Genomic DNA, 288,358 nt, shown 5'->3' on the forward strand with positions numbered 1-288,358 from the left:
GCTCCTTCTGCTTCAGCCGCAGTCCCATGTCTGTGTGCTTCTCAGTTCTCAATTACTCAGCTCTATAGCGGCTATCTCGGGTTGCTGCTTCTTGTAGAAATTCTGACTACATCTCCATGCCAGGAGATGAACCTGTGCAGTTCTTTGCACTAAATCAAGCGTTACTTCTCTGCATCACTTTTCCAGCCAGCTGGCATGTCCCAACAGCCCAGCCTTGGCTTTGCCCTGGTTTATCCTCTCTGAAAGAAGTTCTTCCCTGTGAGGATGCTGAGGCGCTGGCACAGGGTGCCCAGAGAAGCTGTGGCTGCCCCATCCCTGGCAGTGTTCAAGGCCAGGTTGGACACAGGGGCTTGGAGCAAGCTGCTCTAGTGGAAGGTGTCCCTGCCCGTGGCAGGGCTTGGAGCTTCAGGAGCCAAACCAGTCTGGGATTCTGTGATCATTTTTCCCTATGTGCAAGTGGAGTTCCCTTTGCTGCAGCTTGGGCTCGTTGCCTTTTCACAGTGTATAGAAGAGCCCTGCACTCTGCACCCCGAGGTAACTGCCCTAGGAGGCTGCAGTTGGACTCCTTCGTTTAACCCTCTTGCCCCGGGTGAAGCAACCGCCTCCTTCCGCGCCTCCGCACCCCGGGGCCGAGCAGCGCGTCCCCTCCGGCTGCCTTCCAGGGGAGATCCCCTGTGGGGTGTCGGCTGTGTCCCCGCCCCCCCACTCCCATGGGGCACCTCCCCGACCGCTCTATAAGGGGTGGCGGCGGCGGGACCGGCTGCGCTATGGGGAGCGGGTGGTGCGGTGCGGCGCTGCTGGCTGCGGGGCCGGGGCGAGGGGCGCTGCTCTTCCTCCTCCTCCTCCTCCTCGTGCTGCTGCTGCTGCTGGGCTGCTGCCGGCCGCTGTCGCTGCGGCGCGGCCCCGGGCGGGTGGGGTACGTGCCATGCCCCGGGCTGAGCCGCCCCCGCCGCGCCCGCCGCCCCGGCGCCCCGCCGCCGCCCTTCCCCAACGGCTGGTACCGGCTGCTCGACTCGGAGCAGCTGCCCCGCGGCGCCGCCCGCAGCCTCGCCCTGCTCGGTGAGTGCCCGGCACCCATCACCCCCGGGGCGGGGGGTCGGGACGTGGGCGGAGTGCGGGGTACAGCACACACCCCCCGGCAATGGGGCTGGGGCACCGCGCATCCCTGCCTGGGCAGCCCTGGCACATCCCGCCCCGCCGGTGTCTGCACCAGGACATCCCTGCCAGGGCATCGGGGCATGTACCCGGGCGTCCCTGCTCTGGCATTGCTGCTGGGGAGCTGGGACATCCCTGCCCAGACACCCCCACTGAGGCACTGGCACATCCTCACATGGGTATCCTCACCAGGGCACTGGAGCATCCTAGCCTAGGCATCCTGCCGGGGCCCTGGGGCATCTGAGCCAGCACTGCAGTGTCCCTGCCTGGACTCTGTTATCAGGGCATCCCTGCCAGGACATCCCTGCCTGGGGGCTCTCCTGTGGCAATGCCACAACTCTGCCTGAGCATCCCTCTCAGGGCAGCCCAGTCAGTACCAACATAGGAGCACCAAGAGTGTCACAGCCTGGGCCTTTTCAGGGGCTCTGATTATCCCACTGGGGCGCTGGCGACATCACGGCACGGGGTCCTCAAGAGTATGCAAGGCTTCCCTGTCTTGGCTTCTTCCTGGGACACCAGAGCATCTCACTGCCTCCCCAGGCAACACTACCTGCAGCTCCCCATGACCTGGAGAGATCAGGATGGAGCCTCAGACACATGCAGGTACTATGTTTGCCCAGGGTCCCTTTGCCTTGAAGATGATTTTGGACTTGTGCTAGTGCCTTTAATGGGACCTATGTAATCCCATATACACATCCTAAAGAGCTTCCAGCAGCCTGGCTGTTGGGACTCCCTTAGTTGTCTGCCTGAAGTCTGGTTCCTGGCACCCAGTTATGTGAAATGCGCAGGTAAAATCACTTGTGGCAGAGTGACTGTAGCATACCGGTGCCAGGAAGATCGTCAGGTTTGTGGGTGTCTGAGTTTTTGGTGTCTCTGAGCACGGCCTGGGAACGCAGCCCTGCTCCAGAGGCAGCGAGCTAGGGGAGATGAGAGGATAAATCCTACTTGAGTCAGTCCCTGCAAGACTCATCCTTTGGAATGAAGCACCTTCCAAAGCATGGCGCTGAGCACGTGAGAAAGAGGTTCTCTGATCCATGGCACACTGGGTGCTTGCTGCAGGGAATCTGCTTGGACACCAGCAAGGCTCCTATGCTGAAGCAGGTTCTCTGAGCTGCTCCCTCCCAAGGCTCTGTGTTTCCAACCAAGTGCCCACAACTGCCCAAGGTGGACTTGGGGCGCTTTGTGTCCTATTCTTTCTACAATTGCTGCTTATTTTCCGTAAAATAAATAGTCTAATTTAATAAGAAACCATCAGTATGAGGCTGTTAATGCTCTAACGTTCACCTGCAACAGAATTTTCGCTGTATCTTAGGCCAGGATGCTGTCCTCTCAAAAGGAGACGCATCAGATTTGAGGCACAGCCAGAGCAAAGATCAGCATCTCCTCTGGCTCTGCTGGCTTCAGAGCGCAAAGGCTGGAGGCAGAAGCAGCGCTCACTCAGGAGCCCAGGGTGAGGTTCTTGGACAGCCCAGCAGTGTGGCCAGACCCTTGCCCATGGGCACTGCTTCAGATCTTCAGGGCAGAAGAGCTCCAGGCTGCCTGCATGAAGGAAAGGTCCAGAGCTGGGACCTTCTTGGGGTAAAATCGTCTTAAAACTGGTGGGTGAAGCACAAGGCTGAAGAGATGCTTCTTAGTGCCCTGCTGCAAGTGCTGTAGCTGCAGTGCTCTGGTCTGCCCCATCCAAGGCTGCTCCTCTGTTTCTGCACTGCAGCTACTCCTGGTGAACATGTAACACAAGCAGAAACTTTGTCCCTGCCTTCCCCCTCAGGTCAGGTAGAGAGGCGTGTTAGAGACAGAACAAAAATGCTGATGCTTCAGAACGAATCCCTGTTACCTGGGGCAGAGGGAAGGACCAGCACCTCAGGTGCTTCCACTCCCTTGTGCCTGCTGCCAGCAGATGTGTGGAGACTTCCAGAAAGCCTGCAGGGATAACAGAGCCAGGTGTCCTGGTAAGGAGGGATCTCCAGGCACTGGAGAAGAGCTCATTTGTGCCAGGTATCAGAAATAGTCCTTCTAGAAAGGAAAGGCTGGAAAGATTGCAGGGCTTCCTTTTCTTTGCCCACACCACAGAATTTCAGGCAAGGAAGTTGATTCCTTGACTGGAAATTGGAAAAGAAAGTGGTTGTGGGTGGGATAGCTCCCAGTGTCACTTGTCAGCAGTGTGGCTGCATAGGAAAACACACACAGAACTTGGCTCCCAGAGTTTAGTTTGCTCTTATTTCTCACTAGCTGAGCTTTAAGTTACAGCAACTGCTATATGGAGCAGATTTCAGAAGCTATGAAATCTGAATACCTACATGCATAACCTGAAGCACAGTATGGAAGAGAGGACCTGACCTTCAACTGAGTGGCCACATGTGTGAGCAGCCCCCAAGTGCTTCTGAGCTCCCAGACCAGCATGTCCCCGTCCGAGCAGGACAAGGCTTGTGGGCACACTGAAGCGGGTCTGGCTTTGCCTTCAGGCCAGGTCACCAAGGAGCAGGCTCTCTCCTTGGAGCTGCTGGCAGGGCTGTGGGTGCTGGCAGGGCTGCAGTGCTGCAGCACCCCCAGAGCAGCAGTGTGCCAGGCCAGGAAAGAGTCTGGCACCTCTTCAGTCCCTGCAGGAAGAGCATTCCTTTAGGTGATCCTGCAGCATGTCCTCCAGCTGTGGTTGCCTTGCACAGCTGGCTGGAGCAGTGCCGTGACCAGACCTATAGCTCCAGCCCAGGTACTGGCAGTGCTGCCCTGGGGTGGGGGGGAAGAAGGTGATCCCAGAACTGAGCAGGGACAGATCCCATCCTGGCAAACCTCACCAAGCACAAGGAATCAGACCCAGTGATGGAGAAAAGCAAGTCTGAGTGCTGGCCCGGCTTCTCCAGCACTAACTCTCCACTCCCTGCATGGAACGGGGTCAGGGGCTCCCTGTGCATCACCACAAAAGTCCCTTTTCCCAAGCAGATGTCCATGCCCTGGGTCACAGCACCCTGCAGCCCCTGCCCAAGGAAGGGATTTGCTGCTGAGCTGAGGTGTGGATGGCTCTTGGGGTTCAAGAGCAAACAGGTGAAGGGCTTCTCCTTCCAGCTACCATTCCCAGTGAGCCCTGAAATACAGGAGCCCATTCAGTCTCCTTAACACTTTGTGGGCAAAGGGATGGGAATGGAGTTCTTAATCGCAGCCATTGCTCTTCTCTGTGTATCTCTCCCTTAGCTTAGGGAGCATCCTAAATCTTGAAGCATGTTTGTGATGGTACTTTTTATACTGTGACTGAAACTGGCTCCAAGAACTCAAAACTCAAGGGCCCAAGGGTTAAAGCCATGAGAGTTTAGCGATGACCAGGAGAAATTATGCTCCCCGAGGCTGGAACAAGGTGATGCCTTTTGGCTGGGATGTTTTTGTGCTACAGCAGCCCCTGGGGACACTGGTGATGGGCGCTTCACCCCTCGGGACGGCTCTTAAACCCGGCAGCGAGCCGATGGCCACCACACCATGGGCATTTGCCGCAGCAGCTGCCACCCCAGTTTTGCACAGCCCTTTCCTCCCTGGTTGGCAGCTGCCTGGTGCCACCTCGTGGTTAAAGAACCTCTCCGGTTATTTCTGTCCCGACAGAAACCCTCCAGCATTCAACTTCAGCGGGATGTTTCTGCATGCCTTTGTACAGCAGGTACCCGCAGTGTTGGGTCAAAGCACCCGTTGGTGCTGCCTGTGCAGAGGGGGCCAGTGTGTCTCCAGAGAATCCCGACATCATTAGAGTTGAAGGGACCTCTGGGATCATCCAGTTCAACCCCCTGCCAGGGCAGTGTCACGCAGAGCAGGTCACACAGGAACGTGTCCATGGTGGGTTTGGGATGTCTCCAGAGAGGGAGACTCCACAACCCCCCTGGGCAGCCTGTGCCAGGGCTCTGCCACCCTCAAAGGAGAGTTCTTGCTCATGTTGAGGTGACACTTCTCATGTTTTATTTATGGCCATTGCTCCTCATCCTGTTGCTGGGCACCACTGAAAGAGGCTGCACCACCCTCCTGGCACCCACCTTTGAGACACTGATCTGCATGGATGGGATCCGCTCTCAGGCTGCTCTTCTCCAGACTAACCAGGCCCAGCTCCTGCAATCTCTCTTCATAAGAGAGATGCTCTGGACCCCTGATCTCCTTGTTGGTCTCTGCCGGACCATCTCCAGCAGCTCCTTGTCTTTCTTGTTCTGAGGAGCCCAGCATGGACGTAGTACTTCAGATGTGGCCTCACCAGGGTTGAATAGAGGGGGGGGAATCACCTCCTCGACCTGCTGGCCACAGGTCTTCCCTGGTTCCCCTCATATGGCGGTAGCGTTTTTACACTCTCACCCTCCCCTGTTTCTGCAGGAGAGCAGCTCGCTGTGTTTCGCGCCCAGGATGGCCAGGCCTTTGTGGTGGATGCTTACTGCCCTCACCTCGGAGCCAACCTGGCTGCTGGTGGCCGCGTTGTGGGCAACTGCATCGAGTGCCCGTTCCATGGCTGGCGCTTTCGGGGGGAAGATGGAAAATGCACCAGCATCCCCTATGTTGAAAAAGGTGAGGGAGCACCCCCGAGATCTGCAGAACCAGGAGTGTCCTGTGTGCTCTCATCAAAAGGGAGAGTGATCTTTATAATAACTCCCCCTTCATCCTGCTCCCCTATTTCACACAGCCCCCTGTTTCCCCCTGAGCTGTCTATGTTGGGGCATAGTGTTCCAGTGGCCTTTCCTATGTAAGATGATGGCTGGCTCTTCAGTTAAATAACCACCTTTCTTGACTTTGACAGTCCCACAACTCTTGAGTTCAGCAGACAGGGTGTGAAAGAGGCTTTTTAACTCTTGAGTGAGCCATTGCAGCAGCAGGGATGGATCCTGAGGAGTTACTGGGGTTCAGGTATCATTCTGTGCTCTATAGTGACAGCTTATACCACATAAATGTGTCACATTAGCATGACAGAACGGTCTCTCAATGACAGTTTTGTCTCCTTTTAAGGCTTGAAGGGAACTTTTGGTTGGAATCCAGGAAAGCTCCTCACAAACCTTTCAGATATGGTTTGCGTTGACTGTGTAGGAAGAATGTCTTACTTAATGTCTTACTTAAAGTTCATGTGTAACAATTAGCTGATCTGGCTGCACTACGTAGTTTAAATCACCAATTGTAGATGTGGCTGACACCAGAAAACTCACCTTGAATGTGGCCTGTTGTTTTAGCTTAATTATTTTCTTGGGAAGTTCAGCTTTCTCTGACTGGGATTGATTGGGACGGCAATGAAAACATCGAGTGCAGCAAAAGTCAGTCTTTCTATTAAACCAAAGCGAAAGAAACATGCCATCTATATGCATAAGGTAAGAAATGTATAGATGTGCCAAACAGCAGTTCCTGGGTTTGTATGTTATTTTCAGAAAGGAGATTAATACTGTCTTTTTTCCCCATACGTACTTAACTCAGGAGCTGCATGGAAGTGAAAATTTAGTTCCAAGCAATAAGCAATGATGAGTTCCAGCACAAAATGAGAGTGGATGTTCTGGACATACTCAAAGGCTTGCCAAGACGCAGTCTCATCTGAAACGTCTGTATTCAAAGTCATTGTTACCCATAGCTATTGAAAGAACAAACCTGCAGAGAGCTGCCCTGCTCCCATACACACAGATGGGTCAGGGTCCTTTAAACAGATCTAAGAGCCACCTGTGCTCATGCAGGTCACTGTGGTGGAGAAGGATTTTGGAGACTCAGATGCACAGCTCCTCCAGCACTAGGCTCGCAGGGGACCAACAGTGAAGGAGAGCCACAGATCTCAGTGTGCTGCCAGATGGAGCTAGGGGAGGGTCCAGAGCACAAGTCCTGTGAGGAGCGGCAGATGGAACTTGGGGTGCTCAGCCTGGAAAAAAGGAGGCTCAGGGGGACCTGATGGCTGCCTACAAGTGCCTGACAGGAGGATGGAGCCAGGAGGGGCTGGGCTCTGCTCCCAAGGAACAAGGGATGGGACAAGAGGAAACGGCCTCAAGCTGCACCAGGGCAGGTTTAGATGGAGCTGAGGAACAATTCCTGCCCCAGAGGGTGCTCAGGCATTGGAACAGGCTGCCCAGGGCAGGGCTGCAGTCACCGTCCCTGCAAGTGTTCACACAGCGTGGAGACGAGGCCTCAGTGCCATGGGTTAGTGGTGGCCTTGGCAGTGCTGGGAATGGTTGGACTGGATGAGCTTAAAGATAATTTCTAATCTAAATGATGTTGGATCAAGTCCAGAGGAGGCCATGGAGATGCTGTGAGGGCTGGAGCAGCTCTGCTCTGGAGCCAGGCTGAGAGAGCTGGGCTGGGACAGCCTGGAGAAGAGAAGGCTCCTGAAGGGGAGACCTGAGAGCAGCTCCAGTGCCTGAAGGGGCTGCAGGAAAGCTGGAGAGGGGCTTGGGACAAGGGCCTGTAGGGACAGGCCAAGGGGAATGGCTTTAACCTGCCAGAGGGGAGACTGAGATGAGCTCTTAGGCAGAAGCTCTTCCCTGGAGGGTGCTGAGGCGCTGGCACAGGGTGCCCAGAGAAGCTGTGGCTGCCCCATCCCTGGCAGTGTTCAAGGGCAGGTTGGACACAGGGGCTTGGAGCAAGCTGCTCTAGTGGAAGGTGTCCCTGCCCGTGGCAGGGGTTGGAACTGGAGGAGCTTTAACCTCCCTTCAACCCAAACCAGTCTGGGTTCTGTGACTATGTGGGGCAGGTGATGCCCTTTTCACAATTTAACAAGTTGCATCTCACCCAAAGCACAAGATTTTCTCAGTCAGAAAGCAGGGTGATGGTCTCCTCCTGCCCCCTCTGGTATTCACTGACTGAAAGAGAAATATAATTTCTCCTGTTATTTCAGTGTATAAGGCTGAATAATAAGGAAGCACTTTCCCCTGCACTTGTTTGTTTGCAAATCAGAAAAAGCCATGAAGGCAAAAGCTTTTCAATCCAGTAGAAACTCAATTTTCTGACAATTGGGTGAATATAAACACCAAAATTCATGTCACTGGACAGAGCAGATCTGTTCTTAAGGCAGCCCATCATACTGCAGTATGGTAACAGAGAATGACTTAAACTCGAGAGGTAGGGACGGCTTTTACCCTCTGCACACCTCTAACTAAAAGCATCTCCTTTTAGCTCTTAGAAACTTGAGGGGGTCCATTGATGCAGGAGACGTTTACTGATTTGAACAGTTTTATGAGCAGTGAAGGAGGCTGTGGAGCAGCCAGCCCCGCTACCTCCTTTATCAAACTTTGTGAGTTTTGAAAGCTCATGAAAACACCCAATGGAAATAAAACTGATTTAAGCAAGCTCGCCTGGGAGTTGTAGAGGCTGCTGTCATTCTTCAGCAGCCTGGAAGCTGGAAAAGTGTCACAAGAGAGACTGTGCCTCATGACTTTCTCCCATAAAGATAACCTCTGAGCCGTGGCTGAGGACAAGGTGACCCTTAGTGCCAGTATCAGCTTTGGAGATGACACTTTTAACTGAGTCCTTTCTGTGCTCCCCAGTGCCAGACTTGGCGAGGGTCCGGACCTGGCCGTGCTGCGAGGTGAATGGGATGCTGCTGCTCTGGTACCACTGCGAGGGGCTGGGGCCCATGTGGGCAGTGCCCGAGCAGCGTGAGATCACCACCAAACAGTGGGTGTTCCGCGGGCAGACGGAGCACGTGGTTGATGCACACATCCAGGTAGGGAGCCTGGTCCCTCTGTGGAGAATGTCCATGGTCTGTGCCTGGGTCCTCTCCTATAGACCAGTTCACAAACATCTCCTCCCAGGCTGAGAGAGCTGGGCTGGGTCAGCCTGGAGAAGAGAAGGCTCCTGAAGGGGAGACCTTAGAGCAGCTCCAGTGCCTAAAGGGGCTGCAGGAAAGCTGGAGAGGAGCTTGGGACAAGGGATGTAGGGCCAGGCAAGGGGAATGGCTTTAACCTGCCAGAGGGGAGACTGAGATGAGCTCTTAGGCAGAAGCTCTTCCCTGGGAAGGCGCTGGCACAGGGTGCCCAGAGAAGCTGTGGCTGCCCCATCCCTGGCAGTGTTCAAGGCCAGGTTGGACACAGGGGCTTGGAGGAAGCTGCTCTAGTGGAAGGTGTCCCTGCCCGTGGCAGGGGTTGGAGCTGGAGGAGCTTTAAGGTCCCTTCCAACACAAACCATTCCATGATTCCATGAATTAACCTGGCCCTGCCTGTGCTCAGTGTCATCACTGCTACTGGCGGAGCTCAGACCTAGAAATACACCCTGTGCTGTATCGAGATTATGGCATATGTTCCCCAAACACGGATTGTGAGCTTCTCAAGCAGGGAGCAGATGTTCTGGGTACTTAAAAGGAATCTGTTAATTTGCTTTGACTTATAATTGATGTAATTTAAAAGAAGATTCTCTGCCAACTGCGGCACTTACTGTCAGGAGGCTTTTGAGCTCATCACTCAACCGAAATGGGAACGCAGTTACTTTGCTGTTAATCTTCATAAGCACCATCATATGCTGAGAAATGTGCCATGGAGAACAAAGTGGTTCTTGTCTCCATTATCCTTCAGTGGAAATCAGGTGGAAAAAGGGAACTGGTGTGTGGCATTTAATGGAAGGGTCCACGGCCGGGTCCTGCAGGGGCAGCTGCGGGCGGAGAGCAGCAGGAGGCAGGGGCAGGTTTGAAGCTGGGCAATCGCTGGAGGTCCCTGGGAGGTTTTCGTGTGCTTTCCACTGAGCAGAACACTTCTGTGCATAAAAATCAGTGACAAAACTGACCCTTCATCCAGAGTGCGTTTCTGCCCGAGGCAGCGCCTGCCTGCCGACTACATCATGGCTGAGGTGAGCGGGTGAGAAAGGAACGGAGAGATTCAAAGTGAAGGTACATGAGACACAGGAGGTATGGCTCTGGGAGTGTGCAGAGGAGATGCGAGAGGCAGGGAGAATCTGGGAGATTGATGGGATAGTAGTACTTATTTCATGTCTGCTTTTCAGTGCATGCCACTGAAGGCAGGTCTCAGCTGGGGCCAGTCTGCGCTACTTGCCAAGCTGGTGAGAAGCTGCTGTATTTGACTAATAAAGCAGTTAAAACTTCTCAAGAAGTGCCGTATTATGAGCAGGTTGATGGGGTTGAGAGCTTTAAAAGTGTGTGAAAGCTACTTTAGAAGCACAGACACAGAAATGCTTTATTCCTTCCAATTATTACAGGGGTAAAGGAGGGACTCAACTGGAGTCCCAACTGCTTCAGATGTTAACATGCATAGACTTCTTTGAGCTTAAAACGAGCTTTAAATTTTCCAAGTTTCATGTTCAGATTATTCCTGTACACCAGTCAAGAACTGGTCCCACTCTGTGCTGAGGCCTCTTCCTCCACACACTTGGCTGCTTCTCACCGCTCCGTGTCCCTGTGAGCATCTCTGCTGTGCCTGGGGCAGTGTGCCCTACCCTGTGGTCACCCTGGTGCTGTCAAGTACAGGCAGCTCCCACCCGGGTCAGCTCTTGCCAATGGCAACTTATTCCCCATGGCAGGAAATCCCAGAGAACGCGGCCGACTCGGCTCACCTGGCTTTCCTCCATGGACCAGCCATTCTGGGCGGATCTGACCTGAGATACACGAGGTCCAAGCTGTGGGATTTTATGAAGCACAACTGGAAGGTAAGACTCAGCTCTCCTCTAAGCCGTGAGGAGGTCAAGTCTTTCAAACCAGACCCCGTTTTGGCTTTAAAGCATCAGTCCCACCTCAACCGCTCTGCTGCGTTGCCTCATCTTCAGGTCCAGTCTCCTTCTTGTGTCTGAGTTTTCGCTGCACTCCCTCGTCTCTGCTCATCTCTAGATGGTCTTCACAGCCAGCTCTTGTCACCGTTTCTCTGCTAGTATACCCCATCTCTTGTGCTGAGCTGATCCTTCTCCACCCCTCCAGGCAGAGTGGTGTCCGGAGCCAGAGCCCAACAAGCATTGCTCCCGGATGCTGCTGCAACACACCGCAACCGTTTTTGGGAAGCACTTCTCCCTGATGGATTTGACAGTTTCAGCCAGGCAGGTATGTCCCATGCTAAGGGGCTTTGTCACCCGAAAGGCTGAGTCCTTGCCTGTCCTGCCCAGAGTCGCCTTTCCTACCATGTGCATAGACGCACAGTCCAAAAACTACATGCAGGCACTGGGGCTGCTCCACTGCTGGGCAGGATGGAGAAAAGGAGGGTTCATAAGGACTGCTGTGCTCACAAAAGGTGGGAATAAGAAGAAGCTGGTACCTGAGCAGACACTGGTGGCAATCCTGAGGGACCTTCCTACCATGATGTCACAGCTGGGCATCACAGAGTGGTTTGGGTTGGAATGGACCCAAAGGAAGGTGTCCGTGCCCATAGCAGGGGGTTGGAAACAGATGATCTTCAGGTCCTTTCCAAAGGACTCTGTGATTATGTGATTCCTTATTACAAAATCAGAACAATACAAAACAAGTCAGGGTACAAAACTCTGATAAGAGATGAATCTCACTGTAATTAGGGAATTATCACAAAATGGATGTTAACTGTATGGTCAGTTCTTTGAGCTGTGCTATTTAGCACTGATATTGATGAACAGGAGGAAAAAGAAGACATTAAAATAACCTTACAAAGAGTCTGTATGCAACTGGACATTAAAGTAGTAAATGAAGTAGCCAAAACCCCCAACAATTTCTGCACTCCTTCAAATAACCAAGTCTGACCACACAGCTGCATGTCTGCATGCACATCAGAGAGCACAGAACAAGTACTTCATGTCATGCCAGATAGAAAGCTGAACCTGATTTCAGATCAAACCTGAAGTGACTGTTGTAGCTGCAGAGAAGCCAGAGCAGGAGCAGGGATGTTGTATTACTGCACGCTGTATTGCAGTTGCTGCTATTGAGATCGGAGCCCAGGATCGGTGCCAACAATTCAGTAAGGCTGCTCATGACCTGAAGGTAATTCAGTGATGAACAAGACGACCAAGTGAAAACTTGGAAGCATTTCCTACAAGATTAGAGTTTAAATTTGGGGAACTCAGTGGAGCACTGGAAACCCTCATGAATTCCCATGGGCCCACAGCAAAGCCACCCATCCTGGACACGTCTGTAGATGACCCAGGCCAATGCGGGCTGCTGGATCTGCCCTGACCTGGGGAGCACCAAAAGTGGGAAGCGTTCTGCGAACCCTGAGGCATAGCTTTGGCCTTGTTCCTATTATCTGGTGAAAAGGCAGAGTAAAGGGGGACTTGAGCACAGTCTAGGAGACATCTCAGGCAGGTCTGAAGCTGTGGGAGTTGCTGTACCAGAGGGCTGGACACTGGGGGCTTTTCCTTGAGGGTGCTCTGTTGCTCTGCAGGTAGGGCCAGGACTGGTTTTCCTGCTCTTTGAACACACTTTCCTGGGCCGTGGGATCATCCTGCAGACCGTGACACCCCTGGAGCCTCTCCTGCAGAATGTGGTCCACAAAATCTACTACCAGAAGAACATTCCAGCCATAATCCCCAAGTTCATCCTGAGAGCAGAGTGCATCCAGGTAAAGCCTCTGAAGAACAGCAGCCAAAGGTGGCTCCCTGGAGCTTGGTGGCCAGGAACTGTGAGAATGAAGAGCAGTTACTGCAGTGGGCTCCAATACGTGTGGCAAAGCACTCGTGGGCAAGCTCCTTTCAGAGCTTGGTTTGAGCTTTCATTCTTGGTAGCCCCAGGAATGAAAGGGGAGGTTTAGTAAAGAGGGTCCCTGCAGTGGGTCATCTGTTGAGGGTGGCAGAGAGGTGCTGTCCCTCTCCTGTGGATGGGGAACTGGGGCACAAGGACTGGGCAACTTGTCCCAGGCTGCAGGAAGCCTTCGAGGGAACCAGTAACTGCATCCAGCATCCCAGGATGGTGCTGTAAGATTATCCTGTCTCCTTTGGTGAGAACTGTGCCAAGAAATACTCCTACTGCTAAATTATCATGAGATTTGGCAACTCCTACCCCTCCTCATAGAGTTTCTTCAGGTCCTTATCACAGGGATTCATGGAAGTGATGGGAGGTCACTCTGGAGGTCTCTAATTCAATCTCTCAGTTAGGATGTCTTGACAGATTAAGGTCAAACATGGCCTTGAAGGCCTCCTCCTTCAAACCAGAGAGGGTTTCACTAGCACTACAGTAAAAATTGCCAAAAGATGACTTTCAGATGCCAAAAAAAATACCGCAGATCAAATTTAGCTGAGCCAAGGCTCATGTTGTATAAATGCTGGCTTGATGTTTTGCATCCTGCTGATGTGAACGAGCCTCACTCATTTCTGCAGAGACTTCTTCACAAAGCAAAACTTCACGATCTTACTGCATGTCTGAGCAGCGTTTAAGATGCAGATGCTCAGTTTGTAACGCCCTGGTTGCCTGGAACTTTGGGTGCAACGGGGACAGCCTAAGCTGAAAGTGGCTTCGTGTTTGGGAGCTGTAATGGGTTGAGTATTGGCTGAGTGCAGACAGAGCTGTAGCATTACCAGTTACAGATACCACGAGCAGGCGCACACTGGCCATTTGGGAGAAGTCAATGCAATGTGCAGGTAGCTCACACAGAACTAGGAGGTGGTCTGAACTACTACGAGGTAGTTCAGCATCCCGCCCTGACCGAGACCATCTTTTTCCCCCCAGTTTGAGCGGGATATCACCATCTGGAATAACAAACAGTACCTGCCCAAGCCGCTGCTGGTCAGGGAGGACTCCAGCATCCAGAAGCACCGGCGCTGGTATTCCCAGTTCTACAGCGAGAAGAGCAAAAGGCCCCCTGCGCCAAAGGACCTGGAGTGGTGAGGACCCTGCTGCCCACTGGGGCCAGAGGCTCTCGGGTGGATCCCTCCCAGCCTCCCTGGTGGCAGCGGTGCTGGGCAGCAGTGATCGCTGTAACCAGTATTGGCACTGGCACAGGGAGCAGAGCCTGAGCCTTGCTGAGCCTCGCTGAGCCTCGTCTATCTTCCATGTTCAGGGCACCAAAGCTCAAAGGGTGTAATGTGCTTGCTCTTGTACCTGTGCTGCAATATGCGAACTGAGTGTGAGCTTAAAGTTGCCAGAGCTGCCTTCAAAGTGCCCTTGTTTCTCGCTGCTGCTGTCGTTTTGAGTAGTTACGTGAAAAGCTTTTCTTGTGTTCTTTTATGCCTGAAGTGTCCTTTCCCAGGCAGGCCCAGGGTCGCTTTAACCTGCCCGAGGGGAGACTGAGATGAGCTCTTAGGCAGAAGCTCTTCCCTGGGAGGGTGCTGAGGCGCTGGCACAGGGTGCCCAGAGAAGCTGTGGCTGCCCCATCCCTGGCAGTGTTCAAGGCCAGGTTGGACACAGGGGCTTGGAGCAAGCTGCTCTAGTGGAAGGTGTCCCTGCCCGTGGCAGGGGTTGGAACTGGATGAGTTTTGAGGTCCCTTCCAACCCAAACCAGGCTGGGATTCTATGATTCTGCACCATCACCTTGGCTGGGATGGGCTTCAGGTCTCCAGGGGAGCCTTGGCTGATGACTGCATGGCATCAGAGGTGTGACTGCAAAGCCCACAGACATAGAACATCTTCCTTCTCTCTGGGAGCGGGAAGGGCAGTGTGGGTTTTAGCTGCCCACCATGCCCTTACCATACCTGTCAGCTACCTCAAGCCTACTGAGCTCTTGCATGAGTCAATTCCTCATGGAGCTAGTGCACCTAATTGTGAAGAAGAGGATCTATCCTGGTGCCCAAACTGCTTTGACAACAACTCTGCAGGTCAAGGGTGAGAATAAGATCCTGCTCTGGTAGCCCCTGAATCCCAGCAATACCCTGGGAACATGGTTGGCTGTAGAACTCTCTCATGGTAAGACTGTCACTGTCACTGCTCAGAAGTGGAACTAACACATGGACACTGGCTGCAAGTCTGACAAAACCTGGTCTAGATTCTCCTGCACACTCTGTATTAAAGGGCTAAATCCTGCAATCCCCATAGGCAGGGTCTGTGTTCTACGGGGTGCAGGACCCTGCAGTGACTCTGCCAAGAGCCACCAAGAGCAAATGCTCCCATCCAGGAGGTCTCCAAGGCGGCCGGGAGCTGCTGCCCTCACACTGGGCGCCCACCAGCGCCAGTTCTGTGCTCTGCCGAGCCTTGAGCTTCCTTCTTCGCCACTGACCCGGACCGGGAGCAGGAATGTGCCCCCCAGCCCTGTGCCAGTGCAGAGCCCATCGCCCACCCTGGTCACCTACTGCAAGCGGGTCCCTCCCCGTTCACACCTCGCTATCGCACTGTCGCTGGCTCACCATTAAATTCTTTCAGGAGCTGCTCTCCCGTTCTCGGGTTGTTCTGCACTGTTTTGGGGGTGTCCTTGCCTGGGAGAAGTGATTCTGCCTGAGGGGCCACAGGGGATCTCCAGCAAGGAACTGGAGGAGACGGAAGGAGCTTGGACAAGGAGCATTGTCCAGCTCAGCCTGAGCCTCTCAGGGGCTCAAGGGCATTGATACATCTTAGTGGCCCTGACCAGCCTCACCGGGGGGTTCATCTACTCCCAGCCTGTGCCCCCAGAGCCCCTTTTCTGCTCAGCTCTGGACCTTCAGTCCCTGTCCAGAGCTGGAGGAAGTCTCCAGCTCAGCTGCAGATGTGCCCGTGACCAGATGTGAGCTCTGACCGCAGACTGCCCAGCTCCACTTCCATCCCGTCCCATCACCATGGACCTGACCAGCGACTGCTGGGCTGTGTCTGACCTGGGCCACCCTCACCAGATCCCAGCCCTGAGCTGCACATTGGCCTCAGCCCTGCCTCATCCCCAGGACCTGGACTCTTGTTGAGCCTGGCCATGAGCTCTGGGCCTGCGCTGTTCACCCCCCTGCGGGCAGTGGGACTCCCCTTGTCTCCCACAGCCCCGCTCCTTAAGGAGCAGCCGAGCATCACCTTGCGGAGGCGGGTGATGGAGAAGGAGCAAGAGGCACAAGTTGCAGCTAGCAGGACAGGGATGTTGCGTGCCATGGTGTGGGCCAGGATGTTCTGTTCACCCGCACCTTCAAGGGGCGCATGGACACCACACACACAAGTACAGAGATAGGAGGCTGATGCTCCCTGCTCCTCACTGTGCTCCCACAGACAGGATCTCAGGATCAATGGAACACCAAGGCAGGCAAATTGCTGAAGATCAGAGATGGTTAAATTTGCTTTTAAATTCATCAGTCCTGATTTTAGAGGCACCTCTGGGATACCTCCAGCAGAGCCTGAGCCCTGAGCTACTATTTCCTTTATTTACTAAGGTTCAAGTCATTGTGTCCTCATAGGACAGAAGTTGGTGAACCAGGAGAAAAAACAGGATTAACTTAAGCCTCTTGTTTCATTTGCAATCTCATTTATCCTTTAAAATGGATCTAGCAAAAAGGACAATTTAGAGACAGCGGCATGCCCAGGAGCACTGTCCTTTATCCTCTACGCCTTTTGGCCATGTATTATCCACTTCAAGTATTCAGACCTTCAACCAAATCCTAACTCCCACCTGGGATGTGAGAGCATCGGATCTTACTGCTTGCTGAAATCACTTTTCCATCAAATCTACTGCAAAGCTACAGCCGTTCTGTTACATCCTGAGAGGTGTATTTATTAGTCTGGTTTATCTTCACACTTGACCACTAGCCCAGAGCAATTATCCAGTTGCCAGACGCAATGTCATTCTATGTCTTTGGGTTTTGTTTCCCCAGCTAAGAGCTTTACTACAAATTACCTGATTCTCAAGCAAAGGTTTGGGTTTTTTTCTTGTTCTCTTTGGGGCAGGTTATGGTGCAAGGTTAGAAAACCTCAAAAGGATACCACAACAGACCAAAGAAAGGTGACAGACAACAACATACCTTGGATTCTCCAGCGGTGGGCCTGGTCCGCCCCAAGTTCTTGCTCCAGTTGGGACAATTCCCTGGTCATTTCTGGTCTGGGGGTCTTGGAGCTCCAGACAACATCAGCAAAGCCGTGTTCCTGTGTGTGGAACTGCCCGTGTCCCACTCACCAGCACTCTGTGACCCTGGCAGGCACTGGTGCAGGTCAAGGCTGACACAGCCTCTGCGTGAAGCTGTCTCAGCCCCTTGGTGTTGTGGCATCATGAACAGGTGCCAAGGGGACTGAGCCCGCCTGGCTCCTGCTCAGTGCCCAAATGCCTCTCCTGGGTGAAAGCAAGGTCGTGGGTGGACCTGACCGTGCTGGGCAGAAGGGTGGACGTGTGAGTCCAGCCTGACCAGCATCAGCTTGCACAGCTATAGCAGTGTGAGAGCAGCGGAGCTGAACCTGTCCTGCTGGTGTGGGTGCAACACACCAAACCCCGCTTCAGCCGGCCAAGTGCCCCATGTCCATGTCTGCTACACAGCAATGTGTCACTGGTGAGAGGCGCAGGGTCACTGCATGGGCACCCAAGTGTGAGACAGGAGATGCTCTGGTGAACGCTCCCAGGGGCTCAGGAAGCATGAGGGAAGTGGGGAGAAGCCCACCATAGAGTTCTACAGCTGATGAGCTCCACCAGAGATTCAGGTCACTGCAAGTGATGTTCTCCCTCTTCACAAGACCCTCGGCACTGGGTGATGCCCCGTTCATGGGCTTGATAAATAGAAAACCCCAGAGACTTCTTTCTTTTTTTTCCTAAAGGTTGTTTTATTGTAAAACCATAAATACAACACTGACATGAAAATCCTCAAGCAACGGATGCTTTCTTACAGTTACAGTTTGTCTTCTGCCTTGGCATCAACTCTGAAAAGAATGTTGCAGAAACATGTCTCTAAGAGATCTCCAAAGGACCGAGCTCTGGCCTGGAGCGCTCGGCCCGGTTGGAACCTAAGTGGAACTATTCCTCCTCTCTTGTGGAATATTTCCATTCAGACAGCAACAGACTTGTAAAAACAGCAACATTTAAACACCTTGATTTCGTTTTTTCCTTTAAGAATCCTTTTCATTTGACGTCAGTCTAAGTTTCAAACAGCACTGAATTTATTGAGCTGTAAAAAAAAAAAACCACAAACCAAAACGAAACGAAACAGAAACGAAACAAAATCCTATAGAGAAAAAAAAACAACCCCAGAACTTGAGTTGGCCTCAAGCGTTCGTATCTCACAATGAAATCAGCAACTCAACCCCGTGCAATATTGCTCTCTATTGAGTCATTTGATCCACACCAACAATACATGAGACTTCAAACAGGTTTTGTTTTGTTTATTAACACAGCAAGTGTGACATTAGATAACCTTTTAAATACAGTACATGGTACCGCGCGGGCAGGGCCCCGCGTTTCCCCTTTATGAAGACAAAGCCAGCGGTGGCGGTTTATAAAAATATTGTGTTGCTACAAAAGTATAAATTAATGCTACCGGTATTAAGAAATATTAAACACATAAAACTTATAAGGATTAAGAAAAATATTCATTAATACCTGTAGAAAACTCTGGCCTAAAAAAGATATTTTTTTTTTGTATATTTTTTTGTCTATTTCTTTTTTTTGTCTTTTTTCACGATGCTGACAGGAGGGGCTCACGCTCGCACGCGGAGGCGCGCGCCTGCGCCCGGGGTATTGCCTTGAACATCTGCAGCTACACAGGGGAAGGGGACACACGAGTCACTGCGGGAGGAGGGACGGGACAACGGAACGTTCCGCGGCTGCTCGGTGGAACGCCAAGAACTCGGCTCCCGACAGGAGGGGGGAGAAGGGAACACGCGCCCCAGGAGCAGCTTCAGGGGTTTCCTGGTGGGTGGGGTTGTTGGCAGGACACTTCCTAGCTACGGCGTGGACCCGGAGCCGTGGTCTGGATGATGTGCATCCCTGCTCGTCACCTGTCCCAAATGGTTCAGTTCGTCCACTACTGGTTTCCCTTTTAATTAATTTATACAAAATAACATTAAAGCCCCAATAAGTTTAAAGGGATGGAGGAACACAGCTCCTAAAACTGCTGCTCCTTCCTTCTTCGAGTGGAAAGGTCCTTCTCCATTGATAGCAAGGAAATGATCCCATCTCCCACCCCCTAGCCCACTGGAAAATCCAATCCATCCTACCCACAGACACTGCAGAGAGCAACGCAAGAACCGCCAGAACACCGAGAACGTTCAAGGCTGATGAGGCTGGAAGTGTCTTTGTAAGGAACTTTGGTTGCAGAAAGCAAAGGGTTGACATTTCTGTACCCATCGACTCCACTGTGAAATACTCCTACCGCTAAGGCTGCACTGCTCACTGGTACCAAGAGGTGCTGACCACTGCCAGTGATGGGGTCAGCAAGGGGAACAACAATGGGAAGGAAGAAAATCCTTTCAGTCAGTGCTTGATGTTGTGCATCAGTGAGCCATTTCCATGACTCCAGAAGCTATTCGGAACTCAACATCAGCTGCCTACAGATCATGAAACCCCGAAGGCTCCACTGGAGGCACCGTTGTCCAACATGAGCAAAACCCTCCCGTCAAGTTACAAACCCAAGGACTCTAACAGGAGTAGTATAAACCCCAACTAACCAGCTAAACAGGAACCAAAATTAAACAGAACTCCCCCAGACATTAAACATATAAAATTAGATTTCAGGGCAATACACTCATTGGTTCACCATTTCTGGCCTAGCATAAGCAAACGATCCCACAGCTCTTCCAATGTGGAGCTGTCCTTGCCTTCACCTCTCTGGATCTTATTGTTTTCCGGAGGGACATTCCCAGAGCGCCAGGAAGAGGATAACCAGTGGCACAGGGACAGCTCCCATGCACTGTGAAAAGGGAATTCTTATTGCTAAAGAGCCACATCTTCAGAAATACCCCCCCCCAAACACTGTGACTCAGACGATGTTTCTGGGCATTCCCAATGGATCCCATAGATTTAAGATCATGGTGTAGCACAGAAAATGCACAGCAGCAGCAGCAGCAAAATGGTGAGTGCTCTCCCCACACCCTGATTCCTCCACTGTAAGGGCTGACGATAACTCAACTGGTGTTTTCCCCTCTGTCCCTGTGGTCAGCTCCCTCCCTCCTTTATGAAACCTGGTTAACCTGGAAACCTGGGAGTGCTGGGAAGGGTGGGAGGACGGGGAGGGAGATGCTCTGTGAACCCTCCTGGACCTATCATGCAGAACCAGCATTTCCCACCTCTACATCCAGTCTCTTTTCTCTTGGCAAGGCCAAAGGCAGCCTTATGCGTTCCGGAGCGTGCTCTAGGGAGCTGTACAGCCTTGTTTTAAATGACAGGGCTCAAGAGCCAGACTCCTCCCAGATAAAGCAGATTTCTCCTGCCTGAAAAGGTTTCCCAGAACCTGCTTTTAGTGTCATTTTGTTTATTTTCATCCCGTTACTCCCAGTTATTCCATAGGGAACAACTTGTCCCTCCCTGTGTGTGCTCCCTCTGGATGCTCCCAGGAGCTCCTCTCCACCTCCTTTAGCCAGAGAGACGCAGTTATTGATCAGAGTCTTTCCTCCCAGCCTCTGAATAACTTTTTTGGCCACTCTTTTACCGTCTTGTGACTTATCAGCAGCTCGGAGCTGTCTGGATGCAGGCAGCAGCACAGGGTCTCAGTCACCCTGCTCCTGTGTAAAACCATGTCCTGGCTTGTCTATAGGGAGTACAGAAGGTGGAGATGGTTCCTCAGACTGGGTATAGCTCAGAGGACTCATCCCCCAGTACAAGCATATGTGGTAATTTCCTCTCCTGTTAAACCATGCATGTTATTGCAAGCAGTTGGAGAAAAACAAACCAACCACCCTGAGACATCTCCGTGAACAGTGTTAACTCAGACACCACAGCTCAGAGCTCAAGCCACTTCCAGAAGCGCCTCCCCTCTATTCCCAGCTGCTCCCGAGCTGCGCAAGTATCCGACACAACTTCAGTTGCAAAATTCACATAAGGGTCCCGACTCCCTGAGCTGCTTCTGGACGTATTCTCGGCTCAGCAGGGGAGAACACCCAGCAAGCGCAGTTCAACCAGTGCAGGCGGCTCTTGAGGATGCTTAAACCAAGTTAAACTGCTTTAACCAGCAACTAACAACTGAATTAAGACAAAACCTGAGCCCACAGTCGGCTTTCACAGGAAGTTTTCCAGATTGCACTAGCTCAGATACAACCACATCAGCTTCCTTAGAGCAGAGCTTTGACAAAAGGGAAGTTCGCTTCCATCTGAAACCAACCCAAGCCAAGACACCAAGCCCATCGTGCCAGCCAGAACACAACTGCTGGAGACATGGGGAGAAGAGACAGACACGGGAGACTAATCTGGGCTCCGTGTTCTCCACTGCCTCCCTGGCTGCTGCACTCACACAGAAACAGCTTCTGTTTTGAAGAGCTCTGCCGTTGTATACCACTTTCTTAAGGATCCACAAGGATCTTCAGACAGGCCTGGAAAGCCCTTCATTCTTTACAGTTCATCTTCTCCCCATGTGTAGATCATAACCCCTCCCAAAGCAAACTGTCAAGTTCAGAAAGAGAAGTCTGTAAGGTCAGGCACAGAGTAAGCAGCAGAAATAAATGAATGCCTGGAGAACACATACACCATTTGTATCCCAACACATTCCCCAAGTGTGAGTAAAGGAAACAAGGAGAAGGCAAATTGCCAGCATGACCCACCAGACGATGATCCCAATTCTGAGGACTTCTCCTTCCAACTCAAAGAGAGCTCATGACACCCCTGCTGAACAAAGAGACCCTCTCCTCTCCTCTCCATCTCCCACCCCAGGAAAGGCAATGCTCCTAAGGCAGAAGTGTTGCTCCGTGCCACCGAGCGAGCATAGAATCAAACAATAGAACAGTTTGGGTTGCAGTAACTTGGAAAGTTTAAGAGCTTCCAAAATTCAAACCTGGGTGAAGTATCTATGCTCCCTAGAATGCAAAACCAATGAGCAGAAAAGAGAAATAGGAACAAAAACTTGGCATCTAGGATAAAGAGATGTGCTCCAGATGTGCTTCTCCCCTTTTAATGAAGTACATTGAACAAAGCCTGTGAGCAGACACAGCATGAACAGCTCCTCTGAGCTCCACACCCTGTAACCGTGTTTAAGACTCATTAAAATCTGCAGCTTCTTCCACCAGGTCCCTGGAGAAGGGGCAAGCTCCTCACCACCTTTCCAGATTGCTCCACTTTAGGGCTTTAGGTTTTATCTTGCATTTTAGCTGCTAAGATGAGGTTTTAAGTCTTTGGAAGAACCTCATCTACCAGGCACTGCTGTGTGTTTGCTCAAGAGCCATCATTAGTGCAACTATAACCAAAGCTGCCTGAGAGGGAGCAGTTACTAGGATGGGGGAGAGGGCCACTCAGTCCCTCTCTTTGGTTGTCACAGCAAGGAAACTCCAGATCTGACACCCAAACCACACTGTAGGAAGGGGAAGGGAGATGGGCTGGGAGCTGAGGGTGGCTGCGGCGTTCCTGTGTGCACACCCTGGCTCACTCTGTGCTCAGCCTGGCACCAAATGCTCACACAAACGGCTGCAGTTTTACCTCCTCCTCAATTCCAGGGTTCTAAAACTGGGCTAACTCTGCTTTGTCCACTCTCCCACCCTTAATGCCTTGCAGAGAGACAACACAACAAGCCTGAGCTGACAAATCCCACAGAAGTTACCAGCCTGTCCCTTAACAAAGGAGTGTTGGGGTTCGGAGCTTTCATTGCAAAGGAACACAAGGGGTTTGCACATTCACCTGAGCATCAAAGAGCCTGTGAGTGGTTCTCAGGTGAACCAAGCACAAAGATGGAAGTGCTACTAGGAGAAAGAACTACACATCCTGTCCCCATTTCTGCCCACAGCTGAGCCGCATGGCACACACTTTGTAGCCCCATCTTGCTTTGGATTCATCCTCCAGCCAAGCTTCCCTGCTGCAGGATACCTTGTGCTTTCCAGTGGGACCAGCAGCACAGCACAAATGCTTTGTAATGGGCACGCATCTCACTTAGGGTTTTTTGTTTGTAGTTTGAGACTTACTTATTGTTTGCTATAGGTTTCTCCTGCACTGCCAATGCAAACAGATGTGTTATGACAGGTCCAGCTGGTACTGGGCAGGCAGGATTTGTATGGGAGGAAATAAAACCAGCAAGAAGAGAACACCTCCATCGGCAAAAGCCACTGCCAGAGAAATAAGATGTCCAAGTGCCTCAGCCTTGGCAGCTTGCCCTCCAGCACTGCAGCTGCCAGCGGGGCTCAGACTCTCTTATAAGACTTACACTTAGGAGACACCAAGTTTTGCCCTGATGCCAGTAACAGTGCTGAGAGGTCAACCCAAAGGCTAGACTCAAGTCAACAGTAGGTCCCATTTCTAGGCTGAAAAGGGTAAGAGCTGGGTGCAAAGAGCCATCCTCAGTGACCCTGACCTAGGGATGGTCTCCAGCATGCAACCTGTTCCCCTGCCTGAGCCCCATAGCAGTGAATCAGTCAGTGCCTGTCAGGTTCAAGGCATCTGCACACAAAGCCTGAGAGATTGCGTTTGACATTTCTCATGTCTTGGGACTTGCACCTTCTGTTCTGTCCTGGTTTTGGCAGGTGGGATCTTGGTTTAACAACTATCCAATAGCAGCACTTCAATGGGGACCCCAGTCTCAACACTGTGTTGTCAGCAACCAGAAACCCCCTGTGCTGCTGAAGGGCTCCAGCCTGCAGCGAGCCCAATGCTGCTCTGTGGCCACTGTGACCACAGCCCCAGGGGACACTACTGGAATTGGAGAGACTACTTCAAAAGTAAGAATTTGCTTCAATTTGCCTCCGGGATACAAGTCCCAGGGATGAAAAATTAACTGTTTGGCACCAGAATTTAGGAATTGTCTGAGAGGCACCAAACCTCACAGCAGAGACCCCATCCAGCCACCCACGGACTGTGCCTACAGGCACTGGACACAGCAGAGTGCTGGCCTCATGACCAGCAGAGTGACTGAGATGTTTCTGTGTTATGATGATCTCTAATTGCATTTGGGGTGAGCCAGTAAGTGTGAACTTTTAAGGGCCTGTGGCCTTCCTAGCCAGAACGATTCAGCAACATAACAAGTAGTGTAATGCACTGTAGGTATCAAAAAGACATTCGTGCTACAAGAGGAAACCATTCCAAACTAAATGGGAAGATATTCTTCGCACTCAATCAGGAGCACTTACATTCAGAAGGATCATTGAGCCCATGCACTTCTCTAAGCCTCCTTCAAACCCCAGTTTGACAAAACATGATCTTTGCTCCCCTGAAAACTCATACACCTTGGTGTGTCCTTGGCCCTGTGAAGGCTGTTTTGAGTCGTGTGTGTTGACAAGCTTTTCTACTACAGGTTTAGGTACAAGGGTTCTCAATGGCAGCTGGCAGACCCTGACAAGCTTGCTGGTGGCCCGCAGGGCGCTGTGCTGTCACTACTTGCTTGCTTTTTCTGTTTTCTAGTTTTGCCATCTTAACAACTGCTGTGCTTCCCCATAAGGATATTATTTAATCGCAAATGGGCTACTCTAGAACAAGTCTGAGAGTGCCTGAAGTCCAAAATTCAGAGAAGCTCATTACTGGGAATTCAGAGAACAAACCATGCTGTAAAAAAAGAAATCCAAGAAACATAAGAGTTACAGCCATTTTCTGCCATGAACCCTTTCTCTTAGGTTTAAATCAGAATCATTAGCTAAGGTGTTAAATCTGGGAGTGGAGACAGAAGAGTAACTTTTGTTTTTTGGAAAAAAAGTGTATGAAAAAGTTAAAATTAAAGTAAAATAAACCCTTGCAGTCTCCCTTCCTGACTTCTAAAGACACTGGTGTTCAGAAAACACAGCTGCCCTGACAACATGCACTGTGTGTCAAGAAGGCTGCAGACAAAAGCCCTCAAGGTGTACAGTTATTCAAAGGAGCAAAGTCCAGTGCAGAACTGGTCTGTTCAATGTAGTCTGATTATCCATGGCAAGATGGCCCAGGGGACAAGAGGAAAGGTGGGGTGGAGGAGAAACAAAAGAAACTTCAAGTCACTTTAGATCTCAGCTGCCTGAAGACTTTAGAACATCAGCCTCCCATTCGTCTGCCCACTTGAAAACATTAGAAAGTCTGTCAAGTCCACACACTATCTAGGGAAAGGAGCACGTTCCTGGCAGAGGGCTGTCTCTCTCACGTGCTCAGCTTTCCTTTCAAACTTAATTTTATATATATTTATATTTTTATATATATATAAAAAAGCACTTGGTTTCCAGGGGCATTCATAATGAGGTCCACAGTGTTTAGAACTTAAAATTCTTTTTTTCTTTGTTTGGAACAGTGTTTTAAAGTTTTGTTTTAATTAAAAGTCTTAAAGCATGTTGGACTTCAAAAACATGAGTTTGTTCATGTCTTCTGGACTGAGTAGCCGTCTCCTTTTGATTAAGAGAGCCTGCTCACACATATTTACACATTCACTTCTGGCACCAACAGCAGGCACTGCTAAGAGCCAAAAGGCTAGCTTGGCTAGTTTTGTATGCTTTTGAGTAACACATGACCAGTACTGAAACAGGTCAGGGGTGGCCTGGAAGAGAGGTTCTTGCAAATAATCATAGACTTCATTTTTCCCAAACCAATCTTCTTCCTGAGCTGCTGTGGCTTCCCCTGCTGACCGAGGCTTCTTGGTTGAAGGTTCAAATTCTGTTTCTTCTGCCCAGGACTCTTTCACCTCATTGATCAACTCACAGACCTTGCCAATGATCTCTTCATGCTGGTACGGTGGGACGGGCCGCAGCTTCTGCTGAGGGTCTAAGATCATGGCTACCTTGTGTGCCGAATGAACTTTGAAGTTCTCCTTCAGCGCCTCCAAGAAGAGGTGGCAGAGTTTGCTGACCACGCCAGCATCGTTAGCTTTGGAAGTGAACAGTTTCTCCAGTTTGACGTAGGTGGGCAGTACCAGCTGCAAGGTGGGCCGGCTCTCGTTGCTCAGCTCTATCACCGCCTGCTTCACCGGAGCCAAAATAGCTGCCAGGTTGCTGAGCAGGTGTTTGTTCAGGTTTTGGATGAGGTTCATCTTCTTGGCCCTGCTGTAGAACTCACAGATCTGCTCGTAGCGCTCGTGGACGAGCAGCAGGGAGTCGGTGACCGAGTTCCAGCAGGGCGGGGGGGAGGTCTCTTCCAGGGAGCCAAAAGTCTCCTTTGAGAGGCCTGTGGATCCCGCCAGATCTTCACAGACATTCAGGAGCTCGATCACTTCGTGCATATTGCGGGCCTGTAGTGTTCGCTTGTTGAGCACACTCTGCACCACTGAGTTCAAGGCACAGGCTGAACAGCGCAAGCACATGCCTGCCTTGGAGAACGCAGAGGAATTGACTTTGCAGTCTGTGACATACACTGTCCTGATCTCTGACATCACAAACTCTGAGAGCACGTTCTGGACCCAGTGGTGGATAAAATCACCGTTATCTCGAATGTCTACACCCTTAATTCCCAGGACGTAACTCTTGATGTGGTTGCCTTCCACCTGATAAGCTGTGAGGATGTAGCAGGAATCGGGGCCGATGCTCTGTGAGTGACAAGTGACGCCAATACCCAGGCATGCGTTGCTGCCCAGCGCACAGGTTACCTTCACCTTCACCTGGTTGTACATCCGAGGCAAATGCTTCAGAGCCAGTGTGTTGAAATTGCCAAGGATTTCGGTGACGGAAAAGGCACCATAGCGAGCGCCACTATCCACCAGGGTCTGTGCTAGCTTGATGAATTCCTTCCCGCTCACCACGCTCAGAGCCCCCAGGTCAGTGCACATCACCCTCAGGAGCCTCTCGGCAATGTTCTGCCGCTCCTTCTCCGGGATCGCGCTGTTCCCTACTGAACCGCTCGCGGACGCTGCAGTGAAATACAAGGAGGGAGAGAAAGCACCAGATGAGCATTGCTCCTCTACAGCAGGAGAGAGGAGGGAGTCACAAAACAGTTCTCAGAGACCCAAAGAGGCAGAACATGCCCAGATGATGGTAGAGACATCTCCAACATGGACTTCTTCCCCCAAGGATTTCTGGACAGAGGAACCCTTCTGTTCAGCAAAGGGACAGGCCTTGCTCTTTGCTTGGAGCAGCAAGGGGCTTGTCTGCATGCTGTCCCTGGTGTGGGGCCTGAGACAGAGCACACACTATCTATTCACAATCCAGTGCCTTAACCAATGCCATCCCTGTGGTGTTCACTGAGGAAGTGCCTAAGTTATAATCATGACTGCCATTTGCTATCCATGTCTAAGGGCTGGTGGTCACAGCTTAGCCCAGCTGGAAAACTGGACATCTTCCCTAGTTTGTCATCTGAGCCTTTCAGTGAAGCATACAACTTCCTGCACCACCTCCAGCAGTGCTGGAGCTCCACTTTCCATTTTCTCCTCTGAACTCCAACACCCCACATTTGTGGTTGATTTCGGGCAATGTGAATGTCATTTTTGGCCATACCAGCACACAAAAGCCCCATGTTTTTGTATCACCCTTCCCCCAGGCTGCTCAGCTCAGGTGCTTTGGAACTGATTTCCTACAGGACTGTATTTTACCTTTTTCTGTGGGGAAGCTCAGAGGATGAACTGGGGATAAATCAGACCCTGGCTGCCTGCTAGCACAGGGACTGACAGATTATGCCTATGTCACACCATGACAACTGGACTAGTCTTTCATCTCCAGGTTGGGCCTGGGAATTCTGACCCTGGCTTAGAAGTTAACTTTTTCCAGGAGTTACCAAATGCATCTTCCCTACAAACCTTTCCAACCACCTCCCCACGGCTCACAGAACTTTTTGCGTATGAGCCCTCCTGCAATGGGAATGGGTGCTCTGCTCTGCAGGGGAGTACATGAATTAGGGATGAAATCAAGTGCACTTAGGCAAGATGAGAGCCTTGTGCAATGCCCACCACTGCTGCACCCTGACAGTCACTTGTTCCAAGTGGACAGGAAAGCCCAGGATGGAAGAGCAAACACTGCTACTTACTGTTGTTGACATTATTTCTTTGGAGCTGGGGTTTCCACTTCTCTTCTACAACAGCTAGAGGTGATCTGGGCTGGCTAGAGGCAATATTGTTCTCGTTGTCAGCTGCGGGGCAAGAGACAGGGAGGTGTTAGACGCACAAGGTAATAAGGCTTAAAGCACAAAGAAGGGGAAACAGTATCCATCTGCATAGCATTTATTTCTGGTCCCCTTCACTTAAGGTCACAACAATCTACTACATTCTCTGTAGCTTTTAAGCAGTTGCCACTGAGCTGGCACAGTACTGTCAGAAACCTTTCAAAGCCTGTGGACTCCCAAAATGGGGCTGCATGACAAGGGCTTATTCTGTGCATCAGTGGCATAGATGCACTCAGCACTCACGGAAAAATGTCTCCCCGTAACTGGAGCTGCACATCAGGACTAGATGGTCCTTGTGCAGCCTGACCTGTGCAATTTGCTTGCTTTCAAAATGAAAGGGGGTGTAACAAACATTTATCCTTCTGCCTCACTGCCCTTTCTGCATTGCAGGTGGCTTCCCTGTTCTTCACTGCTGAGGTGAACCTCCTCTCAGGCTGCTCTCTGCTGCCTTAGACTGGAAACAAGAAGGAAACCCCCCCAGGTTCCTGGAGTGTGACCAAAGATTGTCCCTCCCTATGACTGCAAAGATACCAACTGCTCCAGGGTCTCTGGGTTGATGCTCCCAATTCTATATACGTAAGTGGGCTAAGGGCTAAACACTTTGGCTGCCAACCTGCTGGGATCTTTCAAGGAAATGCAGAATCAGTAAATCCTGTATTGTATCCATGTCCTTTCCTCCCCTGTGCCCCAAGAACTTCTCTCCACCCTCTACAGGAAACTTTCTAGTTTCTTAGTATGCTTCACTATGAAACTGCTCTGTAGACTCTGAAGCAGCAATAGAGTGCACAATGAAGAGAGGTGGAAGAGGAAAGAGAAAGATGGAGAGACTGATGACCAGGCTGAACAGAAGGATGGAATTAAACGCAAAGAAAACAAAACAGGCCCTTTACTCATCACAGATGTAGTCATCTTGCCTAATTCTGGACATCTCTGATAGACACACAAAGGCTGCAAAGTAGCCCCTTAGGGCTCTTTTTACACTCAGTGGTGCAAAACAGGCTTAACAATGTGATTCATTCGATTATTCACCCAGGTAGAATAGATGCCTTTTGTAGTACAAGATCCATCATGGTCCAAACTCACCTGGAATCAATGACTTCTTCTCCAGGAAGTCCACACTGACCAGCTCAGGCAGCAGTAACTACATCCTAGGCACACCAGCACATCAGGATTCAATGAAATAAATCCTTTCCCAGCACTCCTGACAGCACAGCAGGAATTACAGGAATGCCTTGTTAAGGCACACACAGGTTCTTTGCTCTGCAGCCCAAGTCAATCTGGTGCTGGGCACAACACTAGGCTGCCCTTCAGAACAAACTGGAGAGGATAAAATTGCTCCCCATGTGTGGCAGTGACCCAGAAGAGAAGGGAGACCAGCCAGGATCTAGAGACAAGCAATGATGTGACGAACTCCAGTGCTCTCTTCCTTACAAGCAAGTCCTCTCAGATTTGAGCAGCTCTGCATGTTCACTGCTGGGGCATTCACAAACCTTGTGATGAACACTCACAGAGTGCACCGTTATTCCATCTGGGCACTGCCTTGGCCACAGTCTGGAACACCAGGAGATTCAGGACATGACAAACCAGGGGTGACTCTGGGACTGCTTCGAGGACTGTATGAACCCAGGGAACCCACTGGTCATGGCTGGTACCTGGGGAGCACTGCCACGCTCAGACTGCAGCAAGAGGTCCATCCTTGCAGATGAGGAAGAGACCTGAAGAGCAGGAGATGCTCCAGTGACTGCCAGTGATTAGATATGACACATCACTTTCCCCCCAGCATCTCCCCAGACTAATTGCTCTTGAGCTACCACCATCAGTATCCTCAACTCCAAACATCCGTGGGCAGGCAAAGGAAAATGCTAGATGTTGCTTCCTAACTTTGTTCATGGTTCAGGCTGCCCTTGTCTTAGCGAGGGGTGAGGGAAGAAACCCTCTCTATTTCCTCCCCTAACTCTTTATCTGTTTCATATTAATAGGGGATTTATTACGTACAAATATCTGCTGGCATTCAATATGGCATTAATGAGATTTGTGTATTTCAGCCTCATCTTCCTTATCAGGTAGTCTGTGAACTACACAGATCATGGTTCTTTAATTTCTCTTCATGCCTCCAATCCTTTAATCCAGGTTCAGCCTAGTCGTCCTTCTATTCTGTAGCTCTAGATTGTAGAAAGGGCATTATACGGTAGCACTCGACCTGAACAAAGTACTCTAAAGGGAGTCAAAGCTGTATATTGTACAGTGTAATTACAGAACAAATTCCTCTGCCTGGTGTTCTGCTGTTCTATTTCTGCCTTTCAGCATCCAATTTACATTCTAATTGCTTCTCCTCACTGTGTAGCTGCTTTATGGAGCTATAATCTCTCCTTATTACCTTCTAGCCCCAGGCTCAACCCTCTGAGTGACTCCAGAGCCAGAACATCCCTGCTTTTGCTCCTCAAGGCCAACAGCTTCAGACACTTCCGAGAGGCTGAGTAGATGCATCACATTTAGTTGGAAGAGATGAACCCTTTGCACCAGACATGATAAGCCAAATTGGATGCCTGAACACATTAACTGAAAGAGTATTTGACCCATACAGGCTTTCTGTATCTCTGCATGGAATCACAGAATCACAGACTGGTTTGGTTGGAAGGGACCTACGCTCATCCAGTTCTAACCCCTGCCACGGGCAGGGATGCCTTCCACTAGAGCACCTTGCTCCAAGCCCCATCCAACCTGGCATACCCATAAAGAAACATTCCTTGAGCCAGGCATATGGACTGGTATAAACCGCTACTGTGTCAGTGTGCCCAGTATGTGGATGACCCTGGGCCACCAGTTCTGCTGACTACTGCAAGGTCTCTGCACTCCCAGATTTCAGAGGTGTGACAATGCTGTTTCTTGGATATGGAAATCCCCATGCCCCGACAGGTTGAAAGGCAACAAACTGCCAGCAGAGTTAACTGCAAACCCTGTGTGATCTCTGCTGTTGCTCTGCTAAAGTACAATATCCAGAACCCACCAGAGCTCGCTGCAGCTTTCACACCTCTTCATTTTGTTCTGTTCTCACCCCAGAGCAGTAAGTACCATGCTCCTTGCCCCCAGTGCACAGATCTGGAGGACAGGGTGCTGCTCCCCCCAGGGAGGAGGCAGGAGTACAGGACTGGAGGCATCAACACAGAGATGCCATGACGGGGATGGCTGCTTCCACAGCCGCAGCCTCTGGGATGCCTGGAGAATGTGCTGAATACACAAGATATGGACAAGTGTCTTCTTGTCTTTGCACCAGTGAGACATTTGGGAGGAAGCAGCCAAGCAGAAGATAACAAATTACAAACAAACCAGGGAGAGATGAGAAAAGGGAGTTTAACGAGAGGAATCCAGAGCTGGGGAGAGAGGATTTAAGCATTAATGTATCCCTGCTAATGTTACGAGTCAGATCACAGATACCTGCCCCTCCAGCCACCTTCTGTGTCCAAAGTGACCCAGGTGAACAAGCCCAATGGCCAAGAGAAGGAAGAAACTGCAGAGAGCACTAGTTTAAAGTTTTCAACAGCTCACATCTTGCTAGTGAAGTGCCATCCCCTCTTTTGACACTAGCCCAAGCCCTCTTTTGCAGCTCCTCTACTCAGCCTCATCAGGAGCTGCATTTCAAAATGCTGCATTTCAGTACCAGAGACCAGAAGAAGGAACAGGATGCTCAGGACACAGCCTGGAGGCAAGCAAGAATTGCCAGAGACGAACAGCAAGAGCAGAACCCAACACCATGGAGTGATGGCAGCTACTACTCTGAGAGGAGCTGCACTGCTCCTAGCTGTAACATGAAGTCCAATTACTCCACATCAACCAGCTTATGCTCGCATCATCTCATATTACCCTGAATGTTTCTTCATTACATTACAAAGATGACAGAAAAGCTGCTGAGCAACACACAAAGCCTGCACTAAGGTTTGCCAATGAGAACTGAACTGGAACCGAGGAACTGTATGGATGAAGAACTCAAGGGACACTATCAAAATCACAGAACAAGATTAAGAACTTTGATTAGAATTACTGTTACAGAATGGAAAACGTGCCTATCCTCAAGCCACTCATCCTCCTGTGCCACTCTGCTCAGGGCTTACCTGTAACATGAGGGCAGATACAAGCATTGAACACGAATCTCAACAGAGCAGCCGTCTGCTGCTCCAGAGAGCCGTCTGGAGCACACAGGCCTGTCAAAGGTGAATTGATCTGTAAACCTGTGTTAACTCACTTGCATTTTCATTCAAGAGTCAAAAACCGACAAAGTTCTGCCACTATAAAAATACCTTGTTCCTATGGTTTTGAATATTCTGAATGCTGCCTTTGAAACAGCTTTGGCTTTGAGACTTTAAAGTCACCTCTTATGTACTGAGATAGAAAACAAAAAAGGTGCCTCAGAAACAACACAGAGGAATTGCTCCTTGGAATTTTCTTTTGTAGATAGCTGAGAAGGAAATGAACACAACTGCTGAGACAGCAAATTCTTCTGCTGGGAACACATTTCAGTCCTTCGCAGAACTCCAGGAGACACAGGCATGGAGAGGGACTTGTGTGGGCAAAGGCTCTGCTGCCCTGCGAGCAGTTTTGCTTTGTTTGCTCCCATGAGAACTACCCTTTTTGCAGAAGGGATTTAATCTGCTGTAGGAGTGACCTGCAAATGCTTACGCACTGAGTGTGCCCTAGATTTTGTTGGATAAAGGGAATGAATAGTGTAATGTGCTCTATGCTAGCATGGCACATTTCCTCTCTCCCTAGGAAGTGAGGTTTATGGCATGCCCTGAGCCTTGCACTGTCAGCCACTGCTACGTGCTCCAGCCTTTGAGGATCTTTTCTGCTGCAGATGAGGTTACTGGGGCTTTGGAAATGGTGAGCACAGAGACTGACACACAAAGGGGTGAGCATCAGGCAGCAGCACAGAACTGAAGTGCCCAGCTTACCTGCATGGGACTGCATGTGCTCCAGGAGATTGTTATAAAACTGGAACTGGATTCCACAAGCTCCACAGGTGTAAGGCTCTGTTTGGGAGAAATCAGTTCAGAAGAATTACACAGAGTATGCAGGGAAGCAGCATATGTGCATACTTCAGTTTGTACAGTAGCGGGGCAGCGCCCTGTGGTCCTTGTCACCTCAGCCCACGTGCGCACATCACAGCAGCTCCTTAGGACCGAACCTGAAGGCTCGGGCTGTGATTTAGGAAGACTCTAGGGCAGGTCACTGCTTCTGGGCTGGGGCTGGGCACTCTTCACTCGGGCACACTTCATGGGCTTCACTTCACTGCCACAAGAAGGCCAGGATGGCAGCGGGAGAGCTCGTGCAACAAAGCAAAGCTCCTGACAGTACGTGTGTGGATCTCAGTGACTTTTAGCAGGGCACGCTGTGACAGAATGAGGGGTGATGGTTTTAAACTACAAGAGGAGATTCAGGCTGGATGTGAGGAAGAAATTCTTTACAATGAGGGTGGTGAAACACTGGCACAGGTTGCCCAGAGAGGTGGTGGATGCCCCATCCCTGGGGACATTCAAAGGCAGGCTGGATGTGGTTCCGAGCAACGTGACCTAGTTGAAGATGTCCCTGTTCATTGTGGGGGGTTGGACTACAGGACCCTTCCAAGCCAAACCAGCCTGTGACTCTATGAATCTGCACAAAGACTGGAGAGGCTGCACTCTTGACTGGGGTTTACTAACTCGTGCCTCTTGCGGGCTGTATCGGTGTTCTTTTTAAGCCTGAAAGCAAAGATTGTGAATTCATTTTATATCCAGTCTGGTCAAATTCCAGTCTCTGCCGCCTTTCCTGAGACACGGAGAAGCAGGTTATCAAAAATCCTGTCGCTCAGAAGCTGGGGAATGAAGTGCCACAGGAGAACTCAGCTTGGGGGTTTTGTGGCTGTCACAACTGCAGCGAGCCTGGGGAATAGCGAGTGCCATTGGGCTCAGCAGCAGCACAGTGCTGGGCGAGCAGAGGTGGAGGGGAGGAAGCACAGGAGCTGTGCCAGGGCTGAGAGCAGAGCAGGAGAGCTGTGTTGCCAGAGGACATGGATGAGCTAGAGTCAGGAAAGAGCTGGGTGCAGAGCTCCCTCACGAGCCAAAAGACACGTTTAGTTCTGTTCTATCAAGTATGTTGAAAGTGCATTTCTTCCACTGCATTAACCTAGCAGCAAATGTTTGCAGTTGCTCTTTAAACAGTATGAGTTGAGTGCATTAGTTGACAGATGTAATATCAAACTACAGTGGCTGCAGCTCATTAACACTGCAGTTTGCTTCTACACCTCGAGATACACCAGCACTACTTACACTGTGGCATTTTGTTTCAGAACAGCAGAATGAACAAATACAAGCATTTGGCATATAAACAACTTCACATATAAATGCCTGGCACACACACAGAGCAAGGTCTATTGCTACAAGACACCAGGAATCTGTATCTCTACAGTATGACAGGAAACGCATGTTCTCCATCAATGAATAAGCAAAAGCAGCACCATCCGGGATGGAATAACCAAAGTACAGGAAAACACAAGCCTGACTTGGCTATGATCTGTAAGAAGTCTGTCGCAGGTAGCAAACCCCAGAATTCATCAGATGGCTACAGGAAGCTGTGAGGAGAAACACAGAAGAGACCATGAGGGGTTCACACAAGCTATACTCTTACGCTGTAAGGCTGGAGACCCTGTTGTGCCTCTCCACAGAGCCACCAGCCCTCTGAACCGATGGAGGCAGCTCCATCTGGGGGAGCTGTGCTCAACGCTTTATTTAACTCATTGTGTTTTCTTGTTATGGGTTTTGCTGTAATGAGGAAGTTTGGAAATACTGTACTTAAGTAACTGTGCTTGTGAAAAACAGGGAAGACTCTGGCACACTTCAGAATCTGACTCACATAGATCCAGCATTCTCCAAACAGCACATGTCGCACATCCATTTTTCTCTCCTGTTTCACTACATCCTCACATTTCCTTCTCTGCTGACTCTGTCTCACTGAACTGCCTTTCCTTCCTCCTGGTATATTCTCAGCTATTTTATCACCAGAAACCTGTGCTGCCTTTCTTCTAGCTCCCCCCTTACCTGACTCCATTTTACTCCTGATCTGTTTTCTGGGTTCTCCCCATCAACATCCATCATGCAGTGACCATCAAGGTCTCAGCAGTTCTTCACCTCAAGGTCCCCCTCTGCCATTACAACACACTGTGCACTCAGGGACTCTGAAACATCTCTCATATGTGATTCTTCTCCAAAAAATGTAGTGGATTTCCATCCCATTTCCAAAATCCCCCTCCTGTTTCACACAGAAACGTCCACCTCTGGAAGCAAAACCACTGTTGACTCTCGAAAACTAGTTTTACATTCAACATTGTCTTGAGACCAAGAGTCGGAGAAGTCTACAGTTTGCCACAAGTGAAGATAAGCTAAGTTAAACCTAGGGATAACACATCCTTCCTTCACCTTGTATCTCAAGGCAGTGGAGCATGAATTCACCAGGCTGCATGAGCAGCCTTCCCTTCCTCTCATTGTTTCCACGGCTCACCCCTAATAACCACTGCTCAACTTGAAGCAGCTGGGAAACAGGAAGGGAGGATGTGAACACAGCCCAAACCTTACACAGCCACGAAAAGTGGAAGGAGACAGGCAGAGAGCTCACCAAGACTGCTTCAGAGTACCCCAAGCTTTGGTTGCTCTTGCTGTATTGGCCAGCCTGTGACCAAGGCACAAGGTTCTGACTGTGGCCTCTCTACGATGTGAGGAAGAAATTCTTTACAATGAGAGTGGTGAAACACTGGCACAGGTGGCCCAGAGAGGTGATGGATGCCCCATCCCTGGAGACATTCAAAGCCAGGCTACATGTGGTTCTGAGCAAGGTGATCTGGTTGAAGATGTCCCTGCTCAGTGCAGGGGGTTGGACTAGAGGAGCTTTGAAGGTCCCTTCAACCCAAACTATTCTATGATTCTAATACTGACAAAAATTCGACGTTAACAACTAAGCCATGAAAATCCTGCAGTGCTCAGCTCTAACCCTGCAGCCCAGCACCTCACACTGAACATCTCAGGAGACAAAATGCAAGGCTGCTCTTGTCCCATTACCCACCTCCAGAAAGCAACCTTTCCACGGAGCCAAGCCCAGAGCCATGAAACTGGGGCATCACTCAAGGATGTGGCATTTCTGCAGACTTCCATCTCCAGCTGTCCCATATGGGTTCCTACTCAGCCACAGCTATGATGCACTTTCCTGCAGCAGCAGGACAAGCTGAAGAGCCTGTGCAGCAACAGGATCCTGCCTCCAAACAGCTCTGCTGGTGCAGAGCATTTGAAATTTGGAAGGAGGAGCTCACTGACCGCTGCTGTCCTGTCTGCCAGCAGACAAGGGCTGCTTTCCAGCCAGATCTCAGTGGAGTCTGAGTCTCACTCCGAATCTTCCCATAACACAGACGGGTTGTGTAGTGGAGAGCACAAGAAAACCCACTGCAAGCAGGCAGTGCTGCTGGAACTGCAACCCCCCATCCCACCTCTAACAGCCCCTTGCTAGCTTTCTGAAACTCAAGCACTGCAGCATCCCCAAGCATTTCATTCTCCAATCAAGCACCAAAGAGCTTTTGTCCTTCAAAGAAGAGGCATTTGTCTGTGGTGCACTGGTGTTGGTGGCTGAGCACAGAGCCTTCCCTCTTCCCAAAAGCATCTTTTCCCAAGAAAACCAGCCACCTTTGTGAGCCAAGTCCCCTCTGCTCTGAACACAACACACTCACATCACCCTCCTGCTTGCCTACGTGCTCTCTAAAAACACCTTTACAGAAATCTAAAGCACTAGCAGCCGCTGAAGCCTCTCCAGTCCCTTGAGACACACAGAACCAACACTTTTAAACTGGTGGCACAATTTAAAACATCTTTCCCCAGGGCTATTATTGGACATTTTATTAGTGTTTTAACACAGTGAACAAGGCTCCCGAGTAAGGCAGCAAGGCTGTGTGAGCCAAGCCAGAGAAAAACCAGCATCTGTGCTTGGCTTAAATAAATCACTCTAATTCCCATGTTAAATCTCATTGCCACATCCAAGCCAGAGAAAATAGCAGGGCCTGGTCTGAGGCCAGGAGGGAACATGAGTTGAGAGGTTTTAACAGAAAGTTTCAACAGCAAACGCTCTGAGTGAAGCCCAGCACCAGCCTGGGGCCTGGCGGCAGCGTGGGGGCCAGACCCCCAGGCAGCTCAGGCTCTCCTCCACTGAGACCCACATTTCAACACTTCTGCCCTCATTCTGATGAAGAACAAACGCAGAAGAGCTGCAAAGGAAACTTCTCAGTCTTTTTGCCCACTCACTGTTTCCATTGGCTTCAGCTTCAATAACAGTGTAACTGCATCTTTCAGTACCTTTGACACATGCCAATGAAACAATACACGAGGACCAGGAGCAGTCTCCTAGAAAAATGCCATCACACACCACAGTAAGGGGGAATTTCTTGAAAACAAAACTTCTGTCACTTCCACCCACCTCAGACAACGAGAAGTGCTACCTAAAAAGGTGCCGTGGAGGATGCTTTAAAAAGGGGGAGACCCCAAATGCCTGAGGGTTGTCAGACTTGTTGGCACTAATTTGGTTTTCTCTTCCAAGGTGAACTCTCCTGTTCTGAATAAAGCTCTTGCTTCTTTCTCAGATCTGTGAGTGAAGAATGACCAAGCATTCAGGGTGTTCAGGGTGCAGCCCTCAGCACTGACCTTCAGGTTGGCGCAGGCAGCATCACCCCTAGAATCCAGACGCAAGCCAAGGAATAACCAAACACACCGTAGCATGAAGGAAGCAGCTCCTCCTCTTGAAAGCATCAAGAACATGGGGCAGAATCTCTAACAGAGACCCAGACCTGCTCTCCTTCCCCTCCCTCTTGCTCACCACTGTTCCCTGGGCTCACACTTCTCACCTGTGCTCTAAGGCCAAAGGGAACTATCTCTGCAAAGGTGTTTACTGAGCTGAGCCATGCAGGTGAGTTTGCCTGTGCATAAATGTAACTCAGACATGGGTTCGTTTTCAGGCTTCAAACCTCAGTCTCTCAGAACACATATTACTGGCATCTTCCATCAAACTGAACTCCCAGAAAGCTGCAAATGAGTCTAAATGGTCTCGCAAACACACACTGCACAGAAACAGCCTGAAGGGCTTCTGCTGTGTTTAAAGCTGGAACCAGAGCCACAGAAATGAGACATTTCCTTCTTTAACACCTAGACTCGTAATAAACCCCCCATTTATTAATGAGAAATGCCAGGGGGGCAGCCAGCAGGGCTGCAGGTGGAGATGCACCACCGACACCATCACACTGATGCTGTAAAAGGGGGAGAGGATTTGAAATCAGGGGACTTGGGGATTCTGCAAAAGAGAAAGAGATTTGAATGCTGAGGCTGGCAGAGCCCTCTCTGCCTCCTGCACAGCTCTGCCGACCTGTTCCTGCTCCTCATCCTTCCTCTGCACTTCCAGATGTAACTCTGGCAGGATTGGGGGGGGGGTCTCTGTTGATGCAAATTACGCCATGCCCAGCTGGGGTTTGTCTCTCGTGGCCAGGAAGCTGCATCTTTCCTTCCCATTTTAAGATGTCCAGGGATTTTAAGAGACACCCTATGCTACAGTAACAGAAACAGTCAAGTGGGGAGGGTCCACAGAACGAAAACTAAGGGGGCAACAAAACCTCACAAAGGCTTTTTTGGGCCCCTCAAAAAGATGCAAATTCTTAGATTCACTGTGCAGCTTCCTCACACTGAAGCTGGGAAGGAAAATCAGGATGTTGTAGCCTCACTGGGTGGTAGGTCCATGGAGGGAGCTCCTAAGCAGGCTGAGAATACAAATTCCCTGCCCAGCACATGTTGCAGATTGTCCCTCTTGAAGGTGTGACTGGAGGGACTGGAACCCCTGGATGCTCTACCAGCCCTTGGTCAACCAGGGGCCATCTGCATCCACACTGCAGTGCCCAGGAGTAGAAGCAGTGATTCCCAGCACCCCAGACCCTGAGCAGCATCTTACAGTCTCCAGGTGAGGCCCTTTAGTGTCAAAGGATCCCCCCTGTGGAGGGCAAGAAACCATTAGTGTTAAATAGTCATCAGTTCAGATCATCTACAGAATGGTCCCAGGTCCAAAGTTATGGCTCAATGCAGCAGCGAATGAGGCTCCTGGGGCTGACAGACTTGGACTGGTTTGCTTGGAAGGAAAACTTTACTCATTAACCCCATGGATCAAGCACTAGAAGCCTTCCTGCTAAGTATTTCCACATGAGGAGGACCTGAGCTGCTGAAGAGGGCTTCAGCTGGCAGGAGTAGCCAGCAAGGGATGAAGGCATGGATGATGCCTGGCAAAGACATGAACAGACACTGCTATGGGAAGGGTATGTGTGGAAGGCACTGGCTGGATACAGAACCCTGCTGGTCACTTAACACATTTCCACTACCCAGCATCGCACTGGGGGCTATCTGCAGCTCATGAGGTCTGTATCTTCACTGAAACAGGTTCCTAATCTGGTCCTGCTGAGCAGCTGTACAGGGCAGGCTCCTCCAGCTGCCATTCTTACACTACCTGTGCTCTCTGCCTCTGTTTTGGAAAGTGCTGTAACTCAGTAAGCACAGGGATGCTCACTGGATATCCACTGCTTCAGAGCCAGGTTGGAAGGGGCTTGGAGCAAGCTGCTCTAGTGGAAGGTGTCCCTGGTTGGAACTGGATGAGCTTTAAGGTTACAGTCTGTGATTCTATGACTCTGGGTTTAAAGGGCTCCTTCAGCACTGCAGGGACAAGCGAGCTTTTGAAGGCCCAAACCCAACATTTTACTGTCCTCCCAGAAGTGAACCTGATCTGGACGAGGCACAGCAGAGGCAAATCCCACTTAAACACTGCAAGGAATTCTCAGCACACTCTGACTGCTTTCCAGCCAGAAGTGCCAACGTAGTCTCCTTGTTACACCTGACTTCCTATACACATGAAAACCATTGCCAGTCTGCAGCAGGAACTCAGGCCACCTGCTAAGCATTGCTACGATGGTATGTTAAGTGAAGAAAGCCTGTGGTTGGATTTTTCTCATCTTTGTATTATGGGCCATTTTTTTATTCATGCACTGTAACGTCCCTGCCTCAGCACAGTCAGTTCCACTAAAGCCACCCCTCAGAGAACAGGCACAGAAGTGTCATAGTTTGAACAAGTAATGACAGTTGGCTTTGGCTTGCTCTGGGATTTGCTCATCTCCCTCCCTAGATTCTCCAGGCAAAACTGAAATGGTTTTCTGCCCATAGACTTGTCTGTCAGTGACTCTTTTCACCACGCCCTGTCCAGCCCCAGCCCAGCACACTATCTGTGCTTGAAGACTGCAATCCACAGCTCCTGTCACCACCACTTTGTTCCCAATTTTGCTGACTGCTCACCCTTTCGCCACAACGTCTTTCAGATGTATTGTCTCAATGTCCTTCCTGGTGTCCCAAGGCTCTTGAGCAATTGGAAGGATGTCACCCACAGAGTGGCTGCTGTAGTGGTTATTTTATCCCAGATTATCTTTCTTCCTGTCTATAAATTGCCTGTTCAACATGACAAGTCTGGAACCACTTAAATGAATGTGGCACCAGAAAAAAACCATTCCCAGAAGCCTCAATTCCATGCAGATGCCCAGTGGACACAGCAACTCGTACTTATGCAACAGAGCAAAGTGACACTTTCTTAATTGATGCCTCTCTCTCTGTTACTCTTATTCTAGTGGTGAGAACTGCACTCAGGTGCTCACCCTGCATCCAGGCACATCTTTTTTAGGCTGCTTTGAAAAACGCACTACTATGCATGTGCAATTGTGTTGCCCCATTGTGTTGCATTACCCATGCTCTGCACAGCTGAGTTACACCAATGTGGAAGTTCACATGACTACAATCCCTCCTCCCCCTTTTCCTCACTCCTCAGACTTGGTCTTTAGCAGGCGTGGAGCTCCCACATCAGTGGAAAGACAGCAGTACCGTTTGCAGAGCAACCAGCAGATGAGAAAGAGATTTACCAAGAGATGAATCACTTGAATGGGACTTGTATTTTCAGTCCAGCTGATGTAACTCATACGTGTCTCTGGAGACAGAAGCGCAGGGAGCTGGCTGTGCTACCACCAGACCAAGAATTATTACACCCCTGGCACTAAAGCTGCAGTCACCCACCAAAAATTCCAGCCTAAAAGTCAAGTCTTCCCAGAAGAAACCCAACCAAATGGGCTATATGATCACTGGACTACAGAGAGAGAGCAGAAGAGGATGTATGGCCATCAGCAGAGAAGAAGGAAGATCCCAGCGTCTAACACACCTAGCTGACCCCTCCTGTGTGTGCACCATGAGAACCTGCACTTCCAGTGCAAAAGAGCTCTTTTGGTACAGAAGTTTGGCAGGAGCCACTACTCAGGGTCTTAGTCTGGGCTTCCACTGGGGTGCACTGGGAACCTGCACTGCAAGGGCAGGAGTAGGAGCCAAACTACTTCTACTGCAACAGGTTGCAAGGGGGACTCAAACAAAGCTGCTGAGATTTAAATCATGGATAGAACACTGATATTTTCACTCTGTCTTTTTGCTCCTTTCCATAAAACTAAAGGGTAATTCTGCCCAGTTGCTAAGCAAGACACAGAACCTATTTCTGTTTGAGACTGCCCTCTTTAACACATGCTAAAAATACTGGGTTATGTGGCAAGGGGTGAATGAGACATTTCTGATTAACCTGCTGCTTGAAACAGTTCCATGCTACAACTGGATGCAGTTGGAATGCATGATGGAATTAGGAACCATAATATATTGTAGGATCCTAATATAGCGTGGGATGCTGCTTATGCACATTTTGAGTAGCTAAACAGAACTATCTCAAGTGTGCTGCATACACAGGAAAGTACTGAAAAATGATTTGCACTTCCAACTGACTCACTAGAAAGAACTTCAGTCCCTAAGACAAGGAAATGAGAGACTGGAATTCCTGAGAATCCCACAAAGTGCATGTTTAAAATCTGGGCCTGTGGCCTTTGACTTTTGGGAACTGGCACTTCTATAGATTTTAAACTTAAAGGAGGAAATTAACTGGTTTTGGTCTCAGTCTCACCTCAGCTTGCCATGAACTGATTGAAGAAGGTATTTCCCTGCCCCTCTACCCAGTCTGGAATCAACCCTGCTGGAAAGAAAAGCTTTTCTGGGTAAATAGAATGAAAAGCACCAACATTTAAAACCTGGAAATGTTAAACCTTGTTCCACTGGAACTAATGACGGCAATAGTTAGCTAATGCAGCAGATGAAATTCAGACACATTTATGCAGCTTAAATCAAGCCTGAAAGTTAAAAATATTTCCCAATTCCCTATGTAATTTTAAATATTATCTCTTTCCATTCATACTGTCTCCCAAGTTTAGACACCGACAACTACTGTCATTTCAATCAGGTTTTCCTTTGGATGTCTAGGCTGAATCTAAAGAACGATTTCTTTCCCTTTCTGCTTTGTTTTTCTCTTCTTCAAGTCTTACAATTTCCTCCCTCCCTCTTGGCCTACAGGTGGTGCAAAAACAAGAAGCTTCATCTTACTAAGGAGTCATCCACAGCATTGAGACCCAGACATTAAGGCTGGATCATGCTGTAACCACAAAGTTAAGAGATGGTCGTTGCCCCTGTGGCTTTCCAAGGTCAGACAAAAAAGTGAGACAATGGAGAGATCCAAAACCTTGCGAAGGAACCTGTGTGGTTACACAGGCACAGGGCCAAGTCTGCAGCCTCCCATGGAAACACTGCTCTGCCCACTCCAGCTCCGTACAGTGGACGAGGAAGGTTGCAGCCTTCACTGCTGAAGACAATACCCATATCTGACCCCTTCTGGGGCTTCTTCCTTTCAGTGCTCAGGCTGATCACCACCAGCCTCTGCCAGAAGAGTATTTCTCAAGCTGGCCTTCAAATACTGCCTGGCCCCTTGAGAATTCAGTACCAAAAGCCCCTTTGCATGCCAAGACTCAGCAGAAAACCCATCACCAAGGACAGTTTCCTCGAAAGCAGCTTTACAGCATCTTACATGAGCTCACACATTGCAAGAAGCCAATTCCATCTTTCAGGATCAGGTCACATAATTGTTTTCTGGACCCTGCTTAGTTCAGCAGTGAATAATCACAAGCTTCACGTGGTGTGGGATGTCTGTGTTGGCTGCCTGTGCTCCAGAAGAAGCACAGGGAAGCAATCTGCACACTGTAGCACATACTACTGAGAGACTTCCAGGTTTCATCAAAAAGCAAGTTTAAGGAGCTGCGGAGACTCTTTCCCATGTATTAATGGGAAGAAGGCACACGCTCCCTATCATGAGGTGGACAGCAGCTGAACAGTCCTTCTCCATCTGCTCTGTGGCTCCATCATTCCGTCCTTCTGTTAGTAGTTGGGACTCAAACACAGCCACAGTGTTGTTTTATGCGCAGTAAGATGTCAGGTACCTGCACTGGGGCTGTGCATAGGGAGGAGACATCATTTTCCATTCTCATTGTCTTACTGCCAGCTAGGGCTCCCTGCAGCATTGCATTCAATGCTACTTTAGGTGGCTTTACTTGCTGACCTTGCTGCTCTGATTGTCCTCCCCCTCACTCCAGACATGAAGCTGTCTGTGACACTGACAGTCAGGAGGGTGACACAAGGTAAGAGCAAATGTCCACAGCTGGGTGGCCTGAAAAAATCCTGTGTTATATCATTGTGACACAAAGCTCACACTGACAAAGAGCAAGTGGCAGAGGGAATCAACCATTTAATGAGGTCAAGCCACACAGCTCTCGGGCTGCTCAGCTAGGACCTACATTTACTCCCCAAACCTGGGCACTGTTCTTCACAGCAGCAGGAGTTTGGTGACAAGCAGCAGATGGGAGTGGAGAGGATGGAAGTGTCCATCCTTCCGTCATCCTCAACCACAGTATCACCAGCTGCCTCCCCACCTGTGTGAAATCTGCTGCCTGGAGCACAAGAAAGGATGAGCCAACAACACCAGAGTTACTCCCAAGAGTTCATATCACACATGTGAACATGAAGTCACACTGTTTGTCCCAGCTACTGAAACACAGCCATTGAAAGAAGGAAAACTGGGAGATCAGGACATGTCACCTTTTCAAAAAGGAAGTTACTGAGAGCTCTGCTTGGACACCCAAGCACACAGATGCCTGCAGAGCTTTCCATGGCCTCTCTAATCACCAGTGCCATTCAGAGTGGGACATGGCAATGCTCACGCAGGCTGTGATCAGTGAGAACATTTACACTGACTTCTGAAAACATGAAGAAATAAAAGAGAAGAAATGGCTTGGTGCAAGAACTGGAGAGAGCACTGAATGGGACACACAGGAAGCAACACAGCACAAAGACAGAGTTAAGGGGAAAACAGGGCTGGAGAAATGAAAAAAGAATGTGGGAGAGGGGAGGGAAGACAGAAAAGGGAAGAAGTTTATACATCCCAATGCACCAGTCTGGCTTTGAGTGTGTCAGCTGTTTAATGCAGGAAAGATCTACTTCCAACCAGATCCCAACTCCCCTCAAACCAGTCCTGAGCCCCTCACGCCAGTTCCTCAGGCTTCCAGGCTCAAACAGATGTTCAGGTGAGCACCCTGCAACTCCCCTCCCACGCCTCAGACTGAGCCACTAAACCAAACTGAGAATACATGTGGTGCAGACAGAAATGACATAAGATAGGCAAACCAGATGAAACTCAATACTCTATTCGTAAGAACTTCTGCCCTTGCGTTTTACTATGAGCTTTTACTCATGTGATTTCAATGTTGCAGTTCAGATAGAAAGAGATTCAGAAGGATGAGTGCGATGTGAGCTGGTATGAGGAGATGGCAAGGAGGATCTGTGAGATGTGTCACAGCAACAATGGGTTAGTATTTGATAGTTCAGACAGGACTGAAGTCTTGGATTCTTCTGTACAGCTACTACTGACTTCCTGTCAGTAGTCCCTGGACCCCCTCCATGATACAGGTTCTTTTCCCTCCTGCAAAACATAACACATGCAGCTCTCTTGGCTTTAGAGATGGGCTGTTTGATATGAAGGAAGGTAATTCTGTCCTTCCTCTGTAGGCTATACAGGGCTTGAGAGGCATAAAAAAGGAACAATCTAAGGCTGCTGCTTTCAAAGGGCCCCAGCGGAGTCAGGAACCCAATGGTACATTGGCATTTGAAGATGTGCACTTAAAGGCCTTGAAACCCTTCAGACAAACCACTCATACTACCCGCAGAAGACAAGACATGAGGAGCAGACCTGCTGAGGGGCAAGGGGCCACCTTCAGAGCAGCAAGTCAGGATGGTAACTCTTGGCAGCCAGTTCTGTGTCATGTCTAACAGCCTGGCTGGGCTGACTGAAGGCACTTGGCCAGCCCCTAACGACTCCTGACTGCTGCTGCCGAAGTGGAACAGGACTAAAGAGTACAAGGGCCTGAAACACAGAGACAAGCTCACCTGATGGGTTCTGCTTACACCTCTTTTCTTTAGGTTTTTCTGTCCCCGAATGAACAGCTGTAATTGTGGTGAATGCTTGGATTAGTACAGGGTTGTTCCTCAAAACACAATTGCAGTAGTTTAGTAAAAAACAACTTTTTTTCCCATCCACTATCACCCACTCTGCTACTGCACGTGGGTCTTCCAATACCACACCATTCCTTTGCAATATAGTTTCAGGAAGCTGTTTATTTGCTTCACAGGCAGACATAAACCCTATCAAGAGATGCTGTGAAACCTCCTTCAGGGAGAAATCCCTTCCCTTACCTGTTCATCCCAGCCAGTGGCATTGGGACCACCACATATTTTGGTACTCTCGAATGGGGAACGGAGGGAGGCCAGCCTTTCCTGCTGGCACATCATTTATCTCTGCATAGAGATGCTGAAATTACATTTTACCTGATCTGTCTGTTATGCTCCTGTTAGGGAACATAAGAGACTGGCAGTGTCCCACCTGAAGACAGGGGGATGCGCTGGCAGGACAAAAACCTTGTAAGCTATACAAATGGTGTATCTAAATAAACTGGTCCAGCCCAGTGGCTGTTTAGTTACTACCACCTGGAGTTAAAATTTAAAGGAAACTCCAGAAGTAAATTTTAATTCCTTCTAGCACATACATTTCAGTCCTACATCTACACATCTGGTGTGCTGTGACCTCTGTGCAGTAGTGAACTCACAAACAGCCGGACTCTGGTTTTAGTGAAGTGTAAATAAACTGCCACATTTAGGATCACTGCAGCACGCAAACTGCTGTTCTACTCAGAGTCCTTGAACTTCTCTTGCTGGTTGCAAATGGCTTTGTTTCACACAGACTTCACTGATACATAAACAAAGAACAAGAACTGCTTCATCTCCATCCTTATTCCCCTTTCTCTACATCTTTGATCCCCACAGAAAAATCTATGCTAAAGTACCTGGACCTTGGGAGCATGATCCCCAATATCACCTTTTTTACATGCTTGGAGTGCCGGGAAGCTGGAGAGGAGCGAGAAGAGGGCAATACCCCAGGAAGGCTAGCAGCCTGCAAGCTTAAAGAAGGTACCCAAACAGATCACCAATCACCAACCACAGCCGATTCCTGCTCTGGAGAGGGCCGTGGTAAGCAACAGCAGGAGGGAGAGAACACACTTACCGCTGGAGTTCTGAGAATTGCTGTTTGTTTCTTCAAAGTTGTTCTGTGCTTTGCCTTCCACTCTCCTGCTGAAAGCACTTTCTGCTGGGTGGAGAACAAAGCAGGGATGGTGACTGGTCAACAGTGGGCACAGAACCAAGCAGACAGGAGGCAAAACATCCTCCTGTGCCAACAATCACATACCCTGAATACAGCAGAAAGGTGAAATACCTCGTTTTGGAGGCAAATGGGCCAGATTCATTGATGGGGTAACAGGTATTTTTCTTGAATGCCTTCTGGCTGAGGTGGCCTGGATTGGCTCTTAGGGAGCCCATGAACACCAGGGAGCCCATGAACACCAGTCCTGACTGAACCAGAAGGGTCATGGCTTCCTCCCCTGCAAAAAAACCCAACCCTTATCTTACTCTTTCTTAAGGCAATAAGCAGCCCTTAAAGCCTCTGGTACAGGTCTGCTGGTTGAACTCGGGCTCTCATCACAACATGCAGTGTGTGACCTACAGAAGCATTATCCCAGCTCTCCCTGTGCTTCCAGTAATCTGCACTCCCTTCCTGAACACCCTCCCAGAAACATTCAAAGGGTGGCTGAGGGGCTGCCTCAGAGCTGCCCACGATGCCTGGAAAAGCTGCAGTAGAGACCCTGTCCCCTGTGCTCTCCAACAGTGACCTTGCTCCTGCATCCCTACCCAGGTCCCACAGATAGGCCTGGGCTCCTCAGGAGTGAGCTGCCAGCCCAAGCTCTTGGCAGTTCACTGGCTTCACCCACTGCAGCAACATAACAGGGCAATTTCCCAGTAACTGTACTGGGAGGACCCTTCCAATGTGCAGAGGTGGTTCCTGACCCTGGCAGTGGCTGCAGTGTCCTGAAAGGTCACTGCACAGCACAGCTGAGGTGCCTCACATCCTCCTCAAGCTGGGGTCCCTTAGTATAGGTTCACCATTACAAGCAATGTCCTGACTCTGTCTATAATGCAGGACAACAAGAAAACTTGGTAATCAAATCAGTTAAAACAGAAACACATAAAACAGGCCTGAAAAGGAACTGGAGACATTATCTAGTCCACCCCCCTTGACAGATAAAGAACAGGATTGAGAGACTTTAAGTAACTAGAAAATCACAGTGGGAAAGAGACCACAATAAAATGGATTTGGCCAACCCACCCCCCAAGAGACCTAGGTTCAAATCCTGGCTTCTGTCACAAGTGGAAGTGAAGTTTGCACAGTAGTTTTGTCCTCATCCCCCTCATCCCCTATCCTTTATTGGTTGTCAAGTCTGGCAATAACAAAGAGCTGGCTGGATGCATTTCCCTGTCTTACCGTGTCCTTCCCACAAGGAGAAGGCAGCTAACACAAATTGTCTCTCTCTCCCCTCATACCTGAACCTTTTGCATGAAAAGCAAAATTATCTGTACAGACAAAGCGTCACTCTACCAAGTGTCTGTGCAAAGCCTGCAAGGAGTGATGCTCCACATCTCTGGTATTACCTAGGCCCACGTGGAGCATCTCTAACCGCAGCACTCGGGAGGCATCCCTTCTGGAGACTGTCTTCCTGATAGGTGTTATGGTCAATGCACTTGTACCAGAAACCCAAGAAGCTGCTCAGATTGCATCTGTACAGGACACTGCCTTGAAAGACACCACAGAAATGACACCACCAGATAGATGGGGTAGGACCCCCAGGGTAATACTAGATGTTTTAAGATCAGTCTACCAGGCTCAAGCATCATGCGATTCCCTCCTCCATACAGGAAGAGAGCAGCTCAAGGTTTGTACCTAATGTGTCGATGATTGTTTTTTGATTAGAGAATTGTGGGGGGAAAAGTGCCTTTACAAAAATCCTCTCTCAGTTACTGCTCTTCTGGCCTCTGCCCCAAGGAACGTTCCCAGCTTTTTCACTTCTCTGAGAATCCAGAAACTGGAAAAAGTTGGTGCAAGTTTAAGTAAATTCTGAAAAAGGTTTGTCAGCTTTAACTTGGTTGAACTGGATGGACCTCAAATCAGTAATAAAATCATACACATGCTTACGAGGTGCAATAGCAATATGGAATCTCAGAAGTCACAACCTGTACGATCACTCACTGCCACCTTTAGCAGCTGTGGATGTGTGTGTTACCTCACAAAAAGCATCACTGCTCAGCACTCTGTGGCCTCTCCCACCACAGCCACCTCTGTTACTCTTACCTGTCCATGCCAGACATTTCAGGGGTGTATAAACACCAACTGATTAACCCGTTCTTCTTCTGCACTGAGATGGAATAGGTATCCATCAATCCCACATGTTTAAAAGTGCTTCACAGTTGCCTGCGCAAATAAACACCATGGCTCACATCCTACTTATTAACAGTTATTTTTCAATGCTCCTCACTTTATTTTTTATCCTTTTTTAAGGTTTGATGTTGTTGGGAAGGAAGAAACTGGGGCTACAGAAGAATCAATCTTGAGTTTTTTACTCCCTCTGCAATGGCTCTGTACCATTAATTTTGCTGTTGGAGCCCAGCTTATCTCTTGGTGTTTTCTATGGGGAACGGAGCACCGTGAAGACACCTGCACTCCACTTTACTTCCTCAGGTACAGGCCCAGCCCTTAAAATACCAGCCTTGAGGGAAACGAACAGTAAATTGACAAACAAAGCTGGAAATGAAACAAAACTCCCCATCCCTGATAAGCCATTACATCAATCCTTGTCTGGAAGCTCTCCTCAGTTTGTGACACCAGGATTTGAAACAGGGTCTTTTGTACCTTGTGGTTAGCATGATGCTTAAAAAACCCAAACTTGTCATTGGGAAGAGGTTGTAAAGACCTACTGCTGATGGAAATTTCCTTTAGAACATGCCAAAGGATCCAATCCACTCAACTGCTTCTGAGAGTAGTTTTTCTGGGACAGTCATGGATGGAGCAGACTGAGTCCAGGAAGGGTGAAAAGCCAACCCAGGGCAGGACTGGACACTAAGCAGTTAAGAAAGTTGATGGTAGAAAGGCAATTGGTACCTGTGATGGCCTTGCTTCCTGGGGATCCAGAATTTGGAGCGCGGAACATCTGGGATTGGGATGCCGGTGGGACACCGGAAGGGGTGCGGTGCAGGAGGGTAGAACATCGGTTTATTGAAGCCGGTGTTTTTTTGCTGGCTTGGCTCGCCTGTGTCTTCACTGCCACGAAGAGTGGAGATCGAGAGAACTCTGGATATGAACACTCAGAACTAGTGCCTGGACAGTCAGTCAGCTCCCAGCTCGAGGGCCTTCTGGGAGGGTTTGCTTTCTAACAGCCACGCTCACGAATCCCTCGCACCGGGACCTGCAGCGACTGTGGATCCACCGATCCCATGGAACAAAACTGTTTTTCCCCACTCACCTGAGGGGACAGAGTCTTGAAGCCTGTTAGTTCCCTTCCACACCTTTAACTGCCACGTGACCAACCCATTCCTCCTCCAGCAGCATCACCCCATCCATCCAGGAGTACTATTTGACTGTCATAGCCTGGCTGGGTGTATCTGCTCCTCTGTCCCCCATTCCAATGTATGGAAGAGTGAATTTTGAGAGCAGGTTTCTAATGTGATAGAGCTCTGAACAGGGAGAAGTTCACATCTTTGTTACTTAAGCCTTGTATAAATCCTAGAGATCTCCAGCTACATTCCTTGTCTTGTCAACCAATACAAAGGAAAGTGGGCTGTTTGTAATGGAAGGGAATCAGGAGGCAGAGTTCTCATCCTGCAAGTCAAGAAAAGGCCTTTTGGCCCCCATCTCCAGACAAGTCACATGTGGAGAAATCCTGAGTAATACTGGGATATGCTCTTTGAATGCATCTACATTTTGGTATCTGCAATGCACACTGAGGATCACAAGGAATTTTCAATGCCAAAAGTCATATGAAAACCCTTCAGGAGGAAAGCCCCTTGTCTGGAACACACAGATTAAAAAAACACTATTACAAAAACGGAGAAACAGCCTAACAACCCTCTTCATTCCTCAGGGCCCTCCCCCATGGAAATTTGGACATGGCTCCTGAAGCCAAGTCCCACTCCAACCACCTGCCACAAAGAACCACTAAGAAACAAGGTCCACATAACCCCCGGCTCAAGCTTGCTACCAGTGATTTCTATAGAGTGGTATTTTAGGATTCCTGAAGTTGGATGGATAACACGAGCTCCTGTTCATCCTATACAGTGTAATTCAGAAATCCTTATCCCCATGGAGCAGCTCTCCAACCTGGACTGCCGCAGCAGCACAAGAGCCTGACTCTGAAACAGGAGAGGAGGAAGGTCACCCAGGCTGGGACTGGATGCTCACTTCCAAAATCCCATGAGACACGACAGACCTTGAATGTGAACTGCTCTCACCTTCTCTGTCAGCACTGGAGACCGAGGATGGTACATCCAAAGCAGCTTGCGAACAGATACTCAATACATGCAATAGATGGATCCAAGATGAGATTCAGTGTAAATGTTAGTGTAATTCTGTGGGAGATTCTGCACTAGGTTTTCCCATAGCTTAAGTCACGACACCTCCGCTTGGTCTCTGGCCAGCTGACTAGGCAGGAGGCTTGCTTTTGCTCTGTACTTCCTTTCAATCTCCACAGATAGTCCTCCTCCAATTGCTGCCAAACAAAACTGTACTCAGATATCACAATTTCCTGCTTATGTGTCATCTAGTTTCCCACAAAGCCCATTCCCACCAATCGCTGCTTTATTCCCTGCCCATACCAAGAGAAGTAGTCATCAGCCAACCACCCAGTGTCAGAAACAAAGAGCATCACTGTGAGTCCTCTGCAGTCCAGATACTGCTCTCTGAGGTCCAAAGAAGTCTCAATGCTGTGAAGACCTCCAAAATGACCTCTTTTTCCTCCCAACTTAAACAAATAGTATGTCTTTCAATTCAGCCCGCTGAGAGAAGGCTGCTCCATCTGACACAAGGAAGAGAAAGAGTTTGAGCAATGCAATGACAGACAGAAGAATATTAGTTCTACCAGTCTGAAGGATGCCAATAATTCAGTGAAAAAAGGTTTTAGTCTGTAGTTAATCAGATGATAAATTCCCTCTGAAGACAAAGCAACACAGGTACAGACGCTCATGGAGCTCCTCTGTTCTGCTCTTGCAAAGCCATCTTCACTGTGGAAAGCACTGCCGCAGGCTGATCGAATGGCCAAGTTCTAGATACTTCCAAACATGAAAATACTGAGTAGCTGAATGGTTACAAAAACTTCCTACCCCAAAATCGGCAGCTAAACAGCAAGACTGGAGACAGGACTGTGGTCAGACAGTCCTGTAAGTGCTGCTATGAAATAATAGAATCAACCAGATTGGCAAAGTCCTTTATCAAGTCCAACCATCATCCCAGGACAAAATTCTTCAAACTTTCTCAGAAAGGATCTGAGAGATGCCCCAGTTGAAGCTGAGATACTGGGGACAGGAGGGCAGGAGAGGAGAAAAGTAGAGGGTGAGTCTCACTGAATGATCTCACATCACTTGGCAAACTGAGTGCTACAGCCACACAGGATGGCACATGGTGTGCTAAAGCACAGAGGTGACACAGGTGATACTTCAAAGATAGGGGACTCCACCTTGGCAGCAGGAAAAAGAGCTTGTTTATTGTTGTACTCGGTCATGATGGCTGTAGAGGAGGTACCAGGGCAATGATACAGCTAAAAGGACTAATGTACTCCTTGGGTATGGAATCAGGGCACTTTCAAAGGGGATCAGAAAGGCAGTCTTAGCTCTCCATTCCTCCACTAGTGCTGGTGCATGCCCTTCATGAAGGTTGTTAACTAACTTGAGAATATTCCCTTGAGAAAACAAGAGGACAACTGAAGGACAAGAGCAGCATCCCTTCCAAGGGAAACATCAAGTTACTCCTGTGGCTTAACTGAGAGGTTAGTGCCTATGAAGTGACTGGACAGTAGTGACACAAAGTGCTAGAAAGGACAGGAATATGGTGACCTAGCCCTCCTTCACCCAGCAAAGTTACAGACAGGATCCAGTGTCTGAAAGCTACGAGCAGTAATTCATCAAAACAATTACCGTAAGACGTTGCTCTACGTTCTGTCATTCTTAACAGCAAGATTAGGCGTCTCTCTAAAATATGTGAGCAATTAGATCAAGGCAACCCTACAGCACGTGTGCTCCAGTCAGCCCAGAGACCACAGTGGTCCCTCCTGCCCTTCCTGCCTTTGGTAAGACCTTCAAGTGAGTGGCAAGCTGTGGCACTGAGCAGCACTGGCAGACATTTCAACATGTCTCGTAGAAGGATACCTAAATCCACACAGCACCATGATGTGCCATCACAACAGAACAGGTATCAGGTTAGCTCAGTAACTTTGCTTTTTCCAGGTAAAATTTCTGGCTCATAATTCCTGCATCCCGTTTTTTTCAGAAAAGATCTTGTCAGGATGGGTGAGGAACCATTCGATGGTTCAGATGGAATTATACCATCACCTCTAGAGAAACACCTCTTTCATGAGTATGATGGAAAGTGATTCCTTAACAATGGCCTGAAATTCAACATGCTGAGCAGAAACCTCTGCTACTGGAAATGGGTGTTTCCACAGGAACACCCCCCCCCACCCCATGCTCCAACCTATTCTTAATGTGCTTCTTTGTACATACCAACAAATACTGCCAGGGGAGCCTGTGAGAGTGGGAAAAACACCTGAACTCCCACATTTCACTCACTAAGATGGAGGAAGCGAAGACACACCATCCAGCTGGAATCTGCACCTGGCTTTTCCTTGGTTAGGCAGGACCTGTGTGGAAACTAGACATGCCACCCAAAAGGATCCCTTTCCCTAAAAGAAAAGGCCTTGACAGCAGCTGCCTTTAGGGAACTCTGTGTTAAAGTACCTTTGATCAACAGATTGTATCCAGAGTCCTTCATGATAAGAAAAGTAGTAGAGCAGAGAGGCTTGATGAACTTCTTTGTGTATCTCAGGTGCCAGGGTGGATGTAGGTCTGTCTGTCCCCTGTGGAGCCAAGTCCATCCCAAGGCTGGCCAGAGTCTTCGACAGCCGGGCCCATCCCATAACCCCTTGGAGGTAACCAAGGCAGGACCAGAGATGGCAGCCAGGTTTAACCAAGAGTCCAGGTCGTCAGGATCAGTTCATGGTGATGAGACAGGTCTGTAGTCAAGCTGGGAAGTCAATCCACAGGCCAATGGCAGGATCAGCCCTGGTATCCAGACATACAGCGGCAACCCTCAGGGAGGTCCACAGTGATGAGACAGGGTTGACGTCAAGCTGAGAAGTCAGTCTACTGGTTTTTGGGATACACACCAGCGGGATCCACGGCCAGGAATAAGCATGTCTATGACTGAGCTCAACCAACATCCTACAGAGTAGCTCAGGCAGGGACTGATGGTCCAGAGCTGAACTGAAACAGAGGGTTTGAATATGGGAGAAGCCTCGTGTGAAGCTGGTGAGGGCCATAAAGACCTATTAGTGAACTCAGGACCCAGCCATCCCTTTAGATTTTCATCCTGGAAGCAACAGACATGGATAACTGTGCAGATTTTAGTGCTCTCACCACATACTGCCATGGTCAGGAAGTCTGTTGCCTTATCTGCAGTTACCAGAAGAGGATGAGGTGAGTGCATACTCTTGAGCCTGGACTTGAACCAAGCTAAAACCTACTGCTGGTGGCTTTTCTAGCCAGTCCACATCCCTAACACACCAGGTTTTCTCTGCACTGTTGACACATCCTCTGAGAGCAATCACAATAGCCCAGCCACCTGCAAATGTGGTTAAATCAGTCCCACCACAGAGCAGATGGAGCCTGGAGCAGGACAGATCAATCTCTGAACCCTTCTCCCTGTGCACCTCCATTCAGAGGCATTTCAAAAACTAGGACAATGAATGTGCCTACAACTCAACTTTTTTTGGAAACAGCCTCTGACACCCTTCTTAGAAAGACTGAATAGGCTGACAGAAACAGCACAAGAATACGCACTGTTTGAGTAATAACCCAGTTCTAACCATAGGAAAACTCCTCTCTAACAAAAGGGAGCTTCTGAAGGAGACATTTGGCATTAACAATTCCAGGGAACCCCACAGCAGAACTCTTTTCCAGACAGCAGGTATCCAGCAGCACTGACCGAAACTTATCCTGCAAGGCTCTGCTGACCCTGCAGGATGTGAGTCCTTGGTTTAGCCCATTTTCAAGGAATTTTTTATCCATTATCACAGAAAACCAGAAAGACAGGCTCCGGAAGGGAAGCTTGCACTCAAGTAGAGAGACCCAGAACTTTGAATTGGGAATGCTGAAATGTTTTCATACCCATTCCCACTACAGCTAATTCTTCAGCATTCACCTTAAAACCAGTAGGACAAGACCAGGGTAAAGACACAGCCTCAGCTTTACTTCTTCTGACTACTAGGGCCAGTTGTGCTTTTCAAACCTCAAGGTGTTCACAGAAGCCTCACAGGACCTTGGTCTATAGGAAGAGCAGAGTCTGAGCAGTAGAAAGGTGGGAGGATGGAGTTGCCAGCCTGCCCTGGAGCTCCTCATGCCCTCTGCTCTATACTCATGAGGGTTAGTGGCCTGTCACTGTAAATCATAAATCTTACTGGTCATGGGAACTGGAGAAGGAAAAAAGGGCTAAAAAAAAACCAGAAGGAAAAAGATAAGTTTATGGGGAGGGGGTTAAACTTTATGAAAATATTATTATTCTCCTGATCTGAAGTTTCCTTATAGTTAAAGGCATTTGCTGGAAGGACTGGAAACCCATCTGCATATCTCAGTGACTGCTGGTCTAGTCTGCAGCAGGGGTAGCTTCTTTTGCTTTCAGAAAATGCTACTGCAGAAACCATGGTGAAAGAATGGCTTCAACCCCAGCATTCAAAAGAACATGCCTCCTCCTCCAAAACTGGCTCCCAGGATTCAAAAAGTGAACATCAGGATCCTGCACTCTTCACAGGGAGAAGGGCAGCATCTACGTGGACCATTTGTATCTGCAGGCAGACCTGCAGGGCCCACTTCAGGTAAACACCTCCAGAGAAAAACAGTTGTGGAGAGCCTGGACTGGAACCACAAGCTGCAACTAGTTACTACAGATAGTTGGGAGGGTGGAGAGATATCCATAGCGATAAATCCCCTTGAAATGGGAAGCACTGGGAAGAAAAGGATCTGCTACTGCTGAGGGGAGATTCAATGCACAGCCCTTACAGCAAAAAGCTTCTTAGCTAGCTGTACTGTGGACTAGAGACACCACAGCCTTAGTGTCTGAGGGCCCATCTAGACTAGGAAGTCTACCTACTGGTGATCACTAAACACCAACAGCTTCCCTAAGGACCTGAAAACATCAGAATTAAGAGATGGAGGTTGGGGTTGTAGGGACGTTTAGGAATAACTGTTGTGTATGCTACCCTAAGCACTGGGTTAGTTCCTTCAGGCAGACAGGAGATAATAAGACGAACTTTGTGGTGATGGTGATAGAGGTATTTTATGCCCTACACCTTCTACCCTGATCCTGGTCCATCTCTATGCTTCAGAGAACCTGAATGGGAGCTGTTGAGAGCCACCAAGCCTTAACCCACCTTAAAAGTGATATTCTGGTGGACTATGTTCCAAATTGATTTCTGTGTATGTCTAAACCCAAAGCTACCTTATTATAATAACTTAAAAACCTAACTAAAGCTGAATTTGGTGAGGGAGGAGCACATGTTCCCTCTGCTGGCTGTGGATGAGCAGCTACCATTAAGCTCATGAGCTCAGCTCATCCATTCTCAGCACCAGCCAAAGGGCTGCCAAGAGCAGCTACGCTGGCCAGTGCTGTGAAAGAAGCATGAAGTTCAGGGGTAAAGAACTTCTCTGCACACTTTCAAAGCATCCAAACCCAGCAAGGAGCAAGAATTTCAACTATTTTACTAAAATTTTGCACTTTGAATTGGACTTATTAGCTCATTAAAACTCCCCTGTGTGTGGGGAGTGCAGACTGCAGTGTCCCTCTAGAGTGCAGTTTGCAGTGCTGCGCAGTGTGCTCAGAACTGCCTTTTGCCCAGCTCCCTGAAATACATAATTGCCTGGGATAACAAGCTGTCAAGGCAATCTACATGATGCTGAAAACCAATTTTTAAATCACTGCAATAATTTCTCAGCAGCTCATAGGAAAGATGTTCCTTCCCCAGCACGTTCCGGGATTGTTTAAGGGACTCTAAAAATGTGCAGCACTCCAGTTAAAGAACAAACTAAAATCTCAAACCCCCAAAGAACATGTGCAAGATTGCATAGACTTAGGTAAATTCAGTGATGTTGCACACCTAAGAGTAACAGCATCCCTCTGAGGAGATTCCAGCTCGGCTTCCCAGGGCCCTGGTCAGCACATGCTCTATGTCCTAGCAGCTGCAACCCCACAGCTCCAGGGGAAGGACCCACAGGACTGACACTACTCTCTCCTGCAATCCTGGTGCTCATCACCAGCCCCTGTAAATCACAGGCTGTCATGAATAGATCTCCAGCAGGATACTCACTAATAGGTGCGTGCAGCGCCACGTGCTCTTGGTAGGGAGTGTAGTATTTGTACTGCTTGCCACAGAATTCACAGGTGTAATTGCCAGTTTCTGTGAAGATGAAACAAAGATCAGAAAGGAGTGCAGCAACCTCTCACACAACCACTGCCTGGGTTATCACATAGGAACTGGCCAGGTGATAAAAACTGGAGCATATTCCTCATGCACTTGGAGCTTATCTGCCCGGTAATTCACACATCCTTTTCCCCAGCAAAGGAAGCATCCAGGGCGATGGACCATGCGTAAAAGGTCCAGTACAACTGACCAAGCTACAGGAGATTATCATAGAATCCCAGCCTGGTTTGTGTTGGAAGGGACCTTAAAGCTCATCCAGTTCCAACCCCCCGGCCACGGGCAGGGACACCTTCCACTAGAGCAGCTTGCTCCAAGCCCCTGTGTCCAACCTGGCCTTGAACACTGCCAGGGATGGGGCAGCCACAGCTGCTCTGTCAAGCTGTGTTTCATAGCGCCAAGGCCGTTGGTGTTTCAGATTCATTTGATCCTACACAAGCCCTAACCCCTGCTGAAAGCAGCACCCCTGAGGTGCCACCACCTCTGTGAATGCAGTGCTGTCTGGCTCTCCTAGAGGTTCTCCATCTAATGCCCGATTTGAAATGCTTGTGCTTTCTCTTTCACGTTTGAAGCTGTAGGATAACTCATACTTGGACCAATCTTCTGGAATGGTTCCGGCTCCTCCTCCTTCACTTCATCTGCTGCTATGACAGCCTGGTCATAAGGGTCTGCAAGAGAACAGAACCAGGAAGAGAGCTGACAATACCCTCAGGTTTTCCTTCTACAGCTACATGGGCACTGAATGCTCCTGCATCTGTAATGACATTTCCATCTGTAACAAGAGTTCAAGACAAACCAAATGACCCCTCTCACTGACTTGTCTCCCCTCAGGTGCCCCAGGATTACCCTGCTCCCAGCCCACCAACATGCCTTGTTTATGTTTAATATGTTTATGTTTAATACAGACGAAGACTGAACAAACACATCGCAAAGCCTGATCCATGCTTTCTGATCTTCTTCCAGTGCATCTCCTGTCTAATGATGTTATACTGTCTGAAGTGGTAATGCAGTCTGCAAGCAAGTCAGCTAACAAACACTAGTCAGTGACTTCCTAACATCTAAGAGAACAGCAAACAACAAATCAGAACCCATCCCATTTTATCAAATAATTTCATTTATGCCTTGAACAATTCACTAAATCACCAAAGACATAAACCACCTTTTTCTTTGCATTTTAGAAGCCTGATCAATTGTACATACAGAAAATGCCTGGTATCTACTAGGGCTGGGCAGCAACCTACTGGCTGTACACTGGGGGAGGGAGAGAGGATGCTCCCTCTCCTGCTGCAAGCAGTGACACAACTCCCTTGACTCTTGCAAGTGTAGAAATGGACCTGCTGTGCCTGAACTACTGAATGCTTGGAAAGGTTTGTGAAATAAAGCACATGAAGGAGCTCTGCTTACCTGCCCGGTTTTCTGGGGCCCCTTCCACACTAAAAACTAACACAGAATAGAAGAAGGAGAAGGGGAAGAAACAAAACAGAAATTAAATCCTCTGAAATGGCCTTGTTTTCTTCCTGCATTTCACGCACCACTTCAGCATGTTTCAGCCCCATCAGAATAAACCAGGCTTTGTGCCCCAGTCCCTCCTCTTCCCAGCAGCATCCACACAGGAACTATTTGAGCATGCCCAGCCCTAATATACACAGATGCACAAGGCCTTTGTTCTTACACTGACAGGACCCCATGTGAAGTTCAGATGCACAGCTGCCTCCCACTTGTGTTTGCTACAACAGCCCCTTGAGGAACTGAGGCTAAGTGTCCTTGCAGGACACAAGTGAAGCTCTTCAAAGCCCTCCTGTAACCCTAAGCAGAGCTCCCTGAACCATAGCTATGAAGACATGCTTCTGACAGAAGCAGACACATCTCACAGTGACTTGCAGGGCCAGCAATTGAATTTTGGCTCCCCATGGGAGGAAGGGAAGGGCAGTGGTGCACTGCAAGAGAACACTGGCTGTTCTTACAGCACGTTCAGATGGCCACACGTTCCAGTTAAACCCAGCCATTTTTCTGGATGCCATGTACTGTGCAAAGCCACCTGTTTGTCTGAGATATCCAGACATCCAAAACCTACTGCTTTCCAGGCAGTCTCTCTCTATAACTCTGCCAGGGCCCCCCTTTAGCCAAGTGAGAAGCAGAACTAACAGGCATGCAGCATACACAGTGAGAGCCTGGAGTATCCGCAGGTTCTCAGTCGAGGACCTTTAGATGCTCATGAAGCAGGGGGCAGGCCAAAGTATGTTGTTGCTTCTATTTTGCCCAAAGAAACACTGCTTCTGGAGGAGGGTGTCTGCTTCTGTCCAAGTGTCACCAGCCCTTAGCCACATCTACATCCGCTGAGGAAAAACTGGCCCGTGAGGTCCACTGCCAACCGCATCAGTTCACTACCACAGTGATTAACAGGAATGAAACATTTCTCAACTCTGGAATGTGATTTCTCAAAGGGGAGGATGTTGGGAACAATCCTGTGGAAACCAAAAGGCGACCAACTCTTGCCCAGTAAGTAGCCAGACTGACAATTTACCTTGAGGTACTCAGTCCCTGCACAGCCATCCTAACCACGAACCTCCACGCAGACTGCAAGGACCACACGTCCCAGCAGAGGGTGTTATTTTGATGCACACAAACTGAATCAAGCCCAGCGAAGCCCTCCTGCAGTGCCTGTGGACTGTGCCTCCACTGACCAAGGCAGGAGCCATGCAGTGCAGTGTCCTGTACATCACAGGCCACACAGTCCTGCAGAACCATCTTTTGCTTCCCCACTGACTTCTCCTTCTAGTTTGGGTGTCAAAACAGTACTCACCATCCACGGCGTGCAGGTCTCTGTGCTCTTGGAAGCAGCTATAGTATTTATATTTTTTCCCACAAATGTCACACGTGTACCTAAAATTGTCTGTAGGAAGAAGAAAACAGTGACTTTAGAAACTGAGGTGAAAGGCAGCACTCCAGACAACGCTGCTCAGCCAGACTCCGCCATGCACTTACACTCATCCCCACATGCTTCTGTCAAATCTCTATGGCACAGAGACCACCACTGCTTCAGAACGTCCCCTGCATGTCCCACATTCTATGGCTCAGGGCATATTCTGATTTGTTATGTCCTACTGAGGCAGCTCTACTCTCCAGCACAGCTTCCAGAAGACCTCACAGCAGTGAAGACACAGAGCAGCAGGCCCTGCTGAAACCTCCTTTGGAAGTTCCAAGGCTATAGTAAGCAAGTGCTTGTCAGGATGGGGACAAACTGAGAGAACTAAAGACAGAGTCATGATACAAGCTGTTAGAAGTGAAAGTCTTAATAGGCCAACTACAGCATGGACTGGATGTGCCCACATGCTCAACTCTACACTTGGTTCTCACTGCTGCTGCTTACTGGTTACTAACTGCATCCAAGATCCTGTATGGAACATAACAAACTAAACCCAGAGACCAAACCAGCAATCCAAACCACACAAGACAGGTAAGATGCTCAGTGAACAGGAGGACTGGCAGAGACTGGTTTCATCTGTGTTTGTGCCCTAGACCCCTCCCTTCACCCCACCAACAACAGCCCCCTTCACCACAGCTGGGAGGGAAAGAGATGCAGAAAAGCTCAAGATGCTCATGAATTCTGGGGACAGTGAATGTCTTTGGCTCAGCTACTGGATCAGAGTAAGAGGAAAGTTTCACTTGTCAGCACAGTGGGGTTTCTCCATCTTCTGATGTCTGACACACATGTTGGGGTACAACCTGACAGACCTAAGCAGTCACCCCATCACAACCTGCAGCACTGTCTTGTCAGCCAGCTGCAGTAGCTGATGGGTTGTGTGCTACCAGTCCACCGCAATTCAAGTGAAACACATCAGCTTGTGTAGCCACAAAGGATCTGGAAATGAATGTGGTTTACTTCTCCACAGGAGCAGGCTAGGAGGTACCCAGCAGCTGAGCTGGGTGCCATCGAGCTCCCTGCAGTAGCTCAGCTGTTTGTATTCATGTCTTAATGCCATTAGCAAAGTTAAAGCCTTGTTTCTACCTCCTCCATACTGTGTTCAAACACACCACAGTTTGCACATTAAGCTTTCATTTTACTTCTTAATCTTTTTAGTTTTGAAAAAAATAACTCTTTTAAGCTGCTATGCCTTGTAAGTCTGTACACACTTGGGCTCACACTGCAGTCCCTCAGCACATGGGGTTTCAACACTAAACCAGAGAATCACCTCCTGCTCTTTATTCTGCTGGGCAGAAGGAAAGTAGAAGCTATAGATACCTATAAGAGAAAAATGGCAACTATTAAATAGCTGGGCACTGGAACTTTACCCCCGCTACCAGAAACTATTTGTATCTTAATCAGAGCACAGCAGTTCTGAGCTAAACCTAAGGGAATTTTAAAAGCCTCGGCTGAGCAAGCAAGACAGAGCTCAGGCATGTATACAGACATGAAAAGGAACTGCTGCTTCAGCCAGTGCTTAAGGCAGAGCAGAAGCAGCAAAACATGACTGTGAGAACATTCAAGTGATGAAAGCACTGGTGGGTCACATTTAACTATGTTTCATTATATTATCTTATGCAGTGTCCTTCTGTGGTCATACAACAGCGCTGAGGTTCTCAATTTGCCCTGGACCCTTTCTAACAACAAAGAGTCTGTAATGATCATGAGTGAAGAGCTGTGTATCTGTTGCAAAAAAAAACCAATTATTAGCAGGGAAAATTCTTATCATGTCATCAGTAATCAGCCCCACATCACTGGATGTCCCCAAGACACAAGCCAGCCTCCTGTCTGAAGTGTAATGAGCCATGTAGTAGATGAACTGGAGGAAGGAAACTATTGCGGCCTTAATTTGGAGTAAAAGTGCTCAATAAATAAGGATATTTGTTAGAACAGAAGAAAACTGAAAGCTAGAGGCACATCACAAACAGGCATGGCTGGGTGTAGTGTCTGTAACCCAGGAATGATTGTGGGAATCCCACTGTGAGGAGCAGAGTCCACGTGCTAGGTAGGATCACATCCCTCCCTGGGCAGCACGGGGAAATGAAAACATGACAAGTGCAACAGCATACCCCAACAGGGCTTTGCTTGGTTTGTTAGGGAAGAGTTTTCCCAGAGGAAGAATGACCTCCAGAGGTTCCAGTGAAACAAGTCCTTAGGAGAAGTAAGGATTTGTTCCAGCTGGTATTGGCACTAATCTCTTCCTCAGCGATTTCAAGGAGATAAACCTCAGCAAAGGCTGCCAAGTCTCAGGTTTACAGAGAATTCAGAAGTCCCAGAGGACTGCCCATGTGGAGCTTCACCCTCTCTGAACACCAGCTTCTTCCAGGGCTGCAGCCCAGTGCCAGACTTCTTACCCAATAAAGCTGTCTTTGCTGACAGCATCCAATGCTTCCAGTGCTGTTCTTAGCAAGAAACTCACTGAGCAGCATTAGCCTGTGTACTACTGCTTCTCCTGCTCTGGTTGTAACTACCAAGGTAGGCTCCAGCTGGGACACAATCCCCAGTGTATGCAACAACAGAGCTGTCAATGGGAAGAGCTACAAGGGACACCAAGCAGGCAGGGATGCCTGCAAGGCCATTGCAAACTCCCCACCTCTGAACATCTGAAGAGGTGGCACCAGACAGAGCCAAACTAACGCTGCTTAAGCAGATCTACTCAGAATCAAGATCTCTCCTATCACCATGTAGACATTAACACTGTACAGCTCCACCAAACCAGGAAGATACCAACAGGTACTATTAGGATTTCAGGAAAAGTATAGGGAAAGATACAACTGAGCCCACTAGCACAGAGGTTTAGTGCTGTCCCTTACTCGTATTCAGGCTGCTGCCTGCAGAACATTCTGTTGTCCTGCAGAACATATTCCTGCTGCAAGCTGAACAATCATTGGATTATCCTGCTGCAAACCCAGTTTCAAAATCACAGAATCCCAGCCTGGTTTGGGTTGGAAGGACCTAAAAGCTCACCCAGTTCCAAACTGCACCACAGGCAGGGACACCTTCCACTAGAGCAGCTTGCTCCAAGCCCCTGTGTCCAACCTGGCCTTGAACACTGCCAGGGATGGGGCAGCCACAGCTTCTCTGGGCACCCTGTGCCAGCGCCTCAGCACCCTCACAGGGAAGAATTCTTCCTGATGTGCTTAAAAGATGTTTAGTTAAAAGTCAGCCTCCAGTAAATATCATTCCTCCTTCATGCTCATGAGTCCTTCCAAGGGGAACAATGACTGCAGAAGAGGTCTAAGGAGTAATGCTGTTATATATGTAGTCAGGTCACACTTAATCTCGTGAAACCCATGTACATACATCAGCATCACCTCTTACTAGGAAGAAAGGCCACCAGCAGCCTTGTTACAAGGCAATCCTCAGATATAAAGGACTGACATGCTGAGATGAGGTAGGTTTTTCAAGTACCCCAAGAAACACCTCCCTGGGACCTGAATGCATTTCTGACCACTCTGCTTGCAGTGCACCTCCAGTGAAAGACAGGGAATGTGCTGCTCTCTTCTGCCTGTCTCCAGGGGCTCTGTGGTGCTGCCTGTCTCCCGCAGTGACTGGCAGCTGCTGAAGCACCCTGCATGCACTTCAGTTTGGCAGGAAATAGGGCAGAGAACACATGCCCAACAGTGGCAGGCAGAAAAGGCTTCTTTCCTTAGGGCATCTGGCCCAGGGCCTCATCAGATTTTGCTCTAGAAGTCCAGGAAGGCAATGCCAGCAATCAGAAATCTAATGAAAGGTTAGGACTTCTGTATCAAAGCTAAAAATACAGATCCCCGATCCCACCCTCAACAAATGCAGGAATCTGAGACCACAAAATCTGGGTACAAACCAGTTTCCCCTGGGCTCCAACAGCTCTGCCCAGCATCCCAGAAACCCATACTGGAAACAGTTACATACATCATCCAGATGATCTCCCTGCAATGATAGCAGCACATCCCATTCAAGGTCCAGTGGGATGGGGTCTCCACACAGCAGGATGTGGGAGCTCCTTCCAGAATTCTCCAAGGTGAAGAACAATATTCACCTCACTCACAATTCATACTGACCTTTCAAAGGGAAGAAGTCACAAAAGCTATCTGACAGAGGAGCTCTCATGGCAGCTAGGCACTTTGCAGATACTCCTGCATCCTGAGTGATCTGACTCTCACAGAGCACTGCAGAAATAGCTGTCTGGGAGGGACAGCCTCCAGATGTGGGAGGGCAAAGCTGCTGAATGCAAACAGATTGCAACATGCTGAATTATTCCTAAAATCCAGCAGTGTTCCAGGACCCAGGCAACGAAAAAGCAGCAAAATTAAAAAGAGAAGGCAGCCTGAACAGCGCTGCTGGTCCTGTTCCATGGTCCTGGTGACACCTTACACCAGAGGAAGTAACAAAACTTCAGGAATTCCACATTCCTGGCTCACCTTGGGAAACAAGGCTTCCCAAACAGTTCATAAAGTCCAGCAGCAGCATCTCGGAAAGGGGAGGTGGTGGATGTTTTGCAGTTAAGCCCACTGCAATACATTTATCTGTCATCTCTCTGGATGAGGTTGTGATGTTTCTCCCCCCAAATAGGCTTTCTGAGTAAGGCTTATGTGACCAAGAAGTATCAGCATCATCCCTCCAGCCATGGCCAGTGGGTCACAGGACAGTCCATGAGATGCTCTGATGCTCAGTTTCACATTCCTTCCACCAATTCCTGAAAACCTGCTGGAGTCCTGCTGGTGATAAACCCAGAGGGCTGGAGCTGGTCAGTAGCAGAGCGTGAAAAAGGCATCATCTTTCCTGCGATGTCTCACTGGAAGCAACCAGGAGCAGCTCCAGCACTCTTCAGTAACAGCCAAAGCCACCACAACTAAAGGAACAGGAGAGGCTGGCATGTCCTGAGAGATGTGCTGCACACTTGCCACAGGGAAACACCTTTGGGAGCTGTGTCCCAAGCACAGCCTACCTGAGCAGTGCCCCCAAAGACCCAGAGTGCAGCCACTGCTTCCTTACAACACAGCAGGGGGAAAAGAACATCTGGGACCCTCACTTGTTTCTGTGGATTCCACCCAGGGCAGCACAAAGACAGCTCTGGAGAGACGCTTCTTCTCCCTTTCCGCAGCCAGAGGGGCACCTAGATGGAAAGGAACATATTTATGGCTTCCTAAGCTAGCAGGATATTCCCCGCGCAGGTTCATGGACGATTCCCTTGACCCAAGCTTTTGGCATCTTTAGGGGCTTCCTTTTAAATGCCAGGCTGGCAGCTGGGGAGAGGCAGAATGCAAGTTTGCAGACAGAGCACTTGCTGCCTGCAGACCTCCATCTACTCCTCATTCAAACTGTTCTTGCACGGAAGTTACAACTACATTTACAGCCAAGGAGAGAGCTGCCAGTAAAATCAGCTGCAATCGACGTCAGAGCTCAACTTAAAGGTGTCTAATGGCCAAATTCCTTGAAAAGGGAGCAGGACTGAGCCCAAAGTCAGCAGCAAGCCTGTAAGAGGATTAAATTCTCCTGAGTTACATTAGTAAGGATCAAATAATAATAAAATCCAGAAACCTGGAAAGGACAGAAACCCTCACACACAAAGGCACAAGCCAGCTCCTAAGTGGGGGTTAGGAAAAAACTTTCACTGTGGGCAAACCATTCCATGATCACTCATTTCACGATCATTTACTTCCTTCCCACAAACACTTGTCATTTTTCAGGAAACAGGAGACATCTAGGAAGACACTGGATTAACCCTTAACCTAGCATGGTGCTTCTCCCAGGCTTCACAAAGGAGGTTCCTCGGGCTGCAAACTACCAAACCAAGAACAATGTCATCCCAAACCCTCACAGAGGAGCCAAAGCCCTTGAAATTAGCCTTTTTTTCCATAGTGCAAGATGTCAGCTCACCTGCAGGCTGGCAAAGGGGAAAATGGGAGGTGAGAGGGCACGGAGCCACAGGTTGTGCTTGGTTTCCTGCTGAAGCACTTCAGAGCTGAGCCCCAGCTCCTCAGAAGAGCTGTTACAGATGTATTTGGTAGCTACAAGATAGACTTTACCTTGCAGCACTTTGAAGCTGCTTTCAAGTAGGTAGCCAGTGAATATGAATTCTGTGATACATCATCCAAACCACATTGAGGCTGAATCACATAATCCCAGCCTGGTTTGGGTTGAAGGGACCTTAGAGCTCATCCAGTTCCAACCCTTGTCACAGGCAGGGACACCTTCCACTAGAGCAGCTTGCTCCAAGCCCCTGTGTCCAACCTGGCCTTGAACACTGCCAGGGATGGGGCAGTGTCGTGGTTTAAGCCCAGCTGATAACGCAGAACCATGCAGCCCTCTCTCACTCCCCCCACCTTTCCTCCCCCCACTCCCGGAGGGATGGGGAGGGGAATCGAAAGAATGTAAATCCCATGGCCTGAGATAAGAGCAGCCCAGTAACTAAGGTTTAACACAAACCACTACTGCTACCAACAATAATAATAATGATAAGGGAAATAACAAGGGAAGAGAATACAACCACTTATCACCCGCCGACCGATACCCAGCCCGACCTGAGCAGTGACCTAGCCCTTATGGGTAACTGCCCCCAGTTTCTATACTGGGCATGACCTGCTGTGGTATGGAATACCCCTTTGGCTAGTCTGCGTCAGGTGTCCTCTTTCTGCTTCCTCCTGGCTTCCCTCCTCCCTGGCAGAGCATGACACTCACAAAGTCCCTGGTCAGACTAAATATTACTGAGCAGCACCTAAAAACATTGGTGTTATCAGCACTGTTCCCAGGCTGAAAGTCAAAAACACAGCACTGCACCAGCTACTAAGGAGGAGAAAAATGACTGCTACTGCTGAACCCGGGACAGGCAGCCACAGCTTCTCTGGGCACCCTGTGCCAGCACCTCAGCACCCTCACAGGGAAGAGCTTCTGCCTAAGAGCTCATCTCAGTCACCCCTCTGGCAGGTTAAAGCCATTCCCCTTGGCCTGGCCCTACAGGCCCTTGTCCCCTCTCCAGCTTTCCTGCAGCCCCTTCAGGCACTGGAGCTGCTCTAAGGTCTCCCCTTCAGGAGCCTTCTCTTCTCCAGGCTGACCCAGCCCAGCTCTCTCAGCCTGGTTCCAGAGCAGAGCTGCTCCAGCCCTCGCAGCATCTCCATGGCCTCCTCTGGATTCCTTCAGGCAGGTCCACAGCACAGTGGAGACTTAAATTCAGACCATCCAGGGCTGGATGCAAGCCCTCCAGGTTTGGAACTTTGATGCCAGACTAGCAGGAACTTACACACAGAGGAGACTACCCTGAATTAATTTCTGAAGGACAGCCCCTTGTTCATAATAATTTGATGATCACAAACTGTAATTATGGGGAAAAGGTGCTTTGGAAACTACTCACTGGAAGCTGAGAGAAAAAAGACTTCCTAAGTGTTCTCAGCACCAATGAATTTCCTTCTCCCTGTTAATCATATATTAAAGTTAAATCCAAACAGCCAGCAAACATCAGCTCTTTAAAGCAAAAATATTATGGTGGTTTGTGATCATCCCAGAAACCAGCATTGTGAACCAGGATATTCAGACTCCAGACAATATAATTAATGCCAGCAGACCTAGTTTCACACTTCTTCATTCTGCTGTCACTTCAAGGCGGTGGTTGATTCTTTTCTATTCAGATTGTAACTAAATGTAAGTTAAAGAGAAGAGGATGGTAAGGTGCTACTACTGCAATTTAACAATGAACAGCCTCAAGCTTGCATAATTAAACAAAGGGGTATATCATACACACCTAACTTGTTGATGTTGGAAGACATATCTTTTATACCAATCAGGATGCTGAATCTCAGTCTTCAGTGAAAAACTCAGTTGAGCCACACTCAGTCATACACAACACACAATAAAAGGTGTTTTATTTTAACCTCCTTTTGGTTTTGGCTGGGAACACACTACTTCCCTGCTTCCCAACTCTTTAGATTAAAGGATGTAGCCCTGAGAGTTTCATGAAGGAAAAGCAAACATCATCTTGACTTTTTCCTACTCATCCGTCTCTCTCACTCACATGGAATATCACTGCCTAGTTTCCAAAGTGGAAAGGGAAAGTGACAGTGAAATGACTGAGCAGCAATGAAGAAGAGATCCTGGCTCCACGTATCATAGAACCATGGAATGATCTGGATTGAAGGGACCTAAAAGCTCACCCAGTTCCAACCCCTGCCACGGACACCTTTCACTAGAGCAGCTTGCTCCAAGCCCCTGTGTCCAACCTGGCCTTGAACACTGCCAGGGATGGGGCAGCCACAGCTTCTCTGGGCACCCTGTGCCAGCGCCTCAGCACTTTCGTAAAGAACAAGATCAAATTAAAGTAAGGTAGGAAGGATGCAGAACACTCCCCTCTACAATTCCCCAAGATAAACAAGAACTCAAACATTTTTGCTCAGCTTGAAAAGAAGCTGCCTTCAGAAGGTGAACCTCACACTGCCCTGACTTTCCTGGTTATTAACATCCTTAAGAAGGATGCAAATCCTTCTGCAAATCCTGAGAACTTAAATGCTTAAAATGCTGAAAGTATTTCTTGTTTGTGTGCTATTCAGGTTCAAAGTTGTTGAAATGCGAACTAGCAGCTCAACAGACAAAGCGTCAGTTGAAAGAACATACTATTATAATAGTACATATAGGAATACTCCTGGTGCTGCTCTTTGGACACATTTTCTGTTGCTAAATTTCAGCCCCTGTTGGAAGAAGGAAACAGTATCCCTAACACATGGTCTATTTCTGTCTTCAATAAAGCTATCCTGGCGTTGTCAAGACAAACTGACTAATGATCAGGCCAGTCTGGGATTACTAAAATTAATATCCTTTTTTATTTGAATATATTTCTCCATCAATTTTCCTGCTTAGGAACTCCGTAAGAGATCTGTTGCCAAGTATTAACATCCAGATGTCTGTAAACGTGGTTTATTTGGTCAGTATATGGGAAAGGGATGGAAATTTCATTTTTATGGGTGTATCAGCAATTTACGGTGTAAGATCATGTGAAAATCATAGATTTATAGATAACCTGCAAGTCTCCCTCTCTAAAACCTTGGATTAAAACTGCATACAGAGAAACTGCTCCCCTCCAGAGCTACGGAACTGCAGGACTTGCATGAACACCAACACCTCCAGCATGACCATAGGTACATTATGCCTCTGAGCACATCTGATGTGGTTATGAGGCAAGACTCCCAAAGTGAGAACATCCAGAAAAAGCCCTTAGTGTAACAGTTATGTCAGAAGAGCAACTTCAAACTGACCCTATTAAAACAAAGGTCCAGGAACCATTACTTACTTCACCCAGCCTCAAAAGAATAGATGTTGATGTGAGGGTGCTGGATCAGAACTAACAAACCCCAGCTGAGAAAGGTGAAGGGAATGGATCTCCTCTGTCACAGGAAACCTGAGAATCCACAGAGACAAACTCTCACCTATTCCAGCCTTGTGAGGATCTTGGAGAAGTAGAATGGAGGAGCGAGCCAGGAGTAACCTGTGTGTTTGGGTGCAATGGACAGCACTGCACCTTACCAAAAAGGTCTTGGTCCGGGGGAGAATGAATGACCCCAGAGCTGCAAAGAAATGTGCTTTTGTGAAAGACAACAACTCCAGCACTGAAGGAACGTTTAAGGTCAAAACTTCTTCACACTGTAAATCCCATAACTACATTTCTTATTATTTTCTTAATGTTGTCTTCCTGCACCAAAATTTATCGCACTTGGTCTCAGCCCACTGGTCATTTAAATTTGAAGACAAACATATTCATCTACTTGCTAGGCAAATGGGGATCTAAAGAGACTTTACCTACTTAAAATGCAAGTGCATTAGAAAAATAAAATCCATTTTTATTGCTCTCCCCAAGGAACAAGAGAATTATTAAGTAAGAACATTGGAAAAACTAATCACAACTGGTAAATGACTAATGGTTCACTGTGGTATGTGCATGTGGGTGTGCTCACACACAGAGCATTCACAGCTGGGTTTTAACTGTGTAAGGCATTGGAAGTTTTATCAAGCACAACAGTGGAACTTGCCATTTGCTGCTCTGGAACTCCCAAAAAAGTAAAAGCTAAGAAACTTACTTTGAGGAAACAGTAAAGCTGCAAATTTGAAGATTTAAAATTAAAGGAGAAATGGTGATGCCAAAGCTTCTCCCTGAACCCTAAATACACACCAGTGAACCACTTCCAGACCTGTCCCTCATTAGTCAGGGCCTAACCCTGACATCACCATACCCTGTATGTGGAAGGTCCAAGAAAAAGGCAAGAAAACCTTAACTTTGAATATATTAATCTCATGGTTTAAATTCACAACCCCCAAACTGGTTTTGCACATGCAAAGCATTATCACTGCCCCTCCTCAGCTAATGCTGGCACAGCACAGCCTGGCCCACATGCAGCTCCTAACCTTACACTGGTTTTGCAACGAAATTCCCTCTTCAGCTGAACTTCCTCATGCTCATCAGAGCCCAAAGGGAAAGACGTTTTTAAAAGATAAACCCATCATTTCTTATTTATAGGGTTGTGAAATATTTATTGTGTGTTCCAGTTTGGAAAAAAAATATATTGCCATTTTCTTCTTTGCCTTGTAAAGAAATAATGTCACCCAGTAGAGACACAGGCTCCTTGCGGTCACTGGCCTGTATTCAGGTGATGGTTTGAATGCATTTGGCTGAGAAAAACATTCTGTTCGCAGCCTACAGCCTCCTCAGACCCACATGAAACTGTCCCCCCACCACTGAATATCCCATCTTAGGCCAGCACCCAGCTACCACCTAGCACACACTAAGCAAGTATGACACTGCTATGAATGAGGAAGGAGAAAACAAAGCTCCCAGATCCTATGACAGCACAGTTGTATTTCATTTTCAAAAGATGCGTGTGCACTGCCAAGGCCAGCACTAACCCACAGCACTGAGGGCCTCCTGTACATGGTTTGTGAACACTGCCCTGGCCCTGCTGCCACACTGGTGCTGATACAGGCTAGGATGCTGGTGGCCTTCTTGGCTGCCTGGGCACAAGCTGCTCATGTTCAGCTCCGTCAATCAGCAACCCCAGGTCCTTTTCCATGAGCAGCTTTCCAGCCACTCTTCCCAAGGCTGGAGTTGCTGTGCCCCAAGTACGGTGGACCCAGCTCTTTGCTGCTTCACCACACCTAGGTACTCTATCAGAGGGACTGAAATTCTGGCAAAGAGAAATGACTCAGACATCTTAAGACACCCACCAGAAAACTGTGCCACAGTGTGTTAGCTTCAGAACGCTGGATGGGCTGGCAATGTCCCCAGCAGCCAGCTCTGCTGCACCACGGCCATGTGCTTCCCTCTAGGCCACGGCAAAGCCTGAGCTCAGAGTCAAGCTCTGAGCCAGGGATGGTGACAGCACCCACCTAGTCAAAACCCAAGAGAGACTGGGTCGTCCTGCCTGCTTCATCACGTACATAGCAGGGACTGGAGTACCTCTTCTGAGGATCATTTTAGTGCCTCTTTTATAAGGAGCTACCCTTAAGAGCAGTTATTTTTCACTCTGTGGCACTGCAGCAGATACTGTGCATCCCTGCCTTCCTTCTTCCCTCAGTGAAGCACGGCTGAAATTTGCCTTTGTCAGTGGGAGACCAGAGGGAGCTGCAGGGCATGGGAGCTACTGCCCCAGGGCTCAGCTCCGTGGCTGTGCTCTGCCAGCTACCACCCACCCCTGCTCCACAGGTGGGTCCTGCCCGGGGGCACAATGGGGGGCTCCAGTGTGGGGTATGACACTGCTGACCATGGCTTGGACATAGCCCCTCTTCCATCAGTACTGCTGCTGTCCACAGCCTTGCCTCAGACACTGTGACTGGTGCTCATCCATGGCTCTGCTACTTCCCACAGCCCCTTCTCCCAGTGCCCAGTCATGAGATCACCAAGGGCTCTGTAAATCAGTATTTTCCTGGTGAACACAGTTCCCTGTTCCCTTCAAAGGGCGACATGGAGCAAGTCCTGCCTCCTCCCAGGAGACATTCAGCCAGGACACTCTTTAGTGCCAGAACTTCCCACCCCCTCCAGAAAAACTTCACACCACAATGGTCTGAGAAGAGCTGTTCATGGGGGCATGTGGAGGTGACATTACATTATCACACAGGACCCCAAGACCACTTTGTGCCCCTGCTGCAACCTGATAACACAAGAGGATGGTCTGAAATATCTGGTGCATGTCATCACCTGTGAAATGGTACTACTGATTCTCAATTCCATTTCACTTTCAGTCATTTGCTAACAGGGAGAAGAGGCTCCAACACAACAGAAAGGACAACAGAGACAAAGGAAAACCAGGCCATGCTATGTGGGATCAGTCTGGGGATTCCATGGGATCTGGCCCAGGAGTTTTCAATCCATGCAGCTGGCCACAGCGAGCTTAAACGTGCTATGGAAGTTGCTCCCACTGATGTTAGAATCTAAGGCACAAGTGAAGGAGGCTGGCAGGAGCTGCCAGGCCAAGGCTGGTCTGAGCTTGCTTACAGGATTTGTACTCTGGGCTCCCAGGGATCTCCCAGATGATGGAGTCCACTGAAGAGCTGGGCAGCAGTAACCTGCTGGCAGCACCGCACAGGTCTGCTTTTCAGGAACAGCACAAAATCCAGCTTTGCCCTGAACAGAACCGCATGTACACAAAAGCAGGAGATGGAGACAGAAGGAATAGGATCTACCAGAAAACAACCATTAGTGGTCTTCCAGGAACTGCCACTGAATTGCCATAGTAACAAACTGCGCCACTACTGGAATGAAAGCAAGCGGAGCACTGGAAGTGGCTTAGTTTCAGTGAGGCTGTTTTGTCTTCCTGCACGTCACAGAGTAACTGGCTGGTGGCATTGCTCAGCCTAACAGAGCAGGCTTCACACTCACAGCTAGTACTGTCTGTGAGTACTAGCTGTGACTACAACTTGCTTGTCATGGTACTCAAAACTGTTACCAGGGCAAAAGAACAGAGCAAACCACACCGTCAGCAACCTCCCCTGAACTCAGCCAACTCCACTGGCATGCTGGAGATGAATTCAAGGCTCCTGAAATCATCTCTTTCTGAGCCTTCCCACTCTCAGCAACATTTTATGTCAAATTTCCAGGAATGGCAAGACTCTACCTCACAATACTGATCACCATGAGGGTCAGGACTTCTCCCTGAGAAGAGGAACACTTACTGAGTCTCTAATAGCAAACCAGACACACATGAAGTTAATACACCAGCTGTACTTTAGACACCTTCAGCTTTTAGCAACTTTTCCCTTCCCATTTTCCTGTGCATTTGTTTTCTGTTTCCTTCCACAGGGCACAGACATGAATCCAACAGCACAAGACTGCACCCAGCAGACAGGGACTGGGCTGCAAAAGCCTGGACACTTGTGCTTTCTTCCTCGGCCACTCTCCTGCTGGTTGCCTCTGGCAAGTCTCTTTCTTCCCATCCTGCTGCTTCCTGGCCTGCCTGCAGAATACCAACTGCTCTGGAAGTGACCCGAGGCTCATCTAGGAAAAGGCTTAGAAGTACTATGGACTTGTAGCATTATTTGGTATTTTGAAAACAGGTACTAAAAGGCCACTGGTAGCTGAAACTAAGCAAGCGCCGTATTAAGTTGCCAGAGTAACTGTAATTCTGCCCTAGGCTGATCCAAAGAAGCAGAGAAACTATCACAAAAAGCAGTAATGAGCACAGAGACAAAGTGCTTACACACTGACAGGTGAAATAAGATTTCATGGGCAACCACAAAATTCACAGTCTAACTCTGTGCTCTGCAAGCCAGTCATGGCTATATGGGAGATGTACTTAAGTTCCTCCTTCCTAGAGAGGAGAACAAGAATACCACCAAATTCTAATAGTGTCAATATTACAATCCATAATCCGCAGAGTTACAGATCTGGAAACAGTGAAGGCTACCATGGCTCTGGAGACAAGGGCTGTGCTGGTGGAAGTCCCTACTCCCCTCTGCCTCCTGGGGATGAGACCAGAGCCAAGCTACCAGCACAGAGACCATCCTGGTTCTCTTCCTAACCCAGCCACAGCTCCCAGCTACAGGCACTGCCATGGGTACAAGTGCTGAGCATGGGTGCAACACTGGCACCAGCCCTGCTCTGCAAAATGTTGTCCCCAAACTGCGACACGTGCACTGAACAGCACCCGCTGAAGGCACCCTGCTTCATGACCCAGCACTGTGCAAGTAGCTGCTCACCTCAGAGGTGTTGCTCCCCTAGCAGTGTCCCTGGCCCACGGTCCCTGCTCTGGACCCTGTTTGCAGGGGTTTCCTTTAGGTCTCTGTCACGTTGCCAGGAATGCCCTGTGGTATGTGAGCAGCAGGAGGGAGGCTGGGTTTGCAAAGTCTGTACCTCCCCTGCACATGACTGGAATTTTCATGAAGAATGATGGCGCAGATCTAGCCCAAACACCTTCTTCCCGAGGACTTCCAGACTTCATTAGGGACTGCAGTGATCGGACAAGGGGTAATGGGTTAAAACTTAAACAGGGCAAGTTTAGATTGGATCTAAGGAGGAAACTCTTTCCTGTTAGGGTGGTGAGGCACTGGAATGGATTGCCCAGGGAAGTTGTGAACGCTCCACCCCTGGCAGTGCACAAGGCCAGGTTGGACAGAGCCTTGGGTGACATGGTTTAGTGTGAGGTGCCCCTGCCCATGACAGGGGGGGCTGGAACTTGATGATCTTAAGGTCCTTTCCAACCCTAATTATTCTATGATTCTATGAGCATCTCAGAAAAGATGGCCAGCCTCTTCTACAGGAAGAGCCGGTGACCCCGATGTCAAACTGGCCATCCCTGCCTAGGAAAAGTATCACACAGAAAGCTTCTTTCAAAATGACTCTCCTCCCTTCCTCCTCCCTGCCAGTCAAAGTTGGTAGCACTTAGACAAGCCTTTTTATTAGCACATTAGCACTGTGGGTTGCATTGTTCTCTTCTCTCTACATGTGGTTATTCTGGTCTTAGACCCTGAGCCAAGGCTAGAAACGTACCTCCCAAAGCCAGTTAACTATGTCCCCATGAGCACATCCCCTCCTCAACACCGAAGATCTGTGTCCCTTCAGGAATGGATAAAAAGGAATAAAAAGGGTGAGGGCCAGAGACACGGTCTATAGACTATATGGCTGAAAATAACCAAGTGCAAGTTTTTCCTCAAGGGAGTCTTCAAAGTGCCTTCTCAGCTGGAAAGTCTAAACACCACTGTCTCCTCTTTAAGCAGGCAGCAAACAAACAACTGGCCTCAGCTGTGTCCCAGCCTCCCCCCCCCATGGCTCCCTTCTTTCCAAGCAAAAAGGCCAGGCCAGCCCTTTCCACAGCAGCCCCTTCTTAGCTAAACCCTGCAGACCTGGAGCATGGCACAACACAGCTTCACCCACCATGTCAGTAACTCATCCTCCCACCAGGCCCATTCCTCACTCACAGACCCAGCAGGGCAGGATGCAGACTTTGCCTTCCAAGAGCAAACAAGACCCAGGGAAGTCCAGGGAGCACCACACAGCAACTGCCACCAAACCTCAGATACTGCCATGACCATGCCAAGGTGCCCGTGCTGTGCTCTGCAGAGGCACCAGCAGAGATATGCCCTCACTTGACACACAAGGTTGCCTTCCCCACAACTTTTCGTGTGACCGGGGTGGAGCTGACTCCAAAAAGTCACCATGGAGAAAACTTGAAGAGCTTTTAAAACCCTGCAGTTCTAGTTAGTTAAATGCATGTCAAGGACCCACTGCTGGTCAAGGCAGCTCTTCATCCACACCAGTTTAGGGTGGATGCAGGCTATGCCCTGGAGAGAAGCCCATGAGAGAAAACAAGATCTTGCTGTGTCCCTTAAATACAGAGACATTTTGGAAGAAGGCAGCAAACCATGTCTGCAGAGACCATGAACCTAGAGGTTCCCAATGAGATAGAAATAGCAGAGGAGGATCTGAACAATACAGACGTCTGTAATAGAAAGGGTGTAAACAGCCAAATCGGGTCGCAGAGGAATAGCAGGGGAGCAGCAGGCAAAATAAAAATAGCAGGAAAGGAAAGATAAATACAAAATTCCTAAAATATATGAGGAGTAAACAGACTGACAAGGAAACAAGAGAGCCATTGAGTGGGAAAAGGAGAAGAGCTGTGCAGAGGCAGCCAGGGTAGGCCAAGGATTCAACCCAGCCCCACAGGGGAAGGGAGGAAAGAAGGCAGCTGAGCTATTTCACTGCAGCAGCAAGGAGGGGAAGAGGAAGATGACTCGGCCAGGAAATTACAACCATCTGCACTCAGAACAGCAGCACTGGTGGAGCAGTTTCACCTTCACTCTGTGAAACAGGTGACAGAGCCAGCCTGCTTCTCCACCAGGATGGATGCTGCGCTGGATCTTTCTTCCCCATCCCCACCACTCACCGTTTCCATGCTCTGGTGGCTTGGTCTTGCCTCCAGCTCTTTCAGCTAGATGAGAATATTTTGGGATAGCAATGAGAGTGGCAGGTAAAAAGTGATTCCTGCACAGGGAAAAGGGCCAGACTGGTACAACCCTGCGTGAAGATGGAAGCAGCCCCTGCCTCTCTTAGTGCTCCCTGCTTCATCTCCACCACTACCATGGGGGCTTGCCTGAAGCCTGGTGCAAAGCAGCTGCTTATCACTGGTCCCTCCTAGAGTCTTGTTCTGTCTGTGCCTTTCCATTCTGCTCCAGCACCACAAAAGAGGCAGTTTCATCCACAGAAATCCTCCTATGGCTGGAATGACTTTGGGGTCTGCCCACACAGCAGGCATGAATCCTCCTGGTTTTTCTCCCTCTAACTCCTCATACCTCCCCCTGTCCTGTCTTTCTCAGCCAAATTAATTCCCACAACGGATAAGAAGCCAAAAAGCTGACTTAAAGAAAAAAAAACATTTTTGGCGCATATGATAATGTGTCCAATGCCTAAATAAGAAGTCCAGGATGCACACAGCCTAGCCCAGAACCCAGCAGGGCTGAAAGCAAGGGGGTCAGGAGATGGGCCTGGAAAGGTTCAGGATAAGCAAAACACTGATGGAGCAGCAGAGCACCTGTAGAAAAAGAGACAACAACAGAGGGGACAGAAGCCTGGAAAGGTGTTTCCATTCCCTGCATGGGGCTGAGCACCCCATGGCACTGGGTCAACAGACAGGGCCCAACTGCAGAGCCCATCACCCCCCAGTGAGCACCAGGACAGGGTGCACACTGCGTGATGCTGGGTGCTGCTGAGGTGTTCTGGCTCAGGGCTGCGGCTCTTCACCTGCAGTGAAGTCAGTCCTGCTTCCTTCTGCAGACAGGAAGCCAACGCTCCCCTGCTGACCCCAATGTTCACGTATCACACAAGAGGCCTGAAGCAGCAGCAGTTCTAATGAGGCTGTACTTTCTAATGATTATTTACTATTGATCTGACATTTTACACCCACCCAGGGTAAGTTCAGTGCTTCCAAGCTGCCTCCTGTAACCACCAAGGTTGGTAACTTACCTTTCCGATGGGAACCATGGCTCTCACCTAACACGATCATAGCAAAACCCAGGCCAGCCTGAGCTCTGCTCTGGCCTCCCGCTGCAAGCAGGGTCTGCTCCGAGCTCAGACCTGGTTACTCGGGACTTTACCCAGGCTGCTCTTGCAAACCACCACGGATGCATTAGACACAACCGCTCTGACCAACCTGCTCCACAGCTCGGGGGAAAGCCTTCCCTTCCACACACCCTCAGCCTCTCCTCTTTCCACTTTATGCCCTTGTTCTCCCACTCTCCCACCACTGGGAACTGCCCGGCCCCGCACTCCCCACCACCCCCTCCCAGGGGCTGCCACTGCCTGGCCCTGGAGCCCCGAGGAGGGGCTGTGCTGAACCCGCTCCGGGTTACCAGGGCGGGGACCGCAGCTTTAGGGTTTAAACCGCCACCAGACTCCATCCCCGCAGAGGCCGGCAGCACCCAGCGCCTCCCCTGCGGGTGGCGGCAGCCCCGCCGCGGGCCCTCTCCCCGCCCGCCGCCATCTCCGCGGAGAGGGCCGCCCTCTGCCGGCCGCGCCGCAGCCCCGCGCCCCGCCACATCCCCTGAGGGGACGGCGCCCGCCGCTCCCCCGCTACGCACCCCCAGCGCCATGAGTACTTACTGCCTTGTGAGGCTCCTTCACCTGAGGCAGCTTCAGTGTCTGCAAAGAGAAAGAGCTGCACTTAGATCCGCAGGACGACTCTGCCCCGGCCGCGGCTCTTCTCTGCTATCGCAGCCCCCGACGCGCGGCCGAGCGGAGCCGCTGCCTCGGCCAAGAGGTACCGGCTGCCTCGGGGGCCGGCGGCTGCTGACAGCGCGGGCTGCCAAAGGCCGTGGTGGGCTCCGAACCGGACGGCTCAAGGCCCGCCTGTTGAATCGCGGCTGCCCGCGGCCCTTGAAGAGCCTCCAGGACCGGGCCCTCCTTTCCCACGCTGTCACAGGGGCCTGGACTCCAAACGGGAGGGCTCAAAGGGACGGCCCAACCCCTGCTCCGAGGGTGCCCTAAAGAGGGTCTGAGGGGCGCGGGATGCGAGGGACTGCAGCATCGCCTCCCTGCTGCTCCCTGCAGCTCTGCCGCCACCCTCCTCCGGCCCCAGGCCGCTGGTGGTGCGCGTCCGAGCAGAGGGACCCTGACCACGGTGGGCACAGCCCGGCCTAATGCACCCCAACGGTCCCACTCAGCGGCGGAGCTCAGGACCATGACTTGTATCAGCTCCTGCTGATGACTGGAAATCGCTCATGTGCTCAATGCCTGGACAGGTGCTGTCAACCCAGGAAAGCAAGCATCCTGCTCCACTGCCGTGCCTCCCCTTCACTGCAGCGACGGCAAAGCCTCTGCTAGAGATGGGCCACAAGATCCTCCCCCCCTGGGATATTCTACCCTGGTCTTCTTAAGGGGACATGGGAAAAGATGGGAGAAAAAGCTCCCTCCTCTGTAACACGTGGGACGGCAAGAAGCACTCAGTAAAGATCACATTCAAACCCTAAATGAGTGCAACAGGAAAAGCTGCAAGCTGGAAAACAAAACCCAGTGTTACAAGTCAAGGATCATAAGTGATTAGGATTTCCATGCCGTTTTGAAGTGTTTCATTTTCATCCTAAATTGCATATACTGTATGTCACATTATCTAATAACAGAACTACGTTTCAAAATATTCCATCTGTCTCTTGGAATCATGCTTGCATTGCTCTGGAAACCACAGCTGCAGAATGTCACAGCACTTCTGAATTTGAAGTCTGCAACCTTAAGTAATGAACAGTTTGCATTTAATTTCCTTATTTCTTAAAAATAACACAAAGAAATGATTGTGGGTTTGTGAATTTGTACATTTCTACTAGATTAACCTGCCTGATTAGATCACTTTTCCAGGCAACGATATTAATTTGGCACAAATTCACCAACTGCGGGGCCAGATCAGAAACCCTCAGCATCATATGTAAAAACCTCGACAGTCAAAGCCCTGTATTTTTCCACAGCTGCTACTTGTTTGAATTACCACCTATCACTCAAGGAAAAAGCTCGCTCTGGCACAATGGAATTCTGCAAAATGCTGTCCTGGCATTCACAGACAACGGCATAAATAAACCATAAGAAAGATGTACTATACACGCACCAGGCCATTTCTGTCATTTAAATAGCCTAAAAAGTACTTTGGTCAAACTTAACAAGATTCAAGCAATGCACAAAGGCTTAAGGAGCAGCCACTCCTGAACTGTGTTAAGAAATGGTGTTTCTCTTAGTCATAAGACAGACTAAAGTCTTCATGAATAAAAAAGAAACCCGTAAAAATCCCCTAACAGCCCACTCTAAATCACCTTTGGGCTGAGACCAAGTAATTACAGCTTTAAAACAAAAGACCAATTTCTGAGAAAGTTGCAAAAGTGAGAGAGAGTAGGGAGGCTGGCAGGGAAGCTGGAAACCAGGCGAGTTAACTCCTGTGGCTCAAGCCACTTTCTGCATCTCCTATAAAAACCTGCTGCAGGCTGGGAAACGTACACAATGAAAAAACAGATGCTTGGGATGCAGCAGGAAGGGCTCAGAACCCCCCAAATTCTACATTGGCACCCAAATGAAACCCAACTTTCTTGAGCTCAGAAACCCCAGCTCTCCTCAGGAATGGTTATCTCATGGTTAATTTTCAACTTCTCACCTCAAAATGGTTTCAGTCACAGAACTGCTCCAACCGAGACTCCCAGAACGTCCACTTTGGAAAAATGCATTTTTCCACATTCACAATTTGAACAAGTCATCTTCCTTTTCATATTGTTGGGATCGGGCAGAATCTCATTCTTGTTAAATATTAATCCAAAACTTTAAAAGCTTTGAGAAGTTTTTAACAAGTGGTTCAAGCAGAAACTTCACCTGGAGAACACAATCCTACAGTAGTGCACTCAGCAGCTGTCATGAGTGATGATGGCACATCAGCCCTCAGCCTGCACCCACATGCGGGAAGGTAACACAGAGCCAATCGGTTCAGAGGCAATGCAGCAAATAGCAATGTAAATAAATAACAGAGGGAAATAACTGGAGCAAAATCATCATTCAGCCCAGAGAAGCTTATCTGGGAACAGAGAACTTCCACCAATTATTAGGACAGAGGCGATATATCCTGCGAGGGTTAAACTTGAGCCTTGCTATTTTATTTCATTGGCTTTCTGAAGAATTCTCCTCCTGGTAAAAAAAAAAAATCTCCCCTGCTTGGCCTCAGCCCAGAGGTTTTTAAATTTACTGTTTGCAAGTCTAATGAAGTAATTTCAGCCTTTCTTTTTGGTGAGTTATCTAGAAGTGAAATAACTTTCCTGACTCAAAACATGCAGATGTTTTGCTGCTCATATTGCTTAAATACGACTCAACCATACAAAACAACTTTCTAGCTGACTGACTCCTGAAGGCAATCCAAACCTTTCAACGGCTTGAAAAACCCCACGCAGCTAAACAGAAAGCACTGTAAGCAAAACATTTTTCAGGCCTGGGTTGCATGTAGGCGAAGCAGTAACGTTTGTGGGGATGGAGCCTTCCACCAGCACTGGGAATGCACAGCCCCTCTGCTCCCGCTGAACTCCAGCAGCTCTGCGGGAGGAAGGAGCCGCGGTCCTGCCGGGCCGCACAGCAGCTCACAAAGGAGCCTTTCAGCTCCACAACAACTTTTTTTATTGTTGGGTTTCTTTATTACTTTCTCGGTGCGTTGTGGGGAGGTGGAGGGGAAGGAACGAACCTTTTCACTTCTTCCCTGATAAAATGCAGTGAGGAAATTTCTCACCTACGTTTCTGGTTCTTTGCAGAACGCTTTACATGGGGTTTTCCAAGTCTGCATCTTGGCTTTCAGAGCACAGCTCAAGCCCCTTCGAGGCAGCATGTCTTGAACAAGAGCTGCCTCAACCTTTTGCACTTGTGAACTACCAGGAGATCAGTGGGTCCCTGAAATTCTCCAGCCAATGCTGAGCGTCACAGGGGAGGCTCAAGAAACTCAGAATATGCCCCATTTTCCAATGAGAAACCACGTGTTCCTGAAGGCAGACAAGAAAAAACGATCAATCTAGAGAACACAGGTCACCTCCAACACAACTTCTCTGCCATGGAGATCTAATGAGGAGGCAAGTGCAGTTGGTAAATAAAAATCTAGGGAATTTCTGCTCCAAATGATCATTACAAAGCAAACATGATGTCGCCAGTGTGAGACTCTTAACGTGGAGCTGAACAGCTCAAAGGATGAGAGGAAACTGAAGTGTGGCACAAGGCAAAGCAGTGAGGACGGGCTGCAAGAGCAGAGGGTGACCACCTTCCTGCCTCGCTGGCCATGAGCTGCAAGGCCTGGGCTCCTCTGCTGCAGCTCCCAACTGCACACTGGGATCTACAAAAAACAGCTTAGAAACAATAAGCAAAATAAGTTCAAAGCAAGAACAACCTGAGACTTCCAAACCTTGCAGCCTGAGAAACAGAGGTTGTGTCACTGAATGGTGACAGTGGGGCTGGCTGGACAGATGGGTTTTCACTTGTTTTTGCCCCTAAGGTCCAATCCAGATCAACAGTTACTGTCTGCTCTCCCTTGGGCTGAGCCTTTTCCATCACCAGCTCTGTCCATCTGCAGGAGCAATCCACAGCTTGGCCAAGGACCATTAGTAACACAGGAACCACACAAGGAATCGGAAAGCAGAGGGCTGTCAAGGGGATGGGGTACATCCTTCAGCAAATCACAAGCAGCAGATGCTTCTGCCCGAATGCCCAAAAGTTGTTCAGATGCTTTCCTGGGAGAAAGCTTCTGAAGAGAAGAAAAAGGTGCCTGAGCTTGCTCTAGCTACTGTGATGCTGAGCTGCTGAGCTTACCCAGGATCAGTCAGCCCTTCAGGGAAAGGCAGATGTTACATGACTGATGGGTGGCCCAGAATTCAGAGAAACCACAGCTAATGCTCAGAAAACGCATCAGGCAAAGAAGGAATGCCAGGTCCTGCCCTGCAGTACAGCTCCTTCCTTGCCCAGCCAACAAAAAATGACTGAAAGAGTCAGGATCTGAGGTTCTGGCAGCTGATAATTGTGTGTAATAGGCCGAGGGAGCTCAGTTTTCAGCACTTCATGGAGAGGCAGACGTAGGAGAGATGGCTTGCCAGTGCTTGGGGTTTACCCAAGACATGGACTGAAGGACACGGGAAAAACATGCAAAGTGCAGGATCACATCCTCAGTGGACATACAGCCACCAAGATTGTTACGATGGTGCAGCACCAGCCACTTCTTTGATATGAAACCTTACACACATGTGGCTATACAAGCATCTTCCACAAAAATTCTTTTCAGTCCTGCAGCCTTATGCTATTTCCAGCACTGTTGCTGGTACAGTTCCATGTACAATCCCCACTGGATAACATCACATAGATATTTCCTCCATATAATCCTCCTTTTTTCCTCACTACACATCACCTGCGCAGTCAGTGGCCTGTTACCTCTCTGCAGACAGGTAGGTACGTGTTCCCAAATGCTTCAACTGCCAACTCAGGTTCTGTTCCTGGGAGAATCCCATTCCCATTTGATTTCTTGTTGTAGAGTGTACATGAATAAATACTTCATTTTGATTTTTATTGTCTTAAGGCAATTCAAATGCACTTTAGTTGTTACTGCATGCATCAATTTACTGTAACATAAACCAACATTTGCTAAGTTTCCCACCTATAAACTGTGCTTCTCCCCCACTGCTGTGAAAATCACTCACACGTTTCCACATTCCAAGTTTTGAAGATTGCCATCTTCTCTAGCTACACATTAAAAAGGCTTTGGAAGCAAAAGGTAAGTCATGTCTTCACTGAGTTCATGACAACACTATGGATATCAATTGTACACGTGTGTGTTGATGCATCCAGACTGTTTAATTCATAGCTTGATTTCAAGATGAAAATAGAAATACAAATCAGTTGGATCACACATTAGGAAGTGACCTTGTACTAACAGAGTTCCCAAAATTCCATCTGAGTTAAGGATCCCATAGCGCTAGAGAAGTAAAATAAAAGCAATCCTTGTCTCAAATCTAAATACTGCAATTATTATTGCAAAACTATTGCAATGCTGTGATGCAAGAGTACAGCATTCTGCATGTCAGCAAATAACTGCTGCTCACCATTATTATAGGCATTCTTTTTCTTAAACTGCAGGGTGAAGTTACTTTGCAGTTACATTTAAAGGACTTTTAGGAATTTTCTTCTTATTTTGAAAGGAATTCCAGCATTGAAAAACAATTCTGCATGTACCTAAGGATACAGAGGAAGCTTTGTGATGTTAAACAGCACAGAAGGAACATGCAACTATGTAATTAAAGGACTGGAAACCTCTAAGAAGTTAAGGATGCATGTTCACCTTGCAGCTGGGCATTTCCCGACTGCTGAGAGCTTACACATTTAAAACTTAACATCCCATTAGCCTTCACTAGTCCTGCAGTTTCAAACTTTCCACTGGGACTTTATGCCCATTTAGACATTCCAGTCAATTGTTTTATTGAGGACCACATGTGCTGATACTGGTAGTTACAATGGAGGACCTAAGGCAGATGCTCCTACAAGCTGGACACACAGACTTCAGCGCTCAGTCCAGGTAAAAGGAAATAAAACCACTGAAAAGCTCCTGAGCTAGTTTCAAGTCCCTGGTGCTCTTTGAGATCCATGTTTCTCCAAATTACACGAACTCCACTGATTGTACAAAGCTCTGAGCAAAACTTCCACATTTCTGCAATTAAGCAATATGGAACTGACCAGTCTTACAGAAAACTCAAACAAAGTCACTCCTGACCAAGCAGGAGATGCTTCACACAAACAATACATGTGGGAAGTGACCTCAGCTGACAGTAGGGGTATGGGGCTGAGTTCAACTTTGATTTTAACATCAAAATACAGCAGCTGAGCAATGCCAGTATCTGACTTTGTAACCTCCCATCTTAACAGGGATGGACTAAACCACCCAGCCGGGTGGAAGCATGGAGCACATCAGGGAGATGCCCAACCCTGCGGTGGGTGGTAGCTACACTGCTGGCAAGTGCTAGATGCCAGGAGAAACTTGTTGATTTGCAGCTCTCCCAACACAGAGTGATGCCTCGAGAGAGCCCTGGGCAGGTAAATACTGCACCGAAGCAAGAGCTGCCCCTGACCTCAGGAGAAACACTGCTGGAAAGCCACAGAGCTTAGAAAGCCCCAAAGTTTAGCCTATGAATGGGCCACCCAAAAGAAGCATTACTGATGAACTGAGAGGAATCTGCAAGACCTTCCTGAAAACAGTCATAGAATCCCAGCCTGGTTTGTGTTGGAAGGGACCTTAAAGCTCCTCCAGCCCCAATGCCTGCCACGGGCAGGGACACCTTCCACTAGAGCAGCTTGATCCAAGCCCCTGTGTCCAACCTGGCCTTGAACACTGCCAGGGATGGGGCAGCCACAGCTTCTCTGGGCACCCTGTGCCAGCGCCTCAGCACCCTCACAGGGAAGAACTTGCTGATACCTAATCTAAATGTTCCCCCAGGATTCCCAAAGATTTGAGCAGGAGTGAGATACCTCTGTGTGCTCGCACATGGGTCTGGAAACAGTTGTAATACTTGTATTTCTTCCCACATATTCCACACTCATAAGACCCTGAAAAACAAGACAGAAAAGTATACATCACCATATTAGATCAGGAAAAACAGCCTCTCCACATACTTATCCATAAACTGGGGACAAAAGAATGCAGTTTGCAGCAAGCAATTTTTGGAAGGTTCATGGAGATAAATGCAGGAAATCACTATCCCAGACTCAATTCTTTTTTCAGCTTTATTTAAGATTCCTTGGCATATTACCCTGAACTCACATTTTCACTCTATTTTTTTAACTTTGCTGACATGAAAAGGGCCACTCTCAAAATAGCCCGATTTATAATTTTATAATAATGACTAATATTTCCTATGGACAGAAATAACCTTGAATTACTTTTCAGTAAGTTCCTAGTATATGGGAAAAAAAGCTCTTCCACTGAAAAAAAGAAGGCAATATGTTATCTGGAGGCAAAGAGTTTTCAAAATTCCTCAAGAAATGCACAATGTACAAATTTCTCAAGAAACCCACAGAGATTTGGTAAATATCCACCCAGAGGAAACCAAAGAGATACAAATAGAACTTTTGACCTTTTTAAGGAAAAGCACATGACCACAGTAGTCTCTCTTCTCAATTTGTGCCTCTAATTCCAGAAAACACACATCTGCAAACAGTCATTTCAAATGAAACCAGAGAAACATTGCTGGGAGAATCATCTGTAATGATGAAATTATGCAATGAATTTACCCTCTTCTGTTTATTGGACAGGCAGAAATTTCCTCAGATTTGTTATTAAAGTTGATTCAGCCTCTTCCCCCACTCCAATGTGAACAGGCTAGAAATTCACCTTTCAAGCTCTTTCTTACAACATGTATTGTGTTTCTTAGCTGTTCACCAGCAGGTAAACAACAGTGATCCTACCTGTGCTCCTCAGTAGGATGACAGGAGCACTTAGGGAACAGGAGGTGGGATGAAGAAGAGCTGAATCTTATTTTGTGTGAATGTAGTATTTCATAGAATCCCAGCCTAGTTTGGGTTGGAAGGGACCTTAAAGCTCGTCCAGCCCCAATGCCTGCCATGGCCAGGGACCCCTTCCACTAGAGCAGCTTGCTCCAAGCCCCTGTGTCCAACCTGCCCTTGAACACTGCCAGGGATGGGGCAGCCACAGCTTCTCTGGGCACCCTGTGCCAGCGCCTCAGCACCCTCACAGGGAAGAGCTTCTGCCTAAGAGCTCATCTCAGTCTCCCCTCTGGCAGGTTAAAGCCATTCCCCTTGGCCTGGCCCTTGTCCCAAGCCCCTCTCCAGGTTTCTTGTAGCCCCTTTAGGTGTTGGTCTCTCATTTCCATGGATGTTTCCTCATGCAACCTTGAAACAATCTTTTCCTGACCATGCAAAACAGTAAAACTCAGGATGAGGCAGAAACAGGAACAAAACATTCACACACACCCCTAAATAAATATTCCCAAACATCATCTTAACAGCAATACTTACCCAGCACTGCTCACTGCTACAAGTGAGCTCTTTCCAGGAATAAAACCAACCATGCCCTTTGAACACACTGGACCCATGTTCTGTTTTTCCCTTTCCATGCCCTATTGCTTACAGCTTGGGAAGAAAACAACTCTCCTCCCACTTTGTAGCAGTGATGAATTCCCTGTCCATCCCTGTTAGCACCACTTAGGAGTGCCTTTTGAGCTTGGGAGGCTACTATGTCACTGATGCTGAACAAGGCAATTTGCTACAGTCTGACAGACAAGACTACACATCTGAAAAAATACCCTAAAATACTGATCTGACAGTCAGATGACCACGTCTGACCTGCTCCACAGCCTTTTGATTATCAAAGCTAGTTGTATATTATATAGAGGTCACAGAATCATAGAATGCTTTGGGTTGGAAGGGACCTTCAAAGCTCATCCAGTTCTAACCCCCCTGCAATGAGCAAGGGCATCTTCAACTAGATCAGGTTGTCCAGAACCACATCCAGCCTGGCCCTGAGTATCTCCAGGCACGGCACATCTATACACAGATATACATACAGGTATATATATGCATATACAGCTCTCACCCATGGTTGCTCCAGACAGGCTTTTCTAAATGAAATCCCGCGTTATCTCCAAGCCAACAGCATTTGCCAGCCCTCAATTCTCCATGCTCAAGGATCAATTATATTCATTGCCAACCTCCAAAATTCTTTCCTGAAAACTATTCCAGCTGGAGCCCCAAAGCAGCATGACCAGAAGACGCACTGACCATCACTTGGGCCCTACCAACCTGTGCAACAGCAGAGGTTCAACTGTACCAACAGCGAAACATAACTGACACCCACCCATACCCTGACACAGCGCTGCACACACCCAGAGCACTGGGAAAAGACACAGAACACAGTGAGAGGCTCTAGGCTGAGCTTTCCCTCTATTTTTCTTCTATTTCTCCCTTCCTCTGGAAATAATCTATAGCACATGAACGCATCTGGCTGTGCAGAAGGTCTTCAAGAAGAGCACAATGTGTGCAAGTCACTGTGTAGTGCCTTTCCTCTCCAATACGAAACCAAACCAGTGCTGTAGCCCTTGTGCAAGGGGCTTTGCCTGGAAAGCAAGGGCAGGAGCCAAAGGCAGGAGAAGGACCAGTCAGTCCCATAGCTAGTGATTTTGCATAGATGTCCTCAAGCACAACCTAGGAAGGCTGGAGTCATCTTCTTTGATGGGGGTACCTCTACCCATCTCCTGTGGGGAGACAGCAGTCCTGCCTCAGCACAGCAAGTTTGTGGAGGATGCAAGGGAGGAGCATTACAGATCTCAGGTCCTACAAGCACCAAGAAGTAACTCAACAGCCACAACTGTACTCAGCCCACCACAATTTGGGAGGCAAATGCACACATCCTCTTATTAAAGAAAGAATAATAATTTGTCACAAGAAATGTGTTATTAGAGTGGAGGAAAGATGAAATGGGAAGAAGAAAAGACACTGCTATGTTGTAAGGCCTTACAAAGAACATGCCTGTGTTGCCTTGACAGTGCCACCGTGGTCATGGCTTATCTTGGATTTGTCCACACCAAGATGTGTCATGCAGGTTAAAGCTGTTTCTAGTAGGAGGGGAGATGGGGAAGGGTTTTGGTTAGTTGGTGTATTCAGTTTTGCCAGGCTTTTCCCAAGCCTCACAGCTGGAATTTGGGCAACACACCCATTGCATCCGGAGCTTTCCCTTGCTCCCTGGTTAGACTTTCACACTCTTCCATCACATACCGGACGTGTATCTCAATGCATGGTCAAAAATCCAGGTCCCTGAATATCGATTTCGTGTATATCCAACAGGAGAGCCACGTTCCACTGCTTTTCCATCTAAATTATGCAAAAAGAAATCAGAAAAAAGCCCTTAAAGCGGATGCATTTCCAAAGAATAATGATGCCTGAAGCCCATTAAAAATTGCCAAGACCCATCTGTCCCTGTGCCTTGCTAACAAGATGTCAGAGGTCACACAGAAGTTCTTAAGGCTTCCGCAGCCCTATTTTACTTGGTATAACTAGGGATTCTCCAAAGTGCTCTTGAATTACCTATGCCGAGCAGCACAGCAACCGAGACATCAGCATCATGGCACAAATCAAGCATGTGCGTGTCAGATTGAGAGTCTCAAAGCAGAAGGATTCACTCTTTGTCTCAGAAACATTTCTGATTTAATGCATTGCTTGAAAACTCCTCTCCAAAATGTTTCTCATAAAGCACAGACCAGACTGCAAGCTTAAACAGTCTCATTTAAAAGTTCCCCTGATCAACTCGCAGATAAGCCTGTCTTTCGAAACACATATTGACCTGATGGCATTCCCAACATCAGAAAATGATCCACACCAGCCAAACAGCCTCTCTCCTTTCTCTTCACTTACAACACAAGCACCATTTGCTTCTCCTCTCATTTCTAGACAGCTTCATGGTGCACTCCAGTGCCTTTCTGCCCTGACACCCCAACCTGAGAAATGCTGCTCATAGAATCCCAGCCTGGTTTGTGTGGGAAGGGACCTTAAAGCTCCTCCAGCTCCAACCCCTGCCACGGGCAGGGACACCTTCCACTAGAGCAGCTTGCACCAAGCCCCTGTGTCCAACCTGGCCTTGAACACTGCCAGGGATGGGGCAGCCACAGCTTCTCTGGGCACCCTGTGCCAGCGCCTCAGCACCCTCACAGGGAAGAGCTTCTGCCTAAGAGCTCATCTCAGTCTCTCCTCTGGCAGGTTAAAGCCATTCCCCTTGGCCTGTCCCTACAGGCCCTTGGCCAAAGCCCCTCTCCCACTACCAGAAGACTGTTACAACATCTCTCCTTAAGAAGCCTTCTCTTCTCCAGGCCGAAGGAGCCTGGATGTGTTGGAGCTCTTCAAATGACCTTGGCCCAAGGCCAGCACGTGAAACCCAGCAAGGAAAAAGAAGAACAGGGCACGTTGTACCTCTGAGGTGTGCAGGACAGGAAACACACCGCCTATGAGGCAGGGAGGTCTGGTGGCTCTGCAAGGGGTGCCAGCTGGAGGATGGGGACCAGCATGGATCCACACTGGTGGTACCAGTCTGCTGCTGCTGGCTGACCCAGGCTTGAAGCCAACCTCTCCATTGGCTTTCTTTGCTTGGCATGCCCAAAGGGGGTCCCCAAGGGGCTTGCAAAGCTTCTGTAGAAAAGTAGCTGAAAGGAAAATGGTCCAAAGCCACAAACATCAGCATCCGCTCTTCGGGGAGGGATGGCAGCCACTGTCCCCACCCATCCGGCTTGGCTCCATCCACTTCCAGGCATCATGGAGTCCGGGTTGCTCCAAAGGGCTGGAAACAGAGTCTGAAGTAGTGCAAAGTGCAGGGAGAGACATGTGAACGTGTAACTGAACAGGAGGCAGCGCACACAAGGCCTCATCTGATGAGAACACTACAAGCAAATAGCAGCAGCTGAGCTGGGAATCCCTGTTACAAAGTGCTCCAAGAAACAACTGACAATGTAAATACAGCCCACTCCTGCAGGAGATGTGTGACTCAGAGCAGAGACATAAATCTTCTACAGCACGTTTCAGCCAGCTCCCGAGGCCGAGCCCCGCAGGAAGCCGGCTGGCTCTCACTTGGAGCCACATGTGCCCCGAAGCCTCAGCACCGTGGCCCCAGCTCAGACAACACATCCCCCACTTAACCGACCGTGCCCAGAACACCATGGAAGGAGACAGTCCAGGGGTCAGCGCTTCCATGGGAAGGAGAGGGATTCATTTCCTCCCGATTCACCACTTCACGCTGCATCATGAATTACTGTAAGAAATAACCGCTTTCGACACCTCCCATCTCAGCTTCCCTGATGAAGGCGAATAAAATCCCAGCAAAGCAATGCCTTTCTGCACAGCTGAAGTGATTTAGATACAGGGCTACCAGAACACATCACAGGAAAGGCTTCAGGGAGGAAAACTCCTGGAAGTACCAGTGAGCAGCAGCAGAGAGCTCAAAGCCTTTGCTCTGGAGGCAGGAGGCACCGGTGTCTTCAGCTGGCAACTGGGGCTGTTCCAGAGCAGCAGCCGGAACCGCCAGCAGAGCTGCAAGGATGGGACACTTCTTATGCAAGTTACACAGATGTCTGCAGCCATGGAACAGTGCCTGGCCATGGTTTCTGCAGGGTGATGGAGGGGACCAAAAGAATTGACTGGGAGCCAGTTCAAGAAACCACAAGGAACAGATAGGTATCTGGGCACCAGTTGGTCCACACAGAGCCCAGTATTTGGTGGCCAAAGACAAGTTATTCAGAGCCACCTCCCCAACAGTTATGTGAACGGTGGATGAATGGGGGCACTTACAGGGCTCTTTTCACAAAGGAACCCATCAACTGCCAATTGCCTCAGGACCAAGTCGCCTTTAAAGAAAGCCAGGGAGAGTCTCTAAAACAACAAGTATGATGCACTTTTCATGTGAAAAGGCCCTTCCCGATAGTAGTTCTCCAGTTTACTTTCTACAGCTTTCAACCACCACTTGTTAACCAGCACACAGCTCGCCATCCCTCTCCCCACGGTGCTTATACATCAAACCACATCCCCCTTCATGCCAGCCTGTCCCCAACGCTCTCCATAAGTACATGCTGGTGAATGTCCAAGTCAACCAACAGCAAAAGCCCACTCCCCACTTTGCACAACAATACAGTCAACCTCATCATCTGCAGCCCAGCTAATGCTGCCCAGCCACAAGCCATGGGGAGAAGAGGTCCAACAGAGCAGACAGCCAAGCTGCAGATGCTTTCATCAAGGGCTGGTGATGATGGCTGAAGGAGAAGCTCCCATCAGTGGTCACATCCCCACCCTTCCCTCCCAGGGCACCAGGAACACCTGTGCATTTCAGGGTTGCCCATGCAGTGATCACCCTCTCAAGAGCTGTGGAGGATCAGCAACTCTGAATACACACAGAATAATTCCTCCAAATCTTTAATTCAGAAGCAGTTTCAGACTTCCCAGGCTTTCCCCAAATGTTCTCACCCTGCATGAACAGCAGTGACCTCCCACCTTACCATTCTTAGTGGCTGTCCTACTGGGGAACAGAAGGACAATGATGCTCCCGAGACATTGACCAGCTACCAATACCCCCAGGGTTTCTTTCCAACAGCATAGACAGTGATCAAGCAGAAACCAGGAGAAAACCTAACACTGGTTCCTCTTTTCTCTCCCCCTGCAAGATAAACCAACCCCAACAGCAACACTGGGCAGCTCAAGCCAGCTTTCTCCTGAGTCCTTTGAAGGGAACATGGTCCAAGTGCTGCTTCTTCTTACTTCTGCCCTTCACTCTTAAGAGTCACTGCTGGGACCTGCTCCATGACAGAACCAACAGAGGAGTCCCTTTAGCAAGTGGTGCCTCTGCAGGATCTCTGGAGCAGGAGGACAGGACAGTGATGTCCACAGGGAAAAAAAAAACCATAAAGAGCTTCTTTTCATCACAGTTTGAGGTGGGGTGGGGACAGGAACTACTGTTTTGGACCTGGCACCCTGCAGACACCCAGAAGACAAAATTATGCCCTCAAAGTTACTGGTGAACAGAAAAACAACCAACCCATAAAACCTGGTTTGAGCTAAATCTAATTATTTACAGAAAGCATCCACAAAGCAACCATCCTCCAAACATTTCAACTGTTTCTCAGGCTTCCCTCTTGTTCCTCCTCATCTACCACCTCATCCTGCCCAACACACCTATCACCAACCCTGGGCTCACCACCAGTTTGGCACGAGACTGCTGGGCAAGTCACTTCACACACCAGAAGAAGATACTAAGCTTTTTCTTACAGTTACCCTGATCTTGGTTGAGTCTTTAGAGGTGACCAGATACAAACACAGAGCAGAAGGTCAATAATCCTGAGGCAGGACCCTGTGACTGATGCGCATCTTGGCTCTGGTCCCTCCAACAGAGCTGAGCTTCAGCTCTCCAGAACCTTGTTCCTCTTCCCACACCACAGATTCAAGAGGACCAACAGATGGGGTGCACCATCCCATTGCTTACCGAGCGTCTGCTGGTTGCGGACCCCACCTATGACCACGCAGATCTCCGCAGGCACATCTCCTGGCCCATCTTTTATGTTCTTCTTGGAATCTTTGGTGTCATCCTGCCAGATCACCTCTTCGATATAGTCATCTGGTACCTCTGTTTTCACTTTCACCTCAGTCATCATTCCAGCCTCTTCACTGGGTGAGGACTGAGATGTCACCGACTCGGAGCCCTCCGCTTTCGGGCTCCGCGGGCTCCTCTTCAAGCACTCCCTGAATGGGGGGAAAAGAGGAGAAAACATGAACCCTCAGTGTCAAGTGCTCACTTTCTCATCACTAGGATCTAATTAAAGGCACTTTTATTTAATGCAGTTTATTTAAAATAAGTACAGGTAGGTGTGTCTGCCATATGTGGGCAGTCATTAACCAGACAGAAGTAAGAAAACTCCTTGCTAGTAATGAAAATAACCTTAATCCTCACAAACAACAGCAGCGGACATGGACTGGCCCATAAACCAATAGCACAGAATTCCATCGGGTTCCTTGCAGGCCAGGAGCACAATCCCACTAGTCCTGAGACCAAGGATTACGTCAACACTAGTTCATACATGCAAAAGAAAAGCCATATTCTCCTGACATGTGTAAAATGGAGCTATCTCCACCTGCATGCACTCCTCCATGAGTGGATCTACACTTGTGTTCCCTCTTTTAACCCTTCAAAGTAACCCTGCATCCCATGGTATTGGTATGGCCCTACTTAACATACACAATGATGAGCAAAGGGGATTGTCTGCAGTATAATGATATTTAGGGAGACTATCATGTTATGGACAGATACAAGTATCAAAGATGACAAGAGAAATTATGATGGATGGAGGAAGGCAGAGGGCAGTGTATTTAGAAACAGATTAAGATTTTCATCTTGGAAGGAAAAAGCTGGAAATTCATGGGAGAAATCAATCTCAATAAATAAATACTCAAAACCCCTTAAGTAAAGGAAGGACACCTCAAAGCTGTAGAATGACATGAACAAGTGCTATGATGGCAAAAGGAAGAGGGAGGTTGAGCACAACAGATGAGGACCAGATAATAACTCAGTATAGCTCCTTTTCCAAATGCACCATCACACCACTCATCACGGGCTCCCTGCTCTTAATACTGGTTATTAATAAATGCCAACATGCAGTGAAAAGCTAAAATAATTGCTGGTTCAGTCTGTGCAGAAATCTGAAGAATTAAATCTATAATAGCCGAGACTACCCAGAAACAGAGATTTTAAAGACTGTGACATATTTAGAGCCATGGAAACGCTGGGAATAGCCAAAGGTGTTTGAAAATGTTTTAAGCAGAAGTAACAGGCAAAATAAAGTGGAAAATAGGCTGAACTTATAGATGAGAGTCATTAGACCATGCAATAGTGAAAGAGAAGGAAATCCCATTGCTTGGAAGAGCGTAGAAAGTCAGAACAAGGTATGAATTAAAATGTTAGAAAACTAACACCTGCAATGGCTTCTGACACTGCTTATGGGGCTGGCAGAGGAATCAAAATGCTGCAGCTGGCAGTGCCCAGTGGGTAATTCTGGGAGAATGGAGACGAGAGGAGAGATGAAGGAAGAGAACAATCTTCAGCAGTAATTACTGCACAACCTCCTACACAGACATGTAGTTGCTATTTCAAAATGGGTCAGTCACATCACATCACCAGGTATTTTATTATTCATCCCTTCATTCTCATTATGGAATGAAATGTACAATTAATAGCCCCTAAACAGAGAGAATTAGCCTTCACCTGCCTCCCCACTCCTTCCCACCCTCCTCATACTTACTCCAACCCCGGCTGTGCTCCCAAAATCATACAGGGCTTTTTCAAGTGAGAAAGATGAATTAAGATAGAGAAAATGTGGTTGAAACCAGACAGTCTTTATGGTAATATTATTGGATACCCAAAAGGTCCATCAATCTCACCCAACAGCAGCATAGGTCAGCACTCATTCTAAAGCCAAAGGGAGGCAACAGCCAGGAGCTCAAGTACAAACCACTCAGCAATCAGAAAAGGGTGGGATTAATTGGAAATCAATTGAAGCAACAAGGTGTGAAATGCACAACACTGATAAAGGCAGTAAAAGCAATGGGGTGGTGGTGGGGAAACAGTCTTCTTCCCCTGAGGGCAATCAAACCAATACAATTCTTACTGGTAGGCAGAAAGGTGAGAACCAGCTCTGTACTTCAAGTGAAGACAAAATGGATTGTTCAGCAACCTGTACTTGTCAATCCTGGACAGAACAACATAGAAGTCAGTGCAGGAGCCAAGTGATGTGGAATGATAAGCTCATACAACTAGCAGTGATGCTAAGGATACAGCTTTCTGAGGAGATTATAAATGGGGTGAGGACAGAAAAGACCTTCCGAGGGCACCCAGCTTTGCATCACGTCACATTCAGACATAAATCAGCAGAACATGGCATGAAGTGAGCAACAGGCCGTGTGCTGCAAGGCAAAGTGCTGGCCTCAAGGCACATCACTCCTGAATGGGGGCATTTCCACAAGGCTCCTGAAACAGAATCATAGAATAGTTAGGATTGGAAAGGACCTTAAGATCATCCAGTTCCAACCCCCTGCCATGGGCAGGGACACCTCACACTAAACCATGGCACCCAAGGCTCTGTCCAACCTGGCCTTGAACACTGCCAGGGATGGAGCATTCACAGCCTTCCTGGGCAACCCATTCCAGTGCCTCACCACCCTAACAGGAAAGAACTTCCTTCTCACATCCAGTCTAAACTTCCCCTGTTTCAGTTTTAACCCATTACCCCTTGTCCTGTCACTACAGTCCCTAATGAATGGTGTCCCCCCCAGCATCCTTATAGGCTCCCTTCAGATAAATGATTGATGTGGGATGGTTTATTAATGCTCTGGAATGAAATTTAACATCACTGGGGCTAAAAATGATGGATGACTGCTGGAGGGGTGGAGAGCAATGACTGTGGAAGGGACAACAGCACCAGTGGATCCATCACTCCAAAAATTGGCTCTGCCCACGATGAGCAGCTGTAGCATAGTCGAATGTGTCCAGGCATGTGGGTGCCCCCACGAACAGCACCCACAGTGCTCAGCCATGATGCCAGCAGGAAGGCTGTGCTGCAGCCAGCCAAGAGCCACGCTCTGACCTACAGGACTAAGGCAGTTTTCAGATACATGTGCCTGAGATGGAACAAGGAGGTGATTTCCTCTCTGTATGCAGCCATGGTGAAGCCAGTCCCAGCGAGACTGGCTCGTTCTTAAAAGGTGACTAGAGAAACTGGAGTTGGCTCAAAAAAGAGGCACTGAAATGGTCTGAGACTGAGAAAAGATACTGACTCTGTGCGACCAAACAACTTCAACCTGTTTCTCATGCCAAAAGGAAGACTGAGAGATTATTTGATGGCAGCATACCATCACCTTCGTGGGGAGAAAATACCATCTTTCCTTCATTTGGCAGGCAAGAACAGAGGACGAGCTCATTGCTGGAACCAACTGAAATGAGGCACAGAACATCAGCATGGAGGGCGATCCACTGGAATGACCATTTTCCAAAGGATGTGCTCAGGGAGAACAAAGCTCTCCAAGTCGTCACACCCAGAGTACCTGCCTGGCCCCGGGTTGCTGGGCTCCGTGCAGATGTGCACCGGTCAGACTTGATGGCCTGAGGCTGTAGGAGTATATAAACGTTAGACCAGACCAATGGACCCTCAAGAACATTGCTCTTCACACACATTGACTCTGGATCCATCTCTGCCCAGAAAGTACCTTCCTGGCTGAGTTGCCTGCTCCTGGGTGGGACCTAACCCTGCAAACACCAACTGAAAGCAACACTATTCCTCTGCCATTGCCCCATGGGTCATATGCCTGAGCAGGTACCTGCTGTACGTTTTGGACACCAGTCCCAAATACTTTCACAACCTCCTGCACCATTGCATAGCACAGAAGCCCTGAAAGGAGCTTGCTGAGCCTCCCCCCCCCAAAAAGTAAGCATACCCATTAAAATAATATAGCACCACTGGAGTTTTACAACAATTTTACACTAAACAGAGCCCTTCTCTGTCTTCAGATACCTTCTAGGAGAGATGAAGGCAGCAGATGTATCCAGGATACAGAATGGGTACAGATGGGTACAGCACTGCCACTGAGCACCAGTGAGCACCACTCAGCCCAGCACCACGTGATTTGCTGTCCAGATTGTATGTATGTATTTATTCTCTCTATATATAGAAATACAACTATATATAAAGCTGTACTTGTCTGCACACACATGTATCTGCAGGGGCTCACAACTGTGTCTCAGCATATCCTCTCCTTGCACCCAGCTCCTGCCCCTTTCTACCACAGTACATCCTCTGCTGACACCCCAAGGGGCCAGTGTTTTATTGCATGAGCCACATACCATCTCACAGGCCTGGCACCCATCCTCTGCCAGCCAAAATGCAGGAATGTCATCCCAGAATGCAAGCTTTGCTTTGCCATTGACCTGCACCAGGCCAGAATCAGTCCCACACCACCTGAGAGCAGTTCTGATGACCTTTTTCATGTCCCTTGCTGTTTCACTGAAGAAGGAAGAGCTGTTCTCACATCATTTTCATTATTCCATACCCTGCAGAGATTTTCCAGCCACTGGCTGATGCCAGGCTTTAACCAAACTTCAACTGCAGACTCTCTCCAGCTCAATGGCCAGAGGAACACTATGGCTTTGCAGAATACCTTAAAATCAACACAATCAAAGAGCAACACAGTTCCATCCCTCCTTCTTTCTCCTCTGGATGTGCTCTGCAGGGGAGAGAGGAGCCAGGAGGCTCTGATTGCTTTATATGATACACAAGACGAGCATCATTAGCTCCTGCTGAGCAGGTGAAGGCAATGGACCCTTCCTACCTTCCCTGCACCTGGAGAACATCTTCCTCACCTCCATCCTTACAGCCTCCAAAGCACTCCTGTGGCTAGAGCAAAACTAGCATCAGTCCAGGCTTCCTGCCCCTGAAGTTCAGCTGCTGAGGTGATGGTGTGATTGTCCCCAGGGTGTAGGGGATTGAAGGAACAATCCTCATGGGACAGCAGAGTTTGAAGCTCCTGGTTTGGCTGGAGAAACAATACTAAAACCATGGAGCAAAATGGGAAAGAAAAGGAAATTACTGACACTGGAGAAGTTCAGATGGGATGGAGAGGGGTACATGCACAGCTACAGAAGAGCCAGGTTCCACTCAGAATCACAGAATGCATTGGGTTGGAAAGGACCTTAAAGCTCATCATCACTCTCACTGGGAAGAACTTCCTGATATCTCTAAATCCTCTGTCAGTTTAAAGCCATTCTCCCTTGTCCTGTCACTACTTGCTCTTATAAAAGAGCTAACAGAAGACAGCATTCACCATAGTGTCCATTGAGCCAAAAGATGCACTGACCCAAGAGAGGTGACCATCGTTTCTTTAGCAGCCCTTTGGTCTTTGGATGTTGTATCCCTTGTGAGCCCATGACACTGCACTTGCTCAGTGTTGTGTTACATTTTGCCTCCTCTCCTGTACTTCTGAGCACTGCAAAGAGCTGCCAACTAGAGATGAAGATAAAGCAGCAGCAGATCCAGAACGTACACACAGGAACTAAGTGAGAACCTTCTATGAGTCAGGTCCCACCCTGGGTACCTGCAGCCATCCCTCTCATGGTGGCTCTGAACACAAGTCCCAGCCTCACGCCATCACCTTCCTGCATGAAACAATGCAATTTTAAGTGTTCAAGTGTGGCCTTCTTGTGATCAGCTGCAGTTCCCTCGACAGGTCCAACCTGCATTTCCCATCTATGGCATGATGCTCCCTGGAAAGAGGACATTCTTCAAGCAAAGCACTGTTTGCACAAGACGAAAGCTCCTCAGAGAAACATGTGCATGGGTACATCTGCTTAAACCCTGTCTCCTTCCACAGGGTGCATCTACCACCTTCTCCTTGTCTTTGAGCTTTCCTGCAGAATACCAACCTCTCTTACTTTTAATGTCATGTTCTTATTGAGATGTGGAGCTTGGCAATCCAAGAGCCTCTTCCTTGTGAGGAGAGGAGGCAGGAGCCTCGGGATCACGCGCTGCTCACACTGTCCCTCAGCGGTGTGCCTGGCTGGGCTGCAGGTGAGGTGCCGTCTCATCTGCCAGGACAGACTCTATGGATTTTAAACATTAAAGATGCAAACAAACATTGCACTTGCATGTCTCACGCCTGTGACTAAGTAGGCCACGTAGCCAATTACTGTATTACCAGCTCTGCCATCTCACAATCTCATTTCAACACAGCTGCCTCCTTTGATCATCACACTTTCATCTTTCGATGATGTTACGGCCACTTTCATGTCAAATACAAACATGTGAAAGCAGAAGAGATTTAAGGAGGCCTCGATGAAGACTTGTCATGGGGAACTGGAAAAGTGGGGGTGAGTTCCTGGACCCATTTTGGCCCAGCTTCCCTTGGTCCTACACCCATGAAGGGCCGAGGCTTTAGCACTGATGCGGCAAGATAGTATGAACAAATGACCACGCCGTAAGTGCAATTTTGGCTGTAAAGCTGAGTAGCCTGGATGATGCGTCACAAGCATCAATGCAAGGAGCAAGGCAGGAAGCTCTTCCAGATGGAAGGACAGAAAGGAAACGACCCTCTGCACAGTGACACTCCACCATGAAGCCAGTGGCCACCTTCCAGCCAGTCCCCTGTGGAAGGAGGCAAGGAGAAGGGGATGTAAGCCGAGGAGCTGCAATATGGTGCCGTTTTCATCCTTGGAGAGCACTTTGTTCTGGCTGGGAAAAGCGGAACTGGCAGCAACTGAAAGCAAATGGGCCCCGTCAGCTGCTGCAGCCAGAAGAAAGTCACATTTGCAGTTCGCTTTTTCTGATCTGGAGTAGCATCCTCATAAATAATGAAAGTGACTAAAAGCTACTTAAAAAACACACACACTCCTCCCTTCTGAAAGAATGAGAAAAAACCCCAATTAGAAAAGGACATTTCTTCCAGCTAGGAATAATTTGTCATGTAATTCTCTGAAGACAGCAACAGAAACACGCGTGCTCCAAGCTCCCTTTTGAGTGATCTGTGGTTGCATATGGACTCAGATGGCTTCTAATGGGGCTATTTTTACAGCACACATCCTGCTGAGCTTTTGGGGAGAGGCAAAGTGAGATCAGTGAGACCAGTCTCCAGTGTCAGCTCCTGTGTGTTTTCTCCTCAAAAGGAGAGGAAAAGCAAACAAAGGTGGAGGAGGACACCCTGCTGTGAACCAACACCTACAAACACAGGTCTTCCGCTCCAGCAGCAAACGTGGAGCATCTTCAGGGTCTTCCTGAACACCACTCAAGCTGGACGAACCAGAGACAGACTTGGTAACACCAATGATGGTGATGCGCAGCACAAGAGATGTGCGTCCACCTACACCTTGAAACACACTTTCATACAGTCCTTGGCTCACTCTTCTGGTCTGCAGGATGAAAGACGTTCAGAAGAGCACAGTAATGAGGACCATGCAGTGGGCACCTGAAGGAACATGCTCTGCAGAACCCAGCTGGCTGGTCCCAGGCTAAATCAGAAGGCCTCTGCTGTCAGAAAGGAAGGGAAGCAAAAAAAGGAGGAAGCCTGAAACTGGGCTCAATTTCTAGATGTCTGCCATGGTTTTAAAGAGGGTTCCTGCCATGACTGCAGCTACAGGAAGTAGAAGAGACAGCATAATACACATCAATTCTTGTTTTACATGGAGATGATACAAGCAGGGACAGAAAAAGGAAGATGTGCCCTGAAAATCTGCTTGTCTGATAAATCAGTTGTGGTGGCCTTGAACCACCTCCCCACAGCTTCATTTGCTCCCTGGGGCAGCCCAGCTGAACAGGCATCGTACACCAGGAGGAGGGAGGAGGAGCAGGTCAAGAACCAGCGGAGCAGCCCAGTGACCTTCCTCAGGGACATCTCAAGGGACACTACCAGGCAAAAAGATTTTCAAGTTCAGGGTTAGAAGAAAGAAGGAACTGATTTTTTCCAGTGTTACAGCTGAGTACCTTCCTTCTTCCAACACCTAAAGGGGACCTACAAGAAACCTGGAGAGGGGCTTTGGCCAAGGGCCTGTAGGGACAGGCCAAGGGGAATGGCTTTAACCTGCCAGAGGGGAGACTGAGATGAGCTCTTAGGCAGAAGCTCTTCCCTGGGAGGGTGCTGAGGCGCTGGCACAGGGTGCCCAGAGAAGCTGTGGCTGCCCCATCCCTGGCAGTGTTCAAGGCCAGGTTGGACACAGGGGCTTGGAGCAAGCTGCTCTAGTGGAAGGTGTCCCTGCCCGTGGCAGGGGTTGGAGCTGGAGGAGCTTTGAGGTCCCTTCCAACACAAACCAGGCTGGGATTTATGATTCTATGATTGTAGTCTCCATGCCTTCTGCTTCGGCTTTCAGATATTCCCTCATAGCCTTGAAAGCCAAAGGGACCAACCTACTCATCCCACTCAACCTCCTGTGTCACCGCTCACAGAGCTGCTTCTCTGTCAAAAGTGCACCTGCAGCTTCAGCCGGTGCTTCTTACAGGGTTGTCTTGATTTTGGTGCATAAAGTGCTGGAGTAACCATCACATTCGTGGGTCCCTCATCTGAGTAACTGTTTTCCAAAACAGGCACTGTGCTTCCAGTGTGGATTGCTGCCTCCATCCATTGGTTTGCTGGAAAAAAGATCCTGTTAATGGGAATCTCATCTTCATAGAATAGAAAATACCTCTTCTGCTGCCTCTTGAATGAAGCAAACCAACCATACTTCCTTAATGTATGTTTTATACACACTAAAATATGGCTTTTAATTCTTGACTCTTTCCAGGACATTTGGGAACGTGTCCGCATTTCCAAGCACGGCTACTGGAGCAGGATGAAGTTTGATAACACTCTGTGGCAGCAGATCCTGCTGCATGTGTCTGAAACCCAAACTGTCACTTGGTCACAAGGAGTTCACGGTCACTCCTGTTCCCCCAAGAGATTTCAGTTCTCTTCACAACTCCCACTTTCCAACATGAGGTTGTGTATTCTCAGAGTGTGGGTTTAACCTCTGAAAGCAAATGTTATAGGAAAAACCTGTTCACTCATTCGCTGAAGTTATTTTAGGGAATGGGAACTCCTTCCTCCATCAGTGGGTAGAGGAGTGAAGACTTGCTGAAGAACAGAAAGAAGAAACTGGTTGGAGCTTCAGGGCATCTTCCTCTGCAATATGCTCTTGTGAACCTCATGATTTAAGGACTTTAAGGTCACTGCTGCGTTGCAAGTGTTACTGCAAACATCTATACTTGTTTTGTCCATGGTCCTACAGGCTGTGTCCTTGGCTGGTGCTCTTCACAACGCCGGTGGATCTCCTCTTAGCTGCAGATTTCTTAGCCACACTGATCACTTTTAAAGTGACCAAGTAAGCTGAAGCTAACCAGGAGGGATGTGCAATTCTCAAAGGCTGAGAGGCTCTTGCTCCAAATCAAGATTTGGGCGGACATCACACTAATTGTGCAAAGAAACAAAAGCAGCATAGTTAATTTTTCCAACTATCTTGGTCTAAACCACACAACCTTTCCTGGCAGCAACTGGAATTTCATGGTGCATTCGCTGCATAGTGATGCTCAGCAGCATCAAATCCTTCTGAAAAGGTGAACTAAGAACCAACCCAGGCTGCCTCTCCTCTAGACCTGAAACATTAAAATACAAACCAGAACAATAGTCAAGAGCCACAAAGAATTCCTAAGGTATTAGCAAAACAAATTCCCTCCAGTCCTTATTAGGAATATCTTGGGGATGGTTTGAAGAGGAAAGTCTAACCAAATACAAACCAAATTTGGCTTATCCAACAAAAACCAAATGCGCTCTGCTAAAAGACTTCAGTCAGATAAAAACTGTGACATACAAATGATGCAGGTTAAAAACGAAATATAAGATGATAATGGAATAGCTGCCGGCGTGTTCACATTTCCTAGCGTGGAAATGTCAACAGAGACAAAGAAATTCAGGGAAAAACAAAGAGAACAGATTAAGGGTTTATTTATATCGGTGGAAGCGGTTTGCCTTGCTTGACTAAGAAATGACTGAGGGAGTGACAACTGGCTGCAAATGGCCACAGGTCCATGAGCCTGCGCTGGACCATGGCAGCGACCTGCCAGCAGCAGCGCGGCACGGCACGGCACGAGATGAATGGGATAAAACAAGCAACAGGAAAAGATGGACAGAAAAGGAGAAAGGACCTTGGGACTGGGAAAACTCCGCAGCTGGGGAGTGATACAAATGAGGTGGCAGATGTCCTGCTGTGGAGATACACAGGGGCTTAACATAAACAAGCTACAAGGCTCCACACCATTCTCGGAACAAGCCCAAGGTGCCCAGGAGAGTGACCCATGGAAAACAATTTCCTGGTAACTGAAGACATTATAGCTATGACTTCTCAGTACTTCATGGCTCCAGAAAGGGACGTTTCCCACCTCATACCATTCAAAGCCCACCGAGGCTCTGGCATTTGGCAGATTGGTGGGGTCCAGAGGAGGCCACAGAGATGCTGCTCTGGAGCCAGGCTGAGGGAGCTGGGCTGGGTCAGCCTGGAGAAGAGAAGGCTCCTGAAGGGGAGACCTGAGAGCAGCTCCAGTGCCTAAAGGGGCTGCAGGAAACATGGAGAGGGGCTTGGGACAAGGGATGTAGGGACAGGCCAAGGGGAATGGCTTTAACCTGCCTGAGGGGAGACTGAGATGAGCTCTTAGGCAGAAGCTCTTCCCTGGGAGGGTGCTGAGGCGCTGGCACAGGGTGCCCAGAGAAGCTGTGGCTGCCCCATCCCTGGCAGTGTTCAAGGCCAGGTTGGACACAGGGGCTTGGAGCAAGCTGCTCTAGTGGAAGGTGTCCCTGCCCATGGCAGGGGTTAGAGCTGGATGAGCTTTAAGCTCCCTTCCAACACAAACCAATCTATGGTTCTTTGGTTCTCCCACAGAGCTGTTAATGCTGTAATGAAGTTAAGACCCATCCATGCCCTCGGAGCCAGCTCATAATCCCAGAAGGTCTGGGATTTCAGCTCCTCTTGGGAGCAGAGCCTGTTTTTCTGCACAGCTACATCTGTGCTGCGAGCGGGTTCCCGGCTGGTGACAGCCCTGTTGCAGACGGGGCTGAGCTTCCAGCTGGCTCCGTTCCCTCCGCAAACAGATGCAGTTCCTATATCAGGGTCTGATTTATTCAGCAGGAGTCTCGCACATTAAGTGTAGTTAAGTCTGAAAACAAATCTAATGACTTTAAAATAAATAGCCAACAGAGGACTTGAAACTCAAATTCTTCCTTCCTCTGACACCCACCATATAAACAATAATAATTATATAAAACCGTGTCTAACACATGACTACACAAGACTCTGGTGACCAAGAAAAGCACACGCTGCTTGTCAGACATAATTGCACATTTGGGTTTTCAATTATTTCTTGTCAGGATCCAGAGCCCACCATCTGAATGCTGACATTAATTACTGGTAAGTAGTTAGTTTTACAACAGTGTCACAGAAACTCCCAATGACTACCCCGAGCTCTGCAGCTCCTGATGCTGCTCCCACACATGCTCTAGTCCTGCCGAGCCCTCCAGGACTGTCCCAGACACTCACAGAAACCAAACCTGGTTCACCATGTGCAGAAGGGGCTTCAGAAAAAGCTTCAAGAAACTTCCCAGTAGGTAGGAGCAAGGTCACTGGTCCCCAAGCAATGTGCTTCATCCACAGGAGCCCACATCACCTCCTGATGCCATTGTCCAGTTGAGACCTCCAAGCCCCACTCGAGCACCCAACTCTTGGCAACACGCTCCAACACTAACTGCCCATCACACAAGGCAAAATCCTGCCTTTTTGCTGCCTTTAATTTGCTGCCTTTTAATTTTGTCGACTGTCTCTTTTTCCCTTGCAAATGGAAGAAGGAAGCCTCTGATCTACCTTTTCTGGAGTGTTCAAAAACACACACAGCTTTGTCAGGTTGTCTCTTAGTTGTCACCTCCTCCAAGGCAAACAGCCATCTCTCTTCCAGCCCCCTTGAAGGAAGGGCTTTTTCTATGCTCCTAATAATTCTCTTCACTTTTTAACAGTTCCCATTAATAAGCATTAGTGCGGTACAGGAACCACACAGCACTTAATAAGGCAGGAGAATGGTGAGCACAATCTGTCGCCACTAACTCTTAGCTGCATGTGCTGAGCCGTGTTATTTCAAAGGCAGCAAACAACTGTGGGGGTGAGAAGATCATACAAATCCTGTATCTTCAGAGCTTGAAACATCTACTTGAAACAGAATAAAACCAATTCAATACAATAAATAAGTAAAACCAGGATTGACCCAATGCTGCCGTCACCGCTTTCTGATCAAGAATGCTGGAGTATGCCACACAGAAAGGTGTCCTGGCAAACTTACTTTGCTTTTGTTTTGATACTGATGCAAATTAATCTTTAAAAGCTTCCTGAACAGTTTGCAACTACTGCAAGTTCCACGCAAGAGCAACTCTGAAAAACACCTAGCTGGTATCTCCAGCTACCAAAGATCTTTTGTCAAAGCCACGTTTCAGCCACCAGCCACTGACACAGCTTTCTCCAAATACTGCACTTTTATTCTATTTAATTTTTCCTCAGCAGCCTTGGTCATTGTCCTGGTTTTGACCATCTTCTCTGCAGGCAGGCAGATGTGAGTGGATTTTGTTTCTACTTTTCTAAGAGAAAAAGGCGATGGCCAGCCCAGCACCTCTATGGATGTACAAAGCGGCAGCCACCATGGGATGCAGTTCTGTTGCCCCACTGGGAGCTCAGTGGAATTGGGGCACCTGCCGTCAGGAAGGCCACAGCTCCAGGAGGATGCTCGGGTGCTGAGCTGAGCCCAGGGAGAGAGAACACCCACAAGGGACACCCTGGAGGGTCAGCACCCACATGTAGAATGCACTGACCCACCTGCTCTGTAAGACCCTCTGGAGAGTGCTACAGACCTGAGTTAGAAGTCAGTATGAGGAATATAGGGGCAGGATGAGATGCCTGTCTCCCTTCTCCTTGACCAGGCATCCTCCCAGCACTTAGCTCAGGATAGTTCCCAGAATCCCAAGAGTGAGAACTGCTGAGCCACCCCAATACTGGGACAAGAGTTTTCCTCTCCATAAGACATCCTACGCTGGCACTGCTCCCTGCTGCTGAGCCCAACCCAGCAGGCACCATTCAACACGGGGCAGTGCTGCTGTACCACAGGCATGAGGGTATTTCACCCTGTCACACTGAGCAGTGGGGCCGGAATGACGGGTAAGGACCAGGGGTGTTGTTGTGGGGGGGAGCACCCAGTGCACATCCAGCAGCAGGAGATGAGGGGATGACTCACAGCAGCATTTCGGAGATTGGAAGAAAGAGAGGGCATTTAACATGGGAGGATGTGTTTCACCTGAGGGATAACACTTCAGTAGCGCTTCCAAGTCTCCAGAGTGATCAGGAAGGTGCTCTGGCAAAGGTTTAGCAGAGAGATGCTATCACTGACAGTACAAAAGGGAGGAAGTGAAATGCAGCTCCAGATGTGGAGAAGGCAGGCAAAGCCAGAGGGGAGTGATGGTGCTCCCCTCTTGTCAGCTTAAAGCCATTCCCCTTGGCCTGTCCCTACATCCCTTGTCCCAAGCCCCTCTCCAGCTTTCCTGCAGCCTCTTTAGGCACTGGAGCTGCTCTCAGGTCTCCCCTTCAGGAGCCTTCTCTTCTCCAGGCTGACCCAGCCCAGCTCTCTCAGCCTGGCTCCAGAGCAGAGCTGCTCCAGCCCTCGCAGCATCTCCATGGCCTCCTCTGGCCTCGCTCCAACAGCTCCAAGTCCCTCTTGTGCTTGGGGCCCCAGAGCTGAAAAGTCTCGTGTCTCACCAGGGTCTGCTCCATGCAGTGCTGGTGACCTGCCCAAGCAGGAGAGCAGTGCCCAGCCCTGCAGCAGCAGCCAGCACACCCTGTCTGGGTGCACCAGTGGTGGTCTTGCTCTGCGCCGATCACACCAGTGTGGGGATAAGTGGCTTCTGCCACACCATCACAGCTCCTCTGCTTGTGCCACTGCAGTGTTAAGGGGCTGCCCATGCTGCTGTGTCCTCTGCTGAGGAATGGGCAGGTGATGCTGATGGAGGTGTTGCCAGCCCCACATACCATGATGGCTCTTTTCCATGGCAGCCGAACTGGCTCTGGTGTTCTCTTGTCCACTGTGTCCCATCCATGCTGATGTAACCCACAAATGTGCCTGAGGTGCTCGGTGGTTCTCCCAACAAGTTGTGCATCATCTCACCATGTGATGGCACTTCGCTGACTTTTCTACCCTCTTCTCCAACCCGCATGGATGTTTCCATGCTGCAGCCTGATCCCCTTCCCAGGCTACACACTCCCCTCTCTGGTACATCTTCATCATTGCTGTTTCCAGCCTGGCACCTCTGATCTCCTACATCTTCACCTGTTTACCACAAAACCTTCTGAACCTAGGAGGTGAATTTGCCACTTCACTTCTGGATGGCAGACAAACAGGAATCAGCTTTGAGCACATGTGGGACCAGGTAAATGCGAATATCCCCAAAGCAGTGCTTTGCTCTTGGCTCCCATCATCTCCCCAGCACCACTCGACACATCACTGCTCTGTAGAGGAAACCAGCTACCATGAGTTTGTACCTGGCCAAGGAGTTAAAGCTGCTCCTTCTTCCATACTGTCACAGCTCTGGACTGACTCCACCAGATAGAGATGGAGAAGGACCAAGAAGAACCATCTTTAGTGCACCCCAGCAACCTAAGGTGTCCTACAGCATCAGCAGGAGATGATGATGCCATAGCGGGTGAGGCTACAGCACAGGGCAAGACCCAACCTCAGCACATCCCACGTGGAGCCTGACATGTCCTGCACCCACCAGAGTGAGACGCAGCAAAGACATCCCTTAGGAGGATCAGAGGGGACTGGGGGGTGGGACACCTCTCTCCTCTCCTCCTGCATGGAAGCAGGGGGGTCCTCATCCACACACCACAGCACAGCCCAAGGTCTCCATCCAAGCACCCCATCCTCTGTTGGTGTCTGTACCCAGTGTGGGCATGGGCTGGGGGATTCACCTGTACCACTCCATCCTGCATGCCAACCGCACCTTCCTGCAGCCCCAAGGCCAGAGCAATCTTTAACCTTTCTCACATCTGCCTTGTTAGCAAAATCCAAAACCAGGTGTATGGACACTGAGCTCTACCAGCTCCAGCTCACCCCTCCTGTGTGGTCACCCTTTGCCACCCATTCCCAGGATGGAGACCCACATCCCAGCAGAGCCCCATTTGCCACCACATCCCATCCCAGCAGAGCAAACATCCACCTACCTGCTGGAGGAGCTCCTCCGCCCGCTGCTGTTGCTCTCGTCGGCCTAAGGGGGCAAAAGACATCAAAAAATGAGGCTGTTTCGGTTCAGAAAGGCAACACCACCCTCTGAATCCTTCCTGCGAGCACAATGCACCCAAATACCTGTTTTTTCCCCATTCCAAGTTACACACGTGCCCCGTGCTCGGTGCAGTGGGACACACTGTGAGCTTAACCCCAGTGCAGGGGCCTGGCGCAGGGTTTTGGATGCAGCCCCATCACAGAGGTGACTTCCGGAGCGGATTCCCCCTCGTTACTCTCCTGCAGTTATTTTAGGGCACTTTACCAAAGTCTAATGACCCCTCCTATGCAAAAACATGCAGTTTGCGGCAGGGAAATAAGGCAGAAATAGCCAAGCCCAGTGCTGTGTCCAAGCCAAGATGGACATCCAAGAGCCGATCCCATCCGAGGTGGATGGCGAAGCCCCACTGCTGGATCAGAGGGGCCACCTCCCTTCATTAGCAAGGCGTTTGCTAATCGAGCCCTTCTGAGCCATTCCAGGGGGCTGAGCAGGGAGCAACCAGGGGCTCCTCCTTGTCTCCTCCTTCCCCCGGCTCTGCACTGGGAGGCTTCCTTGGAAAGCCAATATTATTCCAAAACCCAGAATTTTTATTTCTGAAATTGTGCAAATACAAGTTAAAAGATATGAGCTGCGTTTCACATTTTGTGCAAATGGCAGAACCAGGCAATTCATGTGCAGCAGGATGGGGGCCAGCCAGCGATTTCGATAAAATAAACCCTTTTTTAATTTAAATGCTAATGCACTGAATTAAAATTTAATAACTGAGGAAATTGAAAAGCCGAGCAGGAATATTGGAAATAAATCCAAGCAGAAACAGCTGAAATTAAAAATTCTGGAGAGTGGGAGGACAGCAGCGAAGCTGTCTTCGATGATTACATTTTTTTTTTTGCTATTTTTTTTCAGAATGAAGGGGGGAGGAATGAAAACCTCCTCTCTTTGCCTGGCTCTAGGGCAGTAAATCGAGAGCGCTGTGATTTATTGCTCAATTTTCCTGAGGGAAAAAGGCTTTCTTTCATGTTGAAATATTTCATAAATTTCAAGCCAGCATAAATTCTTAATTTAAAAGTTATGGAGGTCACAGTTAGTGCACTGCTGCAATTTGGGAATCTTAAAGGAATAGCAACCAAAAATTGCAATTTCATTTTTCTCTTTTTTGAGTTCTTCACATGAAATTTTGTTCAAAGGGATTCTGCCAAGTTGTCCAAAGCTGAGACTCATCCTGGCTGCTGAAGGCTGGAGAAATCCACTGGAAATGAAGAGATAAAAATCTAATTCAATTACAGAAAGGAATTTTTTGATGATGATTATTATTATTGTTAGCCACTTGAGGAATTTCTGCTCAAAAATTTCCTCCCTCCATTGCCTGGGAAAAGCCAGAAGGGAGGAGCTGACAATGTAATTGCTTCTGTTAGATCTCCAATCTTTTGTGAGCACTGATATGTTCATTTGTTATACAGCTGTTCAGCTACAGAAAGGATGTCAGAGCACCCATAATTCAAAGCAATCAATCAAAAATTAATGATTTGTCATGGTTACACAATGGAAAAAAAAAACCTCAAAAAGGAGCTTTATGGGTTCCTGCAACTGGGAGATTGCTCAAACCTTCGGGGCATTTTCTAGAAGATTAGATCTGGGTGTACCAAAAAAAAGGGGAAAAAAAATAAAGTAGGAAAATGGAGATTTAATATAGAGCCAGGGCAGAAACCTCGCGGGGCATCGGTGTTATCCCAAACCCCTAGAGATGGGGAATGCAGCAATTCCCATCCCTTTGAAGAGCTTCCGGCACAACCCACCCTGCAAACCCTGTTCCCCAATGGCAGGAAAAGTGCTCAGGCTCCTGAAATTATAATTCCACATGAAAATCACCCATGGAATACGCAGATCTCCTGGATGAGAGCTCCTGAAAGCCACAAGTGCACAGCTACAGGCACAACCTCAACACTGTCTTCACATCATCTCTAGGACCACTCCAGCCACACCACCGAGCTGTATCTAAATATTACCAAAAATTAGCACCTGAAGTATTCAACCTAAATTATTATTAGACCGAATTTATTATTAGACCTAAATTGCTATTAAACCTAAATTGATATTAAACCAAAATTATTACCAAAAATACCCAATATTTCAGTTTGGGAAACATGGAGCCAACCTCAACTTTTCAAAGGTGTCTGCGATTGCAAAGTTATTCATCCTCCATCTAAAAGAATTTCCATACAGATAAATTCATTTTGGGAACACGTCCTGCAGGGATCATATTCCCAAAATATGAAGCATCTCGATGTCCTGACGCCATATTTTACTCCTGGCTAGACACACGTGTTAGCTGGGGCCTCTGGTGTGATTTACCGCCCAACCCAACGCAAGAATCACTCCGTGAAGGATCATGCATGTAATTCATTTCGTGTTCCTTTTCATATTTGTATTTGGAGTTGAATGAATGAATTGCTGGAAATAAATGATGTGGTGACTGATGCCTCTGCGGTTCCTGACCAGCACCGACCAACTGCACAGCACCTAACGGGGCCAAGAAGCAAATTTATTATTTACTTCTTTTTTTTTGCTTACCTTCCCCACTCTGTGTGTTTCTGCCTGGCCTGATCTCTCCTTCCTGTCTTATTTCTTAGTTTTTATAATGGCATTGTGACAGGCTGAGAGAGCTGGGCTGGGGCAGCCTGGAGAAGAGAAGGCTCCTTAAGGGGAGACCTTAGAGCAGCTCCAGTGCCTAAAGGGGCTGCAGGAAAGCTGGAGAGGGGCTTGGGACAAGGGCCTGTAGGGACAGGCCAAGGGGAATGGCTTTAACCTGCCAGAGGGGAGACTGAGATGAGCTCTTAGGCAGAAGCTCTTCCCTGGAGGGTGCTGAGGCGCTGGCACAGGGTGCCCAGAGAAGCTGTGGCTGCCCCATCCCTGGCAGTGTTCAAGGCCAGGTTGGACACAGGGGCTTGGAGCAAGCTGCTCTAGTGGAAGGTGTCCCTGCCCATGGCAGGGGTTGGAGCTGGAGGAGCTTTAAGGTCCCTTCCAACACAAACCAGTCTTGGATCCTGTGATTCTATGAAATTCTAAGCAGTGGTATTTAAGGACTACAAATACTGTAAGCAAGTCAAAGCAGTGAATTGCTGGAAATCTCCATTTAGCCACCAGCAACCAGAACGTGCCCAGATGGGTCAGAGCAGCTTTCGATGAAGCAGCCTCTTTAGCAAGGGCAAAGAGAACTCTCCTGTGTGCTGGTTTACCCAGGTAATTTAATTCAGTGACTTCTTCATTTATAATTAAAAGCAGAGGGGCAGGGTCTGCATCTGCCTGCCAGAGCCGGGGCTCTGCAACACAGGCTGCATAATCCTCCATACAATCTCTCACATAAAATAATTTACAATTCAAAATATGATTCCCTAAAGCTGCTTTTGTACGGGTTGGGTATGTTTTAGATAGTTTTGTTTAACTAACGCTAATAAATATCTTTAAAAAGCACGAAGCAGAATGTGGTTTCTGGCCATATGCTCCTCAAGTTGTAAGCGAAAAGTAAATCATGTGATAAATAAGGAATGTCTCAGTCAACATCTCCTAACAGCATAAAGTGACAAAAATGAGGAGGGAAGCAGATGTACAACTGACCCGAGAAACCTATGTTTATAGAAAGGGCTACACTATATTGGGAGAAACCCCCAACATTTCAACAGCTACTGCAAAACACAAAAATAACTGAAACCCATAAAAATGTTAAATGAGATTTGGGAAGATTTCAGCGTGGGCTTTCTGCCTGATCACTTAAATGATGATTAAAAACAATCGTTCAAACTGCTTGGATGTACATCTATGTACACCACACTCAGACCTGCTCCTGTGGGCATGAGGCTCAGTGCGGGTCAGGGGTGCCAGGAACCCCCCATCCACCACCAAAGCCCTCCCCAGGGGGAAAAAGGCTTTAAATTTAAATGCATTTACTTATTTGTACAGAGCCACCCCCCTGTGACTGGGGTCTGAACTTCACCCATGCTCTGCCAAGGGGAGACGTCCCAAACTGGGTTCTAAACAACCCTAATTCTGGGGGGTTCAGTCTGGAGAAGAGAAGGCTCAGGGGGGACCTGATCGCTCCCTACAAGTGCCTGACAGGAGGATGGAGCCAGGAGGGGCTGGGCTCTGCTCCCAAGGAACAAGGGATGGGACACGAGGAAACGGCCTCAAGCTGCCCCAGGGCAGGTTTAGATGGAGCTGAGGAACAATTCCTGCCCCAGAGGGTGCTCAGGCATTGGAACAGGCTGCCCAGGGCAGGGCTACAGTCACCGTCCCTGCAAGTGTTCACAGTGCCGTGGGTCAGTGGTGGCCTTGGCAGTGCTGGGAATGGTTGGACTGGATGAGCTTCAAGGGCTTTTCCAGCCTGGTTGATTCTGTGATCCTATGATTCTAATTCCACCTGGGGTTTGCAGGAGCAGCAGCAGCTCCAGCTCCTCTCCAGAGCAGCAAAGACATCTTTCCTTTGTGGATGCTTTGTAAAAGGGCTAAGTTGTTTTACCTGAGGGGAACCAAAGAAAACCAAACCAGACCTCACAACCTCCTTCCCCCAGACACCCTCCCAAAGACAGCTGAGGAATTGTCAGCGAAGCCCAAACCCCAGGCGCAGGTCAGGAAGGAGCTGGCAGCACCCAGTGTGCAAAATTCACCCAAATAATTAGCATTTGGCAGCAGGAGAAGCAACTGGGAAGAGGTCTCCCAAAGGAACGTGCCATAGAAATAACTGCAGGCCTACCTGAGCTGTCTGTTGGGATTAACTTCAGAGCCATGGAAAACGCAGGAAGTGGTTTTCTTTTTTCCCCCATTTTTTTAACTAAACAAAGCAAAGATGTTGGCAGTTTCCTATTTAATTCTCATTAAATAGCAGACAGAAGGAAAAGAAGCCCCCCATCACCCTGAAACATCTGCAGGGCTAAAGGACCCGTAAATATGCTCATGACTCTTTCTTGTGGGGGAGCACTTTAGCTTCCTCCTGCCACTCCAGTGGATGCTAAGCAAACGCAAGCGCCCAGCTTGGCACTGTAGAGCCCTACGTCACCCTTATGGTGTACTCATCTCCCACCAAGCTCAGTGATGTCTCCCCAGGTTTATCAGGAGCAAGAGCAATGCTGAGCCAATGGGTGAGCACAGCAGGGCCTGTGCCCAGGTGCTTCCCAGGGCCAGGGCATTCTCCACGCAATGGAAAATGTGACGATGTTTTACACTGCTACGGCTTGTCCTGTCCTCATCCTTTGCAGATCCTTAACTGCAGCCTCCAAAGGAATGAATTTTCCAACAGGGCACAAGTTAGCTCCTTGGGCCGGAGGAATGTGCTGCCTATTTCCTCAGCTGCAGCTTCCCCTCGAAACAACCAGAATTATAATAATCATTAAAAAAAGATACCTGCAAAATCTGAGCTTGACCCAAGGCATCTCCTCCAGTCCTGCAGCAGAGCCCAGCCCCAGCAGCAAGGGTCCAGCATCCCCCCGTGCCCACTATGGGGTCTGCAAACTGCCCCTGTGATGACTGTGGGACAACACCACCAAGACTCAGTTCCCGGATGATGGCAGCAGCTTGAAAACACTTTAGTGTCAAACTTATCCGTGAGCATCCACAGGAATTTCATCCTTCCACTCAGCTGCAGCCTTGCTGTGCAGAGAAGCAGAGCACGGATGGGCTGAGGTCAGGGCTTTGAGGCATGGGGAAAAGACAACAGTAAAACCCAAACATCTGAGCTTTCTAAACCCTCTGAGATGAGAGCAGCGGGAAGGTTTTGACTTGAGGTCATCAGAACAAAAGGGCAGCAACCCCCACTGTGGCACAGAGGCGCAGGGGGCTTTGGCCAAGCCAGGGACAAGCTTTGCAGCAGGTGAGAAGGGTGGCGGCGGCACTGAGGATGGAAATAAACCAGACCTGCCAGGAATACATGCAGGTGATGCTCAACACCTCCACTGCAAGAGCACAGGGACATAGTGGAACCGAAAGACCTATGAAGACCAGTGATCTCATCTGGGCTCTCACACACTACAGGAAAGTCTCCAGCATGAGGGGAGGGTGCTCCTTACTCCTGCTTATGCGCATTACTTATACCAAGCTTTCAAAAAAACCAAGCTTTCATAGAATCCCAGAATGGTTTGGGTTAAAGGGACCTGAAAGCTCCTCCAGCTCCAATCCCTGCCACGGGCAGGGACACCTTCCACTAGAGCAGCTTGCTCCAAGCCCCGTCCAGCCTGGCAGTTTTAACGTTGAGAGGTCCAGGGTACTGAGGTGACTGTGACCTGTAGGGACACAACCTGTCCCCAGCATCCCTGTGTTAGATGGAGCATCCCAACTCTCCATGCTTGAGGACACAGGGAGCCCATCATTCCTCACCAGCTCCTCTGAAGCCCCATGTCTGGCCTGTGTTTAAGCTGACCACAGTTAGGCACCTCACCCATGGGAGCATCTCCACCATATCTATGCACACAAATAAATGCCTGCTGTAGACAGTTACTCAGCCTAAAAAGAAATCAGAGCCTTTTCTAGATGGGAATAAAGCATCACCCAAAGTTGGCCAGGCCCTTGGCCACATCCCCTTCTTGCTGGTGGGCAGCCTCCCAGACAGGAAGTGTGCCAAGGAAGACCTTAAGGTGGTGAACACCATCCCCACAGGCAACGGTACTGCAGGATCCCAGAATCCTAGGATCACAGACTGCTTGAACAGACCTTAAAGCTCATCCAGTTCCAGCCCCCTGGCAGGGGCAGGGGCAGGGACACCTTCCACCACAAAGGAGCTTTCCATCAGCAGAGGAGATGCTCTTGTGCCTGTCCAGCCATCCTGGGGGTGTCCTCCAGTCCCACCATGGAGGTGCAGAGTGCCTCCACTCCCAGTGCCCATCCCTGTGGGATGGGGGATGATTAACCACTGATGCTATCTTTCACCACGCACCTTCCCACAGGCTCCCAGCCACTGTGATGCCAGTGCTGCTTCCCAAAGGCTGATCAGGATCAAACACTAACGATGAAACATGCTGCAGGTTCATCAGTCCCACACAAAGGTCAGGCGTGAGCACGGGATTTCACTGGAAAACCAAGGCGGGGATGATTCCTTTGCTCTTGTCGTTCCACTCCTGACTTCACCCAGGGCCCCTCTTTATCCCGATTTCAATTCTCTTTGTATTGGCAGAAGAATTATTTTCCTTTAACTTCCTTTTTTTTTTGATGCTTGGTTTTGCAAATGGTGGGACTGGGTTTTCTCAAACTTTTCCCCAAACTCTTACCTGCGGCAGACAAAGTTGCAGCACACAGGTAAGCAGGCAAATAATAGTAATAGTAAAATCATCATATAAGTCCAGAAATCATTCAGTTGTATTGTATTTACTTCTTGCCTACTGTTAACTATCTTATCCCTTGGAGAAGGACCTTTGACAAGGGCCTGTAAAGACAGGTACAGGGTGCCCAGAGAAGCTGTGGCTGCCCCATCCCTGGCAGTGTTCAAGGCCAGGTTGGACACAGGGGCTTGGAGCAAGCTGCTCTAGTGGAAGGTGTCCCTGCCCGTGGCAGGGGTTGGAGCTGGAGGAGCTTTAAGGTCCCTTCAACCCAAACTCTTGATTCTATGATTCTATGATCTTTCCATTTTGTCATATTAATAACATGGGGGTGTTTCCTACATCTGCGTCATCTCAGGAACTCAGACTTCCAAGTTCTTCTAAAACCTCTCAAACTGAAAAGGTGGAATTCCTGGTGGACAAGGCTCACGCGGGGTTTGCTCACCAGGAGAGAGTGCAAACACCAAAATCCGCTGGGCAGGGACAATCCCACCACAAAGTGCCCGAGCCTGGATGGGTGCTAAGCCACGGCAGCGCTTCCTCCGTTTGGAATAGGAAAAAATTGCCTTTGAAGGACTCCAGGTCTTCCTGCCTCCAGCCATTCGCTTGGCTCCCGATACTTCGGGTAGTCGCAGACGTGTTTAAGGGCTGTAAGCAGCAGCCTCTGAGTCAAGGGAATATTCATAGGAGTAATTTTATGAACTCGCTGAAAGAACTGGCAGAATCTGTGCATTGAATTTCAATTCTCCTCTTGTGGCAGCGCAGAGAAATTCAAGCAGCACCCACAGCAGAAGCACACCCAGGAAAGGAACATGAAACAAGTTCTAACCTAAAACTACCAACGTTCGAACAAGCATTACAAGGCCTCAACCTCACAAACCCTTTTTTTTCCTCCCCGAAACAATCATGAAATTAAAATTGTGAATTAAATCAATGCAGCAAATTGGCCTGGATTTAAAGAGTTACCCCTTGATTATAAGCAACTGAAAAGCAATCAAAATGTTTTTTCCATCTCCTGTTGCTCAGCTCGCTCCTCACTCTGTCCTTTATGAGAAAAATAATCAAATGGAGGGTGTAGAGGAGGAAAGGCATTACTGATTCCTTCTGAACCCTCCTATTATAAAAGCTGGAAAATAAGAGTGACCGGGCAAAACAACAGCATTCTCTGCACCAAGCAGTTGTATACAGATGGTTATGAGCTTCCCAGCGAAAGAAACAGCTGGAAATATTTGTAAAGAACAAATGTATAGGGAATGAAAGCGTGGGGGGAGGAGGGGGTTATTATTTTTGACGTGGGGCGATCCAAAGGGAGGAGAAGGAGCCGTGCGGGAGCGCTGCAGAAATCCACCCGTTTTCCCAGGTTTCCAATTTCACAGGAAACTCTCAGGAAATCAAATTTAACACAAAAAATCCCACTGCAGGCACTTTTCCAAGTTGATAAAACAACATATGTAACAAGCTACGAGTGCACATGGAAAAAGAATGAAAATAGGGCTTATTTATGCACGGAATCCCACACGTTTCCTACAGAAGTGCCGCTCCACACATTCTGTTGGGAGTGTGGGAGCAGGCACATCGCGTGGGCTCTGCTTCCAAACACCACGTCTGATGGACCTGCCAGGGCTTCCCATGGGCAACCCCCTGGCAGGCACCACCAGGAACATCCACCTGCAGAGATCCAGCCCTTCCCTGCTGGAGGCTGATACAGCACAGAGGGAAAGACGAGAAAGTTGAGCTGAAGATGAACAACAGGATGGGCCCTCGCCGTGTTATCTCCACCCCACGTGGAAGAACTCGGCAGAAGTTCAATGGGAACAGTTTAATATACCTCAAAATAAGTCTCTGTGCAATGACAGTGAGAGCAGGGGTTCGCAGTGGTAGGAGATGTGCAGTCCCAGTGTGGAGGTGGTGGTGAAAAGTGCTCAGAACAGAATCATGGAGTCCCAGCCTGGTTTGTGTTGGAAGGGACCTTAAAGCTCCTCCAGCTCCAGCCCCTGCCACGGGCAGGGACACCTTCCACTAGAGCAGCTTGCTCCAAGCCCCTGTGTCCAACCTGGCCTTGAACACTGCCAGGGATGGGGCAGCCACAGCTTCTCTGGGCACCCTGTGCCAGCGCCTCAGCACCCTCACAGGGGAGAGCTTCTGCTCATCTCAATCTCCCCTCTGGCAGGTTAAAGCCATTCCCCTTGGCCTGTCCCTACAGGCCCTTGTCCCAAGCCCCTCTCCAGCTTTCCTGCAGCCCCTTCAGGCACTGGAGCTGCTCTCAGGTCTCCCCTTCAGGAGCCTTCTCTTCTCCAGGCTGCCCCAGCCCAGCTCTCTCAGCCTGGCTCCAGAGCAGAGCTGCTCCAGCCCTTGCAGCATCCTCATCAAACACAAGACAATCCAACACCAAAACTTAGTATCTCGAAATAAGAAACACCCAATTTGATAAATACTGCAGTGAGGTGGTGTTAGGAACGGGACTATAAGAAGGTCCAGCACTGGCCAACGGTCCCCTCAAGGCTGACACCAGTGGGGAAGGGTGCCCATTTGCAAACTATAGATTTTATCCTTATAAACAAAATCCCTTGAGGAATCTAAAATGAGGTTGAAATGAAACTATTTACCACTGGGACGTTAACTCCGGGATGCCACCTCCCTTCTCTCCCAGTTCGGCTTTTTTTACTAGCACGAAATGGTGGTAATTTTAGTTAGGAAAGGGAAAAAATTTAGAAGTCAAACCACACTGATCTAAAAGGAAGGCTGGGGAAGCTCCCAAAGGCGGGTGATTTTTTCAAACTTAAAAAAAGAGCAGTAATTACAGGGAGAAAATTCAGAAATGGCTCAGTCTGCCTTAAAAATGGAAAAAAAAAAAGGAAAAAAGCAAGCAAAAATAGTAAAAAGAGAAAAAACAAAAAGGAAGGGGGGAAATGAAGGACGTTGGAGAAAAAACAGGCTTAAAGTAGAAATCTTGGAAGTTCTGCTTGCAAAATAACTCCCATCAGCCGACCACAAATCCTATAAATATCCCCAGGTCCACTCCCCGGGCAGAGAGAAATTAATAAACAAACAAACAACCCCCACGATTCAAATAAATAAAAACAGAGAAAAGGAAAATTAAAAAGAAACCCAAATCAAGAGCAAATTAAAGACCAAAGGATCCCCAAAGGCCTGGCTGCTCCCAGCGAGGGCGGGGGGCTTTGCACCTTCCCAATGGCTGCCTGGGAAATAAGGGGAGAGAAAAAACAACTTTTCCTGGGTACATTTCAACCTGTTAAGGCTCCTGCAGTGCCCCTGGTCCTGCTGAACCACCACTGCCCTCCTTGGGATCATACTGCCCAAATACTGCCCAAGGGCAAAGGGGATCCCACAGCCCTCCACCAGAAGTCCTCAAACTGGGCACAGCCTTGGGAAGAGCAGGATGTCACCAGGTACCATAGAATCACAGAGTGGTTTGGGTGGGAAGGGACCTTAAAGCTCCTCCAGCTCCAACCCCTGCCACGGGCAGGGACACCTTCCACTAGAGCAGCTTGCTCCAAGCCCCTGTGTCCAACCTGGCCTTGAACACTGCCAGGGATGGGGCAGCCACAGCTTCTCTGGGCACCCTGTGCCAGCGCCTCAGCACTCTCAAAGAACTTCTTCCTTATATTTCATTTATCTCCCCTTTTTCAGTCTGAACCCATCACCCCTTGTCCTATCACTACAGTCCCTAATGAAGAGTCCCTCCCCAGCATCCCTATAGGCCCCCTTCAGACACTGGAAGGCTGCTCTGAGGTCTCCATGCAGCTTCTCTTCTCCAGGCTGAACAGCCCCAGCTCTCTCAGCCTGTCTTCATACAGGAGGTGCTCCAGTCCCTGATCATCCTCGTGGCCTCCTCTGGACTTGCTTCAACAGTTCCATGTCCTTCTTATGTTGAGGACACCAGAACTGCACACAGTGCTGCAAGTAGGGTCTCACTAGAGCAGAGGGGCAGCATCACCTCCTTCGACCTGCTGGTCACGCTCCTTTTGATGCAGCCCAGCACACGGCTGGTTTCTAGGCTGCAAGTGCACGCAGCCAGGTCATCAACCTCCATTACTGTCACTCCCCAGTCAACATCTCCAAACAATCAGCTGGGAAGAAACTGTTTTTCCAGCAGTTTGCATGGGACAAACACCACCAAGACCCGACCTGTGTGACCTTCAACTCTGTGGTTCATGGAACTGAAACAAATGAGGGCATGGAGCTGCAGGGAAATGATTTCCAGCCAAAAGCATAGCTATAGCGAGACCAACCACTGCAGGATTCGTGCCTGCACAATAGAATATGACACTCATATTCAAAAAGTGGAAGTGACCCAGTCTGACATTCAAAATTTTCTTATTCATACAGGCAAAATAGATCCTATTTATTTTTTTTAAAGTAAGAGCTGCAAAATGTGCTCAAAATCTAAAAGAAGCTCTTGGAAGCCCCAGATTCTGCTCAACTCGGAACTACACAACCCAGAAAGATTTTCTGGCCAACAAGGAAAATTAAGATCAATATAGTTTGCTTTTGGCTCAACATGAAAAAGTATTTTTCAATCTGTCGTGAGCTTTAAGAAAGAAATCCCTTATTTGCTCAGCTCTGTCACCAGAAGCATTGGTTGGAGCAGCGCGGGAGAACCTCCACTGGGATGGGAAAAAGGCCCAAATGGTCTTACAAGATCCATTTTGGGGTTGAATTTTGCAGGTGGCATCGTTAGTCCTTTACCAGCAGCTGCTGCAAAGTCTTGTGCAAGTGAAGCCCTCACGTGTGATCACATCCAAAACTGAGATGTAGCCCTAGGTCATGTCTACGAACTAGAGAGAAATCTTCGAGCCCAAGGGTTAAAGCCTAATTCCCAAATGAAGTTTGGATGTACCTGCGATAGCACTGGTCTATTGTGCTGGCTCTGCCTCTGAGCTGAGAAAGGAGCAATGAACCCACTGAAATGCATCCGCATGACAAAAACCATGAGGCCCAAGCTGTTTCCTCCTCTGATGAATCACCAGAAACCCTCCAGCCATCAGCCTGCTCCAGTGCCCCTGGAGTACCAGCTGCAGAAGATGCTGGGCTGGGAATAGCTCTGGAGCGCCAGGTTCCACAAGCTCTTCCACGAAAGAAAGCAAACTGATGCTCACCTACCCTTCCTGCTGTGGTAGCCCCATCGACAGTTTTCCACCCTGAGTGCATTGTTTTCCACTCAGATCACACATAACTGCAGCAGCAGCCATGAGTATTTTCTATATGAACTGGTTTGCACCCAAGGAACATGGCATACCACAGATTTTGGGACTGGTTTGAAGCATTTCAACTCCAACAAATTATTCTACTGATCATCTGGAAAATTTCCTCAGCCCAAGAATTGTTTTCTGCACAAAACACTCCAAGTGTGGGGTTAGAAATAAGGGAAGCTGTGAGAATTCAGGGCATCTGTGAAAAGCCCAGTAAATGCTGGGGACAGTCCTTGAATCTCCAAAATCCATCCAGGGTGAGGGACCTCTACTTTGGTGCACTTTGCCTCCACATTGTCCTAAATACAAAGGAGGACACAGGATGTTCCTGAACCATAGAATGGTTTGGGTTGGAAGGAACCTTAAAGCTCATCCAGTTCTAAGCTAACACATGCTGCTGCTGAAGGATCCCAACTGCTTTAGCTCGGGTTATCCCCAGCTCTTCTTCTTAAGAAAGACAAATATAGTCTTATGTCCACCTGAATGATCCAGAAAAGACAATCAAGCTGGAGCTCCTCACTAAATCTAAATGATCACACTGAGACAGGAACCTCACAGGTCCAAGATGTGTCCCAAAATCCACAAACATGGATCTAACTGTTTGAATGACACCTCCATTGGGAATGGGCAAAGGAAAGGGAAGATGAACACACACTTCTGCAAAGGAGAGCCGCATCTGCAGTGACTTGTGCCTGTACTGCAACATCGGTCTTCCAGCGTCACCAGCAGACCCCAGGAAGGCAGGCTCCAGCCAAGCCCTTGGGTTCCCCAGCAAGATGCCAGAGCAGCTTCATGGCACAGAGCTTGCAGGGTCTTCACAAAACTTTGTGCCTCGCAAACAGATTTTTGTGGGCGCTGTGTGCTCTGCAGGAAACCACAGCAGTTATCCTGCTCCCTACCACGAGGGCACAGCTCCCCTTTGGCTCTGCCTCCGCATGGCAGCGACGGAGCTTCACCACATCAGCACAGATTTACTGCAGTAATTCTCCACCACTGGTCCTTTGCAGCGCTCTATTTTCTGCTCATGCACATGGCAAGGCAGCAGCTCGCAGGCTCAGTGTACTGCTCTCTGGTGAATAATTGCCTAGGTAATAAAAAAGCCCAAACCTACCATGCCACAGCTATGCAGCCACTCCACTGCAGTATGAAGTGGACATTCTCTCCAGTCTCCAAGGATTTCCCAACATTTGCAGCCGGGAGAGAGTTCAGATAAAGGACATTCGGGAGGCAAAACCCCACGGTGCCTGTAAGGGTCTTAACCGTGACCTCCTGGCTCCCCTGCAGCCACTAATGGCCAAACTCTGCACTTCACAACACAAATTATCACGAGCATCAAAAATATCTTTACAACGGAGCTTTTATTCCCATCTATTTGAAGCTGCTTTCCCCTTTTGTTTCTTCTCTAAACCGGTTAAAATGAGCATTAAGGGATATAATTATGTTGTTAGCTTAATTGCCTACTTAAAGCAGAATCTACAGGGGTTTAATGCAAGATTTGAAAGGGGGGGAAGGAAATTGGGATATTAATGGATACAGTTTTAAAAGTGAACCTCTTCTGGGGAAAAGTGAGTTTGAGTTTGGGGCATGGGACAGAGCGTGCAGGGGGACGAGGTGGAACCAGCCCCATCGGTTTCTGTCCCATGGTTTTGTCAAAATGTGAATTGTTGGCCCATTCCTTCTCCAGCAGTCTAATTTTGGAGAATTTGACCTAATTAATCATTAACCACCACACACACACAAAAAAAAGGATCCCTCATTCAGTTTGAAACATTAATGCTATTACTGGCGTGACACACTTAAGCTCAGGATAGGGGCTGTTATCTGGTACATGCCCAATGCTGCAAGGACCAGTCTAGCTGGGAAAACTCTCACTCCCAAATCATCCAACGGACAAAACACCGTTTTCCACAGATGGAGGAGCATAAACAGGACAAGGGGAGAATAAAAATTGGTACCTGGCCTTTATTCTGATAGTTGTTGTCTAAATAAAGTCACTAGTGTCAATACGCAAAGGCAGAAGGATGCTCATCATGCCCATGAGCCAAGCCCTCCCCTCCAAAGTGAGCAGAGCAGGGCGCTTTCAGAGGCTGGGGAGCCAATGGTCCCACCACTTCCCTGGGGTCACTAACAGCATCGCATGGCTCTGGATGTGAAGAGACTTCAAAGGCATCAGCAAAAACTGCTGGGTTCTTTTCATTAGTGGTCCTAAATGCCTCTAATTTCTACATTTCTCTTCCCATAGAGGGTCACTGTGACTGGTACTGTCCCCCCGTCTCAGCACTGAGATGCTGCTTCTAGAGCACTTTTGGGCTCCTCTGACTAAACTGTAGAGATCCTGATTCTCCACCACCAGGGTTTGTCTGACCTAGAATTAAGCTCAGCACTTCCCTGTGCCACCTTCCTTTCACCAGATCAACTGCATTACTTAAAGTACAGCTCTAACCAGAGCCAAATCTGAACCTCCAGTTTGGCTCAGAAACTCAGTTCCTGCAGGTTTTTGATCTTCGTCCTGCCCAGCGTTCACCATGGACCTGGGGCACGCAGGGGACACAAAACCTGGGGGAAAACCCCATCACCACCTTAATGAGTTTTTGCTGCCCATATGACCCAGCAAAGGAAATGCTCATGAAAATCCAGTAAATACACATGGGAAACAAGAAATATGGAGAAGGACTTTTTATAAGGGCAGGAAGTGACAAGGGGGAAGGGGTTTAAACTTAAACAGGGGAGATTTAGGTTGAATACAAGGTACAAGCTCTTCCCTGTGAGGGTGCTGAGGTACTGGCACAGGGTGCCCAGAGAAGCTGTGTCTGCCCCATCCCTGGCAGTGTTCAAGGCCAGGTTGGACACAGGGGCTTGGAGCAAGCTGCTCTAGTGGAAGGGGTCCCTGCCCGTGGCAGGGGTTGGAACTTTAAGGCCCCTTCTGACACAAATCACTCTGATTCTATGATTCTATGAAACACTGTTCTGATCCCGCAGAGATGGAGCAAACCTTCACCCTCAGTGTTAGCTCAGAAATACACATACAGCAAGACCCAGCAGCACCATGTTTTTCTTTTCCCAGAAAAAAACAAAATGTTGATCTCAGATGCTTTCCACCCAAACCCAGAGCCCTCCCAGGGTCTGCTCCCACACCTTGGCTGTCTTTCCTTTAGGAAACTTTAAATCAACTTTTAAGCTCATTTAAATAAAATATTGAAATCTTTAAGGAAGCTTTGTTATGTTTTTAATTGTATAATTCAAATATTCAGTATGTTTTCTCAAATATTCCTATGTTTGAAACCTTTAAGAAACCTATTTTGTGTTCTAAGCAACTGTTTCCCTACAGCCTCTCACAGACCCCACAGAGAGACCACTGCCAGGATTTTGGAGACGGATGGTGCTCCATGCAGCTGTGCAAGAGAACACCACAGTCCAGGATGAATTACAGGTGTATACACAAAACCAAGAGAATTAATGCGTTTTGGTGTTTCTTTAGGAACATAGAGGAAAAGTGCATTGTTACAGAGTGCAGTGTATGAGGAGGAATATGTATAGCACAAATTAAGGACTTGAGAGAAGAAACCACCTTGGATCGTTTGATTAGTACAGTAAGTACTTCCTATACCAACATAAGTGGGTTTCAAACAACTTGAACTCAACGTAATTAGAGAGCTTAATAAAGCATCAGAATTAGGACATGAGGTTGAAAGGAAAAATGGGAAAGAATCTGGAAACTGGCAAATAAAGTAAACAAGGGGATGCACCAACTGACAGGCTCATAAATCCTGAGGAGCCCCGTGGCCAGTCCAACCAGGGTCACCAAGCAGCAACACATGGCACCACCAAAACCACCCAGGTTTAAAGCCCATACTGGGAACCTAACCCCATGCAGGGTTTACATGAAAACCACACTGAAAAATAACACCACTGCAGAATCAAAACTCAGAAAATGACAGAATCTGGGGGGAATCCAGCCTCTGGGATGTGCCACCAGCCTGCCCCATGCTCTGACACAGCCCTGAGATGCTGGAACACAAACCAGCTCTTCCATGGGACCCTCAACTCCTCAGCCCACAGTGGAATTTACTAAGAGAAAAGTAAAGAAGAAAACCAGATTGACCTGGTCTGCTGCTGGTGATCAGCTCATTGATTCTGCAACATTTCTGCATCATAATTAATTTATTTTTTTAATAATACAAATGAATAGAGTATTTTCTAGAAACAGGGGTTTTTTTAATTGTTTTTCCCTCCCACGTTTGTGCTTTCCTTCATATCTGGCTTTGGGCAATGTGGGGACATCAAGGATGCAGAAGGGATGCTTTGCTCACCCCTCAGCCTGACTGACACCCCAACTGCCCCTCCTCTTGAGGCTGAGTACTGGCAACAAGAACAGAAACACAGAATCACAGACCTCATCTCAGTCTCCCCTCTGGCAGGTTAAAGCCATTCCCCTTGGCCTGTCCCTACAGGCCCTTGTCCCAAGCCCCTCTCCAGCTTTCCTGCAGCCCCTTCAGGCACTGGACCTGCTCTCAGGTCTCCCCTTCAGGAGCCTTCTCTTCTCCAGGCTGCCCCAGCCCAGCTCTCTCAGCCTGGCTCCAGAGCAGAGCTGCTCCGGCCCTCGCAGCATCTCCATGGCCTCCTCTGGCCTCTCTCCAACAGCTCCACGTCCCTCTTGTGCTGCTGCCCCAGAGCTGGATCAGGACTGCAGGGGGTTCTGCCCAGAGCACAGCAGAGGGGCAGGATCCCCTCCCTGAGCTGCTGCTCATTCTCTGGGGGTGCAGCCCAGCACGGGGGGGGGGGGTTGGGCTCAAGCGCTCACTGAAGCCGGGTCACGGGGAGCTTCTCCTCACCCAACACCCCCAAAAGTCCTTCTCCTCAGGGCTGCTCCATCCTGTCTCCCCCAGCCTGTGCTTGGGATTGGGATTGCCCCAACCTATGTTCAGGACCAGGGCAAAGCACTTGCTGAATGCACCAGCTCTGAAACATCTGCCTGAGCCTGTTGGGCCACTTAACCACATTTAGGAGGGAAGGCCTCAAAACCCACAGAAATTCCTAAAGATCAGGAAAAGATGAAAGAACCCCTGAGACAAGGATGGAGGAAGTCGAGGTCCAGCACATCACGTTTTCTCTACAGCCACAGCAATTCTCGGGGCTCACCACGTGCTAACCATCCTCTCAACATCCATCAGCCAGGGCAGTGGCAGCTTCTGCTGCAGCTTCTCCAAACACATTTCCCCCTGGGGCAGACACCTGGCTTGGAAAATTTCAGCCCAAACACTGAGAAAGCTTTGGCAGAGTCATAAAGCATCGAGCGCAGGCGCTGCTTGGAGTTGGGCAATCTCCACCGGCGGCACCGCTGCAGCTCCACCTGCAACATGGCAGCCAGAGGAACCAGAGGCCAAAATGAAAGATGAAAGAATGAAACCAGTTTAAAACCCCCAAACCAGCTGAATGAGCCATTGTTTGCCAGAGGAAAGGAGGGATCGGGATTTTGTTTGTTTGATTGTTTGGGAGAGGGGTGACTCCTGAAGGAAGAAAGCTTGTTTTGTTTTGCTTTGTTTTACAGATACATCACAGGAAAAGTCTTGTTTTGAGATTAAGCAGCACTATTAGTGACGAGCAAAATGCCTGTCAGTCATGGCTGACACTCCCCGCGTGATGAACAAAGTGGTATTTCTATTGCCCACAAAAACCAGACGGGTCCTCGCAGCACCAGCACCAGCCACAGGCAGGGACCCAGCGCCAGGAGCAAGCCAAGCCCAGCGCAGCCCTCGCCTCTGCCCCGGCTCAGCTTCAGCCAGGAAATAAACCTAAAGCCACAATGGGGCTGCACACATGAGCGGTTAATTCAAACTGCTCCAACTATTTGTAGCAGTAACACTATTAGTAGTGGGGGTGACACGAGGATGCAAGGATGAAGCAGCCGGTGCTGGCGGCACACAACAGCATGGATCACATGAACCAAGTCCAACTGGTTCTTTTCAGGGCTGTGACATTTTTTTGCCTTTTTATGATAGTGAAGAAGAAATCCCATTAATGAACTGTGCATCATGACCTTGCCGAGTCACCACCAACTCTGCTCATTCACTTTTCAAACAGAACTAAGAACTAAATCTAAAAGCATCACTACCCCACATCCCTCTTCAGCAGAACAAGAAGAAAGAGTGTTTTGGCAATAAGGAAACGGGGAAGAGTTTAAACAAAGAGCCCTGGTGCAAACCCACGCTCTGACAGGTGCCAGCCCACCGTGCCCGGGGCACTGGCTCCCCGCAGGCAGCCACCACGCAGGTGCTTTGCTAATCCCATCCCACACGGCAGCACATCTGAACAAGAGGGAAGCCGGGAACACCTCACGCTCATCAAGGCTTGCACTCCGAAAACCAAAACAGTTCAAAACCACGCAGGGCTTTCGATGGGCTTTGCTTTTTATTCTGTAGCTCCTATTAAAACTTTAGCAAATGGGCTGAAATATGGGACCGGTGCTTCACCCTGTGGTGCACCCATCTGCTGAGCCACCCCGATCCTGATTTATGGGCTGACACCAGAGATGAATGTGCAAGGCTGGTTGGGGGACACAAGGAGACTGCCTGACTGGGAGGGAGCAAGAGGTCCCTGTCTGCTCCAGACCAGTTTGGAGACCCCTGCATACACTGAGGGAGGAGCTTTGTACAAGAGTACGGGAATGACAACATCAGGAATTGCATCCTTCCTTAAAACAAGAGGGAAATTAAACACAAAACATGGTCAGTGCGTTTCCTGAGCTACACAAGGAGAACTTCCCACAGCTGACGATGCTGTAGTAAAGGCAGCGGAGACAGCCCACAGTAATCAGTAACATCACATCAAATTTCCTCCTAATTGGCACCAAAGCCCTGAATTTCAAGGTCATTTTACAACAGTTTTGGAAACATTCTAAATCAAAATGGCTTCTTTTCGTTTTAAGAAACGTTCCTGTGGTGCATCATGGCCTCAGTTTTGGGTTTTAAAGAGGAACTGATCTCTGGAGTCTTCTTCCTAAGGCAGCAACAGTTAAACGCACACTAAGAGAAGTGCAAACCCAGACCGGGCCAAGCGACAGGATTACTTTCCAGACGGGTGAACGTGCCGGCGATGGAGTAGCCCATCTGCTGCGAAAACCAGTGCAACAACTGCTCCAATTCTTTTTTCCAAGCAGAGGTGCAGCACCAAACCCACAAAATAGGTTTTGCTTCCAGCACTCAGCGCCTCGGAGCCATTTTTATAATCCTTGTTTTTCTTAGATTATCCCAGTGTGGTTTTTCTCCTGTTTCCTTGTTGAGCACTATTTAACCAGCACAAAGTATGCAATCATTAAACCATGCGACACGGAGCCAACTGGCCATCCAGAAATGACCAACAGCAGCAGCCACTCATTTCTGAAATAACTGGTTTGTTGGTAAATCCAAAAAAATAAAATCACCTTGGGGGAATGTAATTTGAAGGGAGCGCTGGGGGCTCAGCAGGTTTGGATTCAGCCCTGCAATGTGCCGGGTCGCTGCATGGGGGGGCAGCTCTGCACCCTTGAGACCCCTCAAGGGCATGGGCCTATGGGGACAGGACAGGGGGGAATGGCTTTAACCTGCCCGAGGGGAGACTGAGATGAGCTCTTAGGCAGAAGCTCTTCCCTGTGAGGGTGCTGAGGCACTGGCACAGGGTGCCCAGAGAAGCTGTGGCTGCCCCATCCCTGGCAGTGTTCAAGGCCAGGTTGGACACAGGGGCTTGGAGCAAGCTGCTCTAGTGGAAGGTGTCCCTGCCCGTGGCAGGGGTTGGAGCTGGAGGAGCTTTAAGGTCCCTTCAACCCAAACCAGGCTGGGATTCTGTGATAAGAAAGACACAATCAGAAGTGTCACTTTAGCAATAACTATTTATTTAATGAATTAATAAATCCGTTTGGAGGCCTAGCTCTCCAAGCTAGAATTTCTCTCCCTTGCAAGAAGCAGACCTGCACTGAGGAATCAACACAAATCAATCTCGAATCAACACTGCAAGTTAAGGCATTAATGAGTTTTTCCTCATCCCCAGGGTCCATGGTGGTATCACGGGTGCTACCACCCAAGGCTCAGCTCTGGAAAGCGGGTGATGTTTCTCCACTTCCTTTCCCATTCAGACTCTCTGAATCTGAGCACTGAGGCCCAACTATTCCAGTTTTGGAAGGAAGTTGGATAAAGCCCAAACATGCTGGTCCTCCCCAGGCACTGCTCACTGTGCCGGGATGCAGGATGCGTGCCAGGACATGGTCCCCTTGCTCAGGTTTGTCTCCGTGCTCGCTCCAGGCATTTACCGACTCAAGTTATGAGCAGTCACGGGGCAATCATTAACCAGGGAGGCCAATGGGCACCGAGTCCATGCACCTGCATGGCAGGGGAAGTCACGTGAAGTAACACCCTTATGGAGCCAGCACCACTCACCATCCCAGACGTGTTCTGATGTAGTGATAAAAGTGCCCACTCTCATGGAAAAACCCTGCTGATCGCACACAAAACTCAAACCCGCAGCTCCCTACTGACTTTAAAGACATGCTGGAAGCAAGAAGTAAGCTGTGTCGTAACCTAGGTGTTCCTGTCTCAGCAGCTGGCCCTGTGGGAACCAAAGCATTCCCCCTCCATGGTTTCCCCTGCACCAAGGCACCAAGCCGTATCTCCCCTTTTCTTAGGGATCCATTTAATCATCACATGTTCCTCTGCACTGGTATTTCATAGAGCCATGGAATCCCAGCCTGGTTTGTGTTGGAAGGGACCTTAAAGCTCACCCAGCTCCAACCCCTGCCACGGGCAGGGACCCCTTCCACTAGAGCAGCTTGCTCCAAGCCCCTGTGTCCAACCTGGCCTTGAACACTGCCAGGGATGGGGCAGCCACAGCTTCTCTGGGCACCCTGTGCCAGCGCCTCAGCACCCTCACAGGGAAGAGCTTCTGCCTCAGAGCTCATCTCAGTCTCCCCTCTGGCAGGTTAAAGCCATTCCCCTTGGCCTGTCCCTACAGGCCCTTGGCCAAAGCCCCTCTCCATGATGCCTCCATGTTTTGCCCTATAGCTGGTCAGTAAGTGGTGACTGACATGTTGAACCCCTACAAGTGAAGGGGCACAGGGCTCGTTTCTCCTTGTGTATGATATGGCTTGGAGCAAGCTGCTCTAGTGGAAGATGTCCCTGCCTGTGGCAGGGGTTGGAGCTGGAGGAGCTTTAAGGTCCTTTCAGCCCAAACCAGGCTGGGATTCTGGGATTCTATGATCTGATTTTTAGCACTTTTCTGTACTGCTCCATGTGCCTACATAGAAACTGGCTTTGAAATGCGTTAGAAAACACAAGTGCCATGAAATCACTGATTTTGTTGCCTTGCTTGCAGTGGAAGAAAGCCCAAAATGGAGGCTTTGCAATTTCTCAAATACAGAATTTCAGTTCCCCAGAGGTTAGTAATTTTTGTTTCAAAAAAGAAAATGCAGCCGGGTTATTTTGTAACAAAAATATTGAATGTCCAAACTGAGTCAAAAGTGAAACATTCCACTGCCAAAGCTCTGCAAGGCCCAACTGCTATATTAAGAAAAGAGATCGTAAAGCAAACACAAGTCCAAACAACCTACAGGCCACGCTCACCGCCATCCCACAGCAATGCTGCTTTTGCTATGTGCAAATTTCTAATTATAACCACACTGAAAAAAATTCCCTGCAAATCCAATGAAAATCTTTCCCACCTTCTCCCCAGAGACCAAATTTACCCAATCACAGTTTAAACAATTATTTCCATATGTTAATTATTTCCTGCAAAAGATTAACTCGCGTCTCCTTTGTGTCACAGTAAAATCCATGAGAAGGCCTTCAATTCAGCCTCAGCCGAGCACCAAATTCCACATTTCAGGCCCCACATAGATGCTTGTAAAGCAAAGCTTACACCCCAGCAAACAGGTACCCAGCCAGGTCTGTCCTCACCAGCACTGCATGAGTGGGCCAACGTTGGTTTAAGCATGCAGTTGGGATGAGGAGCAACATAAAGTAGTCTTGGTGCCCACCAAGGAGAGCATGGGAGAACCTTCCTACAGAAAGGTCTCTTTAGTTCAGGTCCAATCAGTCCTCTGCACTGAAGATGAAGACTCAGGTGATGCAGGTGGCTTTCAGGGGATCCATCTCATCCTCAAGGAGGAGCTTCTCCTCCTTGTCCTTCAGCACATGGAACCTGCTGTCTGCTATCACAAACCCAAGCACTCCCTCCAAGCAGCCAGACCAAGCTGGTACCCAAAAGGAAAACCACCCACCCAAGAGGGATTGAATTTCTTCTTTTTTTTTATTCTATGTCTTTGTTTTTTTCTATTGGTGCTCATTTATCTCAGTCCTGAAGGGTCAAAATGACCCAAACCCCTCCTGCCTACTGAGACGGCTCAGGACTGGAGAGGAGGACTGATGCTTCCAGTGGTGGGGAAGGGCTCAACTACCTCTGGTCCCATAAACTTAAACCGATCCATAAGACTGTTTGCTTTGTCAATACGAAAGTAGAGCATAAAGCCTTCAGGCACCAGTTAAATCTCGACAGCACTGTATTTATAGTTATGAATAATAAGAGCTTTTCCACAGCATTACAGCAGGCAAGGCATAATTCAACAGAAATTCAATTTTTAAAGGATGATGAATTGTGATACACTGACGGGTTTTATGCTCCTATGACTATTAAGAAGCCTATGATATCCATTTTAGTAAAGTAAAAATTGAGTAGGGCAAAGTATTGTTCACGACTTGGATAACAGCACCACTACTGGCATCTGCACACATCCCAGTCACGACCAGGGAGGAGATGGGCAAGTTCAGATGAGTCCCAAGCTCTGTCATCTGATGTCAGCTGCGAGTCTGGAAATCACTGAGCATCAGCATCTTCCTGATCACCCCCCATAAGAGGCCACTGTCCCTCTCCTGCATCACACCACGCCACGCTCATTTTGCAACTCTCCTTTTCCTGAATTCTTTTGCATTTCTCCCTCTGAGTCATTGAAAAACCACTGAAAGGCTGGTTTTAAAGCCTCCTCCAGCCTTCCTCCCAGTTTCTCATCATCTATCCCACCTCTCTGGCAATGTCCCAAGGAGTGCAACAATAACCCCAACAGACAGCGCTGCTCTACATGGATCCGCTCTCTGATCTGTTGATCCTTCTTGAGAATCCCACAGAGGTTTTGCCCAATTAGGATTCTGTTAGCTCACTCAGAACCTCTTCTTACACCAAGCACTGCTTTTCCCTCCACACACCCAAACTCCCCTTTTGTTATGTCTCTCCAGCCCACGAGTCAATTATCTTCTCCTTTAAAGCATCACCAGAATTCACCTCCTGAGACTTTGTCCCCTGAGCACAAACCAGTGTGGGGATGAATGGAGGCAGCAGAAGCGATGCCCTGGCTGAGGCAGAGCTATCGTCAGCTGAAAGGCAGAAAGAGGCAAAGAAATACTGAAGTGAGTGAGCAATTACAGAGCATCCCGTGCATGAGGATGCTTCAGTTCACTTGATCAGCTGCTGGCTGGCTTTTACCCTCAACTACAGGGGTTTCTCTCTCTAATAAAACCCTTTATTCCCAAGCTGTATTAATAACAGAGGCTTTCAGCATCCAAATAAAGATGTTTCAAAATTCTGATGCTCTTCCCATCACTGATTTCTAGCAGTAGGCTCCATATCTAAAGTGCTGTGTGGCAGTTTAAAGGGACTGATTCACCACCAGCCTCATTATGCACATAAAGGCAACAAAGCTTTCCAGTTCAATGCATGAAAAACAAATGCTTATCCACAGACCTTCACACAAACTGACTGGTGCTGAGGCTTGGCACCCTGCTGCCAAGCTCATTGCTGCCTTAGAGTCCTGCTTAAATCCAGAAACCAGACCCAGGGCTGACTCTTGGCACTGTAGTGCATGTTTGCAGCATGGCTTAGGGTCGTCTGCTCACCATGGACCTGCAAGGACACACACATACCCCGTGGGACCTGGACCCCTGCTCCAGCACATGAACTCTCACATGTCCCTTTGCCAACACCCAGCAGAGCCAAGCTCCCCATCCCTCCTATGGCTGTGTATTTGCCAAGGGCAGTCACACAGAGAGGGCCTGCCCAAAACACCATTGAAGAAACACTGGAAACAGGTTTAAATAAGGAGCCTGATGCCAGAAAAGGCAAATAGGATAGATATGGTTCCTCCAGTCTCCAGCTTCTCATCTTCCTCCCAACCTCATCCAAGGGATCCCCACTGCCCACCCTTTCCTCCTTTGTTTTCACAACCTCCTCCTCCAGAGCTCAGGGTGCCCCCAACACAAGAGGGATTTGGACCTACTTGAGTGCAGAGGAGGCCACAGAGATGTTGTGAGCAACCAACCAGTGCTGCCAGCATGGCTGGAGGTCAGAAACTTATTCTCTGCCACCAAAACCTCGTCCCCAAACACCCCGATGGCACCCAGGGAGGACAGAGCTGACCCCACACACACCATCCCCTCCTCAACTCTGGCAGCAGTGTTCCAGGTGAGTCACAAACAGAGATCTTCAAAACATGGCTCTATGCAAGAGCTATGAAGACACCTAAAACTTTCCACACCATTTTCAACCCAATCCACATTAGGAGCTGCAGGTGACTGCTCTGATGGTCCCTGCTGCCATGAGCCCTGGGGAAAGCCATGCTACCCTCATGCACAGGCACGTCATGGACATCAAAAAGCCAGGGCTGATACACCTGTGAAAACAGCCATGACCTTGGCAGAGGGACACCCATCCCTTCATTCCCCTTGGACTACTCTTAGGTCCAGGTCCTCATCCTCCTCAGACTCCTCTGAGACTCCTAAACAAGGACTCGGGTTTTGATGGACATCCTTACCATGTCCTACCACACCAAATGTCAACAGGTCAGGTCACAAGGAAATGATACAGACTTTTAACACAGATGGAGCTTCTAAACAACTGACACTTCAGACTGTTTCTGTAAGCATCACATGATACTGTTATGCCTAACGAAAAACCACAGAATCCTAGAATGGTCTGAGATGGAAGGGACCTTAAAGCTCCTCCAGCTCCAACCCCTGCCACGGGCAGGGACCCCTTCCACTAGAGCAGCTTGCTCCAAGCCCTGTGTCCAACCTGGCCTTGAACACTGCCAGGGATGGGGCAGCCACAGCTTCTCTGGGCACCCTGTGCCAGCGCCTCAGCACCCTCCCAGGGAAAAGTTAAAAAAGGTGGAAAAACTACAGTTATGAAGAAGTGGTGGTTACTGTGTGATGCTGCCAGAGCAAAGAGACTCTCGTACCCACGGCAGGTACAACGAACACACCTCAGACAGAAAACATGGAGAAAGGATTCAAAAGAGTCTTCCTGCAGGTGTGAATAGCCTGTGCCAACCTGGCTGAAAAGACCTTCAGCCTCTATGTCTTCATATGGGAAAGAAGAAAGAAAACCAGCCTTGTCACACAGCCTTGGCATTGCTTCCCAGTAAGATTTATGGCTTTGGTTGAGAAAGATAACTATTTTAGCATAAGAGACTTAGGTTTTTGCTGGGCTTACTATTGCACAAGATGCTGATTAAAAGACAAAAAATCAGCCCTAGGACAGAAATCAATGTGAACATGTACTAAGTGGATTAAAAACCAGCTATTTGATAAATTCTGAAAGCTAACTCTAATGAGGGAATCCTCATTTCTTCCAAGAGAAAGCAACCCATGAAAGGATTCAATATCTATCAATGATTTACAAGCTGCTTGAAAATCATTCTCATTCCTGTTTGCAGAGAGCATAAAATTAAAACTTAGTTGTCCATAATTAAAGAGGACAGGTCACTAATACAATGCCAGCTGGATCGATGGCTCTGCTGCACTTGCTTAAATAAGATGCTTTTTTAAGCAGCCAAACACAAGACTGTACAACTAGGAACTAAAAAAAACCCACTAACCAACATGCAAACATGCGGCAGATGGAAATTGTCCTGGAAGAACAGCAGGAAACCACATCGCTGTCTTGATGGAGACCAAAGGAGCCCTGCTACTCACGTAAGGCCACGGAGAAGGAGGTCAGGGGTGTTCAGAAGAGGATGATGAGGCTGTGCGTTGTACAAAGGCCACCAGTGATGACATTATTTTGTGCTGTTTTCATCTCTCCTGCAGCAATCACAAATAAGATGGCAAAAAGGCACACCCAGATCCCAACTTCTCATATCCTACAGCAGGTATCTGAAACATGGCCATCTCTCCTTGTTGACTATGGACATGGACATCTAAAACTAAGAGAGATTAATACCATTTCCAGAGTGTTGAAATCAAGGTTACAGACCTTTTTTCTAAATCACAGAATAATAGAATCATAGAGTCATAGAATCATGGAAACAATGAGGTTGGAAAAAGACCTTTAAGATCATCAAATTCAACTGTTCCCCAGCACTTGTCAAAGCCCATCACTAACCCATGACACTGAGGTCCTCATCTATGCAGTGTGTGAACACTTGCAGGGACAGTGACTGCAGCCCTGGGCAGCCTGTTCCAATGCCTGAGCAACCTCTGGGGCAGGAATTGTTCCTCAGCTCCATCTAAACCTGCCTTGGTGCAGCTTGAGGCCGTTTCCTCTTGTCCCATCCCTTGTTCCTTGGGAGAAGAAACCAGCTCCCTCCTGGCTCCATCCTCCTTTAAAGATAAACTTAAGGCCAAACAAAAACTATGGTCTGACTCTGAAGCTGCTGCCCTGGGTTGTGGCTGGATGAGCATGACCGCTTCCAGCCCTGAAAGCTGCAAGTTCATAAGAGATGGACAGAGCATCATCTGGACTCACACTAGTGGTGTTCAGACACTAAAGCCAGCCCCATCCCCTCAATCCTCCCTGGGCTGGATGACTGCAGTCCAAGAGCCTGTTTATTTGTGCTGAATTAGTCAGAGGGGTTCCTGTCATAAACAAAGTTAATTCTCCAGCAAATTTGATCGTATCTAACAAAAATCTAGACTCAGATCCTTGCTTACAGCTGCAGAACCCAAGGAAAGAAACAAGGAATGACGCAGTAGTTATTTTCTTCCCACTTTATGTCTTATAAACCCCTTTTCCTTCTTGGCTGCCCAATTTATTGTTTATTACTGCTCTAGACAGCAGCTCCAGAAATTAAACACTTAACCTCTGCAAGTTGCTCCTCTTAATGAATACCCAGCAGTCTGCTATTCATTACATCCAAAAGGCAAAGCCAAATCTGTTTCTGCTGCATTAGCCAGCACGGCTGTTGGACGCACACAGGGAGTAGCCATGGCGACCTCCTCGGAAAGGAAACCCAGACTTTTCCAAAGGCTATTGTCAGCGCTCAAAAGAACCAAAATAGAAGCAACTTTATTTTATTATTGTTATTATTTATTGCTGCTTTGTTAGAAAACGCAACGCCAGTGAAGGATGGCAGCCTGGCGGCAGTGAAGGAGGGGTTTATCCACAGACTGAGCAGAGTCACATCTCAGCCCAAGGTGTTGAGAGTTTATTGGCGGCGTACCTCAGTTCTGACCTGGAAATAACCACGTTTGCAATGACATAGCAGTTATCTCTTTGTATACCAAGACCCCCAGCACTTCTGCTGAGCCTACTGGCTGATGCTCATCTGGTTGCTTATCTACAGCCCACAGGCAACTTGGTCAGGTCTACCAGGACAAAAGGACCTTGAAGCTATAAGATGGTAATTCTTTCTACCTCTGAAGAGGAGAAGAACAAGGCAAATGAAGATAGCTTCTATGGAAAAAGAGCTCCAGAGGCTCAAGTAAACCTCACTGAATCACTCTAACCATTCAAAGCTTTGAGAAACATCAACCAAAATGTCAAAAATATCCTCATGTCTCCCAAATGCCAGTTAATATTAACAATTTTGATGTGAGCTGATGAAGTAATTTCTCTTCAGTTCCTGTGCTGGGAAATCTAAAACATATTATACAACTTGCCCAGAGCCACAGGAAAAGGTTCTGTGAAAAACAGACACACGTATCTCCTGAATTTCAGCCTTGCATTCCATTCTCAAAATCATTCCTTCCTTTTGGAGAAGTTACCTTAGTGCCCAGGGTTATCCCCAGCCTCTCCTGGGTAGCCAAAACATCCAAAAGCCAAGAGACATAACCTGGCCAGTAAAAGGAAAAATACTAAGAGTGAGAGCTCCAAACTGCTTATTGCTGCTACAATTATTAGTTAATGAAAATGGGGTCATTTGATTGCTTTCCAAAGCAAAGACGGGTGTTTCTGGATGGAAGGATTCAGGTGGTGAACTCGGGATAGAGAACACCATCAAAAGAGCGTTTATACAGACTGACACATAAGCAGCTATGATACAGAACAGGTACTGCTCTTTGGGGTCTGTTGATAGCTTCCTCTCAGACAAAAAAAGGGTTTCCTGAAGTACTCCCATGCGGCAGAGAACAAAATCAGACACTGTGATCAGCTGCTGAGCAGGAACACAGACTCAACAAGCAGAAACAAGAAGTTGCCACAGGTTCCTGCTTCTACCAAATGTAACATTTGGACTTGGCAAAAATACATGAACATCTGAGATCTCAAAGCACGTTCTGGCCTCTCCTTGTTAACCGTCAAACAACAGTCCAGACATAACTAAATCTCCCAACCCATCCACTGAGCACTCCCTGGCTCTCCACCTAGGTCCAGTCTTCACATAGCCAGAGTCCAGACTTCAAGCCACCTCTGACACAGTAACTCTGGGACAGAAGTGACACTTCCCACCCCATTCTGGTCATCAGTCAAGTGGTTTTGGTCTTCAGGTATCCCCAGTTCCCATCCAGCATACAATGCAACCACAGAGCTTTTACAGCCAGCAGTGACAGTAGAGGAATAGCAGGCAATGGCACTTGCAGAGGTGGCTGGGCATTCAAGCATTGGCCATGCATCAAATAGTGTTGGCCAACACACATGGCTTGGCATACAAACTGCCCAATCAACTGGCAGTTGGCTTCTGGTCTTAAAGCTCTGATCTATGTCCTTGCAAAGCCAATGCAACCAATGTCTTCCTTCAGCCATGGGTAGGAAAACATAAAACCTGAATGCAAAGCATAGGGTTAGGGTTAGGGTTAGGGTGTTTGGGGGATACAAGTTTGACTTTCCTCTGATCATCTTCCACGGCTTTGAGCTGTCAAACTCTGCTGAAGACCATCAACAGTTCCCACTATCTGTGACCACCCACAACCCTGGTATTGTGACTTGTTAATGTCAGTCTGAATGAGCACCGACTCATTTTTAATGAACCGTACACCGTATCAACCAAAATAAGCTGATGGAAAGGGCAACTGCACATGCCACACAGACCTGCACCTTTAACCATCTTATTTCCAGAGCCAAATACTTTCTCCATGATTTATTTTCATGTATTTAACTTCCTGCACTACACAGCTCCTATCTTTAAAGCTTCTGAATACCAGATGAGAAAATCCTACTTCAAACGGCACATTAGCCACATAGCTGAGAAACTACCCATCCTAGCAGCTTTAAAACAGGCAGATGAAGACCGCTGGGAACTCTACAATGAAGCTGCCTATAAAAACCAATCTAGACTCTGTAATCAAAAGGTATTTTCAGAATTACACACCTTGGTTCAAAGGTTTTTTTCCTTTATATTGGTTCTCTGACTTTCAAACCTATGACCCTGCAGCATCACCACGAATCTGCACTGTTGGACAATGGTGGTCCTTGCCCTCCTGCCTGTTACTGCTCAGACATCCCTTGCAAGGGCAGACAGATGAGCTGCAAAGCCAATGGACAAAACCAAAGTTCTTTCCTTCCTTGAAAACTGGAGGCTATGTTATGCATAGACATGTTATGCATAGTTAGGCAGTTATGCACAAGAGCTGCATAGCAAAAGCTTTTTATCATATGAGGAGATACATCTGGAAGCATCAAATAATGAAATTTTATCATTTTTTTCTTTCATTTATGGAACAGACAATGTAAGTGTGATGAGGGAGCACCTCCACCTTTCACAGTCCTTGGAGGAAAAGCCTATGTCCACATGGACACACACTTTCCAGAACACACTTTCTCATTTACACAGAAGGAAAGCCTCAGAGCAAAGCTCAGCGCTGCACCGAGTGATGCCATGGTGAGAGGTTCAGTGCCAGGCCTCCGGGTACCCCTGGAGGCTGCTCCTTATCACTCTCAGCCACCCCCAAGAAATTCAAGGGACTCACACATGTTATTTCAGTTGCCTCTTACACCAGAGATGAGGCAGAGGGGAAGTAACAGAAAGGTGGGATGGGACCTTTTAGCATCTCAAATTCTGCAGATACAGAGACTGTAATGTAACAAAGGGGTTCACATGGACTCCCACCAGAAACCAACTGAAAGCATCCGATGCACGGGAAAGAGCTACACCAACTGAAGTGCCAAAAGGGACAGAAAGCTACTGGGCAGGCAAGGGAGGACTTGCTAAATCAAAAGTGCTCCTTCCCAAAGAGCTCCTCCATGGGCTGCTCTGCTCAGAGCACAAAGCTTTGCTCTGGGTGAGCAGGTTTTAATCTTTGGGGGTTTTGGGTCTTCTCAAACATTTCAGAGGTGTGCATACTCCCACAGGTTTGATTTTCCAGCCATGCACATCCCGCAGGGTGCCTTCACCCACCCCAGTGACAACCCGTGCTGTGACCACATCCCATCCCCATCAGACACTGGTGGACTCAGAGCACAACCATCACTGGTTATAGCAGGGATGATCCAGGCCACTGGGCTTCAAACTGAGAAACAGCCAAAGGTCCATCCATACCACTGCTGGCTCACACAGACCAGTTACCCATTAAGACCAATAACAGTGTTAGGACTTCTTGCCCTAATTCAGCCTGGGAGGACAGGAACCAGAGCCCTGCGTTCCTCCTGCATTTACACACTCACTGCCATGGGCTCAGAAGCTTTCAGTGCCTGGTGAAACCCAAGAACAACATCATAGAGCAGGCCATGGCTTGGAGTTACATTTCCATGCAAGCCCATGCCCAAGGTTTGAGGACTAGGGGTGGTTACAGCGTACTTTTCCTTTGCACAGTTATGCTCTTGCTCTGCAGGCTGCCAGTAACAACAGCTTCCTGACACGTGCTTCCCAGTGCCCGGCAAGGCACAGGAAAAAGGAAACACAAAGTCTGAATCTATGAATAAATGTGACGTCCAATCCTGAACCAAAAGATAAAGGCAACTACAGACCGCTCCGAAAAGTCCTACTTCTGTAGCAAGCAGGATCTCCGGGAAGGGAAGAGGAGGGGTGTCACACTGCATCCCGAATGAGCACACAGGCCACCACTTCTGCTCAGAGCACCAACCACTTGCACAGCACCCCTTCCTCAGCGTTCCAAGCACATCTCACCCCCTGTACCACATCTACCCTTCCAAGAAGATACAATCTTCCAGCTAGCCAACACCAAAGGGTTCTGCATATGGACTGAATCCATAACCAACCTTACTCTCATGACCACGATGGATGGAGACATCCTGTACCAGTATGAAAGCTGCTGGGCCCAGCTGAGGTTGTGGAACATCGTTAGCTACATCGTTATGCTCTCCTGGATACAGATGAAGGCTCGGGCTCTTCACCTCATTCCAGCAATCCTCTCCAAGTGCTCTGAGCAGAGCAAGTGAAAGCACACTTGAATGAAAAACGCTTCTCTGGCTGTTCCAGCATTTCTTAGAAGGAAAGAGCCCTTTTCAGACCTTGATGCATCATTACCACAGTTACACAGCGCAGGTGGACACCCTTGCTCAGGATGTGACCTTGCAAGATGCCAGCAGTCCTGGCCCTGCTCCAGACCCAGACCTGCCAGTCCACACACACTGAGTGCAAAACTTGCTCTGGCTCCTGTATCCTGTTTCTCACTTGGCTTTGATGAAGCACTTGAAAATGCATCTGAAAAGTAGCTGGACCACTCTTGTGTAAGGGTGTCAATGTGAGGCAGACTGAACAGGCGCAGACCATATATAAGCCATATCAGCATCCATATAAGCCACTGTTCTGTCCCCAGCAGGAGCTGTTAAGAAAATCTATGAAATCAGGAAAATTCTACATAGGATATCCCAGAATAATCACCCATCCTCTAGAGTGCTGCACCTCGGGAGCTTGAAGAGCAAGAGGTGTTGCCTTTATGCTTGGTTGCTGTTGGCAGAAATTTCTCCCATGAATTTATCCAGTTGCTGCTTTTTTATTATTTTATAAATATAAAATACCAGACTCTCAAAACCAGACAGGACAGAAGGAGCTTGAAAATTTCCCATAAAAACCATTTAAAGCGCCTTTTTTATTGAAGTGTCAACACATCACACACATAAAAGAAACAGAGATGGAGTTACTGAAAGGCCACTTGGAGAGAGCAGAGCCATCAAAACCCACTTCGCAGTGCATGACTTGACAGATCCCACTCAACATATGAGCCTTTCACCCCTGGCTCAGACTGTAATTAGCCACCCATGTGCTGGGCTGCACCCGCAGAGCATGAGCAGCAGCTCAGGGAGGGGATCCTGCCCCTCTGCTGTGCTCTGGGGAGACCCCCCCTGCAGTCCTGATCCAGCTCTGGGGCAGCAGCACAAGAGGGACGTGGAGCTGTTAGAGCGAGGCCAGAGGAGGCCATGGAGATGCTGCGAGGGCTGGAGCAGCTCTGCTCTGGAGCCAGGCTGAGAGAGCTGGGCTGGGGCAGCCTGGAGAAGAGAAGGCTCCTGAAGGGGAGACCTGAGAGCAGCTCCAGTGCCTGAAGGGGCTGCAGGAAAGCTGGAGAGGGGCTTGGGACAAGGGCCTGTAGGGACAGGCCAAGGGGAATGGCTTTAACCTGCCCGAGGGGAGACTGAGATGAGCTCTTAGGCAGAAGCTCTTCCCTGGGAGGGTGCTGAGGCGCTGGCACAGGGTGCCCAGAGAAGCTGTGGCTGCCCCATCCCTGGCAGTGTTCAAGGCCAGGTTGGACACAGGGGCTTGGAGCAAGCTGCTCTAGTGGAAGGTGTCCCTGCCCGTGGCAGGGGTTGGAGCTGGAGGAGCTTTAAGGTCCCTTCCAACCCAAACCAGTGTGTGGCTCTATGATTTGGACATTTCAGAAACAGTGTCAAATAATTTAACACTTGACATTTATTATTCTAAAGCTGCTGGTGGCACAATTTGCAAAATCTACTTCAAAATCTCTTTCTACTGGAAATTGTTTCACGATTTATTACAATTAAAATGAAAACTGGGCACAAGTTTAAATACTGGTTTCACATCACTGCCTCCAAAAGTTTACTGTGCTGTAGTTGTGGAGGAGAACCAGAAAATGAAAAGCAAAAGTGATCTCAGGCTGATTTCCTCTCTGAAGCAGATGCGAATAAGTGTTTTAGAGGATGGACATGTTGCTTCATTTGGTTTTAGGAACTTATGTCTCTGCCAGCAACTTATGGAAGGAGTTATCCAGTCTTCTTTAGTGCTGACTTTTCCCCCAGTAAATCTGAATCCCATTTGTTAAAGGTTCAGTAATGCCCAACCACAACAGCCCTGTCCACAGCCCAGAAGAGACGCTCCAAACACCTTTGGGAGCTGGAGAACCAGTGCACTGCCCAGGTGCTCTGTGGGGAGGGCTTGGCCCCAGCAGGGTTTCAGTGGGGTTTCGCTTGGGTTTTGGTGAGGTTTAGGTGGGTTTCATAGCTGAAGGGTGTTGAAACGCAGCAGCAGGACGGCTGCCACAGGCACAATGCCAGCTCCTCCAGCCCCATGAGCTTCAGTGTTTCCCAGCAAGGGTGAATTGTATGAAACTTTTTCTCTCCATAAATTAAACTCCATTTTTTCCTATTACAAAACATATTTCTGTACCTAAAGGGAAGCCCCTGCTACACAGACAGTGAAAAAGCTATGAATCATAGATTGGTTTGTATTGGAAGGAACCTTAAAGCTCCTCCAGCTCCAACCCCTGCCACGGGCAGGGACCCCTTCCACTAGAGCAGCTTGCTCCAAGCCCCTGTGTCCAACCTGGCCTTGAACACTGCCAGGGATGGGGCAGCCACAGCTTCTCTGGGCACCCTGTGCCAGCGCCTCAGCACCCTCCCAGGGAAGAGCTTCTGCCTAAGAGCTCATCTCAGTCTCCCCTCTGGCAGGTTAAAGCCATTCCCCTTGGCCTGTCCCTACAGAACCTTGTCCAAAGCCCCTCTCCAGGTTTCTTGTAGTCCCTTTAGGCACTGGAGCTGCCCTAAGGTGTGTCCCCAGAGCCTTCTCTTCTCCAACCAATTTTCCATGGAGTAGGAGGGGCCTCATTCACTTCACAGTTGTGTTGCACCTAAAGAGAAGTCTTTGCACCAAATCTTTTACTACACCTTGAATGTTCCTGTAAGACTGTGAAGGCACTATGGAGGATCATACAGAGTTACCATAAATACATTAAGGAAAGAAGCAGGGAGCTACAGTAGCATCTCGTGCAGTCCATGACAGTCTGCTAAGTTCAGGGAAAATCTTGAATTTTCATCAGTGACAATCAAAAGGTCAGCCTTTCTGATGGGATTTCAGCCACAGGAGTGCCCTTTTGAGCTACAATCTTGAAATTAGGAATAATTCATTGATGAGGGACTCCCGATTACAGGGCTGGGGGAGGGAAACAGAAATCTGACATTTCTTTCCAGTTCACCAAAAGGTCAGGCTACTGATTTACAAAATTTATATGAATTTTAACTCGGAGGCTGTCACATTGTGCACGAGGCATCCAATTTGGAGAAATTAAGGTCACTTAAGGTCTCTAGGAGCATTTATCATTTTGAATGCAAAACATTCTCAAAGGCAAAGGCAACGCCGAGGGAGCCAAGAGCCAAAGTCACCTAAACTGGGGCTGCCAATTTAATACATTAAAATGCATTTCTGTAAAAGAGAACCTAAGTCCAAGGCTCTGCTTGTCGCACGCTGCCAGACTTCAACTGCCACTGCTCCATGAAACACGGACACAGCAAAATCTAGGGCTGAAGCATCTCCCATGGCAGACCCAACAGTCCTCAAGCCATCCTGCCACCTGACTGGGCTCACACCAGCACGGGGCACTAACACCACCAGCTCTGCTTGCCACCAGCCAGCTCAGCTCCTGGAAATCCTCCATTTAGAGCCTCAGAAACAGAAAGGTGATGAGGACAGAAGAGGAGGAGGAGGAGGAGGTGGCAGCATGGAAGTCATCTTGAGCAGCTGGAGCAGAGGAAGGCGTGTTTCAGAACTGACTCAAAGGCCACCAGGAGGTGGGTGGGAGGCATTTCCCACAAACGTGGAAAATATGTGAAGCTGCAAAGCACGAAGTGGCCCCCAAAGGCACTGCTGGGGCTCAAAGAGCCGCTGTGATGGCCCAAACACGGAATTCAGCCTCCACACGCTGCCATGTGGGAGCAAGATAAACACAGTTCAAACCATCCCTCCCCAAAACACCAAACCCAGTGACCAGCTTGCTGAGATTCGGAGTCCTGTTATCCCTAAATCAGTCACTGGTGGAGATTTAGAGCACTATAAAGTCCACCTCATGCAACTGTAGGATCTCTACAAGCTCCTCCAGTCCCTGCCAAGGAAGCTCTGCTCAGCAGGTACGGAAAAGCATCCTCATGTTTGTAAAGAGCAGCAACAAAGACAGAGCAATCCCAGTACCCATCTTCCAGCCATGGTCACCAGCCCAGACCATTTCCTCACTAGGGAATGGCTCCCAACTTAGGAATAAAGCTACAGCAAAGGTTGAACCCTCAGCTGGTCTAAACCAAACCCATTCCCACCACCAAGTGCTGCTCAGTTCTATTTTTAATGGAAAAACACTATTTTTTTTATGTTTTATAAGGACACACTCCTAACACATTCAGTGGAGGGGCTGCTCAGGCTCACAGGGCTGCTGCAGTCTGTCCTTGCAAACAGGACCTGTGCACACTCGATGCTCTGCTGCTTCACATGGACTTGCTACCCAGCACGCCTGGCAGCACTGCCTTCTTCATGCAGGAAGAATCAAGGAAATCATCTTGACTTCATGGTAATTTATGCTCCAGCTATAACTCTGCCCATCAAACCTTCATCCGGTTTACCCCTGTTTCTGCTGCAAGCAGATTCACATTTGCTAAGTTCTTAAATATTGAACACTGGATTTTACAACTTTCCCTTCAGCAAAACAGTTCAATGGTTGTTAGTTCTGTCTTCAAAATTTGCCTTGGTACAACTAGATTTTAAAACAAACTGCTACTTTTAAAACTATTTGAAAACACCAGTTCCTCTTTGTATTTCATGTCTTTGGGGGGAAAAAACCTACAAATCCAATCCACAATCAAACATTTGCCTTTGTTTTCTCCTTTTTCATTTAGTAACTTGTGAATTCATGCATTGACCCAGCTGAACAAAGGGCAAAGATGCTAAACTCCAGAGCCCAGGAGATATTTGGTTACTCATTCAAGGCCTTCTGCAGAGTTTAAAAATAAAATAGAGATGTAGTGAGGAGAAGCAGCAGATTTAGAAATGGTAAATTCAAATTAACAACCAAAAAGGGGAAGAAGATAAACTGGGAAGAGATCAGCTGCTTGCTGAGCCGTGATGGGGAGATGGAGAGTGGGCTGGAACTCATTAGACCAGCTACACAACCATAGAATCATAGGATCCCAGACTGGTTTGGGCTGGAAGGGACCTTAAAGCTCCTCCAGCTCCAACCCCTGCCACGGGCAGGGACACCTTCCACTAGAGCAGCTTGCTCCAAGCCCCTGTGTCCAACCTGGCCTTGAACACTGCCAGGGATGGGGCAGCCACAGCTTCTCTGGGCACCCTGTGCCAGCGCCTCAGCACCCTCCCAGGGAAGAGCTTCTGCCTAAGAGCTCATCTCAGTCTCCCCTCGGGCAGGTTAAAGCCATTCCCCTTGTCCTATCACTACATGTCCTTGCAGAAATTCCCTCTCCAGCTTTCTTGTCAGCCCCTTTAGCCACTGGAAGGTTGCTACAAAGTTTTGGGCAAATCTGAAGAGAATAAAAGCAGTAAGAGAAGCAGACACTGGGTAACAGCAAAGACGGGAGAGGCAGGGGAGAGCTAACAAAGAAAAAGCTTTCTATTATTTTATCCATGAATCTTCTTTAGAAGGCTTCCCTTCAGCAGGGAAGTGTTGAGCACAGGCAGGAATTTGGTGAACAACCAAAACATGGCTGGGAGTGCCCATGGCCATGAGGGCAGAGGTGACCTCAATGGGTACTGCGGGTCTGTGGGGAGGGAGCGCTGGCTCCCCAACCAAGGGGAAAAATAACTGGAGTTTTCCCTGCCTTCCCTTCCTCCTGTCCCTGAAGATCACATTGCATTGACTCCAGAAGCATTCTGAAATTTTACTAGTTTAGGCAAGATTGAATAAGCATGTAATTAAATTAATTACAGAATCACTGCTCTGCATCCTACTGCAGGAATAGCAGCGAATCAACCAAATGGATTCAAAATCACTTCCTAAATGCTTTCCAGTCAAATAAAACTTCAAGAACAGTTTCAAACCACTTACAGAGCAGTCCAGAAAAATCCAACCTTTCAACCAGTTTCCTTCACCCATACAAAGATACGCTCCCAAAGGGCATGACCTGAGCTGGAACATTTCCCTTCCTAAATAAACAGCAGCCGCTTGGAGCCAGATGCCTTCTCTCACTGCCTGCATCCCCTGCCTGCCACTCCTGCCATCCCAGCCAGTTTCTATAGACAGCCCCCCACATTTCTAATGAATCACCCCTCTATGCAAGGAGGAGGTAAGAGATATTCCTCCGTGAGCTCATAGCTAAAGGGTGCATAGCAAAGTGCATGCGCAAATGGAGGATGGGGCCTGATTCCCATCAGGAAAGATGCCACCAGCCCTGCAGCTGCAGCATCACATGCGCCAGCACCAGCAGGACCAGAGCTGAGTGTCTCCAATAAGGGCTGCGTGTGGTCCCACACAATAAGCTTGTGCTGGCACAGCTGGAGCAAGGTGTCCAGTCTTAGTCAACTGGGCACATCGCTCCCCTTTGCTGGGGATGTTTAAGATCAGAAAAGCCTCTTCCTCCACTATGGGAGAGGGCAACCAGAGCTGGATTAACTACAACCAGCACAAGCTGTATCCCACCCTGACACACACGAGACCACAACCAGCAACATGACCATGGGCAGCACAGGGAGCGGGCACAAGCATCCACTCTCCCAAGAAAACAGGAACAGGCTGGCACTGCCTCACCCACGCAGCTGGGGGCAAGGCTGCCTTTCAGTTAATGCTTAATGGGCAGGTAGTTTCACACAACACCACGTCTGTGAGCACCTCTGGACTGCTGCCCATCCCCTGGACACTGTGGGACCATCAGAGAATCATGGAATCATTGAATGGTTTGGGTTGGAAGGGACCTTAAAGCTCCTCCAGCTCCAACCCCTGCCACGGGCAGGGACACCTTCCACTAGAGCAGCTTGCTCCAAGCCCCTGTGTCCAACCTGGCCTTGAACACTGCCAGGGATGGGGCAGCCACAGCTTCTCTGGGCACCCTGTGCCAGCGCCTCAGCACCCTCACAGGGAAAGCAAAGACACAACAGCTGAAGCATGCCCTGTGCTGACCATGGTCTGAAAGGGACAGGAGATGCACACCCCACAGGACCTTTCACAGCTCTGTAGGCGACGTGGGGGACTGAAGACCACCACTGTGAGAATGGGCAGAAACCACTAAAATCAAGCAATGCACTCAAATCAGAGTAAAATTACAAAAGGAAAAAAAAAAAAGGCAACAGATCCACGCTTTATGGTAGGAAAGGGTTGAACCTGATCTCATTTGGCCTTTATGTCTTAAGATGTGCAGGGAAAACATCAGATCAGTGCTCGGTAGCAGTCAAAGAGGAAAGAAGATAAGAAATTGTTAAAAAAGGCAAAATAAACAGAAAACCCAATTATGCCATATACACATCCCTCCCACACCTGCATTTTGAGCACAGCCTGCAGGTTTGGCCATCATGTCCCAAGAGTACCTCTGGGGAAAGCAGAGCAACACCATCAGGCAGAACTAAACTGAACAAAAACCTTTCAGCTAAGAAGCACCAATGAGGAAAAGCAGTCAGGACCCCTCAAAAGGATGGAAGATGTTTAAATGCATCCTCCAGTGCTGGGGAAAGGAGACGAGACCCCTCAAATGGGTAAAAGATGTTTAAATGCATCCTCCAGTGCTGCAGACGTGAGCACGGGATGGCATGGGAGGGGTTTTTACTGCTCTCATGCTCCTACCTGGACACCAGCAAAGCTTGGACTTGGTATGCACAGCAATGCCCACAGCAGCATCCTGCCGAGGTGGGGAAGAGCAGAGCCCATGGAAGCACCAGCACCATGGTGCCAATGCACTTGGAGAGAGGTGCAGCATTTCATGCTGCCTGGTCCCATTACAGCTCACTGGGGAACGTCCTTCAAGTTAGAGGGAAAGGAAGCAGGGATGAATTATGTGTTGTTTGACCTAGGGAACGGAAACCCATTGAGTTTCACTACTTCATCATTGTGGTGCTGCCGGCTGCAGTGCCAAGATTCCTGCCGGGACCTGTGCAGAGGCAGGGAGAACACGGCGATGGCATTTCAGGTACAGAAGTACAAAATGTGCGCTCTTAAATACACAAGCAGATTATTTAGCTTTTTAAAAAGACAACTTTTTACTCTGAACCAATAATAACTATTTTCACATTTTTCAGCTGAGGTCAAAAGAATCCCAGTAACAAGGTGAAATCTTGATGTATACTTCAGCAGTGCAATGTGTCTTGATAAACCATCACTGAAGGTACTTGATAAACAACACTGAAGGTACTTACTCTGAGGGCAGCCACGTTTAGCTCTGTCCATCAGCATTTTATGGGGAAAACCCCCTAAAATATAAATGTGGTGTGTGCCTTATTTTGAAATTCAGGAGGCAAAAGGCCCTTTACCTCCATCTCCAGCACACGGGGACCAGCACTGCCTGTCCTCACGGCACAGCCTGAATCACAAAGAAAGAGTGGAGATGACACTGATGTGAGCAAAACACCACGTTCTCACCATGGCAGAAGAACCCAGCTGGTTCATTCACATCCATCCCTGTGGCATTACCAGCAAACAGCAGATTTTGTTCAGAAGTGAGTGTGGTCCCTGGTGAAATTAGGTTGACTCCATTGACACTCTCCTGATGAAGTTTTGCATGAAAAGCAGCATCTCAGGGAAGATGCTCGACTGCCCCATTTCTGGGATTTTACCCCGTTTCCTGAGGGATAGTGCTGGCCAAAAGCGTGCTCCAGCACTCCAGCCTCCTCCACAGGCAGGAAAAGAGGGCTGCTTTCATCTCACTTCTTGCTACCAACCTTTCATACCCCCTGGCAAGCTACAGCTTGGGAAATCTTTGCAAACTTCAGAAGAAATAAAAGCATCAGAGCTGGTGCTGCCCAGAGCACATCTCGTTCCCCAGTCCCATGGAAGAGGACAGGTCATGCCACAGGACAGGAAGGTTCCCCATCCACAGGTCCTGAATTAGAGGGACACAGCCAAGGAGCGCTCACACTGCAGGAGAAGCACCCACTGCTGAAGGAAGGGTGCTGGGCTCCTGCCCCCACACCCAACAGCTCTGCTCTGCAAGACCCAGACTGGCTGGTGCACCGCATGGAACCTGCTCAAGAACCACATCTGTCAGCGAGTGCAATTGCTCTAAGCCAGCGTCCAAAGGGCACAGCAGGGCTGCAAGACTTCTGGAGAGGGTAGAGGGCTTGAAAGGGCAACAGGAGCAAGGCTGAGGGTTTGCAGGTGCCCTTCTGTCTCATGCCCCTGGCAGTGTTCAAGGCCAGGTTGGATACAGGGGCTTGGAGCAAGCTGCTCTAGTGGAAGGTGTCCCTGCCCATGGCAAGGGTTGGAGCTGGATGAGCTGTAAGGTCCCTTCCAACCCAAACCAGGCAGCAATTCTACAGTTCTTGGAGTCTTACAGGACTGCCCTCAGGCTGCAAATGACGTGTGACTGTGTTGCTTGGGATGTGTCCCAGGACTCTGGTGTGACAGGAACTCGCACTGGGTCCAGTCTAAGCCTGGTGAAAGTGGTGTAGAACTGAGTGGCACCATGACCCGGGGGACATGGCACTGCTCCAGGGCTCAGAACTCTGGTCCAGCTCCTGTCCATGACTCTGGTAAAGCTGGAACCAGTTTATTCTTCAACCATTTGTAACCAGACTACAGACCGTGTGACTACACTGCTCATCTCCATGAGACCTGACCTCAGCCAGCAATGCTGAGGAGCTGATGGAACACAAACCAAAGCGCCACCGCTACAGAGTGGTGCCAGAAAATGGTGTTGGACCCCTGATGTTGTGACCACAGAGGGATGATAACTCCAGATTCAGTGCCAAGCCCGAACCATGCCATCCATGCCTTAAAGCAAGTGGTGGGAATGTCCACGTGAGCTGCTGACCATCCTGCAGAGAAACCTGCTGAAGGAAATATCTCCATACCCACACCATTGCCAGACTTGCATCTCCTCTTTACTTTTAATGCCACAATCACCAGCCGCTTACACCACACCACGGGTGAGCCCTTGAGTGGCTGATGTGGCCTAATGGTAGAGTGTGGTGCCTTCCTCCTCACCCCCATCCTCCTCTCCCTCTGCTTGCGTCCCACTCACTGTTCCGCTCCATAAGCCAACTTACCCACCAGCCTGGCTCAAAGCCCTGCTTTTCTCCCCCCTCCACAACTTGTTTTTTCTCATGTGCTGTTCCTAGGTTAAGGAGATAAATTAACTCATGGAAGGCTCCAGCAAACACTAGCCCATGAGACAGGCAGCAGAAGAGCATGGGCAGAAGGCAGAGGACCAGCACCTCCAACTTTCGGCAACAGCAATGCTCTTGGCCAGCCTTCCTTCCCCATCTTGCAGGCTCTGCTTGACACCCGCTGCTCCCTTCCAGGGATGACTAGCAGTGCCATTAGCATCCAGAAACAAGGGCCTGGGGAGTTCACACCTCCAGTTATTTAGCAACACTGCTGGCAAGCTGAAGGAGACTCCAACGTGCTGCTCTGCCTTCAGCCTGCACTTGGAAAACACTCCTTGTAAAAAGTACATAGCTATTTTTAAAGGAAATCCTGGAAGCTTCTGGTCTTGAATGCAGCAGCAGCCACAAAGGTACGTCAAGCCAACAAGTCAATGGACTGGCTCTGGGCGTCTGACACCATGTCGTTACACCGCTCCAGCAGCAGCAGCCAAGCAGGGAATGAGGCTGAAGTGCCGGCCAAAGCCACGGTCCTGCTGGTGGATGCCAAAAGACACAAGCGTGCAGCCAGGAGCATGGCAGGAGGATCTCCAGAGGACACATCAACCGTTTGCTGGAGGTCAGAAATCACTAATGCAACACAGAGCAGAGCTGGTGGCTGTCAGAACACAGCACACATCACACCGAGCAATGCTCAGGTCTGGGGGTAGTCACTCTTCTGCTTCCTTTGCAAGAGCTGATGCAAACAGGTCAGTTAGTGAAAGCTCACTGGAGTGAGAATTTCACTGGAAACTACATTATCCAGCTCGTAAAGGCTCCTAACAATCCTTTCATGGAAGAAATGGAGAAGAAAAAGGTTTAATGTCTAGAAATGGAAAGAACAGAGTTTCTAATTTTTAGGAATAACATTTCACTGCAAATCCAGTAACTGGGACAGATCAAAACCACAAAAACCTCAAACTAAATGTCTCTGAAGGACAGGACTCTTGGAAAATCTCCCACCAGCGAAGGAGAAGAGGCAGAACAATTTTAAAGGGCACCTTAGGCAACGCCTTGGTCCCATCCACCACAACTGCTCCTACAGGCAGAAGGTCTGTGCAGCTACCACTCCTCTGCCAGGACCTGAGCTCTAGAGATGTGCTTTCCCAGTGCAAAGTCTCCTGAAAGCAATGAGTCCCAGCACAATGTCCCGCATCCCAAGGTGATGTTGCTGCAGCCACTCACACATGTGCCATGATCCCAAAGGCACATCAAGAGCCTCCTTTCAGTCATCCCCTTCCTTCCCATTCATTTCCATTTGGGCTGATGGGAGTTGGTACCCAACTGCAGTGTGTGGGAAGAGAACAGAGGTATCAGCACAGCACAGATTTCATTTTATATTCTTTTTGAACAACAAGCAAATCAGTGAGCTCCATCCATGAGGCTGGCCCCCAAAATACTGTTACACCATGACATTTTCAGCACCACAACATAATCTCACCCTTCACTTCCTCCCACAGCCTCCATGAATGATTTCCCTTCTCTTCATCTCTTCCACCACAGCAGCACGGTGCTCTTCCTAACAGAGTCCTCGAGCGTGCCTGCCCTTCAGCCCTTCAGAAAACACACACACTGTTACCTCCTGCTTCTTCCTTTCCTGTGTATCTATGGTACAACTTCCAACGCTGAAACACCACTCAGATGCTACAGTAACACTCCGCTCACCTATCACAGAATCATGGAATGGTTTGTGTTGAAGGGACCTTAAAGCTCGTCCAGCCCCAATGCCTGCCAGGGCCAGGGACCCCTTCCACTAGAGCAGCTTGCTCCAAGCCCCTGTGTCCAACCTGGCCTTGAACACTGCCAGGGATGGGGCAGCCACAGCTTCTCTGGGCACCCTGTGCCAGCGCCTCAGCACCCTCACAGGGAAGAGCTTCTGCCTAAGAGCTCATCTCAGTCTCCCCTCTCATCCAGCAACTACAGACTTTTCAACAGCAAAGGTCCTGCAAGTTCACATATATCCATCCTCCATATGAACACGCTGGTGGGCTCTAACTCAAAGAGTGAGGAGCTGTAGTTTTAGGGGTGATCTGGGCCTTAATGAAATGCCCCCAGAGCTGAGTCTTTGCATGGTTTGAGAAAGATGCTTATGGAAACAGATACTGGCCCACCTCTGACCCTGCAAACATGCCCTGCCCATCCTGAACCTCAGGCCAGCAGCCCAGCTGACAGAGCACACGGCCACAGTACTAGGTGGACAGGTCTAGGCTACTCTGAGACACAGGCTCTTCACGGCTCACTGAACCATGCAGATTTCCTTGGATACTACTTAACATTCCATCTATGAACAGGAATAAACTTCCCAACAGGAATAAACTTCCCAGCCTTGGTGCACAATGGTAAAAACAGCCTCAAAGTTCTCTCCTGGTCCTACACCAGAAAATCACCTTGGTATAGTGGACGAGATCCTTCCACATCCAGCTGATTGCCAGAACATTTCTGGCTTCATAATCTCAGAGCGAATAATGCACTTCCCAAGAGGCTACAGAAACAGAGAAAGAAGCTCTCTCACAGTTTTGATATCAGACTTACTCTCATTTTGAAGCCTTCTACCTCAATTATCTTCCAGGAAGAGGAACAAAGGCAGGTCACAACATCTGAAACTTTCTCTATGGCTTGTTCACATTTCTCCTATTCCATGTAATGAACCAGAAAGGTTGATATAAAAGAGTCCAGCACTGCTGCACATCCAAGCCAAGCTACACCACAAGCCCTGCCACTTCTTCACCACAGCTTAACTTCCGAGCTCTATAACCAAGTCACCTCCTCTGGTTTGCTGTTGCTCCAACCTAAGCCCCTTGCTCAAGTGAAAACCACCACCTCCTGGTCAGACGACAAGCTGGCTACCTAACCCTGGGATCACTGCAGGGCAAACAAGCAATTCCAGGCCAAGACCTGAAAATCAAAAATGTCAAGTTTTCACTACTCACAACACATATTTCTGACTTTCCTACAGTGCAGCCTAAGTCCGCCAAGCTACAACAGGCACCAATACTTGAGGCTAGGTACTTCCATATCCTCCCGCATCTAAATACTAAGTGCAAGGTCTTCTCTTCCTCCATCCAAGCACGTTACTGGATGGATGCATCATACAGGCACAGAGAAGCTGGAGGGAAAGCAGGTCTGCTGCTGCAGGCAGGCTCACAGCAATATGTTCACTTTCCTCTCCAAAGCAGGCTGTGATTTGAAAACAGCAGTGGTGCCAGCTCCAGCACAAGCAGGGCCTGGTGCAGTAACCACAACTCATTAGCAACCATCCCCTCCATCAGGAGCTGTTGCTTTCATCTCTTTGTCTGGGCTGATGGCTCCAGGACTCCATAGCCCTCCTTTCCTTTTCCAGTACAACACACAACTTCCTTTGCCACCGATTACATCTGCTGATTTACAAAAGCCTTTTCTCAAGATCTACATTACCTTTGCAAAAATATCTCTCCCATATTGGTTTTTTTTTACTTTAATTTTTCTCCCCTTGAATCAAATTACCATTTTGCTCTGATCAGAATTTGGTACAATGAAATATAAAGTTGAAGGCTATCAGATTTGAGGAAAAGAGGAAAGCAGAGCACAATGACAGATGCAGTGTGCTCCTCTCGTTTTATTTCCCATTCAAGCCCCAAAGACACCCTGTTCTCATTAGCATTTAATGCAGGTGAAAATAAAGGGGTTTAATATTAAAACACGTGGGCACATGGAAACATCGGCTCCAGACCTGTTGGAACTTGCCCAGTTCCAGCGCTAAGCTTTTTCTCTACACCAGGAACAGTTTCACTCTGGAGACTGTAACTCCTTACCTGCACTAATAATGTTCAATGTGAAACCTCTCAAATCCCATATGAAAGCTTAAGCATTCAATATTTAGGATATTTCTCCACTCCATTAGAAATGTAACAGCTTAAAGAATACCATCCTGCTGCCATCACGAAATGGAATAACTACTTATCCGCTCGCTACACCTGAGCCCCAAGGTGTGAATTCAGGGTGCTGCTGCCCCTCTTCCACCCCACTAATTTATGTTGAGGAAGGATCTTGCTGTTTCATTGCAAAGAAAGGAAGGGTTGTGCAAGGGAGCAGCAACCAGAAGGCCTAAGGGCTTCTCTGGGATGAGGACATGGAGCACAGGCTGTGCAGAACAGCATCAATGCCACGCACAGCTGGACACCCCATTCAAGCAGATGGAGCTGGCAACCCTAAACCAAACACACGCAGGCAATGCTGCGCCTCTGAAACGCTCTGCATAAATGTTGTAATGTTTCAAGGGACAAGCCATAATCTACAAACAATAGATCTGGTCACATTCCTGACAAGGCGAATTCCACCCTCCAGTCAAGATGCGACACCAGGCATCCGGCGCTTGCTGACATGGAAACTCAGTCTATTGGCGAGGCACCGGCCATGCAACCACAGCACCCCAGGAACGCAGCCGAGGAGCTGCGCACTGCAGCCGCTTCAAACATTGCTAATTTCCTCCCAGATTTGTTGAAACTCCGATGATGGTGCTGGCCGGGGGAAAAGCAGGAACTCAAACCCTGGAATCCAGAAACGCCTTAGACCAGCCAGTGATGAGGCATGCTGGTGGACCCACGAGGAGGTGTCCACCACCCTGCTGGGTGCTGTGATAACTCATCTAGCGTAGTAACACATGGAATAAATCCTCACAAGCATAAAAAACAGAACAGAACAAAACAAGACCTGGCATTGCTAATCCTGCTCTCCAGGTCGGGGTAAGCAGGCAAAGGAGCCCACATACCCATCCACCCCTGCACCAGCCTCCAGGAGAGTCACCGACCTTCCCAGCCTGTTAAAGTCAACCCATTTCTCTAAATGAAACATTAACCACAGCGTGATATCAAGATAGAAGACGGCTTTTAATTACATATACAAAGGAGTTCGTAACACTCCAGCTCTACTGCAAGGGCAGCTTGCTGAGAAAAGCAACTCTGATCAAAGCCAGAAAATCTAAATCTAGTGAGCTTACCGAGTAACTGCATAAATCATCCCCAGGCAAAACTCAGGAACTTCTAGCCAGAATGCATTTCATTTGTGGGATTACCTTTTGCTCTGATTTACATGCCCGTTGAACTTAGAGAGGGAGGATTCTGGAGGTGAAGCATACAACAAACACACAAAAATCATCGTATTTCATAGAATCAGAATCACAGACTGGTTTGGGTTGGAAAGGAACTTAAGATAAACTAGTCCCAACCCCTGCCACGGGCAGGGACACCTTCCACTAGAGCAGCTTGCTCCAAGCCCCTGTGTCCAACCTGGCCTTGAACACTGCCAGGGATGGGGCAGCCACAGCTTCTCTGGGCACCCTGTGCCAGCGCCTCAGCACCCTCACAGGGAAGAGCTTCTGCCTAAGAGCTCATCTCAGTCTCCCCTCGGGCAGGTTAAAGCCATTCCCCTTGGCCTGGCCCTACAGGCCCTCTCTGGCACCTTTCTAGGTCCCTGTCAGACACTGGAAGGCTGCATCCACCTCTCGATGATACATGCTTTGTGTTTCTGTGCAAAATATTTCTATACGCACGCTCACAATATATATACAAATATATGCATATATATATATATACACACACAGACACACATTTGTGTACCTCAGTATGTGCACTTGACAGTCAGGAAGGTCATAAGGAAAAGCTAATCCTTCAGGACTGTCTGTCACATGAGGTCACCTCCACACTTAGCAGGTGAATGCAGCAACAAGGCATTTTTGTTGTGCAACAAGAAGACTTCAAGCTCCTTGGCCAGCTGCACATACCTCTTAGTTTAAAAACTAAACACAAAATGAACGTGCCCAAGTGTTCTGCAACTCTCTTTGCTGACCGTGGAGCTCCCAGCACGTGACACCAACAGGGTCCTGGGCACAGGTATGCCTCTGTATGCGCCCATCAGGGACACACAGCTCCTACCAGGGGCACACAACTCCTACCAGGGGCATTAAACAGCTCATTTACAAATATGCTATTCCCATATCTCCTGCCTCCAATTGCCATCACCGTCTTCAGTGGACAAGTTTCCACAGCTAGCTTCTGTCTGCTCTGAATATATCTAAAGAACCCTTTGAAGTCAAAATATTCTTAGCAATTAGATCTTCTCTATTTCTTTTTGCCTTCCTAATTATCCTTTTAACTGCCTTCTGATTATTTTAATAGATCTTCCTATCCTCCTCCTTACCAGACTGTTTATACTTTTTAAAAGCCTACTGCTTACTGCTTCTAATACTGTTTACATCTTCCTGTAGCCACCTCAGCTCAGTTGCTGCTTTTTGCCTGATTTTGGAGTTAACCAGGGGAAATTTCCTCTCTGATCTCTACAGCAGTTTGTAAATACCTCCTGTTTTTTCTACAATACATTCCCCTTGTACCTGGGAGGACTGAAGCCTCCTCTAGACCATGAAGCACTTGGAGAAAAAGCCGTATTCTCCTATATTGCTTTAAGCACACTTCTGTCCACTGCTTTGTCTATCGCTTTTGCATTAAGAATATTAAGCAGATTATTTAATGACTGTGTCCCATGTGTTCCCTAACTACCTTATTCATTATCATTTCCTGCCTGAAAAAGTAAACAAATAGCCTTTTGTGCTCAATGTTACAGCAGATTACCTATGAATTTCATTAGTTATATCTCTACTAGGGGGAAAAAAGCAAGTACATTGTTTTCATCAAGGGCTTATGCCGGGGTGTGCGTGCGCACGTGCAACGGCCCGATGCTGGCAGAGGAGGGCTGGGAGCATCCCTGAGGGTTTGGAAGTGAGAGTAATGCGGGGTCCATTCTGCAGGAGCAAGGGAGTACATTAAATGAGGCTCACTCAATATTTTCTCTGTTCCTTACAACCCTTCCTCAACCATCTGCTACTGGACACTGGGAAACAGGATACTAAAGAGAGGGACAGAAAGGGAGATCTTTTGTTTCAATCACAGAATAGCCATTCTTTACAACACAACAGCAATTCTCCCCTGTCTAACTGCTACGCTCTGCCAGAAAACTCTGAAACACATATTCCATAGATGCAGAGAATAAGCAACAGCATGGAGATATGCAGCGTCCACAGTTTCCCTTGGTAGCCTGCTCTAGCAGCCAATCCCCCCTGCTGCTCAACATTTCCAACTCCTACTCTTCCAAGTATTTTGCATCTTCATTTTGCCATATGACCGTTTGGATCCAGCTTCCAGGTATTGTTTCGTGCTCCAATTTCCTAAAACGAAGGGTTCTGGTACCTGCTTATTTTCCTTTTTTAAAAAAACCATGGAGAACCGACTCCATGAAGATAAAAAACATCAAATGAGATTTGGTTTTTGCTTTAAGACACCTATTGTCACGGAGGGTTTCCCAAAATGTGGTGCACATACAAACACAGAAAAGTTAGGGTTGGAAAGGACCTTAAGATCACCCAGTTCCAACCCCCCTGCCATGGGCAGGGACACCTCCCACTAAACCATGGCACCCAAGGCTTCGTCCAACCTGGCCTTGAACACTGCCAGGGATGGAGCATTCACAGCTTCCCTAGGCAACCCATTCCAGTGCCTCACCACCCTTACAGTAAAGAACTTCTTCCTTATATCCAACCTAAACTTCCCCTGTTTCAGTTTTAACCCGTCACCCCTTGTCCTGTCACTACAGTCCCTAATGAAGAGTCCCTCCCCAGCATCCCTATAGCCCCCTTCAGATACTGGAAGGCTGCTCTGAGGTCTCCACACAGCTTCTCTTCTCCAGGCTGAACAGCCCCAACTTTCTCATCCTATCTTCATACAGGAGGTGCTCCCCTGATCATCCCCAAATACTTAGGAAGAAATACCAGTGAGTATTTCCTTTCACTCCACTCACACGCTCTCTGTGTTCTTCAACTTCTCAACATCTCTCAAAAAAAAATGAGAGGACTGGAAATTGAGATATTGTATTAAAGCAGAAGCAACAGAAGACAGCAGAGCTGTTCTGACTGGGTTCCCCTGTTGTGGATACCCACAGTTTGCATTAGCCTATCTCCACAGACTCAGTGTCATTGCTTATGCTACAGCAGTTGTCCCTTTCCCACATCACAGCCTGGTTTGGCAATTCTGCTCCTTCTCTGGCCTCCCCATCCCAAAGCAGTTCCCCCAGCTCCCACCTCAAGATGCACGAATCCTGTGATCCATCATATCAAAGTTCACCCAGTGAAGACTAACCAATGATCTAAATCCCTTTGAGCAGCTACACTCCCTTGTAACCTCATTTCCACCAACCCTTTGGCTATCTGCAAGCATGCATTAGCCCCTGGGGCTGTGGAGCCGGACCCCATGGGCATACTGGCGATGCATGTGGCCATCCAAGACCCTGTTCACAACCTGTTTCACACCAGCTTGATGCTACCAGAGGGTAACGACACCTCCTCCACCACTTCTGCCAAAGAGCAAATTCAATTTCACACTCCCATCACCTCCTTCCCTGCGTTTCATGCACTCCTCTGCCTTGCGAGTCCTCTTCCCCACTGACTCAGACAGCACAACAGCAGCATTAGCCAACTTTTCTGGAATATTCTCACTATATCCATACCCTAAAGGATTAAAAACAGACAGAAACCCAATGACCAGACCCCACAGGAGCCCCCAGTGACCATCAGCCTCTGCTCACCAGCCCTGGTTAACGCTGGACCTGGAAGCTCCTCAGCACATGGGCTGGCAGCGTATCATACCTCTTCCTTACAAATAGGGAACAGCAATATTTATTAAACATGTCTAGTTTTTCTGCTTTATTATGCATTTTACCTCTCCTCAGTCAGGAGAAGTCTATACAAACCATTATTAGAATTTCTTTTGTTCGTAATACAAACACTTTCTTACTGTTCCTCGTGCTGACAGTCACAGATTTTTTTTTTCCCATGTGTTTTTAACTTCCTTTATCAATTCTCTGCACTTGATAATAACTCCTAACTCAAGGATAACTGTCATCTCTTCCTTTTATTATTCACCCTTTTATTCCCCTCCCCATTTTCCTCCTTTAATCCTCCCCAGCACAGCGCTTCCTGGCTCAGCCTCTTCGTGTGGGAGGGTGGCCAGCAGGATACAAGGCAGGAGAGGGCAGCTCAGGGTCCTACACAACACAAACTGCATCCGAGTTTTAGACCAATTTTAAACCCAGACTGGTCCTTATTTCACAGGAGAGACCATCCTTTGCTAAAAAGCACCTGCGAATGACAGAAATCCTCTGAAATCCCACAAGGATCCACTTGTATGGCCAGGCAGGTCAGGAGGGCTGTGAAGTGGGATCTGAAGGATGGCTTCCACCAAAGGGGATGGAGCCCCTACAAGAACGCCAGACGCCATCAAAAGCAAAATGAAACCAGATGTCTGCATATAAAGGCCTATTTAAAATAAAGCCTGAGAAAATCAAACAAGAGTAGGAGAACATCCAGTTAAAGTGAAGCATTTTCTACTGATGAGGTCATAAATATCTGAAAAACTTCAAATGTATCCCTGAAAAACTTCAAATTCAGGTAGAAATCTGAAGCCCAAATGGAATGCTGAAGTTGTGCTGACAGAGAAGCAAAGTGCAGCCCAATAAATTCACAGAATCCCAGATTGGTTTGGGTTGGAAGGGACCTTAAAGCTCCTCCAGCTCCAACCCCTGCCACGGGCAGGGACCCCTTCCACTAGAGCAGCTTGCTCCAAGCCCCTGTGTCCAACCTGCCCTTGAACACTGCCAGGGATGGGGCAGCCACAGCTTCTCTGGGCACCCTGTGCCAGCGCCTCAGCACCCTCACAGGGAAGAGCTTCTGCCTAAGAGCTCATCTCAGTCTCCCCTCGGGCAGGTTCAAGCCATTCCCCTTGGCCTGCCCCTGGCCCCTGTCCAAATTCCCTCTCCAGGTTTCTTGTAGCCCTTTTAGGCTCCCAAGCTGCTCCAAGGTCTCCCCAGAACCTTTATGGAGTGGAAAGCCACCCAAAGAAGGCAGAGCACAGCTACAGCATCAGCAAGCACAGAAGGATGCTCAAAATGTCACTGAATAACAGAGAGGCTGCAAGTCTGGCAAGGCAGGAAATACAATTTCAGTACCAGGACAATTCAGTTATCCTGTACCCACAGCCCTCCTCCTCCTCCTGTACCTACAGCCCTCCTCCCCCTGTACCTACAGACGTCCTGCACCTCCTGCTCCTACTGCACCTTCGGGCTGGTGGCACAAGAGACACCACCAAAGCCCATCCTTGCTGTAGAGCTCACAGAGGATGCAGCTGAAAGTGCCTTCAGAAGACAAAAGCCACACAAAAGAAAGTCTATTACACTAACACTTAACTAAAGGGTACTTCAATGGGAAAAAGTGTTAGGGGAGTGTTAATGGAGCAGCTAAAAGGGCTTGCAGGTGAGGTGGAGAACCTGGAGAAGGCGGTTATCACCTACCAAAGGGGGCTCGTTAAACAAATAAGTATAGTTTAACAGCAGAGTGAAAAGACCATTAGAAACATAAAGCCACCCTCAGAACAAAATCAGAATTACCACAAGTTAAACGTTCAAAAGCTATACTTAAAGCCATAAAAACACAATCCAGAATAAAACCTAACTTAAAAAAAAAAAACAATAAAAACTAAAAATCAAACACCGAAGCACCAGCAGTCTGCCAGATACTGACAGAGAACAAGCAGGGAAGAAAGATAAAGCCACAGGATAAAAATTCAGCTTCTTTGCACCAGTGCTCTTTTGTGACAGGACTCAGCAATTCCGCTCCTGGACTCTTCCTTCAGCAGGAATGAGCTGAGTATCTGCCTCAAGCTGCAAGGTCACGAGGAAAAGATGCAGACCTGCCTAGCAAAGTTAATAGCAAAGAGAACCCCAAAAACCTCAGAGAGCAAGCATCCAAAATGGGAAAGGCATTAAGCTATTAAAATTACCTGGCTACCACAAAATCAGTGGTGTCAAACTCAGCACCCAGGAACCAGAAGGTAATGAATGTGATGCCACCATTCTAAAAGAGCTACAGAATAGACCCAAGGAACTACAACTGCAGAACTTCACTTTCAGAGCAGAAAAATTAGTATAAATAGTAATTACACAATAAAACAAAAAATCACTGTTCACACAGATAAAGAAACACCAGGAATCAATACGGCTTCTGTAGGTGGTCATAGTTCTAGCTGGATCTAATTGATCGAGATGATCTTTAAGGTCCCTTTCAATCCAAACCATTCTGTGATTCTATGATGTTATAACTCACTAGTTTATGAGTCAATGTGTGGGTAGAAACGGGTGAGTGAGGGTGTAGCACCCTTGCATTTCCACAAAGCCTTCCACAAGCCTCCTCTCTGAAGGCCTTTATGGAGCACACTCACGGTACTTTCATATGCACAGGGTGAAGTAAGAAGTCATCTCATTGATTAACAGCTGATTAAAAGACGGAAAATAAGGGGCAGAAATAGTTTGTTATCACAGTGGGGTCCCACAGACATCTGCTCCATGCACCAGGTCTTGGAGAAAATAACACACCGGAGGAAAAACGATGTGACACAGGAATTCAAGGCACCTAAATCAGACATCAGCATTCACAAAAGCATGGAGGAGACACTGAGGGCACTTCTCGAGCAGTACAGGTGCGTGCTCGATGGTAGCCAGCAAAGCAACAACTGATTATTTGTAAAGAAACAGAAAATGTGCTAAAGCCCAAACCTGAATCCATAGCACTGTGCACAGCTCTTGTGAGCCAACCCTGAAAGCCTTGGCAGAAGGAGGAAGGGAAGAAAGGGAGAAAAGGAGGACATGGGTGATAAAGGGTGTCCAGGAGCATTACCTCAAGGATGGGCAGGGAGAAGGGGCACAGAGGATGGCTGGTCATTGCCTCCCCTAAAAAAACTGCTTCCCACAGCTAAACCCCCGAAATAAACCCCACAAGCAAGGGAAAGCAAATATCTTTCATGCTCCTGTTTGCCTAAATAAACTGCAGATGCTGCAATTATCCAAAACACTGCCTCTGCTGCCAGGCTGCTGAGAATCCACACAAGGAGCTGCAGCAGCTCCTGCGGACAAGATACCAGGAGCCTCCAAAAGGTGGGCACAACAATGAGGAGCAGAGGTGAGAAACAGCTGGACACTGTACCTGCTAGAGTGGGATACAAAGCTATTGGTAGTAAATCATCTGCCCCATACCTGGAGTTACACAGAACATGGGTGTAAGACAGTTCCTGCCCTGCAGAGCTTGCTGGCAAGGCTGCAGGCTCCCAAGGAAGTCCACAGAAAAGGGTTTTCAACACTGTTTTCTTCTTCTAATGCATGTAGTTGTTCACCAGCCAACACCTGGTGATGGAGAACTGGGAGTCAAAGGTGCTGATGGCTTGAGCACCTCATCTTCCCTGCGAGGGTGCTGAAGTGTTGGCAAAGGATGCCCAGAGAAGCTGTGGCTGGCCCATCCCTGGCAGTGTTCAAGGCCAGGTTGGAAGGGGACTGGAGCAAGCTGCTCTAGTCTAGGGGAAGGTGCTGGAACTGGATGAGCTTTAACGTCCCTTCCAACCCAAACCATCCAATGACTCTATATGAAAATGCACTCCCCATAAAGGAAAGAACAGAAAAACATCTAGGGAAGGTGGGAGAAACCAGTGACTTCAACCTGAGCCAGCAGAGAGCTCATACTAAAGGACAGACTGGGAGACTGGGCTTAGAGCAGTATCTCTTCTGTCTGGAAGTACAGATACAGGGAAATACAGCCATGCAAAAAAGTCGATGGAAAATAGTGGAGGATGGATTTGTAGGGGTGTCCAAGAGGGAGAAAATGGTTACAATCCAACACCTCACCTTCCCCACACAGAACTGTTAATAGTTCTTGCACAGAAATTAGTAAGAGAGACAGTGTGTTTGCTGGCTCCTGGCTCACTGAGTCAGCTTTGGGTCACCTTTAAATCCATGGGGAAAGAACAGTCTCAAATTCTTCGAGTTTACAGCTCACTGCAATGACTCCTTGGAAAAACATGACAAAAATAATTGGACAAAAAGTTTAAAAGTTATGATGTCCCAAAAAAAAAAACGTTCTGCAGTTTGCTTTTGAAAAATTTCCTACTGCTTTTTTGGGTTTGTGGGATCATTAAAATAGCTGAGCTGGGAACGTCATTTACTTGGTTGGTTTTGCTAATAAAGAGTACCTTCTGGGATGGAACAGTGGGGATGTTTATGGGGGAAAAAAAGGCTTTTTGTGAGTAAAATGGATTCAACTATTGATATGCAAAATAGACCAAATGATTATTTATATAACACACTATTATAACGTGATCAAACTTGAAATATTAAGAAGAAACCCCAACACTTTGGCAGAAAAGAAACTAAAATGTATTCTTTCCAGTGCCAGAATATTTCCAAATGAAAGCGTGTATTAATGGAATATATTCCTTGTACTTATTGTGCAAGGGCTCTCCTGCCATCGGGAGTTAAGGTGGAGGGACGGTATGTTTTGGAAACAACACTGGCCAAACACTTGAAAATTACATAAATCCAGAGGAGACAGATAATTCTTTTTTTTGCTATTTTTGGGTGGGAGGAAGGAAGAGGCTTCAAAAATGTAAATATTCAAATGCCATTTTTCCTCCCAAATGCTATTTTGCTTCTGATGATATTCTCTCAACAAAATGAAATCCTTCTGTCCTGCAGAGTCAAAGGGATAGGCTGAAGCACGGGAATCAGGTACCATTTTACCCACTTCAGTCAAAGCTACTTGTGGGGAAATTTAACCACAAGCCTAAATTCCCGCAGGGCTGGTCCCTGAGAGGATTCCTCAGCAGAACAAAAATTAAAGCATTGAAGATTTAAAAAGAAAAATGAAAAAAAGGCAAACCACACATCCTATGAGGAAAAGTCAAGACACAAATGGAAAATTCCTTCCTGGCTGCGTGGATGCTAATTGCATACCTTATGCTAGGAGCTGAATATCATAAATTTCTCCATATATATTTAATTAGGTTAATTTGTAAAAGGTAGACATACGTCTGCTTAAAGTAGACAGGAACATCTCATTTCATACGTTTTCAATATCACACAATGAACTACGATCACAAGCACTGTTTATGCTGAGGTAGGAAGGCCCAAGAGCTGTCCATAAACCCAGGGAAGCACATTTACCAGTAACACAAACAACCATCCCACCGTGTGACTGCGTCTCCTCCACGTTATCAGAAACCAAAAGCAAAAGGAGCATTTTCAGTGAAATCTACTTTTCAGCAACTAAACCAATTATGACTATAGCATAAAGGATTAAATACATGTGCAAGCTTTCAGGAAAAGGGCCTCTTGCTTTTCTCAGTTCTGGGGTATTTTTTCTCATTTATGAATGGCACCACTATTTCCGCCAAGGATGCTTCAGTGGACTCACACCTACATCCCTCCAACATCTGCCATCCACTTCCAAAAGTGCAAATTGTATCAGTGTTCTCAGAGCATATGGGGTATAGCCTGGGCCTTGCAAACTTGCTCTGGATTTATTTTGCCTCCATCTAATGCCATTTATTTGGATCCATTTGCATGTTTTATTCCTCACCCAGCATCCTCTCGGCGCACAGCAGAGAAGGTCCCCCTCCAAGGATGTCTCTCTGGCAGTGTCCTAACAAATCCAATTGAGGAGAAACACTAATTCTAACTGCTGTTATCACCAAGGAGCCGAATTTATACGCTTCTAAAATAAAGACAGATAAGATGGTAAAAATATCCCTCCCTCAGAGTTAATATGTAGTATGCCTCAGCGGCATTAACCATAAGCAGATAGCTGAAGCCACATGCCCCGAAGCAGTCTAAACATGACAAGAGTCAAAACACACTCAGGAACAGTCTTCCTGGTGTTCTGCTATTAATTCCTTCACTAAGTTCATCTCCAGCCCTGACAGCCTGCAGTGGTCCCACCAGCTCATGCTCACCACCAAGCACCCACAAGGTAACCCCAAGGCCACAATACCAGGTCCTGACCCATCCTCTGGTGCCACTCCCACCATCTCTCTAAGGATGCACTTGAGCATCCCGAGAGCCCGAGATGGGCTCCTGTTGACAGCATCACTGGATGGCAAAGAGAAATCCTGCTGATTCCTAAGGGGATTTTCAGATCTCTCTTACCTGATCCAAATCCAGCTGTGCCTCCCTACACAGGTTTCAAAAGTGCACACAGAAATTCAAAAAGGTATTTTGTTTCCAGCAAATAACTATCCTGTGCCCTTACAAAGCTCCCTTTCCACCCTCAAAATTACAAATGTCACAAATGCCGGTCACAGCTCAGGATTTGCAGCCCACAGACTAAAGCTCATCGGACCTCAGTGACAGATTTACACTTAGGAAGCAGTAGCTGTTCTTGGCTTTCAAGCTAAGGACCTATCGGGGCCGCCTGCTCGCTGCTCACCGGGATGCTCTCAGCTCAGTTTCCAAACTACACCCAATAGTCTGCACACTTACTAGGAGAAATAGTATAAATTTGCTGAAATGGGGCTTCATTCATCCTCCCCTCGTGTAGCCAAGTAATTAGAATAGCAAATTCACCAAAATAAGCACAACTCCATTCCAAGCATGCACCCCAAAAGCTCCACAGCACCCCAAGCCCTCAAGGACCACAACCACACTCTGCTCCCAGTGGGGTCAACCCACATGAGCTCTCCTCCAGGTTCCTCCCTCAGCTCCCCCACACCGTAGGAGCTTCTGGCTTTGGTTGCAGAGTTTTGAAAACTGAGGTTTAATACTTCTAAAAATAGTTCTAAAGCAATTAAATACTTGTACTAAAATTGTTCTCACCATACTGGAAGCAGAACCTAAATGACAGGCCTTCAACGCAAGCACACCCAACTGCTTCTGAAAACTCACTGCTGCTGCTATTTTGGGGCAGGAAAGGATACCTACACCCACACAGAGTAAAAATGAACTTCCAAAAAATTACTTGCTGCCTGAGTGTATCTAGTAAAATGAAATCACAACAAGTACTAAAACCTGAAGACTCTGGAGACACGGTGCTGCCATCAGGGCACAAGCATGATCATGTTTGACCCACTGCAGCAAGAGCTCTACTCACCTCTACTGATGGCCACATCTGACCAAAGCAGCTGTTCTCATTTCTACCCATCGCTGAGATACCGGACCTTGCGTGGTAACATCCCTAATTTCTCACACACTACAGAGGACACCAACGGCTCCCCGAGCTCCTGTGTTATCTGGCCAAGAGCTGCTGAGCCCCTTGCTGATATGGACCCACCAGACCAACGCAGCACCCAGGCTCACCAGAGACCTGCACTCTCCATTGATGAGGCTCTCAGACACGTCCCCATGCATAAACACGTACATGTACACATACTCAGTGACTCCTCAATGGCGTAGGCAGCTCCCAGCCTCTGCTCCACGCACTGACATTCACGTTTCCCTCTGTCAGCCTCTTATGAGCACAGGCAAAACCCTCCAGTTGCTGCTTTTCCACTTCCAGCCTTATTTTAATACAGATGCCAAACAAACAGGAGTACTCCAAGGTGCATGCAAGGAAGGCCTTGCCTGTGTAAGTCTTTGCAGGTACAGCACACCAGAGCACCTTGGTAATACAGGTGAGAGAAACGGAGGAGAAGGACTCCCAAGAAGAACAACCCTAGCAGAGGAATTGCTACAATAGACTGGGGTCCCACAACTGAAAACCATCACGTATGGCCACCCCAGGCCCTTCACATGCGGACAGCGACAGATATCTGCTAATATCACTTCTACGCAATTCATACCCTTTCCCAGTGCCGCATCCTTCCCCAGATACACCTCTCTAGTAAGAAACTTTGCAGCTGCACTTTCAAAGAGTACGGAGGAGGATTTTTCTACTTAACCTCTTTTTTCTGCCAGATCTTACACTGCTCACTTTGAGAGCAACAGAGACTCAAATAAGTACAGAATCCCAGACTGGTCTGAGTTGGAAGGGACCTTAAAGCTCCTCCAGCTCCAATCCCTGCCATGGGCAGGGACACCTTCCACTAGAGCAGCTTGCTCCAAGCCCGTGTGTCCAACCTGGCCTTGAACACTGCCAGGGATGGGGCAGCCACAACAAGTAAAACAAGTAAAATCCAAGTAACTTGGAAAACCCATCATGCAGCTTGCCTGGCACCTCCACATGCATTTACACACTTAATAGCACTGATGCATGAAATATGTGTTACAGATCACCTACAGCAATCATTTTGGTATCTGACCAGCACACACATGTTTCAGAGGCCAGCAAAGCACATTCCGTGTGGGAAGAGCCCAGACTGCTGACCCCAGCCCAAAAGGAAGATCACTAAATTTTACCCACCGCCACAGTCCCACTAATGGCAGTGAGACAGCAAATAAGGCCCAGGACTATGGGAGGTCAGATTCAAGGTCTAACTATCCAACACCAACCAAGGGAAAGCAACCCTGCCTTTACAAACACACTGTCCAAGGAGTGGGGCACTGGCAGCTGACACCTCCAGGATGCGTGTTAGGAAGGTACCCGCTGCACAGAACGGGCAACTCCTCCAGCCTTTCTCTTCTTCCAAAGAAGACACAAGCATACAGCAATGCCACCTACATCCCACGACTCACCTGAGACTGCAGCAGCTGCGGGTGCATCTCAGCTTCCCAAGACCAGTCAGGGTTCAGGAGGCACCGAACTGCTCCATCCAGAGCCAATCACACCGCTGCAGTCATGGGCTTTGCAGAGAATCAACTGTCGCAAAAGCCACCCATTAACCCCATCTGCTGCTTATTATTTGTGATCAGTAAAGTTTGCACCCTCTCCATTACACCCCTAAGTTATATATTACATAGGTATTATATACCAACACGTACCAAATCCCTTCACTGTACACCATGTGTCACTGCCTTCCCCAGCGCCTCTTCCCACTCCTGGTGCCATGGCTTAGCTCTGACTGCTTACGAGGCTGGGACAAGTTACACCAGAGCCACGTGCCACTGATGAGAGATACATCACAAATGGTTATTTTTCATATCCTATCCATCGTAAACAGCATCATTCATTTCTATTCCCTTGCTCCAGACAAATCAATGATTGTTAATGCAAAGTCAACACGTCCAGATGTAGTTTGCATACTAGTTAACCACTAAATTGGCATCACATAGCACAAAATAATCAAGAGACATTCAAGGAACCAAACAAAAGCAACAAGGAGGCAGATGACTAGCAATTAATCCATAAAAGACCTTTAAAAATGAGAAACTTCTTCCCCAGAAAACACAGTATGGCCAAACTGAATCTGTAAATGGGAAATTCTAAATATACGTAATGCTAAATGCTCAGAAGTTCAGAAATTACAAGAAATACTTATTTCCTGGTGCCATTTTCTCATGTCCCTCAGCAGAAGGCAACCACAGCCTCCAGCCACGCTCATAGCCTCTTCCCAGGCACATCTCCCCATCGCCCTCCTGTCCCAGTCCCGCTCGGCACATCCATGCACAAATAGGGTCCAGTGCTGCAGACGACCCCTCTGACAGAATTCATGTTCATGGGCAGCTTCCCATGACTGCGGGTCTGACACCAGCCAATTACAGCCCCCAGCATGACGATCCATTATTGCTGATGTGGATCCAAGCATGCACTGGAGCAACCCGCAGCGCACCACAGAACGCCGGGAGGAACAGGGGGATCCAACAAACACTTCTGCATATGCAACATGCTTCAGGCATGCACGCAATCCCACAGAAGCTACCTGGGCTGGGCAACCACACGCTCCTCCACGTGGATAACACCTGCACCATGCCGTTTCCAAAACCATGGAATCACAGAGTGGTTTGGGTTGAAGGGACCTTAAAGCTCATCCAGTTCCAACCCCTGCCACAGCCAGAGACACGTTCCACTAGAGCAGCTTGTTCCAAGCCCCCGTGTCCAACCTGGCCTTGAACACTGCCAGGGATGGGGCCACCACAACTCCAAAATCCATGCAATGGCCACGATGCTCAGGCAGAGGCTCCACTTGCAATACCAGGACCCTGAAAGTGCAGTTCCCAACACCACTCACTCACCCAGAGCTGTGCCACAGGGACCACGTAGCACGAGGGACCGAGATCCACCACACCACAGCAAGCTCTAAATCCTTCCACAGACACAGCATCCAAAGAAGCAGGCGTAAACCATGACTGTGCATCAGCACGAGCCTTGCATCAGGTCTCAGCAGCCCCCAGAAAAATTAAATTAATCTGATTTTTAGAACATTAATTTCACTCCGGCACTTGCAGAACTGCAAACTTGACTGTGCACCACCAGGGCCACGTGACTGCACCGCGAGCTGCGTTCACAGCGTTGCATTATGGCAGTGATATAGATTTAAATTAGTCTGGAGTTATGCAAAGAGCCTCGTAAGATTTTATATGGTGCTCGTGTAAATATTATCTACTACTTTAATAATATTATGTCTGTTTTCATCCCGGGATACAAATAAATGCCTATTTTTGTCCTCAATGAGGATGAGGTACTTGAAATTTTTCTTTTTCTTGCAAAATACATTTCACTGATGTCAGAAGAAACCTACTGGTGTGGCTCTGCCTTCCTCCCCCTCCCCCTCCCCCTTCCAGGCTGGCAAAGAGCAATTTCTAAAATGATAAATATTGATCAACTTTCCAGAACAAGAAATAAAAAATCCCCCTGAAAGCAAGACTGCAATGACAAATTATGAAATCTCTTTTCCAGCAGGAGGAGGTTTCTGCTGGAAGGACACCAGCACACAGAAAGGTGAGATTCAGAAACCCATTATAACCTCAAGAGCGGCTTTTCATCACTGATGGAACATATAATGGAAGCTGTTGTTTAAAAGAAACTGATCTACACAGAGTTAAAGATTGGAAAGGTTGTGGCGTGCACACCTATGGTACGACAGCATCCTCACAAGTTGCAGCCCAGTGCGATGGCGTTGCATTTTCCTCTCTGCAGATGAGACGTGCAACACTCAAACCCACTCCAAAATTCAGTGAATTCCCACAATGGCTGAAACCAGGTTAAAACAGCCATAAAACATGCCCCTCCAAGCTTCAAATCCTCTATTTTAGGGTAGCATGAGAAACTTTAAAAGATGGAACTGTTAAATCTTGTCACTGAGACCCAAATTTGAATGTATGTCATAATCTGTAATTAATATGCAGCACCCATCAGTGTGTGTTCCTCAATCCCAAAGTACATCCATGGTGTCACCTCCCAGATTTCGGGGTGACAGCGTGGGGCCGGGCAGAGAAAAAGCAGCATCAGAAAATCTCAGTTCAGAGAAAGAAAACGTATTAAACCTTAAAATTAAAAAAAAATCAATTACAGCTAAACGGTTTCTTTGGATACAACCACAGAGTACGTGAAAGTTATGGGATGCAGCTCAAGGAAGGGAATTCTTGGAAGTACAGGAAGATGGAAAAGCCACCACATTAACGCTTCCTGGATAAAACCATGAATAAAATATTCTCTGGGATCCTTTAATCCAGTTTGGAGCATTGTGTGCCATTTTTACCCATGCATGCACCCCACTCTAACTGCCCCAGCGCTGCTCTGCCACCGAGGTACTCGCTTCAAAGAGAGATCCAGGAAGAGGGTGGGTCCTTTTCAGGGAGGTTGGGGGGGGGGGGGGGAATTAATGCAAAAATAAAGCCATGAAGTTGACATTTCAGAGCATTCTCTCCTCCACCCAACAGTCCTCCTCCTTTGACAATTTTTTTCCATCATCCCCCCCCCCCCCCCGAACAACCCCAAATGTGAAACAAATAAAGGGGAGGAGAGAAAACAGCCCCCCAAGCCTCTGAATCCACCAGGCACTCCTGTGTCGTTTCCAGCAATTATCAAGTTACAGTGAAATAAAAAATAAAAACTGGAAAAAAAAAATAAATAAATAAAACCACTTCAGGGCTTTGAGATCCAGATTTAAAAATAAATTCTGGATTGAAATTTAATCTTTCCTTTTTAAGCGCCCGGATTTCAGCATCTGCTGCCCGGCAGCTCCAGGAACTCACTTCTGAGTTCAAAATTTAAAAACGCCTTTTTGCAAAAAAAATTAAAAAAAAAAAAAAAAGAATAAATAAAAAAGAAAAAAAAACACCAAAAAAAAAACCAAACTGCTGCAGCTGTGAGCCAGCCATCTTGCTATTTTGTCCCCATTTTAGAGAGGAGACTGTGTCAAGGTTGGTAAAACTCAATGTTGACCTAATCTTTCCCTTCCTCTCCCTCCCCCACTTTGGGGGGGAAAGGCCACGTCTCTCTCCTATATTGCTTTTTTCTTGAAACAATGCGTGTTTCAGTGCTCTTTTGTTATTTATTTTTAAAAAGATCAATACCAAGACCCCAGTATTCAAGGGCAACCCTACAATAATAAACCAGTGTGTGCTCAGTCCAGAACTCACAGGCCCCCCGTAACAGCAAAATAACAGGAATGGAACAGCCTCAAAAAAAAAAAACAGAAAGAAAAAAAAGACAAAAATTAAAAACAAATAAAAAAAAATTATGGAAAAATAAAAGATTTTCAATTCAAACTCCAGGAAGGGGGTTTATAGGAAGAGCCAAGGAGAAAAGAGGATTTAGAAATTGTGAAAGAAATATCATGGCTGAGCCCTTTAAAAGCACTTTAGTTTTGCTGGTTCAAAGGGGAAAAAAAATCAAAATCACTAAATCTGCAATTCTCTTTTTTACAATATTGTTAATTATGCATATTCATAAAATCATGGCGGACCTTATCATAAACCTGGGTAAACACTAGATTTGTGTGATTCACAGGATCTGCACTTGGTACAGTGTGTTTTATAAAAGAAGGAAGAAAAAGAAACCAACTAAAATCCCTCCTATGGAAATTTTTTTCTCTACAAAAGAAGTAGGAAATGAAATGCTGGAAAGTCTGGTTTAATTATGCCAGGAGAAACCAGCCGAAAAGCCAAGAAATTCAAACATAAAACTGACATCCGACTCTTCATTTTGCTTGTCCTCGTGTTTTCCTGGCCTGTGTTTAAGAAGCTCATTGTTTCTGAGCAGTTTTGCATGAAATCCAAAATCACCCCCCAAAGAAAAAAAAATTTAAAAAAAAAAAAAAAAAGGAAAATTTGGGTGTGTCCACAGCAAATTTTCTGGGCTCTCATTTTCCTGAAAAACTCCTCATTTAACACAAATAACTTTCAGCACTGCAGCAAAGAACAAAAAAAAAACACCCAAAATTGAAGAAAATCAGTTTCGTGCTGCACAAGTTCAAAATTACAATGAAGTACAATTCCTAATTGCTCCGGAACAGCGATTCTCCCACTTTCCCAAACTAATCCCCGACTGCAGCTCCCAGCCCCCGGTGTCCATCTCCAACTTGATCCACTTCCCTCCCAAGCACCCTGCTGCCTTCTCCTCCCGAAAGACCCGGGGTGCTGGGGGACACACAGAAACCTGAATTCATTCAAATTCCAGCTTAATTTTCATTTCCATAAGAGCCGGGCTGTGAATCCGAAGGGACAAAATCGGGATTTGAGGCGATGGGGAGCAGCGGGGAGCGCCCCGAGGCTGCGGGGACGGGCCCCACACCCCCAGCCCCAACTTTGTACAAAATAAGAAATAGCAAAATATTTCCTTTTTTTTTTTTTTTTCAATTTTAATTTCTTTTTTTTTTTTTTATTTACGGAATAGTCTCCTCCAGGGGGCGTCGTTCTAATGGAAAAAAAAAAAATGAAAAAAAAAATCCACCCACCGTTCGGGAGCAAAATTAGAGAAGGGGGAAAAAAAGGGAAGAAGAAGAAAAAGCCCCGGGAAAGGGAGCGGGGCAGCGGCGGCGCCCGGCGGGCCGGAGCGCGGGGCGGCCGGGTCGGGGCAGGGCAGGGCCGGGGTGCGGGCTCCGGGCCGGGCCGCGGCCGGCGGCTCGTCCCCGCCGACATGGCTGCTGGCGCCGCTTTGTTTTCCGTCGCGGTCCGAGGCGTGCGGCGGGGCCGGTGCGGGCCGTAGAGCCGCTGCCCCGGCTGCGCCCCCCGCGCACTGCGCCAAAGCGCCGCCGGCGGGGCTCCGCGACGGGGCGGCTGCGGCTGCCGCCCTCCCTCTCCCTTCCTCCCTCCGCCTCCCCCCGGGGGACACGCCGCCCGGCCGCCGCGTTACCTGCGCTCCCGTCGCCGCCGCCGCCGCCGGAGCGGAGCCGTCCGGCTGGCTCATGAGGCTGGGGCTGGAGGCAGGCGAGCCCCGCGCCGCCGGGGCCTGCGATCCGCCGCGCACAATGCCGGCGCCGCCGCCGCCGCCGCTGCCTCCTTTCCGCCCTCCCAGGAGCGGCGAGTGGGGGCGATGCCCCCGCTGCGCGGGTGGGCGGCTCGCCGGGCTGCTGCAGCCCCCCTTCCCCCCGGGGGCATGGGCCGGGGCGGCCGCCGCGGGCACGGGCGCTGCCGCTAGCGGCGCGGCGCGCAGGGCTGGGCGGGCGCCTCCCGCTGCCGAGCCCGCGCCGCCGCCATCACGAGCCGCTCTGGGGGCAGCTCCAGCCGCAGCGCGCTCGCAGCCAGCGGCGGCGGGAGAAAGGGGCTGAGTCTGGCCCAGCGCGGGAGCCGCGCCGCCGGCCGGCCCCGCGCTGCCCTCCGCCCCTGCGCGGCCCCGGCCCGGCCCGGCCCGGCCCCGCGCCGGCCACCGCTTGCCGCCGCCCGGCGGGCGCGGAACCGCTCCACGTTGTGGGGTGGCGATGCGGAGGGGAGGGGGCGTGCGGACCCCGGCCCGCAGCCTGCCCTCGAGAGCCCTGGCACAGCACCGAGACCGGGCCCCAGCCTCGCCTGTGCGGCCCCGGTCTGGCCCCGAGGGCAACGACGGGGGGTCCGGCCGGGGCAGTGGGGGTGACCCGGGGTGCGCCCCACACCCCTGAGCCTCTCGCGGGGACTGCCGGCTGCACCTCGGCGTGTCTGAAGCAAAGGGACCTGGGGCAAAGCGGGACCGAGGGGACAAGGGAGCAAGGCGACCAGAGAAGGGCCTGGGGAGCATCGCCGCAGCCTGCACTCCCCTTGCAGCGCAGCCATCCTGTCTGCCCCTGTAGCCCCAAAGCACCCAGATGTTGGCCCCCCATGTCTGAGAGTTGCTTCACCATGAGTTAAAGCCTTCTCCCACCCTCACATAAAACTCATCCCAACACCATCTCCCACCGCAAAGAGCTTTTCCTGAGCATGTGTCACAACGCTCCGTGCCACCCAGCAAACTTTGTGATTTTCCTCCCAAAAGCATCAAAAAGGCAGTGCTGTTCCTCCCCTGGAAAACACACAGCGTTAACGACAAACATAATCCCACCTCACGCATGGTGTTACTCTCCCTTGTGAAGCACTTGCCAAAATGAGGTGGTATTAGCAGACTAAGGAGAGCTTCAAGGATATTGCAACACAAAAAAAAATTGTTTTTATTAATATCTTTCATGCAGATTTCGTTCCCACTAGCTGTACAGTGGGATAATGTAATTACAGAGCTAAATAAAAACAAAGGGGCAGGGGAACTGCTGGACACTCTGGGCATGGAAAGATGTTTTCCCAGTGAACTTAGAAAGGATGTGGGAAGTCAAGAGGCAAAAGCCACTCATGAAGCTCTTTCACCCCTAGCGTGAAGCAGAGCTGGAAGGAGTTCCCTATGGATCAGATGAAAGCAAAATAGGGTGTTTAGCAAATAATATAGTTTGAGTATTGTTTGAGGGGAGAAAATGCCGTTCTGACATGGAATTTGTAGAATGAGATGGTGCATGAAATGAGATGGTGCATGAAGATGTATGTCCTCAACAGCCTTTGGGAAGCTTTCCTGAAGTCAAAGCTTGGAGAGAAAAGATCTCCACTGCTCTGTGCACCGTGACATCCAGGGCCCGTTTCGAGCAGCTACTGTGTGCTTTTAGCATCTTCAGCCATGGAGAATCCACCGCAACACATGGTGACTTGGCCACCTCCACTGCTGAAAGACAAAACCATGGCTGATTTCTAGTCTAACCCCGTTTTGGTCCTGTTCAGTATGTTTGTAATGTGGAAGAGCCTCCTGCCACCCCCTGTCCATGACCCACGTGGGTAAATCATCCCTTTGCCATCTTTTGGGGTCTTTCTTCTCTCTACAAGGGTGGTATTTGAGCCCCTCGAGCTTCCTCAGCCCAAACCTTCTCCCATTTCTTCTGACTGTGGGCACAGAGCAGATGCAGGAATCGAACAGCAGCAAGGAAGCTGGCAGAAACACCAGCCAGCTCTTCTTTTCCACATGTATTTTTAAGATGTCCTTGCAGTCTGCTTTGGCTGTCCAGCTGGCTTAACCATTGCCCTGGGTGGTGGGGTTGGGGCCTCATGGGGGAGAGTTGCCAGTTCTTGGTCAGATCCCAGAATCTGAAGTCTTTCTCCTGCGGGTTTCGGCTTTGTGAAACGACAGTGATCCCTTCTGACTGAAGAGCCTCTGTTCTCCTCTGTTGAGGTGAGATCTGATGCAGAATTTCTGCAAGTTGAGACATTCTGAGTTAGGAAATTTCTGTTGCTTAGGTCTGAGGAATTCCAAGGGTGTTCAATCCTGGCAGGATGAGATAGGCATCATGTCACTCACGCTGAGGTCCCTCATGGTGAGCTGACCTTTTCTTCTGTGCATGAGGGACCGATGTTTTGGCTAGCCTGTGACCCTGGTGGTATTTGGTGGTCTCTTCTATCCTGGCTGTTACCAAGTTCTTGCTTTGTCTCTCCAAACTTCCCCGTGGTGATTGACCAGAGCCTGATAACCCACATCCTTCACTGGGTGACAACAACTGACAGGCCAAATCCAGCGGGGAGCTCTCCCCACCACGCTTCAAAACTGACTTTCCAATAAGGATCAATCTCTTTTATTCCCGGTGTCTGCACAGCAGTGCTCACACCCCCACAGGATTCCCAGCCTGGAAGCCTCGAATTCCTCCTGAGACCTCAAGATCTGTGCAGCACCAGACTTGCCACAGATAACTCAATGATTTCTCTTTGCTTTCCTCCCTGTAAAACAGGGCAGCAGCAATGTTTCCCCATGTCCAGGGAAGCTCTGTAGTGACTGCAGACTGAGAATGCCATCCTGGTAGGAGCTGGGAGTAGGTTTTGGGCAGAAGCCCACCTCCCATATGCTGGAGGAGGTAGTGTCTCAGCTGCAGTAAACTGATGTGATAATTGTCATGACACATATACGTACAAGGGCTGGTTCTATGAGCTTCGTAATCTTGATGTGTGTGAGTGACCCCAGTGTGTTTCAAAGGCAGCAGCACATGCGGTTTCTATTCAGTACGAATGTCACAGCCAGCACAGCATCTATCACGAGGTGTCTACGTGTAGACTTCTGCTTGAGCTACTGTGGGAAGGACGCTGGGAGCAGGCTGTTGGGTGATTGAGTCAGGGGAGATGCCACCTTAGCCCATGGAAAGAGTGTTGCAGTGAACTCTGGTTCACAGAAGTGCAGCTGAGGGTGAAGTTAGGACGCGCTGGAGGCGAAGCCCATCAAAGTGATGAGGACTCTGCATGAGGCACTTGTGCTGTTTCCAGCAAGGAGCCTCTTCACAGGGTATGTGCACAATAGTCTGGAGGAGGAAGTTATTGATAGCAGTGTGCTCAAGTAAATCTAGAGCTCATGATCATCTTAATCCTGTCATAGTGCTTGCTCCTCTGCACCAAAGGTTCTCCCAACGGGACGCGGGGGATCCTCTGTTTCTGTACAGTTTGAACTCTGTGTCTAAAAGCTGAGGTCGAGCCCAGTGACGAAGTAAAATGCTGAACACCTCCCATGTGCTTCCATAAATAAGGTAGAGTCACCAAACCACAGTCAGGAAATAGCAAAAGGACTATTTATAATCACCACTATCTGCAAAGGTACTTGTGAGACCAGCAAAAACCTAGAATAAAAACTCCCCCCTTCAGTCTTCTTGACCCCAGTGCTTTACTCTGAGGCATTACAGCTAATCAGAAATGTTTGCCAAAGGTTATATAAAAGGAAGTGTTGGATTGTATTTGTCGTTACCAGCACTGAAAGGGTCCTTTCCCTTCTAGCTGGGATCATAGAATCACAGAATGGTTTGGGTTGGAAGGGACCTTAAAGCTCCTCCAGCTCCAGCCCCTGCCACGGGCAGGGACACCTTCCACTAGAGCAGCTTGCTCCAAGCCCCTGTGCCCAACCTGGCCTTGAACACTGCCAGGGATGGGGCAGCCACAGCTTCTCTGGGCACCCTGTGCCAGCGCCTCAGCACCCTCTCAGGGAAGAATTTCTTCTTTATATCTAACCCGAACTTTCCCTCTTTAAGTTTAAACCCATCACCCCTTGTCCAGTTGCTACAGTCACTGATGACTGTATCATTCCTCTTCAGCATCCTTGTAGGTGTCCCTTTCATCCCCTCATTTGCTGGGACCATGTGTGCTTCAAGCACTTGTTGTCAGTGCCTGCAAGTCCCTCTGAGGCATTCCCAGTGATCTCACCCCCAACACAGACTGGTGCTCTCTTTAGGGGGTTGATGCCAATAATGCATTTAATAACCAGCTGTGTTGAACAGGAGCCCCCAAAAATGCAGTTTTAGGTCCTTTTCCCTGCAGGATGATTGACAAGCTTTTCATTTGCATCAGAGCAACTTCAGAAATCACAGTGGCTGAGTTGTTAGGATCAGCTCTGGGTGATGAGGATGAACCCCTGTCCTGGGGAAATTCTGGTGGAAGCCATAGCCCTTGACCTTGGAGCCAACATTATGATTTTGGATGCACATGGTGCTTTGCTTCCTGTTCTGGGTGGTTTTGTGAAGAGGCCAGAGCTGTGCACATCTCAGGATGTGGATGAATTTCAGGAGCAAACTCATGGGTGTGGGAGCATTTAATAAGCATGTGGGTGAGTATTTTACCTATATACAAAAAGAAACCTTGGGTTTTAAAAGCATTAAGATGTATGAGCACAGCACGCTCCAGAGCAAACTGCAAAGCAATAAAATCCCAAGCCGTGGGGCACCTCTTGCCTACTCTTTAATGACCACACAACACATTTCTGCTGACAGTGAGAGGTTTATTGGTACAACAAAGAGCTTCCTTCTGCCTCCAATAAATAATGCAACGGCCACCTCCCAGTATGGGAATCACCTCTGCCTTTACCATGAGGTGCAAGGCAGCAGATCCCTGCTCATTGGTCAATGTGGCAGCTGAAAGTGCTTTGCCACTGGCCTTTATGGGAGGAAGATGCTTGAAATACAGGCTGGAAGGAAGGGGAGAATTTCAGGTCTGAGCCCCTGGGTGCTGTCAGCCTGCTGGCAACCCAGGAGATGCGCTTTGGGTACAGCTCATGTTGCACATTCTACCGAGGATCGTATTTGGCAGGAAAAAAGTTGTCCAAGAAAATTCAGACGCTGAACCAAAGAACCTTGATAAATGGGATTTAAATAATAGATTTAGCTGAAAATCCCCAGAAAACGGGGGGTTTTATCCACACATCAGGTGCTGTAAGCTTAGAAAGAGATAACAAAATGTTCGTAAGACAGAAAAGATTGAGTTTCTCCTTTAATTGAAAAATCCCATGCAGTATTGATATTCCTAGAGAGATGTTATGTTAAGGAGTTTATACTGAGAGATGTATCATCACTATTTGGGGGTAAATTAGATTAAAGTGATTTGCAGTTATCCCCATGCTAAGTAGTATAAATGGAAGAAATTGAAAGTTAAATTTGTACTTAAAAGAAGTGCACGCAGTTCGCTGAGAAAATCCGAACTCTGCTCTGCCATAACACGCAACCATCATCTGAGTATTAGAGAGGAATTGTAGCTTTCTGGGCCCATAATCAGATTCATCTGTCTCTTCTTTACAGTGTCATGGCAGAGCAGAATTAAGAATATTTGCATGCCTTAAATTGAGTCTTTCTGCTTTAATTGTGTAATTATGGAAATCACTGTTTAGGGATCTGTAGTTAAGGCTGTGTTGAATTTTGCACTTCAGGCAGGCACACAATCACTTTGTTAAGGAGTATTCCCTGCAAAATCCCAGCTTCTACTTTGTGAATATTGAATACATGTCCTGGGTATGTTTTTGCAAATTCATTAATTAACTTATCAGTTAAAACTAATTAAAAATCAGTCCTTTAACAAATCTAATGCATTGTGTCAGACCTGTCTTCTTTCTTCCTGAAGATCCTATTAACAGAATAACGCAGCCCCTGCAACCTCCCTGCCTAATTAATACTCACTGAAACCTTATATATAAATTTCATTTGTAGAATTTATTCTACAGTGAATGGTCTTGTATGAGACTGTGCTTGGTAAGTGAAGGTTTATCAACTGAGGCAAGGTTTTCCTTCCGTTTCCTATCAGGATTTGCCTCCCTTCCAGCTCCTTTGGTCCCACATAGCAGGGTCACAAGCCCAACCCCATCCCGTGTTCACTGGGGTGCTCAGTGAAGCCAGATGAAGCTTCACATAGCAGCAAGCTCTGGAGGTTGGTGCCTGCCCTGGAGCAGCCAGAGATGGTGGAGAGTCAGAACACAAGCGTTAGTTTGAATAATGAACATAAGCTGTCTTTTAAAGTCAGTGTAACACCTTTAGCACTTTGCATGTGGGCCACAGGGTGGGAGGTTGAAGAAGTGAAAGATTTCCTCACTGTTTTTACCATCACAAATAAAATATACTAAATACAGGACAGAACTGGTGTAATTAACTTTACTAGCGCTCATCTGGGGTGCTCCAAGCTGCCCACTCACAGCTTCACCGTGCCTGAGTAATGAGTCCATCCCAGATGCACGCCAGTTAAAACCCTTAGAGCCACACCACCACAGAGAGCATTACCTCTGAAAACAGCCCATAAACTTCCTTGAGCTTATTCAAGACAAAGAGCCTGACCAAAACCTAACATACTGTCATTTATAATCCTGCCAGAGCTGCTGACCCACCTTGTGTAAGCCTGGGCTGTGCCCAGTCCAGTTGTGCAACTAGCAGAAAATCACAGATCCTCACCAAATGGCGCTCGGTAAAGCTTGGGATTTCTCTCATGGCAGCAATCCCTGGCGTTACTCAGCTCTCACTGGAGTTTACTACCCCTCAGAGATGAACTGGGAAGAAAAAATGGTAAAGTGGGGTAAGGGAAAAAATGGCACAATTTGAAAATGCATTTTAAAAGCAAGGCCCCCCTGGACCAAACTGTGCTGGATTTCCCAACAACACCGGGTTTGCTCTCAGGAGAGCCCCCCCTGCAGACCTGCATCCATTTCTGGGACCTCAAACACAAGAAGGACGTGGAGCTGTTGGAGTGAGTCTAGAGGAGGCCATGGAGATGCTGCGAGGGCTGGAGCAGCTCTGCTCTGGAGCCAGGCTGAGAGAGCTGGGCTGGGGCAGCCTGGAGAAGAGAAGGCTCCTGAAGGGGAGACCTTAGAGCAGCTCCAGTGCCTAAAAGGGCTGCAGGAAAAGCTGGAGAGGGGCTTGGGACAAGGGCCTGTAGGGACAGGCCAAGGGGAATGGCTTTAACCTGCCAGAGGGGAGACTGAGATGAGCTCTTAGGCAGAAGCTCTTCCCTGTGAGGGTGCTGAGGCGCTGGCACAGGGTGCCCAGAGAAGCTGTGGCTGCCCCATCCCTGGCAGTGCTCAAGGCCAGGTTGGACACAGGGGCTTGGAGCAAGCTGCTCTAGTGGAAGGTGTCCCTGCCTGTGGCAGGGGTTGGAACTGGATGTTTTAAGGTTCCAGCCAACCTAAACCAGCCTGGGATTCCATTAAGACAGTCCCGTTCCTTTCCCGAGCACCTTCTCTAGTTCCCCACAGGAGCCCGCAGTTCCTCCACTGAGCCAGGAGGCCCTCAGCGCTCATCCTCCTGCTGCGCTGCTGAGCCCGTGCTCATAAATTAACAAATTGCAAATACAACATTAAATAATGGCAAATGTGTACTAACAAACAAACAAATAAATATTCCCAGTGCTTTATTAATAGAATTTTGACAGCTTCATTAGGTTGGTGAAATTTCCAGATACTTAATGAAATAATGCTTCATCCCTTGGCTTGTGAGATAAATTCTAATGAAATGCGCAGTTCCAATTCATCACCAACACAGAGCGATGCGATGCTCAGAAGGCACCACCACACTGCCAAGGGTTTTATTTCCCTGACATTATGATCTTAACAATTTTATTTTAGCAGTTAGAATGGTGCTGCCTAATAAGTTAAACAGCAGAATAAAAGATCCCTCTTGAAGGAAAAAAGTACATGTTTAGGTGGAAGAGACTTCAGAACAGATTATGGGTTGTTTTATATTCTAAATATGACACATTAATATCTACTCATTTAATACTATAATTTTTTTTTAAGTTCTTTTCACTGAAAGATGATCTTTATTTCTCTGAAAATTGCCTAGTGGAATCCCTACTTGTGCAAATGATAAGTGAATGCCGCACACCAAGCTCTAAATGCTCCAGAGCTCAATGGAGCTGCCCTTAAATGAACAAAGTAAATGGAAAAAAATTAAGTAGAATTAATATTATTAAAGATAATAATATAAATTATTAGTAGTATTCTATTAAGGTCAGATTAATCCCACTACAATTCAGTTGGAATAATACATGCAATTTATGCAATCACAAATGTTTTAACATTTAAATTACCTTTTAGGCATTCTGGAAGGCTGTATTTTACATCCCAGAGCAAGGGAAACATGACCCCAAGCCGGGACCGAGCCCCCCGCTCTGCTCTGCTCCCTGCCAAGGCAGCACCCCAAGCCTGGCCAGGCACAGCTTCACCCCCCACAGCATGGAGCAGCTCCTTGGCCCTCCTGGGGGCTGTGGTACCAGCTGAGCTCTGAAATTCAGCTGCAGCCTCTCATCCAAAGCTGCTCCTTTGCCTTCAGATGCTGAGATTTGCACCTCTGGGCTCTGGGTCTGGGACACAGGGACTTGGAGCAAGCTGCTCTAGTGGAAGGTGTCCCTGCCAGTGGCAGGGGTTGGAGCTGGAGGAGCTTTAAGGTCCCTTCCAACTCAAACCAGTCTGGGAGTCTGTCATACCCAGGGGACATGAGCTCTCCTGCCTCTGCAGCAATGTGAATGATTGATTCCCCAAGAGTGGTACCCCAATAAAGTGGCATCCCAAAACCACTCTGCCCCTTCAAAGGGCCCTGAAGGCACCCAAAGCAATCGTGGTGTCCCCCAGCACTCCTGGGGTAACCCCAAATCTCCCTGAAGCTCCACAAGAGCAGGCAGAACCCCCAAATGGGGGGTCTGGGGCAACCCAAAAGTGAACCCCACCCTCACCCCAGGGCCCCCAACCCCAAATGAACCCAGGGGACCAAAAATCCTGGAGGGGCCCCACCAAACACCCCTGCCTCAACTGGGGATGCCCCAAAAAAGCTGTGCCCCCCCCCAAGCCACCAGCCCCAAATTGCTTCTTGTTGCCCCCAACCCCCTACCCGGTATCAGGGAGCTGGGGGGCAGCCGCAGAGTGCGGGGGTGCCTAATTTGGGGTGTACCCACTAAAAGACCAGCAGCAAGGAGGTCTGGTGGGGGACGAGCAGGAGCACCTGCAGCAGGGACTGGGAGCAGTGGGATATTGAAACCCCAGCAGTATCTGGGGCCATACTGGCCTATATTGGTCTGCACTGGTGCAAACTGGTCTATACTGCTCCATACTGGGATGTGTAAATTTGCAGATGACACCAAGTCTGGTGGGAGCGTTGATCTGCTGGAGGGTAGGAAGGCTCCACAGAGGGATCTGGACAGGCTGGATCCATGGGCTGTGGCCAGTGGGATGAGGTTCAAGAAGGCAAAGTGCTGGGTCCTGCACTTGGGCCACAACAACCCCCTGCAATGCTCCAGGCTTGGGTAAGAGTGGCTGGAAACTCCTCATGGGGAAGGAGCTGGGGGTGCTGATGGAGCTGAACATGAGCAGCTTGTGCCCAGGCAGCCAGGAAGCCACCAGCATCCTGGCCTGGATCAGCACCAGTGCAGCAGCAGGAGCAGGGCAGTGGTTGTGCCCCTGCACTGGGCACTGGTGAGGCTGCACCTTGAATCCTGGGTTCAGCTCTGTACCCCTCACTACAAGAGAGACATTGAGATGCTGGAGCAGGTCCAGAGAAGGGCAATGGGGCTGGTGCAGGGCCTGGAGCCCAAGCATGATGGGGAACGGCTGAGGGACCTGGGGGGTTCAGTGTGGAGAAGAGAAGGCTCAGGGGGGACCTGATCGCTGCCTACAACTGCCTGAGAGGAGGATGGAGCCAGGAGGGGCTGGGCTCTGCTCCCAGGGAACAAGGCATGGGACAAGAGGAAACGGCCTCAAGCTGCACCAGGGCAGGTTTAGATGGAGCTGAGGAACAATTCCTGCCCCAGAGGGTGCTCAGGCATTGGAACAGGGTGCACAGGGCAGGGCTGCAGTCACCGTCCCTGCAAGTGTTCACACAGCGTGGAGACGAGGCCTCAGTGCCATGGGGCAGTGGTGGCCTGGGCAGTGCTGGGGAGCGGTCACATTGAATCATCTTATAGGGCTTTTCCAACCTGACTGATTCTGTGATTCCGTTAGTTCAAAAATCAGAATGAGCATTTATAAACCTCCATGCCTTGGTTAGCCTGCAAGGATGATGTGGAGCACAAAACGTTTGCAGGGAGCACACTGTCCTGTGGCCAGAAAGCTTCAGACTCAGCACCTCTGCCCTCATGCTTGCCCGGGGTACTCCTGCCGGAGGGGAACAGGAACAGGCTGTCCAGTGGTTGAGTGACCATCCCTGGGGGTGTTTAAAGACGTGTAGGCATGGCACATAGGGACATGGCTTAATGGTGAACTTGGCGGTGTTTGGTTTACAGCTGGACTCGATGATAGAGATCGTTTCTGACCTAAATGGTTCAAGGGAAAAGGCGCATCTCCAGAACACAAACATCAGATCAGCTTGCTCAGGTGGGGACCAGCGTGTCTTGGTATTTGCTAAAACTCAGCCCCGTAACTGATGTCTTTGGGAGGCACCAAAAGCTCAAGGGTCCCAAAGCCATTAGGGTTGAAAACCCTGCTCCAAGCAGGGAGGTCCATCAGGCACTGGAGACCTTCCCCAGAGCTCTGAGGTGTGCAGCATTGCAACCACCCGCACCCCTGGCCAGAGGAACTCTGACTGCTCTGAAATGCTTTGGGTTCATTTGGATTATCCAGAGAGCTGAACAGCTTGGCAAAAATCAGCAACTTCAGATTTTACTAACTACAACTGATTTCTGAAGCACTGTCTTTCCTCCTTTTCCACTTGCTGCAGAGGCTGGAGGCTCTTTGGGACAGGGAGCAATCTTCTTGATGTTTGTGCAAAGGCTGCCAAGGAAGCTCTGTTCCCAAGGGGGACAGGGGTACTGCAGACATGCAAACAATAAGGCAGTAGTAAAATTTGAACTCAAAAGGAGTCTTGTGGCTGGCTGTGGATGCGGGATCCTTCACTGCGTTTGTTTTGCAGCAAGGCAATAGTGCAGCTACTGTAGTGGGATGGAACTGAATCTAAATCCACTTCCAACCATTTTGCAAGCTCCTCGTGTGCCTGAGGACTGTAGTCTCATGCTAGGTCTGTGCAGGAACACTGTTACAAACACCTTTAAGGGCCCTGTACCCCATCACCATCCCACCCTCAACCCACAGTTGAGGTGCTGGAGCAGGTGTAGCTCGGGGTGAGGCCGATGTCCATGGCTGTAGTAGCACGAGGGACAGTGCAAGGTGGAAAACCTGCCCACAAGCTCAGGCAGACCCTTGGACATGGGCACATGGTGGTGGTGGTGACATGGCTGTGACTTTGCTGGGAATGGGGCCCATCCTCCTTGCAGACAAACCCTCCATGAGCTGCAATGGAGATCTGCACTAACCCTGCTCTCTACTTCATTGCTTCTTGCAAGGATAAATACATCAGAGGCTTCAGCTGTTTTAATAATGGTGGATATGCAAAAAACCTTGGGTTTAGATCAAAAAGAATCATGATTTTGTCTGCTTTTTACAAAATGTTCTGCAGCAGCAGGCCAGAAGCCAGCTGCTGTCCCTGGATGAAATCTATACAGAGAAAGAAAGGGCTATTTGCCATGATTTTAAAGGCATGCTTTTTGAATACTGTAAGAAGAATGACAGAGGACAAGCTCAGGAGAAATGGAAATCTGTGACACAGTTCACAACCATGAGCAAAGGGTGAGAAGTGCCATATCTCAGAGTCCAGGCAATATGCACTGTACCATTTGCAACACTGCCCTACAGCCCTCAAAGAAAAAGTCTTTTGTGGACTCTCTAAAGTGGAGCTTCCCCCAGTGCCATGAGGAGCTTATGAGCTGCTTGACTAAGATAATGATACTCTGACATTTTTGGATCTTCTCTCTGTCGCTGTTATTAATTTTATGATCTAATTTTGTCATTTCTATCATCTTTTTCAAGTAGTTGATCTATACCACAATTAGGACTTTTTTTTGTTGTCGTTGTTAACAGCTCCTTGTGTCTATAAGTCATCAGCATTCTTTAATGTACTTGGCTTCCCTTATAAATTTTCTGCCACTCAGAAATGTTAAATTACCTTGATTATTAGTTTCCCCCTTTTTCCCCATTCTTTGTATGCTCTTTCTTTTTCTAATTGATGCTTTCATTCTCACCTAAAAAGACCTCAAAATCAACCAGCATTCTTTTAAAATTATAGTGGAAATGTAACTCTTAGCCGGGTGGGACTTAGTGGGAACTTCTCAATTTTCACTCATTTATTTGCGTGTTTGTTTTTGTTCCCAGCGAGTTTCACTCATCTCTTTATTCAGCTTCTCAGATCCAGGGAGAAGCACCAGGTAGATATTACTGGTCGGGACTGTCTTTTATTATCCCATAATTAATGTAATCAGGTCATGATCACCGGTCTCTAGGCAACCACCGATTTCTAGTTCAGTGATCAATTCATCTTTATCCATCATAATAAGATCTAAAATAGAATTACCTCACATTAGGTGCCATCCCTTTTGTGTTAGAAAATTATCATATATAATTTTCAGACACGCCACTGATGTTTTATTACTGCCTGCAGGAGGTCTCCAGCATTCACCTCCCACAGCGATGTCCTGTGGAAAAGGGCAGGTTTCCTTTTGATACCCTCCAGATGGGTGCACCCAGTATCGGGCATGATGGCACGTACCACCCCCCAGCCAACCCTTTCTCACCATATTAGTTAACACACTGCACCATGCACATGTCACTGCTTATCAAATTAGCAAGAATTGCCACTTCTCATTTGTGGCCAGATACAACAACTATTTTTTCTCTTTTGATTCCTTCCTATGTTGCTTCAATATGGTCACAACCTCCTGAATTTCTTATGAAGAAGACCCTCCAACTCTTCATAAGACCCTTCAACTTCTCCATCCTCCTCATTGTGCAATGCCAGGCAAGCACACATGAGCAACCTGGCCTAGTGGAAGGTGTCCCTGCCCATGGCAGGGAGTTGGAACTGGATGAGCTTTAAGGTTCCTTCCAACCCAAACCATTCTAGGATTCTATGAATCTATCCATGGACATGAAAGAAGAGCTTCAAAGTTGTGTCCCAACCAGATTAATGGAGGGAAACCCATTCAGGCCACCTGTAATGTGTTACGTTGTAAAGGTGTTTTGATCAATTAGGATAATTCAAGATTCTGAGAAGTGTAATGAACACTATCAAGCTTACTGAATACAACTGACTTTTACATCAACATTGGCATTGTATTTTTGTCCATTATTATTTTCTCTTGTTTGGTTTTAGACTGGGAAAAGGCCATCCTTGGGTTTTGGAGCTCCTTAAGCCTCGCTGTGTCTCAGTGTCCCACTGTCAAATGGAAATAATAAAAAGCAGCCTCTTATGTGGGACTCTGCAAGGAAATATTCTCAAGATTGCGTCAGGCTGCCTGAGCAGAGGGACAGGAAGACAGTGAGATGAAAAAGAATTAGAATAATTATTTGGAAATCAATATCTGTCTGAAACAGCAATCAATCAACCTGGAGACATTTCAGAGTAAGATCTATACTGAAGGGCAACTGACGTCTAAATAATGACTGACAATTGGCCCTGGAGAACCTTAATTGTCTTTCACCTTCTGCCCACTGCAACCAGCAGCCTACCCTGAACCACCAACTGCCCTGGTTCCAGCTCTGGGAAGAAGAGAGCTTCCTTTTGTTCAGGGCTGTCCCAGCTCTGTCATTGTGGAGGAGAGATTGGAGGCTCCCCTATGAAGAAATCAAGAGACACATGGAGAGAAGCACATCTTGCAGGGTGAAGACTTGCCTCCTTCTTCAACAGAAATAATTCTGGAAGGAAATTTCAGAGCATTTGGATTTGTGGCCCCAAACCAGGGCAAAATGGATCATGTCTACTGCACAATAGAGTTGTATTTAGGAGTGCCTGGAGCCAGATCACCTCTCACAGAGCCCCAGAAAACTGGCTGGTTTATTTTTGAACTGTAGCATGTTTCTAGGAAGGCCTGAATAAAACTGAGGAAGCCTTTAAAATGTTCACCAAAGCCTTTTGTAGGGCCTCTGCCCCATCTTCCACTGGCCATCAAAAGGGGTAAAAAAATGGAAGAATCCCAATGCCTGACCTAAGGCAGAGGCTGTGTTGTGACATCCTTTTTGCTGCTGCAAGTTCTTCACTCACTTTCCACTTTCCAGTTGCTCATGTTTTTTCTGCCTGGGTGAAGGGGAAGGTGATCTTCATGTTCAGCAACAGACACGACTCACAACACATCTACCTCGTGTGCCACCAACCCGCTGCTTCAGGTTCCACTTCATAGGACATGCTCCCGTCTGCACCTTCTGAACCCTCCTTCGAGTTCTGCCTTGTTGCCCTGGCAGGCGAAGCGCTCCGTGTTCCTACTTTGTGTTGAGTTTGTAAAGGGCTTTAGTATCCAGTGACAGGTATTGAATATTTAAAGCAGGGAAAGGGGAAAAATGAGAAGGTAGCTGCCAGCTGCTCTGCCTGCAGCTTATCATTCTCCCCTTGAGGAGCCCAGACCATCCTCTCCCATTTCACATTAATCTGGACTGCCTTTTTGTTTAAAATTTGACTTCTCTGCAAAGAAAACATGGGGATGGACAGAAGGGGATGTTGCAAAGAGCATAATTTTCCCTTTTAATACAGCAAGCTAAATAAAATTAATAGATTTAACCATTTTTTCTTTCATACTGATAGTCTCTGGCTAGTTCCTTATTGTTTCCTCAGGGCTTGAATTATGGTGCAATAATTCACGAGGAGTCGTGTGGACGGCACCCGGCTTTCAGCCTTGTGCCTGACAGTGCTCCAGGCATGAATTATTGTATTATAATTCACACCTTGTCATATCTTATTGCCGGAACATCCCCTAAATGGCAAAGCTGGATTCATTAAGTAGAAATTCAGTCAAAACTTGGGAAAGGCAGTTGATGGCAGGAAGCACCATGTACTTAAGTCTTATGAGGAACAGCTGAGGGAGATGGGGTTGTTCAGTCTGGAGAAAAGAAAGCTCGGAGGGACCTTACCACTCTCTACCTGATAGGAGGATGGAGCCAGGAGGTGGCTGATCTCCCAAAGAACAAGTGATAGGACAAATGGCCTCAAGCTGCACCAGGGGAGGTTTAGACTGGAGATTAGGAGACATATTTTCACTGAAAGTGTTGTCAAGTGTTGGAACAGGCTGTCCAGGGCAGTGGTTGAGTGACCATCCCTGGAGGTATTTGAAAGACATGTAGATGAGGCCCTTAGTGACATAGTTTAGTGGTGGACTTGGCAGTACTGGGGAACAGCTGGACTCGATGATCTCAAAGGTCTTTTCCAGCCTAAACAATTCTATGATTCATCTGCATCATTTCAGTCTAGAAAGGTAGAGTCCAAACAATTAACATAGGGGAAGAGGTTTATACATCTGTCTTTCAGTGTCAGTGTGTGTAACTATCTGGGATGGAATTTCTCCAAGTAAGGAGAGGTGACTTTTCCAAACTAGATGCCTGTTTATGGTCAAGATGTATCCACCAGCTGGTCCACAAAAGGCTTTTCAGCTGACTAGGTTCCCATGCAAACCAAATAGGCTGCTTTGTGGGGACATCAGCAGCCATTTGAATGTAAAAGATGCTCACAAGGTGGTCAAAATGAGAAAACCCCTTCCTAGACACAAGCGCATGCAGTCTCCTGCATACGCTCTTCTGCACACAGTCCTCCTCCATCACGCCTGCCGTAAGTCACCTTCGACCAGAAGACCTTTGAGATCTTCTTCTACCAGAAGACTTGTGTGAGTCTCCCAGGGCTCACACCTGTGAGAAGCCCCAGAGGCCATCAGCACCATGTACTATGGCCAGAGAGAGGCCTCAGGATCAGACCATTTTGAAAGCAGAGGATCAGCTTTGCCATTGCAATGTGCTCAGCATCCTTCCCTCCTGCAGCCCAGCTCCTGCCTTCTTGGTGAGGCACGTGTCCTTGGGAAGGCACAAGCCTGCATGGTCCAGGGAGTAGATCACTAATTCTGCAGCCTGAGCTCATAGAAAGACACCCCTTAACTTAAAAATCAGATCTGTGGAGAGAGGGCTATATTGACAAATAGCAGGAGGCAGCTGGAAAACCAGGAGGGGCTGGAAGTCATCTTGAGCAGGTGAATCTCAGCGAGTCTCACCCTGGGCTGCACACAGTGAGGCAGCCCGTGGCAGACGGCACAGACATCTTTGTGCACAGAGTGTGCTAAATGCAGTCACTCACAGAAGCTGGTGTTTGGGGTAGTCGAGAGGAATCACTGCCAAACATCTAGGTGCTTTAAACAGCACCAGGCATCTGCTGTGAGTCAGATAATTCTCACCCTTCATGCCCACTGCAGCTTGAAACATTTCAGTCGAAATATTGCTTTTTGCTGAGCCAATTCGTGCAGGAAGCAGCTTGTGCTCAGATGGTTTTGTAGCTGTGTCCCCCCCTGCTCCTCCAGCTTTCCCTGTCCTCCTCGCAAGCTCTGAGCTGAAGTGGGGAGAAATGTGACCTCTTCCCCAGCTACTTGCTCCTGCCCATTGACCAGCCCTGCTCAGTGCAGGGGCAGGGGGAGCACTCCCAAATCCACCGTGGGCAAAGTGAGTCAACCCATTCCTTTTTGCCATTGGAGTAGCGCTGGAAAGGACAAACAGGGAGTAAGCAAGTGGCTGGAGGTGACAGGACCTTCACTCAGTTTCTTGTACAGAAACAGGGAACGTAGTGCTCAAAAGGTCATGTGCTTCCCCAGGTTCTCAGTTGTCAGGACATTTATGCTGCCCCAAGTTAAAAGACCAGTTGGAAAAGGTGCAAGACAGGCATCCTGGTCCCACAGGCATCCTGGCACAGGGCAGTAGTAGAGAGGAAGTTGAAAAAGTGCATCACAAATAGGTGGTATCGCAGAAGCAGCAGCCATTTGGCTAACTGCACCCAAAGAGGCCCCTTTTGACTTGCATGTGGTCATCAGTTCAGATGTCAGCAAAATGCCTTATGCACCTCAGAATGTCTCTGGTGATGACACTCTGGACCACAGGAAACCTTAAATCCAGCTCTCCATTGACCGTTAATGTAGCAAAAGACAGCAAGCAACAAGAAGGCACATCTCAGAGAAGTTCGAAATCCCACCAGCTGGCACATGGGCTCTATGCAATTGGCAGGGGCAAAAGCACAGAGCCCTGAAGAGGTGAACAGTCAGGGAAACCCAGGCATCACTCACCCTGGCAGTGTTTGTGCCAGCGCACAAATTCAGCTCAGTGCTTTCCTGGTGGATGTAAGCACCTCTGAGCCATCAGCTGCGTGTGTAAGTAGTAGTAGTTAAGTAGTGTTTACTGAGAACTGGGAATAAACATGTATTACTATTCATTATCCATTAATCACTAGACTAGTAACCAGTTAAGCCAGCTTGTTATTTAGTGGTTGAGTCTCCTTTCTCATCCTGAATTAGTACTAACAATTCCTATGCATGCTCTTGCATAGCACCACCAGTCACATTGTCATCCAGAAGGGAGCATGGTACAGCCTGCAGCTACCCTGCCACTTCCTTCACCCTGCACTGAAACCCCAGTCCTGAGGAAGGGTGACAAAATGCCATAAACTGCCAGGAAACCAAGGGGTATATGTCAAATCCAGACATCTAGGACAGTTCTCGGCCAAGGTCTCGGGGCAGACCTTCACACCACCTTGCACCAAGAGTGAACCCGGCTGTGAGGTGTGGCAGAGAGAGCCAGCAAAGAGCTTCAAGCAGGTGAAACAAACCCAGCCAAGAGCCCCAACTGTGGCACACAGCCAGCTAATTTTTCTGACCGCAAAGAGCTCTTCAGCCTGTTAAAATCCCCTTCGGGATGTTCTATGGGCTTGTCACTGCAGGAAAATAGTCTCTTTCCTCCAAGATTGTTGACGTAGCTTATTGCTGAATACTCATCTGTTTGCAGATGTTCTATATTTTCCTGACATGAAGTTTCTTAACATCCCTTTTAAATTGTCTTTATGCTCACAATGTTGATGCATAATCTCTTTTTTCCTTGAGAAGTTACTGTAAGTGCCTCGTGCAGTGATGAGATGAAAGCCTTCTTTGTGTTCCTGCCAATCCAGTTTGTATGCCTCTGGTTGTCACCTGCAGATGAAAGCTCAGGGATGTTGTTTAGAGCTATTCTATGAAGTAGAAACTCAACTGGAGGCAAGGACAGGAGGAAAATATGAGCAAAGCAACCACCTAATTCTTGACAGTCCCAGCACCAGCCCTTGTGAAGCTTTGCCCATACAAGGATCTCTACCTAAAGGCTCTTAGGGTGGCTTATGTGAGCGCACTGAACTTCAGGGAGGGTGCACAGAAGGCCAGTTCCAGTATCTCAGCTGATGAGTGGTAGCTCTTAAAGCTGCAATAATTTGGCATGTCTGTGTTTAATTATACCTCAGCTGGAGCATCACATTTTGTGAACAGTTTTTTTCCAGACTGAGCACATAACAAAAGATTTTGAACTGTGTCAAGCTGATAGACCATTGTGTGGCTTAAAAATGACATCTTTAATGATGAAAGTCTGCCTATAGATCTTTGCATTAAATATGGGACCAGAGCATACTTTTTTGTGACGGACAGAAAGACAACCTAGATGGACACCACTCTGTAGGTACCCCAATGTTAGTTTTATATCCCAAGTTGTGACTGTTAGTTTTATACACCCACGTTGTGACTGGGGTCAGCTGAAGCTTTGTCCCCTTGGTGGTTTCTCTTGCATCCCGCTTCACCTCCACACACAGCTCCCAGCAGCCTTTCCATCACCATCTGCCTCCTCTTGCTTGCCAGGAAACCCCATCATTGCTCACCTGTAGACCAGGACAGTGCCTTCTGTACAGTTCCTTCTGTAACAGCTTCTCTGTGGCCATTGGTGGGGTTTGCCAGTAAACCCCCGATGAAGAAGATGATATCCGTAGGAGCAAACCATTTGAAAAGGGAAGAGACGAGAGGAGGACTGTCTTTCCAAGAATCTTACAATCTTATCATGGCCACACAGCCAGGACCTTCACTCACTCCAGAAGGTAAGCCTTTAAAAAGCCTCTTGATGACACTGCTGTGTTCAGCCGTTTGCCCACTAGCCAGAGCGTTGTCTCTAGAGGCTTTCTATCTCCTCTCTCCCTGTGGCACACTGCATGTTTGCGAACCTTCTAAACTGTTCTGTAAGAAGCCCTGCCCAAACACGAGCTGTTTTCTCTCTAGAGAGTGGTGAGCTGTTACACCAGCAAGTTGTGCAGGTCAATAAGAGCTGTGTAGGGTGAAACAGCTGGCACAGAACAGTCAGCATCCATACTGAGTGTGTTATAGTGGGGCTCATTTCTGGTCCCAGCCCAACAGAAATGGGATGATACTGGGATGTGTCCTTTCTGCTTTTGATTCCAGTCCTGAGCACAGTCTTCTTTCCTAGAGGAAGATGTCATACAGGCCAAGGGATCATCAGTCAGATGGATCCACCTGAGAGGGTGCTTCCATTGCTACTATGAGCTAGGGCATAACAGTGTGGTGAGAGTCCAGCTGTAGTTTGGGCTATCAGACAAACCTTATGACCAGAGACACAGTTGTGCCCCTTTGCATCCCTCAGCAGGTTGCAGTTGTTCTGCTTGGTTTCAATGAAGTTCTTATTGGGCATAAGAGAAGTGGGGGGTAGCAGAACTTCTCATTTGATTGGTCTCATTAGAGTGGGAAAATGTTTGAAGTCTTGTTTCCCACTCAGATGTGACTGTGTCAGCAAAGCACCAACAGCATTCTGGAGGCAGTGAGAGGAGAACCACTATTTGATAACCACTGAAGACCAGAACAGAAAACATGGAGGGATGGAATCTTTATTTTAAACCACCAAGAAAAAATGTTGTGCTCTGTGACTGTGATGGAGATTATTAATGTGGAACAAAACTTCTCTTCAGAAAAGCAAACTCCTGAAGAAAGTTTAACATTGGCTTGACAGTCTCTACTGCAATAATCCACAAGAAGACCTGGGGCTTGTGGAATATGAGATTGCTGTTGCAGCAAGAACACATGGGGGAAACATACAAAGAGCAAGGAAGTGAGGAAGAACTCCCAGCTCCTCCTTGTCCTAGTCCGGTGGTCAAGCCAGATGATGTACAAGAGCTTCACTGGCATGCCTTCAAATGATTGTGCACCATTGGAGGCTTCTCTGAATCTCTCCCTGCTTTCATCCCTCTGCCATTTGGAAAGTGATTGGCATTATTGTAGTTTTATCTGGTTTGCTGGCAGAAGGCTTATTTGCATCCAAGTTGAACAACCAGTCCTTTAAAACATATGGAATATACAAAGATAAGTAAGCATGACTACTGATGAAATTAACTGAAGAAACTATGGAACTGGAAGGAAAGTGCTCCATTGGGCCTGTAAAGTTTGGTTTATCTCTTCAACAGTTTCTTCTTTTCTTCTCTTGATGTATCACATTGGTGGCCAAAAACCAGTGTCAGGATGCTCAGCCCTAATACTCTTCTTCCTCCTCTTCATCTCTCCTCTTTGCTGTCCTGCTCCTGTTGGCACCCTCCGCTGTGGTGGCAGAATTCAGACTTTCAGGATTTTAGAGCTCCTTGCATTGTGTGAAAAATGAGTTTTAATTTCTTTTTTTCCAAGGTAGGAAAATATCATGCTTTTCCCCTTCTGTCCTAATGCAAGTGTGGCCAAATTGATTTCTCTCCAACTTTCCATAAAATAGATTTATTTCAAGAGGAGAATTTTGGGAAAAGGTACAAGTTTGTGAAAACAGAGTGTTCTCATGGAGGCTGAAATAGTTCCTTTAGCTAGAACATTTGTGGCACATGGCCTGTGAAAGGCAGGGATTAAAATTAGGGCAGGGAATATCTCTGGGTGGGATCACAGAATGAAGAGGGTGGTAATCAAGTTAAAGGATTTACTGGGCAGACTAACACGTTCTAATGCAGCAGGAGGTGAGATCTCGGCAGCCAGTGACAAGCAGAAAGATGACTGTGGGCTGAAGGGTAAGAGCAAGCGAGTCTCCCAGCAGCGTTTCTAGCTGGGGCTTTTCCAAGCCTGTTTTTGTGTCCATTGCAAGTGCCACTGGTGCATTTGCTGTGGATGACTCTGCCCAGCCTGGGCTCCACTGGGGGGAGTGGTATGTGATGTCCCTGCACTCACCTGTTAGACAGGACTGCAGTAAGGAGCACAGGTGAAATGAGAGTTTAAGTTAGATGCAAACACAGACTGAAGTTTCTCCAGGTAGTAGGTGGGTAATGCACACGGTCTGTCTGATGCTTGCTCTGGATCCTTTAATGAGGGTTTAACACTTTTATTTTCTCTGGGCTGCTTTATGCAACAAGGCCAATAAAACACCATTGCAAGTCGATTGAAATAAAGATGCAGCAGCAGATAACTCAGAACTCCCAAACACTTAAAATAGCTGCCACATCCATAGCAAAGAACAGAGACTGAGTTATTTAGCTCATCTTTGTAGGCTAATGAAACAGCCTCCATATGGAAATGTGCTTTTTGCATGCATTTTTGCTGAGAGCTAGTTGAGTTCAATATAGGCCAACTCACATTTCACTTTTCTTTCAAATTACCCTGAAGATTTGCTTATTTACAACTGTCTGAGCATTGGAGTATAGTCACTGAACTGATATCACTGCAGACTAAATGGAGTTGGACACTGCATTGACAGGAGGGAGAAGTGCAGTAGGCTGGGACACCAAGAGGGACCACAGGGAAGAGATGCCCAAGCTGTGTAGAAGCCCTACCTGGGCAAGCAGTTCCCAAAGGTCTGCCTAAGTGCAGCAGAACATAGAATCATAGAACAGTTTGTGTTGGAAGGAGCATTCAAAGCTCATCTAGTCCAGCCCCCCTGCAATGACCAGGGACATCTTCAACTACATCTTAAGGGGTGGCAGAAAAGTGCCTGATTTGGCCCCAGAGTTCACATGGAAGGAGAGGCTGTGGGGCTGATCATGGAGTCAATGATCAGTCATTGGTATTGGCTGGGCACTGTCTCCCATCTATAAGAAAACAGGACTTCAGTCATGTTACGAGGTGCAGGTGTGAAAGATTGATCTGAAATCAGACTCCACTGTCTCAAAGATTGGTATGAGAAGCTGAGATGGATTTCCACCAATCCATTGTCTCAGAGATGGGTGGGAGGAGTTGAGATAAGACTCTAAAATCCATTGCCTGGGAGAAGGATGTGAGGAGCTAAACTGGGGCTTCACCATCTATTGTCTGAGGGATGACTGGGAAAGAGCTGAAATAAGACTCTTCCCTCCATTGCCTCGAGGGCTGGTGTGAGGAATTGCTGCCCAATATCCCAAGAATTGCTGCAGACACCTGTGTGTGCATGCATGTGCAGTTGAAGAGCTGGCTGCAAGAGCAAGGAAACTGATCCACCAGGAACGTGTAATACATGACATGAAGAACAGAGGTACTCTCCCCAGCTCATCATAAGATGGACAAAAGGAGCCATGGCCATGAGGATGACTCCAGAAGGACACCTCTTTGAGGACACCCTCCTCCAATGACTACTATAGACTCCTGGGGGACACTCTGCTCCGATACTGACTACGAACCTCCTTCAGGACACCACTAGGTCCATGGTGGTGACTCTCTCTCTTTCTCTGCGCCCCGAATTCTTGCTCCATTTTCTACCTTTTTCCCAATCTGTCCTATCGCTCTCCTTTTTATTACAATAATTTTCCTTTTCTATAATAATTGTCTTTTTGTAATAAACCAAGTGATCGATTACGATACTTGACCTCATTTGTATCTTAATTTCACTCTTGGGATCATGAACTGAAACAGGGTCCAGCACCTGAGTTGTCTCCAATCGGACCCTGACAGCAGGCAGCAGCTCGGGGCACTGCTTGAGGCCTCCCTGCCTGCTCTGATGGGCACTGGCAGGGAGTGTGGAAATGCCAGGGATGTGTGCGGGCAGAGGCTGCCCTGGGGTGGGAAGGGCCCCCCCGGGTGAGGGAGCAGAGTGGACTCTTCACACTACCGTTGCACAGGCAGGTCCACGGGGGTTTTGCAGATAACCTCTTACATGGGGCTTCCCAATGTGTGTTGGGATTTTCCAGTGGGGTGGAGCTGGCTTCTGCAGTGAAGTTGTTCCCCCGAGGCAGAAGGTGCGTGTGAAACCCTGCTGTTTTAAAGCCGTCAAATGTTCAGCCGCTCTCTTGGAGGGAATGGCATGCTCAGAACAGCCTGGCCAAAGCAGGAGTGCTGTGCCAGTGCTCCGAGTGCTACCCGGAGAGCTGGTGTCTGCCTCCAGAGCAGCCACATACCCTCTGTGCCTTGAATCTAGACAAGCTGAGGTTGTTCCTGCGCTGTATTTGGGAGCCCTCCTTGAGTCTGAGGTCAGTTTTCCTGTGCTGAGGGGCATGTTGATCGTGGCTGTGCTGTCCATGGGGAAGGAGTTTAATGGAGGGTCATTCTCATGCTTGCAAGGTCAGCTGGGACCAGAGCCCAAGACAACATTTAGCTGACGTGGGGTTTAGCCCTCGTCTTGGGCTAGGATCATGTAGACATGGGCTGAGTGTTTGGCTCCTTTTCAAGGCTAATCTCAGGAGATGTAGCCCTTGAGCACGGCCCTTCCCTGGGAGTGTGCACTTTGCACTGGGCTGGCAGGTGCAAAACCTCCCGCAAGGCAAAAAGTCTTAAAAAGTCTTATTTGGCATTGCTGGAGACGTGGATTGGGGATGTGAGGGTTCAGCCTGGAGAAGACAAGCTTTGGGGAGACCTCATAGCAGCCTTTCAGTATCTGAAGGGCCTACAAGGATGCTGGAGAGGAATTCATCAGGAGCTGTAGCAATAGGACAAGGGGTGATGGGTTTAAACTGAAACAGAGGAGACTTAATATGAATATAAGGAAGAAATTTTTTACTGTGAGAGTGGTGAGGCACTGGCACAGGGTGCCCAAAGAAGCTGTGGCTGCCCCATCCCTGGCAGTGTTCAAGGCCAGGTTGGACACGGGGTTGGAGCAAGCTGCTCCAGTGGAAGGTGTCCCTGCCCGTGGCAGGCGTTAGAACTGTAAGATCTTAAGGTTCTTTCCAACCCAAACCATTCTATGATTCTATGATTTTATGGTTCTATGTCCCGTTTGCTATTTCTGTTTGCATTTTGTGCTAATGGTCTCACTGACCATCAAATGAGCAATGAAAAAATCCTTGGTAAAAGTACAGCCAGTATCACCAGCTCTGATTCTCTTCAGCTCTGCAATAGTGAAATGGCATTGAAATATTGGGTGGTATGCTGGCACAGGGCTGGGGTGATGTGGCACACAACCCCCATGACTGGTCTAACCACCCTGGACCATCTGAGGGTGTCACACTGCTCCTCAAGGTGCTCCAAATCAGGGGGTGAACGGGATATGATGGAGAGCTCAAAGACTGAAGCTCCTGGCAATGCCATTCATGCCGGAGCAGCAAGAGCCTCTTCTTGTTGCTGCAAGAAGTGATGCTGAGATTTTGACACTTAGAGCAGAAATGTGCCCCCATGGTCCCACATCAACCCAGTGTTTACCAGAGCTGATGCAGGCTGTTCTGCATCCCACCCCATCGCTCATGGTAGCCCTGGGAGGGACATGGAGCTCTGGCTCACAGGCACCGTGTGAGGGCTCTGAGCAACAACTCCCGGAGTTTTCTCCCTTTTGCTGGAGAATTAACAAATTTGATTTGTTAAAAATGGAAGTGGACAATCCAAGATGAAATGTGCTTCAGTGGACAGCGGTGCAGAGCAGCTAGAACAGGACAGGAGGGTAAACCGGCAACATGCATTTCGATACTTTAAAAGTGCAAAAATATCTGGCAAAAAGAAATGTAGCACGTTTTTGAGTGCTGTTATTATTTAGCCTATGCTCTATGTCATAACATGAATTTTATGAAGGAATACATTGCAACTTGTACAAAATAAACCTGTAGAAGAGTAGTCATTCTAAAAAGAAAATCAAAAAAGAACTTGCTGATGGATGGAAAATGTTGTGTGGTAACTCCTATTGGTAAATTTATACAGAAAATTTAGTTATGATTTTCTTCAAGTATTTCAAGAAATTAAACCCCAAATATCTATTGAGTATCGTGACACTTTTGGATCTTGATAAACGTGCTCTTTAGGACACAAATTTCACTCAGTTCTAACAGCTGGGTACAGGTACTTTTCAGGGAGGTGCCTTTGCCAGCCTGAGCATGGGGAATTCCAGGCTCTGCACATGCAGGGGGATGTGGTTTGGCTGTTGGTACTTGCAAAGTGCTGCTCTGATGCTCAGAAGAGCCAGGAGGGGAGGAACGTTCCTCCTGAAGACACTGGAGCCCTCTGTGATCTGGTTTGTCAGCAGAAAAGCCAGCACAGCTCTTGGGACTGAAGCTGCTATTGGAAACACGCAATCCCAATGGCAAAGCAGTCAAAGAGACCAGGAAAGCTGCTCTGCTGTAAGACCACCGTGCTGACTACGACCAGCTGCTGCTGTTTGGCTCAGATCCCTGCTTGATCCATGTGAGAGCTGTCACTGAGATGCCGACAGAGGAGACTGCAGTGAAAGGTTCCACCTAAAGCAGGTGATGCACAAGTGCCGGTCAGAGAGCCTGGTACACAGGAGCTGCCCTGTGCAGAGACTGTGAGGTCAGGGGGATGCTGCCATGGGGCAGAAGTGCCTTTCCAGAGTGGGTCATAGAATCAGGCCGGTCTGGGTTGGAAGATACCTTAAAGCTCATCCGGTTCCAACGCCCTGCCACATGACCAGGACACCAAGCAAAAGTTGTGAAGAGCAGCTTGCCCACCTCCAGGTACACAGATTGGATCAGCTGGGATCCTTTACAGAGCCCTTCTGGTACCCTGATCCCATCCACAGCTCAGCATGCTCTAACCCATGGGTGAAGTGAAATCACAGCAGAATGACCAGTTTCTACACTCCACCTTGCCCAACTTGTCTCAGTGCGGAGTGCAGTTCACTGAGCTCATTGAGATGTGCCATGTCCCCTTCCTCTCTTTGCTGCTGAGCATGGCCTGTGATGAAGAAGAGAGGAGACATTCACCATGTGAGAAGCAATACTGCCTGAAATGTCCCCACCTCTGCAAAAGCTCTGGGGTGGAAAGAGGAAGATGTAAGCTCCATTTCATGGCATGGTACCAGCATGGCTCTGGCTCAGCTGTGCCAAAGTGAAAACACTGGAGCACGGAACTGCCTTTTGATCTTGGTGTGAACAAAACCAGGTTTCCCCACAGACCTAGAGGGTATTCTCACAGCCACAAAACCATAAAGCATGAACCTTGATAATGCAGTTTCCACACACCACAAGCAGGCTCTGTAGGGATGAAGCTGCTGCAGTCGTGTGTGCTTTGTAGTGTTCTGGGTAGTGCCCACCCTGCGTGAAGGGGCACAAGCCAAAACATTTTTCTGTGCTATAAGCAGGGAAATAAAGACAGAAGCAGGAAAAGTGAAAGATTTTGATTAGAAACTTCTGCCAGTCCAAATAAAACTGGTTTTCAAGCTTCATGCCTTATCATCTGCATTTGTAGCTGGCAGTAACAGAAGGTACTGCCAACCAGCCAGCGCTCCACAGATCTACCCAGGTGGGCCTTCTGCATCTCCTGTTTGTGTTTCATCAAGGGAGGCTCAGTGCACTGGATCACCCCTTTGCCCATCAGATAAGAGTGTAAAGTACTCAGCTAATGCAAATGTATAGTAAATCAATAACATGCCACTACTAATACACTTTAATTAAAGCACAACAGACTACAGCTCCTCTGCAATTACAAGGAAGGAGAATTGGCTGATGTGGCATAAGGAAAAGGCAGCTCATAGATTTGAGGATAAAAGGAAACCTGTTCTAGAAGTGGACTAGTGAGTGGGAGGGATCTGCTCAAGGAATGGTGGAGCTCAAAGGAAGAAGCAACAGCATGAATTGTTCTGCCATTGTATATGTGGAGAATAGAAATGGCCCATGGACTGATGGAGTGGGAGAAGAGCGTTGGGGAAAGCAGTGCCCATGGAATATGAAATGGATGGTGGCACACAGCTGCTGGAGCTGAGAGCCTGAATGATGCAATAAAATCCCTATTCACAAAGGGAACTTCAGTAAGACAAATCATAGAACCACAGTCTGGTTTAGGTTGGAAGGGACCTTTAAAGCTCATCCTGCCACGGGCAGGGACACCTTCCACTAGAGCAGCTTGCTCCAAGCCCTGTGTCCAACCTGGCCTTGAACACTGCCAGGGATGGGGCAGCCACAGCTTCTCTGGGCACCCTGTGCCAGCGCCTCAGCACCCTCACAGGAAAGAGCTTTTGCCTTAGATGTAACCTGAATCTTCTCTGATACGAATACAAATGATGAGCAAGGCACTCACAAGACAAACCCAACGGGAATTCAGGAGCTAAAAGCGTGCATCAGAAGTCATGGACCAAGGCTCACTGCCTGCCCTGGGCTCTACATCCTGGGGCAACAGCCGGACTGTGCCATGTGGGCAGCATCACCCGATGAGCTGGCCCAGGAGCTCAGCAGGTCAGGAGATGGGATGGGATGCTGGGATGGTGACTCCTTTCAGTTCCCATCAGTTCCATCCTCACAACCCTGCCACCACTGCGAGCAGCCACGTTCCTTGGAGCAAAGGGAGGCTTTCACGTGGCCGCACAGTCCCAGAAGCGGGTGCCTCAGGGGTGAGCTGCTCATGTTGGTGCTTTAATCCAGCCCTCCTGGTGACTTCAGAGCATGTAACGCTTTGCTCAGATATGGTAATTGAAATTTAATTGAAACCAGTTGGCTGGGAGCTCTCAGAGGGCTTAAGGGCTGGAGAAATGACAGTGAACCAAGGAGAGTTGCACTGCAAGGCAACAGTGGGGTCTGGGCTTGGTCTTAAAACAGTTATCAGTACTCTGAAAGCAAGCGCAGCAACTGTATTTGGGGACTGCACTTCATCTGGGAGAGAAACAAGCATGAGTAGACAGAGGTGTGAAAAGCCTTAGAGAGGGAGAGAGGGTTTGTCTTGGTTGTTTTCAGTGCTTTGGAGGGAACAATCTGAGAGCAAAGTGACACCTGGGTGAGAACCCAGGACTGAGAGCTGTGTAAAGGTCTGAAAGCATGGAGAGAGCTGATGGGAAGGTGAAGATGTGTTTGCAGGGTGATATGGTTGCAGGGAAGGCGGAATGCATCCCAAAGAGTCAGAAGAGAGCAGTGAGCACCATCTAGGGAATCAGCTCCACCTGAAATATCCCACCAGCTGGGAATTTTTGGGAACTTCTGTTGATCCCGACTGGCAGCAGTGGATCCATCAGACCTGAAAGTTACGAGAAGCTTTCTGTGTTTCTCCATGAGCTGCTGATTGGTGATTGATCACTTGGAGGTGATGTCCCTCACCACCCAGCCCTGGCTGCATCACTACACACCAGCATCTTCCCTTCCCTTGTGTGGGACTCACTTCTCAGCATATACCAGACCTCTGGAAATCCCCAGGAGATAAAGCTGCCTAAGTGCCCAGGGAAAGTTACCTGGTATTGGTAGACTATTCCTGACATGTCTGGATGAAGCATCCTTGTCCCTGGTGCTTGCATAAATGATACACGGTATTACAGCCCCTGCATGAAATTTGAAGTAAATAACTAACGTTGTTATGGAGCAGGATTACCCTGAAATTTGTTTCCATCCTCTCATTGTGATTTGGTTGTCTGTGGGCATTAGCTCCACGATGTAATAAGCAAAGCCTGTTAAATACCTTCATGAGAATTAGGGTTCTATAAATTAACTGATTACTGATAAAGCCTAATTATAAATTAGGTCTTATTATCAGGAGCTTCTGAACTACACTGAATGAATTAAAGCTGCAGGAGCAGAAATATTTCAGTTAACCATGTGAACTCTGATCAATGTCTGAAAAGAGCCTGTGCTCTGCCCTGTCCGAGCCCAGGGCATTGGTATGCACTTTACAAACACAGGCAGGACTATACCCTGAGAGCGAAGATGCTCGAGGATGAAGTGTGGGACTGTGGGAAGCAGTGAATTGGAGGGCTCAGAAACAGCTTTCCTCTCACTTTCCTTGGAATAAAATCCTAATTCTCATAAACCGCTTGCTAACCCTTGTCCTGCAAATCCTTGCTATGACCTTGGTGGCACTGTGCACACAAACACAGGGGCTGTGGAATTGGAGATGAAAAGATTGTTCAGCAATTTCATCCCAGCCTAACACGTTTTTTTTCTCACTCTCTGGAAAACCAGCATTTCTCTGCCTGCTTCCAGCTGATCTGTCAATAAACTGCTTCCTTTTCCAGGAAATGCTCTGTCTTGAAGATACATGAAAATACTCTAAGCTTTTCTTGGTAAAGCCAGTAAACCTGGCCACGCTAAAGGTGTTGGAATGCATATCCTGTCATGCTTCCCTTTACAATGTTCCTCATGTACTGTACAGGTGTGCATGGGAAATAGAGACCTGGGATGGTGACATTAAACAATGCAATAGCATCAGCACCAGGTCCCTAATTCAGGGAGCAAGGGGAGTACTGCTGCAGGGTGACCATCCGGAAGGGTGGCTGGTGACAGCCCTGCAAGCAGCAGGTACCTCCTTGTCCTGACTGATGGTGCACATTAGTTGGGTTTTCTTGGCAGAGATGTTGAAATATCTGGTCCAGGACAAGTTTCTTCTTTTTTTCTTTCCCCACCTCTGACTCCCTGGGGTTTTGAAGTCAGAGCTGTGTCTCTTTTGATTCCCCTTTGCTGATGGACCTGTTCTGGTATTGCGCTATGTTAAAGTAGGAAATCCTTTGCTTCATGGGAGATTTATCTCTGTTGATAGGGATTGGGTAATTTAGGAATGGAGAACATAAAAGGGAAGGATCTTAAGCCCTCAGTGCAAGGGCTGTGCCACATTGATGACAGTCCTACTCATAAATATTTTCCTTCCCATCTGGAAATCAGTCTGGTTTCTTGCCAGTCCCGTCCAAATCCCAGTTCTCTGGGGGCTTGGATCCTTCTTTGACCTATGCCCGACGCATCTGCTATTGTGCTACCATAGACTCATAGTTCAGAATGCTCCTCTCCCTCCTGATGTCCCCCACGTAGATATTCCTGTCCCATCCCACCTCACCCCAGGCAGCACCCAGGATGTGTGTATTCCCTTTTGCAGGTGGAGACCAGAGCTCGCTGTAGTGCATTCAGGAACATTTTTCTGAAGAAATCATGCTGCAGTGCTCTCATGAACAGGATCTGGTCTGCAAATCCTTCAGTTCAGCTACTTCCAACACCGATTATTAGCAGAGCAATTCAGGATAGTGCTTAAGAAGTTGAGTTTCTCTCAGATGTATAATTTGAAAGATGTTAATGGTCTCTCATCATTGGACTGAAAAAGCTGTTGAAAGGCAGGGATTCATGGACTTCAGGCCATAAAGGACCATTGCAACTGCTGGTTGGACCTTGCTTAACAGAGGCCAAAACATCATTAATAATTTATAGACCAAAACCATAACTTCTATTTAATGCCTCTGAAAAGATGGCAAGACTTGATTTAAGGGCTCCAAGTGATAAAATAATCCACCGTGTCTCCAGGCATGCTATTTCTGCCATCAGTTACCTCACTATTAAAAATTGTACTGTATTTCTGACCTGAGCGTGTTTACCTTCAGTTTCTAACTGTTAGCTGTCAGTCTGTCTTTCCCTACACTGTCCAAGAATCATCTCCCCATGGAAGAACTTGAAATCTATGAGCTACATCTTTGGACTGATGAAAGAGGTTGTGTTTAGTTTTAATTATAATACTCCTTTCCAGCCTGTGAATCATTCTCATTCTCTTCCATCTGTCCAATGTGACAACAACTCTATGAAAGAGGAACTCCCCAAATGGATACGATTTCCCATTTTGGGCTCACCCACTGTAGGTGGGTGACTGTTGCAAGATCCCTATCTCTGGAACACTCTACTTTTCTCACTCTTGAGTGGTGGCTTCCTAAAGAAAAAGAAATTCTGACTATGACTGAAAGTAGAATCACGAGAGAAGCTAAACTTCTCAAGCACTGAGAAACTTTAGCCTGAGAACAACACTGCACCGGCTACTAAGAAGGAGAAAAGTGACTGCTACAGCTGAACCCAGGACAACTGTCCTGAACTGATCTGCAGTCGTGCACCTGAGCAATATCCCAAAAGGAATCCTACAAAAGAAGATGGTCTCCTAGGAAAAAGGTAGTGAACCAGACCCTTCTCAATGTATTTTGTGGTCACCTGGGGAGCTCTGTTGCCCAGAGAAGGCAGTTACCTGCCTGTAGGAAGGGTGGTACGTGTGGTGCCTCATACCCTTCACCGTGGGAAGCCAGACTTTGTGCTTCCTGGTCCCCCCTGTGAAGCTGTGAAGAGCAGGGCATTGCCTGAGCCCCATGACCATCACTCTGCTTCTCACTCACCATCTCCACAGCTCTATTTTATCTTTGGCAGTTCCTTGGGGGTGTTTGGCCACTCTTGGTGCTGCAGTAGAACTCCATCCAGCAGAGTTACCTTGGAAAGTGCACGTTCTCAGGCAGGTGGTGGCTGGATACCAGCTGGGGAGCAGGATCCAGTGGCTGAATTCGTTCAGAAAACAACACCCATCTGCTGCTCCAGTATGGAAAAGTCATCATTCGGCTTTCTAAGGAGAAATTCCATGTAAAGCTATTTTCATTCCTCCCCAGCAGAGCACACAGATGGAATAGGATTGTTTTCATGATGACAAGTATTTGCTTCCTCTATTTGCCAGTGCAACCAAACATTTAATTATAAAAGCTCCTGAAATTAAGTAGATGCAAAAATTAAGATGAATATGCTCATTTTTACCAATACTGTAAAATGCTTTTACTCTGAAAGACCCATTTCATTACAATATACTGTGATGGAAAGTTAACACTCACATAATGACCTTAAAACCTGCTTAGAATGCAGAAACAGGTCATTGCTATTCACTCTCTTAAGAAAAGTTATAAGCCCCTAAAAATTGAGTTTACAATGGAAGCACTTTAATTATAGGAGCACAAAATGTGACACCAGAATTCTATGACTCAGTATTGTCTCTTCTAGATTACAGACTACTTACAGGCTATACAGGCCTGAAGGTCACTGAGATGTGTTGCTTTCCTTGTTTTTCTCTACTCTGGAACATTTAGAGAAACAAAATTCCTCATTTAGGAGGATTTAGGTTGCTGCTACCACGCAGAGTTAAACCGGTCCAGTTAAATCAATTCAACCAATGCAAAGGTATTTTTAGTGTGGTTGCTGTGACCTATTTCAAATGAGCTTCTTCCTCATTACCTCAGGCAAGCTGAAAGAGGCCTGGCTGATGCGGAAAAGAGAGTGCATGATGCACCTTCACCCAGGTTGAACTGAGTATTGTTGACATAACACCCAGTGCTGAATGTCCAAGCACGGACAGTCCCAAAGTGGGAATTCACCTGATGTCCCATGGAAAGGATATTAGAACAGCCAAGAGCATCTCCTGTGCTGAAGCCCAGGTCTGTGGTGGGAGGAAATGCACTCCCCAGATGTGAGTGTTCTGGCTCCCAAAATTCCACAGGGGAGACTTGGGGGTAAGGGCCTGGCCTCAAAAGGCACTGCACCTCTATTGACTGCTCCCTCCACAAAAACAACAAGCAGTTAGACATAACATGAGCCAATTACATCCAGACCAGTGGTCCGTGGCTTAGGAAAACTGCTTGGAACAGCTCAACTGCCATTGCTTCATCTTTCTGGAGGGAAAAGTTACAGGGAAACATGGTAGGAAGCATCAAACAGCCGTCACTTTGATCCAGAAGTTAATCTGAGATGGGGTCTCCCAGAACTGTGACGCTAGTGGCTAGTGTTTGTTGTGTCACATCCCCCCCTCCTGCCCTGGTACCTAGAGCAAAGCCAAGCAGCTCTACACCACTGAGTAGCTGCATTTGAGCTGCCTTTGCTTAACGTTTATCTTCAGTATACGGGGAGGTCACCAGGCTCCAGCTGAGAGAATTAGCAAAGGAACTGCGGTGCTCACCTGTGTCAGTGTGAAGAATGGATGTTTGGAAGGCCAGTGTGGAGCACCTCCATGTCTTCAGTCCTCCCTGAACCTGGAAACACGGAGCAGGCTGTGGCCGTTCAGACAGCCCGTGCCAGGAAAGCTGCCTGGTGCTTCCCTTTGCAGATCTCCTGAGCTGCAGGAGGAAAATGTCACCAGCTGGCTGGAAAACTTGCCAGAGGCCATGGCACCAGACCTTGCTTTGAAACTCCCTTGCTAAGTTATGAACCTCCTGGCAGCGGTGTCTTAGGAAGGCTCAGCAGGAGGGTGCAAAAGAAGTGACCCTGTGTGACCAAGCAGCTGGGAAATGCCAGAATAATTTGATCAATCTTCTTAATTTGCTGTTGAAAAATGCAATCTTTACAGAGGGGTGATAAGGATGCCAAGACACCTTGTTTTACCTGCCTGTTATCTTGAGGAGACATCCTCACATGTTCCTCAAGGAAGGAAAACTCATGTAAAGAAGCAATTCAGAGGAGCATATGCTGTACCTTGCGAAGAGATGACCCTGGCTCAGAGGGTACGAGGAGGCAGAACTCACCTAACATCAAAGAGCCAAATGATTTTGATGTGTCTGATGCTCTTTTCTTTCGCCATAGCCAATGGCCCATGGAGTTGTCAGGCAGATGGAGTGTACCAGGCAAGGCTGGAGGGAAATGTACAGTCAACAGAGTGAAGACCCACAATCCATTCGTGGTGCTTATGTGAGGGGTTTCTTGGAGGCATCAAACCCTGAATGCAACACAGCTGTCTTGACACTCCATTTCTTTCTGCTCTTTTTAGACATATTGAGGCTTTTGTGTTACCCTGCATCAGCAAAACATTGGTGTTAGAGTCATAGTTCAGAGAACGTAAGACCATCTGTGGGTTCAGTCGGGCTCCTTACCTTTGCAACCTCCTATTTCACCTTGTAGCTGGGCACAGCTGAACACCTTTAGCATTGATATTTTCTGGGCTCTGCCTCTACTCCCTGGTGAGTTTCCTCTGAGAATACTATAAAAGTAATACAGCTGGCATGAAGTGTGAGGTGAAAATAGTGATTTCTTTTTCATTAGACAAGTCCTGATGACTTTGCCTGAAGCTGCAAATGGAGAAATAGGCTGAAGGAGGAAGCGAGTTGGATGCTGGGCTGAAGATCCAGGATCTCTATGCCATAGAAAGTTTTGTCAGATACAACAAGTCTCTACAGACTGTTATGAAAACATGTAGTTGATGTTTCTCCGTCATTTGGTAGAATGGGTGAATGGGGTACAGCAGCTGCAGCCTTGCTACTGTCTGGATGGAGATAGGCAGGAGGACTTCCCTCAGGACTGACAAGATTTTACCTTGGAAGGTAAAGGAAAGTGAGAAAAGTTTGGACAAATAGAAACTAAGGTTCCCTTGTAGGTTGTTCGCATTGGGTTTCTGCCTCCTGAGCTGCCAGGGGGTCACTCATTAGAAATCCTTTTGCAGGCACTTGCTCAGCCTGGGACTGGGGATCCATGGACAATGCTGAGCCACGCTGGGACTCGCTCTTTCCAGCAGCTCCTGTTTGCCAGCAGCCACGTTCCCGCTTTGCAAAGGGTCAGTCTTCATTGTCTCCTTCAGACTGTAATGGTTGGCAGTCCTGAGCATGCCTGTGCTAAGATGGTAAACTGGTTGCAGGATAAATCATTGTCTGCGGGCACAGTGGGTAACTAGCTAGAGTTTTATTACTGTGGTTTTATACATGGTGTTCATGTGGAGTTGCTTTTCCTTCAGTAAAAGCAGGAGTTATGGGAGACCCTTTGCACAGATGGTGCTGTCACCATCCTGTAAAGATCTCAGCCTGGTTAAAAGTAAGATGTCTGGCCCTGGGATGGGAACTCAACATCCCGAGCTGGCTGCAGGGGAAGATCCCTGGAAGTTCCTTCCTGAGCCAGGCCTGAGGGAAGTGCCCAGGTCAGCAGAGGGATCTTCTCCGCTTTCTCACCTGACAACAGCAACTGCAGACGGAGTCAAAGATGGAGAAGAGGTGGAGAGAGGGTGCAGTGCAGGGCAGAGGAAATGTTAAGGGGGAAGTAGGGTGCCTCCACCCCCTCCTGATCCAAGAGGAGCTCGGGGCTGGCACCTGGGGCTGAGATTTTATCAGCCTGGGTTTATGCTCCTCCTCTCCTCCATAGTGACAGACCTCTGTCCTGCTCAGGCGCCTCTGTGGGTCTTTGGTGTCAGCCTTGCTGCTTAGGACACATTTATTTGTAATATGAATGCATGACCAATACAGACCTTGCTTTGCTGTGTTGCTCTGAAGTAAGCGGGATCTATGATACGTGGAACACCCACTATTTCTTCCCGCATCCTTACAGCATAAGGAGGAAGTACTGTGTTGTGCTCTAATCCAACTGTATACATTGTACGTGCCATAAATCTGTTGTATTTATGCCCATATTTGTAGTAAAATAATGCTGTATCTTTGCATCTGGGCTGCCAGGCATCCGTGTTCCTTCAGAGCTGTCACTGTAGGAGAAACACACCACCAACAATATACTATTATCACTACAAAGTGACAGCACTGCAGCTACAGCCGTGCTAATGTGCTGCACTGTATGATAATTACAAATGCTTTTCATACGTACACTTTTCTGGTTTGAAGAGACTCTGAGCCGTGGCACTGTGTGAAAACCCTGTTCCTCAGGAGCTGCTCAGCTGAGAACCAGCAAGTCATAGTTTCAGCCCCACCACCTTCACATAAGCCTGTCTGACATCCACTCTATCATGCACTCAGTCATGTCAGCCTTGGTTTATAAGTGAAGAATTAATAAATGACATTCAGAAAGACTCCAGTTGGCTGTTTTCCTTTCTGGACACCCAAACTAAATAGCATTTGAGTGACAAATTGCACATAGATGATATGAGTGGACAATGAATACCACAGTGCAAATGTATGTCAAGGTATGGGGAGTATTTCTTCTGTCCCTCAATATGTCAGGTTATTAAGCAACACGCATTAGGTCCAAACATTTTAACATCAGCATATGTCTCCCTTTATACTTCAGCATCCTAAAATAGCAGGTTGAGTAGATTTCTTATACTCTGATGCTGATTTTAATACGTGTTGCAACATTGATGTCCTGATGTTCAAGCTCATGTAGCAGGCTCACATGAGTTATTTCTAAACAAATTAGCTGGCACAGGTCCTAGGCAAAATAATGGTACCATCACAGGTCGAACACCTAGAAAATCAACACAAGTTGCTCCACGTGGTTTTATCGCAATTAGATCCTTCCAAACAAGTCAGATTTCCTGGCTTTGCTAAACTGGAAGTTGGTTTCGAAGCACACAGCCTGGATGCAGCAGATGTTTGCAGTGCACCTGACAAGGCAGCTAATTGAGTGATTGGGATCACTTGGGCCCATTCACAGGTATTAATGTGAAGTCAACTGCAAACATACATTGAAAGGCAAAAAGGACCTTCTGGAAAACAGCGGCTCCAAAAATGGGTTGAAGATTGCTGTGGGTAAGTGAGCAAATGTAAGCTGCTAGTGCGTGAAGAGTTAATGTAGTCTGGTGTATGTTAACACAGAGAGGAGTAAGAGTAAGGATAGATTTCTTCCCTCCACCTGCAAGTGCTCACCTGGAATACAAGATGTCAGTCTGAAGTTTGCTCTTGTAAATAGGTAAAGGAACTGGAGAAGGTTCAGACAAGAGCCCCAAACCCAATTTGAGGGTGGGACAAAATGCCCTTTAGTGATCCATTTTTAAAGACAGAATCTATTTGGATTGTAGGGAAGAAGAGTGAGAGGTAACTTGAGTAATGTGTAAGTACCTTCGTGGGAGAAAAAAACGTAGAAAGGCATAATAAAAACTGACTGGAAGCTGAAGCTGGAGAAACTCAGACTAAGGCACAAGGTTTTAACAATGGAGGTGATTAAACACTGGCAGAAAGTCCTGAGGGAAGGTGAGTGTCCTCTGTCTCCAGATAGTGTCTGTTTAGGTCTGTTCTTTATTGAAACATTTGCTTTACCCATACATCAAGGATTTGCCTTTTTGCAGGGGTAAAGCCCTTTCTTACAGTGAGGGATGGGTCTCAACAAGTTGATGCTACCTCCTAGCTGAAAATTGCTATGGAAAATTCTTTCCCACCTGGATATGCCAAGGGTAAAGGAACCAATTCTAATTAGAGATATTTTAATATCACATTCAGGTCCACAGGGCTTATGGAGGTGGCTGAAGAGCTGCCAGACCAGGGTGTCAGTTGGAGTGGTGCAGTTCAGCACGAATCCTCTCCCATGCTGTTGGTACCTCATTTTCCGTTCCTCCTCCATCTCAGACCTTCCCTCTGCACTGACAAATGTTGCTTACAGAGGGGTTCATCCTCTTCCACCCAGAAGCAGCTGGTGGTCCTCTGAAGCTGAATCTGTCTCAGACATCTGCAGGAAGATGAATGCATCCCCTCCAAAGGCCAAGTCCCAGATGCATAAACCAGCCTTAGTCTAGCGATATGTCTGTGTTCTGGACCATGCTCATTCACACAAACTGGGGACCCCAATTCAGTCCTGTTCATGTTTTCCTTTGGTGACCCCTTTTAATTCCACCATAGCTAATGTTAAAATTGTCTGCTGTTGGAAGCTTTTAGTGACCAAGTTGCTTGCAGGATGTTCTGTTTGCTGATGTGCTGTGAGGTTTTTGGTGTATTCCCAATCTCTTTAGCAACAAGCAGCAAAGTGCATTTATTCTATATGTGGTTGCTTAGGCAGCTTGCATGTGCTCTGCTGTCCCTCCACCTACCTATAAGCATGTCAGTTACCGAGTCATGGAGCCAAAGCAATGCCAGGTGACTTATGTGGTGGCTTATTCACCATAAACAGTGAGTAGTGGAAGGAAAATACCTCTCTGAATAGTTAAAAAGCCATCAGTGGATAGAAATGTTCCCATGATAAGTACATGTGTAATAACAGAGCAGAACAAACCCTTTAGAGGTAATTTCTGGGAGAAAGAGAAATCTGGCATCAGTGGAGTAAGTGGTTCATCATGTGTCACTCCACCTGCTTTAGGGAACCACCACAAACCTTGCCCATTTCCACAGAACACCAGGAATGCATCAAAGTGTTCAACCACCAGACTGAGCTGTCACAGGGGGCTGCTGGTGGCAGTGGAAAGGTCAGGGTATCAGACCTATTTTAAGAGACTGTTTTAACCCTCACAGTCTTTTGAAAGGCAATCTCCCACCCGCTCAGTTCTTTGGCCATTTCCATTTCCTCATAGTGTGCTCAGACCTGCATTTTGTGTGTACAGATCTTCACTTGTAAAACATTTCAATTTATATCTCAGTGTTTTATCACTTAGGGGTATAATTTCCTACTTCTCTACTTCTAATTCCTCCACTACCTCCATAGCATCTGACTCTCCTGTGGTCTTGCTATCAGCAGTAGGACCTGTACTTAGATGAGCTTCTGGTACTTTGTCTCCAGACTTAATTTCTTCTGCTCCTTGGTGATTTGGTACAGGTAAGCCAATTGTGCATTTCCTAATATTAAAGATATCAGAATAGAAGCTAGTTAAGGTTCTGATCTTCACAAAACTGTTACAAATAGCAGTTTTCTGTAGTGGTTTGGCTCAATTTCTAAGTATTTTTTTCTGGAAAAAAGCGTTGGCAGGACATCTGCAGCAATCTTATCAAGTGCTTTTGAGAAAGCTGCAGCTAGTCATTTTTGGGGATTAACTCTGATTTGTAACACTCATTCCTAATAACTTCTAATGAATTCAACACAAGCAGAACATGCATCATTTTGGTTTTTCCAGTAAGATTTGGATTACTGTTCCATCCTTACTGCCTGGGAGACATGTGGAAATCCAAGAGGTGAGGGACACCTGCCCAATGGACACCACAGAATGTCACTGCGGGATGTGATGTGCCAGATGGAGGATGCAGTGGGGAGGATCCCATTGTTGGGTGTTTGGGTAGCTGCTCAGGGCTGAGATACAAAGGTGAGACCTCATAAAGTGTCTAGCTAGGCTCCTGGTGCCATGTAAAGTCAGTAGTGGGAGTCTGTGTGAGCACCACTGGCCCAAGGAGGAAGGGGAGAGGAGTTTTAGAATTTGCCATTGAGGAGGTTGTGTAGCAAGTTGTCAACAGTGTAATTCCTAAATGCTCTCAGAACCAAGTACACAGCAGAGGAAACAGAAGTCTCAAGGCATATATGAGAAAAATGGGTATGGGATCAGGATCTGCACCTGCTAGAAATCAAACAAATGTTCGGAGTTGGTGGAACGTGCCCATGAGAGGCAGGTTCCCACACAGCCAAAACAGACCTTGGCTCAAGATGGCGTTGTAAGAGTATGTTCTTAATACACCATCTTCAGCTGTTCAGAGGAGGTGGCTGGGCTCTGCTCCCAAGGAACAAGGGATGGGACAAGAGGAAACGGCCTCAAGCTGCACCAGGGCAGGTTTAGATGGAGCTGAGGAACAATTCCTGCCCCAGAGGGTGCTCAGGCATTGGAACAGGCTGCCCAGGGCAGGGCTGCAGTCACCGTCCCTGCAAGTGTTCACACCCCATGGAGACGAGGCCTCAGTGCCGTGGGTTAGTGGTGGCCTTGGCAGTGCTGGGGTAAGGGTTGGACTGGATGAGCTTAAAGGGCTTTTCCAACCTGGCTGATTCTGTGATTTGGTGTTAAATACCCAACAGCTGAACCAATACCAAATATTTGCATGCATCTGTTTGAATGCTAGAAATGTAAAAATTGGATGAACTGGAGAATCGATTCTAAAGGAAGGTATTGACTTAACGGGCTGCCTAGGTACCTGGCAGAAGGACAGTTATCAGCAGGACATTCTTACTATGGTGTAACTCGGAGTAACACCAGAGTAACCGGCATCAGTGGAGAAGAGACACTGGGGTTTGGTCTGAAAGATCATTAAGGGAAATAAGTTCACTCTATCAGTAGTAGCACACGATTCTGCTGGGCTGAAATCTCATGCCTATGTGGAAAGCAATAGCACGGTGGCTGTACTCTGTACTCGGTGGGTAGGCATAATGATGGTGCGCGGGGTCATCAAGCACTGAGTGATGTTGGTTGGTCTCTCAGGGCAGGAAACACAAAAATAAAAGTAGTCTTCAATTCCCCCCATGGTGATTAGTGCCTGTTACAAAGGGGTGAGGTGCTGAGAGCAGATTTTCAGGCAGCATAAGTGACTGTTTCTTTGGAGAATAGGGAAGAGGAGAAGCAACCTTTGATTTAGTATGGAGCAGTCCAGGAGACCTGGTTCAAGGTCTAACCATCAAAAAGCAGCTCCATAAGAGTGACCATAATAGACTGAAGTTCAATACTCTGTAGGAGATGGGGGGAAGTAGAAATTGCTCTTACACAGTTTAAAGAGAAACTACCCAAATAAATGAGGAGACTAGTTAAAAAGGAATTTAAAGAGAATGGCCAGAAGGGCAAAATGATTGAAACTGGTGGGGATACTTTTGACAGACACTGTATTAGAAGCTCTAGGACATTATTAGAAAACTTGAAATGGACAAAAATAATTCTGGCCATGGTTATACAGTAGCATAAAAGAAGCAACTGAAAGGATATCTTTCAAATGAGGAAAATAAACCCTGGCAAGTAAATGTAAAACCAAATTAACATAGTCCAAAATGTGTTTGAGGAAGAACTTGCTAAAGACATAAAAGCTAATGATAACACTTTTTTTTTTCAAGCATTAAAAAGTAAGTATATGCCATAGGACTAGTACAGCTCATGGAAGATCAGAATTCAGTGGGAGAACTGTGAAAGAAAGGGCACAGCAGGAAAGTTAAATAAACAGAGGAATTTAGTAATGTTCCCACATGGGAAATTTTCATTACAAGGGATGAGTATAAGGAACTGGTTTATATTTTAGGCTTGAAATTAAAAATTGAATAATAAAAATTCATCAAGACCAGATGGTATTTTCCAAAGAGCTATGAAGGAATGAAAAAATTAAATTCCAGTCTATTAGCTGTGCTGGGGAAATCTGTCACTTCAATCTACCTAGGCAACAGAAACTAGAATTTCTTGCCCTTTATTAAAAGGAGTTGAAGGGGAAATATGGAAAGCTGTGAAATGAGGAAGCTTGATTTTTATAAGGAAAGCTGGAAGACACTACAATAAAGAGCAAAATAAGCAGGCACATAAGGCAGAACAAAGTGTTGTCTCACCCAAAACTGAGCAACAGAGAACTTCTAGATCCTGCAGGTGAGAACACAGTAGCCTTGAGTACTTGGATTTGCAGAAAGCTTTCAGTAAAGTTTCCCCAGTCATGGGATAAAAAGGAAGGTCCTTATATGGCATAATGGCCATGTAAATGACATGAAAAAATGCAGCAGTAAAAACCTTTATGTGTTCAGAGTCATGCAGGAGTCAGGGGAATCTGCCTACAACAGGGAATTAAACAGTGCCAGGGAACCTTCCTGGTCAATGGAGTTCTGCTCATTACAACATTATACTGTTGGGTTTAGGCTGGTTTGGTTTTTTCCAGCCAACTCACACCGTATGGAACAATTCACAGGCCCCTGGTGCAGCCCAGGGCAGTTTCCAATGGACAGTGTGGGTCTGACCAGCCTTTTCTGGAGGGTGCAGAAGTATTAATACAAGGTATGGACATGTGTCATGCCATGCCCAGTGTGATCTAAAGATGCACAGAATATAATATGAAGGTGTATAAAGATTTAATCTTTGTAGAGAGTTCTTGAGAACATCAGTGCAAACCTTGGTGGTGCTCATAAAGAAAATATTAGGAAATAAAAAAAAACACCAGAAGCAAGCAGAAACCCACTTATTGCATGTATAAATGCATGGAATGACCACATTTTGAATATGATGCATATCCTCATTGAAACTGCTTGGAAATCTTTTGGCCCTTAGAAGAGCTTTATTGGTGGGAAAGAAGAATAACCAGAGATTTAGAATAACTTCCATGACAGGAGATTTTTAGAAGGCTACCACACCTCAGTTTGGACGGTTGCACAGAGAGGAGAGAGACTGGTGGACCAAGACCTACAAAATCATGAGTGACACACAAACAGTGCATAGAAAACAGTTCACTATTTTGCCAAACACAAATCGCTGCAATCAACACCTCAAATTATCAAGCGAGAAGTTGAAAACCAGGAAGGGGAAGATCCCCTGAGAATGAATGCGTAATTACACTTTGTAACACAATGTCTGAGCCTGTCATGGAGTCCAAAGGTACAAAGAGGTTCAGAGAGAAGGGAAACTGATTAATGAATGAGAAGGAATTCGTCCGAAACATGGTGAAGCAGAACAATGTTCAACAAAAAAATCCTTGAGCCACACAGTGCTGGAAGCAGGAGACTCACCAGGGAAATGCTACTCCATGCTTGTCCTGTTCCTTCTGAGCATCTCGTAGTGAGCATTAGCAGAGACAGATAATGAGGAGGATGGATATTACCCAGGATGTCCCTTCTTCCATCTCTATTACATCCTGATGTGAGTTTGGTGACTTCTAGTGTAGGGTTTCTCAGTTGGGTGTTTTGACAGGAGCACTAATTACAGTAGTGGACAGCAGTGAATGAGAATTTCTGACAACAAAGGAAAAGGCTGATTTTATTCTGTTTAGAGAACTAAAAATAGGATCAGTCCTTTAAAAAACTGGGACACGTATTTGTCAACACTGTTTTAGAATTAAAAAATACCTTTTAAAATGTATGCTGGTGTCACATCTGATTCAACAATGACACGAGCCTATTTCTTGGTGTAGAGTAACTCCATGCTCTAATGAGTTTATCATGAATCACTGAACACGCATCATTGACGCATGCTTTGAGGACAGGACCAGCCCTTGACTGTGTCTGCACAGTCACTTGGCTTTCCCCTTCGTTCCTCATGCTGTTGCATTGGAAGCTCCTTCTACCAGGTGGTTTGATCCTGGTGAGCACGTAGTCAGGCCTGGTCAGGATAGCAGCATCTCTTGTATAGCCATACTCTATCTTTTATGTTAAGAGCTTGTCACAATGAGTTGATCGAGTTTGATGTGTTAGAATGCAAGAACCCCACCAACCTCAAGCCCATCTGTGGCTATTGGAGGCATTTAAATCTCACCCAGTGACTTGTCTCTGAGGTTCCCGGGAGTCTATTAGATTTAGATGGATGAAGCTCATTAGTTGTATAGGTGACCCTACTTGTGCAAGTGCAGAGCCCTTCACCACCTCTACCTGTGACAAGACCATCTCACAATTCACTTTCCTTCCACTGAACATCTATTTGGTTTGTGGAGATCTGAGCTCACTTATGACCAGGCCTGAGCCAGCAGACTGGAGAGACAGCAGCCCAATGAGCTGGGGTGAAAGAAGAATGGGAGAGGTTGTGTGAGTTGAGCAGTACTCTCTGTACAGGGATCTGAGCAGGGAGGTGCTGCTGCTTCCAAGCACATGATGTCCAAAGTCCAGGCTGGACTGCTTTATGGATCTGGCTTTCAACATCCCTATGGGTGTGATGTGAACTTTTCACCACCCTCTGCCAAAAAATAGGTGCTTCTGGGCTACATATGCCTAATTATTCCTTGCCTCAGAACAGGAAATCACTGGTCAATGACCAGCCTCTAAAAGGCATGAGCCACCAGGAGGAATATGTGACCTGCCTGGTGGAGAGGTGCTCTCAGCAGCTGGCAGGGGAAAGCCTTCTTGGGTTCCTAAGGGAAAAAAGCAAACTGGCACTTATAAGCCCTCTGGTTTGATCCCTGCAGTATCTGAGCTGTTTGTTAGAGCCAATTTGGACAGAGAAGAATTGAAGATGTGGGATAAATGAAGAGTAGTTAGAGCTCAACATGGGTTTATTGAGGTAGATGGTGCAAGACTAAAGGAAAAGTGAGTTTCTTGTTAAAGAAATGTAGTACCTCTAACCACTCACACTGATTCTGTACCATACAGGAAAAGATTATCTAAACTACAGTAAGGAACAGCCAGAACCAGTCTGAAAAGGTACTTACGAGACAAGATTTGGTAAAGCTGCAAGGTCTGGCTGGAGGGACGCCTCTAAGGAAATTGTTCTGAATTCAAATGTATTTAGTACTCACACTGGAGGAAAGCTTTTGATTCTTCATTATATAGGAAATGAGGGCCCTGCATTCTGGCAGAAAATGGGGAAGAGTGCTGGGAATCAGCTTTCCCTCACAGGGCTGGTGACCTTCCTCCAAGTTCACTCCACCCTCATCTCTCCCTCCTGTCTCTGATGGAGCTGTCTCTGGAGTGGGGAAAAATCTCTGTTCCTTGAATCGACAGGAGCACCTTCCCCTCCGCATGGTTCTGCAGGTCTGCTCGGCAGCACCACTGCCAAATTAATCTGGATTGCACTTTTCCCACTTTAGTAATTTAGATAAAAGTAACATTTTGTTTGAGAGCAGCAGCAATTATACCCTTGGGTTTGGGATTTACATAATTAATACTTTCTCCATCTCCAAATGTCGCCCCCCGCCCTCGCTTCTGCTGCAATCAGGGTCTTGTCTTTCACTGATAGCATTCCTCCAAAAGATACGTAAGTCCCTATTAGAGGGTGTTGCATGTGGTTAAGAAGGAGCATCTCGGAAAAAAGGAACTGTATCTCTATGCATTGGTGTCTGTATGACATGAAACGCATGTCACTTCACCCAGAGAACTAATGAAGATCCCAATTATACAGCGATAAAATATACATATGCAGTACAGAGGGGCTTATACATTTTTAATTCTTTTTCCTTTTTTTTTTTTTTCTAAAGCCAAATGCAGAAAGAGAATTCTAATCACTGGTTTTGTCATTTTTAAATAAAAGGGTACCTTATTGCAAGAAACACCCATGAGCTGCATTTAATCCCCCAGCCACAGCCTCAGCACCGTCCCCCCTCCTCATGCTAAGGAAGCCCTCACTGCTTCAAACAGCTTTGCCTTGCTAATGAAGCTTTTCCCTTTCAGAGAGGGGTTGCAGCAGTGATAATCCAGCAGGGCTCTGGGGGTTTCTGTGCCCACCCTGCATCCAAGCCACTGGCTGCACCCTTCAGCTTGGATTTGCTTCTCCCCTGTTGTTCTCCGAGCTGGAGCGATAGCTGTGATTGCCCAGCCCCGCTCTGGCCTCAGCAGGGAACACCCAGCTGCATGACAAGAAAAGAATAGGATGGAGTTTTAGCAGCAAAACCAGCAGCTTCCAGCAAAAATACTCTTCTTTCTTCCTGGGTCAGAGCCCTGCAGATACTGGGGACTGGTGAATAGTGCCCCTATTCAAAAATCCCTAGCAAAAGGTATACTGGGGGAACAGGAGTGGAAACTGGCCCTTTTTCCACACCTGTTTGCAGAAGACCTCCGTTATCACTGGAATTTACTGTGCTGATCCTGTCCTGCGTGCCATGGGAGCACAGTGAGCCTGCATGGAGCAGCTACACATCTGTCCTCCCTGTGGGCTCACACCCCTGCTATGCTTCCACCTCCTGATGGGGACTGCAGGGGTAAGAATGCTCATCCTCACCTCATGCTATTCCCTGAGTCTGGAGACAAGATTTGCAGTCACAGACTTCCAACCCAGCCCTGCAGACAGCACATACACTGAGAAGGACCTTCCAACAGTTTAGCTGCACCTTTGGGAGCTTACAAAAAATAAGATCTTTTCTTTCCTGTGCTCTATAACACATATACAGCTGGCTGTTCTCCACAGGAACAATCAAACACGTATCTAGCCAGGCTGACGTCCCTCCTAACCTTCAACTATTGCTCCAAACCAGGAAGGTATTAGAGCTATTCCACAAAACAACTTTAAGAGCTTTTAAACATTAGCCTAGCAATATATTTTCCTTAATTGCATCCAAAGAGATGATTGACTTATTTGAGATTCAGTTTCCAAAAAAACAGTGAATATATAAAAGCATTGATCTGAGACAGGAACTCAACTTGGAGAGTTTCAGACAAAACGTTCAAGATCTGGCAATGTTTTAAGTAATTCAGAACAACGTTTTAAAACAGAGCTGTCAGGCAACCTGAAGCATTAAAGCAGTTCTGCCAACTCCTCTTGTAACAAAAATAAATGCTCATTTGTTGCTTTCTGAAGTCTAATATGCGGAAGAGTGGTTATATCGTACAATGTCCGATGTCCTGAACTCCACCTTCATTTAAAGTTTAAAGTCATTATAATATGTTGCATAAATACAAGGGTAAAATATAATCACTGATGATAGCACAGTTCTGGAAAGTTTTCCAATGTGCCAAAAGCACAGAAATTGTTATTTTGGCATTAATCTGAGCATGTCGGAGTTGTGACAGGCATAGGATCACTATCACGAGCCATGACAGGAACTTTCAACTACCATGGGACTGTTGGAGTCGTGGTTGGGGAAAGAATCCTTTGATTTTTCCAGCTACAGAGAGGCTGAAAATGTTTAAACCCCAACAGTGGTTGAAATTTGTTTATGGAACCAATTGCAAGATGTTGAAGAAAAGTTGTCAGGGTAAAACTCACCCTCACGTAGCCCAGATCAGGCTGATGGAACACTTGGTTCTGGCTGAAAGGACGGGTGGCTGCACAGATCTCCTGCTGGGTTGCACTCCCAGCCTTATGCCGAGGAGCACACCTGACATCCATCAACTGTGGTACGAAGTTTTCCTGCTCCTGCATGCCAGGCTGAGTCTCTCTGCAGAAAATAGATCTGGTCCCCTCTCTATTTAGCCTCCTGCAGCGATACAGGTGCTTTAATGCTGCTTGAGCCCTGAGAATGAGATGACTCAGATAAAGTAGACCAGGGTCTCCGTTTTATTTTTTCTCCCTCTAAGTCACAAAGTTCATCCTGAAATGCCAGCACAAACCTGCCTGCCTTCCCAATTACCAGCATTTTAGCTACTCTGCCAGTTTTAAATTGCAAGTTGAACTGGAATAAAAAGCAAAGAAAGTTTAATTAATTGGTTAATTAATTATTTCTCCCTCTTCTAATAAGAAGATAAAGTTCACAAAGAGAAAACGGAGGCAAAGGTGGAAAATGCAGCCAGTTCACCGCTGTGGGGAACCCTGCAGTCATGTGCCTTGAAATCATAGAATCATGGAATGGTTTGGTTTAAAAGGGACCTTAAAGCTCATCCAGCTCCAACCCCTGCCATGGGCAGAGACACCTTCCACTAGAGCAGCTTGCTCCAAGCCCCTGTGTCCAACCTGGCCTTGAGCACTGCCAGGGATGGGGCAGCCACAGCTTCTCTGGGAAATGTTATCTGGAAAATGAGAGTTCCTCCTGAGCTGGGCAAAGGGTTCCAGAGGCAGCAGTAATAGAAAGTTTGGGAGAAAACAATCCTAGGGGAAAAAAAGAGCAATATATTTTCCCATCTCTCAAAATCCTGCAGGCAGTCAGGACTCCCGTTGGAAATGTTAAATCAGTGTTGCCCATGGGGAGACCTACCAGCAGTATCCTGGGTGACAGCCTCCTCCAGATGCTGTGATGACAGCTACCAAAGGCAGTTCTGACATCTGCCCTGTATTGGGCACAAGGATGCCCAGGGATTTGATGAACTCACCCCTTTGCAGAAATCAATGCTCCAGCAGCAACATTTTGGCTGAGCTGATGCTCATAAGAATTTCCACCAGCAGGACACTGAGGTAACCACAGGGCCATGAAACTGAGCAATGATCAATGAAAGCTGGATAGATTCTGTTTGGCTTAAAACCCCCAATGCTCTCAGTAGGTATATCAAGGGAGGAGGTTTTATTGGCATTGCAGCCAGCTGAGCTATCTAGGGAGGTATTTAGAAGTCAAAATAGTTGCAACACTGATATCCAGCATTGAGCATGATGGATTTGGAAATAGAACTGGCTAATGTTTTCCCATCCAGGTGACTTTCCAGTGTGGAGGCAGCACAACAGCAGTGTGATTTTTCCCATGGAGACATACAGTACAAAGAAATGGGATCAACCTCTTCTTGCAGTGCTATTAATAAACATTGCATTTGGTTTGCTAAACAAATGCATCAGCATCACATAAGCCGATTCACAAAACTCAGCTGCGGTGATGAACGCACCAAGGTTGTCTCAAAAGAAGCGTGTTGAAGGCTGCCCAGGAAAATATGTAAGGAAAGGCTTTGGAGCTTTTTTGGAGAGATCCTACTGTGATCCTTCAAGGAAGAGCTGAAGATAACACAGAGGGCAGGGTTTGGGCTGAGAACATGCTGAATTGGTTGGTAAGCCTTTACAAAGCTTTTTTTTTTTTATGAGAAAGAGCAAAAAAGCAGTGTTAGTGGGGGCAGAAAAATCATTCTTCAGTGAGCAAATGAGATGAACCGAGTTGAGGACTGGGACAAAGGTGTGTGTATGGGTGAGCCTACAGCAAGGTTGGAGTGGAACACATACATGAAATAGGTCAGGGGAAAAACACCAGTCATGGTTTAGGGTGAGGAAGGCTGGAGAAGCCAGAGGGAATTTCTGGCAGAACCCCCAGAAGGGTGGCGTTTGCTGAATTAACCAACATCTGTTCAAATTTAGATGGAGGGCTGAGCAGTTTCCAGCTCAGTCATGGTAGGATGTGATGTGAACGGTTTGGGGTTTATGAGGGTTCTGGGAGCACCGGGCAGGGACCACGAAGAACCAGCCTCCTGTGCCATGGCACATCTTCCTTCAGACCCTGCTGTGTCCCCCATTGCTCTAGTACTGGGCTTGGGGCTCACTTCTTGCAGGACAAACCTTATTCCAATGCACAATTAACATGTATTCCCCTGATTGGCACCCATCTGCTCCTGTGCTGCCATTCCTCTGCTCCCAGACTCACTCTTCTCCTACTTGATTATTTTTCCCTATTGTCTTCAGGGAAGATCACTCCATCCCTTATCATCTTTCTCCATGGCCACACGAGTTTGTGTCACCTCTTCTCAGGCAGCTGGTGGCTTCTATAGCTCTGGGAGATCCCAAACCCAGCTCTGCAGGTGTCTGGTCACATCACACTTGTAATTCCTGGCTTCTCTTGAAACCATCCCAGCCTCACATTTGCCTTTCCCATGGTCACATCACATACATATCTTGTGGTACTTGTTATCAAAGATACTAAATACATTTGAATTCAGAACAATTTCCCTAGAGGGTTCCTTCCAGCCAGACCTTGCAGCTTTGCCAAATCTTGTCTCGTAAGTACCTTTTCAGACTGGTTCTGGTTGTCCCTTACTGTAGTTTAGATAATCTTTTCCTATATAATACAGAATCAAAAGCTTTCCTCCAGTGTGAATGGTTAGAGGTACTACATTTCTTTACCAAGAAACCCACTTTTCCTTTCCAAGTTATCAGGTAAGTCTTGCACCATCTACCTCAATAAACCCATGTTGAGCTCTAGCCGCTCTTCATTTATCCCACGTCTTTAATTCTTCTCTGTCCAAATTGGCTCTAACAGCTCAGATACTGCAGGGATCAAGCCAGCCAGCTGATAGGTGCCAGTTCACTCTTTTCCTTTACCCTGGGAACTCACTTGCCTCCTCTTTGTTCCTCCATCACCACCCTCAACTTAGTATATTGATTAGAAATAATCATTACTGGACCTCCAGTTTGGTGTTCTGGTTATTTTTAGATATCTGAGGTTGAGATTATCGGGCCCCCCCGGGCTCCAGTACATTGAGTTGTTCAGAAGTTGCTCCTCTATGGATGTGATCAGCTCTGTTTTCATACCCTCATTCACAGCAGCATCCTGCTGTTGCCTCTGCATTCAACATTTTCTTCATTAGTGGAGAGTGACACAAAATATGTAGTTTGGGGGTTACATCCAGATCTTTAATCTTCCCTGTTACTGATCAGAAACCCCCGTCTGTCTTGTCTTTTTAGTCATAACACAAATAAGTCCTTTACAATTTGCTTCAATTCAGTTTTAACTCAGCTTGACTTTAACCAATTCTCACTTTTTTCTTGCACTCTCTGAGATTCAACATGTAGGTTTATTTGCTGCTCAGTTCTTACTTCCTGTCCTTGCAGCCTCAATGTTTGGTATTTAAAGACTTTTGGATGAAGTTATTCATTGTGTTAAACCTGGAGCCCAACCATCCAGGATTTTTCCACTTGCTTTGGAAGCCCATGCCAAATACTTTTGCATATTTGATTTTAACACATTCCCACTGATTCCTCACTGATGTCCCTAAGCTGCTCAGGACAGTCATCTTAGTTCATTTGGCTTATTATCCTCTACCCTTTGAAATCAAGAGCCTTATTTGCAGGTAATAAAGTGAGCCCTCCATTTGTCTGAACTAAACTCAAGATAAAGTGATTGTGACTGACTGGCTCTGCTGGTCAAATCCAAATGTGATGCTGCTGATAAAAGAGTTGTGGCAAAGTTGTGCTGCCTGTCACAGGCAGGAACATCTGGGGTGGTCCAGTCTGAAGGATCATGTCCTAAACCATGTCTCGCCTGCCAAAGCACGATGCTGACTCCAATGGAAGGTGCCCAACCTCTCTGCTTGTACTGAAACAGCCCCAGTGTCAAAAGCAAGACATGTCATTTCCTTTCCATGAAGAACCTGATTTAAGAGGCAGTGAACAGACAGGCCCTTGGAAGGACCACAGAAGTGACCTGTGCATTCTCAGAAGTGCAATTCATGCCATTTCAAAGGGCTCATATAAAATATGAGCAACTAAAGTGTGGGAACAGGATGTAAAACACAAGATGCTCATGATTAGGAGCAAATGTTGCTGCCTCCTGTTTGCTGAGAGAATGATCTAGCAGGAGAGTGGGCACCAGTGGAGTGTTTTAGCAATGACAACAGAGTAGAAAAGCTCCGTTATTACTCAACTTGCTTAAAAATCACAGTAAAATGTCACTGCCAAACCCTATTTGGTAAGAGCTTGTTTATCCTGTGTGCCACCCCCGTGCCTCCACAGTGGTACCCACTAATGCCACTGCACCATTTGCACTGGAGCCAGCTGGAACTATTCCACCTTGATCAATTAATCTCAGCTACTTACACCAGCAGCTCAGGAATACAAAGTATCATTAGCCTTTTATCTTCAAATACACTTGTCTCAGGAATTTCCCTGTGCTTTTTCTCTCTTTCTCCAGTGAGAAATTACCGTGTCTGTCAACAAGTGCCCTTCCATTAAACCTGCAATTGTTTATTTTAAAATAAAAGTAAGCTGCCACACTGAGCATGAAAACATGCAGTGTTTTATGTGGGAATCTGAAAGAATATTGTATTAAAACGCACATTTCTTTGCTTCTCTTCTGAATCTCCTGAGACTCTCTTCCAGGGAATTTTAGCTGCCAACTGCTTCCCTCCACTTTAACGTGAATTGAGCCTTTCCAACTATGAAAGTTCTTCATGTAATACACAGCTCTTTAGTGAAGTTTGCCTTAAAATAAACAAAAAGGCAATTCTTTAGCCCACCATCTCCTGGGTTCCTTTGGTAAAATTGCAATTACACACCCTGGTCTGCCAAGGTCTGGTCGAGCACAGCACCCCGATCCTGAGCTGCTGGCGATCCCTGATCCAAGGAGCAGCCCCATGGAGGGAGGGCATTGCTGGAGGATGGCACAGGGGAGGATCTCACCAACCCCAGTGCCTCTCTGCATGCCCACTGTGGTGTGAGCTGGCCATGGGACAAGTCCCAGGCTCCCAGCAGAACCCACTTGGCTGGGGTGGTGATGTGACATTTGAAAGGTATCATCCACCACTCTTGTGCCCCACACAGGGGACTGCAGGGCTCTGGTTTTAATCCCACTGCGCATGGAGCCAGCCTGGGGCATCCTGCCCTGGAGGTGTAAATCGTGCCCACAAGCTGACCCTGTGCATGGTTCTGCTGGGGGTCTGCAAGTCAAAGACCTGCAGCTCCTCAAGGGCTCTTGCACACACAAGTGTAGATGAAAACCCTGCCTGGGCCTTGTTTTTTGCACTTCTACTTTATTTTTCTCTGCAGAATAAAATATCAGCTTTGCACTGATACACGCTCCGCCCTGTCCCCCTGTCCAGGTTAGGGTCCAAATCCTCCTGTGCAAATCCAGCTCAGAGGATGGCAGGATGGGTCAGTGCTCAGTGAGTCCCCTTGGAACATGGAACGTGGGTGCTGGCATGTCAGAAAATAGCTGTGGTACGGATGTGTCTGTTCAGCCCATGAGGCTGCTGTAAGTAAAAGTCCTTTCTGGGACTCTGGCTGACCCTCAGCTTTACACACACACAGGGATGTTGAATGTCAAACTGTCTCCCCAGCAGAACTGGCCTGATGAGACAGCCCCTAGTGAAAGTCAAGCAGTCTATTGGGACATCTGGCATTCAGCATAATTGTTTATGAGACAAAACTTGCCAGAAGCAGCAGCAGGCCAAATTGGATAGAACTAATGGCTAAATATTGGGGAATTCTGTGGCTGGAGCAGTACGGCCCAGCCTGGTTAGTTAGGAGCTTGCGATGAATATGGAATCACTGTTAATTTTAACCCACCGTGCTTCTCCTGAGGCAAAATAATGAGGGTATCAGCATTATGTGGTTTGGTAAATGGTGCAAGGGAATGCTTATAATGGTGGATTTTCTTCTTTGTCTTAAGTGCTTCACCCTTCATCTAGCAGCCATGCATCCACTCCAAAGAGGCAGCTAATACACCAGGATTCGGTCCTAGGTGCATTTGCAGTGCCTTCTGCGGACATTTTTCCATGGTAGCAGTACTCCAATGCCTGGATGCAGATGGAGCATCCCTGCCTGGTGCTGCAGGCTCCCAACTCCATCACAGTCCCTGGTGCCCCCTTCATAGAGCAGAAGCCAGTGTTGCAGTTGCAGGGGCAGGGGATGTGGTGCAGGATAAGGGTGATGCAGTGAGGGCTATCTGGATGGGCAGGGGACATCTACACAGGGACCAGGAGCAAGGGGACTGCACTGGAGATGAAGGAAAAAGGGAAGGCCAGGAGCACTGAGGGGCTTGGGATGCAAGGTAGAGCTGGTTTGGGGCAGGAGAGAGGTGTAGTGAAGGGGATAAACTAAGGAATAGGATGGGATTTTGCAGTGGGGCCACAGCCATCAGTCGCTGGGGCTGAGGGTACAGTAAGCTGTGTCAGAGGGGGAGGATGTTTCTGGGGGATATAACTTGCCACTGGAGAGATCCAGGTCAGGGACTGGGACATGGACACTGGGATGTTGTCTCCACCTTGCACAAGGGGAATGGTAGTTTTGTGCAGTGTCACACATGAGCTAAGCTTCTTCATTGGTGCCAAGGTTCTTCATTGGTGCTATTCCTCTGCTTACAAAGCAGTCACTAAAATGATGTAGCAAGGTTTTGTGTTGGGTACTGAGACTATGTCCTCAAACAGCATAGCTGGGTGCTCCTCCAGAGCAGTGCTGCCTGAGGATGCTTTCCACTGCTCAGTGTAACAGCTTTGGGTTTTACCTCCCTTAGGTGATACAGCTGTGGAGGCCTTCCAGCTGGTGAAGGTCTGTATTCCAGATCCATAGTTTCCTTCAAATATGAGTGCTGCAGTGCAGAGGAACTGAAGGGACTTGATGACAAACGCAGTAAAAAGCATTGGGTTTGCTTAAGGGCTTAGATGAGGGTTGTGACACTGCAGATATCAACCTAGGGGCACATGAAATCGGTTCACTCCAAATTCAGTCAGATAAGAACTAGCCCGGTGAGCAATTGGAGAACCCACCAAGCCTCAGCAATACTTTCTGAGGCATCTTTGATTCGTGCATGGTCTGTTAAGCCTCACCATCCTATGGCAGGACTGTTTGTATGGCACCTTGGTGACAATTCAAGTCAGGTTGCTTTGGGTGAAATCTTCCACCTCGTTAAAGGTGATGACAGTTCCACCTTCAGATATTGTGTTATGCATTAAGCCACAAATGGTGCCAGTTCCCAAAGAGCAGAGCCAATTCTGGTACATGTCTGTAACAGGACTAAAACCATCTTCTGGCTATTGTAAGAAACTACCACAGCCTGGAAGTCCATTCCCTCAAGAAGCCAAATGAAATCAGTCTGGATCTTGGACTATTGCCTCTGGATGCTTTCCAGGGAAACATTCAAGCTTTCAGCAGGGTCCGGGGCATAGCCTTGCAAGAGAAACCCACACTTACAATTCTGTCTCTATATTAGCACAGATTTGGGCCCTCAGGCTTACATCTTGGCTAATGTTCCCTTTTCACAGTTTCATACCTTGAATTTCAATGTAGCTTTGATGTCCTTTGGAAATACCTGGATGCCAGTGGTTTCAATATCAGAGTGTGATGTGCCTCGATGCAGTATCGTGGGAAGATGACACTGATTGCTTTTTGTCTTAACTCAGGCACGTGACATTCCAAATGTTCGTGAAAATTCCCTAAGTCACTCAACAAATTCACCCTCCATTAAACTCATGACCGAGATGTTGTACAGTATGTCATGATGGATGAAGTTATGGAAAGCAGAGCTACTATGAAGGGTTGAAGATTTCCTGTTAATGGAAAGTTCAAATAAGGAGCAACACAAAGGCCTGAGTCAGGAGGAGCTCTATGTGCAGGACAAAGTATGATGCCCCATGTGGCATCTTCCATGTGCTAACATTCAACTTCCAGCAGAGGCATCTTTTACCTTCCTCTGGCCAGTCTCAAAACCAGGTACTTATTTCAAACCACCTCAGTAGTTCTTACTATTCATCTAAGAAAATATAAAATAATGATGTCTATTACTGCACTAGGAAGCAGGCCCTACCTCTCTCCCACTTCCAGCCTGATCCCTCAGCCTAACCCTGCTCTTCTTTCCTCACATACTCCTCTTCTCTGCAGATGTTCTTCCCATAATCCACAGGAGCTGACCTGAAATTTTTAGGCAGGAAGGCTTTTTCTGCAACAGGTTCCAACCCTTCTTACTTCATTTGAATTTAAATTTATCTCATATTTCAAAAAATGAATTTAGAATCATCTGTCAAATTCTGAATGCACCTGGCTGTAGAACATGCATGTTTTCTATTTATGTGAAAATAGAGTGTGCATTGTAATGAACTGCACTTCCCATATTATTTGCGGCTAAGCATTTTTTCTGGAAATTTCAAAACATGCCTGGTAGGACATCACTGCGTCTGTGTCTGCAGAAGTGAAATCAAATCCTGTGTTTTTGCTAATAGCTGTGAAAATTCTTAGCAGGCGTTAATAAGTAGGAGAAAAATCTTTTCTCTCTTTTTTCTTCCCACCAAGGAAATAAATGATTGTGTCAGAATGTAAAGGAAATTGGGAGCTGAAAATACAGGAAGATACTGGCTGGGATTTATGAAAACACCTAGGCAAGAAATAAACCTTTGCTCCCCTTGAAATGCATTCCTTGCTGGTGCAGTGGTACAGCTGCATGCATTTTGTACAGTTTGTACAATGTTGTCTTTCTTCTCAACTATCCAAAGCCCTGTCATGCTGTTTGGAAAGCTCACTCAGGGGTATGTCACCCCAGCTTTTCATCAAGCTCCAGTCCATATATTTGTTAGTATATGTTTTTTGATGAGCAAGCACTCCTCACTTAGAGATGCAGGATCTTTCTGTCTGGCACCACTGTGGAGTTACTGCATGACTTGGGTCAGGGGGAGATGGGCTGGCAGCATTTTCTACTCCAAATAGTCCTGCCCAGCAAGCAGCAAAGAGGGGAGCTGAGGAGAGCAGTAACAGCTGTGTGAAGGCTGATGAAGGGTTTAGAGCTGAAACGGAGACTTGCACAAAAGAGTTGTCTGTTGCACCCTCAAAAGCCAGAGGTGTCAGCACTTTGCAGGATGAGTGGCCAGTCACAAGTTCCTTTAGCTATTCAGGCTGAGGAAGATTCAGTATGACTTTAGCAGTAAGCCCCAACGGTAGGTCAGTGTGTGCAGCACGTGCGTGTGTGTGCGCTTACTCTTGCTGATCCCTTCTCACCCTGGTGTTACGTGGACCAGGAACACTGATGCTGGTAAAACACCAGCAATCACCAGCTTACAGAGGAAAACTGGAGAAGGAAGCTGCCTGTGATCGGCAGGATATGTGAGGTCAGAGCCCCTGAGAATCCCGCTGCCTGCCTGTCCTGCCAGGCTCTGCCCACCCCAGCCTGCAGGACCCTGGTGCTGGTTCCTCACAAGGACAGAGAGGGTGGATCTTGCTAAGACAGGGGAGGGTGGGTTTGGATGGCAAGGGCAGACCCAGGGGACATCTTGCCTGGATAATGGAAAACCCCTTGAAAGTTAGTTAAATGCATAGTAGAAGCTTGAGTCATTGTGGTGAAGCACGAAGGGAAATGAGGTACAAATTAATAGGGGAAAAAAAACCAACAGGCTCTGCTTGTTCTGAAGAGCACCATGGTTTTTCCATTCAGTCACTCGTATCTTCCACTCAATAACTCAGTATCTCATACCTCATGTCTAGCAGAAGATGTCCCTGCCCGTGGCAGGGGATTGGAGCTAGGTGAGCGTTAAGGTCCCTTCCAACCCAAACCCGTCTGTGATTCTACAACATCCACCGAAACTGGGAAGGTGCAAAAAGGGTTCTGGGGCAGGTGGAGCTGAGTGCTGGAGGATGTGAACATGCCCAGTGTGTTGAAAAGGTCTTTCAAGTGCTAATGTTAAGCACAGGTCTTTCTGTCTATAAAGGTGTGTCCAGGTGAAGCTGGGGTGGCAGGATCCCTGCCTGTGAATCCCACACCAGGCTCTGCAGAGAGGTGGTCCAGAGCCCTCCTCCCCAGCCTGTGCCCAGCTGAATGCGCTTCCTCCATCAACCCCCTCAGCTATAAACCCTCCCCTGCACAGCAGACATGGGCCTTGCTGGAGGTCCCACTAGCCCTAGTGCTTGGAGTCTTGCTTCATGTCCAAGGCACGGGGTAACAGCGGAGGAGGCAGAGGTTCAGCAGGTTTGCATCCCCCAAATGCAGCCCTCGGCCCACGCACCGAGTGCTGCTGCACGCAGATTGGTTTCCAGACAACTTTTACATGCCCAGCAGCCCTGTGAAGATGAGCTGCAGGTAATATTCCACCTGCAGGTACCTGTACCACCAGTGCCGTGAGGATGGTTGTCCCTGCATGGCTGTGGGGAACGTGATTCCTGCTTCAGTTCCCATAGCATCTGTGTTCGGAGCCTGGCATGGTTCAAATAACTGTGATTACAGCCTCACACTTCCAGTGATTCAGTTAACAGCCTGATTAGTAAGATACTATTCCATTTTATAATTAGATTAATGAGAGCATTCATTCAGAAGTTGTTATCTCACTTAATAATGACCTCACTGATTATTCTATCTCCTTTAACTGAGCGGCTGATTTTGATTAAAATAAATATAGCTCACAGCACCTGGAAATTCATTCTTCTATTTAGAAGGAATGTGATAGAAAGAGATTCCCTTTCAAGAATTTCTTGAGAGTGATTAAATATTTTGGTCCTCCGGAGGTTGAATTTTCATGTTTTTAAGGATGACATTTCTGAAATATTTGATGATAAAATATTTAGTAAGCCCTGTATTTATATTTTCAATACATCTGTTCCTCCTTTGAATGTTTGATTTTAGCAGAAATATATATTTGCATGCTAAGCTGCTTTAAAGAAACACCCGCAAGTGCTTATACGCACATTTGCACACACACAGTGACACACTGAACCTCACTATTCATTTAATCCTGTACCTGACCAAAGATTTCTGAATTAGGAACAAACACTGCCATCAATCATTTAGCCAACTGAGTTTATCAGATCCCTGCTGCTCATGACGTTATTTTGTACATTAATCCAATTTCTAAAAGCGGTAAGAATTAGAAAGCACAACTGCTAAACAGTTTAATATGGAAAAGGCAAACAGGCAGGCAAATAGAGTTAGTGGGTTCGTAGGAAAGGCAAAACACACCCGATCGGTTACCACAGCAAAACAATTAGTGGCAACCACAAAATCTGTGCTGGTTTGGACAGCTTCAGGCATGTCAGCAGCAGGGTGAAGGTGAAAATGCCCATGACAGCTCCTGCTTTGGGAGGTGCTGCCTGTCCTTCACAGGACAGAAACCACACCACAAATAGCTTTTCCAACCAGTGTCGGGTGTGGGGACAAGCAGTCTCTAGGAGATGCTGCGAGGGCTGGAGCAGCTCTGCTCTGGAGCCAGGCTGAGAGAGCTGGGCTGGGGCAGCCTGGAGAAGAGAAGGCTCCTGAAGGGGAGACCTGAGAGCAGCTCCAGTGCCTGAAGGGGCTGCAGGAAAGCTGGAGAGGGGCTTGGGACAAGGGATGTAGGGCCAGGCCGAGGGGAATGGCTTTAACCTGCCAGAGGAGAGACAGATGAGCTCTTAGGCAGAAGCTCTTCCCTGTGAGGGTGCTGAGGCGCTGGCACAGGGTGCCCAGAGAAGCTGTGGCTGCCCCATCCCTGGCAGTGTTCAAGGGCAGGTTGGACACAGGGGCTTGGAGCAAGCTGCTCTAGTGGAAGGTGTCCCTGCCCGTGGCAGGGGTTGGAGGTGGAGGAGCTTTAAGGTCCCTTCAACGCAAACCAGTCTGAGACTTTGTTAAATGGAAAGGACATCAGCTTCAGTGGAACCACCTTCACAAATGGATCAGTACCATAGAAACTTGTGCTGGGCCAGGGGGGTCTTCTCTGGCACCAGAGGCTACGACCTCATTTGATTGTGCTGATCTCCTGCTTTCCAAGGATCAGAGTGGTTGCTGTTCCCAAGGGAAGAAGATGTGGTGCCCAAACACACAGCGTCATGCAAAGAAACAATGAAACCTGGGAAAAGCTGTAGGGCCCTGGGCCAGGTTTGGTGTGGGTTGCATGGCTTCAGGTTTAGGACCTCCTGGTTGTGGCAAGGTGTTTGCCTCACATCAGGACAAGAGCCCTCTCCAATGCCCCTCTGCTCTGCAGGTTCTCAGAATTTCTGTTTGCGGGGGATCACTAGTTTTTGTTTCTGGAGTGCCATCTTTTCTTCAATCTCTGCCCATCTGCCCTGCTCACTTAGAGAGGCTCTGGAGCTTGACAGCCAGCAGAAAATCCTTGTCCACCCTGATTTCCTTGGGCAGTTTTCACTTAATTAGGTCCTCATTACAGTGAAGAGAGCCTGTTAGCACCATGCACATCAGATTCCTCCCCTGACTCACAGCTAATGGTTTTTTTAACTTTTAAGTAAGCAGTGAAAAAGGCTAGGGAGGGAAATCACTTTTGAAGCAGAATTGCAGGGCACAGAGAAGAGGAAGAGGAGTGTGTTAAGCAGATTTTGCCATCCGGCTCTCCAGAAGGTCCAAGTTTGCTCATCACTTGGCAGCCAGGCTAAATGTGCTGGGGAGCCCAGGGAGGCAGAAATCAAGAGAGAGGAGCTTTTACATGGCAAATTGAAAGGTCTCAAGGCAAATTTAGATGTTGTTTATCCTGACTCTCACCTTGAAGTTTCTACCCCACTCCTCTCTTCATTGGCACTGGTGTTTCTGAACGTATCAAAGGCTTTTGTCTTTGGTGGCTGCTCTGCTCCTTTGGGGATTTTCTTTGGCTTCCTAGAACCTGCTGGGAAGTGGCCCCAGCAGCTCCAAAACACAGTGCCCCTCTGCAGCTCTGACAGCATCTTTTCCCTTCTGCCTCTGAACTACAGAAGGGCATTTTGGCAGTGTAGGGCAAGCAGGGGAGGTAGGATTTAGGGACACAGATGGATCAGATGGGTCAGAGCAGATTAGAACACAGTCAATTCTAGTGAAGTCATGTTTCTGTTTTACATGGATACCAAAGCTTTCTGAGACCTCAGATACAAAGGGAAATTCAAGAAATGAGAAGCCAGGAATGTGAAGTATGTGTGACGTCAGGCAGAATGGTATTTCATACTCTGGACATCTGATGATGCAGTTTGGGGCAACACAGTGTTGACTCTGGAAAGAGAGAGGTGGGAGGCAGAGGAAGGGACCTCAGAGGTGCTGGGGGAAGGCTCAGCATTGCTGGTTCTGGGCTGCACTGTGGAGGATGTGTAAACATGGACTGGAAACCCCCATGGTGGGACGTGTCCTGCTCCTAGCAGAAGTTTCTGTCCTATTGTTCTATTTGTCAGGTTATTCAGTGCCTGAGAAGATTGGTAATTCTAGCACTTTCCAGCTTGTAGCTGTACCAAGATACAGCTACAGGTGATGGCTTTTCCTTCAGCACTGAGGTTTGATGCTTCTGTCGTGTCAGGATCAGGCTGATAGTGTCGTGGTGGCTGCCTTTGGAGAAAAAGCAAACCAATTATTTAAATACTAACCCAACTGGAATTTGGCTGTTAGTGATTCTTGTGTCTTTGCAAACATGTGCCCCCCTTGTGTTTCCCCACATCCCCTCTGCATGCGGAGCCAGTCTGCACTGCTGAGCTACACTGCGATTTCTTCTTAACCAGTAAAAGCCATGTGCTCAAAAGATGATTTGTTTCAGAGGGGGAGCACAGAAGCAGTGACTCACCCTGCAATATCTTCTCCAGGTTTCTTATAGCCCCTTTATATATTGGAAGCTTCTCTAAGGTTTCCCTTATAGCAGTCTCCTCACCTTTAATTTTCAAAAGCTGTCCAGGGACCACCATTGCCGTTGTGGAAGCAATGGGCTGGTGCTTGCAGGGCACTGGGCACTCTCAGGACCCACAGCACAAAGCAACTGATCCAAGGGGAGGAGACGTGCCAGTGTAGTTACACACTGACAGCATCCTGTAGCCAGCCGCGTGTTTCTCAACACACCACCAACACAAACACAGCTCAGTGGGTCAGCGTGCCCCACCACAGCACACCCAGGTTTACAGCCAGACAGCTCAAGCATATGTAACTGAGAAAGAGCTGAGTGCAGCACTGCACTCGTTTGATGGTATTTTAGCATTCAGCTCCTTGCACCATACGGGAAACCTGTCGTCTATTTTTCATTTCCTTGTTGGAATATTTCTTCAGGAGAAATCATTATGCATTTCCCCCCTGCTCCCTCAACATTTCAGGTTGGAGGTCCTGACACGGATCTCACTGAAACAGCTTCAGCCACATCTGATTCAGATGGGAAGTACAGCCTTCACATCCTTCACCCCAGGTGTGTAGTCACAGCTTCGCAGGTCTACAGGTTTGTTGGGAATATAAAGCAAAACTACAAAGTGACGACATCAGGCTGTGTCTCACCCTGAGCTGTGCTTCTGAAGTCTTCAGCCTCTTTTAAAGACAGCGGTTTCTCAGAAGTTCTATTGCTGGGGAGGTGCTGCAGTCCTTGGTTTTGTAATCTGGGGAACGCACGAGGGAGCAACCTGCTCATGCTGTTCAATGCCATCATGCCTAGGTACCGCTGCAGCCTGCTCTCCTAGACCATCACACAGGCCTCTCCAGCCCAAACTGTCTGAGGAACTGTCTGCCTTTTGCATGCATGGCTGATTGTTTCTTTGCCTTTTAATCTTGAAAGACCACTTAGTCTGAGAAAAAAGAAAATACGATATCCACAGAATATTTTCTGAAGTGCCTCCACATGATCTTCATCTCCAGCCAAACAAAACCAACATCAAATTCTTAGCATTCACTTGGAGTTTCTTCCTCCACTTACTGACTCTGGAATTCACAAATGTTTCCTACACCACCTTCACAATAATTTTGCAGAATATTGTCATGTCTGATATCCAGTGAAACTGTAGATGTTTGCAAAGCCAGAAATTGTATTGGCCATGTTGACCCAGACAGAGAAGCAATGTTTAGCCACAGAGAGGAAAGGTGGTGGTGGGGAAGTGCCTTTGGTTTTTGCTTTTCCCAAACTGTGATGTTTCCTCTTGTTTGATCTCAAGGCTTAGTGCACAGCTCAGTTTACTTGTGCACATAGAAAAACATTTCCAGCATTGCTTTCTTTTCATGACCCCCCAGCTTCCATTCCCCAGGCTGTGACACCTATCAGCTACTTCCAAATGCCCCAGAGGTTATTGTGGGGTCATACTGGACTTGACTTTTGAATATAAAATTGGAATAGAGGCATCAAAAGAAGCAAAACCAAAGCACTGCCATGAAAATTCCACAAACAGATTCATTCCCCTTTGCAGGTCTGCTTTGAAGAGCCAAGGGGCTGTTATGTGAATGCTACCTTACAGTAGACATCCCCAGTTTCCATTGTGGCTTTTAGGAGGACGATGATAAAAATACCCCCGGAGCTCGGTTGTGCCTCAGAAACAGGAGGATTTTTTATTCTCTCCTGCCTGGATAGCAGCAATTCTGAACACTTGGAATTGAAGTGACGTGGTGACTTGGCAGAGCCTGTCAGCTTCCCTAGAAGAACATGAGCATTTCTAAAGGAGCGCAAGAGCTTCTAAAGGAGGTTGCCGAATGTTAATTGCCTATGGATACTGTAAAATGAGAGCTAAAATACCAAAGGTTGCTAGGTCACCATCAGTCATTTTTTTCCAGAATTCAAGCTGCAGCTCAGACTTGTTATAAAGGTAAAAGGCTTTTTCTTATGTACCTGCAGATGCAGGATGAGACTTGTCTCCCTGTCTTTCCTTCCCACACTCAGGTCAGAAAACACTATCTCCATCTGTAGAATCTGTGCAAGACTGACATTCTCTTTCGTGCATTTCTGATGTGCAACCTTTAGAGGCTTTACCAGAGCAAGGAATTAGAATGAACACATTAAAACCTGTAAAATAAGGAACATGGGTAACACAAATGGCTCTGCGTGCAAACAAACCTCTATCCTCCCCTCTTCAGATGGCATGGGAGAGATCATTTTCTGCCCTGTTTAAACCATTATAACCCTCTGAAACCCAGAGGCACTGCTGGTGCAGGATTCATCCCTGCACTTTGAGCTTTTGCTGCAGAAAATTTGGAGGCTGATGGGTGAATATTTGCTTTCAGCGTGTGTGATGATTACAGCAACCATGACTCAGTAATGTCTCCAGCTGAGCTCGGCCCCTCCTGAGCAGGCACTATTTAATATATCTGTCACTGCAGTATGAACCATCTCAAAGCCTCTGGTGTCAACCAGGCCCTCTGATGGTGCTGTGCTAAGTGAACATACCCAGCTTTTGCTCTCACAAGCCCCGCAAAGAGCAAACTGAGGTAGGAAAACCAAGCTAGGCAGTGTGCTGGACTAACAAATGGAGCTGGTTAGTTCAAAAGACAGCATGCTATGTTCCCACTGTGTTCCTCTGCTCGCTCCTGGTTTAGCTCGTTCAGAGTTTGCAGGGGCTCTTTGTAGGGTCTGGCATGACCTTCTCCCAAGGGTAGGGCCATGCGTTACTGTTTCGGTGCTCACTGAGGAGCAACGTCATTATTTAGAGCTGGTGTTGCTGTATCAAAAATAGCTGAGTGTTAGATGAGGTCCACAGAGTAAAAGTGGGGTGGACTGAGGAGCTATGAGGTGCTCATGATACAGAGATAAGTTTGATACAGATGCCCAATGAGATGCACCAATTTATCAATGGTCGTGAAGGCTTTATCCTCTGTCCCCTTAAGAACAGAATGCAGACACTGGATTTGTCTCCCCATATTTCAGCGTTTGTGTTAGGAGGAAAGACAAAGGTCAACTCAATGTAAATACAGGATGAAAAACTTCCAGCTCAGCATCAGCATCTGTCTTTAAGAATAAGGAGAAATAGTTAGGTTCCTGTAAGAATCAGACCTAAATAATGAATGCGAGTAAGGAATGGGTCATCAAAAATGATTTAAATTCTGCATCTGAAATACTTCTGTGTCCTTGCTCTGTGAAGGACATTCAGCTTTGGCCTATTTGCGTGCTGCAAGAAATGCAACTTCTCTGGAAATATGTAGGGTTCTTCAAAAAGCCTCTGTGCTTCTGCTTTATTGTGGCTCAGTATCTCCCAGTACCACAAGATGCATCTTCACAGTGGGGCAATGGCTCTGCTCTTGCTCCCTGCATCATCCCCACCCTTCTCCATAGTCCTGTTGAGCTGACCTTTGATCTGATCTCCCAGCTTTGCTGCTGGTGGAGACTGTACAAGCACTTAAACCACCAGTGCCAGTGGTCTATCTATGATTCTGACTATGCACAGACAGGAACACAAATCTCATGTTAGAGTGCTGTGGCAAGCAGCTGAGTGCTTCACAATTACAGTCAGAAGGTCACTGGTTTCCTCGTGGACCTGCCTGGTCCATCCTCTGCCTTTGGGTGAGATGAGCTCAGTCTATGTGAAACTCAAGAGAAGTCTGTCATTCTGTAAGACTAACAAAGACAGACACTAAGAGTCTTCAACACAAGCAGCTTGTGGAAGGCTTTCCCAGCAGCTAATTTGAATCATCCCTGGGCCAAATGCAGCCCCATTTCTCATCCTGCCTGACCCCGAGACTGAACAAGACCTTTTAGAAGATGGTCTCAGCACTGCTGGTTCTGCCCCTATCTCTCCTTCTGTAGCTTAAACAACTCACAGCTTTCTAGAGCTCTTGTCACCTCCACCACTCTCTTCTATGCTAACTGCCCCCTGTTCTTCCCAAAGTGTCAACCCAAGCCTGGATCCCAGCTCTGGCTGAGGCCTCTGTCAGGGTCTGATTGGAGAAAACCCCAGTGCTGGACCCTGTTTCAGTTCATAATCCCAAGAGTGAAATTAAGACACAAACGAGGTCAAGTACCATAATAGATGAGTTGGATTATTACAAAAAGACAATTATTATTAAAAAGGGAAATTATTGCAATGAAGGGGATAGCGATAGGACAGATTGGAAAAAGGATGGAAATGAAGCAAGAATTCGAGGTGCAGAGAGAGAGAGAGGGGGAGTTACCACCGTGGATCCAGCGGTGCCCCGGAGATCCATCGTCATTGTCAGTGGTGGGAGCTCTTCAGGGTTCATAGTCGGTATCGGAGCAGAACGTCCCCCAAGGGTCCATAGTAGCCATCAGAGGTGGGTGTCCTCTTGAAGGCATCCTTCTGGAGTCATCCCCTTGAAGGTACCCTTGGAGGTGTCCTGATAGATTTGCCCTCATGGCGGTGTCTCATGCAGGGTGTTCCTCAGGGTCCACAGTAGTCATCAGTGGCGAGTGTCCTCCGGAGGTGTCCTTCTGGAATCATCCTCATGGCAATGGCTCCTTTTCATGATTACCTTTTCCCTCTTCTATAATGAGTTGGGGGAGTACCTCTGTTCTTCGTGTCAGGTATTACATGTTCCTGGTAGATCAGTTTCCCAGGTCTTGCAGCCAGCTCTTCAACTGCAAGCAGTTCTTGAGATAATGGGCAGCAGTTCCTCACACCAATCCTCGAGATAATGGACAAGAAGAGTCTTATCTCAACTCTTCCCACACCCTCTGAGACAATGGATTGGTGGAATTCCACCTTAGCTAGGTGGACTGATGGACAGTGAAATTCCATCTCAGCTTCTTATACCTATCTTTGAGACAATGGACGGTGGAGTCTGATTTCAGATCAGTCTCTCACAGCTTCCCCAGTGCTAAGAAGAACATCAAGGTTGTGGTGCATATCTAGCAGCTGAAACACCCAATTACCAGACCCCTATATGTAGTTTGGTCTTTTGGTAGCAGCAGAATATCACTGCTTATGTATTCCTCCATCTCTTCCTAAATCCTGCTCTCCAGCCAGTTGTTCCAAGCAGGACTAATGATGCCAAAGCACTATGGAGTATTACCCTCCTTTTTTGTGGTTGTTGTTTGTTTTCCCTAGCCTGTTTCTCAAGTTTACCAAGACATTTTGAAATCTAACCCTGTCTTTGGACATGTTAACCGATCTTGGTGTCTTCCATGGCCTTAAAATGCACATTCTTCATCTCCCTGTTCCCAAGGCAGACGTGTGGAGTGCCTTTCCATGCATCCCTCTGTGTAGCCGCTGGTGACAACTTCTGAGCTCAGCCGCGTGCCCACCTTTTGTAGAATCAATCGTTCTCACTTCCTTACTAGAATGATGGCACTTGAAAGCCATGTCCTTAAAGTACAAACATGCAATTCCCTTTTTGTCCACCCAACTGCTTTCCCAGTTTTAAAGTGGAATTAGATATATGGCAGACAATTTGCTCTTGTTGAATACAAATGTGTATCTTCTTCTTTTACAAGTCCTTGCAAATATTCAAGGCTAAGGACTTCCCGTTTAACGCCAGGTTTAATTGTGATCTCTGTCTGACTGTGTTTGACTTTTTTAGGGAATGTCAAAGAGGCATTAAATGTTTTGGTCACCTTTGTGTCACCTATTGTTATCTCTTACTCTACTCAAATAGCAGATCAAATCTTTCCTTCATCTTTCTCATGACTAAAGTACAAAGAAAATGCCCAACCTACCCATCTTCGCTAATGGAGTTACTGCTAACAGCCCAGCTTTCAGAGCAGGGATCTGCTGTCAAAAGCAACCCAAAATTTAGCTATTATTTCTTGTCTTTTTTCCCAATATGCTCTGACTTCTCTCTGTGGAGTGGTTGGTATCTCAGGAAAGCTTTCAAAATTCCTGAATTAGCTTAAGGTTTAGAGTCCAACCCCTCCCTTTCTGTCAAAACCATTGATAAATGGTGTCTCCAATAGGAAATGAACCCCAGCATCAACAGCGTAAGTCACCTTTTACCAGTATTTCAGACCTTGGTCCGCCAGGTCTAGTGCTAGTTCAAATGCACATTTGTAAGAGGACATGAGCCAGGTGAAGAAGATTCTATACCTTTAAAGACATTAGGGAAGCTCTACCAGCCTCTAAATGTTATTTAATGTGCCCAGAAACATAAATGCCTATTGCAATTGTATTTACTCCCCTAAGAGTCACTGATGGTTTTTAGAATTCATGTATTTGTGGCTGCCCCATCCCTGGCAGTGTTCAAGGCCAGGTTGGACACAGGGGCTTGGAGCAAGCTGCTCTAATGGATGGAAGGTGTCCCTGCCCGTGGCAGGGGGTTAGAACTGGATGAGCTTTAAGGTCCCTTCCACCCAAACCATTCTATGATTCTATGATACAATGTTTGGGGTAGCTTCCAATTCTTTTTCAATCTTTGGCTCCCATGGCCTCAGTGATACTTTGGACCAATGGTCTGCACAAATTTTGTCTTCACTGTCACCATGCACAGCCTAATTTTCACATTATTTGGACAGCTGGCACACAGTGCTCTGCTGGCTTTGCTTGGGATGTTCATCCCTAAACACAGTTTGGAAGTCCCCCAGCTGCCTCACTGTACTACGTGGCAACCACAACAGGCTTCCTAGAGGTGGTTGATGCACCCAGTCTACCAATGTTGACGAGGCATTTGGACAATGCCCTTAACAGCATGCTTTAACTTTTGGTCAACCCTGAATTGATCAGGAAGTTGGACTATATGATTGTTGTAGGCACCTTTCAACTGAACTATTCTAGTCTAGTCTATCTTATTCTATTCTATCCCATCCCACCCCATGCATCCCATCCCATCCCATCCTGTCCTATCTTATCCTACGTCAGTAGCTCAGCTGCAGAGCTGCAATCACCTTTCTGATACGGCACAAGTCCAACACACCAGCAGTGACACAGTCGGGTTCATGGGAAAACTATAATTCATCATCCCTTTAAAATGACATGTCTCCTTTAGGATTTCCATACATCTGCTTTAGCTGGCCAAAACTCTTGCCTCAGAAATTAGGGAGTTTGCCTCAGGATACTCAAGCCCTGCTTTGCGTGGTGTTTGATTAGTGTAGCCTGGAGCCTTGTCAATTAGAATAAGCATGGCAGAAAAGAGCAGTGAAGGTGGCCCAATAATCAATCTTGTCCTAATGATACCTCCTAAGCCTGAGGCTGAGGCATGCCAGCAGCCCTGGGGAGGGGTGCCGCCAGGGACCAATTCCACATCCCAACCTCGTCCCTTTTCTCGAGTGGCACCTTTCCCTTCAAATCAGTGCTGCTCCTGAGTGTGAGCAGGGGTGTCAGAGCAGATCCCTGTGGGCTGAAGCTGTGGGGTCACACTGCTGCTGAGGCAGGACTCGCTGCCACTCTGACACTGCTCCTTACACTCCCTCCTCTCAAAACTCTTCTGGAACAAAATTCTGGTAACAGAATTGAAATCAGATCAGTTGTAGGAGTAGGGCCGGTCCTTTAACACTAAACCCACTAAATACAGGGTGGGTTTTGAGCAAATCACTTTGACTCAAATCAGCCGTAAACACTTCAGGTTTTAGAAAGTCTCACCCCCTGAGGGCAGCATTAGCCGACGCCGTTGTGAGCAAAGGGCTTGACATCCATTCGCTTTCTGCTGCTGAACAATCAAGTACCAGAATCTTTTATATATTTAAATGGTATTCACCTAACAAATGGCAAGTGTACCACAGCTACTATTATATCCTACTGCTAATAAGGAGGCAGTGCTGGTTCCTGATTTCTGGGGGGCTGAGTCCTGCAGGTTTTATGCAGTTTTCTGGGAAGAAATTTGCTTGGATAAATCTGGGGGGCTGTAAGCCTGCCATTATGGTAGTGCATTGAATGGCACCTCACAGGCAGAACTCACACCATAGGAAACTGCCACTTTTTCTTAGCGTAAGCGCCTGCGGTTGGGACGAGGCGGCTATTTACTTCAATTACTGGTTACACTGTCCAAATTAACTTCCAGGATCAAATTGTAAATATTGAAAATAACCATAATTCTGCTTCCCAGAGCAGTCCAGGGCTTACAAAGGACCCAGCCTTCAGCTAATACGTTTAAGAGATCTCGGCTGAAGTCAGTCGAGATGTGCTGATTTATACCAAGGGAGCCTAGCAGCTCATTAATTTTGCAAATCAAGCATTTGGACATTTGGAAATGCCTTTAGGAAATGTAACCAGGTTTCTGGTGCACCTTAATTGCCTATGTTCATTATGTTGATCGGTGAACAGAGATGCCACTGGAGTAAAGGCTGAGGCTTACACGGTTTAACAAATGAGTTCTTCTGAAGTCTGTTCTATATGGAAAATTGATCAGGATAATTATACCACCATTATCATTTTACCAGTTCAACTCCCACTCACGTCCCTCCTTACAGATGCTTTTTACAGTTCAGTGTCTTTGCTTTGCTTTGCTTCAACACAGTGCAAGATAAAGCAGAAAACTGAGCTGCATGCAAGTGCTCATGTGAGGAGTTGTACCTGTGGGAGTGTAATTATCCTGGTAGAGTTAAGTTGACGAATTTTCCTTTGCAAGCAGACTAAATCCATGTGCCTATACCCATATAAATCCTTGAATTTCATTGAAATTTGCACCAGAGGTGCTGAGATTTCTTCTGGCTTCATGGTGATAAGAACAGGACTGAGCACCCTACTTATCCACTACTGATTGTAGGGAGGCTGTTTTAGAGCTAACTTCAAGCACCAAGTACCAATTTGTGCTTTTATAATGAGCATGACTACTCACAAAGTGCCTCTGCTCCATCTGGAAGTCAGCAGCCTTCCAAAGAACAGATTAAGACATGTTTGAGGAAAAGTGGGACCTGCACTGAAACTTTACGTAAGGATACATGCCAGATAAAGGAAAATTGACATAGGCAGCAGGGCTGGAGCTCTTCTGCAGATGAGAGCACCGGCAGGCAGCTTAACATGATTACAAAGGTCCAAACCCTGCCACTATTGACCCAAATAATGCCCAAACACAGAACAAACACATGGAAATAAAAATGTGTCAAGTATCTGCACCCACGTCTGCTCTATGGGACTGTGTGTAAAAAGAAGCAAGAAGCTGACAATCTTGGCAAGGTCAGCCTATGATTTAATAGCTTTCTGAGCATCACAAAGTAATGTTCCCAGGACTAACCTCAAATCAAGTTTGGCTCATCTAATCCCACACTCCTGTCATCTAACAACTAGCATGTGCTTTTCATAAAAAAATTAAATGTTGAGAACTCATCTAGTCTGTGTATAATAAAGGATCTATCATTTCACTTCTCAACGGGATGTAGGTCTTCAGAAGACAAGAGTCTGAGATAACTGTGAAGTGTCACAGTCACTGAGGAGCTCTGGGGATCATCTAGTCCTGCTATAGCAGCTCACTCAGCACCGAGTCCTGCTGGCTTTTGAGTGTCTCCAATTATGGAGACTCCACATCCTGCTTGGGCAACCTGCTCCAGTGTTGGACCAGCAAAGAAGGAGGGTGCCAACGTGGCTATCCTCGATGCCTGGCAAAGGCCAAAGCCATTGAGCTGTAGCAAAAGCATCACAGGCTTTTTCCTTCCTGACCACTGAGTATCTTGTCCAGTGTGAGAGACCAAAAAAGCCCGTCCACATTGGCCTGTCCACACCAGGGCACCATTCTATATACATAGGGCAGTTGTTTATCTCTCTCTGCTGGGTCCAGGGTCAACTCTGGTCATCTCTTGGCAGAATTGAGAAAGCTTTGTACATGCATCAGGATCAGACGCAGGGAGTTTAACCCAGGCTTTGGCCAGAAGAAGTCTCCAGTCAGCGTTATAAGCGGAAAGGTAGTGCCAGGACGTGGGGTGGGTTAGCCCATAAAGCACAGAAGGGCTGAGTCTGTCCAAGAGAAGATGACTGCTCGATAGAGCATTAGTGAATGTCAGCATGTGTGTTGGATTTAAACAGGCATCAAAACCCATCTGTGGATGTAACTGATGCCCCTCACTGAAATAGCCACAACAAACCTGAAACTGGAGATTCTCTCTGCTGCTGAAGCTATGCACAAACAGTAATAAATATTTCAAATGAAATTGTAATGTGAAAATCATAATTTTATAGATCTTTTTTCTTCCAGGCTAAAATGGAAAATCTGGTATTGTATGGCATTATAACCTGTGATATTGCAGTGATACTACACAACTCCTCTGCCTGGCAGGCAAACTGGGGCTCTTTGGCCATATGGACAACAGATCAGGGCAACCTTCTCACTGCCATCTTCAAATTCCTTGGTGCTTCCCTTTAGATCCTTGCTTTCCTTTTAATGCAATGTTTGGATGAATTTCCTGATTTTTAAAGCATTCTGGAGGGAAAGACCGTGCAGTCATTCCTGCATGTGCTGCTGTCCCTGTCAGGGCTAATAAATCCATAAAGACCCTACCCCAGCATTGATCCATAGGAGCAATTTTCCAAACCCACTCTGCAGCAGACCCTGGCTGGGAGAGCTGCAGCCCAGGTGAATTAAAGGAGCAGAGTTATCAGAAAGCGAAAACTGAGTCTCATAATGGAAAGTGTCAGCACATTTAGGCATTGCTGCCTCCAGTTATTGTTGGTTTCTACCTTCAACCTGTTCACCTGGGTTACATTTATTTCTAGGCCACTGTCCTTTCTTTGTTTAGTGAATTTTCTTTAGCTGCTTGACAAGAGGGTAACACTTACCTGCAGTACATGGTTTCTTTCCCCCAGTGAACTGTATCTCTAAACCAGTCTGTTGCAACTTGCAGTCTGATACACCAAGCATTTAAAGTGTGTATTGAATTATTTTTAAGGCAATTTCCTTGTTGCATGGAACCCCATTTCCCACCACACCTTTAATATTTCTTTCTAGTTTGCTCTAAAGCCTGAATTCTTCTGAGCTGGGGCTAACAATGTGCAACTGCCTCCACTGTTCCCCCCCATCTCAATATAACTTTGATATTCATCTGTCCATGTGCACTAAAACATCCTTAGTGGGCTTCTGATTTCTCATAAGTTTTCCTGGAGTTGTGCAGTAGACACTGACATAACTTCTTAGGTCTCTTGAATGGGTGGTTGGGCCATGTCTACCAGCCCTCTTCTTTGGGTTAGATACACAGCATCAGTGCATCCCAAGTGGTCCCACAAGGGGAAATGGGATAGTATTTGGCTCAGCCAAGACAACTGCTCCTTTTGCTTTGAGCAACGGGGAGTTGCATACAGTAGTCCACCTAAATCCCATTGTATGCATTGCACAGGCACAGGCACAGTCTGGGTAACTTGTAAAGGCTCTTAATTCAGCCTGTGAAGGTGTCAGGAAACTGTACAGGAATAGAAACCACAACACAGCTCACTATAAGGCAGAAGTCTGATTTTCCAAGCATAATGATCACGGAGTGGAAAAAAGCCCTGCCTTTATTCCATTGAAGAAGTCTGATCAAGCAGTACATTTGAAGACATCCTGAGCTACTCACAGATGTTGAAAGAGAAAAAAAATAAGAGACCAAAACTGTGCAATAGATCATTTGCCCAATTCTGCTGGCAATGTGACACCAGATTACTTGGAAGTTCTGGGATGTTTCCAGACAGGAAAAACTAGTTCATTTTATTTGAGATTCCAGCCTTGGTTTGTACTGACAGCACTTCATGGGAGAAGCAAAGCATTGAACCATCCTCCCAGCCACGACTGCTGCTGCTGCTGCGTTTGAAACTTCCTCTTTATTTTGTGCCCTTCAATTCTCTTCAGGATGTTAGAAATCTGCCTGTGTGCTACAGGGGCACCGTGAGAGAAGGTGAGTTTCATCTTGTTTGCAGAGACAATGGGGATGGATCTGCCCACGTGAGATTCAGTGACAGGAAGGTTTTCGTTACAGCTAATGGGGATGAACCATGGGAACTCCATGAAGTGATGAAACATCCTGCTGACAGAGTTTGCATATGTCGTTGTCCTAAGCTGATGGAGGTTTGAAGGTAACAGGATGTGACTGCAGGATGTTGATTGCTTGTTCTGTCATTGCCGTTGAGGGTTAATGCAAAGTTTGGGACTTTTCCTAATTTTCCTGTTTTAGTAAAACAATAGGTTTACTCTAACTGTATTTTGAGGTTACACTTCCTAGACTGTGTCTACTAGCGCAGTCTGTGCAGTCTCAGCTCAGCATTCACTGCAAGCTTGGTCTAGATCGAGCATGAGCATTGATTGCATTCCTGCTGGATTAATCAGACTGTGTGACATTGCATTAACGCTGTCTTTCTGCTGGCGCTGGGACAGGCAATACCAGATCAGGCAGAAAGTCTGCTAAAACGAGGTTCCCTTGTGAACAGTCTCCAGTAAATGTGAACTAGCAAAGTGTTTGTGCCAGCTCAGTGCTTCATGTGAACTGTTAGTAAATATTTTGATACTAAGGCAGATGATTTACTATCTCTTGGATACTGTTGGAATGAACTAATCTGCTGCTGCCATAGCACACTGTTACTGGGCTTGAACTAGGGATGGGTTTTAGAACAACCTGATGGCTTGATCTCAGCTCATTTGTGCCAGGAGGAAGGATAAGGAGGGAAAGGCCTGGAATGAGGAGAGAAGAGGGCAAGTATAGAGGATCACAGGACTGCTGAGGTTGGAAGGATCTCTGCAGACCAGCTACTCCAACTCCCCAGCCTAAAGGAGGGTCAGCTAGGACAGATTCCCAAGTTCTGCTGGGCTCAAAGCACAGGAAGAGCTCATATGGACAGAAGATGCTCCAAAAGGCCCTTCTGGTGCCATTGCTCAATTTCAAAGCCACTCTGACCTCCTTGCACCGGGGGTATTTGTAACTCCCATCTATTTTGCTTGGCATTAGGCACTCCTGCAGTTAGGATTAAGGTGATCATTCAGACAGAGGAATTTTTAGATGAAAATAGGAAAATGTGTGCTGATGATTCCCCATAGCAGCAGCCCTAAGAGGAATCTTATGAACCATGGACTGAGGGCTGATCACAAACAGACCAGCAGGATGGCAGCAAGAAAAAGGGAAGGTTTGATAATTCACAACACAAACGGATTAGATCAAGGTCCATCCACTTGAAAACCACAGCTCATCAAGTGCAATGTGTAGGTACACTTCTTTAACTTACTGGCACATCAGTGGTAACAACACTTTATTTGAGCAAGTTCCTCTGGTGCTGATGATTTACGTTAATCACTGTACATTTCCTGTGTATTTTAAAGGCACACCAGATGAATATGCTCCCAAGAGCAATAATTTCCTTGTTGCTCCTTCCCACTGTACTTGATTAGAGGGCAGTTGGGAAGGGGAAGATTGAAACTAGGCTGGATTCATCTCTTTGGATGTGATAACTTTGGGACTGGCAGTTTTAGTGTTTCCCCACTGCAGGATAGAATCTGAAGTACAAAACTAGCTTGAATTAAAAAGTGAGGTACAAAGCTGCTCATTGGTCAAGGCTGGAATTTCCCTTTCCAACTTGCTAAGAAGCCTTGGAGATAGACACTGTCGTTACAGCTGTGTTATTTCATGGCAGACATCCTCCCCGTTCCGTGTGCAGCAGGAGAACATCCTCAATCTCACCAAAAGATAAAATACCCCTCACTAATTGCATCTTTTTCTTGGCACCACGTCTGTGGTCCTGCCGGCTGGGCTGAACCCACGGGAGCTGCCCCTCACAGCTGGCCAGAATTTCCAGTTCCTTTCATCTTTCACCATTTTGTTCATGTTCCTCTTTGGAATGAGGGCAAATGCTCACATTTCTTCTCCGCACTGGTAATATCCCATCATTTTTGTATATAGCACTAGCAGAATGACTCTGAGACAAAACCAAAGTGGTTTTGTCCTCACCACTGTCACATCAGGACAGCTGTACCAGAGGACACTTATTACTTGACCAAGGTGAGTCAGGCTCCCAGATACCATCTCTGGGCTAAAACATCTTATCCATGCTACAGCTTGGTTTAGCCTCTTTTATCAGTGGGCTTTGTTGCATTCGGAGATGCCCCTGCCAATGAAAGGCACAGTTTTACGAGATTTTGGTCAAATTGAAGCAATTTTTACAGACTCTCAAGTGGGTTTCAGCCTTCCTCAGGATAATCTGAGCATTTGTTACTCATGCCAAAGTGACAGAGCAAGGTTAAATCTGATGATGATCAGTTTTATCCACACAAATGCGTAAACGTCTTTACTTTCACCTGGTGGAGCTTCTAACTGCACGCACACTATGATTTTCAACCAAGACACTGGGAGATACACACAAGACAAGCAGAGGGTTCCTGCTTGTCTTGAGGTGCTGCTGCCTAAAGGGGGACAGTTTCAAACCCCCTTTTTAGGCAGGACCAGGCTCAATTCAATAGACCTGGGCTGGAAAATCTGCAAGCTAGCTGAAAGTCTGTGGGTTTGTTCATCTGCAGAGTGGACATCTTCAGGCAGCGCAGCTCCATGTGGCACTTGAAGGTACTTTCGATAGAGGTATTGCAGCAAAAGCATAGGTGTAGCATCCTGACTATGCAATGGGAAGAAAGGAGTCAGAAATAAAACATCTAAAGCATCTCATATCAATATTGTCTGGTATCTCCTGCGCATCCTTGCTCTTGCACCAGATAGACAAAAGCCTGGCTCATCCAACTGGATTTTCAAGCTGGGAAAACCCATTGCATCCCTCTGTCACTGGTGTCAAATCCAACTTCTGGTCTGCTGCCAACATCTGATGAGAGAATTTTGCCGCAGATCATTTAGACTATATTTTAGGAGAGCAGTTCTCAATCCCATGCTTTCATATCTGTGGGAGGCAGATCTGCAAAACTTTGATTCTGTAACTTATTTCATTACTTGCGTTTGGAGTCACAGATCGACGCTGTGATACCGGTGTACTTGTGTATGTTATTGCAGTTAGTGCTTTCACTCTTTCTCCAAGAGCAAACCAAACCCTCCAAGGTTTTGTTTGCCCCACAATATTTTTGTTTCTCTTCCCTGAGTTTATCAGGTCATTCCAGGATGGAGAAACTTTGTCCTCAACATTTTATGTTTTGACCTTCGCTATTAAAAGCTTGCAAAAGATTCATTTTCCCAGGAAAAAAAAAAAAAAAGCCACAAACTGGAACAATTCAGCCATACAGCAAAATAAAAGCCATCAGGTTTGCCAGGCATGACTTGTTTTTTTAGCATCCCTGCTGTTTATTCCTCATTGATGTTTGAGGCTGCATTCTGGTATCATCCTTTGTCTCCAGCAATCAGTGCTGCAGACAATAACCTCAGGCAGGGTGGTATTGTGATGATACCACACTGTAGAGTATTTCTACCATTGCATGAGGCTGTGAACTTAGGAGACAGCTTTGTATGCTCTGCAAAGGATGCCTCAGCAACCTGGACATCTCAGAAAGAAGAGGGGCTAATTGCATCCACACTGCCTGGAGACAACCATACACATGCTTATTTTCCAGCAGATTGCCCAGCAACGGTACTTTAAAGGTACTTATTACACTGGTAGTTATTTACTGTCAAGAGGATATTTAAAAACGGGAATGGCTATATGCAATAAATATTTGTTATACGCTTGGAAAGAAGGAGGATGATGTATTTTTATCACATAAAGTCAATGAAGTATTTACAAGATCATCGGTAACCAATGATAAAACATTATGCTACATCTGCTGTGCAGGAACATTTTCAAATCAGCAGTCTTGGGTAGCTTGTACCAACAGCCCTAGGAGAGCTGCCTGACATCTCTGCCTTACAGATGTTCGCTTTTGATTCCTCCAGGAGTTCAGGGCAAAAAATCTAGGAAATGGGAGTGGTCATTTTGCCAAGAGGGCAGCGAGGATACCTGAGGAAACTGCAAACCAGCATTAGTCCAGAGAAGATACTGGAAAAGTCAAAATGAGCTCCAGCTGCTCTTGAAGCAGAGCTAGCAATATGGCGAATATCAGTCACCTGGATTTTATGGAAAAATTGGCCAGTTCAAATCAACCTGATTTCCTCTTTTTCTCACATTGCAGATGTGGTTGTAGCCTACATAATGCATGGAGTGGAGTGTGCCGGAGTGTGCCAGAGTGTCCACACTGCAACCCAAGGGAGCAATGGAGCCAGGGCGGTCAAAGCTAAGCTAATTCGAGTTAAGCACATGAAGAGTTGGTAGTGAAGCTCAGCTTGGAAGACTTCGGAGCATGTCCTTAAGCTGAGTGCAGGCAGACCTGGAGAAGATCTGTGGGGATCTGTGCAGGGTCTATGCAGGAGGAACCACTCAGGGTGAGGCAGCAGAGGAGATGTGTTGCTTCTAACAGTCCTGCTCAAATCCTTCTGGCACTAAGAAAAAGCCCCTTCTGCCCCTTCTCTGGAGCTCCAGGCAGTGGAGAAAGTCTCAGGCTCCCTGGACATACAGAACTGTTGTGTGATCACAGCATCTAAAGCACAGGGACAGCCCTTACCCAGTTAATCTAACAGGGACACCAGTGGGGATTCGTCTGGGAACATTTTGGCTTAACTGTCAACATTTATGCTGGCCAAAAATAGCTTCCCTTGCATCTCAGCAGGGCAATGCTGAGTTTGTGCTGTCAGCCCTGCAGTTGAGGATCCTCTATGAACTTCTGGTACATTTTGTGTAAGGGAGGGAAAAGACCACCACTGTTCACAGTGTGTGACAAGACCCATGGCTTTCTAATGCTCAGTGTTTTCATCACCAATGCCAGGAATTAACATCTGCAGTGTAACTGGTCTGCACTCACAATGGTAGACACAACCTCTGCTCTTGCTGAAGCTGGTGGGCACCCATAGCATGAGTTATCTGCACATTTATTACCCAAACAGAATAGTTGGTGCTGAGCACCAATTCCTACCAGCCCCATGGAAGACAGCATCTCACAACTCTCACTTTATTCTTGAAATTGATGTGTTGCCATCCAAAAAGTGCTGCCTGGACACAGGAGAACCAGAAAGTCCACAGCCACACACAGCCCCATCAGCCTCAGCATCAGGACCTGTCAGGCTGGTACCTGTTCTTCATCTTCATGGTTATATCAAGCAACAAATATTTCTGTCCACTGTGGCTCTGAGATTTTATGGCCTTCAAGAAAATTCAATGAATCTGGAGGCATTTGTGTCAGACTGGATGAAGACAAAATTTCTGAAGGGGTTAAATTAACTGTTTATCAGTAGAAATGAGGTGGATAGGCTAAATCTTAAGGAACTTATTTAGTGGGTCTGGTACTCTATATTCAATCTGCTTTGCAGTATTGCAAATAAGAACAATTCAGCTCCTTGAATACACGGGAATGTGCCAACAAACAGCATACGAATATCAGAGCAGATTAAAATCAAAATAAATAAACATCAGAATGAGTTAAAATCCTAGTGAGTTATTGCTAATGGCTTTCAAGCTTCAGTTTAGTTTTTCTTTAAAAATAACAATAAAAGCAGAAGCTTTACAGGAAACTAAGTGAATATGAAACTAATCCCCTGAGACTGGCTTCAAATTTCAGCTCTATCAATCTCTCATTCTGTGTGAAATAAAGAAAAAGGAGTAAGAAACAGTGGATACACAATGTGTGATTTTTTGCCCCCATGAACACAGAAATACAAAGGGCAGATGCAACTTGATAGAGCTTTGTTTAATATCAAGCTATACATAAAACAGACCGCGGTATTTAAAATTGGGGGGGGGGTCCAATTTTTGTTTCATTTTAGCAGTAAAATACTCACTTAGAGATTTAATGTGTTTTTTCCTTTGAATGACTCATGACTTGTTACGTAAAATCCTTATGACCTTATCACCCAGTCTTTCAATACACTGTATGAAAGTATCTATTCTCTAATACACTGATGTGGAATATGGACCCCAGAATAACAGGAATACAGCTCTGGTTGAATTTTCAGGGAAGCAGCTGCCACCACGAGTTTTTGGCCCAAAATAACCGTAATTGACTGATCTCAGGACTTCTTCACACCAGGATAGCTGGTGATCCTGATTGTCCTACTGCTCAGAAAGACCAGACAGCCTGGCTGATGATATTTAGACTCTTAGATAGTAGCTTTTAATAGGTATTTATGAGTAAATCTCTAAACTTGGATGTTTAAGAATCCCTCAAATGTAGATGCAAAGTATTTATAAATGAAAGTACTTTTGAAATGCTATTCTTGATACCTACTAGATATGGAATTAATCCAAGTCATACTTATAGCATACTTGTAGTATATTACTGCTACAGAGAAGACATGAGAAAAAAATGGAACTAAACCAGACCAAAAGTAGCTAAGAACAAACTGGGCTAAACTATGCTAAAACATGCGTGTTTCGATAATGACTGCTGAACTACACATAGATCTAACTCTGTCATTCATCCTCCTTTGCGCACACATAAAATACAGTGGATGTAGGAAAGCAAGATGATGTTACTCCTCAGGAAACGATTAGGACTTTGCAAGTAACTGAGTTTTAATTTCAGTTGCAAATTGAAGCATTTTATATTTTATTGCACTCTAAAACTATCCAAAATGTATTTTCCGTGTTCTTTTTGTGCCTTAAAACAACAAAGCTCTTCAAATGAAAAATCACTAAAATGTTTCACCCAAAGCACATTGTTTTGGCTTGATTGATGCGATTTTCTTTCCTTTAGTGAAAATTCCCACATAACTAAACTTCCAGCTGAACTTTATGACAATGAGAAGTCAGAAATGTTCTAATTTTCTTCTTTTGAAAGGAATTCACCACTAGCCCAGAGCATCCTGAAAGTGGGTATTTGGCTTAATAAAGCCCAGATACAATTGTTACCCTAAATGTCAAGTGAGAGTTCTAGGTCCTAGTTTTCTTGTTGCTCCTCTACTACCTGCTTCAAGCAGGGAAGTGGGGTTTCTGTAGAAACAGTAGCTGAAGTTTATTTTTAAAGGAATTATAGGACACATATCCTCAAAACTGTCTAGCAAAATATGCCTGCTCACAGCTAGTCCAATTTCTCCAAGGGTTTTAGACTTCAGAATAAATCTAAGCATGATCATCAAAAGCAGCTCAGATATTTTTAAGATCCTGGCTTATCAAAACTGCATTTTTGCTTGAATTCTCTAGCTCTAGGTTTATATTTGGCTTGTCATGTTGGGTAACATCAGTTGCAGTAGTTTATTACTGGATGTAACACAATTTGACTGATGCAATGTGAAGTGATAGGTCACAGTCTGATGTTGCATCTCAGTTATTAAAAATGGTTTGTAAAGCTGCAGCAAAGGGAAGCCTGGTTCAAAAACGAGGAATGGTGTCTGGAATTAGCCTGTCCTGGTTTTATTTTTAACCACCATAGCACAATACAGATTCAAGTCAGGTTTGCCTTCCGTTAAACGCTGCAAGCCCAACAGGAGGACATGACATGTTTCAACATACTCAGTGGCTTGAAGACACTAAATCAGGGTAGTAACACATCCAAAATTCAGCATGTTTCTGGCTCCTGTCTGAACATGGCTGCTTAGTTTTATCTCTTGGTACCAGTAGTGGGCATTTCACAACCTAATCTTTATCTGCATTATTCCATTCCTCCACATCCCCTTATCTAGGGACATGAGTATAATAAGCAGAAGGTCCACAAGCACTTCTCCTCTCCTTCAGGGAAGGGGCTGTTTGTCAGCCCTGCTTTGGACAGGGAGGGGTTGATGAACGGCTTAGGTGAGCTATTTGCTCATTCTATACCTAGGGCAGGCTCCTTGTTCCTTTTCCTGGAGGTGTTTTCAGCCCCCCAACTCATCACACATGCACAATGCTCCTGACCAGAAAGGTGTCCTTAGTGGAGAGAGATTTATTCAAGATAACATTCCTTTATTTGACTGCATCTCCCACTCCATATCTTTCAAACGTAACTTCCAGCTTTAAGTTAATGTCTCTGAGTGCAGGGATTCCCCATAGCCCTCGGAAGGCTGTACCTTTTGCATAGGTTTCCTAGGACCAACTCACAAGGGAACCAGGATTCCTACATAATTAAGAGAATTGGTGCTTTCCTGCTCACATAAAGGAACTCCAGGTGTCCTTTCTTAGACAGGTGATGTTCACTTCTCAGTCCTGCACCTCTGGCTTTGTTTAAACGTATTCTTACAGCAGCACTGTGTGTGTGCTTTTATTCTGCTATCTTTTTGACTTTCTGAGTTGTTTAATTGGGGGTTGGCTGCCAGTGGCTGGGACACACAGTAACCAGGGGTTCTCCTTGAGCTGGGAATTATAAATATATGTACATCTATATACACTCAGCCAAATCCAGTTCTTGCTGTCACTGCACCACCACTGACCTTAATAGAGTTCAAGTTTTAAAAGTAAGTTAAACTCCTCTTTCTCAGACATATTAAAAATCAGATCAGATGAGTGGCATGGTCTAAACAAGAATGGGGAGATTTGACAGGTGGGAAACTTATTCAAGGAGAATGGGAAATTTTCAGCATGGACAACTGTGTCCCTAGGTCAGTGGTGTAATCAGGCAATCAGTAACAGTGCTCACAACTGCTCACAAGCGTTTCCTTCAACACCAAATGCACTGTTTACCTGGTGAGTATCAACTATCATTCTGAGTGTGATTTCTCTGGGTTTGATGAAATTTCCTGATTTTTAGGTAAGGGAATATTTCAAAGTATTATTTGGGCACAGTTGGAAGGAAATGATGGATTCACTTTAGGAGCACGTCCAAATGGACTCAACAATTTTCTATAAATGCCTTTTGACTGATTTTTTTTCTGAACAAATGGAAAAAGTAAACCCAAAGGATATCCTAAAACTGTTGCCCAGATTGTCTGCATGTCATCCCCGGGGCTGCATTCAGTCCTCTTAGAGCTGGGCTTTCAAATGTAGAAGCACAAGCCCCAGCTTTTCAAAAGCATTTAGAAAGCTCATTCCCTTCAATTTCTGTGGCATTTAAATGTTTAAATATCTTTGACGATCACCCTTAGGCATCTCTGAATAGCTGAACTCCACCTTAAAACAGGTATTGCAGAAAGAGAAGGGTGCTCTTGTGAAGACAGACTTCAAAGATGGGAGCGTTATGTTTTGAAGGAGACAAAAAAAAAAGGTGGGGAGTAGGTAAGGTGATGGCAAATGGTGTAGGGGAAAGAAATGGTTTTCCAGTTCACTGTTTTCATATTTGGAACACCAAAGAATATTCTATGAGGTTGAATTACATTAAGTTTAAAAAAAGTGAAAGAAAATGCAATAAATGTTCACTGGGGGACTCAATGTCACATTTTAGCCTTGCGGCCAGAATTTTAGCAGAATCTACAGTGCAAAAAGTAGAAAAATATTTTTCTTTTTTTAACCTGGAGAATATCTAACATTTTCTTTTGAACTACAGTGAACACTGGCCACTGTGTCAGCAGAAACACTGACACAACACCCACATTGCTACTGACATCTGTGAGTGCAAACTGAGGCATCAGGGCAGGAACACATCCTCCCTCCACCTCAAAAAGCAGGAGGGAAACCCCACTGAAGCCCAGAGGGGTCAACCTGACCTTCCCATCAGCCACAGTCGGCAATGCTGGAAGCAAATGCAGTCAGAGAGCAAGAGGCAGTTCTCTAACAGGGTACTCCTTACCCAGGAGACACGTATTTGTCATCCATTGCATTTTAAAAGAAAAGAAAACAAAAACCAAAAAGAGAAAGGAGCAAAGAGATGTTCTGACTGTGAACATGCAGATGCAGTTTCCCTTTAAAGGCAGGGATATTGGAAGAAGACCTTCCATATGGAAAGAAGCAGGAACAAAGAGCATGATTCAGCATATTCAGCAACTTTCCAGAAAGAGCTGATTTATCCTGAAATCTGCCAGGCTGTCATTTTAATTTGACCCTGCCCAGGCACCCAGCTCAACATGCCACTTGGCCTGGAAGTTCATTTTTCCCCTGTGACCATCCTCACACCTTAGGGACAGTCCTGCAAGCTCTTGTGTCCCCATCTGCTCTTCAGAAGTTCAGCCCTCATTTCTCTACAGTGCTCCAGTGCAAGAGCCTTTGGTTGCACCTCGTCTACACAAAATGCTCATCTGTGCCACCTGCTTAGGGTTCTTCCAAGACCTGTCCCCAGCCTCTGTACCACAACCTAGCCCTACTTTAAAGGTGTGCATGCATTTTCTAGCGGTAAGTGAGGCTCTGCAGTTGATGGACATTCAGGAACTGCTCCTGGACGTTGCTGCTTGAGCTTGGCTATAACAGGGGGTTTGTAAAGAGTGACACCAAGGGTCTCTGTCAGCTGGTGGGAATATCCCTGTTGATGTTAATAGACTCTAGAGTCATCTCATCTAACATCATCGTCTAAGATGCCCATCTCCATCTTAAGTCCAAAGAAAGAGAAAACCTTCCTGGACAAGGTTCAACCCCCACCTCCAGACAAGGTGTATTCTCTTTTAAGAGCACCCAAGTCTCTCTGCTGACCATAGAGGCAGCCAGTGTTGACTTCTAAAGCAAGAGGAGATGTACCTTACCGTGACACTATGCATGCCCTGCCAGGAGAACTGTGTTGTGTGTTTTGTATGGCTGAACATGTACCTGTGAATAACAGCAAAAGAAATAATCCTGTGGCTCAGATGAGACTCGGGCTCACCAAGCTTCAGCAAGGTGCATCCAGCTGCTATGAGAACCACAGTGCAGCTGACTGACACAGGTATTTTCAATGGCAGTTTTGTGATACCAGACTGGGGTTTCACATGGCATGTCCCGGTATGTTGGTCTTTGGAAATACTTGACTGCTATATTGCAATCAGGAAATCGTGTCGTTTAGACATATCCTAAAAATGTGTAAAAGAAACGCTGCGTCCCAAATTCAGCTGCTACAGTGTGTTAGTACGTTTGCTACACTCATTTTTCACAAGTAATAATGAGTGACAAAAATAACTGACCTACTTATAACTCCACAAATACCTGTACCTCACATTTGGAGGCAGTGAAATCAGCATGGAGACATTTAGAACAAGTCTATTCTTGAATACTCTTTTTTAACTCTCTTTAAATTATTCCTATTTGGACAGATTTTAATGTAATTTTTTTTTTTGTACACCTTGCAACTCCCTGGAGCTGTTTCTGTAGCTCCAGGCACATCTCTACCAAGTACAAAACCCTGGTGATAGTTAATATTTAAAGATATGGGCTCTTCCATTCGTGCCATCTTACTTGCTCAATGGAGCCCAATGGACCTGTGCCATGCCTCAAACCAAGCCTCAAACCCATTTTATTAGAGGCAGATTTCCCCCACCCCCAGGTTTCTCCTAATGATGGGAAAGTGGCTTTGGAATCCCACTGGTGCTGAGCTACTGCTCTGTTTTGAAGACTTTAAGGGCTGAATTGTTGCTGGCCTTCCCCATCGCATTGGCTATCGTTATGCAAATGGTGGGAAGTAGGTGCAAAACCTCCTGCACAAGGCTGAAGATCAGATAATGTCTCTTTACACAGGTACGACCCCAACAGGTCAGGAACGTCTTTGGTCAATGCAGGACCCATCAAGCAGAGCAAAGACCAAACCTGTGATGCCCAGGTTTACTCCTCATCAGTTGCCCCACCTCCTCTGCCCTCTATCACAGCATCCTTTTAAACACCCAACATTTCTTCTTGGTCTCATTTCTATTTTCCATCAGAAAAGCAAACATAGATTTTAATTTGGTTTAAGACAGCTTTTTCTCCTCCTAGGTTCTTATGTGGTGGATACAATGACAAAGACCATCTATTGCTAAAGACATTTTAGGCTTTTTAACAGAATTATCCCAAGCCTGCAGATTGCTGCAGACAGAGCTGAAATGCTTTAACTTTGTTATTGTTTTCTCACACAGATGAGTCCCAGCTCCCACATTAATTATCACTGCCAGGTTCTTCCAGTCTCCATCCTGCTTAAAATTCCTACACAGCTGCAAAGCAACTGTAATAAAATGCATCTGGACAAGTGGTAGATAAAAAAACGATCTCACTCAAAACCCCCTGAGATTTGCTGCTCCCAAACCTACCTGATAGCCCCAGCCAGTCCCATCACTGTAAAAATGCTTCCTCACAGGTCTGAATCTCTGCAGGATCTCAAAAAATTCCTGGTCTTGCATGTGAGTCCATCCCGCACGGCATGATTTGCTCCACTTTGAAATAATTATTCCTTCAGGACAGATCTGACCAAAGCAAACTCCTTCTGGATGTTTCTATCATCAGTGTGATGGGCCTGACTTGTTGCATTTCTCCATATCTGTCTCTAAAGATCAGTTCTTCCTGGGGTAGGTTTTGGGGACACAAAACTGAGTCCACCAGACCTGAATGAATTAGCAAAGATCTTAGTAAGGATGGATAAACCCACTCCTCTGATATGATAAAACACTGATACCACTAAAATCATGTATAAGTATATTGTCACTTCCAATACCATTCAAAGACAGTTGTAAGAGCAAAAAGTATCATCAGTACTACTACTGAAGAAAAATACTTGAGTGAAGGTTGTTCTTTTTCTGTTTTGATCAAATTAAGCATTACATGGAGGAGTCATTGGCAGCAATTTGCGTTGGTTCTTCTTGAAAAACAGACAAGATTTCCAGCTCTGCCTTCCCATTCTTTGTCTAAAATCTGCTGAAATCAGGGCTTTTCTTCACCTGACAAAAGCAAGAATTGCCCCATCCTTCCTCAAATTTTTTTGACAAAATCTTCTGTTCTCTGTCACCCTCGGTTTGAAACAGCAGGACGTTGATGCTTGGGCCATAATCAGATTTTAAAGGAATATTGAATATGTCTAGTGCTGAAGGCAGACCCTTCAAAACTCACGTAGCATGTTTCAGAGATTTGGGAGCAAGGGGTTTTAATACAATTGTGGACAGCTCTGCTCTTGAGTCCCTGTTTTCACCAGAGCTCAGCACTTGCTACTCCAGGTGAAATAAATGCCAGGTCCTGTGTTCAAACAACATTATTGCTGTGTGAACTGAATTTAAATTCATTGTTTAAATGCTGAAAGGCAAACATCTTTTTAGATGGTGCATTTTTAAATCACTTCCTGGCAGTTTCCAAATAGAAGTTATATTGGAGTCTACGCTGTTAATATTCCTTCCCATATCACCTTAGCTTTGGCTTTGGAGTCTGAAAACGTGCTTCTCAGCCATTCTGTCTTGAAATGCTGCCTATCTATCAACCTTCTCCAGGAAATACTTCACCCCAGCCCTCATTTTGGGTGCTGATAGAAGTGCATATTCACCCGAGGTTTTGGGAAATGCGATGGGGTGAGGTAGTGTGAGTTAACTTGCTAAAATGGTTTAAAATATATATATATTATTTATCATTTTTTGTTAACAATTTTTTGGGGAATAGGTACAAGAATTTTGCAGAAGCTAGATGCACCTTCTTAGAAGCAATAAACAAATTAATTCAGTGCCACGGGACACAGAGCTCAGTCTCTTGTATTTTGGGTGAACAGAGGCTGGGTATTTTGCATTACATATTTATAGGTGAGATACCTTGCAGAAAGTATACAAAAGATTATTCATCATCTAAAAACATCCAAGCCTCATTCTTCCTCAGCATCTCTGAGGTAGACCCTGGGAGGGGATGGGATGGGAAAGAGCCTGGCATGGAGCAGGTTATGAGCTTCCGCCAGGACTGTTTCTTAGTGGGATCCAGGAGCGCCCATGGCAGGGATGCAGCTTGGTTCACATATCCCACCCCTCTCTTCCTGCTCATCAATTCCACTTTCATACACAAAATTGCTCAAGCAAACACTAGCATAAAAAATCCAAGGTGTCACCACCATCAAGCATTTCAAGCCCAACGCTCTCTTCACAGCTCAAAGGGGGAAGACTTGCAAACATCTAATACAAGTAGGAAAAAATGAATAACATATGAAAGAAAAAGCAAAAAGCAGGAAACAGTCAGAAGTCTGAGCTGCTAATTGCTGTACATGCCCCATAACAAAGAGACAGACAAGAAAAGGCTGGGATGCTTGGATGGATGCAGCAGGCAGCATGTGACAGCAGCAGTGTGTTTCTCTCCCTGCGCACACAGGGTGTGCATGGTGACAAAGACAGTCCCGTGCTGGGGGGGTCAAGTACAAGAACATGTAGATTCACATGAATACGTACAGTTTGGTAAAACTGGGGGCAGACACCACAGCACATTCCCCACAGCAGTTTTGAAATGCGAGACTTGCTCTCCGTATGAACAAGTTCTCCTTGGCCCATCTCACTGCAGCCCTCTTTTCTCTTCCTCTTTCTCAGCTTTGCTGTGCTTGAGGCTGGAGAAACGCAATAATTTTGCTGCCCCTGCTGCTGGGTGAGGTTCTTCCTCTGTCCCAAAATGAGATTAAACCAGACCTGGCCCAATAGCCCATTTGCTCACTCAAGTCAACACAGCCCCGCAGCCATCGCATAGCTCCTCCTCCGCCCCATCAGCCAGCCTGCAGCTTTGCTGTGATGTTTTGGGGGATACAGGCAGGAAAAAGCCAGGTGTTTGGAGGGCTTTTGATGCTCAAGACCAGACACCTGACAGAGAGTGGGATTTGCAGAGCAATTTCTGTGGATTTGGCATCTTTTCTGCTTAAAATCTTCCTTCCCATCTGCTTGTGTGGCACACTCAGCCCCAACTCCCTCCCCACCGTCACCCAGCAGCAGAGCTGCACCCACAGCCTTCCCTTCCCATGTGATTCCTTCGATAGCTCTCCGTACCCTCAGCAGCACATTTGTTACTTGACAGCTTTTATTTTATATTGCATTTGCCATTTGTCAGCCCTGTAACACAGATTCACGTTCCCTTTTGATGTTCGCATGTTATCTACAAACGCTTTAAAGTCTCAGCGCTTGCTGGGCTGCGGAGCTCCCGTCAGCGCAGGCACCTCCCTCTAGTGGTCCAAAGGCAAGGAGCGCTCTTCCGAAAGTGAAGCGGTTTTGAATGGGTCCATCCAACTTTTCACAGGCTCCAATGCGCGGGATGAAAATGCCCACAGCTCCATCCTTTAGGATGGAACCCCAAACATCCAGCTGCTGAGCTCCTTGCAGGGAGACTGTCACACCGTCTGCCTCCAATACTGTTTCTTTCCTTGGAAAATACGGAAATAAGAAGATGATGTCCCGTGACAAAACTGGATTTGGTCCCTGTTTTGTGGTTCTGAGACTGCAAGGCTCAGTAAACATGAAATAATAATCTAATCCTGTTTTGCACTCTGTGGCTCTAGAAATCACTTGACTGTAAAGTTAAAGTGTGATTTAAAATACTTTAAGCAGGGAAAACTGAAATTCAGAGTTTATTAAAATTACACAGTCATTGTCACTGTACCTGAACTTAATCTTCCCCTGGTACTGCTAATAAATATCATATTTAGAACACAATACCAGCAATGGCCAGAAGCTGATTCCTGTCCAGCTGTGTGTGCTGCCCTCCCTGGGCCAACATGCTTCGTATTCTCCTGGAGACTGTGTCCAACACAAGACAAAGTGGATGAGATTTAAGTAGAGGTATGTTTAGTTTAAGCACTGTACTGGAAAATTGCTGCACATTTCAGAGTCTTTAGATGATGGCTCATAATTTTTCAAAGCTATCAGTGAATGAATTTTCCTCACAGATAAGCTCATCTGTAACCATCTATCTCATTGCCAAGCTGCAACAGGGGAGAGGGTATCTGAGTGAATTTGAACATGAGTTTTAGTAGTTTTCTATCATGAACACTGGATAGCAATTGTAGATCTTCACAAGAAGATCTACAATCTTCTCAAGATTTTTAAGGAGATCTTTAGAAAGACTGAATCAGAGCACTCAATACTGTGCTGAATTTCTGTGCTGAACTGAAAGAAGGTATTACCGAAGCTGAAGGAACAAACTCACTTGACCCCTACGGTACATGGCGGTTAGTTTAAAACAAATTTCAAATGAAAGATGAGAGAAGTGAAGGTAGAAACTAGGAGGAAAAGGGACACCTATTTATCCAAGATAGCTCCAGGCAGACTAACACAGCGCCCTCCTTCAGTTAGATTCCAGATGCTATAGGCAAAGGAAACACACATCTCATCTGCACAGACTTCAGTATTTGATACTGTGCCCCCTGGGAAATTGTTATTTAATCTGGAAAACATGGGGATTAGCTCAAAAATTTCAAGGAGCTAAGGAATTATCTGGAAAAATCACACACATTGTGCTGAAAGGGGAGCCACTGAGCTTGGAAACAGGAGTGGTGAAGTTTCAGGTCTCAACCCTGGAGCAGACCAAACTGATCTTCTACTCAGCGACCTTGGCAGAGAAGCAGGTATGAGGTCATGAAATCACTGGAAGGTGAGGGTGGTTCAGTGGAGTATCCGAAGTGTTTTGTGAATTTTAGGACTCGAACAACAGAAATGTCATGACGTTCTCAAGTAAGTCTTTAGGTCATGCATCTGTGGGCTCAGTACCAGAATTTTGCTATATTACAGAGCTTCCAACTGGAAGCAAGAGAGGTAGAAAAATACTTAAACACAGTCATTGTATTGCCACTATCGTGACGTAACTGAAAACTCTGACAGGTATGAGGCAGTAACAAAGTGTTTCCAGAGGTTTTGCAGTTAGTGTTGCGGAACAAGCTGTTGATGAAACCTCACCTGAAACACTGTGCACAGTCTGAAAAGGTGAGTAGAAATTGGAGCAAGAGCAACAAAGGGGCATGAAGAACCTGTTCTCCAGGAGGAGATGAAAAGCTTGGCTTGTGATGCCAGGCTGGGAGAGGAGTGCTTGATCTTTATGAATGAAACAGCAGAGTGAACTGCAGGGAAGGAATGGATCTCTACAGAGCAAGAACTGTGTAGGCAATTGTGAACAGGTTCGGATAGGACTCAGAAGGTCCTAAACGTCAGGATCCAAGTTGTGTAAGCTTGTCAACAGGAGACATGGTGTTAGGACACACCATAGTTTTCAAACACATCTGTTAAGGCGATAAAAATGATGGCTAGAGACAGTGCAGGTGTGATAAAGCCACCTGTACCTTCGTATTCTAAAGAGCACTGAAAAGTATACACAGTACTCAAAAAAAACAAATCAAAGTTTTGTCACAATTCCAATGTCAGACTTTTGCACAAGAGATAACCTGCTTTGTATTAATGGGTTTTGATGAATATCAAGAAATATTTGTCTCACCTTGTTGAGGAGGCCACAATCCAAATGGTCTTTATACACTGGGACTTAGAGGACAGCTGTAGCTGACTCCAAATGAAAGATTGGTTTGTTGGCTCTTGCAGGTTTTATCTGATCTTCTGTTTCAATTGTCACAGTAACATTACTGCCAAATGATAAAAGATGTAAAACAACCAATGTGGCCATTCCTCCATGTGATGCCTGGCCCCTGGAGCCCAACAATTTGCAACAGCTCCCTGTGCCTCTTTAATGTTCATGCAGCCCAGCATCACCCACTGCTCTCAGCCCAGGCCTGGGAGGCACCAGTATAAACACAATGACAATATGGAAAGGAATTTCTCTTGTGCCATTGCTGAGAGCTGAGCAGGACTGAGTTTGAACCCAGTCCTCTGCGGGGATATATGTTGAGTGCCAGCACCAAGGCTTCTCCCATAGGTCACTTCCTTTTCTCCTTAATCTCTGTAAAACATTCACAGGGACTGATGTTGGCACAAGGACGTTCATGTGGCTCCACCATGTGAACATATACCCTGTCCATAAACACACTTGATCAGTCCAGAAAGTCAGCTGCCCTTTGTGTAAGGAACTTGCTATTTCTGTACCCAGATCCATGTCTCTCAGGACAAGCAGCCATTAACTGCTGTCACATATCCTGCAAATTCTCCTTGCTCTAATTAAGGAATAATTAATGGCTCCAAAGTACTAGGTGGATTCCCAAGTTCTCTGCATGACACAGTATCAAGACTGTTTTCTGCTTTTCGGTATCAATTAAAAGAGCTAATATTCCCTTTCAGTATCCTCGTGTCTACAGTCATAGTCCTTATCAGACACTGCTATTACAGCAGTGACTCACTTGTTCCTCACGTGAAATAATACTTAAAAAGAAAAGCTTACCTTCATTTATTTTCTCGGCTTTTCCCCCTGTTATGAGCAGCATGCCTAGACTTGCATAAGAAAACTCAGCTCTATTGCAACCACAGCGGACATCCCCATCTGAAGGCCACTGAAGACGCCTTGCTCCCCTGTGCTGTGCTCCTTGCTCAGTCCATTGCAGCCTCAGCTCAGTTCCTGCAGCAAGGTCAGAATTAAGGTGGTTTCCATGTTGCATGGAAAATATTATTTTTAATCTACACATTCTGTTTTCTTCATGATTCCTAAAAATACAAGGATTCCAGCTGAGGGAACTTGGCTCATTATTTCTGGGTGCCTGTTGTGTATGGGCTGTATTTGGTTGCCCTCCTAACACTTCTTTTTTTTGGCAGGAACAATGTGTGAAGCCTTTAAATGAGCATTCTTCCCTTGGTCCAATTTTTACATCTGTTTTGGACAGAGCAGGAGGAAGGGGAAGTCCAACCACCTCACAACACCTTTAACGCTGCCCAACAAGTCTTCCATGCAAGTGAAAAACCAAGATGTTGCCCTCCCTTGGGGCAGTGAAACATTTCCCATTGGTCTCCCTGCCCCTCTTGTCCATCCAGCCCGGATTCTATAGTGCCTTAAACACTGGCTGCCAGTAGTAAAGACTACCCACCCCCTGAGCAAATGACATTCTCCAGCTTGCCCCTGCAGAGCTTAGGGCAACCCTGGATCTGCTGAGAGAAACATCGGGACTAATCCAGAGGCACCAGCTACAGCTCAGCCAGACACCCTAGGCAGAAACTAGAGTTCCCTAGAGAGATGCAGACTCCAGGCTGGTTTTTGTTGGCCCCTCTACATGGCCATTACAAACCACAAACCACCAAGGCACAACACAACTGCAGTTCAATGAAGTCTCTGGGTGACATTCCCCTCCCTGGAGAGCAGGGTCTGAAGCTGTTGCTGCCTTCACACTCTGCAGGAGTTGGCATGGATATTCCCAACTGGTGACTTGACTCCTCAAGTTGCTGGAGCACCTGGGTTTATCTGGAGCCCCGTTATTCTGTGTGCGCACCTCAGGGCAATTCAAGGCATGTCTATTTCTGGAGACTTTTGTCCAAGTGGACCAGAAAATCTCCTTTTGTGTGGGTTGGTGGGAACCCTGCAATGGGTTGATACAGTCCATATGCTTCTGCTGAGCTGGTAAGCACTAATATGTTATTTTAGAAAATAGCAGTTATTAGCTTTTACCATGGAAAACTTGCATTTGTGGGACTCTATTTTTATCACTTCACATTACCACTATTTCTACCACTAATTTATTGACTAGGCTAGGAAAAATGCTGTTCCCTGAGTTGTAACTGTTATGATGCCAACATTGAGTTCATCGTGGCTCCAGCAATCTCTTAATATGGACTTAGGGTGTCCCACTTTAACTGGATATTGCCTATAAATCAGCACGGGCAGCTGAGCTGAGTAAACACTGAAGGTGACTGGCTGGGCAATGGTTTTCAATGAAAACAAAAGGGTTCAGTTTGCTTGTGGTTTTCATTTGGGAAATTGCGCGAGTTCGCCATATTAACGAAAAACATCCCAGCAATGGCTGAGGCTCTCATGGAAATTATGGTGAATTCCAGAAGTTCCCCAAAATTTTGCCTGAAAGCATTATTCTGACTTAAAAGTTCCTTACTTATCATTTCTACTGTGTCGTTGGAAAACATTTCATGCACTGATGTCAGGAAGCAGTCCATGTGCTGCCACTCTCCCACCTTCCCCAGCTCAGTCCCTGCTCACAGGCATTCCCCAGACTGGAAGTCCTGCAAGCAGACTGGTAACTGCTCACAGGGATCAAGCAGGGTGAGGTTCTTTTTGAAAAGTGCACAGCAGAAAGCTGGAAGCAAACCTTAAATGAAGCTAAAACTTGAGCTGCTTGTTTGCAAAGACATTGTCAGTGTTATTCGTGATGGGGAAGGGTTTTGGTTGCTTAACTTCTGCCTTCTCAAAGTTTGGTCTCTGGTCATATGTGTAGGAAAGACAGATGTACCTGCAGAGAGCTGTTGGTCTACCCTGAGTATCATAGAGTCAAATGGTCTGAATGAGCAGCAGAAGGAGCTGCTCTCTCATGGATGATGGATAAGGGTCTCTGGGCAGCCACGCTGTCAGGCAGCCAAATACAGATGGTGCTAATCCTCCCCTTACCATCACTACCTGCTGCTCATACTTGCTGCGTTCCACAGGAAAAGCCTTAGGTATGAAGTGTACACAGCCTGTGTGCGCTGGACCAGAGTCTGCCTGTGCAGGAGGTGAGTCATAGCCTGAGCTGATCCTGCATGTCCAAAGGCCAACATGGGATCTCAGTGATACGAGGTTTTTGGACTCCTACACAGGCTGGGGGCTACAGAGTGTATCCTCAGGGGAGCCTGGCAAGCCAACCTGCTTCCTCTTCCTGAGGTTTCCAGTGGGAAGCAGCACAGATCTGATGAACAGGGTAGGAAGGAAGTTGTTTCTGTCTCAATTTAATGACCTCCAAAGGTTGTGAGCACTTTGCACAGGATCAGAGAGGATGATGCTGGGACAAGTGAGTTGTGCACATTGCACTTTCCTACTCTGCTGTTCTAGAGGCTTTGTATGACATTCCCATACAGAGTGACACTGCTTCAATGTGAAGTGTGATCCACTGCTGGCTCCAGTGCAGGTACAGCCTGTTGCCTCTTTCTGCTGGCTTCACAGCATACACTTGGTGCATCAAGAGCCTCAGTGGGGAACAACCACCAACAGTCCCGTTCAGCTCAGCACTGTGTTGGGCCTTTTGTCTTCAGGTTGCTCTTCTGTAAAACATTAGATCAAATTCTCATGGACAATTAGAACTAGGAGAATATTAACAAAGGAGAAAATTATACATTGAACATTTTGCTTGCAAAATTCACTGAATAAATTATTCAGATTTAATGTGGAAGAATAATGGAGGAAATAATTGAATAATGAAATATCGTAAAATTAATGGACTATTCTATTAATAATTTTACATCTTGGTCTAATACAATAGAATGATGAAGAAGAAAAAAAAAGAAAAAATAATTTGGGTGTGTTTTGATGAAAACAGAGCAGTGGGTCTGTTATGAAACTGCATGCAGCATTGTCAGCACTCATGAATTTACCATGACTCCTGTGATGCACAGAGCCTGCGCTGAGCACTGAAAGTCCACATGCAAATCTCAAACTTCCACCTCTATGATGACACCAAAAAACCTGAATGTGGCCTCACCCCCCCCCCCCCCCCCCCCCCATCCCTAAGTACTGCCCAGTGCTTTTTAGAGCAATCTTGTGACATTTCGAAGTCAACTTGCCATGAGATTCAGGATCATACTTGCAAACCCTCAGGAAGGTGTGAAACCGCCAGGGCAGGCAGGCCCTTGGGTGTCAGGGATATGGAAAGTGCCCACAGGGCTTGCTGGGGATTGGTGAAGCCCATGGGCAATTTGGATTATTTCCAAAGACCTAAAGTGAGGTAAGATGAGCCGCACCTCAAGAAGACTCAATGTCTTAGCAAGATCCTTTAGGTTAGCTGCAGAAAATCAAGTGTGGGAGTCTGATCACTGAACTGCTCATTCCTGCAGTGGCTCCTGGGCATCCATATCCTATTTTGCCCAGTAAGGTAGTGCAGATGCTTCATTTCACACCAAAAGAAATAAAAATGGGGCTGTTCAGCCTGCAGAAGAGAAGCTGCATGGAAACCTCAGAGCAGCTTTACAGTATCTAAAGGAGGCCTACAAGGATGCTGGGGAGGGAGTCTTCATCAGGGACTGCATCAATAGGACAGGGGGCAATGGGTTCAAACTGAAACAAGGGAAGTTCAGGTTAGATCTAAGGCAGAAGCTCTTCCCTGTGAGGGTGCTGAGGCGCTGGCACAGGGTGCCCAGAGAAGCTGTGGCTGCCCTATCCCTGGCAGTGCTCAAGGCCAGGTTGGACACAGGGGCTTGGAGCAAGCTGCTCTAGCGGAAGGTGTCCCTGCCCGTGGCTGGGGTTGGAGCTGGAGGAGCTTTAAGGTCCCTTCCAACACAAATCAGGATTCTATGATTTACTCCAGAGGACACAGAGCTGAGGTGGACCTGCCTGCATGCAGCAGGAGGGCAGCCTTGCTGCAGACCCACATCGCAAGGCTTACATTTCTCTTCATTAGTTACCATAACTGATGAACCCGCAGAGGGTCAGTATGTTCTTTAGCAATTAACTGAGCTCCAGAGACTGTAATTTGTCTTGTTCATGTTACAGCACCAAATGAATTTTGCTGTGTTTAATAATCATTCTAAAAGCAGATCACAGAGCCGGGAGGGAGGGAGGGAGAGATTGTATCAATCATTTGTTTTCTAACTCTTTCAAGGAATTTCCTACTGTGTTTAATTTCTTGCTGGTAAACCTCACATGAGCCTCGGGAAGGCGGACACTGCTATTATTGCTCATTTTTTAATCATCAGAGGAAACTATTTAGCTGCTCTAGAAAATTAACATGCTCCCAAATTCAGGAGGAGCCAACACTTTGGGAAAATGCAATTTTCACGGGCGCTGTCATATTAGTCTAAATGGTATAATTTAGGGCAGCTTCATTTAGGGATTTTTGAAGGAAATTTAGCTAAAGCCTTTGGATCCCTGCTGCAGAGAATCACTTTTGGGCTGTGCGACTGGGCCATTATCCCACTTTGCAAATGAGGCAGAGAGAGAGAAATTGGCTTGCCCAGGCTACCCTAGGGATACTCCAGCCTCCCTCACCCCTGGGACCCAACGCAAAGGCTGCCAGGGTGAGAGAACAAGGTGAGGTGTTGCATGCCTGTCCTGTCTCAGCTGGATAAGGAGGGGTGTTAGAAATAGTCTCAGAGCAGTAGATCACAAAATGGAAAGAAGACCAGAATTTGCTCTGATTAAAGAGGAAAAAAAAAAATAAATAAAAAGGAAATTAGCATTTGACCTGAAAGCCAACTCAGCTGGAAGGAATTGCCAACAATCAGTGTAGACAAATCATCCATATTCTGTGGAAAAAGGCTGCTTTTTCCTCATTCTGCCTGAACTCATCTGCTGGCACTGCTCCGAGGTCAGCCTCAAGGGCTCCAAGGAAAATAGCTGTAGACAGGACCTCCTGAGGAAAAGCACCTCCTTCCTGCTCACCTTGGCCATACTTTTCAGAGCCTTCCCTTTCCAGAAACCAAGAAATGTCCACTCACAGCACCACACCTTGGAACTGGCCCATCAAAGGCAACAAACACCATCTCAAAATGTATGATGAAGCCCTCCACACCCTGGAGGACACTGCCCTGTGTGATATTAACAGCCCATATGGAGCATTTATAACATTCTGCAAGTATCAGCAGAAGACATAAAGTGTCATGAATGACTGAAATTATAGCTTCTGAGGACTTCTGCCCTGAGTCAGGAGCTCCAGAGCCGGCAATGTGCCTATCTCCATAGAGCTCTGACCCCATCCTGGTGAGTCGTGCCCTGGCTGAGTGTTCATCTCTTCCAAGGGTGATGCCTGCTCACAGCCACTGTGCCTGAATGCTTCATCTGAGGGTACATCTCAGGATCTCAGTCCTGTGCACCACGTTGCTGTCACTGCAGCACAATGCCTCTGGTACCACCACAGACACCACTACACACCACTACAGATACACTGATACCACTACAGCCCAGTGCAGGGAAGGCAGTGGGACACAGCTGGCCTGGCACCCAGCTCTGCTCTGCAGTGATTGCCATGCCATGGGGGGACCCTTTAGGGAAGCCTTCCCACATGATCTGAGCTCTTCTCAGCAGGACTTCTTCCTTCAGGACACAATGTGGGTTTCTGCTGTGACAGGTTTTCTGTGTGACTGGTGCTGTCTAGCTGTTCAGTGACACCCAATGGGAGACATTTCTCACCTGCTTTTCTTCCCAGACATCAAGTGTGCAAGAATTTGGAACAAATAATCAGAAAGGAAATTTCCATGACGATGCTGAAAACTCAGACCCATTTGAAAAGTACTGAAATAAGGTGATTTTCCTTAAGGAAAGCATTCCCTGTCGCTCCTCCTTCCTGCCATTCCCATGGCTAAAGGCATCAGTGTGGATGGCCCACGGGGAGTGCTGTTCCTTCAAGGCCTGGGGCTCAGGTGTGGGGTCCCTTTTTGAGAGGCGCATCAAGGTTGGGGTGAAGGAGAGCTCTGGGTCTGCACTAGAGGGCACTCGTGCCATGCGAAAGCTCTGCTGATGCTTCCCGGAAAGACGGAGGCTGTTTCCAGAGGAGCTACACGGCTGCTCCATGAGGAGGGACACGGGCTGCAGTGAAGAAACCCCCCATGCACCTTCCTTCCCTCCGCTCCCTGCCACTGTCTCCTTCAGGAGTCTGCAGGGAGGTGTATGAAGCGTCGGTCTCATCGTCCTTGAAGGGGCAGCCCTGTCTGCCGGAGGGGTTTCAAAGCTTGCTGTTTCATAGAACCACAGCCTGCTTTGGGTACGAAGGGACGTTAAGCTCATCCAGTTCCAACCCCGTGCCACGGGCAAGGGCATCTTCCCCTCGAAGGTGGCTAGCCCATCTCCTGGGCTGTTTCAAGCTCCCAAATCTGTTAGAGGAGTGCACAGTGGGGTCAAACTGCCGTGTTAGAACTGTTCATCTAGAAATGAGGGGGCACCTGGGAAACATGATCTGCTCAAGAAGAATCAGCGTGGCTGCCCAAACTGGAAATGCTGCTTCGTCAGCTTTCTGGAGACCCTGGGAAGCACCAAAAAGCATATGGAGCAAGGGTGATCCAGTTGATGAAGTTTACCTGGGTTTCTGCGGCATTTTACAAAATCCTTACCTAAAGTTTTAAGGAAATTCAGAGAGCAGAGGACAAAAGAAGGTCCTGTCATGGACAGGTGCAGGTGGAGAGCAGGTGGAGAAGAGGAAGCAGAGGTGAGCAGTCAGCTCTCATGGTGGGGAGGTCTCTAGCTGACCCCGTGGGCTCTGTGCTGGGACCTGAGCTGTCCAGCGCATTCATGGCCTGGAGAAGGCAGCCAGCAGCAAAATGCCTACGTTTGTGGGTGATAATCCAAGTAGTAAGGAGAAGAACAAACTAATTAGCTTTAGGAGGACATTACCAGACTGAATACACAGTGAAACGGGAGAGGAAATCTAGCGTAGATAGGTGTAAAGTGGTACAGCTGGTGACAAACCCAAGGCAGTACAGGCTCACCCACCACTGTTTGGGAGTAAGGCAATTTCATGGAAGCAGAAGTGCACCCACTGTCTCCAGCAGGAACCTACCCTACGTCTACCCTTTGTGGCAGGAACCACCGTGTCACCCCCACAACGTGTGGCTCCTGCAACACACATGGTGCCTGATCTTGCATTTGCTGCCACAATCCAGTCCCACAGGGATCCGATTCCTCAGTGTTAGTCTTATTTGCTGTCAGGGTTTAGTTCTGATGATGTGAAATACGGATGGCAAATACACTCCCTATCACATCTACTGTAGGGCTCTGCTGAGTATTAGACAACAACTTTCCTGTCTGCAGCCACTTTATTTATTGAGGTGACTGATACATCTGGGCTGATGCCTGGAGTCTGGTGCTGCTGCTAGCTGAAAATTCTGCTTTAGTCACCTCTGCCCTGTCCTTTCCTTCGGGATAGAATAATGAATTCTGGTGCTGCCATGGTAAAGAAGAAAAAAGGATCACGTTTTAGTTTCCCAAGAAGCTGGAAGCTACGTTGACTGAGTGGCTTCATTACTGGCACTTCTTGCATTAACTGAGAAAACTGAATCTTCTCCAAACGGGCTGTGCTCGCACTGGGGTGAGGGAGAGATTTGGTTCCCTCTTGAATAAGCAATTGGGGGTTATGTGTACAACAGGCAGAAGGGTCGTTTTGGTAGATAGATACATGCAGATTTCTATGCCTAAAGCCAAAACTGGCCATGGGTGGTATGTGAAGTAGCAGGTAAATAAGGAGTTCATGGGCCCAAGTGTTTCTCACTACAGAGATTTTTAGGGCTGTGATTGATCCATTATTCCCCCAGGACTGAGTCTGACAGAGTTCAGGGATCAGCACCCTGCAGTGGGGCTGCAAACCCACTTCCCGGGTTTCTGCAGAAGCCCCTTCACGGGATGCACCCGCAGAACTCATTTCCCATAGCTCATTTCTACCCTTGGATGTCTGGAAACACTTGTCTCCTGAGAGCCCCACCAGCTCAGGATGCGCAGACAAGCATTGTGCTGTGCTGGCACAAACCCACTGATAAGAGACTTAATATGAAAGACTGCTCAGAGAGAGAGAAATAAGATTGTCTCCACTGATAGTCTGAAGAACGGGAGCTGTGCACAGGCGCTGTTTCGCTTTGATAGGCCAGTTCTGCTCTTCTGATCATTATTTTTCCTTGCTGAAAGCTTAGCTTCCTTGCTGAGGGGTCAGTGTGTTCTGCCCATCCTCCCAGCCTGGTCCCTACTATGCTAGCAGCTGCTTTCATGGGCTTTGCTCTCCTTTCAGGCCACTGGAGAAGAGCTCTTAAGGACTTTCCTCCCACCAACCACATGCCTGGTTTTCTTCTCTGTAATGCACATGCATGAGCTGGAGCTGGACATGTAAAGCAAAATCCAGCCTCCTGCCATTTCCTGGGACTGCTTCAAGGAGGCAGAAGTTGGGATGGGAAAGACTGGAGATGAGGTGGGAATCAGAGACACCACCACCACTGCCATCGGGACTTCCTTTCCTCTGCAGCCTTCTTGCAGACTGCTCACCTGTGCTGGTTTCAGCCCGTGTTTGTGATCTCTGTGTTTCTCACCATGTACAGAGGGGGATGCGTGGAAGAGAGGGGTTTTAGCACTTCAGCAGAGGAGCTAAGGGTTTCTGCAGCTCCATGAAGCCAGTTCTCAGGACAGGAGCAATGCAGTACAGGTTGTAAAGGTCTTGGCACTTCATAGATGTATGATGCATCTCAGTAGCAGAGGGAAACAAACACATTCCAGTCACAGACCACCCAACCCTGACCCACGGCATAGCCCCTTGCACCCCCAGCCAACACCAAGCAAGAGAGGATCCGTGTTGCAGCAGTTTATTCCAGCAGAGCTGAGATGCCAGTGGTGGCTGTCCTGTGATGACCTGTCACCTCCTGGGCAGGCGGCAGCTGATGGCCAGGACACCTCCGCATGAGAGGGCACTGGTGGCAGGATCAGTGTCTTCTCGCTGATTGACATCAGCAACCTGGTGGGGAACAGAGCCGGCTGTGAGCCCCCTGCCACACTCGCTCCTCCTTGCCACCTCTCCATCGCCCAGGGCCGGCATTCCCAGGACATCCCCGCAGCGCCTGGGGACACATCAATGACCTGCAGGAGTGATAAAAAAGGAACCACTTCCAGCTTTGCACCCTCCAGGCACTTCATCTGAGGGTGCCGGTACAGCCCTGCTTGGAGCATCGGTCACTGGGCACGATGCAAACCTTCTGCCTGGCCTGGGTCAGACTTGAGCAGCCATTTGTTACCCATGGGGAGCCAGTGCAAAAGAGGAGCTGTGCTGGGAGAGGCTCCTGGGATCGGCAGGGGTGGTGGCAGAGATGGGACAACAACTGAAATCGGGGGACAGCCCCAGGCTGTAGGGACACTGCTGTCAGGGAACAGCACTCACTCCCCTAGTGCTTGTTGGTGTCAGAAGCAAAAGCACAGCGGTGGCAGTGGCAGCTCGTGACATGCTTGTAAGGGTCAGGAGTAACAACACCTTTCCAGGACAGCTCTCAGTATTGCAAGGGTCTACCACTGAGGTGACAATATCAAAGTATCTCAGGAGACATGGACTTTGAGAAATAGAGTTGCAGCAGAGTCACTCAAGAAAGCAACGAGACAGCCTTTCCAGCACCAGCAAGCCTTTCACATTCACACCACTCCATCACTTTCCATTACCAGACACATTTATTTCTCATAAAAATGCTTCCAGCATCACATTTAAACCATGTTATTTTTCACATCAGCGGCTGAAAACAGCCTGTACCAAATTGTTTCCCTCTTTCCTTTTGCCAGCCAGTGTCTCTCATGGCTCGGCCATGTGTTCGCAGGCCCTGAGCCCAGCTGCTCTTGTAAACCACCCTCCAAGCACATGTTCTTGGATAAGACATTCATGATTATTTTCAGAAGGATTTTATTGGTGTATGTCCTTACTGTGTGCCCCCAAAGGGCTCCTTGTCAGCAGGATTTGTACAAAGTGGCTTGATTGGCTTCAAGCTTCTTTGTGAGTTTACCCAATGCCAGGCTCAGACATTGAACCCATGCCAGGGAAACCATCATTTCTCCTTAAAAGCTGCAGGCAGAACCGTGTTCTTGGCTTGTCAGATAAAGGCCTGAGAATTGCTTTTCAGCCCACCTAATGAGGGTTTGTGTATTTTGACGCTTGGAAGGATGGATAGTCTTAATTTCCAATTTCTCTCAAAGAAAGCAATTTTCTTCCACAAAAAAAGAGCAGGAATAATAGATACAATGTGACTTACTCTGAGTCACCCTTTAACCATTTATACTGATATTTTCTCTTTGTACATCTCTGACTAAGAACCTGAAAGTCAGAGTCCTCTGTTAGCTGCTGCTGTACATTTTCCCCTGCCATGCGATATTTCAGTGCCTAAGGCTATAATGCACAACCATCCTCCACTCCTGGAGTTTCTGCAGGCTGACAGAGTCTTCATAAATGTTTCACTCAAATTTAAGGTAGTGCAACCAGACTGGGCTTTTTTACCCCATCACTGCAGGACTTGCCTACTTGATGTGAAGAAGTCAAGGCATGGTACAAGGGACAGCAGGGAAAGAGCTAGCTTTCTTCTGTGCGCTAGAGACGCTGGAAGTGACACCCCAGTGGATGACATAGCTCTATATGAGGTCTCACGTCAGACCGGCTCACTCCATATTTACCATGTATATGCAAATATGCATGCAGATGACAGGGTTTCTCATCGCCCAAACTTTGTTCAAATGCTAAATACAAAATTCTGCTCCACTCCCCTGTTTCTTGCTCTCTCAAAATTAACCCCGTATTTGCCACTCTTTCATCCCCACCTGGAATCTTGGACTTTAAGGGGCGGTCACTCAATTAGACCATTGGATTCAGTCTGCTTCCTTGGCGTGGCATCCTGAGGGCTAACCAAAGGATGGTGTTTTGTTGATGAGGCAGAAGGGAAGGAAGAAAACAAAAGCTGATCTGTTTGCCGGCTTCCCACCCTGCTGCTGACTCTGCGATGGGAAGGAGAATGGGCTGAAGTATCCCTGCCATGCTCGCTGCCCATGGACAGCCTGTCTCAGTTTGCCTCAGCTGAATAAAAGAGAACCCACATCATGTCACCACTCTTCTTTACTGTCCTAGGTTTGGCTGTAACAGTCATTTTTCTGCTTCTTAGTAGCTGGTGCAGTGCTGTATTTTTGACTTTAGCCTGAGAACAATGCTGATAACACCAATGCTTTTAGTTGTTGCTAAGTAATGCTTACTCCTATCAAAGACTTTTCAGTCTCATGCTTTGCCAGTGAGGAGGGGCACGGGAAGCCGGGAGGAAGCAGAGCCAGGACAAAGGGGTATTCCATACCACGGCACATCATGCCCAGGATAGAAACTGGGGGGAGTCACCCAGAAGGCCCAGATTGCTGCTTGGGTCGGGTTGGGTAGCGGCCTGTGGGTGGTGAGCAATTGCATTGTGCATCATTTGTGTTTGTTTTCTTTTTCCCCTTTTAGTTTTATATCCTCTCCCCTTGTTATTTCCCCTATCATTATTGTTATTGGTGGTAGCAGTAGTGGTTTGTGTTATACCTTAGTTACTGGACTGTTCTTATCTCAACCCATGGGATCTACATTCTTTCCATTCCCTTCCCCATCCCTCGAGACCGGGGTGGGAGGGTAAGGTGGAGAGTGAGTGAGGGGCTGCGGGGTTCTGAGTTATTGGCTGGGCTTAAACCACGACACTTAGTCACACCATGATTGCATGCTGCAGAAAGAAGCACGTATATCCCAAAATACAGCTAACAAGTAGAGTCACTCTGCCAGGCAGCCCAATAAAAAGGTTGTGGTGCTGCTGGAGCAAGGACAGAGGAGGCCACAGAGATGCTGTGAGGGCTGGAGCAGCTCTGCTCTGGAGCCAGGCTGAGAGAGCTGGGCTGGGGCAGCCTGGAGAAGAGAAGGCTCCTGAAGGGGAGACCTGAGAGCAGCTCCAGTGCCTGAAGGGGCTGCAGGAAAGCTGGAGAGGGGCTTGGGACAAGGGCCTGTAAGGACAGGCCGAGGGGAATGGCTTTAACCTGCCAGAGGTGACACTGAGATTAGACATAAGGAAGAAGTTCCTGTTCTTACCAGCTGCACAGCTAAGTGCACCCCACCAGCCTTTGCAAAGCACGAGGAGCAAAACGGAAAACCTGACATTCCAAGTCCAAGTGCTGACTGTAAGACTTGTGGTACTCTCTCCACCCTCCTGTGTCCTTGCAGAGAGACCTTTACTTCATGCAGTCATCTGGAGGACCTTCTGGAAGGGTATATCCCCATGTATAGGTTGTGGCTGACCTAAGTTCATCTTCCATGAGCCAACATATTGAATCTTGCTGCTATCAAGGCCAATGTTTCAGATGTCTGTCTAAACAGAGATACTAAGATCCCTGCAATCCTATCGCTTTGCCTGTCAAATGGTAGGCAAACACCTCTAAGTACATTGTAATTGATTTAGACACCATCTGTTTCTTTGCTCATGTGAAGAGTTACTGATTTCAGGTTAGTCCCTGGAGTGTTTATTTTGTAGATGGCTTCTTGTGAGCTTGGTCAGTCATTCTAAGGTTACACCATCTGTTCACTGATAGCTGGACCCACATAAAGAGAAATCAGAGATCCCTAGGCTGGACCTGCTTTAGAGGAAAACCCTTGCTCTTAGCTTGAGTGGATAACCCTACTCAAGTAAGGACTTCAAAGGTACATCCCAGAGAGCAATGTCTGGGCCTTGCCTTTTCATATGAAGAGTACACTGTCTATTCCCCTTAATTTCAGCCTCACGACTTTGAGCAATTCTTCTCTACTTTATTACCTAAATAGATTTATTTATTTACAATGGATGGCAGAAAAGAAAACCAGCTGCAGCAGTTCCTTGCTGACAGTCACCCGAACCACAGCGTGATAGTGGCAATGGAAAAGCACTGGGTTTTGGGTGCTGCCAGCGTGTTGCATAAGCTCTGGACAAAGCAGCTAATGTGTCTCTCAGGAGGACATTTCCTCAAACTCGGGGGCAGATTTTCAGATTACTTGATTGTTCCCAGATGTTGCTTGTTCGAATAAATACAAGCACAGATTTGATGGTGTGAGCAGCACAGACTAAGCTATGGGAAGTTCAGGGTGATACTTGGAGTTTGTTATCTTCTAATTGATGGGATTAACAATGGATTCTGTTGGAAACCACTGAATTCTGAGCAACCAGCTAAACAAATGGAGACAAAACGAATGCTCCTTTGGCTAAAAGAACCACCAGCACGTTTCCTCTTCTTCTTGGCTTGTGCCATTCTAAGAAGCCTATTAGAGAAGAACCACGTGCTGGTGGTTCTTTTAGCCAAGAAAACCAAACTGAGATGCTTTGCTCTGTGTCTTCCCAGGATCAGGAATATTTCCAGGGCAGGTTCTTTTAAGTGTGTTTAAGGTGCTTTATAACAATAAAAATTACTGGAGGGTTTAGGGTTTAGTGGAAACTAAGGTGTTAGTGAGGGAACATGCACATGAGGGAAAGTGGCCTCTTCCGTTAGCATCCACTGCTCCAAGTACATCCTGATTTTCTAACTGCTTCTCACCTGCCCGTGCCATGGTTTTCACCCATAGAAAAAGGGAAAAAAAACAGAAGGAGATGGAACCAACTAAGGAATAGTTGGATTGGAAGGGGCCTTAAATCTCATGCAATTACAACTCCGTGCCACAGGCAGGGACACCTTCCACTAGACCAAGTCACTCAAAGTTCTGCATCTACCTGAAAACAGGAGCACATGGTAGGACCAAGAAATACCCACCAGATGCAATTTTTGCATAGTTTATTTCCCTCTTCCCAATCAAGTAATTTCTTTCCCAAGTTTACCAAGATGCACTGGCTTGCCATGAGTCAGGGACCAAGTGGCAAACGTAGACAGCCTGTGATTACACCAGGCAGCGGGACTGGTGCCGGCCCCTTGGGTAAGCTCCTTGAATATGAACAGAAAGGACCTAAGCCCCGAGAGCATCACCAACACACCTGCATGCCAGGGGCACTGGGACATCAGCCCCGCGGGAACCACCAGCCCCACTGCCTGCCCGAAGTGGGACAGGAGCTAAGACCTCAAACCAGCACCAACCACTCTGCCGGTCCGGGCAGGGACAGGGGCTGAGCCCTGACACCAGCACCAGCCCCACTGCCTGCCCAGGAGGGGCAGGAGTTGAGCCTCAGGGCTCACATTCTGTTCTCCCCCCGTGCAGGCAGGGGGGCTGGTGATGGCCTCTAGGTCAGCTCTTTTCCCCCTCCCCGTGCAGGCAGCGGGGCTCGTGATGGCCTCGGAGCTCAGATCCTGCCCCACTTATGTAGGCAGCGGGGCTGGTGCTGGCCTCTGGGATGCTCTCCTGTCCCCCCTGTGCAGGCAGTGGGGTCGTGATGGCCTCGGGGCTCAGCTCCTGTCCCCTCCTGTGCAGGCAGCGGGGCTGGTGCTGAACTCGGGGCTCAGCACCTGTGCCCCCAGGCAGGTATCTGCGCTGGTGCTGGCCTCGGCGCACAGCTCCAGTCCCCCTGGGCAGGCAGCGGGGCTGGTGCTGGCCTCGGGGTCCGCTCCTGTCCCCCTCTGCAGGCAGCGGGGCTGGAGGTGGTCTCGGGGCTCAGCTCCTGTCCCCCCTGGGAGCTGCTGGCCTTCCTCTTGCAGGGAGCCACGAGCAGCCTCTGCCCCGGCAGAGAGCAGAGGCCCCGGCCACAGCCTCTCCCTGCTTCCGCTGCGGATCTTCCTGCTGCCGTGGGATGGGAGCGGGACGCAGCCGGGGCAGCTGGGACTCCCCCCGCAGGGCAGTGGTCGAGATGCGGGCAGGGTCGGTTCGTGACCCCGCTGCTGGCCCGGCTCCGTTTGCTGGTGCCTCAGGCATCACCACCGGTGTGGGGGGGTCTTTGTAGCTGCCGGCCTTCGTCTTGTGAGGGGATGGGGCTGTCACAGTGCACGGTGGGCTGATGGCACGGTCCCGGCCGGGGCATGTCACTGCGGGCCTCTCTGTCCTGCAGAGCTCGCCCCAGGAGCCTGGCAGCGTTATCACAGGCTTTGGGACTCCGCAGTCCCGCTGCCAGCTCCATCCCCACGGCTTCAGTCAGGCGTTCACAGCTGGTGCTTCCAGCCAGCCGGCAAGGCCTTGCCAGGGCGTCCCGTAGCCCTGTCCGGACGCGCTGACCTGGTGTGGGCCACTTCTGCACACACGCAGAGCAAGAGGATTCCTAGAGGTCCTGGCTCAAGAGCAAGAACACAGCCATCTAGGTCTGGATTTAGCACTGCGGAATCACCTGGAGGACCAACTGCCTTGACCTAATGCAGTACTCTGCTATATTCAGCCCAGCATAACATTTAACTGCTTGGCAGCAAGGGCACATTGCCAGCTTCCATTCAACTTTTTGTTCACCAGGGTCCTCAGGTCCTGTTTCTGTAAAGCTGTTTTCCAAACAGCTCTTCCCCAGCACTTTCTGGTTCATTCCCAGGTACACTTGCTCTTGTTGATCCTTTGAGGTTCGTGTCAGCCTGCTGAGAAGGAAAGTTAGAAGAAGTGAAGTGAGAGAATAAAGACAGACGCATGAGTTACCCATTGTCACGGACGAATACGTGCTTTGGGAAATCCTCCTGGTGGAAACAACGCATCCCAATGAAATATAACCTGGCCACTTGGTGTGAAGCAGTCAGACAAAATCCCGGGATTGGAAACAAGCACAGAGCTGTGCTATGCAAATATAAGACAGACAAACATTGTTGACTGTCATAATTAGCTAACAACATCTGATACACCAAGGCTGTTAAAGTTTAACAGGTGTTTCAATAAGGGAGGAAACAGAACAAATGCTAGGAGTGTTTCTCATGACACCCCTGTCTAACTACCTGCAGTGAAGAATGAAACTGCAGGAGATACTATCCTGAAAAGTCAGGCACTATGAATCGCTTAAGAGATGTGAAAGTGCACCCATCAGCCATAGTAACCAAAGCACATCATGGACTCCTAAGAATCAACACGTTTGAAGAGCCAAGAGGAAAAAAGCAAATACGCAGCTGATATCCAGAGGAAAACAGGTTATAAAGAGTTCTTTTTTCAGAAGCTTCGCTTTCTTCCTTTGTAAATTAGTGCAACTATAAAGAACCCAAATATCATTTGGAAAGTTTGTAAGCTTCCCAAGCTACTTAGTTAGGGAAAAGACAGCCACATATCTTGGTGTCCTTACAGGGGTGAGCTGAAGGAGGGTACAGCTTGGTTTGGATTGATGTGGTGTGCTGCTAGTTTTGTGACTCGGATGTTTGCGTTAGTGCAAATCCTGGAGCAGCACAATTTGGCAGCACAGGTTTTGTTTCACTCCAGAGGCAATTATTATATGGAATATTTGGAAATGAAAAGCTAATATTTAAAGGCTCCATAGCTCAGGGGTTAGAGCACTGGTCTAGTAAACCAGGGGTCGTGAGTTCAAATCTCACTGGAGCCTGGGGGCTCTGTACCTCCTACAAACACCTTCATCTTTCTGGGTTTTTTGTTTTCCCAAACTCTTGCTGGTGCCATTTTTGAGAGCACCCACTCAAGTCTGGGTGAAATAGAAACATCCTTTCATGCCTATACAAAATAACAGGCAACAAGAAGCAGAGAAAAGCAGCAGTGGTCAGAGTTAAATGCTTGAAAAAAAATACCTCAAAATATTTCTAATGTATAGCTCTCAGAGAGAGGAAATACCTAATAATGGGATTTAAAGTCTTCAGAATCCCACAGACATTGTGAAGCTCGTTGATGAACCAATCTGAAATGACTGCTTGATACTTACAGTCAGACCTGCTTCACCTCTTCATACTTCAGCACGACAATCAAATCCCATCTGCAGAGCTCAGCAGTTACAGTGCTGACTGAAAAAGTTGTAAATAGGGTTTGTGGAGGAATGTGGAGGGATAGTAACATTGATCATCAGAGCCCTGCTGGGCGCGGGGGGAAAGTTGTGACTTTTAAGAAAAATGTTAAAATACAGGAAATAACCTATTTTGCACCTTGCAATTCAGTGAATTGCAGCCCAGGTTCATGAGGCTGCACACTCTGCCATTGCACATGTCCTTTTTTGTTTTTTTGGTTTTTTTTTTGCTTATTTTCAAGTAGACTTCCTGTTTTGTTCCATCAAAATGATCCAAACCAGTGATGTAAAAGATTTCTGAAACTGAAAAGGGCCTTTTCCATTTGAGGGAAAGAAAGCTCAAAAGCCTGAAACATTTCTGTCTTGTGGAGGAGGACCTGGGGTGCCAGCAAGGACATGGCACATCCATCACTTCTCTTCATCTTTGTTTTGCCAAAACAGGGAGCACGTTACAGCTTTCGTGGGTTGATGTGTTTCGTCCACATGAGAGGTGACCTGCAGGGGTTTCCTAGCTTTCCTTTCTATGTATATAACAGTAAGGCTAAAGAAAGAGAAGTCAGCAGGGTTCCCATTAATCTGCAACTTAATAAGCTAGCACAAGTTATTGTTATTGTAACCCAAGATACTAGAAAATGGAAAGATGTCTTACTAAAAGTGAATTTGTTTCTAGACTGTTGTGGCTGTATATGTATTTATCCTGTCCCTTGTTTTAGTTATGTCTTTATTTTAGGCTCACAGAATCATAGAATGGTTTGGGTTGGAAGGGACCTTAAGGTGATCGAGTTCCAGTCCCTGCCATGGGCACAGGCACCTCACACTAGACCATGTCACCCAAGGCTTTGTCCAACCTGGCCTTGAACACTGCCAGGGATGGGGCAGCCACAGCTTCTCTGGGCACCCTCTGCCAGTGCCTCAGCACCCTCACAGGGAAGAACTTTTTCCTTAGATCTAACCTGAACTTCCCCTGTTTCAGTTTGAACCCATCACCCCTTGTCCTGTCGCTACAGTCCCTGATGAAGAGTCCCTCTCCAGCACCAAATTTTGCTTTCATATGACACTGATGAGCAATATCTAAAAAATCTTTATGGTTCAAGTTCACTTCAGTAATCGTACTCAGGGTTTCAGCTTAGCTGAGCCTGGCAGTGATGGAAATGGTCCTCTGAGAAATGAATGTCTTTCATTTCTGTGCAAAACTAACAAATGTTCAGGACATGTATTGCTGAATTCTTAATCTAGATGGTACCTAATATCAATGTAAAAACCCCTTTCTTTTGTAACCCCCCCTGCAATGAAGAGCACCAAACATACTGATGCTACTTGTTAAAAATGGGACTGATGCAAAGATCACTTTTAACAGTGGACGTTGGACCCTGCCCTAGCTAAATCCTTTTCTATCAATCACCCATCTTCTTTTTCACTGCTGAAAACAGGGCTTGTCAAAGATAGAGCTTGACAGGAGTGGCGAAGAGGGCAAAGTCATTTGTATCCGTACCCTGAAGCCCATGTAAATGCTGGAACCTGTGAAATGGAAATGCTACACACAGGTCAGAGGGGCAGGAAAGGTTGTATTGCTCTGCCACAAACAGTGGCACAAGGCTGGTGCACTTACGGGTTTACACAGGAAGAGCTCTCGCTTTTGAAAGTCATGACCTGCCCTAATCCAGATGTGGACAGTCCCTTATTGCTTTGCTTAGGGAGATCTGAAAGTATCTTCCTGTATATCCTAGAAAACTTGCTTGTTGTATTTTCCTGAAAACTCCAGAATGCCATTTCTATTTTTACAAACATTGTAGATGCTGTCGCATGCTTTTCATTCCTGGGTCTCCCTCCAAGGGTTGCATGCATCAAGCTGGACCAAGAAACTGTTTATTGTAGTATAAACAACATTGAACTTTGTGGCAGCCTGGATCATTGAAGTGCCCATGGTCATTCCCTGAATCCAAGGACCATGTTAGCAGAGCTGTATTTCTGCCTCTGGTCCAGTTCTAGTGAAGGCCACATATGCTTCAACTAATCCATGTGTTAAATCACATGGGAAACAGCCAATAAATAATTGAATCCAGGGAAAAAACTTGCAGCAAGAGCCAGTGAAAATGTTTTCCTGTTTGAGGAGCTTTTAGGCTTAGAAACACAATTCAGGCCAAAGTTAAAGTCTAACACACAAAATGGTGACATGGCAGCTAGTTAATTCACACACTGAAATTCATCAGCTGTGCAAAGGGGCCTTGGCACCTTGCTCAATTGGAGGCAGCTACACTGTGGATGTTGGCGGGAGGAAACCCGCATGCCGGTCTCGCAGTGCTTCTGCTGACATCTCTGTGAAAGCCAAGCTGGCATCTTTGAAAGAAATCAAATGCAAACCCTAGGGAAAAAATATTCACAACAGGTAGTTGGTGGAAAGCAAAAAAGAGAGAGAACGAGAAATGCTGGTATGTTCATCCACACTCTGCAGTGTGGATGAGAAACCAAGGTTTCTCTTTCGAATGCAGAGAAGTCAAGTTTCCTTCCTGACTAGAGGACAGACATTCTTCAGTAATAGCAACATGTACCTGTCTGCCAGGCTCAGGGAGCTCCATAGCATCCCCAGGGAGATCTATGCACAGCCTTGTCCATATCCAGCCAGTGGAGATTTCTCCATAGCCTTGATGCAGAATTTTTCCCAGGGAGATTGTCATCTCCTGGAGCCAGTGCAATCCCTACCTTCTTCTCCTGAACTATGTGGCTTGAAAAGAGCATTACCATAAACCCCAGTCATGCAAGCAGCTTTAATGACACCTTTCTGGCTTCCCAGAAAGGCTGACTGCAAAGACACCATGCACGAAAATGGGTCTGAATGTGGCCTTGGTGCTCCCCATGTCTGCCACATACTCAAGGTGGTGTTTTTGCAGAAGCATTGATAATCTTGATGACTTAATACTGACTGCCCATTGCTTTCAAATATACATGAGCCTCTTACAGCAGTCCTGGCAGCTGACAAAGGTCATCTCCATGCTGAAGGCAGGCACAGCAGCTCATAATCAAAGCTTCTGGCCAGTATCACCATGTTGCAAATATCTCTGTGTGAATAAGTGGAAAGGTTTACACCCAGACTGAAGGGCAAAGCCCCCAAACAGCAGTCCACAGGGGAGTAAGAGCACCCACAGCCAGGAACAGCACTGGCAACTTGTCTCAAAGCCATAGACTGATGGGGCAGATATTCAGGACTCTTCCTTAGGATCCAGTGTGATCTGTGCAAGACCCCGATTCCAGAACTGCTGCAGCATCCCAGGCTCTGACTTACTGTGGTGCTCACTCTTACAACTTCCATCCCTACAGAGCAGACTAGGAAACCCTGTCCCCTAAATGACAGGTCCCTCAGGGTTTAATACTGGCATTATAGTTCTCCTGGGCTCAATCAGTGAGATACCATTGATCTGATCAGAGCAGCTTGAATATGAGGTTTCCTTCCCAGCAAACATGCTCCTTCCTGTAGGCCATATCTCCATGAAGAAACCGGGGGGGGGGGGAGAAATAAGATTGGGTTTGTAACTGAAATTTAACCAAGCTAAATAAAGCCAACCACATCTGCTTTCACATAGGTGCCTTGCCATGCAAATAAGAAAAGCAGATGCAGGATGGGGATAGCCTCAGTCTGCTTTGAGGATGCAAGAGAGGAACAGAGGAGCTGCCCTAGTTTAGGAGACATAAGGAGTTTGTTGTGTTTGGTCTTGCAACAGGAAGGCTGAAAGTAGACACAACCAGCTCATATGAATGCCACAGAGTAAACAACTCTAAGGAGAAAGCGCACCAGCAGGTTGTGGAGGGGGTGGATAGCAGAGCTGGACTCCAGGAGCCAAGAGCTCTCACCCTGCCCTGTGTTCCTCAGTGATACGACCTTGTCTAAGTTAGCAGTGTCCTTTGTTGTGTGAATGCTGGTGTGTACCCATGTGTACTTTTATCAGTCTTTTAAGCAACTTCTTTCTCCAAATGTTTCTTCCATTTCCAGAAGCGGGAGGTAATGACTTTAGGCCTCCTTTCTCCACCATGGAGAGCTTGTGATGTACCTGTTGTACTTCCCCTGCCTGTTTGGGAAACAGTTCATTCCCTGTGCAGTGAGCCTAGTTTGAGAGCTTGGCTGCTCTAATAATGCTCATCTATTTATAGCCTTTTATAAATTGTTTCATGACAAAGCGTTTCTGCAAGAGATGCTCCTTGATTCTTGCAAGTTTGTAATGATTTTTCCCTTCCTGTGTTATTGAGAGTAGCTTTTGTGCTCATAAAAATTACTGTAATAAAAGCTATTTCATGTGTTCAGAGTAAATGATAGGGGCTTTAATAGGGTTTGGATGAAAGCTTAGAATTCATCTTTGTTTTCTTTCAATTCTTTTCAATCTTCTGGGTCAGATGAGCCTGGCTTATCCTGAAACTTGTAAGAGCAGAGCAGGGACGGAGTAAAATGATCTCGATGCCGTACAGCCTTGCCCATTGCTAGCAAAGCAGCTCAGTCTTCTGCCCAGAGTCTCTGATGGTGGCATGTTGCAAAGAGCAGAAGGGCAAAACCTGGAGGTGGCACTGTCTCTTCTTCATTTGCTCATTCCGTAAGTGTTACCAGATATGACAATCTAATTCTTTCTGTTAGGCCACCTATTAAATTTTGGTGGAATTGAAACAACTGTCCTGATGAAATACTCTCCAACGCTCTCCTCCCTCAGATCTCTGCACCATCATAGCTGGCACTACGTTTCTGTTGCCACTGTGAGCTGCACAGCTGCATCAGTTTTACTCCAGGAGAGGGTCTCCAGGTTTTCTCAATTCCCTGCAGTATTTTTAATCTGAAGCAGAGTTTTTCTCTGCTGGTTCCCTGTTCTACAGAGCTGATGGGGCAATGCCGAAGCAAAGGGAGAAGTCTTTCTATTTGTTGTCTCTGTGCCAAGGCTCAGACTTATCACAACTACCCCATCTGAAAACTACCCCGCAGGGAAAACTGGGCTGGGAGAGTTGATTCCTGAAGCTACAGCCATGCCATTGCTCTCTGCCAAACTGAGTGGGCCCTCATTAAGCAGTGGGCTGTGGTATTTCATTACTCAAGTTTCAGGTTCATACTTCTGTGGTTGTCCTCATCTTACCTGGTCACAGCTGTGTCTGCAGTTTATTTACAGTTAAAGGTTTCAGCAGTTCTCTGGTGGGCTCCAGCTTTACTGCTCCTCCCTGGTCAGTCCATAGCCCAACGCCACTTCTCTGCCTTTCCTCTTTCCTCATTTCCCAGTCTTTGCTTTTTTCCTTCTTGCTTTGATTCCCCCTTTCCTCGTATTCCCAGTTGGTGACCTATGCATCTCCATGGGCACTTCTAAGTGCCAGCTGGGATGTTCCCAGCATCCCAGCAGCCAGGAGACCTTGCTACTAGTGGATGTAGTGAAGTACATTTGAGTGCACTTCTACACTCAAGTGAGCTGTGTCTGGGACCACCAGGAGGCATTAGTCCTCCATCAAGGTGGTGGGGATACCTTCCTCATCTCCAAGGTCTGGTTCCCGCTTGGCTGTAGTGCCCAGCAGTGCCCGTCAAGTTAACCACAGTTAGAGAAGAGAGAAAGAGCATTACACCACTATCAAACCTGGTGTTTTGAAAGTCTAGCAAAGTTTGATCTGGCCTTTCTTGCGAATGCAAGTTCTGGGGCTCAATCAGTTACCATGAGAGGGCAGCACGTGGGCTTTCTGGAAGAGGTCCTGGGTATTGAGATTCCAGCAGAGATCCATCAGGCTCCCTGGAAAACATTGAACAAACCTACAGAGACTTCTTTTTCTTCAAGTTTCAGATGCAGTCACGCAGATGACAGCTCCCGACTGAACCCTGCCCACAGCTTCCCTTCGCAGTTGGGCTGTTTGCTTCTTTGTATGAGCAGTTTCACAAAAGGATCTCAAATTGCCAAGAAATTCTCCTGCTTCCGCTCGGGACGGGAGTGAATTGCATTTTGTTTTGTTTTCTCAGCTGTTGGAACCAAAGCGTGCAAGAATTTGTGGGGACCGGAGGGGGATTATGAGTCTGAGTCTCCAGTCGGGACTTTGGGTTTCCAAAACACCCACAGCTGTAATTCTCCAGCTCGTCACCAGTAACAAACCTGAACGATGAGGTCCACAGGACATTAGTGAGCCTGGTACTTGCTTCCTTTCTGGAGAGAGCCTTGTGCTTCCTTTCTCAGGAAGGCAGAGCAGCTTGAGGTGGATGGTGCTTTGATTTCACCTTGTTTCTCTCCTTCCCCTCTGCAGGAGTGAGAGCAGCAGGATCCAATTTGCAGGGAAGCAGCACAGGACTGAATAGTTCAGCATATGCTGTAGTGCAGAGAGTGCTTTCATAGAGCTGAACACAAACAAGCTGCTCTCTGTATTTGGATGCTTCTGGCTGGAAAGCAAAAGGGCAATTTCAATAGGCACTATACATCACATGGATGTCCATCTGAATCCTTCCAGGGGGTGGCACATTCACTTTTGAAGTGAAGCATGTTCTAGGAGTGAACTCTGGTGTTGTTTGTAGAGGTAATTTTCCTGGGAACCATACAAGAACTTCCTGATTCAAATACAATTGACTGTGATGACGCTGGTGGAAAGCAGCATAATTATATTGCCACTGGTGCTCTGCTGGGCATGTCAGATCCATCCCATAACCTGGAAAAGTTCATCCTATACCCAAACCCATGATAATGCGAGGGGTTGAGAACTTTAAGTATTGGTTTCAAGGAGTTCATTTTCTGCCATGGAATTTACGGTCTGATCATAAATGAAAGAGGATGACTATCCCCAAAGAGAACAGAATGAACCTCTTCAGGTGGTTTCATTGGCAATGAACTTTTTTCACCATAACTGGTTGTTTCGGTTAATTTTGGAATAAGCCATCAGAACTGAAACAAAAGCTGTTGGGTTTTCCTGTGTGGGATTCTCTGCTGACTTGTGCTGGCCCCGCAGCCAAATGTGATATTCCCCCTGGCATTTCAAAGTGTTAATGAAGTCCAGAGACGACCTCGACTCTTGTTCTGTATTTCATGGAACATTACTGGCAAATTCAGCCCCCTGGCCCCAGCCAAGCAGATGGCCAAAATGCAGCCTTGGCTCCATTTCAACCCCTTTTATAGCCTGAGGGCAGAACCTCAGCTGGCGTCACAGCTCAAGACACTACAACCATTTCCCTCAGCTGGAGATCTGCTTTTCTGGGTGCAATATTGTATATGCTGAGCCTGTACCCCAAGATAAATTTTATCCTCATTGCAGTCCTGAGTCCAGTCCTGGACCTAGTCCAAATGCTGGGCATTGTCCAGAATCACTTCTGCAGAACTATCCCCTATTAAGTTACTTTTTTCCATGCTGGATATTGCTGTGCCCCATAAACCCATCTGTTCCTTACACCATTAGATTTGATGGCGAGTGGGAAGGTGCTCCCATGGAAGCATCAGTGGGAGGACTCAGGCAGAATTCCTCCTGTCTTGCTGGACACTCTCTACCTTTCCCTAGGCACTGGGGCAAGGTCATGTCCTTTCTGCAAGGTGAGGTGTGAGTGTTGAAATTATATATTCTGATGGCAACTGGTGGTTTATGTCCTTTCCTTCTGGCCCCACTAATTTAAGCTACAGCCTGTTCTACAGCTTCTATTTTCTCCTGTACCATAGCTCTCCTTTGGGACATCAGAGTTTCAGAAGTAGGGAACTAATCTAAGACTGAGCTAGTGACTTGTACTAGAAATTGCTGCTTTTACATACTCCCCACCTAGAATACAAACAAATCTCCTTGGGGTCTCACAGGGGAAGGTGTTGGTTCCAGATGCAAAGATCACGAG

The 288,358-nt window shown here is 47.7% G+C and overlaps 2 protein-coding genes, 1 long non-coding RNA gene and 1 other non-coding gene across 9 annotated transcripts; 3 read left to right on the forward strand and 1 right to left on the reverse strand.

Annotated features, from left to right (window-relative positions):
• The first annotated feature begins 353 nt into the window (after window positions 1-353).
• On the forward strand, window positions 354-14,229 carry LOC134162289 (cholesterol 7-desaturase nvd-like). The gene is made up of 7 exons (XM_062615929.1): window positions 354-1,059; window positions 5,491-5,679; window positions 8,619-8,797; window positions 10,600-10,725; window positions 10,991-11,110; window positions 12,414-12,590; window positions 13,694-14,229. Exons 1-7 carry the CDS (start codon window positions 711-713, stop codon window positions 13,850-13,852), a joined length of 1,299 nt encoding a protein of 432 aa, XP_062471913.1. The 5' UTR covers window positions 354-710; the 3' UTR covers window positions 13,853-14,229.
• A 10,852-nt stretch (window positions 14,230-25,081) lies between these two features.
• Window positions 25,082-173,521, reverse strand: ZNF618 (zinc finger protein 618). 6 transcript variants are annotated; one of them, XM_062616047.1, is made up of 17 exons: window positions 173,070-173,436; window positions 107,866-107,909; window positions 92,551-92,807; window positions 88,314-88,409; window positions 85,053-85,130; window positions 78,153-78,191; window positions 65,121-65,204; window positions 59,945-60,034; window positions 58,546-58,581; window positions 57,732-57,809; window positions 57,031-57,120; window positions 49,569-49,757; window positions 46,584-46,667; window positions 45,413-45,469; window positions 32,939-33,016; window positions 27,858-27,959; window positions 25,082-26,747 (listed from the first exon to the last, which is right to left on the reverse strand). In XM_062616047.1, the coding sequence occupies exons 1-17, from the start codon at window positions 173,121-173,123 to the stop codon at window positions 25,234-25,236; spliced, it is 2,970 nt and encodes a 989-aa protein (XP_062472031.1). In that variant the 5' UTR covers window positions 173,124-173,436; the 3' UTR covers window positions 25,082-25,233. The 6 variants fall into 6 exon arrangements, with proteins under 6 accessions (XP_062472031.1, XP_062472033.1, XP_062472032.1 ...); XM_062616049.1 differs by lacking the exon at window positions 65,121-65,204 and having other exon boundaries at window positions 173,070-173,521; XM_062616048.1 differs by lacking the exon at window positions 32,939-33,016 and having other exon boundaries at window positions 173,070-173,521.
• Window positions 173,522-209,624: 36,103 nt separating this feature from the next.
• LOC134162290 (uncharacterized) lies at window positions 209,625-215,017 on the forward strand. Its single transcript, XR_009964281.1, has 3 exons — window positions 209,625-209,771; window positions 212,057-212,242; window positions 214,761-215,017. It is a non-coding gene; the product is annotated as an uncharacterized LOC134162290 (long non-coding RNA).
• Window positions 215,018-280,076: 65,059 nt separating this feature from the next.
• Window positions 280,077-280,149, forward strand: TRNAT-AGU (transfer RNA threonine (anticodon AGU)). The gene has a single exon. It is a non-coding gene; the product is annotated as a tRNA-Thr (tRNA).
• Window positions 280,150-288,358: the final 8,209 nt, after the last annotated feature.

The sequence above is a fragment of the Pezoporus occidentalis genome, unplaced genomic scaffold (genome assembly GCF_034315485.1).
Source record: "Pezoporus occidentalis ecotype Australia unplaced genomic scaffold, CSIRO_AGI_Poc_V1 ctg187, whole genome shotgun sequence".
In the NCBI taxonomy this organism is placed as follows: domain Eukaryota; kingdom Metazoa; phylum Chordata; class Aves; order Psittaciformes; family Psittacidae; genus Pezoporus; species Pezoporus occidentalis.

Bases quoted from the DNA above. Each gene is read 5' to 3' on its own strand.
- LOC134162289 (XM_062615929.1), top strand. From the start codon at position 711: ATGGGGCACCTCCCCGACCGCTCTATAAGGGGTGGCGGCGGCGGGACC. The intron at 5,680-8,618 runs GTGAGGGAGCAC...TGTGCTCCCCAG, and splicing joins CATCCCCTATGTTGAAAAAG to TGCCAGACTTGGCGAGGGTC. The intron at 10,726-10,990 runs GTAAGACTCAGC...CCACCCCTCCAG, and splicing joins TTATGAAGCACAACTGGAAG to GCAGAGTGGTGTCCGGAGCC.
- ZNF618 (XM_062616047.1), bottom strand. From the start codon at position 173,123: ATGAGCCAGCCGGACGGCTCCGCTCCGGCGGCGGCGGCGGCGACGGGA. The intron at 85,131-88,313 runs GTATGTGATGGA...CTTGTTTTTCAG, and splicing joins TGCATTGAGATACACGTCCG to GGTCTTATGAGTGTGGAATA. The intron at 27,960-32,938 runs GTAAGCTGGGCA...CTTGCCCCGCAG, and splicing joins GCACATGCAGTCCCATGCAG to CTGACAACGAGAACAATATT.